The 243,279-nt window shown below is 41.2% G+C and overlaps 7 protein-coding genes across 11 annotated transcripts; 5 read left to right on the top strand and 2 right to left on the bottom strand.

Annotated features, from left to right (window-relative positions):
• The first annotated feature begins 13,004 nt into the window (after window positions 1-13,004).
• LOC146547659 (ATP-binding cassette sub-family C member 4-like) lies at window positions 13,005-23,272 on the top strand. The gene is made up of 14 exons (XM_085266345.1): window positions 13,005-14,003; window positions 14,279-14,416; window positions 14,548-14,585; window positions 14,665-14,777; window positions 14,861-15,007; window positions 16,029-16,108; window positions 17,038-17,188; window positions 17,341-17,460; window positions 17,561-17,671; window positions 18,339-18,439; window positions 19,610-19,801; window positions 19,902-20,057; window positions 20,771-20,860; window positions 23,051-23,272. Exons 1-14 carry the CDS (start codon window positions 13,812-13,814, stop codon window positions 23,114-23,116), a joined length of 1,695 nt encoding a protein of 564 aa, XP_085122471.1. The 5' UTR covers window positions 13,005-13,811; the 3' UTR covers window positions 23,117-23,272.
• A 3,045-nt stretch (window positions 23,273-26,317) lies between these two features.
• On the top strand, window positions 26,318-58,286 carry LOC146547658 (ATP-binding cassette sub-family C member 4-like). Of its 2 annotated transcripts, none has more exons than XM_085266342.1 (31): window positions 26,318-26,681; window positions 31,938-32,048; window positions 32,439-32,559; window positions 32,870-33,037; window positions 33,148-33,237; window positions 34,345-34,508; window positions 36,222-36,347; window positions 37,137-37,386; window positions 37,499-37,606; window positions 37,721-37,810; window positions 42,747-42,938; window positions 43,511-43,605; window positions 43,838-43,924; window positions 44,652-44,748; window positions 47,070-47,288; window positions 49,053-49,190; window positions 49,324-49,361; window positions 49,784-49,908; window positions 50,070-50,216; window positions 52,098-52,177; window positions 53,236-53,386; window positions 53,488-53,607; window positions 54,008-54,118; window positions 55,844-55,944; window positions 56,050-56,241; window positions 56,323-56,478; window positions 56,744-56,833; window positions 56,917-57,089; window positions 57,215-57,320; window positions 57,884-58,018; window positions 58,109-58,286. In XM_085266342.1, exons 1-31 carry the CDS (start codon window positions 26,608-26,610, stop codon window positions 58,124-58,126), a joined length of 3,873 nt encoding a protein of 1,290 aa, XP_085122468.1. In that variant the 5' UTR covers window positions 26,318-26,607; the 3' UTR covers window positions 58,127-58,286. The 2 variants fall into 2 exon arrangements, with proteins under 2 accessions (XP_085122468.1, XP_085122467.1); XM_085266341.1 differs by having other exon boundaries at window positions 32,813-33,037.
• Window positions 58,287-66,039: 7,753 nt separating this feature from the next.
• On the top strand, window positions 66,040-93,522 carry LOC146547657 (ATP-binding cassette sub-family C member 4-like). Of its 2 annotated transcripts, none has more exons than XM_085266343.1 (31): window positions 66,040-66,266; window positions 67,645-67,755; window positions 69,263-69,383; window positions 69,571-69,795; window positions 69,930-70,019; window positions 70,196-70,359; window positions 70,512-70,637; window positions 80,311-80,560; window positions 81,168-81,275; window positions 81,378-81,467; window positions 81,567-81,758; window positions 82,751-82,845; window positions 83,100-83,186; window positions 83,396-83,492; window positions 84,134-84,355; window positions 84,515-84,652; window positions 85,113-85,150; window positions 85,300-85,415; window positions 85,504-85,650; window positions 86,380-86,459; window positions 86,554-86,704; window positions 86,811-86,930; window positions 87,466-87,576; window positions 90,956-91,056; window positions 91,412-91,603; window positions 91,685-91,840; window positions 92,106-92,195; window positions 92,279-92,451; window positions 92,559-92,664; window positions 92,784-92,917; window positions 93,086-93,522. In XM_085266343.1, exons 1-31 carry the CDS (start codon window positions 66,187-66,189, stop codon window positions 93,099-93,101), a joined length of 3,927 nt encoding a protein of 1,308 aa, XP_085122469.1. In that variant the 5' UTR covers window positions 66,040-66,186; the 3' UTR covers window positions 93,102-93,522. The 2 variants fall into 2 exon arrangements, with proteins under 2 accessions (XP_085122469.1, XP_085122470.1); XM_085266344.1 differs by having other exon boundaries at window positions 92,784-92,922; window positions 93,050-93,522.
• LOC146547656 (ATP-binding cassette sub-family C member 4-like) lies at window positions 93,124-109,941 on the bottom strand. Its single transcript, XM_085266346.1, has 19 exons — window positions 109,659-109,941; window positions 109,095-109,235; window positions 103,523-103,720; window positions 103,110-103,247; window positions 102,941-102,978; window positions 102,749-102,861; window positions 102,519-102,665; window positions 101,418-101,497; window positions 100,338-100,488; window positions 100,066-100,185; window positions 99,855-99,965; window positions 99,087-99,187; window positions 97,709-97,900; window positions 97,453-97,608; window positions 96,650-96,739; window positions 95,047-95,219; window positions 94,743-94,848; window positions 94,326-94,460; window positions 93,124-94,245 (listed from the first exon to the last, which is right to left on the bottom strand). The coding sequence occupies exons 1-19, from the start codon at window positions 109,704-109,706 to the stop codon at window positions 94,156-94,158; spliced, it is 2,328 nt and encodes a 775-aa protein (XP_085122472.1). The 5' UTR covers window positions 109,707-109,941; the 3' UTR covers window positions 93,124-94,155.
• Window positions 109,942-111,111: 1,170 nt separating this feature from the next.
• Window positions 111,112-147,214, top strand: LOC146547655 (ATP-binding cassette sub-family C member 4-like). 3 transcript variants are annotated; one of them, XM_085263655.1, is made up of 32 exons: window positions 111,112-111,228; window positions 114,363-114,515; window positions 119,773-119,883; window positions 120,274-120,394; window positions 120,648-120,872; window positions 120,983-121,072; window positions 123,467-123,630; window positions 125,344-125,469; window positions 126,262-126,511; window positions 126,624-126,731; window positions 126,846-126,935; window positions 131,700-131,891; window positions 132,452-132,546; window positions 132,779-132,865; window positions 133,593-133,689; window positions 136,011-136,229; window positions 137,993-138,130; window positions 138,264-138,301; window positions 138,725-138,849; window positions 139,011-139,157; window positions 141,039-141,118; window positions 142,177-142,327; window positions 142,429-142,548; window positions 142,949-143,059; window positions 144,771-144,871; window positions 144,978-145,169; window positions 145,251-145,406; window positions 145,672-145,761; window positions 145,845-146,017; window positions 146,143-146,248; window positions 146,812-146,946; window positions 147,037-147,214. In XM_085263655.1, the coding sequence occupies exons 2-32, from the start codon at window positions 114,442-114,444 to the stop codon at window positions 147,052-147,054; spliced, it is 3,930 nt and encodes a 1,309-aa protein (XP_085119781.1). In that variant the 5' UTR covers window positions 111,112-111,228; window positions 114,363-114,441; the 3' UTR covers window positions 147,055-147,214. The 3 variants fall into 3 exon arrangements, with proteins under 3 accessions (XP_085119781.1, XP_085119782.1, XP_085119783.1); XM_085263656.1 differs by lacking the exon at window positions 111,112-111,228 and adding an exon at window positions 114,003-114,135; XM_085263657.1 differs by lacking the exon at window positions 111,112-111,228 and having other exon boundaries at window positions 114,152-114,515; window positions 120,705-120,872.
• A 12,699-nt stretch (window positions 147,215-159,913) lies between these two features.
• Window positions 159,914-182,665, top strand: LOC146547654 (ATP-binding cassette sub-family C member 4-like). Its single transcript, XM_085263658.1, has 31 exons — window positions 159,914-160,058; window positions 161,436-161,546; window positions 163,055-163,175; window positions 163,363-163,587; window positions 163,722-163,811; window positions 163,988-164,151; window positions 164,304-164,429; window positions 169,432-169,681; window positions 170,289-170,396; window positions 170,500-170,589; window positions 170,689-170,880; window positions 171,873-171,967; window positions 172,222-172,308; window positions 172,518-172,614; window positions 173,256-173,477; window positions 173,637-173,774; window positions 174,235-174,272; window positions 174,422-174,537; window positions 174,626-174,772; window positions 175,502-175,581; window positions 175,676-175,826; window positions 175,933-176,052; window positions 176,588-176,698; window positions 180,092-180,192; window positions 180,548-180,739; window positions 180,821-180,976; window positions 181,242-181,331; window positions 181,415-181,587; window positions 181,695-181,800; window positions 181,920-182,053; window positions 182,222-182,665. The coding sequence occupies exons 1-31, from the start codon at window positions 159,979-159,981 to the stop codon at window positions 182,235-182,237; spliced, it is 3,927 nt and encodes a 1,308-aa protein (XP_085119784.1). The 5' UTR covers window positions 159,914-159,978; the 3' UTR covers window positions 182,238-182,665.
• On the bottom strand, window positions 182,613-242,902 carry LOC146547653 (ATP-binding cassette sub-family C member 4-like). The gene is made up of 31 exons (XM_085263653.1): window positions 242,612-242,902; window positions 240,794-240,904; window positions 226,402-226,522; window positions 226,039-226,263; window positions 225,729-225,818; window positions 224,890-225,053; window positions 224,453-224,578; window positions 223,284-223,533; window positions 221,401-221,505; window positions 221,152-221,241; window positions 220,798-220,989; window positions 214,403-214,497; window positions 213,894-213,980; window positions 212,952-213,048; window positions 195,563-195,760; window positions 195,150-195,287; window positions 194,981-195,018; window positions 194,789-194,901; window positions 194,559-194,705; window positions 192,355-192,434; window positions 191,275-191,425; window positions 191,003-191,122; window positions 190,792-190,902; window positions 190,024-190,124; window positions 188,662-188,853; window positions 188,406-188,561; window positions 187,603-187,692; window positions 184,309-184,481; window positions 184,005-184,110; window positions 183,462-183,596; window positions 182,613-183,381 (listed from the first exon to the last, which is right to left on the bottom strand). The coding sequence occupies exons 1-31, from the start codon at window positions 242,683-242,685 to the stop codon at window positions 183,292-183,294; spliced, it is 3,966 nt and encodes a 1,321-aa protein (XP_085119779.1). The 5' UTR covers window positions 242,686-242,902; the 3' UTR covers window positions 182,613-183,291.
• Between the last annotated feature and the right edge of the window lie 377 nt (window positions 242,903-243,279).

Here is a 243,279-nt window from a genome sequence, read left to right as displayed (position 1 = left end):
ATTCTCTCCTTTGAAGTAACCAGTGAATTTTCCTCCATTAATGCTGTTCATAATTCTAACAGCAAACCTCTTGTGACTCTTCATTAACTAAGGAGCTGAAGCTAGATGGTAGTTTGTGTAGCATAAAGACTGGAGATGGGTAAATGGACTGGTTCTCATATAGTGCTTTTTTACTTGATTACTCAAAGTACTTTAAACACCATTCACACACACATTCATACAAGCACTTTTTCAAGGATTGAACCGCCTGTCTAGTGATGACATGCTCTAACTCCTGAGCCACCTGCCTGAGTAGGTGTTGTTTCATAATAAACCAAATCCATGAACAAATGATGTGTGAAAATGATCAGTGGTTGCCAATTTGTTTGCCAGGAACATTGATGATTTTTGCAATTTCAGTGTTTCTTTTTCAGCTTTGGAGTCTTCAGTTAGTATAGAGAAGGTACAAAGCAGTTTTAAACCACACAAGTTCAGTTTAACTGGACTCCGTTGTTCTGTTAGATGTATTCCTAATAGAGAGAGCTTCCGTTCTATAGTGTGCTGAGCTTTCCTAAAGTAACTAGCTACATTATCATTGGAATAAAATACATTCCTGTTAACAATTATACATGAAATGAACCCAAATAAGTCATACATGAAAACTCCTATCCATTATTCAGTGAGAAAAACAGATGTAACATATCCATACACAGTGTTTGGTTACCTTGGCACTAGGGATGGGTACCGGTGTCCGGTGCCATGATGGCACCGGTTCTGACATAAACGGTAGTAACCAGACCGAAAAGCAGCGCACATTTCGGTGCTTTATTTCGGTGCTTTTTTTTCCTGAGCTGTGATACACTTCTAGCCAATCATTTTACGTTTCCGAGGATAGTAGGCGGGGCCAGGTACGTACGTTCAGTTAGAGCAGAGCTACAGATTAAAAATGTCCAAGGCGAAGCGGTCAAAAGTCTGGCTGTACTTCACAGCAAAATATGCAAACTCAGCAGCCTGCAACAAGTGCTTTAAGCTGATACTGTGATACTGTCAAAGGAGGTAACACCTCGAATCTCATGAAACACCTGCCGACGCATAGCGTTTTTTTTAAAAGCCGAGAAATGCGCCGTATTTGATAGCTTGCTGCGAGACCTCACACCGTGCACGTCGGGTGGGTTGCCAGTTATCGGACCCGGAGCAACATCCCCCAAAAACCCGAAGAATAGAGTCCTGGCCCCTAGCCCTGCCAGTGTAGCAGAAATGATGAGGATGATGATGCAGCAGCAGCCGTTCTTCTCTGCATGAGTAGCTTCATGTTGTTCGTGTGTAATTTACGTTGAGTAGGCTAACCACGTTATTACATTAATGCATGTAAGGTGAACTAGCAAACACCATCATAGCTACATGCGGCTGTCTTCTTGTTTGATGGCAGATACTCGCTTCACCCTGGCCAAAAAGGCTAAAATGACCAAAGAAAAAGTGGGAAACAGTTAAACATGAGAGGTTTTTGGACAAAGTTTGTGTTTTTTCCATTGTTTAAGCACTGCTTCCAGCCAAGAGTGATGCCATATATGCCCCTTAGCTGCAGAAAAGGCACACATTGTTATCTTTTTACAAAAAAACCCAGCTGAACATGAGAGGTTTTTGGACAAAGTTTGTGTTCTCCATTCTTTAAGCACCGGTTCGAGCACCGTTTAAGCACCGGCACCGTTTCAAAAGTACCGATTTGGCACCGGTATCAGATAAAACCTAAACGATACCCATCCCTACTTGGCACATACCTGCAGTTTCCCAAACCTGATGGTTATTTTTTTCTTTAAAAAATGTTTTTGAACCCTGACTTTGTTTTGGACATTATCTTATCTTTAAGCCTAGATTTGATGTGATTAGATTTATTGCTGTTCATTGGTTGGATGCCCATGCATCCATAGCTATAATGAACGTTGTGCAATTTGGTTATGAACAATGTGATGGTGTAAGAAACAGTTTGCTTGAGTTCTGCAAATACTTGTAATCGTGGCTGTTCATTATTGTTTTTCTAGCAAAGCTTCTGGTGCACAAGTCACTGACTGTGCTGGGGTGAAAAATTCTCTGCATTTCTGTGTATCAACTACAGAACATTTAATTCTTGTTATGTACGCCTGCTAGCTATTTCTGTGGCCAAATATGTGTCTGGTTGCATCTCTGACCACAGCCAGCAGAGATGTCATAATGTAGTATTGATTTAGCTACAACTGTATACATCACTGTTATAAAAGTCTCCTCTGCTAAACCTTTATTGATTTTTTTTTTGGGGGGGGGGGATATTATTCTTTTGCTTTGCTTGCCTTGTTTTACACTCTTTGTAAATTACTTTAACAGTGTGAGACTTGTGTCTCATTGATTCCTTACCTTAAATATTAAAAGACTGCTGTCTGGAAATGTGTGGCTCCAAATACTCCTGTATAGTGTTTTGAAAATTGAAATTTATGGGGTGGTTTTATATTGCTTCTATCAGTTTGTTTTTGGGTATGTTTTTCTTAACCAGTGCTTTTGTAAACTGTGAACCTAATGTTAGGTTTGAATGACAAAAGTTTGCTGAAGTCATTGTGTCAACCATTTTTTTCACAAAATTCAACTGACCCATTTTATTTTATTTTTTTTGTTACTGTTAAAAAAATGTGAGGTGTAGAACATAGACTGTCTTTGGCTTTTGAATTAAAGTCAACACTTTTCTGGGCATAACAAAATATCTATTAAAATAATCTGAAAATCATTAATTAAAGGTCACATGCACAGAATGACAAATGGTTTTCAGTAGACATTTGGTAGACAGTACTAAACGGTCATAAGATTAAAAATCTTGGAACCACAGCTGTTGGAAGATAACATTGACCTCGGTATTCTGTAAATTCCTGACCACTGCTGTAAATCACTATGACTCTTAACTGTAAAGGGCTTGAACTGAGAGCAACACAAACGAACTCGTTTTGCACTGCAGTTTGCATTTAGCTTGGCACTGCTACACTGTCTACTTGAGCTGGCATGCACAGCTGCTGCTGTCTTTGTAAATACATATTTTCATTAGCGAGATGCTGTCAACTCGTTAGTCACTATAAGATAAGCGGAGCGGTAGAAGTTAATTAGCAGTCTTTAGGGTATTTGGGCTTCCTAAGAAAGTACATCCTTGGTTGTTCTTTTTCTACCTGGTGGGAAATGTTTGTGGACCAGGTAAGGTTGGCCAAGATGTGGACCCTGAGGAACTTAAAGCTTTCTACTCTTTCTACCTCCTTTCCATCAATGTAGAGGGTGGAGTACTCAGATCACTTTGTTCTCCTGAAGTCGATTACCATCTCCTTGGTCTTGGTTGTGTTCAGATGTAGGTTGTTGTTGTCACACAATCTCTTCAGATCCTGAACCTCCTCTCTGTAGGCCCAGTATGCACAGTCAGACCCATCCATTTTTTGTGTTTTGCAGCTAAGATAGTGACAGCAGAAACACTTGAGCCTGGAAATGTCGAAATCAATGTACATTAAATCAACACCTTATAAAACAGATGATGACATTATGAGAAACTGCCCAGCAAATGTTTTGATGGTGAATAACCATCAGGTGTCTGCGTTTTGTTGATATATAGTCACAGTGAAAAATTGTTCTAAAATAAAAGTTGAAACAATGTTGCAGATGTTACACTGTTAAAGGTACTTCTCCAAAATTTCTTAGATGTCCTTGTTAGACTTGATAGCAAGAGCAAATTTGTGTTCAAGGATTCTTTTAAATTATTACTCAATTATAATAAAAAACTAAAAACAAAAGAACACGCTGTACCTCAAACTCACAAGCGCAGCCTTCTGAATCCATTTTTATCCTGAGCTAATTGAATTATTGCTTAACCAGTCCCATGCCTGGTTTACTATGTTGATGCTGAGAACGGGGAACAGATATTTGTAAAAGGCTGACGTGTTAGATTCACTATTCACTATCTGTTTTTCTCACATTATAAAAGCGTCTGGAACATCCGTATGGAAACAACATCCCCGTAGATCAGATCAGTTTTTGACCAGGAAGGTGATGGCGGGATTTGAACCCTTCAGCTTAAAACTTTCCTTTTTGCTAAAGCATATAGTTAGGGCTGATCAGGTGACCCTGAACCCACCCTTAGTTATGCTGCAATAGGCCTAGGCTGCTGGAGGCTTCCCATGATCCACTGAGTGTATCTTCTTCATCACATCGGTATACCACTTTGCCTTTAATTATTAGTTATTAATCTCTTGCTCTCCTTCACAGTGTGCCTTCTGTTATGTCTCTACTATTGTAGGATCGTTGCCTTAGAATATAAAGTGGCTTGAGGTGACTGTTATACATAAAACTGAACTGAATTCATCAGGATCTGTGCAGCAATGTGACTGAAAATGTCTTTGGATCTTTACTCTACCACTTTCCCTTGTTTGAAGGCTGAGGTATGGTTTAATGCTGACAAAGAGACAAACCGCTGTGCATGCAACAATTCCAGAGAGCAACAACCAGTCATTGAGTTTTGCCAGGAAACTTTCTGTAGTTGTGTTTGAGTAAAGCAAGATGTGTGTTTCCGCTGTCTCCATCTGGGTTACATAAACATGTCTGTATTTTCATTTCCTTTTCATCCTGAAGATATTTTAACCCAAATTAAATATCCAGCCTTTCATGGATATTGAGTCTTCTTTTTCTGGTGTCCAGTCCTGACAGATATTGGAACGCTTGCTCCTGAGAACGTGGACGCAGCAGCCTGAAGCCTGTTTTTCATTCTTTCAATACTTGTGTAGAGCATGGTAGCTATGTGCGGATGCTCTTCGTGGATTACTGCTCAGCTTTTAACACCATCCTTCCACACAAACTGGTGGCCAAGCTACAAGACCTGGGGCTTCCATACAGCACCTGCATGTGGATCAATAGCTTCCTCTCGGGCCGTAGACAGAGAGTCAGAGTTGGCCATCACACATCCTCAGCCCTGAGTCTCAGCACTGGCTCACCCCAGGGCTGTGTGCTCAGTCCACTGCTCTACTCTCTCTACACACACGACTGCACTCCTCGCCACCACAGCAACATCTTTGTGAAATTTGCAGATGACACCACAGTGGTGGGGCTCATTTCCAAGGGAGACGAGTCTACGTACAGAGACGAGGTGGAGCAGCTGACGTCATGGTGTAAGGCCAATAACCTCCTCCTCAACACTTCAAAAACCAAAGAACTCATAATAGACTTCAGAAGGAAAAAGGCAGAGATCCAACCACTATTCATAAATGGGGACTGTGTAGAAAGGGTGGCAAGCTTCCGCTTCCTGGGAGTCAATATAGCGGAGAACCTTTCCTGGAGTGTGAACACCTCCGAGCTGCTGAAAAAGGCCCAACAGAGACTGTACTTCCTGAGAATTCTCAGGAGGAATAACATCACACAGAGACTGCTGGTGTCCTTCTACAGAGCCACCATTGAGAGTGTTCTAACTTACTGCATATGCATCTGGTACACTAGCTGCACAGGGGCTCAGAGGAAAGCACTCCAAGGGATCATTAACACCGCCCAAAAGATCACTGGCTGCCCTCTCCCCACACTGGAAGTTCTACACAACGCCCACTGTTTTAAAAAGGCCCAAAACATCATAAAAGACACCTCACATCCTGGCCACTCCCTGTTCGAACTGTTGCCCTCAGGCAGACGGTACAGGGCAATCAGAGCAAGGACTAATAGACTCAAACACAGCTGTTATCCAACTGCAATAACACATCTGAATACTACAAAAAAATGTCCATCACGCCACTCTTGTGTTAATCTATGCACGGTCTGAAGCATGTGTGTGGGAATGTATGTGAATGTTTTACTGTTATATCTTATTAGTATTTTAAGTATTCTATCTATTTTATTTATTGAATTTTATTGTTTTATTTATATTTTGATATTGCTAGGGATGATGCAATGATCGGGGACCATTCTTAATTTCGTTGTTCTCATGACAATGACAATAAAGTTTCTGATTCTGATTCTAAATACTGTAATGTTACCTCAGTGGAGATAATGCTGATATTCCTGTAGATTCATGCACTGTGGGACTGAATTCCTTACAAACGGATCACCTGGCGTTCCTTTTCTTTGTTTCTACAGCTTATGTGTGCTGTTTATCTGCTGCTATAGTTTTGTAACAGTTTTGAGCCATACAACTTTAGGCTTTACAAATCTAATATTAAAATAATTTAATATAATTTAAGGGAAATGCATCTTTCTTAAACCATAGGTTCCAGTGACAAAAACATTAGCGTCCGCTGTTCACTCACTGCGTGGGAACAAAACTTCTTTTTACAGCGAAAAAAACCCCTAAACACAAGCACTGAGTACGCTGCCACGGAATGGGAAATTCACAGAGAAACTTGCGGATTCTTCCACTGACCGCTGCGGCACACCTGCACCTGCATCAGTAATTAGTTACTGATTACTTTTTTCACTTAACTTGACCAACACTGCATGTGGAACATTTATTCTCCCTAACATTGATCAGGAGGAAGCTGGCATCATCTTTCCAGATTACTGGGTTTTCCACTCATTAGTGTCTCACAGGTGAGCTGCAGCTTAGCCAGTCTGACTGCCTTGCACGTCAGTCCCAATTTCCTTGTTGCTTGTCATTTTTATAAAGGTATGAAAATACACTCAACCCTCATTCATAAGTCAGCATATCTGAGATGTTGGAACACATCCAGGACAAATTTTAGTACACTGAACTGTGATTGGTGAAAGCCTGTGGATTGACTGAATGCCACTGGAGGTCTTTTAAAAAATGATTGTTTTCCCTTTTTTGTGAGCTCATGTAGTCACACAGAAATACGCACACAGGTATCGAGATACACACAAATCTTTTTGCTACAATAACAGCCCCGTACCTTCTGAGCAGCTCCTGCATCCGCAGGAAGACACTGATGTTTGCAGAGAGGTAGCTGTTTGAGATGAAGGTGACATTTGCCCTGGAGGTAGTCAGTAATGACTACTTTTTGAAACTATGCTGATTATGCTTGTATACTTATAGTTAAGGAGGGTGAATGCTAGACTCTTACTTGTAATAGAGTATTATCTTGGTGCATTAAAAATAATTTTACTTTTTAAGAAAGGAATTACGAACACAGAAAATCAGAAAAATCACAAAATTAGAAAAAGTCAGATTTTGATCCACCATGCAACACCAACAGTAAAGCATCTGAATGGCAGCAGTTTCACTATCATTAAGCATTAAATGAATATGAAGTCGTTTATTTGTGCTTGTGTAAAATATTCAAGTAGCAGGTTGCTCTTTATTTAAACTTTACCGTCCTGTGTCCTATGTAACTGTAGGTACTTGAGTGAGTGAGTAATTTCAAACTGAATTTCTGCTATTACTGCAGCTCACACACAGAGACTTCGACACCCTGGCCTTCACTTTGGGGTAGAAAAGTAATTTTCAAAGAAAAATTAGATGTAGGAGAGAAATAGATCTGTTGCCTTTTTTGAATTAAACTGTGAGAAATAAATGTAAATATAAATGAATAAAATCCAGATTATCCTATAATTATAAAACTGAAAGCTTTTTGGTAATTGAAGGATATTTTATTTATCAATTTAATTTTTGGTTTTACTATGGACCCACAATATTTTTTTTTTTTGGTTTTTTTGTTTTGTTTTGTTTGTTTGTTTGTTTGTTTGTTTGTTTGTTTGTTTGTTTGTTTGTTTGTTTGTTTGTTTTGGGTGGTGTAAAATAAATTCAGAGTATTGGAAAAACAGGAACTTTTCTGTCCTTCAGTTGTTTATCTATCACTAAAATACTTTGGTGCAGGATGAATGGCCAGGGGAGAGATCTTTGTTAGTAGAAAAAGATGCAAAACGTATTAATATACAGTTAAAAGTCCATCATTTATGTCCTCCTTTACATTGTCCAAAGCAGTTCAGCAGTCCGGATTGGAGTCGTTGTCGGCCGATTTTGGATCCCGGACCTTACTTTGACAGCTCTGATTCGTTCATGTTGACAACGTAATCCCGCTCTGACTCGGCTTACTTCAAGTTTGACCTTAACGTCTTCCCGTAGTCACGTATACTTTGCACTCTGGGATGCAGAATTTAACTAGCCGTAAATTGAGCAGAAATTCTACACGCAGTCCAGAGCACAGCGCTCCCGCCCCTGACACCCAACCGGCCAATAAGCGGAGTGGACGTTCTCACTTGTTTTGTAGTGACGCACGGTTCGCGGACTTCGTTCGGAAGTTTCTGTGTGTGAAAGCAAAACATCCATGCGTCCGTCTGTTTTCTTCCGGGTCTCGGTTGTGCTGGATCCTGTACCAGTGGTCAGAAGTCGAGAGGCTGTGTAAACCCTGAGGTGTTAGGACTGCGGTCAAGTGAGCCCTCACTTACGAAGTCGCAGTCAAGCTAGCCGCCCCGCCAGCCGCACCTAAAATGTTGTTGCACTACTCTTACGCATATTACGGTATAGGTGCCGACTGGCTTAGAAACGCAGTGTTTTCTGTCCTGACACTATTTTACTTCACAATCCACTCCCAGTTTTGGTTAATCTCCACTTTCACCCCTGTGATCCACAGCCCAAATTACTGTATGATTCAGAGAAAATTAACAATAAAATTTACCCAATTTACTCAACTATACTTTTAATGTCCTCATCTTTGAGCTCAGATTACAGGAAAACTGAAAGAGGTGACGCAGATATCTCACTGGATTCTGACTCTGGGTGACCCCCACTCTGCATGCTGTGATCCACAGCCAAAATTACTGTACAGTTTTTGAGAAAATTGATAGTAAAATCTTCCCATTTTGCTTTACTGTACTCTACATATTGACATCTTTGGCCTCAGATTACAGGAAAACTATAAGAGGTGACGCAGATATCTCACTGTATTCTGACTCTAGGCTGTCGCCACTCTTCACCCTGTGATCCACAGCCAAAATTACTGTACGGTTTTTGAGAAAATTGATAGTAAACTTTGCACAATTTACTCTACTGTACTTTTAATATCCTCGTCTTTAACCTCAGATTACAGGAAAACTGTAAGAGGTGACGCAGATATTTCACTGGATTCTGACTCTAGGCTGTCGCCACTCTTCACCCTGTGATCCACAGAAAAAATTACTGTACGGTTTTTGAGAAAATTGATAGTAAACTTTGCACAATTTACTCTACTGTACTCTATATATTCTCATCTTTGAGCTCAGATTACAGGAAAACTATAAGAGGTGACGCAGATATCTCACTGGATTCTGACTCTGGGTGACCCCCACTCTGCATGCTGTGATCCACAGCCAAAATTACTGTACAGTTTTTGAGAAAATTCATGGTAAAATCTTCCCATTTTGCTTTACTGTACTCTACATATTGACATCTTTGAGCTCAGATTACAGGAAAACTGTAAGAGGTGACGCAGATATTTCACTGGATTATGAATCTAGGCCATCTCCACTCTTCACCCTGTGATCCACAGCCAAAATTACTGTATGGATTTTGAGAAAATTGATAGTAAACTTTGCACAATTTACTCTACTGTACTCTATATATTCTCATCTTTGAGCTTAGATTACAGGAAAACTGTAAGAGGTGACGCAGATATCTCACTGGATTATGACTCTGGGTGACCCCCACTCTGCACCCTGTGATCCACAGCAAAAATTACTGTATGGATTTTGAGAAAATTCATAGCAAAATCTTCCCATTTTGCTTTACTGTACTCTACATATTGACATCTTTGAGCTCAGATTACAGGAAAACTATAAGAGGTGACGCAGATATTTCACTGGATTCTGACTCTAGGCTGTCTCCACTCTGCACCCTGTGATCCACAGCCAAAATTACTGTACGGATTTTGAGAAAATTGATAGTAAACTTTGCACAATTTACTCTACTGTACTCTATATATTCTCATCTTTGAGCTCAGATTACAGGAAAACTATAAGAGGTGACGCAGATATCTCACTGTATTCTGACTCTAGGCTGTCGCCACTCTTCACCCTGTGATCCACAGCCAAAATTACTGTACGGTTTTTGAGAAAATTGATAGTAAACTTTGCACAATTTACTCTACTGTACTTTTAATATCCTCGTCTTTAACCTCAGATTACAGGAAAACTGTAAGAGGTGACGCAGATATTTCACTGGATTATGAATCTAGGCTGTCTCCACTCTGCACCCTGTGATCCACAGCCAAAATTACTGTACGGATTTTGAGAAAATTGATAGTAAACTTTGCACAATTTACTCTACTGTACTTTTAATATTCTCATCTTTGAGCTCAGATTACAGGAAAACTATAAGAGGTGACGCAGATATCTCACTGGATTATGACTCTGGGTGACCCCCACTCTGCACCCTGTGATCCACAGCCAAAATTACTGTATGGATTTCTGATAAAATTAAATCCTATTCCATTACCAAACAAAATGAGTTCATTGAAGTATTTGCTTAACTACAAGAAATGTCTTTCCACACACAATTTAAATTTTTCAAAATGTCATTCACACACCACCTCAAGTATCAACTTCAGTTTTAGACATTATTTATTCAGTGCTTAATCACAACAATAGTCAACTTAAGGCACTTACATAATAAGTTAAACCTTACAATAATACATACAGAGAAAAACCCAACAATCATATGACCCCCTATGAGCAACAGTGGGAAGGAAAAACTCCCTTTTAACAGGAAGAAACCTCCGGCAGAACCAGGCTCAGGGAGGGGCGGCCATCTGCCTCAACCGGTCAGGGTGAGAAATTACATTTCTCAGATTACTGATTTCTCATATTACTACTACACAGTTTAGATACACTCAACAAAAATATAAACGCAACACCTTTGTTACTGCTCCCATTCCCCATGGGATGGACGTAGAGACCGAAAATTCATTCCAGATACACAATATAACCATCCCTCCCAAACAGTGGTCACAAATCAGTCCAAATGTGTGGTAGTGGGCACATCTGCCATATTGAGATAATCCATCCCACCTCACAGGTGTGCCACATCAGGATGCTGATCTGACATCATGAGTAGTGCACAGGTGTACCTCAGACTGCCCACAACAAAAGAGTAATGCGATTTTTTTTCATTCACGTTATTCAGCTCCTGCTCAAACTGCACGATTGACTCACAGGGGTTAGAAGTTGGTAGGTCACGATGCAGAGTCTCACACTATACCGCCCGATGCTCTGATGAGACCTGAGTGCTCACACTGTGCCTCCATAAAATGAAGGTTATAACAGAAATTCTGTCGCTCGCTCTCCCTCTCTGTCTTTCACTCACACAGACACCCCACCACCATCAACTTTGCTAAATTGAAAAACATTGATCAGGCAGCTGTGATTAAGCAGCAGTGTAAATCAAACTATTTTCACGGTTGTTGTGGTCGTGATAATTTTGTGATGCCACATCGAAAAGGCTCGGATGAGCTTTCCAAAGTTCTACAAGTTGTGCCTCCATCGCTTGGGTCCAGATCACACGCCGCACAGCCATGCTGCTCCATCTTTTTCACCGACGTTTACGTGTTAGCGCGTGAGCGGCTGTGTTGACACCCTCACGACCGATTGATGATCGGGAGCTGGTCGTGAGGTGTTAATCGCTTCTCGTTACCCCACGTATACTACACGATGCACGATGAAGGCCAAAATCGGGCCGATCACCAAATCGGTAGCACGACTCAAAAATCGGCTCAAAATGGGCCAAAAATCGCACAGTGTAAGCCCAGCATTGGAGCAGCAATGTTTGTTCGCTCAGAGAAAGAAAAAAAGGCTGCAAAAGTACAGGGAGGAATGGGAAAAGGAAAACACCTGGCTGGAAAAGTGCACGATAACACCTTTAAAGCGCACTGCACTGTGTGCCGGCGCACTTTTTCCATAGGCATGCTTCTAGTGGTGGGCACAAGAAGAACATGAGGGGTGTGAAAGCTCAGGGAACCCTTAACCATTTTTTTTTGTCCACCAGGCCACGGCAGAAGCAGATATGGTATGTAAACATTGGTTTGTTTTTTTTAAACCCTCTGGTTAAGGTTATTATGGGCATGTGCAGTGAATATCAGCGCTATGTGGCCAGAAGTGTGATAATATAATTTATTTTGTGTAATAAACAACTGCAAGGATAGATGATTACAACAAATAGATGACTAATACATAAAAGTAATACATAGATGAATAATGATGATGAGTTAAGATGCGTAATCATGGGAACAAGTGGGTTTACAAACAGGAGCAGCTGATTAGCATTAGAAAAGCTGAAATAATACCTCAACTGAAGCCAATTGTACTATATGCACTATATGTGCACAGTTACAGGAATATTTTTTGTTCTATTGCTTTCTATTAATTTATATAATTTTAAGTTAAGCAGGACAGAGTTCTTTTAAAGAAAGATTTACTTATATTCTCAAAAGTTAAGCATGACAGGCTTCTGTTTAAGAAAGAGACCTGTTTTACTGTGTTAATGTTGTCATTTTGAGCTAAAAATAAATGGCTAAATGATCATTTGTTTCCCATATGGTCATATCACAAAGAATATGCATCTGCTTAAATCAAATTCAAGTCAAATGGTTAAAAAATAATTTCACACACAAAAAAAATAGCTACCACACTGGGAAGGGTGAAGACAACTGGGTTGCCCGGCCCTGGCCACGAGGTGTCCCTTATTTATTTTTCAGCGAGTTGGCAACCCTAGCTGTGGTCGTTGTATCTGTCATCGGTACCAACTCCACGAACTCCTCGGTGACGGTCAATGTGTCATCAACTCCGCGGATGAAAATTGCCAGTTGTGCAACATCTGTAATGTCCGTGCCTTCATCAATTGCAACTGAAAACACAATAAATGACTTTACTTTTTGCTTCAACTGGCTGTCCAAATCCGCTGAAAGATCAGAAATCCTGTCAGCAACTGTGTTTGTTGTCAGGCTGATATTTGCAAAGGCCTGGCGCTTTGTTCATCATACATGTTTTTACAAATTCACCGTCACTAAATGGTTTTGAAGCTAGTGGAATTTCATTAGCAATGAGGTAGCTAGCTTTCACTGCAGCATCACTGATGTCTCGGCTGTGAGTAAACACAGACTGCTGTTTCTTCAGACCCGCCAACAGTTCATTCACCTTCTCTCTTCTCCGCTGTCCTTGAAAGTTGTCATATTTGTCGGCATGAAGACTCACATAGTGGCGACGGAGGTTATATTCTTTTCAGCACTGCAACATGCTGGGAACACACCAAACATACAGCTTTCCCATTCACTTCCGTGAGGAGGATGACCATTTATCTTGGAACACTCTGCATCCACTTTTCTCTTTTTTGACAGAGACATATTGGGGCAATGAGGGTGCCAAAACAGATCAGGTTTAAATTTCGCGGGCAAAACAAAGTAGCTCACAATTGCTATTGCGCCATCCAATGGACACAATTGGAACAACAGTTTCTTTATTGAAAAATTGCTGCTCATTTTTATACTTTACAAAATCATCTCGCGGGCTGGATTAAACCCGTTTGCGGGCCTGATCCGGCCCGCGGGCCGTACGTTTGACACCCCTGTATTAGATCATAGACTGAAGGGGCTGCAGGGATTTATCTTTGTCTCTTCAGGAGATGTTTTCTGAAATTCAGCCACACTACTACCATTTGTAGAAAAGCACAAACAAGACTGAGTGCTGCCAAAGCAAGCTGACTGTCAACAGACTATCTGGGTGACTCGCAGGACTTTGAAGATGTAAACCGCAGTACATTTCCAAACACTACAAAGTGTGTGTTTCACATGAGGAGGTGGTGCTGCCATAGGTCTGTAAAACACAGCTGTACAATTTCCTAACACTTGGTGATATGTGTGTGTGTTTGTCAGGGTCACATGGTGGCAAAGGGAACTTACACGGAGCTTCAGCAGTCTGGATTGGACTTCACCTCCCTTCTCAAGAAAGAGGAAGAGGAGCAACAGCAGCCTCATCATGACACCCCCACCAGAACTCGAACTCTGTCTCAAAATTCAGTGCTGTCCCAGACTTCCTCTGTCCAGTCCATCAAAGATGAAGACCAGTTACCGGTTAGTGGATAATTATCAGTAAAAACAGCCTAGTTTTTAAAAAATCAGGGTTGTTTATAGGAAATGGGTCGTTTCTGCCCATCCCTAGTTTAATATCATGTTTGCTTTTCTTTCTTTTCCCCTTCCCCAATGGTCTTTAACATACAGAGCGTGCTGAACTGACACAACTTGAGCTTAGTTTGCTTTAGTCCGTTTTCATTTTGACAAGTTAAACACAGGGAACTTGACGGCCAGTGATCATGATACTTGTCTGCATGCTGATGACTTCCTCGCAGGCGGAGAAAGTTCAGACATTTGCAGAGGAGACTCGAGCTCAGGGAACCATTGGAATACGCATCTATGCCAAGTATCTGGCAGCTGGGGCCAACATTGTGGTTCTGCTGGCTGTCGTGCTGCTTAACATCATGGCTCAGGTACACAAAGACTCACCTGCACTTGTAATTCGCCTTCCACATGTTAGCTCAGTGAGAATAAGTGTTGAATGCATTTCACATGTGTAATATAAAGCAGTAAAAATTATTTTTTTGGCTTTTATATCTTCTAGGTAGCATACATCATGCAAGACTGGTGGCTAGCTTACTGGTAAGTATCTTCAATCTGCCGTTTTCCTCATAGACTGCAGCTTTTACATGTCTGTTTATACTCATGTCTGACTGTTTAGGGCTGATGAGCAAGAAAAACTAATGGCCAGCAGTAACATGACTAACATCACAACAAATGGACTAAATGTCACCAAAGAGCTGGACACGGATTTTTACCTGGGAATTTATGGAGGTAAAGGCGTTCTCTTATTTACACTGCGCTGCATTTCTTCTGATTTTACTCCACTGGTGTTTTATGGTGTGTTATTTTTCCAGGTTTGACTGCAGTCACCATAATCTTTGGCTTTGGCAGGAATTTGGTGCTGTTCAATGTGCTAGTGAGGTGTTCACAGTCTCTGCACAACCGCATGTTTAGCGCTATACTCCAAACACCCGTGCGCTTCTTTGACATCAATCCGATTGGTAAGCAAAACTTTGCAAATTTTTAGTGTTGTACGTTCTAAAGCCAGAGTCGGTAAATTGTAGAATTTTGTAGTTCAAAAACTTCTAAATGGAATTCTGTAGTGCTCGTGTGGGCCAACCACTCACCGGAGGGGAGATGGTCAGGGGCAGGCTGAGAAATCTGGCTTTAGGAACTTGGAATGGCACCTTTCTGTTGGGGAAGGAGCCTGAGCTAATGCTTAAGGTTGAGAAATATGAACTAGGTGTAGTCACGGTCACATGAACTCATAGCTTTTGCTCTGGTGTCTAGAGAGGGCTGGACATTGTACCAGTCCTGGGTTGCCCTCAGTGAGAGGTGACAGGCAGGTTGGGTATACAGGTATCCCCAATTTGGCAACTGTGCTTTGGGATGGATGAGTCTGGTTGTTTCCCTGTGCATTTGAGTCAAGAAACAGGTCCTGACTGTCATTTTATGCTTATGTGTAAAATCACATTTGACACGTCAGCACAATACCCAACCCTCTTCAAGTCCCTGGGTAGGATGCTTGATCTGCTTAAATGATGTCCTCAATCCTGCTGATACACTTTTTGTAGTGGAAGCAGAGTCTGGAGCTAACCCATCCATCACTGTGGCTGAGGCCACTGAAGTAAAAAAACAAACAAACAAAAAAGCTGGCCAGGCCCCAGGGTTAGATGAGGTTTGGTGAGGTTCCTCTTCCTTACACATAGGGTCAGGAACTCAGTCATACCTTGGTGTGACCCAAATAACCCAGATAAAGGGGGTAAAGATGGATGGATGAATTTTGTGGTTACTTTTACTCCATTTGCCATCTTTGTGGGGGCACAGTATACAATTCAATTCAATTTTATTTATATAGCGCCAAATCACAACAAAAGTCGCCTCAAGGCGCTTCATAGATACAGAGAAAAACCCAACAATCATATGACCCCCTATATACAGGCAAGGAAAGTTAAACTAAACATTAATCTTACTCTAGCTGGTTTCAAAGTGTGGTGATAATTATCTCTTGTCTGACCTCAGGAAGAGTATTGAACAGATTTTCAAAGGACATTGGGCTGCTGGACTCCAACATGCCAGTGACGTTTGCAGATTTCGTTCAGGTGAGGGTAGATTTCTCAGCAAAGACACAGCAGCATTTTTCTTTTCTAAACCACTGACAAAGCTGCAATGAAGATCATAACAAGTGACAGTTTATGGTGGAGCTGTAGCCTCCACGCTCTTTTCGATAAACACAGCAGGTCCAGAGCAAAGGTAGGGAAGTATTTCCCTGAAGTAACAGCAGCACTCACTACTGTAATGATAATAAAACTTTCAAGCCAATAAAAGTCATTTAAAGTCCAATAAATAAAAAAGGTAACAAGTCTTAATAGAATCAAATCAACAGTTCAACAACCTAAGAAGAAAAGCGATCTTACCATGTGCTCATCTGTTGCTGGGTAGTTTTCCAAAGTGAAAGCTAAATTCTATGAAGAAAATGCCATAACTAGGCAATTTAAACTTTGCTGCAGACTCACAGCAGCTGTCCCATCACTATGAAATCAATGCAGTACCTGAAATACTTCACTCAGGTCCAGGCTTTATAACTCATTAGCCCTTAGCTCTTAACTTTGAAGCTAATCATTACACTGATTACACGCTGCTGGACAAAATATTACGAATTTCTTTGTTGTCACATGTTCCTTGAGCTTGCCTCAGTCACTCAGTACTCAGTGCTGCCACTGGTGAGTAAAGCAAAAGTGTAAGCGCTGTGGCACTGCCCTTTGCTGAGGTTGGTAACATTTACCTACTGATGCCCATCTGAGATAACGCTCTTATTTGTAACAGAGGGTCAAAGATCTCTTTGAAGAATAAAATGAGTAAAACTGACAGTGCTGTTACTAAAGTGAAAGGCTGAAGTACAATGCACAAGTTAATGAAAATACTTTCTCATTCTGTAAAACATTCATTTTTCTTTTCTAAAGACACTCAAAAAGAAAAAGGCACAAGAACAAACCACTTTAATGTTGATGTGTTTTTCTGTTGTGAGCAGATCTTCCTCCAGATACTTGGGGTCATTGCTGTTGCAGCGTCAGTGATTCCCTGGATCCTTATCCCCGTTGTCCCCCTCCTTCTCATCTTTCTTTATTTGCGTCGCTACTTTCTGCGGACCTCCAGAAATGTTAAACGGCTGGAGTCCACCAGTGAGTGTCCTACAGTACAACAGTGTGTGAAGAAGGAGATACACGTGATGCTACTGTTGTTTCTTTTTCATTTTAAAACCTGCATATGTAATATCTTTAAAACTTGAAGCTCTTTAACCTATTGGTAACTTCTGACTCATCTGTGTCCTCAGCTCGGAGTCCAGTCTTCTCCCACTTGTCCTCATCTCTTCAGGGCCTTTGGACAATCCGAGCATTTGGGGAAGAGAAGCGCTTCCAGAAAGTCTTTGATGCCCATCAGGACCTGCACTCAGGTGCTCTTCATGCTTGGCACATAGAAGCTCATATTATGATCAGAGAACTTAAAAATTGTATGTTTTTGAACTGTCTGTGATGGATTGTTTCCCTGTGCAGAGGCCTGGTTCCTGTTCCTGACCACCTCTCGCTGGTTTGCTGTCCGCCTTGATGGCATCTGCTCCATCTTTGTTACCATCACTACTTTTGGCTGTCTGCTGCTCAGAGACAGTGAGAGAACTAATTTTACTGTTGATTTAGTCTTGCTGTTTGCGATCGCTTACCAGCAGGGGGCAGCAGTGTGCCGGTTATCCACTATATTGCCAAAAGTATAGGCTTACCCATCCAAATTGATGAACGATCAAGCTTCTCCATCTGGTAAGCCGATGGTCCAGTCTGAGAACGGTACTTATCTGACTGTTTCCAGGGAAAGAAACTCTTAGTGCAGCATACCAAGACATTTTGGACAATTTCATTCAGGAAGGGGCCATCAAGGCGATGGCCCCCTGTTCTAGCATGACTGTGTACAGTACACAAAGCAACGTCCATGAAGTCCATGAAGACATGTGTGAGTGAGTTTGGGATGAATTCGAGTGGAGATGACGAGCTAGGCCTTCTCATCCAACATAAGTGTCTGACCTCACAAATGCACTTCTGGAAGAATGATCAAAAATCCCAAAAACGCACTGCTAAACCTTGTGGAAGAGTTGAAGCTGCATAATTTTAAACCCTCTAAATTAAATGGATGGGATGTCACTCAAGTTCATATGCTTGCGAAGGCAGTTAAGTGAATACTTTTGGCAATACAGTGTATATGCAGTCCAGCAGATGCTGAGTGATTGCTGCCGTTTAACTTTTAAAAGTGTTAGTAAAATGGTTGTTTTCCTGCTCCTGTCAGAGCTTGATGCGGGTGCTGTTGGTTTGGCTCTGAGCTACTCTGTCACACTAATGGGCATGTTCCAGTGGGGTGTCAGACAGAGTGCAGAGGTGGAGAACATGGTAAGATACTCACTGTCTCTTTTATTACCAGAGCTTGTATCATTTCTGTCCATACTGAGCTTTTGCTATTCCCATATAAATCTCACTAATTTCCAGAAATAGTCCAAAGATTGTATTTATTCTGTCATTTGAACATCAAAAGTCTTCTTTGCCATTTTGTTTTATATTTATGGTTGTTGGGCTTGTTGACATGGAGGTGAATCTGAGACCACTTTCCTGATGTTGTATGATTTCTGCCTGGTGTGCTACGCATCTTAAACTTGTGTTGTCAGCAGACTTAAATGATCAAAAATTTTTAGGAGTCTGAAGTAAATTATTTATTTGGGTGATGCAGTGGTTAGAACTGTTGTCTCCCAGCAAGAAGAAGGTCCTGAGTTTAACTCCACCATCAGGCCGGGGTCTTTCTGTGAGGAGTTTGTATGTTCTCCCCATGTTTGTGTGGTTTCTCTCCGGGTACTCCAGTTTCCTCCGAAAGTCCACAGACATGAAGTTAGTTGTGAATTTAAAATGCCCGTAGGTGTGAATGTGAGTGCGAATGGTTATCTGTCGACCTGGCGACCTGTCCGGGGTGTACCCTGCCTCCCGACCTGTGGTAGCTGGGATAGGCTCCAGTCCCCCCGTGACCCTGAATTTGATAAGCAGAAGAGGACGAATGGACATTATTATTTTGCAAGAGTCCAAAGGGTTAAGCTTTGGGATTCTGCTCTTTCACATGAATAGCATGAATAGACCACTAGTTGTACTGGTGTTTCTCTGGCATCTGTCCATAATAAATAATACCTGCATTCTCCTTGATACCAAGTAGACACACTAAATGATTCTATAACATCCGTCTGATTCACGTGGCAGTTCTCCTTCATTGAGAAAAGCAGCTCATGGAGAAAAAGTAGCTTAGGAAAATAATCCTGCAGAAACAGTGGCAGACTGAAGCATCCTGAACACTGAGTTGTGAGTTGCAGACTTGCTGATTGGATGTGGAGGATGTGGTGAGCAGTATCTTCTTAAATTTTTGGTGTAATTCTAGATATTAATCCATTCTTTCAGATTTACCTGATTGTTTATTTCTTAAATTGAACTTGTATGCAAATAGTTTTATTACATGTTGTGTTCTTGACTACACCACACAGACTGATCCTGATTTAATGTGCATTCCTGCGTTTCTGTCCTCAGATGACATCAGTGGAAAGAGTAGTAGAGTACACTAAACTGGAGAGTGAAGCACCCTGGGAAACCCAGAAACGTCCTCCTCCTGATTGGCCAAGTAAAGGCCTGGTGACTTTTGACCAGGTCAACTTCTCCTACAGTGCTGACGGACCTCAGGTGCTGCACAACCTGAAAGCCATGTTTAGACCCCAAGAGAAGGTCAGACATCAAGGTTTATTTGTTTTGTTTCTAAGAACCTGAAGCCATTTGTGTGATACGCTGTCAAACCAAAGCTTATGTTCTGTGTCCTGTGGGTCAGGTTGGTATTGTGGGTAGAACAGGAGCCGGGAAAAGCTCTCTGGTCTCGGCTCTGTTCCGCCTGGCAGAGCCCCAGGGGAAGATCTACATCGACGGTATTGTGACCTCTGAGATCGGCCTCCATGACCTGCGGCAGAAGATGTCCATCATTCCTCAGGTACAACATCATAGCTGACCTCTTAGCAGAACACAACACTAGCATCTGGCTACTCTTGTTGCCTTGTTTCGTAGCTCGTCTACTATGACTTTGTTACTTTGACATGAGAAATATTTGGCTAATAAGTGACATTAATTATTACTAGTTGGGCACATCCTTAAAGCTAAGAAAGGATCAGCAGCCCCAGTCTGCTCTGACACTCTAGAGTCACTTCTGTTTGCTCTGTGAGAAAAGCACAAGTGTTCCAACAAAGTGCACAAGCACTTTGTTGCAACTGCTTTGATTTGGTGCTTATAAATAAAATTGAATTATTTGCTCAAACAATTATACGAGTGTAGTTTTAACACTGCATCTTTTGGTTTTTTTGTTGTTTGTTTGTTTGTTTTCACCAGCTTACCAGTAATGAGTTAAAATCAGCTGTCCAGCAAACATTTTCTCCTCAACGCTCTCAGCATTTCAATTCCCACAAAGCTCTTTGCTGTGATCAGTCAGAACTTTTGCAAACTGTAGGATGCATTCAAAACCAAAGGAGGGCAGCTGGTTACAGTTTGCCATGTGTGCCATTTAGGTTTTTTAAACGTTTACCTGCCACAGCAGGACATTCACTCAGATATGTCGAAATAAGTCACTGTGCTGTTCTGTTTACAAATAGTCCACAAAATCTAATCATTTTGGTGTCCTCTGGGTTCTCCAACTCTCCCCCACCCCTTTAGGACCCGGTACTGTTTACGGGTTCCATGAGAAAGAACCTGGATCCATTTAACCAACACACAGATGAAGAACTGTGGAGTGCTCTGGAAGAGGTCAGTAACTCTCACAATCGGCAGAATCAGTAGTGTGTGAGTTTTAATTCTTGTATGATGAAGCAGAATACTTGCCAAACTATTTTATTATCTTACCATACAACAGAAATATTGTGAAATATGTCAGGTTGGCTCATCAGAGCGTAGCGTACTAGCATCAAACTGTCCCATTCAGGATGACTGAGGGTGGAGGAGCTGCTGTCTCTATTGCATGAGGATATTCTCTTACATAGGCAATTATGTAATTATGTCCTGGAGCCAGGAGCGGACAATCAGAGATCCCAGTGTGGTGGTGAATGACCTCAAGGATTTTGACCTCAAAATCAGCCTTGAAAAGAGCTGCCAGGAACCTGCACCATGTATGGACTGTCTGGGGCTCTATATAGATCCTATTCCTAATTGTGTCACTTTCAGAGCAGAGGATCATCAGCATCCTTCACACATTGTCTCTCCCTCTTTCAGCTGAGAAAAACTGTGCAGTTCCAACTCTCTGCATCCTTGCACTCTTTAATTCCTGTGGTGCATTTACAACCGCTTATAATGAGGGATTGTCAGCTTTGGGTCACATCTCTACATCTGCTGCTGTCACAGTGTAACAATAACACCGCACTGTCTATCACAGTTCTCCACCTGCAGAGGAACCCAGCAGCTCTTATTGCACAAATACCTCTGAGGGTGATGTTACCCAGAGTAGCCCTTATGGCCTATGATGGGAAGGCAGTGAATGGCACAAATGTGCTAAAGCTGTGCTCTTAGCATCACGGGACATCTCTGTGGGTAACATTGTTGTCAAAACAGATGACTATGCAGTAATTATATTATGTTATAGTTTATATTAATCTTTGTTAGGATATTTAGATACTAACAGGTCTTATTCATGATTTTTATATGTAAGAAGAAGAACTTCAAATTTAATGCAGAGAAGCTAATATGTGAAGAATGGAGTCTCTCTTTTATACTGATTGCAGCATTCTGGATCAACTGAAGGCTTTTAGGCTTTTACAGCAATGCAGCCTAGAACTAGAAAAATTTGCATTTCCTGCGAAAATGCAGTGTGGATGCCTTAACGGCTGAAGATATCTGCTGAAAAAAGCTGAAAAAGTTGAAACAAAAAAAAAAAAAAACAAAACAAAAAAAAAAAACAAAAAAAAAAAAGATGCCCTGAGCAGGATTCGAACCTGGCCCTCCTGGTCAAAGGGCAGCTATTTAGCTCACTGAGCCAAACACTTTCTCACAAAGAAAAGGTGGAGAGATTGACAATTGTGCTAGCAGAATTTGGGCAAAAAAAGGGGGGTGAAAATTCTGCTGAAAAGAGTTCAATCAGCAGAATTCTGCTGAAAAGAGGTTTTTGCTGAAAAAGAGCTGAAAAAGTTTGGATTTGTGCTGAAAAGTTTGGCAAGCCGTTAGAGCCATAAATCGCCACTTTCCTAACCCGTTTGGTTAAGAAATGGCGTAAAAAACGCCGTTTAATTATTCAAAACGCCGAAAAAAGCGGCGTTCTGTTCCGACAAACGCCGCTTTTTCCGCCACTCGGATGGTGCCCTGAACGCACCATCCGAGTGACGTAAAAAGCGGCGTTCAAAGACAGACGGAAACGCCGTTTTTTACGTTACTCGGCACAAAACGCCGTTTTTATGCATCTTTGAACGGCGTTTTTTACGGCGTTCTCTGCCAGCTGTAACGGCGTTTAAAACGGCGTTTTATTGAAATTATGCAGGGCACTCCCCATGGTTCCCTCATCCAATTACTTTCAACTCATTTCACCCAATCAAAGAAGAGGAAGTGCAGACCACACTAATGCATCACCGATTCACCTTGCTGCTAAGTGATTGCCTATTCAGTACCAGTGCTTGTCACAGTATTCACTTGTATTATAATCCCACTATGCATTTTGATGTGTTTAAGGCATGATCGAGCAAACAAACGACAGAATACTTTTTCTGAAACCTTAACTGTGTTACCTGTTATGGCAGCTAACAGGTAATGAGCAGAGCTAGCTCTGCTCATTTCTGAGCTTCTTTCTTATTTTCCTCTTTACTTCTCTTAACCTTTAACTTATGTTTTAGCAATCAGATCCTGCCATCTTGCATTACCGCTTCGTGCTAGTTATGTTGACTTTTCTCTTCTTTTGTCTCCACTTTTTTCACCCGTGTTTGGACACTCGGCGCATGGCTCCTTTGTTTACATTAGGGATCAGCTGTTAGCGCTGCGCCCTGCAGCTGCGCTACCGGCAGACAGACCCTACATCCCCAGTGAGGGAAGAAACGGGGGTGATGTCTCCCGAGGACACCTCACACACCATCTCTCCTTCCTGTAATCACTTTAAATGTGAGATCGCTCCCTGTCCTCCCGTACTGGTGATGGTGAAGCCAAGGAGAGAAGGCCCAAGTAATAAACACCCGTTTCAAAGAACCGACCTGTGTCTGTGTTGTTGTGAATTTTGTCATGGAAATCAGTGCATTTCCTGAAAGAAATCTCTCCTTCCGGGTCATCCGTGGATCGAGTTTCCTTCGAGACGTGGGCAGCGATAAGCAGAGTTTTGTATAAGATTAATTATTCAAAGTAAGCTCAGGTATGCCGTTCAGCGGGTTAGTTACAGCGCCGGGAGTAGCCTGGGAGAACAAAATGATACAGAGACTGCTTTCCCAAAATCAACTCAAAGTTTATTCTTCTGTGCAGGGTTTTTATAGGCAGAAGGGTTCGTGTGTCAACAAGTTTCAAGTTACAAGTTACAACCATATAAGGAAGTTCCCCCTAGCTCTGAAAGGGGCCTTCTATAATCTCAACATACTTTTGACAGGTCCATTAAACACTAGACAGTTAGAATCCTTTAGTGATATAAGTTTGCACATGGTAGAATACTGCATGTAGTTATTTGCATTAGGAAATGTTTAACCATATATACCTAGAGGCACATAATCAATGGTGTGTGATCTTTAGCAGGCTGCAAACTTGATGTGCACTCGAGGAATGCACTGTCCCACTATACCACAGCAGGATCAACGCAGCTATGCCTGTTCCAGTTTAAGTGCCTTCTTTACATATAGATGAACTGTTGGATTTTCCAGACCAGCAGGCCAAAGGAAGTTGCCCGTGGGGTCGCAGCAAGAGGAGATGAAGTTCAAACAAAGGGCATTGCAGAAACAGGGTCCTTTGTATAATATCATCAAAAAAGGTATTCAGTACATGCTCCCAAAATACTAAAATATCTAACATTTCCTGTATCCTTTGGGGCAACAGACCTGAGTCACACTTTTAGAGAAGTACCTGGTGAGGTGGATTGAGAGGAATATCCATGATGCATGGCAGTTTGTTCACTCACTTCCTCTCCACCACAGCTTCCGAAGTGCAGCCAATCACAGAGCTTGCTCTCCTGATCCAAGAAGAACACATCAAAGTGCGCTGCACAAGCTTGCTCACAAAAAATAGCCTGCCCATACACTGCTTGTGTACAGCTTCTGTTTTGATCTTCCAGTTCAGCAAATGTATATATGTGGGTGTCCAGGTATTTGTGCTCCTCCACCACATCATATCAGTGGGTTCAGTATCTTATACTTTTGTCAAGATAATGCACACTGCAGCCGACAGTTATCAGAAAGAAGCCATTACCAAGTTACATGGATTCTTTTTTTTTTATAACTTCATGTCATATAAACTAGTTATGTTATGTGCAACACTGTCATGTGCCACTCTGGTTTTATGTTTCAAATTCGTGTAAGACATCCACAGTACTCTGATGACATTGACAAGGACATCTCCAGTTTACATGGGAAACTATTATTTCAGGTTCTTGAGATTACTTATTTACGTCACTTTTGAGAAAACGTACATACAGGTCTGATTCAAAACTGTATATCTATTTTTTTAATGCATGTTGAAAGGGCAAAAATATTCATGAGATACTGTTAACATTATTAAATTTGAAGGCTATTATACAGTGGTATTACTTTAAACTGAGTAAAACGGTATTTTGATAAAAGTTAAGGTCTCCGTTTGTTTCAGAAAGAGCATACTGTCATTTACTTGCTTTTATTATTTATTTATATGCCCTCCGCGGACCATCTCTGCACTGCGTGGGTGATTAGTGGCTCCCTGCACAGTAAGGGCTGCACACACAGGGACAAGACGCACTCGGTTACGATCGGATCTTCCCTGGGCAGGGGGAGGTGATGAACTGTATGCCACTTTTTCATTGGCATACATTAAGTACAATGTTTTATTGCCTACGGTGGGGCAGGTCACATACTGGGTGAAGGTGGGCAGTGTGGAGTCCAGCGAGACATGATTAAAGTCCCCTGATATTAGAAGAAGAGCTCTCGGAGATTGCGTTTGCAGTCTGCGGACCACAGAGAGTCACAGGCTGCCTCCACGGATGCTAACCGCTAATAGCGCAATGTCTGTGTTGCAGAGTTGTTCTTTCACAGCGATGTGCCCAGAGATACCACAACCGTCTTTAACAAACACTGCCAGCCCCCCTCCTTTCCTCTCACCGCTGTCTCTCGTCTTGTCCGCCCGCAGCAGCTGGAAGCCGGGCAGCCTACTCACAGAGGGAGTACCGGTGTTGTGCCAAAAAGTGATTGTCTGCCAAAAACTGATTTCCGGTATTTGCCAAAAACTGATTGCTCGTATTTAAACTGCTATAAGTAACTTGATGGCCTATAATATGTGAAACATATGTCAAATGCATCCCTCATGGATGACACAAAGTCATATTGAGCCACAAACAACATTCGTGTAACAAGGTAGAAGCCGCAATCAGTTTTTGGCAGTGACTTTTATAGAACCTTTATTTATGCAGTTAAAAAAAAATCTCATTAACATTAAAAATGTCTTTTGTAAGAGTAAGACAGCAGAAATGGCAGCAAATATTACAATAGTTCAGTAAAAATATTGTAAGTGGGGGAAAAGGACCGGATTGGTTATAATGTGAGTACAATAACACAGAGTTATAAAGATACTTGAAAAAACAGATAATCTTTTAATTCTATATATAACCCCTTTGTAAACGCTGTTCACCGAAGTCTATTTACCAACATACGTAAAGATATTACACATAAAAAATACACGGAAACATTGGAAATCACTTTTTGGCAGGCAATCACTTTTTGGCACAACACCGGGATACTGCCACTGTGACCGGGTTAGCGTCATTAGCTCCTCAATCATATCAGGGAGCGATCTCACATTTAAAGTGATTACAGGAAGGAGAGATGGTGTGTGAGGTGTCCTCGGGAGACATCACCCCCGTTTCTTCCCTCACTGGGGATGTAGGGTCTGTCTGCCGGTAGCGCAGCTGCAGGGCGCAACTTGTACTGTCGTCCGAGACTTGCACCGCAGTGTCAGCGTTTGTTTCCCTGTTGGCCATGCTTGTTGTTGTGGTCATCTGTTGTCTTCCGGTATTTTCTCCGCAAGCGACCTTTCCTCGACCAATGAGATAAGCGGTAATCTGAATTGTCATACTCGAATTGTCATAAGTGTGCTGTCAGCTCATTGGTCACAAAGCAGGAGAGGGGCTGGGAATTATGTTTTCAAACAAAGCGTTAATTCCATTAACATTTATAGACTACTTTTGATTCTCACTGTATTACGGGACAAAGTGCGTCCCTTATTAGCTCAATACGGGACGTGTACTTTTGTTTCTAAATACGGGACGATTCCGTTTTTTAAGGGACGGTTGGCAATCCTATCCCTGAGTGAACACGGTGTACAGATGGGTACAGACAGCAGCCTCAGAGCACCCATCTAATATGGAGACTACAAAGGCAGACAGCAGGCGCAATCCTTTGGCCACTGCCAGCTTTTTTTCAAGGGTCTTTTTGTGGTAAGTGCATTAATGAAGATATTGGATTCCTCAGCATGTTGTTAGTATATCAGTCAAAAGAAAGAAGAAAGTTTCTGCAAATTATTCCGCACTGAGTGACAGCACTTAGGCAAGGCAAGGCAAGGCAAGTTTATTTGTATAGCACAATTCAACAACAAGGTGATTCAAAGTGCTTTACAGAGACATTAGAAACAAGAACAAATAAAAAGCATGATTTAAAATTGATTAAAACAAGCAAATAAACTAACTAATTAACAAACAAACAAACAAACAAACAAAACAGTATATAAAATCAAAACAGATAAAATCAGAACAGTAGATAAAATCAGTAGTTAAATGTAAGTTTTGAAATTTAAGCTTAAAGTGTGGATTTGGTGCTTTATTCAAATGCAGCTGAGAACAGGTGAGTCTTCAACCTGGATTTAAATAAACTGAGTGTTTCAGCTGATCTGAGGCTTTCTGGGAGTTTGTTCCAGATATAAGGAGCATAAAAGCTGAATGCAGCTTCTCCGTGTCTGGTTCTGACTCTGGGAACTGATAAAAGACCGGATCCAGATGACCTGAGGGATCTGGATGGTTCATACTGGGTCAGGAGGTCATTGATGTATTTTGGTCCTAAACCATTCAGAGCTTTATAGGCCAGCATCAGAACTTTAAAGTCTATCCTCTGACGGACAGGCAGCCAGTGTAAGGACCTCAGAGCTGGACTGATGTGGTCCACTTTTTTGGTCTTAGTGAGGACTCGAGCAGCAGAGTTCTGAATGAGCTGTAGTTGTCTGACTGATTTTTTAGGTAGACCTGTAAAGATGCTGTTACAGTAATCAAGCCTACTAAAGATGAATGCATGGACTAGTTTTTCCAGGTCCTGTTGAGACATCAGATCTTTTATCCTTGATATATTCTTGAGGTGATAGTAAGCTGATTTTGTTATTGTCTTAATGTGTTTTTCTAAGTTTAGGTCTGCATCCATCACTACACCCAAATTTCTCGCCTGGTTTGTGGTTTTTAGATGTATAGATTGAAGTTCTCTGGTGACCTGTAATCGTTTTTCTTTGGCGCCAAAGACTATTACCTCAGTTTTGTTTTTGTTTAGCTGGAGAAAATTGTGGCACAACCAGTCATTGATTTCCTCAATGCATTTACCAAGAGCCTGTACAGGGCCTCGGTCTCCTGGTGACATTGTGATATATATTTGTGTGTCATCTGCATAGCTGTGATAGTTTATTTTGTTGTTGTTTATAATCTGTGCCAGTGGGAGCATGTAGATGTTAAACAGAAGGGGTCCCAAGATGGAACCTTGGGGAACTCCACATGTGATACTTGTCTGCTCAGATGTGAAGTTACCTATTGATACAAAGTATTTCCTGTTTTCTACGTATGTTTTGAACCAGTTTAGTACAGTTCCTGAAAGACCTGTCCAGTTCTCCAGTCGTTTGAGTAATATGTTGTGGTCAACTGTATCAAATGCTGCACTGAGATCCAGTAAAACTAGGACTGACATTTTTCCACTGTCTGTATTCAGACATATGTCATTAAACACTTTGGTCAGAGCGGTTTCAGTGCTGTGGTTCTGTCTAAAACCTGACTGGAAGGCATCGTAGCAATTATTCTGTTTTAAGAAGTAACTGAGCTGTTGAGAAACTGCTTTTTCAATGATCTTACTTAAAAACGGGAGATTTGAGATCGGCCTGTAGTTGTTCATTTGTGTCTTGTCAAGATTGTCCTTTTTCAGTATAGGTTTGATTACAGCAGTTTTTAGTGATTCTGGAAACACACCTGATAATAAAGAAAAGTTGACGATCTGTAACAGGTCTGACTCTAAAGTCTTTGAGACCTTTTTGAAAAAACTTGTTGGCAGGACATCTAAACAGCAGGAGGAGGAGTTCAGTTTACCTAAGATGTCCTCCAGGTCTTTGCTGTTAAAAGGTTGAAACTGTTTCATGGTGTTTAAACAGTTTTTTGGTGGACACAGTACATATCCTGGATCTGCTGTTGATGTACCAATTGCTTGTCTAATTTTTTGGATTTTTTCAGTGAAGAATTTGGCAAAGTCATTGCAGGCCATGGTCGAATGAAGTTCAGCTGCCACTGACGCAGGAGGGTTTGTTAGCCTGTCAACTGTAGAAAATAAGACCCGAGCATTATGGCTGTTTTTAGTGATGATGTCAGAGAAGTAGGACCTCCTTGCACTCCTCAGTTGTAAATTATAATTGTGAAGTTTCTCTTTATAAATGTCATAATGAACCTGGAGGTTTGTTTTTCTCCATCTGCGCTCAGCTTTCCTACACTCTCTTTTTTCGTTTTTCACCAGTGTGGAGTTTCTCCATGGAGACTTTTTCCTTCCAGAGATAACCTTCACCTTAATGGGAGCAATTGGGTCCATTACATTTAACATGTTAGCATTGAAGCTATTGACGAGCTCATTGACTGACCCTCTGGGCAGGTCAGGTGTTAATGGGAAGACCTGGTTAAAAATTGCACTACTGTGTTCAGTTATACACCGTTTTGTGATCACTGTTGTTGATATATTTGTGTGGGCTGAGATTTTACTTTCAAAGAAAACACAGTAATGATCAGACAGGCCCACATCAGACACAGTAACCTTTGAAATGCTCAGGCCTTTGGAGATCAGTAGGTCAAGAGTGTGTCCTCTATTATGTGTGGCCTCTGTTACATGCTGAGTCAGCCCAAAGTTGCCCAGAGTGTTATTCAGGTCTTTAGTCCCTTTGTCCTGAGGGTTGTCCACATGAATGTTAAAATCCCCAGCAATAATTACACAGTCAAAATCAACACAGATCACAGACAGCAGTTCACTGAGGTCATTAAAAAAGTCTGTGCAGTATTTGGGAGGCCTGTAAACATTAAGAAACACAACTTTGGATGGGGCCTTCAGCTGTAAAGCCACATATTCAAAAGACTGAAAACTTCCAGGAGATAGCTGCTTACATTGAAATGATTCATTAAATAAGACAGCAACCCCTCCTCCTCTCCTGCTCGCCCTGACCTCACTGATAAAACTGTAGTTAGGAGGGGTTGTCTCGATGAGAACAGCTCCACTGTTACTTTGGTCCAACCAAGTTTCAGTTAAAAACATAAAATCAAGGCTGTGCTCAGTGATTAAATCATTAATTAAACATTAGATCTCTAGCTGGGAAAACATTTTTAATAAAGCCAACTTAAGTGTTTTAGAGGTATTACTTGTCCCCTCGTGTTTGGGAGCAGTCTGTGGCACACAAGGTATGTTTACTATGTTTAAAGATCTTTTAGAGTGCAGCTCTCTGTGTTTTGACCAGGCCACATGTCTCCTGTCACCTAAAAGTACAGAAATTTTAAAACCTTCTAGTAAACAGGGTCCCAGCTTCTCCTGGGAAAAGTCATCACTGCCATAATCCTCACAGCCCGGACCCTTCACACATCACGCATCAGACTGCGGAGACAGGGCATGAAGAGGAACTAAGGGGGGCGAGGCTGGGCAATGTGACTTCGATTGCTCTGTTGAGGGTGGGGCTCGATGGCGAACCTTTGGCCGCTCTGGTGGGGGGTTTATGGGGGACAAAAAGGGATTGGGACGGGGGGTAGATCTGAGCCCAGCATTGACCCGCTCCATCATCTCCTCAGTGAATTTCAGGTGTGGGGAGGAGGGAGAAAGGGAGGGGGAGGAGGGTGATGGCCTGTCAGGGGTTTGGGGGACTGGGGAAGGTCGTGGTCCCTTGTCCTGGTCGTTGGTGTTGTTGAGAGAGTTGGAGGCAAATAGGGACCCCTCTTCTTGCCTTAGATGTCTCTCCTTTCTGAGGCTCTTCCCGGGTGGGGGCAAATGGAGCTCCTCCTCAAGGTTTCTGCTGGGCTTTGTCTGTTCTTGGAGTACTGTTTGTTCCTCTTTATGAGATAACTCCTCGTTTATCTCAGCCTTGGCACCAAGCACGGATGGATGACGTATGGAATAAAACAAGTTGGAGGTGAACAGTTTCACCCCTGACTTGTTAAAATTAAATCCATTTGCTTTGAACAGATGCCTGCGTTCCCAAAAAATATTAAAGCGTTCCGTCTGAAATGGGAATAAAGTATATCATAGAGATGAATCGGAATCTAGGAGCGAAGAGGGAATTTTTATTTTTATTTTTGTGTACTCAGTAACGACTAGAAGACTCGGGTAACAAGTAACTGAGAAATCAAATAGGTTAGAACTTAAAGGGCTTGCGGATCTTTTGATCTTTTTAAAGTGGGCTTTTAAAAAAGGCCCGTTATATCTACAGGGAGAGTGTAAGTCAATCGTTCTATAAATGTCAAATGTAAACTGTCCATATTCCATAGGTGACTGAATATAGGCTTCCCCTTCGCATAGGGGCTTGTACATATTGTACATAACAAATATGTGTCAGTTACTTAAAGAACATCACGTGATATATCCCCTACGGGCATTCCGATGTACGTCTTGGTCTAGTCCCAATGTGCAAACTGATGCTCTCACAAAGTCTGAGGCTCTCAAGTATTTTTGAAAAGCTTTCATGCAAATAGAAGTTAAAACACGTTCTTTATTGCACATCTAGTTTAATCAGCCGTTTCTTTTTATTGGAGAAAACTGATGAGACTATTGCAATGAGCTCACTAAGTGACTTCAGTGAACTCTGTAAGGCTTTACAGAGAAACAAACCAGGGCCCTCTCTCGTTTCACAGACGACATTTAACATGTTTAGCAGTCACAGCAAGTATTCCTATTTGCTCGGAAGATGAAGGCGAGGCCAGAGCAGCTGTTTGCTATCTGCAACTTCACCACTAGCTGCCCTAAGTCGTACACACTGCTTTTTTAAAGGTTTATGTATAGACTATATAGAAGTGGGTGTAGTCATTCGTTTCTCTGGACTGCAGTGTGAAGTCAGCGTATGCAGATTGATTCATTCCCACAGCCAGCCTCAAAGAGCTGTCTTTTTCTTTCAGCACCAGTTGCTTTCCTGTGCTTATTAGTTATTCATACACTGATCATCATCACTTGCTTGTTAATTCAAGAAGCTGGATACCTGTGAATTTACATTGTAATTTTAAATGTTCTTCCGGGACTGTGGCCGATATTTGATGTGTGAACAGCATTAGCTTTAAGAGATCCTCCAAGTCCATCACTAGAAACACTGTTTCTCCAAATAACTCATTAAGCACAAATAGTTCAGACATTCACAGTCAGCTTAGATATGTCTTTTCTAAACCACAGTGATTTGTATTTTTCTCTGCCAGATGGAAATGGTTTGTTTTTTTCTGTTTCAGTTGGTTAAACCCCCTGTTACAGCTTGGCCAAAAACACAGGCTCGAGAAAGGTGACATGTACAGTGTCCTTCCGGAGGATCGGTCTGAAACCCTGGGAGAGGAGCTGCAGAGGTACTTCAGCAAAAGGCTAATGTGACAAAACCAGAAGTGGTGCTGGTTAAGAAACATGTCTGTTTGTTTCAAGTTAATGTTTTATTTTTTTATAGTGTGGATTGCCATTCTGTCAACCTGCCACTGCTTGTAATATCAAGTGCTTTCGAGGGTCTGATAATTGTGTTACTGACCTGCTGCTAATTAACCTAATTAGCCTCAAAGTCCTCCAGTTGTTTCTTTTTAGTGCCACTTACCTTTGCAGCCTTCTCTTGCCCTGTCCCAACTTTGTGAGATATGTTGCTGCCATCAAATTTCAATGCAAATAATTTTCATAAAATAGTAAAGCACCTCTGTTGGAAATGTGTTTATAAATCCTGGGCTCAACTAATAAATTCATTTGATTTGCAGATGTTGGAACGAGGAAGTAAAAAAGGCTTCAAAGGAACTATGGAAGCCGCAGCTCTCCAGGGTTCTTATAAAGTGCTATGGAAAGTCCTATGCATTAGCCGGCCTATTTGAATTTTTTCTGGTATGTTGTGAATATTTACAATTGGCACCAGTGTTAAAACAATCATTCATGCACAGGTCGTATTTGAGATTTTGTGCGGTTTTCTGGCCATATTATTTCAGATGAGCTAAAATAAAAAGGAATACTGTAGTTTTACTGTATTATTGTATTACTAGCAGATATTTGAACCAATTTACCACATCCAGTACTAGTAATGGATAGAGTGAAGCTTGTTTGCATATTCCATTATGTATTTATTGTCTTTGTCGTAAAGGAGGCAATCAAAGTGATCCAGCCACTTCTTCTGGGAAAAATAATCCTTTTCTTTGAGAATTATCACCCAGATGATCAGAGGAGTCTTTGCATGGCGTATGTTTACGCTGCTGCGATGTCCATCTCCACGTTTGGACTGACTATCCTCCAACATCTCTACTACTATCATGTCCAAAGAACAGGCATGAGGATTAGAGTGGCTATGTGTCACATGATCTACAGGAAGGTCAGTGAAGATTCAGAAAATTTGCACAAGAGATGCAAATTTTTGAGCTCACAACTCTCAGAATAATTTTGTAAATTTTTCAAGCTGTTAAGTAAAAATGTTCTCATCAGGCTCTTGGTCTCAGCACTGAATCCATCGGACGAACAACCACCGGTCAAATAGTGAACCTACTTTCAAATGATGTTAATCATTTTGATGAGGTAAGGCAACAGATGACCTAAATTTGTAAGGGTCAAGAACCAACTCGAAACTACATTTGGAGAATTGTAACCGAGACAACAGAAGGACAGAGGGTTAACCTGGATGTACCCTTTGAAACCTTTTTTCATTAGGTATTTGAGTAGATGGGTATTTGTGGTAAATACAGGGGTTTTTTTAGATATTATTTAAAAGTTACTACACTAACTTGCCACAGGAGAATGATAAAGATGAAAAATCTGAACTCTTGACCCTCTGCTTGATGTTATACACTCAACAAAAATATAAACGCAACACCTTTGTTACTGCTCCCATTCCCCATGGGATGGACGTAGAGACCTAAAATTCATTCCAGATACACAATATACACAATGTGTACACAATACACAAAGTTGTCCAGAGAGATCACATTTATTGTATGACGAAACATTTCTGTCCACTTCCAGGATTACAGCACACCATCTATAGAGCATAAGGTCTGGCGAGTCCCTGTTCAGACGGTGGCATCACAAGATGACTGATTTTGAGCTAATACAAGACCTCACAATAACTTCTAATCAATGAGATTGACTGAGAGCAAACCTTCAACTGATAGCTAGCTATGTCATAAGGATGTATATAGGCAATTTTTGTATGGGTAGGACAATTAAGTTTACTTTTGTCTAATTCACAGGAAGTTGTTTTCAAAAATATTAGGCAGGCATCTGAATAAAACATCTGTACTTCCACAAATGAAACATGCTCATCCACCCTGGTTAACTGCAGTCAGGCATTAAAAGCAAGTCTCTGCGGCTATTTTGTTAATGCCACAAAGGAATCATTTTTGGGATAGCTTAAAGCCTGACACGACTGATTAACATGTGAGGGTGATTGCAGTCACACGAGAATCACAAGCATCTTAAAGCTGTTCTATCGGCATGTAGTTACCCAACACTTTATTGAGTATTCCTAAAATTTGTTGACCATTAGCACATTTCTCCAAATCTTGGGCATCTATGTTTGCTTACATTACAGGCTCCTTATGGTGACTGACAGTTTTATCCAAGTTGTGACCGCCACTTCCAAATGTCACACACTTTTCAAAATGTCATTTATAATGACCTCTACAGATTACACTCAGACTGCACTACTTGTGGGCGGGACCTCTGCAAGCAATGGTGATCATCGTTTTCCTTTGGTATGAGATCGGCCCCTCGTGCCTGGCAGGTGTGGCAACAATTGCAGTTATGATGCCGATACAGACCTGGTTTGGAAAACTCTTCGGCATCTTCAGGTAAAGGATAACTGGAGAAGTACATGGATCTTTCAATCTATAGACCTCTCAACGTCCAGCAAGAAACAAGACCCGACTGCAGGACTCATAGGCAAATTGGGCAAATGTAAAACACACCTTTTTATTAAAGTAGAAGCCCGATGTTCACAAGCTCCAAAATATCCACACACAAAAAAGACTAATCCAGGAAATTCCAAAACCCGAACTGAGACATACAAAGGTGGTTAAACAGGCAGACTGCCAGACTTCTTCTTGGATTTTAGACACAAAGGTGCATTGCTGCCCTCCTCTGGTACTTCGTAAACCAAGGAGGTCAAACTCATTTTACCTTGAGGGCCACATACAACTTACTTTGATCTTAAGCAGGCTGGACGAGTGGCGCTGTGATTTTTCTTTTCTAAAGAAATGTTGCTGTAGTAAATGAAAGACATGTTCGCACAAATTCAATTGTAAGAAATGTTTGAAATTACACAAAATGTTCTGGTAGCTCATTGCCCAGACTCTCCTGTAATTATAAAGCAGGAAGTGTTTGTTAATACACAGAAAACCTTCTGTTTCTCTTGTTTTCTTACTGTGGGCACATTATTTTACCGAACTTCTGCAGAGTTCTTCCCAACTCGGTTTCAATTATAGAAAGATTGGCACAGTCAAAAAAAGTCCTCCACTGACATCTCAACTCTCAACAAATTTCCCAAAATACTCTCTGTGTAACTTTTTTTTTTTTTTTTGGCTTTTAGCCTTTTGTGCTGTATCCATTTTGAGTTTTTAACCTCAGCATGCTAAGTGCACAGCTGATCATCACACCACTGTGACAAAAACTACTTTTTTTGGAGTTGTTGCATTTCATGAAGAATGTAGATTTATATGATCTCTCTAAAGAGTATGAGCTCTATTACCTGATCGAAGTGTGTTTAAGGTTCTGTATAATCAGTCTGTATCAGTAATGACCTTCATCGTAGCCTTAAGGATTGTCCTATGTTAATTTTTTTCTTTGGGTCAGATGAGTAAGTGATGGATGGAGGGAATTTTACTGCAGTCATAGAAATCCTAAACCTTGTTGCTTTGGCATTAGACACATTTGATGCATACAAACCCACACATAAACTCCTCTGTAGGACTCCCATTTTTAACTTTAGTGTATTTTATGTCCACCTAGATAACTAGGGAATGTTAAAGCTGATACTGAAGCCATGCAAATATTTTGCAAGACCGGAGCTAATGTAGAAATCAGACAGGAAACACCAGGGAAACAAGACACAGCTGAAACTAATCAGATGATTACAAAAGAAAGTAAAACTAAATACAAGACCCAAGAAACAAATGACAACCAAAATAAAACAGGGAATGAATAACCGAAACACTCAATATGACAAACTAAAAACAAGGAGAGGAAATAAGGGAACAAGAGCCAACAAGAATGAATCAAAGAAAATCAAACGATGAAGAACAACCCAACCAACAGAAATAGAAACTTGAACTAAAAAGATTCGAACTAAGAACTAAATGTTCCCTATGAATCTAAAAACATTTTAAAACAAGTTCCAAACTCTGAAACCCGAGTCCAAACCCAGGACCATGACAGGGCCTGTTTAACAATGTTCAATGACTGTGTCTATTTTCTCATGCACTAATATGTTATTTATAATGTATCATTAGGAAAACTAGCGGCCTCAATGACATGTTGTGGAGTTTTTTGTTGTTGTTTTTTGGCAGGAGCAAAACAGCAGTCCTTACTGACAGCAGAATCCGTATCATGAATGAAGTGGTGTCTGGCATAAGGATAATCAAGATGTATGTCTGGGAGAAATGGTTCTCAGCCCTGGTGACTGAAGTTAGAAAGTAAGGATGAGAATCACAGACAAACTGGTAATGTTTTGACACGAATCATTTTCTGAACCAGCAGAATACTACTGCATATATTATCCTTTTTTGGTACCCCTCTCCATCATCAACTGATTTAGCCCTCAGCTCTGACAGGCTCACGGGGTATTGTCGTCAAAACACAGGGAGGACGACAATACCAAGTTTGTGAATGAACTCCAGAATGAGGCGACATAGGATTTTCAAATTCAGACCAATGATGCACCTACTAGAAATCTCAGATAAGTTCAAATCCCGCTGACCTTAACCCCAAGGTCAGAGGTTAACTTTTCTGAAAATCACTTAGGATTTCCACGTTTTTCACATAGGTGCAAATGCTACAACTCTTACATAAATCCTCCTTTTGCAACATGTTTACATTTTATGTTTGCTTGTCTATTCTTCAATTTGTGAAAAAGTTTATATTACTACTTTTTTTTTCTGGGGTGTTCTTAATTGGTACTGTTGTCCTCCTGCTGAAACTCATATCAAGAGTGATCCCTAAACTCAGTTTGGATCCTGCTGTATTGGATAACCAAGAGTACTTAGACAGAACTTATGCAGGCACAGGGAGAACATGGGAATTCACAAAAAGCTACACTCTGACTTTTCTTTCCTTTTTCCTTCATAACTTAAAAATTAAATATATAATTAATGTCATAGACATATCAAAGTGAAACCGATGTTGCTCAACATCCTGCCAAATTTAAACTTAAAACTTTGCTTCAACTATGTAATCCATCTACATATGTTCTCTTATGTTTGTAGGAAAGAAATCAGTCGGATATTAAAGAGCTCCTACCTACGAGGACTCAACATGGCTTCCTTCTTTGCCAGCAGCAAGCTCATAATCTTTGTTACCTTCACGGTCTACACTCTTTTGGGGAACACCATGACTGCCAGCCAGGTGTTTGTCACCATGTCCCTGTATGGTACAATTAAGGTCACCCTGACCCTGTTCTTTCCTCTGGCCATTGAGAAGTTGTCAGAGACTGTAGTGAGCATTCGCAGGATTAAGGTAATTAATTTCTGTCATAAACTGTAGGAAAAGTTGGCAATCCAGTAGTCATGTCCAAGATAGTCAAACAATTTCCAAAGCTGGTGTAAAACCATGTTTATCATTTTCCCAGAATTTTCTCCTACTGGAAGAGATTGAGAGAAAAAACATTATGTTGCCTTTGGCGGAAAAGGGGGGAAACTCTATTGAGATCGAGAAACTGACCTGCTACTGGGATAAGGTAAATAGTGTAATATATTTCGTAGCGGTGTAACATATTGTTGTAGAACAATGACTGTTCCTGCAAACTTTATAGTTTGATGTAGTACTTACTGCCATTTTTGTCTTTGTTTAGAGTTTGGATGCACCATCTCTTCAGAATGTTTCCATCACAGCAAAGTCACATCAACTTCTGACTGTAATCGGACCAGTGGGGGCCGGAAAGGTCAGTAAACTTGTGTAATCTATTTTAGCATCCACCCTAAGATTATAGGAGTCTTTAACCTAACGGTTTATTACCGGATTCTTATACGCTGCTCAAAAAATAACCACTTTAATAACATATCAGATCTCAATGGGGAAAAAAATCATCATTACTGATGTGCACTGAGTAATATGTTAGGTGGTGCAACCTGGCAACATTGGATGAACTGAAACATAATGTCCCACAGGTGTTCTATTGATTTAGGTCAGGTGAGTGTGGGGGCCAGTCAGTGGTATTAGTTCCTTCATCCTTCAAGAACTGCCTGCATACTCTCACCACATGAGGTTGGACATTGCTGTGCACCAGGAAGAATCCAGGACCCACAAGCATATGGTCTGATAAAGTTCAAGGACTTTATTACAATATCTATTGAAAGTCAGGGTGCCGTTGCCTAGCCTGTAGAGGTTTGTGCATCCCTCTATCAATATGCCAGTGACTCACCACCAACCCAGTCATGCTGAATGATGTTACACAACATACGTTTTTCCACGACTTCTCCAGACCCTTTCAGTTCTGTCACATGTGCATGGGTTAAGCTTGCTTTCATCTTTGAAAAGCACAGGGCGCAAGTGGAGGACCTACCAATTCTGGTATTCTATGGCAAAGGTTAGTTGGGTTCCATGGTGCTGGGTGGTGAGCACAGGGCTTACCAGAGGGCACTGGGCTCTCTGGCGCCATTATTGTCATTTTTATAGGGTTTTGGCAGTGATCATCCAGTTTCCTTTTGTAAAACGGAGCAGATCCCAGTCCTGATGATGGGTTAAGGGCCTTCAACAGCCTTGTCCAGGTCTCCTAGAACATTTTCTTGTCTCCTGGAATTTCATTTACCGTTTTACCATGTGGGAGATGGACTACCTGTGCAATCTCTGTAGGGTCCAGGTATCGACTAACAACCCCCTCTGCTATTTGACTGATCACATCAATATCCCAAAAGTTTAACTGACTAGTTGACAGACTAGTTACACAATATGGGATCAACAAGAAACGAATTTTGGAATATCAACAAATTAAATCCATAGTAAAAAAGAAATTTAATCCCAGTGAAGCTGAATTACAAACACCACCAACTGTGGTACAATTTTTTTTAGTCTAAAACCCCCCAAATCATTGTCTAAAATATACAGAACACTTTCTAAAATAGATGAATCAATATCCCTTCCTACTGCAAAATGGGAACCAGATTTATCAATCAACTTAGACCCAAACCTTTGGTCTCAGATATCCTTAAAAACCTTTCAATGGATCAGAAATCCCAGTTTGCAATTAATACAATACAAAATATTACACAGAGTGCACTATACTGGTCATAGGATGTTCAAGATGGGCTATACGCCTTCCAACAACTGCTCACACTGCACAGCAAATACAACGGACAATTACATCCACGCTCTTTGGTTCTGTCCACCAGTTCAGAAATTTTGGCGTGAGATATGTGTAGACTTATCAAAGTGTCTGAAATGTAACATTCCAGCCTCCCCTTTAATATGCTTGCTGGGCAACTTGGATGAGATCACTGCAGAAATAAACACAGCCCACGTTGTTTTTACGGCCCTATGCATTGCCAAGAAAATGGTCCTCATTAACTGGAAAAATAAAAATAATCTTAATTCTAACCAATATAAAAACCATCTAATAGATCACATTAGTCTTGATACAACCTCTGCCATCACATTTGATCAATCCCTTTGGGCTCCTTTGATCGGCTTCATCACCTAGTGGGGGTGGGGGGTCATGGTTTGGTCCTGCCTTCGCTATTGTAGTTGATATGGGGGTAGGGACGGCCTTAGGGTGTCTGGGGAGTCCCTAGGGATGTTTCCCTGGAGGGCCTAACCTGGGGGATGTGACCATGACCTGGTTAGGAGCTCTGGGGCTCTTGGATGGTGTTTTCCTTGTGGCTGCGTACAGCGGAGATGGGAGAGGGTCTGTGCTGGCGGACGTTGGTTACTGGCCTGGTAGCCTGGCTGCCCCTGGGAGGGTCCGGGACGGGCGTGGAGGCTTGGGGGTCTGGGGGTGCTCCGCCCCCCGGTCTGGGGTGCTGGCCGGGCCTTGGGGGCTTGGGTCCTGGCTGTTGTGTCGCCAGAGCAGTGGGCGGGTGGGTGCAGGGGGGCTCGGCCCCAGTGCAGGGGACCTCTGGTGCATCGGCCCAACTAGGGGGCTCTTTAACTGGTGGGGAGGTTGTTATATCTTTGCAGGTGGTCTCCTCACTACAGGAGCTCACTCTGCAGGTGGGGGGGGGGAGAGATTTAGGAGAGGTGGAGAATGAACTCAACCTGGGTATCTATTGTCTTGTGTAGTTTGGGAGATGATTGGATGATGGGGTGGGTGCAGTTTTCTCTGGGGTGGAGTCAGGAGGGCTGCCCCAGACTCTGTGGGGCTGGGCGGTGCTGCTGCTGCGGGCCCCGGTCCGGATGGGCCTGGGCCCCCTTGCCCTGGTGGGTTCCAGAGTGTGGGGGTGCCTACTGGGGTCAGCGGGGGAGCTGGCCCCAGGGAGGGGCCACTTGCCCCTCCCTTTCTTCCCTCCCCATCCTCAGCTGCCTCCCTATTCCCGCTCTACCACACCCACCCACACACGCAGGGCTTGGGGTGCAGGTATGTCACCAGGGTGCAGGGGAGGCACTCCCTCTCTGTCCCCTTCTGGCCGCCTGTGCCTCAATTTTATTCTGCAACCTAGACATCCACATTACTCACACTCTCACATAACACATACATATAGGGCCTTGGGGGTGGGCACGTTTTACAGCATCCAGAGGATGGTTGGTGTATTCCAACCCACCTCGGGCGCTGATGCCCTACCCTCAATTTTAAATGTATTTAGACACTAAGGGTTTTCGGGAGGAGCCGTGCTGCTCTCTGAGAGGAAGCTAGTACCATGCTCTCCTGAGTTTTAAATGCACTTTAGAACAGCACACAGCAACACTACATATGAGCGGGCGTAGGGAGGTTTGAGGTCTTCACTCACCCCGGTTCTGTTGGCCGTCAGGGCTGGGGGGCTGGGGGGCTGGGAGGAGGTGCTGGCCGTCAGACTTGGGTCTGGGATGCGGGGCCTCCCTGCTACTGCAGATAAGGAGGTGGTCCGCTTGCCTCCACCCCAGAGAGAAGGGTTACATCTCCTGGGTCTAGGTGCGGCTTGCCCCTCTGAGGGCGGGGGTACCTGGACCTGGGATATGGAGTATGTTTGGGGAGTGCGACTGTCTGTGTAGTGTCTATTTGTGTCTGTCTGCACGTTAGGTAAGTGCCGAGTATTTGGTTGTGCATATGGGGTGGGAATGCACGTTTGTGTCCGCGTGCGCCTGTTCGTCTGTGTCTATATGTCAGGTTGGGTCTTAGACTCAACCTCTCTGGGTAGATCTCAGGCCCTCTAAAGTACGGAGGCCTATCTCCCCTCACCACACTCCCTGCCGGTGGCTGATGCCCTCAGACCTTGGTGTGTTGGTGGTCCTTGTCGTCTGGGGCTGGGCACTCATGTATGTACCGGCTCACTCCTGGTGGCCGATTGGTGGGACCTGGCGCCTGTGGCCCGGCTGGGCCCCTTCCGGGGGGTGGGATGCCCTCAGGCCTCCGGCCTCTGGGCCTGAAGCTCGGTCCTCTCTGGCACAGCTGGCTGCCGGCAGAGCCCGCGGGCACGCCACTGCAACCCCCTCTGGCCTCTGCTCCGTAGCTGCTGGATGACCTCTCGTTTGGGGCTCTACTCAGCTCTTCCCAGGAGGGTGGCACGGTTCCCCCCCTTTTGGTGGTTCTCCTCGGGTCCTTGTACTCTGGGGCCTCTGGATATCTGGGGCCTGGATCTCCTCCATACCTGCTTCATACCCTGGTGGACGGGGCTGTGGCTCCCCACACTCCCTAGCAGATCGTTACATGGAGAAACCTTTGGAATACAAGCATGCTGATCCACACAGGTATGCACACAGGTGTACACACGGGTATTCACAGACACGGACTACACCTTTCTTGGCTGCTGCCTCAAAGCACATTGTGTGCTGTCTATCTTGCGTGCTGCACAATATCATTTAATATTTAGTATCTACTGTTATCTACAGCTAGCTAGTTTATTGTGATGGTGCTGTTTTTATTATGTTGCTCTTTTTTTGTTTGCTTTCTCTTCTGTTTTTTTTTTTCTTCATACAGGTGATCCAGGTGTTTTGTTTGTTTTTCTTTCTTTCTTCCCCCCTTTCTCACCGTCTCTTCTCCCCTTTGGTTTTCTTTCTCTCCCTCTCTTTCTTTCATTCTTTCTCCCTGTCCTATCCCCCAGTCATGTCTGTCCCGTTTATAGCAACCGAAAATAAAATAAATTCATATTTATAATAAAGGTCAATCAAATGGACCAATATGGCAAGGCCATGATGATCCACTTGGTAAAATAAATCCGCTTGGCATCTTTCTTGGCCTTAAAACAACAATTCTGATGGCTAAAGATCCAAACGGGACACGAAAAAAAAAAAGTTTAACTGACTCGACTTTATTTAAAAAACATCCTTTAATTCTTTCTTTTAACAGTGTGCTTGATTTCATTTGTAAAAGAGTGGAGGTTTTTTCCTTTTTTTTCTGTTTTGTTTTTTTCTGTTACTGCATAGAGTCCTATGAAATATGTGGCCCATGATTCAGTACCTTGTACATTCACATTTAGCAAAAGTAGCTAAAGATCAGCTAAATCTGATCTGTATGACTTTATCAGTCATTATTCAGTTTATTCAGGTTTAGAGGCATATGTTTATACACAGCTCTTTTATGGTTCTGCCAAGGTGTTTGAGTTGTGTTGAGGTCCAGAATTTGTCTGGGCCATTGCACCATAGCAACTTGGAAACAAAGTGCTAAACCATTGCAGTATTTGTCACTGACAAAAAAAAAAAAAAAATGCAATTTACCCAGCTTACATGCATGACATCCATGTTTTCCTCAGTCATCCCTGCTAAGTGCAATCCTGGGAGAGCTTCCTCGTGATACAGGCACACTGAAGGTCAAAGGTCAGCTAACCTACGCATCCCAGCAACCGTGGGTGTTCCCTGGAACCATTCGCAGCAACATCCTTTTTGGGAGAGAACTTAACCCAAAGAAATATGAGCAGGTCCTTAGAGCCTGTGCTCTGAAGAAGGTGAGCTAATGTGTTCTATCAAAACGGAATATTGTGTTCATTACAATGTAGAAATACTACTTGAAAAACTATGACTGAAAAGCTTCTAAAGCCTGAACTACTACTGTGGATTTCATGGACCCGGACTTTACAGAGAAGCAGATGCATGTCCACAACTCAGGCTTCTTCTAGTCATGATTCTGGGTTTTGTACCCAGCGTTTTTCAGCTTTGGAATCTCAGTCTTCAGTTTGATATTTTCTGTATGACCTTGTTGTAACCTATGTTGTAATTTTCTGTTGAATATTATGTTTGCTTGGGTTGTGTTTTCATTCTGATTTTATGTTTTGTATTCATAGTTTCTTTGTTAGTTATTCTCAGGTTTTTCCTTTCCTCTTATGTTTTTAATGCCTAGTCTGCGTTTCGATCATTAATACTTGTCCTGGAATCTCTATCTGTGCTTATAGTACAGGATAGCCTATTTTGCTAATATTCTGAAGAACAAAACCAAACTGCCAATATTTATCAAATGACTAAAATGTTCCCCTATTTTTGGCATTCACATTTATTTTTGTTACACGTACATTTTGTGCAGGACCTGGAGATGTTCCCAGATGGAGACCTAACACTGATTGGAGACAGAGGAGCCACACTCAGTGGTGGACAGAAAGCTCGTGTAAACCTGGCGAGGTACGACAACAGTCACAGCAGTTATGTCATTGTTATGCACAGGAGAGAAATCCATTTTTAGTATAATCCTCAACAGATTTGAATTCCTTCTCTGAGTTATTAGGCAGCCTAAAATAGAGGCAGCAATAACCTATATGTTCGGGCAATTTTTTTAAACCTCCAGGTATGCACACTACTGTTGCTATAGTTGTTCTACTTCACATGCCATAATCAAAGCCCTTTTTTTTTACAGGGCTGTGTATGAGGATGCAGACATCTACCTCCTGGATGACCCTTTAAGTGCTGTGGATGCAGAAGTTGGAAAACATCTTTTCGACAAGTAATGACTGCTCACAATTATCTGTGTCCCAAAGAGATACCCATATGTATTCATACACATGAAGTATAGTATATTCTACATGCTACATATCTCTGTTTTATAGAAACGAAGGGAATTATTAATTGTAAGGTTAGATTTGAGTTTTCAATTCAACACCGGTCATTTCATGGCACTTTATACTGTAAAGTAAAGACCCAACAATACTATCACTGATAAACTTAGAAGTGGGATTATTATGCTCACATCGAGCCATGATTTTTATTTTAGTTGCACTGCATGATTGGCAGTTCCAAATAAGCATTATTTAACTGTTACCAGTCCTTTTAAAGCCTCTCAGTTGACACAGAGATAAGGAGAAAAAGCCATAAAGATTTCTTTAAGTACATACTGCTGAGGTAATGCACACAGATCCTTTTCTGCTCTATCACAGCCACAGACTTTTTGCTTTTTTCCCCCTGTAGAAATATATTTTCTGCCACACATCCTGTTTGACCTTTTAAATGTTCTCTTACTCAAATTTTACACAAGTCAGCTATAAATGTGTCATAGTTCCAATATTGTAATCACTTTAAACAAACGCAAACAATGAATCTGGATCTTGAGGACTGAGCTCGCATTACACAGCTGCGTTGTGTCGTGCAGTATGGACCTATATGAGATTTTTAAAAGGAGAAAAGTTCCACTTCTTATTTATGAAATGTGTACACCTGTCTGTGCTTATGATCAGGTGTATCTGTGGCTTGCTGAAGAACAAGTGTCGTATCCTGGTCACACATCAGCTGCGACATCTGAGGGAAGTTGACCAGATCCTGGTCCTGAAGGAGGTTTGTACTCCTGCAAAAGAAAATTGCTTGAAGGAAGCCTGCCTCCTGCTTCTTAACCATGCCATTGCAATAAATAAAGCATTCCCACAGCAGAATCCTGCCTAGTCGGTCAGACTTGGCCTGACATGGTGACAATAACCTGATCAGCTGCGACATTAAAACCACAAAAAAGGTTCTCACCCATTCAGTAATGAACCTGGGCTGTTTATGTCACAGTATGGCTGCCGACGGACAGCCGACTGTGAGGAGTGAGGACGTGGAAGTGCAGACATGCAAAGAGACAAAACTTGAGCATAACAAAAATGAGCTGTTTATTAAGGCTGGCAAAATGGTACAAAACAAAAGGCAAAGACGAAAGTAAACAATAACCTAAACTGGGTGAACTAAGATTAAAACATGACCTCACAAACCTTGAACATTTAGACCTGGCATGGATTCCTAGAAAAACCTGGAAACATGACATGAACATAGCAGACGACCACCCACTGGAGGTGATCAGGGGAAGTGGAAACACATAGGGACACAGCTGACACAAATTAACATGTCACAGGGGAAGAGCAAAACTAAACACGAAGAACATGGGACACCAGACCTCTTCAAAATAAAATGGGAAACATAACGAGACACAGACGTGACAACACAAGCTTGACAACATAAGAAACGCAGATATGAAACACATGAGGGGTGAGGGAGACTTAAAAACAGGGGTGAAGACGCAAGGGGAATCTAATAAACAGTGAACTGTAACGGCAACCTATGCACAATAGAATTGAACTTAGAGAACCTAATAAACTTAAACATAAACATACTCAAAACATTGGGCCAGAAGACCCAGAATCATGACAGTTTAGTGGTTTCATGCACCTGGACATTATCGGTCCTGTGGGTTGCCTGCTGGGGCTTTGGCTTTTTAAAAGAATGTTTGGGGCTGGTTTAGCTGTAAACTGGGGAGCTCTTGTCCATTAGATGTATTTGCACTTGTTGAGAACCTGTTGTTTAGATGGTGATATGTGTATATAGGACCACGAATGTCAGGATCCAAGGTTTCTCAGAAGAGCTGTCTTACACTGTAAGGACATAACTGCTACTCATCTGTCTGTGGTTTTATTAATGCTGTCGCTTGTGTCAGTGTTAGTCATAATCCTATATATGTATATATGTATAAATGGTGACATTTCAACCATTTCTAAAATCGAAACAAATACGAAGCATTTTGACCACAGGTAAAAGTATTTTACAAATCTGTGCATCTACACCTAAATGCATTGTGATCACTTATGCACAACTTTTTAAGTTCAATTTAAGAAATCTGATCATCTTCTCTTTCAAAAATCTTTCTGTGCATACACATAACATCACTTTAATTTTCACTCACAACACCATGGTTGTACAGGACTGTGGACCATCCTCTGAAGTGGGTATATGCTAATCCATTTAATGTGAAATAAAACTTTGATGTTAATCTTACTATTCTCTGAAAACAGCAACATTATTGTTAGCTTAATTGCTAATCCTGGACATTTCTGCTCTCAGCTGACATCAAGTCAGACAAACCTTGGCAATGGAACAGTGGACAGTGGAAGCACAGATGTCCCAGTTTTCTGCTGGGACTTGAACACAGCTTAGATTTGTGGATCTGTGTGAAACTACCTGGGTCTCAAAACCCTATGTGGACATGCGATGTGACCTGTATGTAATGAATGATTCGTGCATGTGCACTTAAGGTTTTGTAAGTGAGGCAAAGGGTTATGTGTATTTTTAGATATTTGTGTGCACAGGAAGATTTTTTGAAAGAACATAATCAAATTTCTGAACTTGAAGTTGTGCGTAAACAAGCAGCATTTATTTAGGTTTGGATGTACAGATTTATAAAATGGTTTTCCGTGTGGTTAAGATGTTTTGTATTTGTGTTTGGAGCACACATTTGGAGTTCCAAAGTTTCATTGACCATACAGACCCACCCTTAAGATTGACCTCAGTACTCATTCTTCTCGGGTTTTATGAGTTTGATTTCTTTGTTTGGAGAAGTTTCAGTAAACACTTTCCTACGTTGAAGCCTTTGACGCCTTTGACTTCTACCTGTTCCCGTGTTTCAAAGGGAGATGAGGATTGTATGCACTGGGTTTTAGGGGGTTATAGAGTCCCAGATTCCAGATTCACTTGGTTAAGTGCAAAGGTTTGTCTTGGGGTACCCCTGTAGGGTAGAGCCTACAGGGGTTACAAACAGTGAACAACCCCCTTTCCCCCCATTGGACTATCCATATACCAAAAGAACAGCAGCCTAGATGTCCAGTAACTGATTTCCTTTGTTGCATCTTTAGGGTCAAATCATGGTCCAGGGAAGCTACAGTGAGCTGCAGTCCTCTGACCTCGATATGGTGTCCCTGCTGAGACGTGATGAGGAGCAGGAGCAATTGTCTCCATTTGCTGACCCAGAAAAACTGTCTTTACAAAGTCGGTGGACAAATGATTCTCACAGTTCACACTGTTTCCTCAACTGCCCCCTTCCACCAGAAAGCACCTACACTGAGCATCTTCCTGTATGTATATTTACTAAAGAGATTGAACATTGCTATTTTTACAAAATAGTGTTGTTTTACCTTCAGTTTTTTAAAAATGTAATTAATTTTCATAGACCCCCATGCATTGTCCTTTCTCTTTTTCTTTAAAGTTTCTATATGGTACCATGGTATATAAACAAGTCCATTTATTACTTCTTCTAATATGTGACATTTGTAGATATTATCTGATAGCCATTTGGCTAGAAAAGATATGCTAACTTCAGGTAGCTATTGGAGAAGTTCACTTACTCTAAGTCAGGGGTGCCAAATCCCAGTCCTCGAGAGTTACTGTCCTGCAGCTTTTAGATGCATCCCTACTCCAACACAGCTGAATCAAACGGTTTGATTACCTCTTCAGCATGCCATCAAGTTTGGCAAAGGCCTGATAACAAGCCATTCATTTGATTCATTTGATTTGAACAAGGATGCATCTAAAAGCTACAGGACGGTAGCTCTCGAGGACTGGGATTGGGCACCCCTGCTCTAAGTAATTAGTTAATGTGTTAATAAATGGTAAATGGCCTGTATTTGCATAGTGCTTTACTTAGTCCCTAAGGACCCAAAAAGTGCTTTACACGACATTCAGTCATTCACCATTCACACACACATTCATACACAGATTCACACACTGCTGATGGCAAGCTACATTGTAGCCACAGCTGCCATGGAGCGCACTGACAGAGGCGAGGCTGCCGGACACTGGTGCCACCGGGCCCTCTGACCACCACCAGTAGGCAACGGGTGAAGTGAAGGGGTGAAGTAATAAAATCATGAAAATGTATGAAAATTAAAACAACACAGAAAATTTAACCCCAAATCAACTATCTCAAATCCTCAACCTCTTAAAAAGTAAAAAAAGATGAGTGAAGAAGAAACACTTAGCGCATCATGGCACCCTAGACCTATTGCAGTGTAACTAAAAGAGGCTTGAGGGTCACCTGATCCAGCTCTTACTAATGCTTTATAAAAAGTCTAATCTTAAAAGTAGTGATGGTGTCTGTCTCCTGAATCCATACTAGAAGCTGGCTGTACAGAGAGGGGCCTGAAAGCTGAAGGCTCTGCCTTCCAAATATTGTAGCAACAACAAGTAAGCCTGCAGTCCGAGAGTGAAGTGCTTTATTGAGCTGATATGGTGCTGTGTGGTGTTCATTCATGGTACATGATATGGTAATGGATGGTACATATACACTGCACTTATACACTTAACACTGAATTACTGCATCCATGTAATGTGGTGTGTAGGTAATCAGCATGCAGGCACTGTAAAGTTGTTACTGAAGCTAAGATTGCTTTGATGGCAGCTTTCAGCTCATCTTTATGTGTCCATTTCCGCTCCATGTGAGGTCTCCCAATTTCTTAAATCAGCTATTCTTGACAATCCTTTCAACAGCTTTGAAAGAATTCTCACCTTTTCCTACTCTACGGTTCCTTTCAGTCAAATTTCACGTTACATGTAATAAATATATAAGAAAAAACTATACTGTCAAAAAGTATTTGCTCATTTGACCATTCATCCAGAAACACATTTATCAGGTCAGACAAGAAGGACTAGCTCACGGTCCTTGCTCTAATTCATCCTAAAGGTGTTCTGTTGAGTTGAGGTCAGGTTTTCATGATATATATATTTCTCACTAATATTATTTTAGATGCACTATCATGAAGTGTCAGCTTTGTTCTGAGATTACAAACAGTAAAACTATGTTCAAGTATAAAGATGTGCCTGGATCATTTCTTGTTTTGCAGGTTGAAGCTATTCAAACTATTGCAGAGGAGACACGAGCTGAAGGAAATGTCAGCAGTCACATTTATTTTACATACTTCACGGCAGGCTGTAGCCTTCTGGTTTTAATGGTTATAGTATTTCTCAGTATTCTAGCTGAGGTAAGTCACAGACCTCTTATGGTACCATTAGCAAGTGAATGGAGATTTTTAATGCAATGTTTTTATTCATTGTGAACATAAGAAACAAAACCAAGTTGAACCTTTTTTTTTATTGTTTGTTTCTTTTCAATAGGTGGCATATATCCTTCAGGACTGGTGGTTGGTATACTGGTGAGAACTCAACACACTTTTAGTACTGTGTAACACTGTGCAAGTCTTGAGATACACCTCATTTCTTTATAATTTGCTTCTAAGGAGCTAAAACGTTTTTAGATATATTGTAATGTAAAGGCCCTTCAAAGAGATTTGATAAAACAGCAAGCGCTTTGGGGACAGTGGGAAGGCAAAAAAATAATAAATCTATTTTTTCCTTCTGTTCTGCATTTCTATGTATGTTTTCAATAACTCACTACACGTGTGTCCCATTTTGCAAGCAAAGTATAAAGAAATTAGTGGTAGATCAGGACTTTAGTCCAGTTCTGTAGAGCCAGTAGCTTACTTTTCTATTCATTTAATTACAGAACATTTTATTAGACTGTTTAAGTGATGTTCTTATGTTTCACACTTTGTTTAATTGTCTTCTCACCTGACAGGGCAAGAGATGATTTTACAAACGGCACAAACAGCAGAGTCACTGCTGTTAGCCTTAAAAGTGGAATGAATGTTACTAGTTCATACCAAGAGTTTAATCTCTCTTTTTACCTCAGCATTTATTCAGGTAAGCCTTTCAGTCCTGTAGTTCTTACTGAAATCTTCACATACTATTGTTGACTACCATGTGTTTAGTGTCCATTATGTTATATTACTTGGTAGAATATCCTGCTGTAAATCAAATACCAAACTATTTTTTTAATATAGTCCTGCTGTGTTTACTTTTAGGTTTGACAGCAGCAGCTGTGGTCTTTGGTTTTGCCAGGAGTTTGGTGATATTTCATGGGCTGGTGAGATCAGCTCAGACTCTTCACAACAGCATGTTTAGTGCTGTGCTCCACACTCCTGTTAGCTTCTTTGATGTCAACCCCATAGGTGAGGCCTACACAGGATTTATTTTTATTTTTAAGAGGAAACAGTCACATATTTATCTGCCTAGTGTTTGTTAATAATGGATTGCATTTATATAGTGCTTTTCTAGAGCCTCCGAGCGCTTACAATTCTACTATTCATTCACTCTCACATTCACACACTGGTGGAGGCAAGCTACAGTTGTAGCCACAGCTGCCCTGGGGCAGACTGACAGAAGCGAGGCTGCCATATCGCGCCATCAGCCCCTCTGGCCATCACCAGGTGAAGTGTCTTACCCAAGGACACAACGACCAAGACAAACAGAGCTTCCAATCGAACCGGCAACCTTCCGGTTACAAGATGAGCTTCCCAACCCCCTGAACCATGGTCCATTGTTTAAAGGTGTAAAATGTAAGACTCTTGTAGGAGCCAGGAGTTTTAATCCGCCTGGAGCATCACATCATGGTGGAACTTGGGAACGGATAATTCGTATGATCAGAAGAATTCTGAGATCCGTTCTTCAGCAACAACAGTTGGACGACGATGGATTAAATACGGTTCTATGTGAAATTGAAGCAATTTTAAATGACAGACCCATCACAAAGCTTTCTGATGATCCAAAAGACCTAGAGCCACTTACACCAAATCACATCCTCCTGATGAAAGGAAAACCATCTTTACCACCCGGACTATTTGACCCTCAGGATATGTATCTGAAGAGAAGATGGAAACAGGCTCAGTACATCTCAGATCTTTTTTGGAAACGATGGATACGCGAATACCTGCCTTTGTTACAGGAGAGACAAAAATGGAACCAAAAGAAGAAGAATCTAAAACCTGGAGATATAGTCATTATAATGGATTCTTCTGCACCGCGTGGTTCCTGGCCACTTGGAAGAGTTCTGGAAGCCATTCGTGACAAAAAAGGACTTGTGCGATCTGCACGTTTAAAAACAAAGACTAATATTCTGGAAAGACCTGTAACTAAACTTTGCTTGTTACATGAGACTGTAATCTAAAAGTGTGTTACTTATGTTTATTTATGTGAATGTATAGGTCTAAAGTAGACTGTATTAGTGGCTCCTTATTTTCTTTGTGATTAGAATTGCCATGTCTGATAGCCATTTCAATTAGGGGCCGGGGTGTAGGAGCCATTCTTGGGTTAATACCTTATGTGGTCACTAGAGGTCACCTTTTTCTGTTTTGATTATGTAATGTAAAGGTATTTAAGGTAGACGCACGTAATCGGCGTCAGGTGTGTCATTGAGAAGGCAAACAGTTTGTGATCGTTGCGCTGTTATGCTAAGGCGATACAGAATAAAGACCAAAAAGGACAAGATACATACTGCTGGATTTATTGGACTGTGAACTTAATTCATGCATACCAGTGACATCGCGTCACCCCCGTTAACGACCACCTCAGTGGCTTCAAGCGTAGGCTTAGCCTCTACAACTCTAATTCAAAAATAAATCAAAACTGTCACCAATTGGGGCAGTGTTTCACTGGAAAATTCGTAGGTATCAATCCCCAATGTTTAAAAGACAAACCGCAGAATTAAATCTTGCTAACTATCCAATAACACCGGAGACACTGAAAGCTTTTAAGGCTGGTATTAACATGTTAGCCTGCTTACTTTAGTTGAGATCTCTGTATAGATTGCATAAACATCTAGGACATAACTTTAAAGCTGTTATTTTCTCACATTCTGCTCACAGATTTGGTTTAATTTCATTTTTAATTTCATTTTTAAACCATTTTCAATAAGCAATCACACACATTAGCCAGAAACTCCTAAAGTCTGAACTGCAGGCCTCACATCCACTTATAACACAGAATATTTTCAAGTTGACATTCTGCCCTTTAACAACATAGTCCTGTTAATTAAAACTGTGTCTGCATTGTAGGAAGAATACTCAACAGGTTTTCCAAAGATGTCAGCCAAATGGACTCCGTGCTACCTATCACCTTTGTGGACTTCTATCAAGTAAAGACTACCATAAATTATATACATATGTAGACAAAAATACTGTGCCACCTACACCATGTTACATTTACAGGAGCTGCTTGTCCACAGAAACCCATGCTATGAACCTTCAAGCATACATGCTCAATCATCCATGTAAGGAAATCCCAAAAAATTGATTCTGTTCATCTTGACATAGCATTTTGTGGGAGAAACGTTTCATCACTCATCCAAGTGACTTCTTCAGTCTGGACTGACTGCAGGTTTCCCCAAGTTTATGAGGATTACACATCCTGGATAGGGAGGAACGCTGGTTTGAGCGTGGAGTCAAGGAGGCCATTTACGTGAAAAGGGAAAGACCATCTCTGAATCGAGGAGGGGGCCTAAGGGTACATCTTTCACCAACTTACAATGCTGTGATTGCAGCCATACCCCAACTCTCTGTGAATTTTACCCATGCCCTTGATCAATGGGCTTTGATCAGTAATTGTTGATCAATGGTCATGGCAATTTGCATATTAACAATCAAGGAACTGACCCCACAGCCCATTGTTCATTCATTGGGCTGGTTTCAGTCATTGTACAAATGTGCTGTTTATAAGGTTGGGGAGGTATCTCTGGCTCTCTTCCACAGCATGTCTTTTATCCTGTTTTCCTTCTCCCACCCCAACCGGTCACGGGAGATGGCCCCGCCCCTCCCTGAGCCTGGTTCTGCCGGAGGTTTCTCCCACTGAAAACACTACGTCCAGATGAACATAATCACGTTTTTGGGACTTCCAGCATAGAGTTTTTGTATGCTTTTTGAGCACTGGTAGTTTTTTAAACGCGCTATGTGCCTCAGCAGAGTGACCCCACTCTGTAACTCTGCAACTTCATGCTGTGGTTGCTAAATGGCTCCACTTAAAGCTGAATGTGGAATATCTAGGAGGGAAGAAATTTCATGAACTGACAGTTGCCACTATTACTTAAATGATTAGAAGGTGTAGCACTCATTACCTTGGTCCATGTTTTCTTTATTTTGACTTAACAAGATCTTTCAGTGTTTTCATTATTTTTCATTATATGATGTTTTTTTTAAGTTATTTTTACAGAATGTTGGCGTTATCGCGGTGGCAGCCTCAGTTATTCCTCTCATCCTCATCCCTGTTGTGCCTCTCCTGTTAATCTTTCTGTATTTGAGGAGCTTGTACCTTCGTACCTCACGTGATATCAAACGCCTTGAGTCAACAAGTATGTTGATTTATTATTTATATAATTTGTTTTGGGGGAAAAAATAATCTGAAAGGGCCAGCAAAAGTAGTTCTTGTCTTTTCATTTTGCCCTTTCTACAGCTCGGAGTCCAGTTCTCTCACACCTGTCCTCTTCCCTTAATGGTCTTTCTACAATCAGAGCTTCCAGATCAGAAGAGAAGTTAAAGAAAGACTTTGATGCCCATCAGGACCTTCACTCAGGTTTACTCTTTGAGAATAAACATTTACACTTTCCAGGCTGACTGGAATTTGTAAAGTGACTGATTAATTTTCAGTGTTAAGTCCAAAAATTCTGTGAGACAACTTTACTATGGTGCATTTTTGAAAGACATGCAGCAAAATGGTGAAGACTTGAACCCAGGCCACTGCAGTCAGGGTTTCAATGTATGATGTATCTGCTTAACGAAGCAAAAAGAAGACAAATAAGAAATTGAACGACAAACCAAGTCTATTACTTGCCCTGTAGTAATCCAGATACAAAAAATAAGTCTGCCTTTGCAGTTTTGTACCCCTGAGCTGTAAAATGCTGATGGAGTATTGTTGACTCAAGTTCAAATCTCAGTAACTCAGTCTCAGGTTTTTTTCTGCTCTTTTGTTTCAGAGGCCTGGTTTTTGTTCCTGATGACCTCCCGCTGGTTTGCACTACGCCTCGACAGCATTTGCTCCATATTTATTACCCTCACAGCATTTGGCTTGATATTACTCAGAGATGGTAAAGAATTAACAACGTCCATCCATCCATCCATCTTCATCCGCTTTGTCCGGGGCCGGGTCGCGGGGGCAGCAGCCTAAGCAAAGAGGCCCAGACCTCCCTCTCCCCAGCCACCTCCTCCAGCTTATCCGGGGGAATACCAAGGCGTTCCCAGGCCAGCCGAGAGATATAATCTCTCCAGCGTGTCCTGGGTCTGCCCCGGGGCCTCCTCCCGGTGGGACATGCCTGGAACACCTCACCCAGGAGGCGCCCAGGGGGCATCCTTGTCAGATGCCCGAACCACCTCAGCTGGCTCCTTCCGATGTGGAGCAGCAGCTGCTCTACTCTGAGGGAGAGGCCAGCCACCCTTCGGAGGAAGCTCATTTCTGCTGCTTGTATCCGCGATCTCGTTCTTTCGGTCACTACCCACAGCTCGTGGCCATAGGTGAGGGTAGGGACGTAGATCGACCGGTAAATTGAGAGCTTCGCTTTTACACTCAGCTCCCCCTTCACCACGACGGACCGGTGCAGCGTCTGCATTACTGCAGCTGCAGCCCCAATCCGTCTGTCGATCTCCGGCTCCCTTCTCCCATCACTCGCGAACAAGACCCCGAGATACTTGAACTCCTCCACTTGGGGCAGGAACTCATCCCCGACCCGGAGTGGACACTCCACCCTTTTCCGGCTGAGAACCATGGCCTCAGATTTGGAGGTGCTGATCCTCATTCCCACTGCTTCACACTCGGCTGCGAACCGTTCCAGTGCGAGCTGGAGGCCCCCACCCGATGAAGCCAACAGAACCACATCATCTGCAAAAATCATCTGCAACAGTCCATTCATTTAACTCTCCTTCAATAATCTCAAATACTGATTAATTCTGTTCCTATCTTGATTCAGAGCAATTGTGTGGCATCGCATGATTTTTACCAAGGTCTCAGTCCTGTCTTATTTACGGTGTTACGTTACTGGCTTTGCTTTTTTTTTTTTTTAAATTAATTAGTTAATTAAAGCTCCTGATTAGGGTCGGGCTAGGCTTAACAGTGGGTTCACACAAAACCTTGGTTGATTGTGACCCACACCTGTTTTCACACCTTGGCTCGTGTGATTAGGTAGAGGATCAATAGGGGGTCCATGTCCCTCTTGGGGGAACACTCAGATAGGGCTTAAAATCTGGGACTCTCCACCAATTACTCTTAGAACTGAAGAAGCTTCTTGGATGAGAGGTGAAACATCTTCAAGGAAATTTAAAGAAGTCCAGACGCTTTTCTTTCCAAGCTCCTTAGACTCCTGATGATTGGAGACCTTGCAAATGATGCATGTAATTTGAGATCTGTTATCTGCATGCAGTTTTAGTTTCTCTTTTGTGGTTTAAATAAAACAGAGAAAAATGATCCACTGGGTAAAAGGGTTTTTCTTTACTCGTCTTGCTATAAAGCTCAAGTAACATTCAGGATCACTCCCAATATTATGAAGGTAGAACCATCTCAGTGAATATATGTCTTTTGCTTTCATGTCTCTTACTAGTGTCACTTTCTTTGCACAATGATCTTGTACTTTTGCAGTTACAAAACGATTTGACTAAAAATTATGTAAAGATGGCAATGTGTTACTGACTGCAATACCAGAGTCCAAGCTAAAGCTACAAAAGCTAAACTGGCAGCACACTGGCCAATTCAACACTTTGTTAAATAGGTTTAGAAGAACAAACTCACGTGGTCTGTTTTTTTTCCTTCTTAAATTTATTAGGGCTGGTGGCTGGAGAGGTAGGCCTGGTTCTTACCTATGCTGTGACACTGATGGGAAACTTCCAGTGGACAGTGAGACAAAGTGCCGAGGTGGAGAACATGGTAAAAACAGAGTGACATTTAAATTTAAGGCTTTTTTCTTCTGTTATCAGATATTCACATGAAATGCTGTTATGACCTGCTGAAGGTAGCTCGTGATTTTTTCAGATGACATCAGTGGAGAGGGTGGTGGAGTACACTGAGCTAAAGAGTGAAGCACCCTTAGAAACTCAGAAGCGTCCTCCCCCTGATTGGCCGAGCCAAGGAATGATAACCTTTGATCGAGTGAACTTCTTTTATAGCAAGGATGGACCACCGGTCCTCAAAGACATCAACGCCACGTTTCAACCCAAAGAGAAGGTGACACATTGGTTTGTGGAGAACAGCTGGTTGGGGTCTGAGTGAGGATCAGCTGTTGATGTTTTGTGTCCTGTGGGTCAGGTTGGTATTGTGGGTAGAACAGGAGCGGGGAAAAGCTCTCTGGTCTCGGCTCTGTTTCGCCTGGCAGAGCCCCAGGGAAAGATCTACATCGACGGTATTGTGACCTCTGAGATTGGCCTACATGACCTGCGCCAGAAGATGTCCATCATTCCTCAGGTACAACATCAGATGACACTTCAACTGCCTGAAGAAATACGTAGTTACAATCTCACTGTTACAATAATGCTATCCATTTCTGTTATTCTTCTATTAATTGAAACTGCTATATCATTTATTTTCAGTAAATTAAACTCAAAACACAGATTTTCAAAGTCATACGATACTGCGTGTCGTTTCCAAATCCATATCCGGTACATAGAATTAATGACGTAGCAGAGTCTACTGATTTTTCTCCCTGACTTCTCTCCCCTCTGCTCCCCAGGACCCAGTTCTCTTTACTGACAGTGTGAGGAAGAACTTGGACCCTTTCAACCAGCACACTGATGAAGACCTGTGGAAAGCTCTGGAAGAGGCTAGTATTTAATTAGCACACCCAGATTTGTCGTTACTGCCCACAGACCAGCTACAGGTTTCTCCTCTCCATGTTCACTGCAGGTACAGATGAAGTCTGTGGTGGAGGAGCTGCCTGGGAAGCTGGAGACTGTCCTGGCTGAGTCAGGCTCCAACTTCAGCATGGGCCAGAGGCAGCTGCTGTGCCTGGCCAGAGCAGTCCTGAGGAAGAACCGCATCCTCATCATCGATGAAGCCACAGCTAACGTGGACCCGAGGTCCTCCAAACACATTGCCAGCACATATAAAGCATACACAGAAATGTCATTACACATCCACTAGTTTTCTCAGCACACCTCTCCCATATGTTTCTACTGTGTTTTGGTTGTTGCTGTGATTACAGGACAGACGAGCTGATCCAGAAAACCATACGAGACAAGTTCAAAGAATGCACAGTGATCACTATCGCGCATCGCCTCAACACCATTATAGACAGTGACCGCATACTTGTGAGTCATCTCTTCTGTCTCAGTGCAGTTTAATTTAATTTCAATCAACCATGTTTTATAATCATATTATCTCTCAGGAACACCTTGAGGATCTTTAAATTTTAACTTTAGCTGTCCATTTTCAGTCTGACAGTGTGTTAATCAGTTTTCATAGGGGTGGGAAATGCATTTTGTCAATCAGTACCCATGCCTAATGATCGTGAAAGCGATCATGCACTGGCCAGGTTCCTGTTTGGCTCATCCTTAGCAGGTTGTCAGTTTAAAAAAGGACTGCAGAGGACTGTTACATGTCTGGATAACAGACGAATCAGTCACAGTGAATGGATTTAAAGTTCTGGGCCCATGAAATAACTGATATTGGTAAAGATTACAATCAGGATCGTCCCAATTTATAGATATATTTTCCAAAGTAGTTTTTGAGATGTAGCACCATTTTCAAACTAATTTGAGTTCATTATTATTGCTGTGTAGCGTGTCAGTCTTTATATATTTTTCACATGCTAGCTTTTAAAGGACTGTAAGTTTACCGTTATTGGTGAAGAGGACATTTGTCTATTTTTAAGGTTCTGGAGAGTGGGACCATCCAGGAATTCGACCACCCCTTTACCCTGCTGCAAAACAAAGAAGGTGCTCTCTACAGGATGGTGCAACAGATTGGCCAAGCTGAGTCAGCATCTCTACTGGAGTCAGCTAGACAGGTGAGCTGAAAAAAGTGGATAGGGTGGAGAGAGAACTTTGGACTCTGTTTTTAAGTTAATTCGAATTAAAATAACGTTTTTCCCCTCCAGGCAGCACAGAGGTCCTGAAAGTCTGTGGCCAGTGAAGCGTGACTGTTGTGCCTAAGAACTGGAAGCCTTCTACCACTTTGCTAACTTGTACACTTGGATCCTAGAACAGTAGAACCACCGTGGGTTTAAATTGGACGCCCTTGGTATTTTTAAATAAATGTCTAACTACTAAAAGAAATCACTGCCGTCTCTGATCCATGGCTTACACCTAAATGAAAAAACACAACAATGATCATTACAAATGATAAGGATCATTTATACCACGAACCTTCCAGGGGTTATATTTACCCCTTTTTTTGAAATGCTGAGCTCTACAATTGTGCTACACTTGGTTGCCTTGCAGTGCTTATTGGTTACATATTTTAATAACCACTCTCCTATCCGATGACCCATAGCTAAGAGGATTAGCTGACAACACAAACAGATAGGAAGCTAGAGTTATATAGAAAGATTAATATTTATTGCAGAATTTAAAGGGGTTGGGATATTGAGGGAACAGGGAGCAGGTCAGAAAGGTTGACTGGGCAGGTTGCTGCCTATGCAAACCAGATAAAGCTGAATCTTAAATGTCCAGGAGTCCAGGGCTGAAAACTGGGGCTGGAGCAGACTGTGTGGTGGATCATCCAGAGCTTATGTCTTTTTAGTAGTCTTGACTATAGGATGGGATGATGGTGGGGCTCTACTCCAACTGACTCTTTATTGTGCTTAGTTGACAGTGTTGTCTTCTGCTACTCTATAGTTCAAGGTTCACTATCTTGGTGTCAGGTTTCCATTTAGCAGCAGTAATAATGTAGTAGCCACAATGGCCCTGCTGTGGTGAAAGAGTTTAGGTATACTTACAACAGTCTATGTAAATTCTGGAAGTAAATGCCTAAATTTATATCTAGCTACTGGCTCTAACACGAATTCTCTCCTTTGAAGTAACCAGTGAATTTTCCTCCATTAATGCTGTTCATAATTCTAACAGCAAACCTCTTGTGACTCTTCATTAACTAAGGAGCTGAAGCTAGATGGTAGTTTGTGTAGCATAAAGACTGGAGATGGGTAAATGGACTGGTTCTCATATAGTGCTTTTTTACTTGATTACTCAAAGTACTTTAAACACCATTCACACACACATTCATACAAGCACTTTTTCAAGGATTGAACCGCCTGTCTAGTGATGACATGCTCTAACTCCTGAGCCACCTGCCTGAGTAGGTGTTGTTTCATAATAAACCAAATCCATGAACAAATGATGTGTGAAAATGATCAGTGGTTGCCAATTTGTTTGCCAGGAACATTGATGATTTTTGCAATTTCAGTGTTTCTTTTTCAGCTTTGGAGTCTTCAGTTAGTATAGAGAAGGTACAAAGCAGTTTTAAACCACACAAGTTCAGTTTAACTGGACTCCGTTGTTCTGTTAGATGTATTCCTAATAGAGAGAGCTTCCGTTCTATAGTGTGCTGAGCTTTCCTAAAGTAACTAGCTACATTATCATTGGAATAAAATACATTCCTGTTAACAATTATACATGAAATGAACCCAAATAAGTCATACATGAAAACTCCTATCCATTATTCAGTGAGAAAAACAGATGTAACATATCCATACACAGTGTTTGGTTACCTTGGCACTAGGGATGGGTACCGGTGTCCGGTGCCATGATGGCACCGGTTCTGACATAAAAGGTAGTAACCAGACCGAAAAGCAGCGCACATTTCGGTGCTTTATTTCGGTGCTTTTTTTTCCTGAGCTGTGATACACTTCTAGCCAATCATTTTACGTTTCCGAGGATAGTAGGCGGGGCCAGGTACGTACGTTCAGTTAGAGCAGAGCTACAGATTAAAAATGTCCAAGGCGAAGCGGTCAAAAGTCTGGCTGTACTTCACAGCAAAATATGCAAACTCAGCAGCCTGCAACAAGTGCTTTAAGCTGATACTGTGATACTGTCAAAGGAGGTAACACCAAGAATCCGATGAAACAGCTGGCGACGCATAGCGTTTTTTTTAAAAGCCGAGAAATGCGCCGTATTTGATAGCTTGCTGCGAGACCTCACACCGTGCACGTCGGGTGGGTTGCCAGTTATCGGACCCGGAGCAACATCCCCCAAAAACCCGAAGAATAGAGTCCTGGCCCCTAGCCCTGCCAGTGTAGCAGAAATGATGAGGATGATGATGCAGCAGCAGCCGTTCTTCTCTGCATGAGTAGCTTCATGTTGTTCGTGTGTAATTTATGTTGAGTAGGCTAACCACGTTATTACATTAATGCATGTAAGGTGAACTAGCAAACATCATCATAGCTACTGTCTTCTTGTTTGATGGCAGATACTCGCTTCACCCTGGCCAAAAAGGCTAAAATGACCAAAGAAAAAGTGGGAAACAGTTAAACATGAGAGGTTTTTGGACAAAGTTTGTGTTTTTTCCATTGTTTAAGCACTGCTTCCAGCCAAGAGTGATGCCATATATGCCCCATAGCTGCAGAAAAGGCTAACATTGTTATCTTTTTACAAAAAAACCCAGCTGAACATGAGAGGTTTTTGGACAAAGTTTGTGTTCTCCATTCTTTAAGCACCGGTTCGAGCACCGTTTAAGCACCGGCACCGTTTCAAAAGTACCGATTTGGCACCGGTATCAGATAAAACCTAAACGATACCCATCCCTACTTGGCACATACCTGCAGTTTCCCAAACCTGATGGTTATTTTTTTCTTTAAAAAATGTTTTTGAACCCTGACTTTGTTTTGGACATTATCTTATCTTTAAGCCTAGATTTGATGTGATTAGATTTATTGCTGTTCATTGTTTGGATGCCCATGCATCCATAGCTATAATGAACGTTGTGCAATTTGGTTATGAACAATGTGATGGTGTAAGAAACAGTTTGCTTGAGTTCTGCAAATACTTGTAATCGTGGCTGTTCATTATTGTTTTTCTAGCAAAGCTTCTGGTGCACAAGTCACTGACTGTGCTGGGGTGAAAAATTCTCTGCATTTCTGTGTATCAACTACAGAACATTTAATTCTTGTTATGTACGCCTGCTAGCTATTTCTGTGGCCAAATATGTGTCTGGTTGCATCTCTGACCACAGCCAGCAGAGATGTCATAATGTAGTATTGATTTAGCTACAACTGTATACATCACTGTTATAAAAGTCTCCTCTGCTAAACCTTTATTGATTTTTTTTTTTGGGGGGGGGGGATATTATTCTTTTGCTTTGCTTGCCTTGTTTTACACTCTTTGTAAATTACTTTAACAGTGTGAGACTTGTGTCTCATTGATTCCTTACCTTAAATATTAAAAGACTGCTGTCTGGAAATGTGTGGCTCCAAATACTCCTGTATAGTGTTTTGAAAATTGAAATTTATGGGGTGGTTTTATATTGCTTCTATCAGTTTGTTTTTGGGTATGTTTTTCTTAACCAGTGCTTTTGTAAACTGTGAACCTAATGTTAGGTTTGAATGACAAAAGTTTGCTGAAGTCATTGTGTCAACCATTTTTTTCACAAAATTCAACTGACCCATTTTATTTTATTTTTTTTGTTACTGTTAAAAAAATGTGAGGTGTAGAACATAGACTGTCTTTGGCTTTTGAATTAAAGTCAACACTTTTCTGGGCATAACAAAATATCTATTAAAATAATCTGAAAATCATTAATTAAAGGTCACATGCACAGAATGACAAATGGTTTTCAGTAGACATTTGGTAGACAGTACTAAAGGGTCATAAGATTAAAAATCTTGGAACCACAGCTGTTGGAAGATAACATTGACCTCGGTATTCTGTAAATTCCTGACCACTGCTGTAAATCACTATGACTCTTAACTGTAAAGGGCTTGAACTGAGAGCAACACAAACGAACTCGTTTTGCACTGCAGTTTGCATTTAGCTTGGCACTGCTACACTGTCTACTTGAGCTGGCATGCACAGCTGCTGCTGTCTTTGTAAATACATATTTTCATTAGCGAGATGCTGTCAACTCGTTAGTCACTATAAGATAAGCGGAGCGGTAGAAGTTAATTAGCAGTCTTTAGGGTATTTGGGCTTCCTAAGAAAGTACATCCTTGGTTGTTCTTTTTCTACCTGGTGGGAAATGTTTGTGGACCAGGTAAGGTTGGCCAAGATGTGGACCCTGAGGAACTTAAAGCTTTCTACTCTTTCTACCTCCTTTCCATCAATGTAGAGGGTGGAGTACTCAGATCACTTTGTTCTCCTGAAGTCGATTACCATCTCCTTGGTCTTGGTTGTGTTCAGATGTAGGTTGTTGTTGTCACACAATCTCTTCAGATCCTGAACCTCCTCTCTGTAGGCCCAGTATGCACAGTCAGACCCATCCATTTTTTGTGTTTTGCAGCTAAGATAGTGACAGCAGAAACACTTGAGCCTGGAAATGTCGAAATCAATGTACATTAAATCAACACCTTATAAAACAGATGATGACATTATGAGAAACTGCCCAGCAAATGTTTTGATGGTGAATAACCATCAGGTGTCTGCGTTTTGTTGATATATAGTCACAGTGAAAAATTGTTCTAAAATAAAAGTTGAAACAATGTTGCAGATGTTACACTGTTAAAGGTACTTCTCCAAAATTTCTTAGATGTCCTTGTTAGACTTGATAGCAAGAGCAAATTTGTGTTCAAGGATTCTTTTAAATTATTACTCAATTATAATAAAAAACTAAAAACAAAAGAACACGCTGTACCTCAAACTCACAAGCGCAGCCTTCTGAATCCATTTTTATCCTGAGCTAATTGAATTATTGCTTAACCAGTCCCATGCCTGGTTTACTATGTTGATGCTGAGAACGGGGAACAGATATTTGTAAAAGGCTGACGTGTTAGATTCACTATTCACTATCTGTTTTTCTCACATTATAAAAGCGTCTGGAACATCCGTATGGAAACAACATCCCCGTAGATCAGATCAGTTTTTGACCAGGAAGGTGATGGCGGGATTTGAACCCTTCAGCTTAAAACTTTCCTTTTTGCTAAAGCATATAGTTAGGGCTGATCAGGTGACCCTGAACCCACCCTTAGTTATGCTGCAATAGGCCTAGGCTGCTGGAGGCTTCCCATGATCCACTGAGTGTATCTTCTTCATCACATCGGTATACCACTTTGCCTTTAATTATTAGTTATTAATCTCTTGCTCTCCTTCACAGTGTGCCTTCTGTTATGTCTCTACTATTGTAGGATCGTTGCCTTAGAATATAAAGTGGCTTGAGGTGACTGTTATACATAAAACTGAACTGAATTCATCAGGATCTGTGCAGCAATGTGACTGAAAATGTCTTTGGATCTTTACTCTACCACTTTCCCTTGTTTGAAGGCTGAGGTATGGTTTAATGCTGACAAAGAGACAAACCGCTGTGCATGCAACAATTCCAGAGAGCAACAACCAGTCATTGAGTTTTGCCAGGAAACTTTCTGTAGTTGTGTTTGGGTAAAGCAAGATGTGTGTTTCCGCTGTCTCCATCTGGGTTACATAAACATGTCTGTATTTTCATTTCCTTTTCATCCTGAAGATATTTTAACCCAAATTAAATATCCAGCCTTTCATGGATATTGAGTCTTCTTTTTCTGGTGTCCAGTCCTGACAGATATTGGAACGCTTGCTCCTGAGAACGTGGACGCAGCAGCCTGAAGCCTGTTTTTCATTCTTCCAATACTTGTGTAGAATAAATACTGTAATGTTACCTCAGTGGAGATAATGCTGATATTCCTGTAGATTCATGCACTGTGGGACTGAATTCCTTACAAACGGATCACCTGGCGTTCCTTTTCTTTGTTTCTACAGCTTATGTGTGCTGTTTATCTGCTGCTATAGTTTTGTAACAGTTTTGAGCCATACAACTTTAGGCTTTACAAATCTAATATTAAAATAATTTAATATAATTTAAGGGAAATGCATCTTTCTTAAACCATAGGTTCCAGTGACAAAAACATTAGCGTCCGCTGTTCACTCACTGCGTGGGAACAAAACTTCTTTTTACAGCGAAAAAAACCCCTAAACACAAGCACCGAGTACGCTGCCACGGAATGGGAAATTCACAGAGAAACTTGCGGATTCTTCCACTGACCGCTGCGGCACACCTGCACCTGCATCAGTAATTAGTTACTGATTACTTTTTTCACTTAACTTGACCAACACTGCATGTGGAACATTTATTCTCCCTAACATTGATCAGGAGGAAGCTGGCATCATCTTTCCAGATTACTGGGTTTTCCACTCATTAGTGTCTCACAGGTGAGCTGCAGCTTAGCCAGTCTGACTGCCTTGCACGTCAGTCCCAATTTCCTTGTTGCTTGTCATTTTTATAAAGGTATGAAATTACACTCAACCCTCATTCATAAGTCAGCATATCTGAGATGTTGGAACACATCCAGGACAAATTTTAGTACACTGAACTGTGATTGGTGAAAGCCTGTGGATTGACTGAATGCCACTGGAGGTCTTTTAAAAAATGATTGTTTTCCCTTTTTTGTGAGCTCATGTAGTCACACAGAAATACGCACACAGGTATCGAGATACACACAAATCTTTTTGCTACAATAACAGCCCCGTACCTTCTGAGCAGCTCCTGCATCCGCAGGAAGACACTGATGTTTGCAGAGAGGTAGCTGTTTGAGATGAAGGTGACATTTGCCCTGGAGGTAGTCAGTAATGACTACTTTTTGAAACTATGCTGATTATGCTTGTATACTTATAGTTAAGGAGGGTGAATGCTAGACTCTTACTTGTAATAGAGTATTATCTTGGTGCATTAAAAATAATTTTACTTTTTAAGAAAGGAATTACGAACACAGAAAATCAGAAAAATCACAAAATTAGAAAAAGTCAGATTTTGATCCACCATGCAACACCAACAGTAAAGCATCTGAATGGCAGCAGTTTCACTATCATTAAGCATTAAATGAATATGAAGTCGTTTATTTGTGCTTGTGTAAAATATTCAAGTAGCAGGTTGCTCTTTATTTAAACTTTACCGTCCTGTGTCCTATGTAACTGTAGGTACTTGAGTGAGTGAGTAATTTCAAACTGAATTTCTGCTATTACTGCAGCTCACACACAGAGACTTCGACACCCTGGCCTTCACTTTGGGGTAGAAAAGTAATTTTCAAAGAAAAATTAGATGTAGGAGAGAAATAGATCTGTTGCCTTTTTTGAATTAAACTGTGAGAAATAAATGTAAATATAAATGAATAAAATCCAGATTATCCTATAATTATAAAACTGAAAGCTTTTTGGTAATTGAAGGATATTTTATTTATCAATTTAATTTTTGGTTTTACTATGGACCCACAATATTTTTTTTTTTGGTTTTTTTGTTTTGTTTTGTTTGTTTGTTTGTTTGTTTGTTTGTTTGTTTGTTTTGGGTGGTGTAAAATAAATTCAGAGTATTGGAAAAACAGGAACTTTTCTGTCCTTCAGTTGTTTATCTATCACTAAAATACTTTGGTGCAGGATGAATGGCCAGGGGAGAGATCCTTGTTAGTAGAAAAAGATGCAAAACGTATTAATATACAGTTAAAAGTCCATCATTTATGTCCTCCTTTACATTGTCCAAAGCAGTTCAGCAGTCCGGATTGGAGTCGTTGTCGGCCGATTTTGTAGTGACGCACGGTTCGCGGACTTCGTTCGGAAGTTTCTGTGTGTGAAAGCAAAACATCCATGCGTCCGTCTGTTTTCTTCCGGGTCTCGGTTGTGCTGGATCCTGTACCAGTGGTCAGAAGTCGAGAGGCTGTGTAAACCCTGAGGTGTTAGGAAAGCAGACATATTTTAATAATGCTGCACAGGTAGAGCTAGACTGAAAAGATCACATGACTCCCTTACTTTTTAAGTTCCAAACACGACATCCTCTAGTCCTGTAGTAATAATAATATTAATAATAATAATAATAAAGTTTCACTTTCCTTTTCAATTTGCACTGATGGTCGTGTAGGTGGAGTTACGTGAAGCGATCTTAAATAACTTAAACGGCTAAATTCCAGCCTGAACAGTTATTGGTTGAGCTTTACATAACTTCCACTTACTACACGGACCGAATGAAGTGGAGCGTACAGCGTGCAGAGATGCGCCCGGCTGAGCTATCCCCAGTATGACCATGGAGGTGACAAGCACGGGCGGCAGGCACAACCCGCTGGCAACTGCCAGCTTTTTTTCAAGAGTTTTTTTGTGGTAAGTGTGATTTCACGGCGTGATCTAACTCTGACCGAGCGGTGAGGTAATCAGTTAAGAACAACAAACTGCTGATTTCATGCATACATGTTTGTATATCGTTTTAATTGTGGTTTTTCTGAGTTAACTAGAACTATGAACCCGTTTACAAGGGGATTTAATCTGTGCCAGGATGCATTTTTAATTGAAAAAAATAGTTTCTCATAACTTGATCACGCATTGAAAAATCAATAGGATTAGCCCATCCCAGCAATGCTGTGCCCCACGGACCACATGAGGCAAGCAAGAAATACTTCAGAATTTATTCAAAAGCCGGTGTTTACATGCTTCAGACCATAATAGTGGAAACTGAGACTGATTACTTTAATTCAAAGTGGGTAGAATCACTTCCATACACTGAAAAAACAAAACAAAACAAAAAACTCCTGGGTTATTTTATTAGGTCATAAAAAATACTAAATCCACAGAAAGTATGTGCAGCTTTTCGCTGTGTGTATTATTTCTGTGCATTTATTTGTGGAATAGATTTTGAACAGCAGAGTTGAGTCAGGTAGCTCTGGACTTGTTTGAGTTTTTCAACCATAACTCATGAATGGGAAAAGCAATTGTAGGCTTTAATGTAGCCCTCATGGTTTAAACTGGCTTAATACATAGTATGAGTACCACACAAACAAATACTACATAGATATGTGGTTGGTCTTTTGATGTCTATATTGAAAGCATTGAGTAACTGAGTAATAACTCACCTTCAGAATGTTCAAAGTGCACTTCTTTCTAGATACCAAGGGAGGCTTCACTACACATGACCAGAGAATTATTAAACTGGGAGAAGCAGAAAACTTTGCTATGTTGTTTCTGATACGTCTGCTTTTCCCCTCTGCTAACCTGACATACACTGAATGTCATACACTGAGACACCAGGCTATGCAAACAGGTGCTTATTAACAGGTGCTTTTACTGCCAGAAAAACACAGCGTTAAATTAAGATGAACTGTCCCATTATACTGTTTTTTTATTCTCTTAAAGTTAAAGTTGGGTGTTTTTTTTATTGTTAGTATTTTTTTGAAAAACGTGGTGGATATGGGATGGTGTGTGTGTGAGTGTGTGTGTCCAGGGAAGGCGGACTTTGACGGGCATGCTAATGTGTGTGATTTAAGCCAAGTTGATCTGTAAAGCTAATTTTTTAAAACCCAGACATCAGTAAAATATCATAAGTACAAAAAGCCGAGCAAACTTTTTTTGCTTTTTATCGTGGGGTATCGTGTGTAGAATTCTGAGGTGGAAAATGAATCGAATCCTTCTTTTGGAATAAGGCCGAAATATGGAAAAATGAGGGACAGGTGAAGCGCCATGAATACTTTCTGTCTTTCTATTTCAGCTGGTTAACCCCTTTGCTGCAGCTTGGCCAAAAGCGAAGACTTGAGGAAAATGATATGTATAGCATCCTTAAAGAGGATCAGTCTGAAGCCCTGGGAGAGGAGCTACAGAGGTACTACACTGCTGTGTTGCATTATTGGATCACTAACAAAAGTCAAATCTGAGAGACTGAGAAGATGATGGCTCAGACATAGGTCCTTACAATTTTCTATGACCAGTTTGAGAAGAGATTTATTTTTGAGTCAATGAGTAATGTGGTTATGCATACTACCCAAATAACCCATTTCACAACATGTGATTTAGTCAAATATTGCCTTGAATAACATTAAAAAATTCTTCTACCCAGGAAAGTTATGGGTTAAGACCCTATGGTTTTGTTGTCACTTCCTTTACATGTAGCTGGATGGTTGGCCTAGCACCAGAGGTTTTTGAGCTCTTGATCACTTTTAGTACTATTTATGAACTGGTCTTTTAAGCAGTCCAGAAGAAGAAGCGTTGTTATCTATTTATGATGCAAAAAAAGTCATTTCTGGCCAGTCTACCACAGTAGAATAATACCCCAAAATATTTTTCTGGAGTCTGCCATCTATTGATGATATTTCTGTTTGTATTCACCTCTTCAGGGGTTCATTTCCCCTGGTGAATTGTACAAATATGATCTGTAGACAAGCAGGTAGCTGTTGGTGCTTTGCCAGGAGAGACTGCATGCTTGTTCAGTAGCTGTGTGTTTCTTTGAATTGCCAGGGAGTGCTGCCGTAGTGTGAGTCACACCTGATGTGTTATTCTGACAGGTCAATCTACTTATTCCTGTTTGATGTATTAACTCCTTTCACAACAGGCCAAACCCAACCTTAGGCCTCCCTGAAACATGCCGATGCTCCCAACAGGCATCCTGTCACTAAAAATAACACTAAAAGTTCAACAGAAAGAGCTGTAATAAAGCTCATTACTTTTAAATAATTCAGTTCCATTTTATCACAACAACAGCCAACTTAAAGCACCTTGTATTGTAAGGTAAGACCCCATAATACTACAGAGAAAACCTTAACAAGTCAGTGACCCCCTTTGAGCAAGCAGTTGGTGATGGTAGGAAGTCCACACTTAAATTTTGCTTTTATTTTTAACTTAGTTTTAATAGTTTTTAATAGTAATTGTTATAAAATTGTTAAAGAAGTAGCTTCTTTTTTGCCACATGTGTAAATGTTCCCAGCTCTCTCAGTCAGAAATGCTAACCAGCTCTCTGTGCCATTCATTTGATGAAGATGTAAGTGGCAGTGTCACTGGTGGATCATTGAATTGCTGTTTGCCATTCCATTAACCTGATACTTCTTGTAACAAATGAGTATGTTGCCACTGTGCGGCCGTATGGTTCTCATTTGGAAGGTTTATTTGCTAATGATTTTTTTAAAATGTTGGTGTGACTATATCCTAAATAGTTACATTGCCATTTGTTGTTCTAGATTGGTCTAAAGATCAATGTTGTGTCTAGATTGACATAAAATGTTGTTTGCTTAACTTCAACTTATAGTGTGTACTTCTGTTTGTACCAGAGAAGTTGTACCTTTCACAGTTACCTCATAGGTTAGCCTAATCTAATAATCTCCATGTTTATCTTGCAGATTTTGGGACCGTGAAGTTAGACATGCTACAAAGGAACTCCTGAAGCCAAAACTCACCAGAGTCCTTATAAAGTGCTATGGAAGGTCCTATGCAATGGCTGGGATATTTGTTTTTTTCCTGGTATGTCGACTGGTCATGTGGAGGTGTCAGATGAGTTATTTGTAATGAAATAATAAGCATGCTAATGTACTCAGAGACCTTTCTTGTAACAAAAATTGGCTCAAATATCTAGCAGCCATTTGAACCCATTTCCTAAAGTCTGGGAAAGGATGAATGTAAGCTTGCATTCATTGTCTTTGTCATAAAGGAGACAATCAAAGTGATCCAGCCACTTCTTCTGGGGAAGATAATCCTTTTCTTTGAGAATGGTGACCCCGATGATCAGAGAAGTCTTGGCATGGCGTATGTTTACGCTGCTGCGATGTCCATCTCCACGCTTGGACTGACTATCCTCCAACATCTCTACTTCTATCATGTCCTAAGAACAGGCATGAGGATTAGAGTGGCTATGTGTCACATGATCTACAGGAAGGTCAGTGAAAAATCTGTACAAATGAAGAGTTGTCAGCTTATCTCTGTCAGAAATATGTTCCGATGGATCCATCTATACTTGTCGGTGTTGTGAAAATTGTTTTTTGAGCAGTTAAGTAAAATTCCTCTCATCAGGCTCTCAGACTCAGTGCTAAATCCATGGGACAAACAACCACTGGGCAAATAGTGAACCTCCTTTCAAATGATGTTAATCGTTTCGATGAGGTAAGAGAATCATGTACTCAAACACATGATGAGATTATTTAATTGTATTTGATGACATTTTTAAACCAAGTTGTGCCCTTAACATCAAGATCTTCACACAGATTTGTAAAAAATTGTAAGGTTTGGACAAGTTGTCCAGCATGTTTTCTGCACGTCAACAATCATGCTCTCTATAGATTACACTTAATCTGCACTACCTGTGGGTGGGACCTCTCCAAGCAGTGGTGATCATTGTTTTCCTTTGGTATGAGATCGGTGCCTCGTGCCTGGCAGGTGTAGCAGCCATCGCACTCATGATGCCGATACAAACCTGGTTTGGAAAACTCTTTGGCATCTTCAGGTATGGACGAAGAATACAGAAGCTGGACATTATTGTTTCTGACGATAACGTTCTTTTATTATGCGCATTGTCTGCCTGTTTTTATACAATTTTGATTAGATGGTTTTTTTAGCCTCTAATGGACACAGTGTAAATGGTGCTTATATTTGCAGGAGCAAAACAGCAGTCCTTACTGACAACAGAATCCGTATCATGAACGAAGTGGTGTCTGGTATCAGGATAATCAAGATGTATGCCTGGGAGAAACCGTTCTCAGCTCTGGTGACTGAAGTCAGAAGGTAAGAACTACAGGTTTTATGAAGAATCAGCTAATTTTTTAGAGGAATTTCTTCTTCTTATAATGTGCTCCCATAATAATTATGAGTATAAACAGTGAATCAAAAACTGTCAAAATAAATATTTTAATAAACTGACTCGTCATCCTGCAGTTTTATGATTTGGAACGACCAATATGATTAATGCTTCGACACATGTGGAAATGAAATGAACTGAAAATATCAGACATGTCTTTAGCTGTCTTTTAAAATAGTGAACAGGACCGATAAACTTCAGGGGCATAAAGAAAGATCATACCACAGATCAGGCTTGCTCCATCAGCCCAGGAACTTTTCTCATTTGCCAAACGAATGAGAAATGTAGGGTTCACATAATGTGTGGTTTGTCTGGAGGCGGAGATCCATGTTGAACCACTGTGCTCTTCTGGAACAGCGGAGAACTGGTCCTATACATGTAAAAATCAAAGGAACACTTTTTGATGAGATTATAGCATCAAGTCAGTTAAACTTATGGGAATAATACAAACTGCTAAGTACCATTTTGAGCTGCTGCAGTGATATTTCAACAAAATATATATTTTTCAGCTCTATAGGTTGATAATTTTCATTTCGATGAAACAATCTGACATCCTTTCATTCCTTACACAATACACAGTCCATAGTGTAGTCAGCATTGATATCCAGCATGATTTTTCCTATATTTTTTTAGTTAGAGTATACAGTTGAAAACATCCTTTGGTGTGCCTAATGTTTTATGTGTGCTTATGAGTCTCCTCATCAACAAGAACAAAGAGCTTGAGCATATAAAGTTAGGCATGTCTGGGAAAATGTAAAGAGATTTCATTAATAGCATGATCTGTATTGGATTTTCTTATCTCTGCAGAGCTCATCAATTTCTTTAAATCACTGCAATCACAGTTTTTTCTGGTAACCTCTTAGGGCCCATGGGAGTTCATATGGATTAGCTACAAGAAGAATTAATCAGAATTAACAACAAGGAGAATTCCTTATTGCTTTGATGTACTGCTCTTAAAGAACAGCTTAGATTTGTATTAATTCATTAATCCTCAACTTTCTCAGCATTGATGTCTGGTTAATGATAATCCTTTATGTTTGCTCTGCACTTTATATGTTAACTGTCACTTATTGTTCCCATCAACACCTTCTGAGATTCTTTGAAAGAAACCCACTCAAAATCAGTCCTTGTGACATCAAGCAGTAATCCATTGTAGCCTTCAAAACTTTCCATCCATCTTCAGCTTAAATGTACTTAGAATAACCACAGAGGAAATTTGTCACTACTAGTGACCAGCATTGAATGGGAGGCTCTGCCTTCTTCATTCTGATTTTAAATACTTACCACGTGTAAGTCAGAAGTCTCTATTGGGGTGATATGGTATAAAGAGGTTTGCTTTACAGAAGCCAGTATTTTAATATTGGCCATGTACAGACAGAGAGTGAGGAAGTCGGTGAAGCTTGAACTTTTGGTGTGGATTATACTCTTGGTGTTCGCTCGCTCTGTGGTAGAGTATCACTTCCTGTTCCTGCTCAAACACAGTGGTGTTTCTGAGTAGCTTATTTGCTTAGCGATTTAATTAACAACTTTTAAATACATTCTTCTTTCATAGTATAATCTTCACGTGCTTCCTCCGAAGCACACTTTCTGTGTACTCACTACCTAATTTATAGCCAAAGTATTCACTCACTGTCTCTGTACTGTCTCGCTAGCCTAGCTTAGCTCGTAGCCGACTCATTAGCACCATGGCTACTTCACCTGTCCCTCCTGCACTTTCTTGCTCATTGTGTCAGATGTTTAGTTACTCCTCGGCCTCCTTTAGCAGTAATGATATCTGTAACAAATGTAGCATATTTGCAGCGCTGGAGGCCAGGATTACTGAATTGGAGACTCGGCTTCGCACCCTTCATTCACCCGCAGCTAGCCAGGCCCCTGTAGCTGGTGCAGCCGAAAATAGCGTAGGCCCCGCTAGCTGTTCCCCGGCAGGTCCCAAGCAGCTGGGGAATCAGGGCGGCTGGGTCACGGTGAGGAGGAAGCATAGTCCTAAACAGAAGCCCCAGGTACACCCCAGGTACACGTTCATGTGTCTAACCGTTTTTCCCCACTCGGCGACACACCCGCCGGGGGTCAAACTCTGGTAATTGGCGATTCTGTTCTCAGACATGTGAAGTTAGAGACACCGGCAACCATAGTCAATTGTCTTCCAGGGGCCAGAGCAGGCGACATTGAAGGAAATTTAAAACTGCTGGCTAAGGGTAAACGTAAATTCAGTAAAATCATAATTCACGTCGGCAGTAATGACACCCGGTTACGCCAATCGGAGGTCACTAAAATCAATATTGAATCGGTGTGCAACTTTGCCAAAACAATGTCGGACTCTGTAGTTTTCTCTGGTCCCCTCCCCAATCAGACCAGGAGTGACATGTTTAGCCGCATGTTCTCCTTAAATTGCTGGCTGTCTGAGTGGTGTCCCAGAAATGATGTGGGCTTCATAGATAATTGGCAAACCTTCTGGAGGAAACCTGGTCTTGTTAGGAGAGACGGCATCCATCCCACTTTGGATGGAGCAGCTCTCATTTCTAGAAATATGGACAAATTTATTAAACCCCCCAAAATATGACTATCCAGAGTTGGGACCAGGAAGCAGAGTTGCAGTCTTACACGCTTCTCTGCAGCTTCTCTCCTCCTGCTACCCCCCCAAAAACCCATCTCCATAGAGACTGTGTCAGCTTCCAAAAAGACAAAAAACAAACTAAAAACCAGCAACAAACAACTTAAACATAAACAATTACAAAGAAAGAACAATACAGTATCCACATCTGAACCAAAGAGTAAAACAGTGAAATGTGGATTATTAAATATTAGGTCTCTCTCCTCCAAGTCTCTGTTAGTACATGACTTAATAATTGATCAACAAATTGATTTACTCTGCCTTACAGAAACCTGGTTGCAGCAGGATGATTATGTTAGTTTAAATGAATCAACACCCCCGAGCCATTCTAACTACCAGAAATCTCGAAGCACAGGCCGAGGGGGCGGTGTGGCAGCAATTTTTCACACCAGCCTATTAATTAATGAAAGACCAAGACAGACTTTTAATTCATTTGAAAGCCTGATGCTTAACATTGTCCACCCCAGCTGTGAAACTCAGAAACCAGTCTTACTTGTTATCATCTATCGTCCACCTGGGCCTTACACAGAGTTTCTGTCTGATTTCTCAGACTTTATATCTAATTTAGTTCTGAGCTCAGATAAAATAATTATTGTGGGTGATTTTAACATCCATGTAGATGCTAAAAATGACAGCCTCAACATGGCATTTAATCTGTTATTAGACTCAATTGGTTTCTCTCAAAATGTAAAAGAACCCACCCACCACTTTAATCACACCCTAGATCTTGTTTTAACATATGGCATAGAAACTGAACATTTAACAGTGTTTCCTGAAAACCCTCTCCTGTCTGATCATTTCCTGATAACATTTACTTTTACAATAATTGATTACACAGCGGTGAAGAGTAGACTTTATCAAAGTAGATGTCTTTCTGAAAGCACTGTAACTAAGTTTAAGAATATAATCCACCCACTGTTATCATCTCCAATGCCCTGTACCAACACAGAGCAAAGCAGCTATCTGAACGCTACCCCAACAGAGGTCGATTATCTTGTTAATAATTTTACCTCCTCACTACGTACGACTCTGGATACTGTAGCTCCTGTGAAAACTAAGGCCTCAAATCAGAAGTACCTGACTCCGTGGTATAATTCTGAAACACGTACCCTAAAGCAGATGACTCGTAATCTGGAGAGGAAATGGCGTGTCACAAATCTAGAGGATCATCATTTAGCCTGGAGAAATAGTTTGCTGCTTTATAAGAAAGCCCTCCGCAAAGCCAGAACATCTTACTATTCATCACTGATTGAAGAAAATAAGAACAACCCTAGGTTTCTCTTCAGCACTGTAGCCAGGCTGACAAAAAGTCAGAGCTCTTTTGAGCCAACCATCCCTTTAACGTTAACTAGTAATGACTTCATGAACTTCTTCACAAATAAAATTTTTATCATTAGAGAAAAAATTACCAATAATCATCCCACAGATGTAATATTATCTACAGCTACTCTTAGTACCATTGATATTAAGTTAGACTCTTTTTCTCCAATTGATCTTTCTGAGTTAACTTCAATAATTACTTCCTCCAAACCATCAACGTGTCTTTTAGACCCCATTCCTACAAAACTGCTCAAAGAAGTCCTGCCATTAATTAATTCTTCGATCTTAAATATGATCAACCTATCTCTAATAATCGGCTATGTACCACAGGCCTTCAAGCTGGCTGTAGTTAAACCTTTACTCAAAAAGCCATCTCTAGACCCAGCAGTCTTAGCTAATTATAGGCCAATCTCCAACCTTCCTTTCATATCAAAAATCCTTGAAAGAGTAGTTGTCAAACAGCTAACAGATCATCTGCAGAGGAATGGTTTATTTGAAGAGTTTCAGTCAGGTTTCAGAGCTCAGCACAGCACAGAAACAGCTTTAGTGAAGGTTACAAATGATCTTCTTATGGCCTCTGACAGTGGACTCATCTCTGTGCTTGTCCTGCTAGACCTCAGTGCAGCGTTCGATACTGTTGATCATAATATCCTATTAGAGCGATTAGAACATGCTGTAGGTATTACAAGTACTGCGCTGCAGTGGTTTGTATCATATCTATCTAATAGACTCCAATTCGTGCATGTAAATGGAGAGTCCTCTTCACACACTGAGGTTAATTATGGAGTTCCACAGGGTTCAGTGCTAGGACCAATTCTGTTTACATTATACATGCTTCCCTTAGGCAGTATCATTAGAAGACATAGCATACATTTTCACTGCTATGCAGATGACACCCAGCTCTATCTGTCCATGAAGCCAGATAACACACACCAATTAGTTAAACTGCAGGAATGTCTTAAAGACATAAAGACCTGGATGGCCGCTAACTTTCTGCTTCTTAATTCAGATAAAACTGAGGTTATTGTACTCGGCCCTGAAAATCTTAGAAATATGGTATCTAATCAGATTCTTACTCTGGATGGCATTACCTTGGCCTCCAGTAACGCGGTGAGGAACCTTGGAGTCATTTTTGACCAGGACATGTCCTTCAACGCACATATTAAACAAATATGTAAGACTGCTTTCTTCCATTTGCGCAACATCTCTAAAATTAGAAATATCCTGTCTCAGAGTGACGCTGAAAAACTAGTTCATGCATTTATTACTTCCAGGCTGGACTACTGTAATTCATTATTATCAGGATGTCCAAAAAACTCACTGAAAAGCCTTCAGCTAATCCAAAATGCTGCAGCAAGAGTCCTGACAGGGACTAGAAAGAGAGAGCATATTTCTCCTGTTTTGGCTTCCCTTCATTGGCTTCCTGTTAAATCCAGAATTGAATTCAAAATCCTGCTCCTCACATACAAGGTCTTAAATAATCAGGCCCCATCTTATCTTAATGACCTTGTAGTACCATATCACCCTATTAGAGCGCTCCGCTCTCGCTCTGCAGGCCTACTTGTTGTTCCTAGAGTATTTAAAAGTAGAATGGGAGGGAGAGCCTTCAGTTTTCAGGCCCCTCTTCTGTGGAACCAGCTTCCAGTTTGGATTCGGGAGACAGACACTATCTCTACTTTTAAGATTAGGCTTAAAACTTTCCTTTTTTCTAAAGCATATAGTTAGGGCTGGACCAGGTGACCCTGAATCCTCCCTTTGTTATGCTGCAATAGATGTAGGCTGCCGGGGGATTCCCATGATGCATTGAGTTTTTCCTTTCCAGTCACCTTTCTCACTCACTATGTATTAATAGACCTCTCTGCATTGAATCATATCTGTTATTAACCTCTGTCTCTCTTCCACAGCATGTCTTTATCCTGTCTTCCTTCTCTCACCCCAACCGGTCGCAGCAGATGGCCGCCCCTCCCTGAGCCTGGTTCTGCCGGAGGTTTCTTCCTGTTAAAAGGGAGTTTTTCCTTCCCACTGTCGCCAAAGTGCTTGCTCATAGGGGGTCATATGATTGTTGGGTTTTTCTCTGTATCTATGAAGCGCCTTGAGGCGACTTTTGTTGTGATTTGGCGCTATATAAATAAAATTGAATTGAATTGAATTGAATTGAATTATACAACAGCTCAACATTATTTTTCTGTGTGAAAACTTGGGTTGCATTGTAGTCATGATTAATTCAGGGTTACAGTTTCAGGAAGAAAAATGTTTTACAGTCAACCTTCAAGTCTCAATGAGTCTTTGATAATAAAGACTTCTTAAGATATCCACAGTTACAAAACTACTAAATATGTAGTAAATATGAAGTAATGTGTACATTTGGATTCTAACACAGGGTTGATTTATGGTGAAATGGTTTGTCTATTTTTATATTTTAAATGGATTTTAAGTTGGGGTTTTTTTTAATGATTTGTAGAGAAGAGACAAAACCCTTCATCTTGATCAAAACACAAAACAAAGAACGTTACGTTCTTTCCGTCAAGCGCAAGGCCTCAGGCTTCGGGGCCTCTGCAGATGCTGAATCATTACATTCTTGTGAGAGGCCCCGCACTGAATGTCCTTAGAGGCCGTACCAAAGCTTTCGACAAACAATTTTTTTTAAAGCTGTTTTGCTAATGTTCTAAAGTAAGGTCAAATCTATAATTAACTGTCATTTTCTGCTGAGTCAAGCTAAATGTATTCCCAGTATTAGCATTCCATCATTACCAAACGATATGTTGACGCTATGCTGGACTGAGCCTTTGGTCAAGCAAACTAACACATGATCTTGGTGTTGCATGAGATACATGCAACACCAAGATATATTGCCAAAAGTTCTTGCTCGTTTGCCTTCACACGCATATGAAATTGAGTGACATCCCATTGTTAATCCATAAGGTTTATTATGATTTAGGAGTATATTTATGGGAATTTTTAACCATTTTTCCAGAAGTGAGGTCAGACACTGATATTGGATGAGAAAGTCTGGCTCACAGCCTCCGCTCTAATTATTCCCAAAGATGTTCTGTCAGGTTTAAGTCAGGACTCTGTGCAAGCCAGTCAAGTTATTTCACATTAGACTCATTGATACATGTTTATTTGGATGTTGTTTTCTGCACTGTTGCACAATGATGTTGGAACAGGAAGAGGCCGTCCTCAAACTGTTCCCACAAGGTTGGGAGCATGAAATTGTCCAAAATGTCTTGTTATGCATCAAGAGTTAGTTTCACTGGAACTAAGATGAGCCCAACTCCTGAAAAACAACTCCAGATCTCACCGCTCCACCAAATTTTACACTTGGCACAATGTAGTCAGGCAAGTACTGACAGACTCGATACACGTACACTACCGGTCAAAGGTTTTAGAACACCCCAATTTTTCCATTTTATAATTGAAAGTTATGCAGTTTAATGTTGCATTGCACTCTGAAGTGAAAGCATAGTACAAATAAGCAATTCAAGTAAAACAATTATCATGGAATCAATTTATAGACCAAAATGTATTCTATAATTCCACCTTTGGCAGCTGAACACACCCGTGGCATTCTTTCTACAACAGAGATCAAATATTCTTCAGAAAGTTCTTCCCATATCGGTTGCAGAGGTTCCCATAAATGTGTGGCACTTTTAGGTTGCTCTGCTTTCACTCTTCTGTCCAGTTCATCCCAAACCAGCTCGATGGGGTTTAAGTCTGGAGACTGGAGACCACTCCATGTTTTCCAGCTTACCATCTTGTTCTTTGTTCCTGAGGTAGTTCTGGCATAGCTCGGACTTTTGTTTTGGGTCATTATGTTGCAATAGGATGAAACCCTGACCAACTAGAGGGTATTGCATGGCGCTGCAGAATGCTGTGTTAGCCATTTTGGTTCAGGGTGCCTCTCACTCTGTACAAGTCACCGAGCTGGAATCCAGCAAAACAGCCCCAGACCATCACACTTCCTCCTCCATGTTTGACAGTTGATGCCACACACTGTAGAGCCATCCTTTCGCGTACGAAGATCCTGCGTGATGAACCGGTGATTTCAAATTTTGATTCATTGCTCTATAATACCTTCTTCCAGTCTTCAGTAGTGCAGTGGCGATGTTTCATGACCCAGGCAAGCCTCTTTGTCTTATTCTGACGTCTTAGCGATGGCTTTCTTCCTGCAGCTTGTCCTGTCAAACCTGCAGCTCGAAGTCTTCTCTTCACAGTTGAAACTGAGACTTACTATGACCATTATTAAGCTGTGTTTAAAGCTGTTGCCCTGTTAGCCACCGATCACAGAAGCTGTTAACTCTCAGAAACCTTTTTCTCACCACAAACTACTTTTTGCAGTACAGTGCTGTTCAGCTGATGCTCACGAGGGCATGGTACCACAGTGTGTTCCAACACTGCTTTCATGCAGGCAGAGGGGGTTGTAAGTAATCCAGAAAAGCTGGAACACCTGTAAGAATTAGTAGCACCAGCTTTCAAGACCTGATCAACCTCCATTGCTGCACAACAGCTTTAAATTGTTAACCCATTTTGTGTTCCCTGAAAAATACCTTTTTGTATAATTTGAAATGTACATTATTTTTCATTTTTTTCGAGAGTAAAAAAGGGTTATATAAGAATCAGTCCATTTACCATCCAGTGACCCTGTTCGGTGATTTTACGTTGCCTACTGTACCACTTCCTGGCAAAAAAGCAGAAAACTCAGAACCACTGTACTGCCAGATTAAAAAAAAGTTTAATGCAATTTGTAGAAGCACAGCGAGGATAAACTTGACCTACGTGTATCGACTAGAGAAACTTCACGAGGGTCTAACATTCAAACTGGGAAGCTTAAATACAAACTTAAAAAGACAATAACAACCACCTGTGTGAGAGGAAATAAAAAAAACAAAACAAGAAGCATCACTGTAAATATATCAAGAATCACATATTATACGTGATAAACCTTGTTAACTCAATCTTTGTAGGCTAATAAATATAAGACCACAAAATAGAAAAAATGCACAGAAAATATGTGATAAAGACATGAAAACTGTGGGAAGGAAAAACACAGGAAGGAAGCTCTGGGAGAACCAGGTTCAGGGAGGGGCAGCCATCTGGTGCAATTGGTTGGGGGTTAGGGGAGGAAGACAGGATAAAGACATGGTGTGGAAGAGAACCAGAGATTAATAATAACTAATGATTAACTCTAGAGTGGTGTATAAACAGAGGGTGAAAAGAGGTTAGTGAAGAAGAAACACAAGCATAAATTAGGTAGGTTTCAGGGCCAGGGTCACCTGATCCAGCCATAACTATGAACTTTATCAAAAAGCAAAACTTTAATGCTAATCTTGAAATCCAAACTGGGGGCTGGTTCAACAGAAAAGGGCCCTGAAAGCTGAAGTCGCTCTATCTACTACAATAACCAAGGAACCACAAGTAAGCCTGCAGTCTGAGAGCAAAGTGCTCTATTGGGGTGATATTTAAGATAAGATGAGGCCTGATAGTTCAAGGTCTTGTATGTTAGTATGTCTTTGCACTCTTCATGGTCTGATGAAGAAAATAATTATTTAGACGTAAGTATTTCAGTTGTAGTCATTTGAGCATTCTTTTTTTTGACAGTGGTGTGACACTCTAAATAAAGTCTTCTGATTTTACATATTAAGCCTCCCTATGTTCTTCTTTACTCCTAGGAAAGAAATTCATCAGATATTAAAAAGCTCCTACCTGCGAGGACTCAACATGGCTTCATTCTTTGCCAGCAGCAAGATCACAGTGTTTGTCACCTTCACTGTCTACGCCCTCCTGGGCAACACCATCACTGCCAGCAGTGTGTTTGTCACTGCATCCCTGTATGGTACAATTAAGCTCACAGTGACCCTGTTCTTTCCTCTGGCCATTGAGAAATTGTCAGAGACTGTTGTGAGCATTCGCAGGATTAAGGTAATTCTGTTCTTTCATAAATTGGAATACAAGTAACAAAACCGTAGCTGATATCTGTCATTAGTACCATAATGACCGATTTACTACTTTTCTATTGTCTAAAAAGTTCAGAGAACTTTACATAACAAAAATCGTGTTGACTTAATGTTACGGTCTTCCCTGAGCCTGGTTCTGATGGAGGTTTCTTCCTGTTAAAATGGATTTTTTCCTTCCCACTCTCACCATGTGCTTGCTCATCTGAGTAATCTGATTGTTGGGACTTTCTCTGCATTGTTGTATTGTCTCTTTAGGTTACAATATAAAGCATGTTGAGGCAACTGTTGTTGTGATGCTTGTTTGGTGCTGTTGAACTAAAATAGAATTGAAATTCATGATGTTTTCCATCATGGAGAATCCATCTGTCAAATAGATCCTAAAGTGATGTCCAGATTGATTGCAGATATTGTAACTGTCCTGCAAAAAAATGGATAAAAGATTGGTGGTGACATCAGAACTCTTTTTAATCTTAAATGTAGTTGTTTCTAAATTTGTGGATAGGTAAAGCAAGAGAACTGTGCTAATTTAGTTTATGTTTCAAAGCACGTGTGTCCATTAAATATCTTTCAAGAATTTTCTCGTCCTGGAAGAGCTTGAAAGAAAAAATCTCGCACTGCCTTTGGAGGGAAAAATGGAGAACGCTATTGAAATTGAGGCACTGACCTGCTACTGGGATAAGGTAAATGTTAAAGTTTAAAACTCATATTGATAATGAGTCATCTTGCATAATTTTAAATTCAAAATTTGTGCATTAATTAATACATTCTTCTTCTTTTTTTAGAGTTTGGATGCACCATCTCTGCACAATGTTTCCATCACAGCAGAGTCACACCAGCTTTTCACTGTGATCGGACCAGTGGGGGCCGGAAAGGTCCGCAACTGACTTACCATTTAGCCTTTAGGTCAGAACATTGGGTATCAAAATTGTGTTTTCAGGGTCACATGTTCATAACATCTGTGTTTTCTTCAGTCAGCTCTGCTCAGTGCCATCCTGGGAGAGCTGCCTTATGACACAGGCACATTAAAGGTCATAGGTCAAATAAGCTATGCAGCCCAGCAACCCTGGGTGTTCCCTGGAACCATCCGCAGCAACATCCTGTTCGGGAAACAACTGAATCCTAAAAAGTATGAGAGGGTCCTCAGAGCCTGTGCTCTGAAGAAGGTGAGATATAATGCTGCAAGTTAACCAGTTCATGTTAGGCCAGCAGCTCAAGGCGAACCGCTCTTTACCCTCTGGTGTAAAATCTTACAAGGTGGGTTCCTACTTATAGAAAATGCTGATTAGCTCCAACAATATGATCAGATGACCTTGATAAAAGCCAGCAGCCTTCAAAAGTCAATTATAATCATATTGATTAATTGCATTGTTTGCTATAGTTTAGGAGCAAATTCTGAAATTTGACTTTGGGACGTCACATCTTTTCTTGAAAGTAAAGCAGTATTAGTTGTGCTTTTCTTTTATGTCTCATTTGAAGTACAGCTGTGATCAGAAGTTTGCATGCACTCATCCCAGGCATGAATGTCATGGTTATTTAACTGTTCTTTTTCTATAGTGGAATGATTGTACAGCACACATCTTCAATAACTTTAAAACAAGTTTAAGCTTTTATTTGGGATTTTTTCTAATCTATGGATCAAAAATATACAAACAACCTCAAATATATACTCACCAATTTATTGGTGTTCATTTAGCTGTATTTAGTTCAATATCACTTTGCAAGTTGCTCTTCAAACAGACACTTTTGGAGGCCATCAATGATCTTCTGGTGGATTCTGTCTAGATATTTTGACCACTCTTCTTGGCAGTTTGTTTAAATTGGTTAGTTTCCTGGTATGGAGCTGGCCATCCTGGGAGAGCTGCCTTTGAAAGCCTCACCTTTGTTCCTCTAAATATATTGTGGTCTAACATCTCAGTCTTTCTCTTGTCTGACCATAAAACATTTTATCAGAAGCTATTTGTTTGTCCATGTGGGGGAACGGCAAATTTCAATCAAGCTTGAAGGTGTCGACTTTGGAGCAGGGCCTTTTTTCTGTACAATCGTTTCATTCTGGAAAAAGAACAATTCAAATAAATCATTAAAAACTCAAAATTATCATGACATTCATGCCCTTGATGATTGTAGGCAAGTTACGCCTCCATTGTTTCAAATTCAGGACCTGCAGCTGTTCCCAGATGGAGATCTGACACTGATCGGGGACAGAGGGGCCACACTCAGTGGGGGACAGAAAGCTCGTGTCAACCTGGCAAGGTACATGGACATCATGTAGTAAGAACGCTACCTAGAAGAAAACTTACACGTATTGTATCACCGTGACGCATTCAAATGTTAGTCTGAGTTTCTAAGGAACCTAAACTAGAGGCAACAAGTAGCTAGATGTTGGGGTGCATGTATTTTTACCCTGCATGCACACACTTGTGCTGTTACATTTGCTATAGTTTATGTGAAAGTTCAGTCTTTTTCCTGACAAATAAGATTCCCCCACTGTGTGTCCTTGTTTTCAGGGCTGTATATCAGGATGCAGACATCTACCTCCTGGATGACCCTTTAAGTGCTGTGGATGCAGAAGTTGGAAAACATCTTTTTGAGCAGTGAGTAATAAAGAGTTCGGTGCTAATTATCTGTATACCCTGATTAATAATGGTGTCGAGAATCGTGCTCATGCTCGACAGTACACACTGCATGATTGAAGTTCATGTGAACTGTTTTAATTCCATTCAGTTCAGTTTTATTTATATGGAACTATTTCAAAGCAACAGTCACAAACGTGCAGAAACCCCCTCTTATTTATCAAAATCAGGTGTATCTGTGGCCTGCTGAAGAACAAGTGTCGTATCCTCATCACACACCAGCTCCAGCATCTGAGGACGGCTGACCAGATCCTGGTCCTCAAGGAGGTTTGTCCCCCTTTATGCTGGTTTAAGTAGGCAGGGGATAAACATGTTTGCATTCACCAGTTATAGTTTGTTACTCTGAGGTGTGTAATCTCTGAGAGTGAGCTCCAGCACACGTTGATCTCCAGTCGTCAGGTGAGATTTCCGTTTCCAAATTGTTATTAATTTTTTAACTTACAACACAAAGTCTCTGGACCAGATGTGTTAATACAAAACTACTCAGTTACAGAAGTTAAGGAAACATATTCATTCAGATGAAAAATCTAATTCAGTTTGTCAAAAAACGCTTCAGCTGGAGGAAAGAGATCCAGCATTATGTAGAGTGATGTTGGGAGGTTTAGGTTTAGGTTAGCTTAGGTGACGAGCTGAAAAGTGTCAGGGATAAACAGGCAACGCGGCTTTGTGTACAGTTCCAATTAAATCTCCTTGATCCCCTTTTTAATGTGTTCCCCTTTACTCACAGGTTCTGCATTTTGTAGAAGGAGCTTCACAACTGATTTTTAATGGTGGTTTTCCAATTTTCCAAATTCATAGAAATGATTTTCTCCGAAGGAAGGCGTTCCTTCAGATGAGCCTTTTTGACTTTTTTGTTATTAAGTACTGAAAAACACATTGTTGCTCATTTTCATTATTTGTTTCTCCAGGGTCATGTCATGGTCCAGGGAACCTACAGTGAGCTGCAGACCTCTGGCCTGGATATTGTGTCCCTGCTGAGAAGTGATGTGGAGGCACATTCAGTTGGGTCATGTTCGGTTGACCCAGACAAATTGTCTTTACGCAGCCAGTGGACGATTTGCTCACATGGGTCACACTGTTCTTCCAGCAGCCTCCTGCTACCAGACAGCAGCTGCACTGATCAGCTTCATGTAGGTATATTTCCAAAAGATTAGATTAAGAGTCCCCACATAAATGGCAGCATTTTGTAGTCACCTAATTACAAGGATGGACAGAGGTAGAAATGAATAGTTTGGGTTAAAATAGACCTGCAAGTCTATTATCACTAAACTTGTTTTATTGTTTTGCAGGTTGAAGTTGCTCAAACTATTACAGAAGAAACTCGAGCTGAAGGAAATGTTAGCGGCCATGTTTACCTTAAGTACTTCACAGCAGGCTGTAACACTTTGGTGTTAATGGTCATAATACTGCTCAGCATAATAGCTGAGGTAAGCCCCGACCCTTCAACACCCTTCCTGCACTCTTTCTGTCTCCAGGTGTTACCTGTCTGTATTAACTGTTATCAGTATTAAATCCCTCACTGTACAATCATGTGGAAATGTCACAGTGACTCTAACCCAGGGGTGGGCAATCTCAGTCCACGAGGGTCGGTGTCCCTGCAGGTTTTAGATCTCACCTTGGGTAATCACCTGAATCACATGATTATTTCGTTACCAGGCCTCTGGAGAACTTCAGGACATGTTGAGAAGCTAATTTAGCCATTTAAATCAGCTGTGTTGGTTTGAGGACACATCTCAAACCTGCAGGGACACCGGCCCTCGTGGACTGAGATTGCCTACCCCTGCTCTAACCTGACTTAACCTTCCCACCCTCCCACACATTTCATGCAACTTGGTTTCCTCATGCTGTGTTTCAAAAATTGATCTAAAGAGAGGTCCGTTTCAACAGGTTGCATATATCCTGCAGGACTGGTGGCTGGTATATTGGTAAGAACTTTACCAATGTGGATATTTTTAATGGCAAATACAGTATGCAATAGCTTAACTTTATACTGTTCATTTGACAGTTTTTTAAATGAAATTAGATCAGTTATCATTTCGTGTGTACCTGATTGAATTGTCTTGTCATCTGACAGGGCAGGGGAGGAGTTTTCTAACAGCACAGCCACTGCTGTTAGCGTGGACAGTGGAATGGATGTTACTAGCTCATTTCGAAAGTTTGATCTCACTTTTTACCTCGGTATTTATTCAGGTAAGCCTATAGTTATAGTAATACCTATAGTTCTTGTTAGAGTCTTCAGGTCTAATATCTAATATAGTCCTGCTGTGTTTACTTTTAGGTTTGACAGCAGCAGCTGTGGTCTTTGGTTTTGCCAGGAGTTTGGTGATATTTCACGGGCTGGTGAGATCAGCTCAGACTCTGCACAACAGCATGTTTAGTGCTGTTCTCCACACCCCGGTTACCTTCTTTGATGTCAACCCCATAGGTGAGGCCTACACAGAATTTATTTTAAATTTAAGAAAAGCGTTGAATTACATCAGGGTATATCCTGCCTTATGCCTTTGACCGATTGGGAGTTTTGCCTATAGTTTTACAAATAACCCAGTCTATTTCTACCAGGAAGAGAACTGGAGTCAAAACACATCCCTGACATATTCCAGTGTTGTCTGAGTTCTCCAAGATGACATTGGCCTTAAACCTCTAAAAAAAGGTGTATTAAGTTCAGTTCAATCCAGTTTTATTCATACTTGGCACTCCAAGTTAGAACAGCCACATAAAGGTGCTTTGGGAGGGAAAAACTCTCTTTTAACAGGAAGAGATTCCTGGTAAAACCAGGCTCAGGGAGGAATGGGGATTTTCCTCCCCACTTTCACCGAGGTGCTTGTCATGAGGCAACGTTTCAATGAATGGTGAAAGCATTGATTTGTATGGTGTAAAGCTTCATGTTCAGAACATAGACAGCATAAAGATGGACGTAGTGATATCACCCACTGATTTTGGATTGTCCAGGTAGCTTCAATGTTAGCGTCTTGCTAGCATTAGCCCACTAGAGCATACAGTACACACTAAGAAAAAGGACAAAAATTACACTTGCCTACATCCTTAACATGATAATGGTGCTGGGTGCAGGGCTGACATATCTTTGCTTTTACTGACTGAATGATTTATAGTCTTCTCTTTATATAATGTTTCTGTTCCTTTCCCCTTGTTTCAGGTCGAATACTCAACAGATTTTCCAAAGATGTCAGCCAAATGGACTCCATGCTACCTATCACTTTTGTGGACTTCTATCAAGTGAAGACTACTATATGTGCTATATACACACAAGACTCACTTAAAAGGATCCTTCAGTAATTTGAGTATTTCTGATTATGCGATGTTGTTTTAGTTGTTTTTACAGAATGCTGGCGTTATCACGGTGGCAGCCTCAGTCATCCCTCTCATCCTCATCCCTGTTGTTCCTCTCCTAATAATCTTTCTGTACTTGAGAAGCTTTTACCTCCGTACCTCACGTGATGTCAAACGTCTCGAGTCAACAAGTGCGCTTATTTTTATTACGATCCTATCATAAACTCATCATTTTAAACTGTAGGTTCAATGACGCTGGCTGTTTAACAGTTTCTCACAGCTAATCTTTTCCTACAGCGCGGAGTCCAGTCTTCTCCCACCTGTCCTTGTCTCTTCAGGGTCTTTCCACCATCAGAGCCCTCAAGGCTGAGGAGAGGTTAAAGAAGGCATTTGATGCCCATCAGGACCTGCATTCAGGTTTACTCTTTATGAACTCTTTATGGATGGTTAAAACTGAGATTTTCTAGCTGATTTTAAAGGAATTTCAAGCGATAAAGAAAACTACTCATAGTTCCAAGTAGAACTGGAATTCTGGATAATTTGCTCTCAGTCTGTCAATGAATACCTTCTGGGAGCATATTTGTAAAGGCATTTTCCCTCTTAAGAAAGGTTATCACAGGTCAATTCAAAGTTGATCATTTGCTCAACTATCTCTCCTAAGAGGCCTTGGGAAGATAAGCTATGCGTCTCCAGCTGAAAAAAAGTTAAAAATGTTGTAAATCAGTAATGATAGTGGAATAATGATAGCGAAGAAGCCTGGAAGACTTTAATTCAGTTTTATTTATATGACAACAGTCACCTCAAGGTGCTTTATATTGTACAAATCGCTTTATAATAAATTACATGTGTGAGATATTTGGGTCTCATGAAATGTCTTGTAAAGTGAACCTGCTCAAAAGATTAACCTGGTCATCTTCTTTATAATGAAATGCATTTTTTCGTCTCGTTGCAGAGGCGTGGTTTTTGTTCCTGATGACCTCCCGCTGGTTTGCACTACGCCTTGACAGCATTTGCTCCATATTCATCACTCTCACAGCATTTGGCTGCGTCTTACTCAGACATGGTGAGGAACTAAAGCACCATGCAGACAAACTGTCTCACAACAGGTGCCTTATATTGTAAGGTAAAGAGTCTGTAACGATACAAAGAAAACCCCAACCATCAGAGGACCCTCTTAGAGCAAGCACTTGGCGACAGTGGGAAGGAAAAAATCCTTGATTTATTTTATTACAGCGATTATGTATGCTGTAGGTATTAAAGGTACTGTACAATGTTTTGAATATCAATCTATCAGACTCTAATTTGTACATGTAAATGGAGAGTCCTCTTCACACACTAAGGTTAGTTATGGAGTTCCACAGGGTTCGGTGCTAGGACCAATTCTGTTTATATTATACATGCTTCCCTTAGGCAGTATCATCAGAAGACATAGCATACATTTTCACTTCTATGCAGATGACACCCAGCTTTATATATCTATTAAGCCAGATAACACACACCAATTTGTTAAAATACAGGAATGTCTTAAAGACAAAGACTTGGATAACGTCTACTTTTCTGCTTCTAAATTCAGATAAAACTGAGGTTATTGTACTCACCTATAAAAATCTAACCCTCCAGTAACACTGAGGAATTTTGGAGTCATTTTTGACCAGGATATATCATTCAGTGCATATATGGTAAACAAACGTGTTGGACTTCCATTTGCGGAATCTGGTTCAAATTAAAAACATTCCGTTTAAGTGATGCTGAAAAACTTACTTCTAGGCTGGACTACAATTCCTTATTATCAGGATCTCCTAAAAACGTCCTAAAAAGCCTTGAGATGGTCCGCAATGCTGCAGCAAAGATACTGACAGGGACCAGACCAAGAGAGCACATTTCACCGACACTGGTTTTTCCTCATTGCATCCCTGTTAAATCCGGAATCGAATTTAACATACAAGGTCTGGAATAATCAGGCCCCATCTCATCTTAAAGACCTAATAGTACCCTATCAACCCATTAGAGCACTTCGCTCTCAGACTGCAAGCTTGTTTGTGGTTCCTAGAGTATTTAAAAGTAGAATGGGGGGCCGAGCCTTCAGTATTCAGGCCCCTCTTTTGTGGAGTTTGTATTCAGGACAGGGCTCTAGACTAACTTTTTGCCATGGGCGTACTCCTAACTTTAAAAAGTTAGGCGTACCGGCACAAAAGTTGGGCGCACACAAATTTTATAATAATTTATATAATATAATATAATGTGTTTTTCTGGATACACTGTGCTTTTTCAGCATTCAAAGATTGATGACACCGTGTCAGAGCACTGGCTATGAATTTCAGAAGGATCAGGCCTTAACTTAACAGGAAAAGTTAGCAATAGTTCTTTTCCTATTACAGCTACATCCACGTCTGTCGTGCCTAGGCTGCTCACTAGGGCTGGGTATCATCACTGATTTCTATAATCCATTCGATTCCGGTTTTCAAAGTCCCGATTCGATTCAACTTCTAGCCTCAGACAGTCAGAAATATTATAATTCTGATCATTTATCAGTACTGACTTCATCAGAATTGTGAACATCACAGCAGAGGCCTTTGTTTGAAAGTAACTGAGAATAAAACACAGATTTTCCTGGTCTGGCTTTTTATAGCAGATAACCTTAAAAATATTCTACAATGTTCTGCATATAAAGTTTAAATTTCTTCAGTATTGAACAACAGAAAAAATAGGCTTTCTTGTCCGAGGTCATTTAAGTGAAAAAAAGAAAAGAAAAAGACAGCAGCCACAGCGCTGTAAACAACGGTAGACTGGTGGGCAATAAGTGAATGAATAATACAGAAAACAGAGATTGGAGACGGGAAACTGTTCTTGAAGTACAGAGAGAGATAGAGAGAGAGAGAGCTAGCTGTGCATGAAGTGTGATTTTTTTTTTTTTTTTTTTTTTTTTTTTAAATAGTCGTGGAAGCAAAACAGCAAAATTCATGACGACATTGATCAAATGTGAAGCGCAGTTTGCTGCTTCTTTTGCTGCTTGCTCGGTGAATTTTGGTTGGAGAGAGACAAAACCTGCAGCTCAGAATCAGCGCAAAAAGACGTAAACACAGTGCGGACCGGACACATCAGAACCGCTAAGCTCCGACAGAGTGTCCGTCTATGGGCCGTCGGGTGAGAAAGCCGAGAAAGACAAAGTTGATTCTGATGCGTCGGTCCTCTGTGTTTACGTCTTTGTGTGGAATCCCTGTACCTGCTCTCATTTGCTGTTTGGTTGTTGTTGAAATGGTTTTGTGAGCTTTAATCTGAGAATCTGGCGTTTCTGGCAAAACACAGTTATATTTAAAAGTCGATTCAGGATTTAATGAATTGATATCGCTTTATTCAAGCTACTCACCTCCCACTTCCACCTGCACTTTCAACTGGACCACGGCCAATCAGAGAGGTCCCGCCCCTTACTATCTCTGATTGGTTTAGTCCACAATAGGGCAAAATGTGTGTCTGTTGTTGACCACAGGGAAGGTTGCAGATTTTTTTTTTTTTTTTTTTTTTTTTTTTTTTTTTGCTACCCGAACAGTTGGTTGCACAGGTGCAACCAATTTTTTATTTTTTTTTTTAGTGGCACCACTGAAAATTTTGGTCGCATTTGCGACCAAATTGGTCGCACTCTAGAGCCCTGATTCAGGAGACAGACAAACTCTACTTTTAAGACTTTTTTTTTTTATAAAGCATATATTTAGGGATGGATGAGTTGACCCTGAATTTTCCCTTAGTCATGTTGCAATAGCTCTAGGCTGCTGGGGGCTTCCCATGATGAGTCTTTTTCTTCACTCTTTATGTGCGTATACACCACTCAGCATTTATTCATTAGTTATTGTTCATCTCTGGCTCTGTTCCAGGGTGTGTCTTTGTCCCGTCTTATTCCCTGCACCCACAGTCAGTCATGGCAGATGGCTGCCTCTTCCTGACCTGGTTTTGCCAGAGGTTTCTTCCTATAAAAACGGAGTTTTTCCTTCTCACTGTCGCCAAAGGATTTGCTCGTGGGGGGTCACATAATTGTTGGGGTTTTCCTCTGTATTATTGTAGGGTCTTTACCTTACAATATAAAGTGCTTTGAGGCAATTGTTGCTGTGATTTGGTGCTATATAAATCAAATTGATGTGAATTGAATTGAATCTGTGCAACAGGTCAAGAATATATAATGTAGATTAATAAGATTTGCCATAAATGGACGTTTATTAAAACCTTTACTTAAACTATTAGAAATAAAGGAAAGAAAAACCAAACAGTTCCACAACTTTTAAACCAACCAGCCCCTTAGTGGGCTTGGGGTATTTAGCAAACTAAACACAATTAAATGTTTAATTTAACTGCATTTAGTTTGCTAAATACCCTAACCACACACAGTGAGTTAATGCAGAAGAAAGTCCTGAACTAGCCTCTGATTTCTGATCATGTTTTGGATCCATTAGGCCTGGAGGCTGGAGAGGTGGGCCTTGTGCTGACCTATGCTGTAACACTGATAGGAAATTTCCAGTGGACAGTGAGACAAAGTGCAGAGGTGGAGAACATGGTAAGAACTGAGTGATGACATTTTGTATTTCCAGTTTTTTTTGAATGAATGATGTTGATGAAAATGATGTTGGTGGGTGAAGATAAATGTACTTAATGGACAGTTACATGGAGCAAAGTTTCCATTTCCCTTAATCCTCTCAAATTTTGATCATACCTCATTTGTACAAAAACTTTGGACACTTGACTTCTGCACTTACAGTAAAGTATGCTGTACAAATTATAAAGCCCTTTGTAGGAAAGTTGGAATTTTCGGTTTTGGGGTTTAAAAAATATAAAAACATCCTGATGCCTATGAATGAACGTTAACATAGGCTACAAAAAGCATAATTGAAAAAGACCTCTTGGCTTTTCAGATGACATCAGTGGAGAGGGTGGTGGAGTACACTGAGCTAAAGAGTGAAGCACCCTTAGAAACTCAGAAGCGTCCTCCCCCTGATTGGCCGAGCCAAGGAATGATAACCTTTGATCGAGTGAACTTCTTTTATAGCAAGGATGGACCACCGGTCCTCAAAGACATCAACGCCACGTTTCAACCCAAAGAGAAGGTGACACATCGGTTTGTGGAGAACAGCTGGTTGGGGTCTGAGTGATGATCAGCTGTTGATGTTTTGTGTCCTGTGGGTCAGGTTGGTATTGTGGGTAGAACAGGAGCGGGGAAAAGCTCTCTGGTCTCGGCTCTGTTTCGCCTGGCAGAGCCCCAGGGAAAGATCTACATCGACGGTATTGTGACCTCTGAGATTGGCCTACATGACCTGCGCCAGAAGATGTCCATCATTCCTCAGGTACAACATCAGATGACACTTCAACTGCCTGAAGAAATACGTAGTTACAATCTCACTGTTACAATAATGCTATCCATTTCTGTTATTCTTCTATTAATTGAAACTGCTATATCATTTATTTTCAGTAAATTAAACTCAAAACACAGATTTTCAAAGTCATACGATACTGCGTGTCGTTTCCAAATCCATATCCGGTACATAGAATTAATGACGTAGCAGAGTCTACTGATTTTTCTCCCTGACTTCTCTCCCCTCTGCTCCCCAGGACCCAGTTCTCTTTACTGACAGTGTGAGGAAGAACTTGGACCCTTTCAACCAGCACACTGATGAAGACCTGTGGAAAGCTCTGGAAGAGGCTAGTATTTAATTAGCACACCCAGATTTGTCGTTACTGCCCACAGACCAGCTACAGGTTTCTCCTCTCCATGTTCACTGCAGGTACAGATGAAGTCTGTGGTGGAGGAGCTGCCTGGGAAGCTGGAGACTGTCCTGGCTGAGTCAGGCTCCAACTTCAGCATGGGCCAGAGGCAGCTGCTGTGCCTGGCCAGAGCAGTCCTGAGGAAGAACCGCATCCTCATCATCGATGAAGCCACGGCCAACGTTGACCCAAGGTCCTCCAGATACATTACCAGTACAGAGAGCTCCTAGACATCCAGGAGCTTTCTCAACACACTTTTCCCACATGATTCTCAAAGTGTTTTTCTTGTTGTTACTGCAGGACAGATGAGCTGATCCAGAAAACCATTCGGGAAAAGTTCAGAGACTGCACTGTGCTCACCATCGCTCATCGCCTCAACACCATCATAGACAGCGACCGTATACTGGTGACTCAGCTATTCCGACTGTAGCTTTTTAATAAATTCATACTGTTAGAGTACACAGATATGCAAAAAATGTTCCTGTGTTAACTGTTACACCACCGTATGTTTTCTCTTGGCCTAAGGTGCTGGACAGTGGCACCATCCAGGAGCTGGACTGTCCTTTCACTCTACTGCAAAACAAGGAGGGTGCTCTCTACAAGATGGTGCAAGAGATGGGCCAGGCTGAGGCAGCGGCTCTGCTGGAGTCAGCAGGAAGGTGAGGTGAAAAAGAGTCCCCTTAAACATGGCTGAAAAATCTGCATCCACACAGTTTCCATGCTTTCCAGCTTATGACAGCAGCCTGAGCAAAATAATTTAGACTTTTCTGTGGCTGCTACAACCAGGTGAGGTCTACTTCCAACAAGTCTCTCTCACACCCAAACAGAGAAGTTAAACTGTGACGTGGAGTGAAACACTGGAATCAGCTGAACTCTTGCAGCAACCTCTGAGCACCGCGAGCTCCTCCTGCCTCCAACTGTGTGCAACGACTGGGGCGTTTGATGTTTTTTATGCTTTGATCTTATTTGATCTGTGTCTGTTTTTAAGTTATGTTGAAATCATAAATTATGGTTACATTGTCACATGTGAACAAGCTACTCTGTAAGATCTGTAAGCTTCAGAATTTGACCTTGAATTCCCCACCGTTATACTTTTTGTACACGAATTTTCATAAAGTTCATGTAATTTGTAACAGTCCTTGTCTTCTTGACTTGACCAAAGATTTGATTTCAGTATTATATCTTAGTAGCAATATTTGCCAAAAAGCAAAAACTACACAATACACCAAGACAAATGTTACCATGTGAGATGTGTGGGCCTTTTATGTAATATTTGACAAAACAAGCGTACAAAGTTGAAATAACTTAAACATTCAGCAGACAGCTCACACTGCTATTTCACTTTCCTCCCTGGAAATGCTTCAGTCAGCATTTAAACAACACAAGGAACAAAATATTTAACACTGAAATCTTGTGACGCTTTTTTTCCAAGTCTTTAAAACATGTAGTTAAAGAGATAAATGTGAAAAAAATACAGAGAGATCTCTGCAGAGTAAGAATTTGGTCGTTACTAATCCTGAACAATAATATCACTTTGATCTACAAGTGATTTACTTCCATCAGTAAATTAAAGCACTTGGGATTTTAAGGATTATGTAGCCATTTAAAAGCTATTTGTGCAAGGCACCAGAATGCTGAGCAGCAATTTAACACGTGAGAGATAAATAGGTAGTGCTCTACATCAACAGTTCTCATAGCCCTGATTTCTGGGCAGTCAGTCTGAGGAAACAGCTGCACTGTGTGGCCACATCAGGCCCAGCAAATCAATGCTGTGCAGGTCACGTCCACCCCGTCTTACGCCACCAGCAGCGGATCAGCGCTTTCACCAGAGACTGGAGGGGCTTTACAGCCCAGGGATCTTCTGGAGGAGCAGCAGCAATTCAGTGCCTCCCTGAGCTTACAGAGCGGTCTCAAAGATAACCAAGTTCCCGTCTGCTGTTACTGCGTGTCCGTTTGACAGGCTGGGGCGGCTCCTGCTGTCGTAAGCCTGGAACGCATAGTTTACAAATGTCAGTTTACAAAAAGAGATTGACTCAAGTTCTTCACACTTAACGAAAACAAACTGACCTTTTTAGCTGCCTCTAGAAGAGCTGCTGCCTCCTGTTTGCCCGTCTGCTGCACCATTTTATAAAAAAAGTTAGTGGGATCCTGCAGCAGGGTGTACGGCTCATCATACGCATGGATCTTCCCCGCATCTAGAACCTGGAAACAAATAGTTCTGATTATTGCACAAAAGTAAGAGCAAAGTATGAGTTTCAAAGTAAAACTAATAGCCTCTTGACTTGAATCTGGCATTTTTCAGGCTATGAAAGAAAAGCTGCTAAACCCAGAAAGCCCGACACTCCATCCACATACAGGGAAAGCAGAAGCAGCTCTCAGCAAAAAGCCATTCTACTTTTTACCTTTGCATTAGTTGTTTAACTACTACCTAATTAGAGGTTTTACCTAATTAAGTGGCATCAGTGTCAACGATTCAGGACTCACCAGTATACGGTCGCTGTCTACGATGGTGTTGAGGCGATGAGCGATGGTGAGCACAGTGCATTCCCTGAATTTATCTCGTATGGTTTTCTGAATCAGCTCATCGGTCCTGCAGCCGCAGAAATAAACGCTTCTGTTAGTGTGACCTTTAGATAAAATTTACTATCAGCAAACAACCACCGATGTGTCAAAGTAAGTGTTATCAGCTGAGTAGTTTCTGTATCCCATCATGCTGCAGTACACAAGATATTCTTCTGTCTAACAAGATGTTGTTCATACACAGTAGGCAAACGTCATCTTGCAGTACCTCGGGTCCACATTGGCTGTGGCCTCATCAATGATGAGGATGCGGTTCTTCCTCAGGACAGCTCGTGCCAGACACACCAGTTGCCTCTGGCCCACACTGAAGTTGGAGCCCGACTCAGCCAGGGCAGTCTCCAACTTTCCAGGGAGCTCTTCCACCACAGACTTTAGCTGCACCTGCAGGAATAAAAAAAAATAAAGCAGCTTTAACTACACTGTGTGTGTCCTCTATAAATAATTCCTGCTCTGTCGTCTTTTTACAGTTAGTTCCACAGGGTTCTGTACTGGGACCAATCATACATGCTTCCCTTAGACATTATTAGAAGCACTGCTATGATATGATACGCAGATGACACCCAGCTTTATTTATCAATCAAGACAAATGATTCAAAAACAAATAGTGTGTCTAACCTGACACTGACTCAACCTCCAATAACACAAGGACTCATGTTTGATCAGGGTATGTTCCTTAGCATCTACATTAAGGACTGCCTTTCTTTTCTTTCTATTAATTTGTGCAGTACCTGTAAAATTAGAAGCAACCTGTCTCAAAGTAAAGCTGGAAAGCTAGTTGGTGTATTTATTTATTCTAGGCTGCATTGCTGTAAAAGCCTAAAAGCCTTCAGTTGATCCAGAATGCTGCAATCAGTATAAAAGAGAGACTCCATTCTTCACATATTAGCTTCTCTGCATTAAATTTGAAGTTCTTCTTCTTACATATAAAAATCATGAATAAGACCTGTTAGTATCTAAATATCCTAACAAAGATTAATATAAACTATAACATAATATAATTACTGCATAGTCATCTGTTTTGACAACAATGTTACCCACAGAGATGTCCCGTGATGCTAAGAGCACAGCTTTAGCACATTTGTGCCATTCACTGCCTTCCCATCATAGGCCATAAGGGCTACTCTGGGTAACATCACCCTCAGAGGTATTTGTGCAATAAGAGCTGCTGGGTTCCTCTGCAGGTGGAGAACTGTGATAGACAGTGCGGTGTTATTGTTACACTGTGACAGCAGCAGATGTAGAGATGTGACCCAAAGCTGACAATCCCTCATTATAAGCGGTTGTAAATGCACCACAGGAATTAAAGAGTGCAAGGATGCAGAGAGTTGGAACTGCACAGTTTTTCTCAGCTGAAAGAGGGAGAGACAATGTGTGAAGGATGCTGATGATCCTCTGCTCTGAAAGTGACACAATTAGGAATAGGATCTATATAGAGCCCCAGACAGTCCATACATGGTGCAGGTTCCTGGCAGCTCTTTTCAAGGCTGATTTTGAGGTCAAAATCCTTGAGGTCATTCACCACCACACTGGGATCTCTGATTGTCCGCTCCTGGCTCCAGGACATAATTACATAATTGCCTATGTAAGAGAATATCCTCATGCAATAGAGACAGCAGCTCCTCCACCCTCAGTCATCCTGAATGGGACAGTTTGATGCTAGTACGCTACGCTCTGATGAGCCAACCTGACATATTTCACAATATTTCTGTTGTATGGTAAGATAATAAAATAGTTTGGCAAGTATTCTGCTTCATCATACAAGAATTAAAACTCACACACTACTGATTCTGCCGATTGTGAGAGTTACTGACCTCTTCCAGAGCACTCCACAGTTCTTCATCTGTGTGTTGGTTAAATGGATCCAGGTTCTTTCTCATGGAACCCGTAAACAGTACCGGGTCCTAAAGGGGTGGGGGAGAGTTGGAGAACCCAGAGGACACCAAAATGATTAGATTTTGTGGACTATTTGTAAACAGAACAGCACAGTGACTTATTTCGACATATCTGAGTGAATGTCCTGCTGTGGCAGGTAAAAGTTTAAAAAACCTAAATGGCACACATGGCAAACTGTAACCAGCTGCCCTCCTTTGGTTTTGAATGCATCCTACAGTTTGCAAAAGTTCTGACTGATCACAGCAAAGAGCTTTGTGGGAATTGAAATGCTGAGAGCGTTGAGGAGAAAATGTTTGCTGGACAGCTGATTTTAACTCATTACTGGTAAGCTGGTGAAAACAAACAAACAAACAACAAAAAAACCAAAAGATGCAGTGTTAAAACTACACTCGTATAATTGTTTGAGCAAATAATTCAATTTTATTTATAAGCACCAAATCAAAGCAGTTGCAACAAAGTGCTTGTGCACTTTGTTGCAACACTTGTGCTTTTCTCACAGAGCAAACAGAAGTGACTCTAGAGTGTCAGAGCAGACTGGGGCTGCTGATCCTTTCTTAGCTTTAAGGATGTGCCCAACTAGTAATAATTAATGTCACTTATTAGCCAAATATTTCTCATGTCAAAGTAACAAAGTCATAGTAGACGAGCTACGAAACAAGGCAACAAGAGTAGCCAGATGCTAGTGTTGTGTTCTGCTAAGAGGTCAGCTATGATGTTGTACCTGAGGAATGATGGACATCTTCTGCCGCAGGTCATGGAGGCCGATCTCAGAGGTCACAATACCGTCGATGTAGATCTTCCCCTGGGGCTCTGCCAGGCGGAACAGAGCCGAGACCAGAGAGCTTTTCCCGGCTCCTGTTCTACCCACAATACCAACCTGACCCACAGGACACAGAACATAAGCTTTGGTTTGACAGCGTATCACACAAATGGCTTCAGGTTCTTAGAAACAAAACAAATAAACCTTGATGTCTGACCTTCTCTTGGGGTCTAAACATGGCTTTCAGGTTGTGCAGCACCTGAGGTCCGTCAGCACTGTAGGAGAAGTTGACCTGGTCAAAAGTCACCAGGCCTTTACTTGGCCAATCAGGAGGAGGACGTTTCTGGGTTTCCCAGGGTGCTTCACTCTCCAGTTTAGTGTACTCTACTACTCTTTCCACTGATGTCATCTGAGGACAGAAACGCAGGAATGCACATTAAATCAGGATCAGTCTGTGTGGTGTAGTCAAGAACACAACATGTAATAAAACTATTTGCATACAAGTTCAATTTAAGAAATAAACAATCAGGTAAATCTGAAAGAATGGATTAATATCTAGAATTACACCAAAAATTTAAGAAGATACTGCTCACCACATCCTCCACATCCAATCAGCAAGTCTGCAACTCACAACTCAGTGTTCAGGATGCTTCAGTCTGCCACTGTTTCTGCAGGATTATTTTCCTAAGCTACTTTTTCTCCATGAGCTGCTTTTCTCAATGAAGGAGAACTGCCACGTGAATCAGACGGATGTTATAGAATCATTTAGTGTGTCTACTTGGTATCAAGGAGAATGCAGGTATTATTTATTATGGACAGATGCCAGAGAAACACCAGTACAACTAGTGGTCTATTCATGCTATTCATGTGAAAGAGCAGAATCCCAAAGCTTAACCCTTTGGACTCTTGCAAAATAATAATGTCCATTCGTCCTCTTCTGCTTATCAAATTCAGGGTCACGGGGGGACTGGAGCCTATCCCAGCTACCACAGGTCGGGAGGCAGGGTACACCCCGGACAGGTCGCCAGGTCGACAGATAACCAGGTTGACAGATAACCATTCGCACTCACATTCACACCTACGGGCATTTTAAATTCACAACTAACTTCATGTCTGTGGACTTTCGGAGGAAACTGGAGTACCCGGAGAGAAACCACACAAACATGGGGAGAACATACAAACTCCTCACAGAAAGACCCCGGCCTGATGGTGGAGTTAAACTCAGGACCTTCTTCTTGCTGGGAGACAACAGTTCTAACCACTGCATCACCCAAATAAATAATTTACTTCAGACTCCTAAAAATTTTTGATCATTTAAGTCTGCTGACAACACAAGTTTAAGATGCGTAGCACACCAGGCAGAAATCATACAACATCAGGAAAGTGGTCTCAGATTCACCTCCATGTCAACAAGCCCAACAACCATAAATATAAAACAAAATGGCAAAGAAGACTTTTGATGTTCAAATGACAGAATAAATACAATCTTTGGACTATTTCTGGAAATTAGTGAGATTTATATGGGAATAGCAAAAGCTCAGTATGGACAGAAATGATACAAGCTCTGGAAATAAAAGAGACAGTGAGTATCTTACCATGTTCTCCACCTCTGCACTCTGTCTGACACCCCACTGGAACATGCCCATTAGTGTGACAGAGTAGCTCAGAGCCAAACCAACAGCACCCGCATCAAGCTCTGACAGGAGCAGGAAAACAACCATTTTACTAACACTTTTAAAAGTTAAACGGCAGCAATCACTCAGCATTTGCTGGACTGCATATACACTGTATTGCCAAAAGTATTCACTTAACTGCCTTCGCAAGCATATGAACTTGAGTGACATCCCATCCATTTAATTTAGAGGGTTTAAAATTATGCAGCTTCAACTCTTCCACAAGGTTTAGCAGTGCGTTTTTGGGATTTTTGATCATTCTTCCAGAAGTGCATTTGTGAGGTCAGACACTTATGTTGGATGAGAAGGCCTAGCTCGTCATCTCCACTCGAATTCATCCCAAACTCACTCACACATGTCTTCATGGACTTCATGGACGTTGCTTTGTGTACTGTACACAGTCATGCTAGAACAGGGGGCCATCGCCTTGATGGCCCCTTCCTGAATGAAATTGTCCAAAATGTCTTGGTATGCTGCACTAAGAGTTTCTTTCCCTGGAAACAGTCAGATAAGTACCGTTCTCAGACTGGACCATCGGCTTACCAGATGGAGAAGCTTGATCGTTCATCAATTTGGATGGGTAAGCCTATACTTTTGGCAATATAGTGGATAACCGGCACACTGCTGCCCCCTGCTGGTAAGCGATCGCAAACAGCAAGACTAAATCAACAGTAAAATTAGTTCTCTCACTGTCTCTGAGCAGCAGACAGCCAAAAGTAGTGATGGTAACAAAGATGGAGCAGATGCCATCAAGGCGGACAGCAAACCAGCGAGAGGTGGTCAGGAACAGGAACCAGGCCTCTGCACAGGGAAACAATCCATCACAGACAGTTCAAAAACATACAATTTTTAAGTTCTCTGATCATAATATGAGCTTCTATGTGCCAAGCATGAAGAGCACCTGAGTGCAGGTCCTGATGGGCATCAAAGACTTTCTGGAAGCGCTTCTCTTCCCCAAATGCTCGGATTGTCCAAAGGCCCTGAAGAGATGAGGACAAGTGGGAGAAGACTGGACTCCGAGCTGAGGACACAGATGAGTCAGAAGTTACCAATAGGTTAAAGAGCTTCAAGTTTTAAAGATATTACATATGCAGGTTTTAAAATGAAAAAGAAACAACAGTAGCATCACGTGTATCTCCTTCTTCACACACTGTTGTACTGTAGGACACTCACTGGTGGACTCCAGCCGTTTAACATTTCTGGAGGTCCGCAGAAAGTAGCGACGCAAATAAAGAAAGATGAGAAGGAGGGGGACAACGGGGATAAGGATCCAGGGAATCACTGACGCTGCAACAGCAATGACCCCAAGTATCTGGAGGAAGATCTGCTCACAACAGAAAAACACATCAACATTAAAGTGGTTTGTTCTTGTGCCTTTTTCTTTTTGAGTGTCTTTAGAAAAGAAAAATGAATGTTTTACAGAATGAGAAAGTATTTTCATTAACTTGTGCATTGTACTTCAGCCTTTCACTTTAGTAACAGCACTGTCAGTTTTACTCATTTTATTCTTCAAAGAGATCTTTGACCCTCTGTTACAAATAAGAGCGTTATCTCAGATGGGCATCAGTAGGTAAATGTTACCAACCTCAGCAAAGGGCAGTGCCACAGCGCTTACACTTTTGCTTTACTCACCAGTGGCAGCACTGAGTACTGAGTGACTGAGGCAAGCTCAAGGAACATGTGACAACAAAGAAATTCGTAATATTTTGTCCAGCAGCGTGTAATCAGTGTAATGATTAGCTTCAAAGTTAAGAGCTAAGGGCTAATGAGTTATAAAGCCTGGACCTGAGTGAAGTATTTCAGGTACTGCATTGATTTCATAGTGATGGGACAGCTGCTGTGAGTCTGCAGCAAAGTTTAAATTGCCTAGTTATGGCATTTTCTTCATAGAATTTAGCTTTCACTTTGGAAAACTACCCAGCAACAGATGAGCACATGGTAAGATCGCTTTTCTTCTTAGGTTGTTGAACTGTTGATTTGATTCTATTAAGACTTGTTACCGTTTTTTTTTATTGGACTTTAAATGACTTTTATTGGCTTGAAAGTTTTATTATCATTACAGTAGTGAGTGCTGCTGTTACTTCAGGGAAATACTTCCCTACCTTTGCTCTGGACCTGCTGTGTTTATCGAAAAGAGCGTGGAGGCTACAGCTCCACCATAAACTGTCACTTGTTATGATCTTCATTGCAGCTTTGTCAGTGGTTTAGAAAAGAAAAATGCTGCTGTGTCTTTGCTGAGAAATCTACCCTCACCTGAACGAAATCTGCAAACGTCACTGGCATGTTGGAGTCCAGCAGCCCAATGTCCTTTGAAAATCTGTTCAATACTCTTCCTGAGGTCAGACAAGAGATAATTATCACCACACTTTGAAACCAGCTAGAGTAAGATTAATGTTTAGTTTAACTTTCCTTGCCTGTATATAGGGGGTCATATGATTGTTGGGTTTTTCTCTGTATCTATGAAGCGCCTTGAGGCGACTTTTGTTGTGATTTGGCGCTATATAAATAAAATTGAATTGAATTGTATACTGTGCCCCCACAAAGATGGCAAATGGAGTAAAAGTAACCACAAAATTCATCCATCCATCTTTACCCCCTTTATCTGGGTTATTTGGGTCACACCAAGGTATGACTGAGTTCCTGACCCTATGTGTAAGGAAGAGGAACCTCACCAAACCTCATCTAACCCTGGGGCCTGGCCAGCTTTTTTGTTTGTTTGTTTTTTTACTTCAGTGGCCTCAGCCACAGTGATGGATGGGTTAGCTCCAGACTCTGCTTCCACTACAAAAAGTGTATCAGCAGGATTGAGGACATCATTTAAGCAGATCAAGCATCCTACCCAGGGACTTGAAGAGGGTTGGGTATTGTGCTGACGTGTCAAATGTGATTTTACACATAAGCATAAAATGACAGTCAGGACCTGTTTCTTGACTCAAATGCACAGGGAAACAACCAGACTCATCCATCCCAAAGCACAGTTGCCAAATTGGGGATACCTGTATACCCAACCTGCCTGTCACCTCTCACTGAGGGCAACCCAGGACTGGTACAATGTCCAGCCCTCTCTAGACACCAGAGCAAAAGCTATGAGTTCATGTGACCGTGACTACACCTAGTTCATATTTCTCAACCTTAAGCATTAGCTCAGGCTCCTTCCCCAACAGAAAGGTGCCATTCCAAGTTCCTAAAGCCAGATTTCTCAGCCTGCCCCTGACCATCTCCCCTCCGGTGAGTGGTTGGCCCACACGAGCACTACAGAATTCCATTTAGAAGTTTTTGAACTACAAAATTCTACAATTTACCGACTCTGGCTTTAGAACGTACAACACTAAAAATTTGCAAAGTTTTGCTTACCAATCGGATTGATGTCAAAGAAGCGCACGGGTGTTTGGAGTATAGCGCTAAACATGCGGTTGTGCAGAGACTGTGAACACCTCACTAGCACATTGAACAGCACCAAATTCCTGCCAAAGCCAAAGATTATGGTGACTGCAGTCAAACCTGGAAAAATAACACACCATAAAACACCAGTGGAGTAAAATCAGAAGAAATGCAGCGCAGTGTAAATAAGAGAACGCCTTTACCTCCATAAATTCCCAGGTAAAAATCCGTGTCCAGCTCTTTGGTGACATTTAGTCCATTTGTTGTGATGTTAGTCATGTTACTGCTGGCCATTAGTTTTTCTTGCTCATCAGCCCTAAACAGTCAGACATGAGTATAAACAGACATGTAAAAGCTGCAGTCTATGAGGAAAACGGCAGATTGAAGATACTTACCAGTAAGCTAGCCACCAGTCTTGCATGATGTATGCTACCTAGAAGATATAAAAGCCAAAAAAATAATTTTTACTGCTTTATATTACACATGTGAAATGCATTCAACACTTATTCTCACTGAGCTAACATGTGGAAGGCGAATTACAAGTGCAGGTGAGTCTTTGTGTACCTGAGCCATGATGTTAAGCAGCACGACAGCCAGCAGAACCACAATGTTGGCCCCAGCTGCCAGATACTTGGCATAGATGCGTATTCCAATGGTTCCCTGAGCTCGAGTCTCCTCTGCAAATGTCTGAACTTTCTCCGCCTGCGAGGAAGTCATCAGCATGCAGACAAGTATCATGATCACTGGCCGTCAAGTTCCCTGTGTTTAACTTGTCAAAATGAAAACGGACTAAAGCAAACTAAGCTCAAGTTGTGTCAGTTCAGCACGCTCTGTATGTTAAAGACCATTGGGGAAGGGGAAAAGAAAGAAAAGCAAACATGATATTAAACTAGGGATGGGCAGAAACGACCCATTTCCTATAAACAACCCTGATTTTTTAAAAACTAGGCTGTTTTTACTGATAATTATCCACTAACCGGTAACTGGTCTTCATCTTTGATGGACTGGACAGAGGAAGTCTGGGACAGCACTGAATTTTGAGACAGAGTTCGAGTTCTGGTGGGGGTGTCATGATGAGGCTGCTGTTGCTCCTCTTCCTCCTTCTTGAGAAGGGAGGTGAAGTCCAATCCAGACTGCTGAAGCTCCGTGTAAGTTCCCTTTGCCACCATGTGACCCTGACAAACACACACACATATCACCAAGTGTTAGGAAATTGTACAGCTGTGTTTTACAGACCTATGGCAGCACCACCTCCTCATGTGAAACACACACTTTGTAGTGTTTGGAAATGTACTGCGGTTTACATCTTCAAAGTCCTGCGAGTCACCCAGATAGTCTGTTGACAGTCAGCTTGCTTTGGCAGCACTCAGTCTTGTTTGTGCTTTTCTACAAATGGTAGTAGTGTGGCTGAATTTCAGAAAACATCTCCTGAAGAGACAAAGATAAATCCCTGCAGCCCCTTCAGTCTATGATCTAATACAGGGGTGTCAAACGTACGGCCCGCGGGCCGGATCAGGCCCGCAAACGGGTTTAATCCAGCCCGCGAGATGATTTTGTAAAGTATAAAAATGAGCAGCAATTTTTCAATAAAGAAACTGTTGTTCCAATTGTGTCCATTGGATGGCGCAATAGCAATTGTGAGCTACTTTGTTTTGCCCACGAAATTTAAACCTGATCTGTTTTGGCACCCTCATTGCCCCAATATGTCTCTGTCAAAAAAAGAGAAAAGTGGATGCAGAGTGTTCCAAGATAAATGGTCATCCTCCTCACGGAAGTGAATGGGAAAGCTGTATGTTTGGTGTGTTCCCAGCATGTTGCAGTGCTGAAAAGAATATAACCTCCGTCGCCACTATGTGAGTCTTCATGCCGACAAATATGACAACTTTCAAGGACAGCGGAGAAGAGAGAAGGTGAATGAACTGTTGGCGGGTCTGAAGAAACAGCAGTCTGTGTTTACTCACAGCCGAGACATCAGTGATGCTGCAGTGAAAGCTAGCTACCTCATTGCTAACGAAATTCCACTAGCTTCAAAACCATTTAGTGACGGTGAATTTGTAAAAACATGTATGATGAACGCATCGGAGATTGTGTGCCCTGAAAAGCGCCAGGCCTTTGCAAATATCAGCCTGACAACAAACACAGTTGCTAACAGGATTTCTGATCTTTCAGCGGATTTGGACAGCCAGTTGAAGCAAAAAGTAAAGTCATTTATTGTGTTTTCAGTTGCAATTGATGAAGGCACGGACATTACAGATGTTGCACAACTGGCAATTTTCATCCGCGGAGTTGATGACACATTGACCGTCACCGAGGAGTTCGTGGAGTTGGTACCGATGACAGATACAACGACCACAGCTAGGGTTGCCAACTCGCTGAAAAATAAATAAGGGACACCTCGTGGCCAGGGCCGGGCAACCCAGTTGTCTTCACCCTTCCCAGTGTGGTAGCTATTTTTTTTGTGTGTGAAATTATTTTTTAACCATTTGACTTGAATTTGATTTAAGCAGATGCATATTCTTTGCGATATGACCATATGGGAAACAAATGATCATTTAGCCATTTATTTTTAGCTCAAAATGACAACATTAACACAGTAAAACAGGTCTCTTTCTTAAACAGAAGCCTGTCATGCTTAACTTTTGAGAATATAAGTAAATCTTTCTTTAAAAGAACTCTGTCCTGCTTAACTTAAAATTATATAAATTAATAGAAAGCAATAGAACAAAAAATATTCCTGTAACTGTGCACATATAGTGCATATAGTACAATTGGCTTCAGTTGAGGTATTATTTCAGCTTTTCTAATGCTAATCAGCTGCTCCTGTTTGTAAACCCACTTGTTGCCATGATTACGCATCTTAACTCATCATCATTATTCATCTATGTATTACTTTTATGTATTAGTCATCTATTTGTTGTAATCATCTATCCTTGCAGTTGTTTATTACACAAAATAAATTATATTATCACACTTCTGGCCACATAGCGCTGATATTCACTGCACATGCCCATAATAACCTTAACCAGAGGGTTTAAAAAAACAAACCAATGTTTACATACCATATCTGCTTCTGCCGTGGCCTGGTGGACAAAAAAATGGTTAAGGGTTCCCTGAGCTTTCACACCCCACTATGGAACTCCAAAGTGTTCAAAATTAAATAAATAAATAGGTCAAGATGAAATAAATAACTATGTGAATAAATAAGACACAGATATGTAATGTGAGAATGATATTGTGAAATAATGGAACACATTTTGAAAAAAATGCTCATTATTGTGAAATATATTGCATTCTGCTATATAAATTTACTTATTATTGTGAAATATTATTTCATGGTCATTATTTTTCACAATAACAGAGATTATTCCTGAGGCATTTTATTTATTTCCAGCCGTTTTTAGTCCAAAATGACCTTTTTTCAAAGTCAGTCTTTATTTCAAAATCCCGTTTTCCCCGATGGTCTATTTATTTCATAATGCGACTTTTCAGCAGAATGACTTTGTCTGTCAATCAATGTAAGTGGGCTGGACCTTTGCACCTATTGGCTTATCGTTTACCATCGACTAGTTTTCCTGGATACCGGCTCCGCGGACGGCTACTGCAGCTAGCAACAGCGTGCTAGGTCAAAAGTCACGGAGGATGGCGGACTGGTGTGAACTTCAGCCAGTTCTGCTCATTTAAGCAAATCAGATAGAGAGGGATCATTTACCTGTAGATACTGTTTTGAGTCGTTTAGATGTTTCTGAAATGCTTGGGATGATAATTGCTCTTCAAGATGTTCGCATCGATGACAGCATTGTCAAAGGTTTAAGATCAATTCAGCACCGTGTTCGTTTGGAATACGCCGAGGAAGAACAGTCTTCAAATGTTGGCCGTCCACGTCTAGAAATCCCGGTGCAGCACTCAGGACTTTAGTGCTGTCCGGGATAACCGTCGGGGTAATTGCCGATACATTTTCTGTGTCTCCGAGCACAATTAGGAGGAAAATGACGGAGGATGGTCTAAGGTAAGTTTATGCTGTAATTGAGCACCTGTGTGATTCTGTACACAGCATTGTTTAGGTGTTGACCTTAATTATGACGTTTGACAATGAATTATTATCGCTTACTTTTTTTTGTTACTGTCTAAACTAAGTGGGGCAGCTACGGCTAAAGCTATCGGCGCCATCTCGGCGTTGAGACACGTTTAGCAGTGTTAGCTGTTAGTGTGTTAACTCGGAGACTGGGGTCAGTGGAGCCTGTAGGAACCTTTTACACAGAGTAGACCCACCAGCTTTCCACAGTCTACTTACTTATCACATCTTGTTAGACAACAGGGTCATTAGTGCTTTAAATAGTACATAGTTGAACGTTTCATTGCTGTTTGCAGTTGATTGTTCTCTGATAACGCATAACAAGGTTGATGTTAAATAGCGAGTTTATTGAAATGGTTTTGTCTATTTCAGCAGCATTATAGATATACTTTCTCTCGTGTCTTCGGTAAAGCTAAAACAAGAATACATTTACATCCTTGGTTCTTTCAGCATTAATTGGAAAACTTTGAGATTTGCTGTGCGCCTCCCAAGCCATTCTCTTTTATCCCACCTGTCAGGTATAGATGGCAATACTTTAAACAAAGTTAAATTTGTTATACCTGAAGAGAACCAATCCTGACCTAGAATGGGTGAATGAATAATTAGTTGGTAGCCAATGCCTAAGCAACTCACATAGGCCCTGGCAGACTCAATAAGTCCATCTAGGAACAGCTGCAGGAAACACCTCTTCAGTTTAGATTTAAAACATGTGCATGCTCTTTCAGGTTGATGAGGATTATGGTGTGGACTGGACAGGACAACATAATCGCTGCCCATCAAATGAGATCACCATTCCTGAGATTCAGCTCCCAGATGCACTGAATGAACAAGACCCTGCTGTGCTACCAATACTTCAAAATCACTTGTAGAAAGACATTATTACATTTAATCAGTTTCTATGTCAGGAGGATTTTTTTTTTTTTTTTTTTAATTTCTACAGCTTTGTAGCTAATACTGACTCAAAACAGCATAACCAATTTCATTTTCAACAAAACAGTGAGTGGCTATAAAACAGGATTTGTTTTATACAGCTGTCACTTTAATGATATTCATTTCTTGGTTGGATATACAGTACATGTCAACTCTGAGCAGATTTAATACAATGAACACAGTACAGTAGTGTAACATCTTAATTCAAATAATTTTTTCTAGAAATTTTTTTTGTATCAGTAGCGAGTATAAACAAAACATATTGTGTAATTTATAATGTACAGTGAACAACTGATTTTGATATCTGAACTCTTCATCAGTTTATATTAAAAAAAGCCATAAATGCACACCTGTACTCTGTATTTTTCACTGTCAAGTGTATTAAAAAGAACTAGAACTCACTAGATTGTCCGTTTCTTTGAACACCGAGTACAGTAATGTGATGCAAGAAAGAAGAAATGGTCTAATTTTACCATGTGGTTATGGAATCAATCGTAAACCAGACCAAAACCTGAGTCAGTAGAGTTGAGACACACCTGAATGTCCATTAGAAATGACTCATAGGTACAGTAGTGTGCAGGAAGACGTAGTACTTCAAAACCGGTGGAAGACTTTGGAAGATTGCTGTTGACCACTTCCACAGTCATTTCTCGGCAAGACTTCCCATCCTGTCCAAAACTTGATGAGGGCTTTTTGTTGTGCACAAGATGCTGCAACAGAAGATTGTTTTAAACTATAATGACATCCTATATTCATTATTTTGAATCTTTTATGGAGAAATACCATAAAAGATGACCACTTACATACAGGGCACCAGACATTTTTGCCCCACTCAAATTGCTGTTGTAGCTTTTATAGATATTTTTATGTTAACAAAGCTAAAAGTAGTCTACATACAATTCTAGTGCAACTGATAATGCCACCACTCTTATGTATTGCATGGAGCAAATAACAAAACAAAATTATACTATAGCGTAGAGCTGGGCGATAGAACGATAACGATATGTATTGCGAAATAACCTTTTCTCAATTGAAAAATTAAACTATTGCGATAGACCTCACCGCTCTTGTCCTTTTTATAAAAAAATAAATAAAAATAAATATCGTGATATGAAAAAATCTCATATCGCCCAGCTCTACTATAGTGTACTTTGTTAATGACCCAAGATCACTGGACTGTATGTAATTTACCAAAGTATAATCAGAGAAAACCAATGGCAAAATACCTATCGCAGCAGACTTACCATTTTCAATGAAGGACCGAAGGTAACCTGCCACTCTGCATTTATCCTCAAGAGCATTCCTCTTCTTCCTCATCTTCATCTTCTGTGGCAGGCCACAGTCATTTTATAGCTTTACTTATCTTGTAGTCTTAAGAGCATCAGCAACATTAGGTGTATTTTTATTAAATGTAACCCAGCTGTTCAACTAACCCCCGCATACAAAACAGTATATTGGTGTTTTGTGTCAACAATTAATGTTCATCCTTCATAAATTAACCAAATAGCTTTACTATTCAGATGTTAAAAGATGTGACCTGACCTTACCTCACAACAGGGAGCAGTCTCTGATTCCCTTGGTAAGAAAGGAGGAATGATGTCTGATCTTTCTGTCAGAAGCGGCCATACCATGGTTTCCTTAAGCCCTTTCCTCAGCTGCTTGACTTGACGACTTGTTTGTGTTATGACCTACAATGGTGAGACCAAACCAAAACTGAAGTTGGAGTCTGTAAAGTGACACACACTTTAAATGTTAAATATTTAAAGAACATCCACTGTACTAGTAAAAGCATTTTCAAATTATACCCACTTACAAAATCACTACGTTGAACTAAAATTGCTTTCTTTTCTTTCACATAGATTACTTGTCTTCCATATTAGCACAGAAGATAAGCCACTTTAAAACAGTCATGAATAACTATTACCTACAACAATGTAAATAGTAATACAGACATTAACCCAGAAGACAATTATTTTCTCTCACCTAATTTATAGAATTCTTTGCTATGATAAAAAACAGTATTAAAAAAAATCTGTGACTAAACTGATTAAAAAGCTCATTTTTGCCAGACAGACAGACTAACCAAGCAATAATAACATATCGTTACTTACCCTGAACAGCGTTTCGTGGAGTGGAGCTAGCTGTGATAGCGTTAGCATTTGCTAACGTTAACACTGTGCGGTTGTGATGAGAACTTGGACCAGGGACCACTTCATCTCCAGTACACTGCTGCAATACGCAGACTGAGGTGAAGACGTTCAATCTAAGCGGTTAGCAAGTTCTCTGAGTAACTCAGAAACGGACTTGTTTCCTGCAGCCATGCCCTTCACAAGAATTGATACACCTGTAACGTTATTCGCGCCCAGTGTTTTGCATTTGTCGGTGCCTTAAGTTTATTTTGAGCTGCATAGGAGATGCATTGCACCATTAAACCTAAATCGACAATTCATGTGCTATTACTTATGTCTGAGTAAAGGAGCAACCAATCACACAACTGGCTCCGCCCTGTCTTTCTTGATTGACAGACAAAGTCATTCTGCTGAAAAGTCGCATTATGAAATAAATAGACCATCGGGAAAAACGGGATTTTGAAATAAAGACTGACTTTGAAAAAAGGTCATTTTGGACTAAAAACGGCTGGAAATAAATAAAATGCCTCAGGAATAATCTCTGTTATTGTGAAAAATAATGACCATGAAATAATATTTCACAATAATAAGAAAATTTATATAGTAGAATGTAATATGTTTCACAATAATGAGCATTGTTTTCAAAATGTGTTCCATTATTTCACAATATCATTCTCACATTACATATCTGTCTTATTTATTCACATAGTTATTTATTTCATCTTGACCTATTTATTTATTTAATTTTGAACACTTTGGAGTTCCATACCCCTCATGTTCTTCTTGTGCCCACCACTAGAAGCATGCCTATGGAAAAAGTGCGCCGGCACACAGTGCAGTGCGCTTTAAAGGTGTTATCGTGCACTTTTCCAGCCAGGTGTTTTCCTTTTCCCATTCCTCCCTGTACTTTTGCAGCCTTTTTTTCTTTCTCTGAGCGAACAAACATTGCTGCTCCAATGCTGGGCTTACACTGTGCGATTTTTGGCCCATTTTGAGCCGATTTTTGAGTCGTGCTACCGATTTGGTGATCGGCCCGATTTTGGCCTTCATCGTGCATCGTGTAGTATACGTGGGGTAACGAGAAGCGATTAACACCTCACGACCAGCTCCCGATCATCAATCGGTCGTGAGGGTGTCAACACAGCCGCTCACGCGCTAACACGTAAACGTCGGTGAAAAAGATGGAGCAGCATGGCTGTGCGGCGTGTGATCTGGACCCAAGCGATGGAGGCACAACTTGTAGAACTTTGGAAAGCTCATCCGAGCCTTTTCGATGTGGCATCACAAAATTATCACGACCACAACAACCGTGAAAATAGTTTGATTTACACTGCTGCTTAATCACAGCTGCCTGATCAATGTTTTTCAATTTAGCAAAGTTGATGGTGGTGGGGTGTCTGTGTGAGTGAAAGACAGAGAGGGAGAGCGAGCGACAGAATTTCTGTTATAACCTTCATTTTATGGAGGCACAGTGTGAGCACTCAGGTCTCATCAGAGCATCGGGCGGTATAGTGTGAGACTCTGCATCGTGACCTACCAACTTCTAACCCCTGTGAGTCAATCGTGCAGTTTGAGCAGGAGCTGAATAACGTGAATGAAAAAAAATCGCATTACTCTTTTGTTGTGGGCAGTCTGAGGTACACCTGTGCACTACTCATGATGTCAGATCAGCATCCTGATGTGGCACACCTGTGAGGTGGGATGGATTATCTCAATATGGCAGATGTGCCCACTACCACACATTTGGACTGATTTGTGACCACTGTTTGGGAGGGATGGTTATATTGTGTATCTGGAATGAATTTTCGGTCTCTACGTCCATCCCATGGGGAATGGGAGCAGTAACAAAGGTGTTGCGTTTATATTTTTGTTGAGTGTATCTAAACTGTGTAGTAGTAATATGAGAAATCAGTAATCTGAGAAATGTAATTTCTCACCCTGACCGGTTGAGGCAGATGGCCGCCCCTCCCTGAGCCTGGTTCTGCCGGAGGTTTCTTCCTGTTAAAAGGGAGTTTTTCCTTCCCACTGTTGCTCATAGGGGGTCATATGATTGTTGGGTTTTTCTCTGTATGTATTATTGTAAGGTTTAACTTATTATGTAAGTGCCTTAAGTTGACTATTGTTGTGATTAAGCACTGAATAAATAATGTCTAAAACTGAAGTTGATACTTGAGGTGGTGTGTGAATGACATTTTGAAAAATTTAAATTGTGTGTGGAAAGACATTTCTTGTAGTTAAGCAAATACTTCAATGAACTCATTTTGTTTGGTAATGGAATAGGATTTAATTTTATCAGAAATCCATACAGTAATTTTGGCTGTGGATCACAGGGTGCAGAGTGGGGGTCACCCAGAGTCATAATCCAGTGAGATATCTGCGTCACCTCTTATAGTTTTCCTGTAATCTGAGCTCAAAGATGAGAATATTAAAAGTACAGTAGAGTAAATTGTGCAAAGTTTACTATCAATTTTCTCAAAATCCGTACAGTAATTTTGGCTGTGGATCACAGGGTGCAGAGTGGAGACAGCCTAGAGTCAGAATCCAGTGAAATATCTGCGTCACCTCTTACAGTTTTCCTGTAATCTGAGGTTAAAGACGAGGATATTAAAAGTACAGTAGAGTAAATTGTGCAAAGTTTACTATCAATTTTCTCAAAAACCGTACAGTAATTTTGGCTGTGGATCACAGGGTGAAGAGTGGCGACAGCCTAGAGTCAGAATACAGTGAGATATCTGCGTCACCTCTTATAGTTTTCCTGTAATCTGAGCTCAAAGATGAGAATATATAGAGTACAGTAGAGTAAATTGTGCAAAGTTTACTATCAATTTTCTCAAAATCCGTACAGTAATTTTGGCTGTGGATCACAGGGTGCAGAGTGGAGACAGCCTAGAGTCAGAATCCAGTGAAATATCTGTGTCACCTCTTATAGTTTTCCTGTAATCTGAGCTCAAAGATGTCAATATGTAGAGTACAGTAAAGCAAAATGGGAAGATTTTGCTATGAATTTTCTCAAAATCCATACAGTAATTTTTGCTGTGGATCACAGGGTGCAGAGTGGGGGTCACCCAGAGTCATAATCCAGTGAGATATCTGCGTCACCTCTTACAGTTTTCCTGTAATCTAAGCTCAAAGATGAGAATATATAGAGTACAGTAGAGTAAATTGTGCAAAGTTTACTATCAATTTTCTCAAAATCCATACAGTAATTTTGGCTGTGGATCACAGGGTGAAGAGTGGAGATGGCCTAGATTCATAATCCAGTGAAATATCTGCGTCACCTCTTACAGTTTTCCTGTAATCTGAGCTCAAAGATGTCAATATGTAGAGTACAGTAAAGCAAAATGGGAAGATTTTACCATGAATTTTCTCAAAAACTGTACAGTAATTTTGGCTGTGGATCACAGCATGCAGAGTGGGGGTCACCCAGAGTCAGAATCCAGTGAGATATCTGCGTCACCTCTTATAGTTTTCCTGTAATCTGAGCTCAAAGATGAGAATATATAGAGTACAGTAGAGTAAATTGTGCAAAGTTTACTATCAATTTTCTCAAAAACCGTACAGTAATTTTTTCTGTGGATCACAGGGTGAAGAGTGGCGACAGCCTAGAGTCAGAATCCAGTGAAATATCTGCGTCACCTCTTACAGTTTTCCTGTAATCTGAGGTTAAAGACGAGGATATTAAAAGTACAGTAGAGTAAATTGTGCAAAGTTTACTATCAATTTTCTCAAAAACCGTACAGTAATTTTGGCTGTGGATCACAGGGTGAAGAGTGGCGACAGCCTAGAGTCAGAATACAGTGAGATATCTGCGTCACCTCTTATAGTTTTCCTGTAATCTGAGGCCAAAGATGTCAATATGTAGAGTACAGTAAAGCAAAATGGGAAGATTTTACTATCAATTTTCTCAAAAACTGTACAGTAATTTTGGCTGTGGATGACAGCATGCAGAGTGGGGGTCACCCAGAGTCAGAATCCAGTGAGATATCTGCGTCACCTCTTTCAGTTTTCCTGTAATCTGAGCTCAAAGATGAGGACATTAAAAGTATAGTTGAGTAAATTGGGTAAATTTTATTGTTAATTTTCTCTGAATCATACAGTAATTTGGGCTGTGGATCACAGGGGTGAAAGTGGAGATTAACCAAAACTGGGAGTGGATTGTGAAGTAAAATAGTGTCAGGACAGAAAACACTGCGTTTCTAAGCCAGTCGGCACCTATACCGTAATATGCGTAAGAGTAGTGCAACAACATTTTAGGTGCGGCTGGCGGGGCGGCTAGCTTGACTGCGACTTCGTAAGTGAGGGCTCACTTGACCGCAGTGCTTTAGGTGTACTGTCGTCCGAGACTTGCACCGCAGTGTCAGCGTTTGTTTCCCTGTTGGCCATGCTTGTTGTTGTGGTCATCTGTTGTCTTCCGGTATTTTCTCCGCAAGCGACCTTTCCTCGACCAATGAGATAAGCGGTAATCTGAATTGTCATACTCGAATTGTCATAAGTGTGCTGTCAGCTCATTGGTCACAAAGCAGGAGAGGGGCTGGGAATTATGTTTTCAAACAAAGCGTTAATTCCATTAACATTTATAGACTACTTTTGATTCTCACTGTATTACGGGACAAAGTGCGTCCCTTATTAGCTCAATACGGGACGTGTACTTTTGTTTCTAAATACGGGACGATTCCGTTTTTTAAGGGACGGTTGGCAACCCTATCCCTGAGTGAACACGGTGTACAGATGGGTACAGACAGCAGCCTCAGAGCACCCATCTAATATGGAGACTACAAAGGCAGACAGCAGGCGCAATCCTTTGGCCACTGCCAGCTTTTTTTCAAGGGTCTTTTTGTGGTAAGTGCATTAATGAAGATATTGGATTCCTCAGCATGTTGTTAGTATATCAGTCAAAAGAAAGAAGAAAGTTTCTGCAAATTATTCCGCACTGAGTGACAGCACTTAGGCAAGGCAAGGCAAGGCAAGTTTATTTGTATAGCACAATTCAACAACAAGGTGATTCAAAGTGCTTTACAGAGACATTAGAAACAAGAACAAATAAAAAGCATGATTTAAAATTGATTAAAACAAGCAAATAAACTAACTAATTAACAAACAAACAAACAAACAAACAAAACAGTATATAAAATCAAAACAGATAAAATCAGAACAGTAGATAAAATCAGTAGTTAAATGTAAGTTTTGAAATTTAAGCTTAAAGTGTGGATTTGGTGCTTTATTCAAATGCAGCTGAGAACAGGTGAGTCTTCAACCTGGATTTAAATAAACTGAGTGTTTCAGCTGATCTGAGGCTTTCTGGGAGTTTGTTCCAGATATAAGGAGCATAAAAGCTGAATGCAGCTTCTCCGTGTCTGGTTCTGACTCTGGGAACTGATAAAAGACCGGATCCAGATGACCTGAGGGATCTGGATGGTTCATACTGGGTCAGGAGGTCATTGATGTATTTTGGTCCTAAACCATTCAGAGCTTTATAGGCCAGCATCAGAACTTTAAAGTCTATCCTCTGACGGACAGGCAGCCAGTGTAAGGACCTCAGAGCTGGACTGATGTGGTCCACTTTTTTGGTCTTAGTGAGGACTCGAGCAGCAGAGTTCTGAATGAGCTGTAGTTGTCTGACTGATTTTTTAGGTAGACCTGTAAAGATGCTGTTACAGTAATCAAGCCTACTAAAGATGAATGCATGGACTAGTTTTTCCAGGTCCTGTTGAGACATCAGATCTTTTATCCTTGATATATTCTTGAGGTGATAGTAAGCTGACTTTGTTATTGTCTTAATGTGTTTTTCTAAGTTTAGGTCTGCATCCATCACTACACCCAAATTTCTCGCCTGGTTTGTGGTTTTTAGATGTATAGATTGAAGTTCTCTGGTGACCTGTAATCGTTTTTCTTTGGCGCCAAAGACTATTACCTCAGTTTTGTTTTTGTTTAGCTGGAGAAAATTGTGGCACAACCAGTCATTGATTTCCTCAATGCATTTACCAAGAGCCTGTACAGGGCCTCGGTCTCCTGGTGACATTGTGATATATATTTGTGTGTCATCTGCATAGCTGTGATAGTTTATTTTGTTGTTGTTTATAATCTGTGCCAGTGGGAGCATGTAGATGTTAAACAGAAGGGGTCCCAAGATGGAACCTTGGGGAACTCCACATGTGATACTTGTCTGCTCAGATGTGAAGTTACCTATTGATACAAAGTATTTCCTGTTTTCTACGTATGTTTTGAACCAGTTTAGTACAGTTCCTGAAAGACCTGTCCAGTTCTCCAGTCGTTTGAGTAATATGTTGTGGTCAACTGTATCAAATGCTGCACTGAGATCCAGTAAAACTAGGACTGACATTTTTCCACTGTCTGTATTCAGACATATGTCATTAAACACTTTGGTCAGAGCGGTTTCAGTGCTGTGGTTCTGTCTAAAACCTGACTGGAAGGCATCGTAGCAATTATTCTGTTTTAAGAAGTAACTGAGCTGTTGAGAAACTGCTTTTTCAATGATCTTACTTAAAAACGGGAGATTTGAGATCGGCCTGTAGTTGTTCATTTGTGTCTTGTCAAGATTGTCCTTTTTCAGTATAGGTTTGATTACAGCAGTTTTTAGTGATTCTGGAAACACACCTGATAATAAAGAAAAGTTGACGATCTGTAACAGGTCTGACTCTAAAGTCTTTGAGACCTTTTTGAAAAAACTTGTTGGCAGGACATCTAAACAGCAGGAGGAGGAGTTCAGTTTACCTAAGATGTCCTCCAGGTCTTTGCTGTTAATAGGTTGAAACTGTTTCATGGTGTTTAAACAGTTTTTTGGTGGACACAGTACATATCCTGGATCTGCTGTTGATGTACCAATTGCTTGTCTAATTTTTTGGATTTTTTCAGTGAAGAATTTGGCAAAGTCATTGCAGGCCATGGTCGAATGAAGTTCAGCTGCCACTGACGCAGGAGGGTTTGTTAGCCTGTCAACTGTAGAAAATAAGACCCGAGCATTATGGCTGTTTTTAGTGATGATGTCAGAGAAGTAGGACCTCCTTGCATTCCTCAGTTGTAAATTATAATTGTGAAGTTTCTCTTTATAAATGTCATAATGAACCTGGAGGTTTGTTTTTCTCCATCTGCGCTCAGCTTTCCTACACTCTCTTTTTTCGTTTTTCACCAGTGTGGAGTTTCTCCATGGAGACTTTTTCCTTCCAGAGATAACCTTCACCTTAATGGGAGCAATTGGGTCCATTACATTTAACATGTTAGCATTGAAGCTATTGACGAGCTCATTGACTGACCCTCTGGGCAGGTCAGGTGTTAATGGGAAGACCTGGTTAAAAATTGCACTACTGTGTTCAGTTATACACCGTTTTGTGATCACTGTTGTTGATATATTTGTGTGGGCTGAGATTTTACTTTCAAAGAAAACACAGTAATGATCAGACAGGCCCACATCAGACACAGTAACCTTTGAAATGCTCAGGCCTTTGGAGATCAGTAGGTCAAGAGTGTGTCCTCTATTATGTGTGGCCTCTGTTACATGCTGAGTCAGCCCAAAGTTGCCCAGAGTGTTATTCAGGTCTTTAGTCCCTTTGTCCTGAGGGTTGTCCACATGAATGTTAAAATCCCCAGCAATAATTACACAGTCAAAATCAACACAGATCACAGACAGCAGTTCACTGAGGTCATTAAAAAAGTCTGTGCAGTATTTGGGAGGCCTGTAAACATTAAGAAACACAACTTTGGATGGGGCCTTCAGCTGTAAAGCCACATATTCAAAAGACTGAAAACTTCCAGGAGATAGCTGCTTACATTGAAATGATTCATTAAATAAGACAGCAACCCCTCCTCCTCTCCTGCTCGCCCTGACCTCACTGATAAAACTGTAGTTAGGAGGGGTTGTCTCGATGAGAACAGCTCCACTGTTACTTTGGTCCAACCAAGTTTCAGTTAAAAACATAAAATCAAGGCTGTGCTCAGTGATTAAATCATTAATTAAACATTAGATCTCTAGCTGGGAAAACATTTTTAATAAAGCCAACTTAAGTGTTTTAGAGGTATTACTTGTCCCCTCGTGTTTGGGAGCAGTCTGTGGCACACAAGGTATGTTTACTATGTCTAAAGATCTTTTAGAGTGCAGCTCTCTGTGTTTTGACCAGGCCACATGTCTCCTGTCACCTAAAAGTACAGAAATTTTAAAACCTTCTAGTAAACAGGGTCCCAGCTTCTCCTGGGAAAAGTCATCACTGCCATAATCCTCACAGCCCGGACCCTTCACACATCACGCATCAGACTGCGGAGACAGGGCATGAAGAGGAACTAAGGGGGGCGAGGCTGGGCAATGTGACTTCGATTGCTCTGTTGAGGGTGGGGCTCGATGGCGAACCTTTGGCCGCTCTGGTGGGGGGTTTATGGGGGACAAAAAGGGATTGGGACGGGGGGTAGATCTGAGCCCAGCATTGACCCGCTCCATCATCTCCTCAGTGAATTTCAGGTGTGGGGAGGAGGGAGAAAGGGAGGGGGAGGAGGGTGATGGCCTGTCAGGGGTTTGGGGGACTGGGGAAGGTCGTGGTCCCTTGTCCTGGTCGTTGGTGTTGTTGAGAGAGTTGGAGGCAAATAGGGACCCCTCTTCTTGCCTTAGATGTCTCTCCTTTCTGAGGCTCTTCCCGGGTGGGGGCAAATGGAGCTCCTCCTCAAGGTTTCTGCTGGGCTTTGTCTGTTCTTGGAGTACTGTTTGTTCCTCTTTATGAGATAACTCCTCGTTTATCTCAGCCTTGGCACCAAGCACGGATGGATGACGTATGGAATAAAACAAGTTGGAGGTGAACAGTTTCACCCCTGACTTGTTAAAATTAAATCCATTTGCTTTGAACAGATGCCTGCGTTCCCAAAAAATATTAAAGCGTTCCGTCTGAAATGGGAATAAAGTATATCATAGAGATGAATCGGAATCTAGGAGCGAAGAGGGAATTTTTATTTTTATTTTTGTGTACTCAGTAACGACTAGAAGACTCGGGTAACAAGTAACTGAGAAATCAAATAGGTTAGAACTTAAAGGGCTTGCGGATCTTTTGATCTTTTTAAAGTGGGCTTTTAAAAAAAGGCCCGTTATATCTACAGGGAGAGTGTAAGTCAATCGTTCTATAAATGTCAAATGTAAACTGTCCATATTCCATAGGTGACTGAATATAGGCTTCCCCTTCGCATAGGGGCTTGTACATATTGTACATAACAAATATGTGTCAGTTACTTAAAGAACATCACGTGATATATCCCCTACGGGCATTCCGATGTACGTCTTGGCCCAGTCCCAATGTGCAAACTGATGCTCTCACAAAGTCTGAGGCTCTCAAGTATTTTTGAAAAGCTTTCATGCAAATAGAAGTTAAAACACGTTCTTTATTGCACATCTAGTTTAATCAGCCGTTTCTTTTTATTGGAGAAAACTGATGAGACTATTGCAATGAGCTCACTAAGTGACTTCAGTGAACTCTGTAAGGCTTTACAGAGAAACAAACCAGGGCCCTCTCTCGTTTCACAGACGACATTTAACATGTTTAGCAGTCACAGCAAGTATTCCTATTTGCTCGGAAGATGAAGGCGAGGCCAGAGCAGCTGTTTGCTATCTGCAACTTCACCACTAGCTGCCCTAAGTCGTACACACTGCTTTTTTAAAGGTTTATATATAGACTATATAGAAGTGGGTGTAGTCATTCGTTTCTCTGGACTGCAGTGTGAAGTCAGCGTATGCAGATTGATTCATTCCCACAGCCAGCCTCAAAGAGCTGTCTTTTTCTTTCAGCACCAGTTGCTTTCCTGTGCTTATTAGTTATTCATACACTGATCATCATCACTTGCTTGTTAATTCAAGAAGCTGGATACCTGTGAATTTACATTGTAATTTTAAATGTTCTTCCGGGACTGTGGCCGATATTTGATGTGTGAACAGCATTAGCTTTAAGAGATCCTCCAAGTCCATCACTAGAAACACTGTTTCTCCAAATAACTCATTAAGCACAAATAGTTCAGACATTCACAGTCAGCTTAGATATGTCTTTTCTAAACCACAGTGATTTGTATTTTTCTCTGCCAGATGGAAATGGTTTGTTTTTTTCTGTTTCAGTTGGTTAAACCCCCTGTTACAGCTTGGCCAAAAACACAGGCTCGAGAAAGGTGACATGTACAGTGTCCTTCCGGAGGATCGGTCTGAAACCCTGGGAGAGGAGCTGCAGAGGTACTTCAGCAAAAGGCTAATGTGACAAAACCAGAAGTGGTGCTGGTTAAGAAACATGTCTGTTTGTTTCAAGTTAATGTTTTATTTTTTTATAGTGTGGATTGCCATTCTGTCAACCTGCCACTGCTTGTAATATCAAGTGCTTTCGAGGGTCTGATAATTGTGTTACTGACCTGCTGCTAATTAACCTAATTAGCCTCAAAGTCCTCCAGTTGTTTCTTTTTAGTGCCACTTACCTTTGCAGCCTTCTCTTGCCCTGTCCCAACTTTGTGAGATATGTTGCTGCCATCAAATTTCAATGCAAATAATTTTCATAAAATAGTAAAGCACCTCTGTTGGAAATGTGTTTATAAATCCTGGGCTCAACTAATAAATTCATTTGATTTGCAGATGTTGGAACGAGGAAGTAAAAAAGGCTTCAAAGGAACTATGGAAGCCGCAGCTCTCCAGGGTTCTTATAAAGTGCTATGGAAAGTCCTATGCATTAGCCGGCCTATTTGAATTTTTTCTGGTATGTTGTGAATATTTACAATTGGCACCAGTGTTAAAACAATCATTCATGCACAGGTCGTATTTGAGATTTTGTGCGGTTTTCTGGCCATATTATTTCAGATGAGCTCAAATAAAAAGGAATACTGTAGTTTTACTGTATTATTGTATTACTAGCAGATATTTGAACCAATTTACCACATCCAGTACTAGTAATGGATAGAGTGAAGCTTGTTTGCATATTCCATTATGTATTTATTGTCTTTGTCGTAAAGGAGGCAATCAAAGTGATCCAGCCACTTCTTCTGGGAAAAATAATCCTTTTCTTTGAGAATTATCACCCAGATGATCAGAGGAGTCTTTGCATGGCGTATGTTTACGCTGCTGCGATGTCCATCTCCACGTTTGGACTGACTATCCTCCAACATCTCTACTACTATCATGTCCAAAGAACAGGCATGAGGATTAGAGTGGCTATGTGTCACATGATCTACAGGAAGGTCAGTGAAGATTCAGAAAATTTGCACAAGAGATGCAAATTTTTGAGCTCACAACTCTCAGAATAATTTTGTAAATTTTTCAAGCTGTTAAGTAAAAATGTTCTCATCAGGCTCTTGGTCTCAGCACTGAATCCATCGGACGAACAACCACCGGTCAAATAGTGAACCTACTTTCAAATGATGTTAATCATTTTGATGAGGTAAGGCAACAGATGACCTAAATTTGTAAGGGTCAAGAACCAACTCGAAACTACATTTGGAGAATTGTAACCGAGACAACAGAAGGACAGAGGGTTAACCTGGATGTACCCTTTGAAACCTTTTTTCATTAGGTATTTGAGTAGATGGGTATTTGTGGTAAATACAGGGTTTTTTTTAGATATTATTTAAAAGTTACTACACTAACTTGCCACAGGAGAATGATAAAGATGAAAAATCTGAACTCTTGACCCTCTGCTTGATGTTATACACTCAACAAAAATATAAACGCAACACCTTTGTTACTGCTCCCATTCCCCATGGGATGGACGTAGAGACCTAAAATTCATTCCAGATACACAATATAACCATCCCTCCCAAACAGTGGTCACAAATCAGTCCAAATGTGTGGTAGTGGGCACATCTGCTATATTGAGATAATCCATCCCACCTCACAGGTGTGCCACATCAGGATGCTGATCTGACATTATGAGTAGTGCACAGGTGTACCTCAGACTGCCCACAACAAAAGGCCACCCTGGAATGTGCAGTTTTTTGCGCTATTGGAGGTCTGGGGACCCAGAACCGGTCAGTATCTGGTGTGACCACCATTTGCCTCATGCAGTGCAACACATCATCGCATGGAGTCTATCAGATTGTCAATTGTGGCCTGTGAAATGTTGGGCCACTCCACTTCAATGGCTGTGCGAGGTTGTTGGATATTCGTGGGAACTGGTACACGCTGTCGTATACGCCGGTCAAGCACATCCCGAACATGCTCAATGGGCGACATGTCCGGTGAGTATGCTGGCCATGCAAGAACTGGGACATTCTCAGCTGCCATCTGCCCTGAACAATGTGAACCATGATTCATCCGTGAAGCGCACACCTCTCCAACGTGCCAGACGCCATCGAATGTGAGCATTTGCCCACACAAGTCTGTTACGGCGACGAGCTGGAGTCAGGTCAAGACCCCGATGAGGACGACGGGCATGCAGTCAAGCGTCCCTGAGACGGTTTCTGACAGTTTGTGCAGAAATTGTTTGGTTGTGCAAACCAATTGTTCCAGCAGCTGTCTGGGTGGCTGGTCTCAGACGATCTTGGAGGTGAACCTGCTGGATGTGGAGGTCCTGGGCTGGTGTGGTTACACGAGGTCTGCGGTTGTGAGGCCGGTTGGATGTTCTGCCATATTCTCTGAAACGCCTGTGGAGACTGCTTATGGTTGAGAAATGAACATTCAATGCACGGGCGACAGATCTGGTTGACATTCCTGCTGTCAGCATGCCAATTGCACGCTCCCTCATTGCTTGTGGCATCTGTGGCATTTTGCTGTGAGACAAAACTGCACATTCCAGGGTGGCCTTTTGTTGTGGGCAGTCTGAGGTACACCTGTGCACTACTCATGATGTCAGATCAGCATCCTGATGTGGCACACCTGTGAGGTGGGATGGATTATCTCAATATAGCAGATGTGCCCACTACCACACATTTGGACTGATTTGTGACCACTGTTTGGGAGGGATGGTTATATTGTGTATCTGGAATGAATTTTAGGTCTCTACGTCCATCCCATGGGGAATGGGAGCAGTAACAAAGGTGTTGCGTTTATATTTTTGTTGAGTGTATATAGGGCAGGGAAGAGGTCTGGAAGTGTCAATATAAAGCAAATCAATACAAAGTTGTCCAGAGAGATCACATTTATTGTATGACGAAACATTTCTGTCCACTTCCAGGATTACAGCACACCATCTATAGAGCATAAGGTCTGGCGAGTCCCTGTTCAGACGGTGTCATCACAAGATGACTGATTTTGAGCTAATACAAGACCTCACAATAACTTCTAATCAATGAGATTGACTGAGAGCAAACCTTCAACTGATAGCTAGCTATGTCATAAGGATGTATATAGGCAATTTTTGTATGGGTAGGACAATTAAGTTTACTTTTGTCTAATTCACAGGAAGTTGTTTTCAAAAATATTAGGCAGGCATCTGAATAAAACATCTGTACTTCCACAAATGAAACATGCTCATCCACCCTGGTTAACTGCAGTCAGGCATTAAAAGCAAGTCTCTGCGGCTATTTTGTTAATGCCACAAAGGAATCATTTTTGGGATAGCTTAAAGCCTGACACGACTGATTAACATGTGAGGGTGATTGCAGTCACACGAGAATCACAAGCATCTTAAAGCTGTTCTATCGGCATGTAGTTACCCAACACTTTATTGAGTATTCCTAAAATTTGTTGACCATTAGCACATTTCTCCAAATCTTGGGCATCTATGTTTGCTTACATTACAGGCTCCTTATGGTGACTGACAGTTTTATCCAAGTTGTGACCGCCACTTCCAAATGTCACACACTTTTCAAAATGTCATTTATAATGACCTCTACAGATTACACTCAGACTGCACTACTTGTGGGCGGGACCTCTGCAAGCAATGGTGATCATCGTTTTCCTTTGGTATGAGATCGGCCCCTCGTGCCTGGCAGGTGTGGCAACAATTGCAGTTATGATGCCGATACAGACCTGGTTTGGAAAACTCTTCGGCATCTTCAGGTAAAGGATAACTGGAGAAGTACATGGATCTTTCAATCTATAGACCTCTCAACGTCCAGCAAGAAACAAGACCCGACTGCAGGACTCATAGGCAAATTGGGCAAATGTAAAACACACCTTTTTATTAAAGTAGAAGCCCGATGTTCACAAGCTCCAAAATATCCACACACAAAAAAGACTAATCCAGGAAATTCCAAAACCCGAACTGAGACATACAAAGGTGGTTAAACAGGCAGACTGCCAGACTTCTTCTTGGATTTTAGACACAAAGGTGCATTGCTGCCCTCCTCTGGTACTTCGTAAACCAAGGAGGTCAAACTCATTTTACCTTGAGGGCCACATACAACTTACTTTGATCTTAAGCAGGCTGGACGAGTGGCGCTGTGATTTTTCTTTTCTAAAGAAATGTTGCTGTAGTAAATGAAAGACATGTTCGCACAAATTCAATTGTAAGAAATGTTTGAAATTACACAAAATGTTCTGGTAGCTCATTGCCCAGACTCTCCTGTAATTATAAAGCAGGAAGTGTTTGTTAATACACAGAAAACCTTCTGTTTCTCTTGTTCTCTTACTGTGGGCACATTATTTTACCGAACTTCTGCAGAGTTCTTCCCAACTCGGTTTCAATTATAGAAAGATTGGCACAGTCAAAAAAAGTCCTCCACTGACATCTCAACTCTCAACAAATTTCCCAAAATACTCTCTGTGTAACTTTTTTTTTTTTTTTTGGCTTTTAGCCTTTTGTGCTGTATCCATTTTGAGTTTTTAACCTCAGCATGCTAAGTGCACAGCTGATCATCACACCACTGTGACAAAAACTACTTTTTTTTGAGTTGTTGCATTTCATGAAGAATGTAGATTTATATGATCTCTCTAAAGAGTATGAGCTCTATTACCTGATCGAAGTGTGTTTAAGGTTCTGTATAATCAGTCTGTATCAGTAATGACCTTCATCGTAGCCTTAAGGATTGTCCTATGTTAATTTTTTTCTTTGGGTCAGATGAGTAAGTGATGGATGGAGGGAATTTTACTGCAGTCATAGAAATCCTAAACCTTGTTGCTTTGGCATTAGACACATTTGATGCATACAAACCCACACATAAACTCCTCTGTAGGACTCCCATTTTTAACTTTAGTGTATTTTATGTCCACCTAGATAACTAGGGAATGTTAAAGCTGATACTGAAGCCATGCAAATATTTTGCAAGACCGGAGCTAATGTAGAAATCAGACAGGAAACACCAGGGAAACAAGACACAGCTGAAACTAATCAGATGATTACAAAAGAAAGTAAAACTAAATACAAGACCCAAGAAACAAATGACAACCAAAATAAAACAGGGAATGAATAACCGAAACACTCAATATGACAAACTAAAAACAAGGAGAGGAAATAAGGGAACAAGAGCCAACAAGAATGAATCAAAGAAAATCAAACGATGAAGAACAACCCAACCAACAGAAATAGAAACTTGAACTAAAAAGATTCGAACTAAGAACTAAATGTTCCCTATGAATCTAAAAACATTTTAAAACAAGTTCCAAACTCTGAAACCCGAGTCCAAACCCAGGACCATGACAGGGCCTGTTTAACAATGTTCAATGACTGTGTCTATTTTCTCATGCACTAATATGTTATTTATAATGTATCATTAGGAAAACTAGCGGCCTCAATGACATGTTGTGGAGTTTTTTGTTGTTGTTTTTTGGCAGGAGCAAAACAGCAGTCCTTACTGACAGCAGAATCCGTATCATGAATGAAGTGGTGTCTGGCATAAGGATAATCAAGATGTATGTCTGGGAGAAATGGTTCTCAGCCCTGGTGACTGAAGTTAGAAAGTAAGGATGAGAATCACAGACAAACTGGTAATGTTTTGACACGAATCATTTTCTGAACCAGCAGAATACTACTGCATATATTATCCTTTTTTGGTACCCCTCTCCATCATCAACTGATTTAGCCCTCAGCTCTGACAGGCTCACGGGGTATTGTCGTCAAAACACAGGGAGGACGACAATACCAAGTTTGTGAATGAACTCCAGAATGAGGCGACATAGGATTTTCAAATTCAGACCAATGATGCACCTACTAGAAATCTCAGATAAGTTCAAATCCCGCTGACCTTAACCCCAAGGTCAGAGGTTAACTTTTCTGAAAATCACTTAGGATTTCCACGTTTTTCACATAGGTGCAAATGCTACAACTCTTACATAAATCCTCCTTTTGCAACATGTTTACATTTTATGTTTGCTTGTCTTTTCTTCAATTTGTGAAAAAGTTTATATTACTACTTTTTTTTTCTGGGGTGTTCTTAATTGGTACTGTTGTCCTCCTGCTGAAACTCATATCAAGAGTGATCCCTAAACTCAGTGGGAGGTTTGGATCCTGCTGTATTGGATAACCAAGAGTACTTAGACAGAACTTATCTACAGGGAGAACATGGGAATTCACAAAAAGCTACACTCTGACTTTTCTTTCCTTTTTCCTTCATAACTTAAAAATTAAATATATAATTACTGTCATAGACATATCAAAGTGAAACCGATGTTGCTCAACATCCTGCCAAATTTAAACTTAAAACTTTGCTTCAACTATGTAATCCATCTACATATGTTCTCTTATGTTTGTAGGAAAGAAATCAGTCGGATATTAAAGAGCTCCTACCTACGAGGACTCAACATGGCTTCCTTCTTTGCCAGCAGCAAGCTCATAATCTTTGTTACCTTCACGGTCTACACTCTTTTGGGGAACACCATGACTGCCAGCCAGGTGTTTGTCACCATGTCCCTGTATGGTACAATTAAGGTCACCCTGACCCTGTTCTTTCCTCTGGCCATTGAGAAGTTGTCAGAGACTGTAGTGAGCATTCGCAGGATTAAGGTAATTAATTTCTGTCATAAACTGTAGGAAAAGTTGGCAATCCAGTAGTCATGTCCAAGATAGTCAAACAATTTCCAAAGCTGGTGTAAAACCATGTTTATCATTTTCCCAGAATTTTCTCCTACTGGAAGAGATTGAGAGAAAAAACATTATGTTGCCTTTGGCGGAAAAGGGGGGAAACTCTATTGAGATCGAGAAACTGACCTGCTACTGGGATAAGGTAAATAGTGTAATATATTTCGTAGCGGTGTAACATATTGTTGTAGAACAATGACTGTTCCTGCAAACTTTATAGTTTGATGTAGTACTTACTGCCATTTTTGTCTTTGTTTAGAGTTTGGATGCACCATCTCTTCAGAATGTTTCCATCACAGCAAAGTCACATCAACTTCTGACTGTAATCGGACCAGTGGGGGCCGGAAAGGTCAGTAAACTTGTGTAATCTATTTTAGCATCCACCCTAAGATTATAGGAGTCTTTAACCTAACGGTTTATTACCGGATTCTTATACGCTGCTCAAAAAATAACCACTTTAATAACATATCAGATCTCAATGGGGAAAAAAATCATCATTACTGATGTGCACTGAGTAATATGTTAGGTGGTGCAACCTGGCAACATTGGATGAACTGAAACATAATGTCCCACAGGTGTTCTATTGATTTAGGTCAGGTGAGTGTGGGGGCCAGTCAGTGGTATTAGTTCCTTCATCCTTCAAGAACTGCCTGCATACTCTCACCACATGAGGTTGGACATTGCTGTGCACCAGGAAGAATCCAGGACCCACAAGCATATGGTCTGATAAAGTTCAAGGACTTTATTACAATATCTATTGAAAGTCAGGGTGCCGTTGCCTAGCCTGTAGAGGTTTGTGCATCCCTCTATCAATATGCCAGTGACTCACCACCAACCCAGTCATGCTGAATGATGTTACACAACATACGTTTTTCCACGACTTCTCCAGACCCTTTCAGTTCTGTCACATGTGCATGGGTTAAGCTTGCTTTCATCTTTGAAAAGCACAGGGCGCAAGTGGAGGACCTACCAATTCTGGTATTCTATGGCAAAGGTTAGTTGGGTTCCATGGTGCTGGGTGGTGAGCACAGGGCTTACCAGAGGGCACTGGGCTCTCTGGCGCCATTATTGTCATTTTTATAGGGTTTTGGCAGTGATCATCCAGTTTCCTTTTGTAAAACGGAGCAGATCCCAGTCCTGATGATGGGTTAAGGGCCTTCAACAGCCTTGTCCAGGTCTCCTAGAACATTTTCTTGTCTCCTGGAATTTCATTTACCGTTTTACCATGTGGGAGATGGACTACCTGTGCAATCTCTGTAGGGTCCAGGTATCGACTAACAACCCCCTCTGCTATTTGACTGATCACATCAATATCCCAAAAGTTTAACTGACTAGTTGACAGACTAGTTACACAATATGGGATCAACAAGAAACGAATTTTGGAATATCAACAAATTAAATCCATAGTAAAAAAGAAATTTAATCCCAGTGAAGCTGAATTACAAACACCACCAACTGTGGTACAATTTTTTTAGTCTAAAACCCCCCAAATCATTGTCTAAAATATACAGAACACTTTCTAAAATAGATGAATCAATATCCCTTCCTACTGCAAAATGGGAACCAGATTTATCAATCAACTTAGACCCAAACCTTTGGTCTCAGATATCCTTAAAAACCTTTCAATGGATCAGAAATCCCAGTTTGCAATTAATACAATACAAAATATTACACAGAGTGCACTATACTGGTCATAGGATGTTCAAGATAGGCTATACGCCTTCCAACAACTGCTCACACTGCACAGCAAATACAACGGACAATTACATCCACGCTCTTTGGTTCTGTCCACCAGTTCAGAAATTTTGGCGTGAGATATGTGTAGACTTATCAAAGTGTCTGAAATGTAACATTCCAGCCTCCCCTTTAATATGCTTGCTGGGCAACTTGGATGAGGTCACTGCAGAAATAAACACAGCCCACGTTGTTTTTATGGCCCTATGCATTGCCAAGAAAATGGTCCTCATTAACTGGAAAAATAAAAATAATCTTAATTCTAACCAATATAAAAACCATCTAATAGATCACATTAGTCTTGATACAACCTCTGCCATCACATTTGATCAATCCCTTTGGGCTCCTTTGATCGGCTTCATCACCTAGTGGGGGTGGGGGGTCATGGTTTGGTCCTGCCTTCGCTATTGTAGTTGATATGGGGGTAGGGACGGCCTTAGGGTGTCTGGGGAGTCCCTAGGGATGTTTCCCTGGAGGGCCTAACCTGGGGGATGTGACCATGACCTGGTTAGGAGCTCTGGGGCTCTTGGATGGTGTTTTCCTTGTGGCTGCGTACAGCGGAGATGGGAGAGGGTCTGTGCTGGTGGACGTTGGTTACTGGCCTGGTAGCCTGGCTGCCCCTGGGAGGGTCCGGGACGGGCGTGGAGGCTTGGGGGTCTGGGGGTGCTCCGCCCCCCGGTCTGGCTGTTGTGTCGCCGGAGCAGTGGGCGGGTGGGTGCAGGGGGGCTCGGCCCCAGTGCAGGGGACCTCTGGTGCATCGGCCCAACTAGGGGGCTCTTTAACTGGTGGGGAGGTTGTTATATCTTTGCAGGTGGTCTCCTCACTACAGGAGCTCACTCTGCAGGTGGGGGGGGGGGGGGGGGGAGAGATATTTAGGAGAGGTGGAGAATGAACTCAACCTGGGTATCTATTGTCTTGTGTAGTTTGGGAGATGATTGGATGATGGGGTGGGTGCAGTTTTCTCTGGGGTGGAGTCAGGAGGGCTGCCCCAGACTCTGTGGGGCTGGGCGGTGCTGCTGCTGCGGGCCCCGGTCCGGATGGGCCTGGGCCCCCTTGCCCTGGTGGGTTCCAGAGTGTGGGGGTGCCTACTGGGGTCAGCGGGGGAGCTGGCCCCAGGGAGGGGCCACTTTCCCCTCCCTTTCTTCCCTCCCCATCCTCAGCTGCCTCCCTATTCCCGCTCTACCACACCCACCCACACACGCAGGGCTTGGGGTGCAGGTATGTCACCAGGGTGCAGGGGAGGCACTCCCTCTCTGTCCCCTTCTGGCCACCTGTGCCTCAATTTTATTCTGCAACCTAGACATCCACATTACTCACACTCTCACATAACACATACATATAGGGCCTTGGGGGTGGGCACGTTTTACAGCATCCAGAGGATGGTTGGTGTATTCCAACCCACCTCGGGCGCTGATGCCCTACCCTCAATTTTAAATGTATTTAGACACTAAGGGTTTTCGGGAGGAGCCGTGCTGCTCTCTGAGAGGAAGCTAGTACCATGCTCTCCTGAGTTTTAAATGCACTTTAGAACAGCACACAGCAACACTACATATGAGCGGGCGTAGGGAGGTTTGAGGTCTTCACTCACCCCGGTTCTGTTGGCCGTCAGGGCTGGGGGGCTGGGAGGAGGTGCTGGCCGTCAGACTGGGGTCTGGGATGCGGGGCCTCCCTGCTACTGCAGATAAGGAGGTGGTCCGCTTGCCTCCACCCCAGAGAGAAGGGTTACATCTCCTGGGTCTAGGTGTGGCTTGCCCCTCTGAGGGCGGGGGTACCTGGACCTGGGATATGGAGTATGTTTGTTCGTCTGTGTCTATATGTCAGGTTGGGTCTTAGACTCAACCTCTCTGGGTAGATCTCAGGCCCTCTAAAGTACGGAGGCCTATCTCCCCTCACCACACTCCCTGCCGGTGGCTGATGCCCTCAGACCTTGGTGTGTTGGTGGTCCTTGTCGTCTGGGGCTGGGCACTCATGTATGTACCGGCTCACTCCTGGTGGCCGATTGGTGGGACCTAGCGCCTGTGGCCCGGCTGGGCCCCTTCCGGGGGGTGGGATGCCCTCAGGCCTCTGGCCTCTGGGCCTGAAGCTCGGTCCTCTCTGGCACAGCTGGCTGCCGGCAGAGCCCGCGGGCACGCCACTGCAACCCCCTCTGGCCTCTGCTCCGTAGCTGCTGGATGACCTCTCGTTTGGGGCTCTACTCAGCTCTTCCCAGGAGGGTGGCACGGTTCCCCCCCTTTTGGTGGTTCTCCTCGGGTCCTTGTACTCTGGGGCCTCTGGATATCTGGGGCCTGGATCTCCTCCATACCTGCTTCATACCCTGGTGGACGGGGCTATGGCTCCCCACACTCCCTAGCAGATCGTTACATGGAGAAACCTTTGGAATACAAGCATGCTGATCCACACAGGTATGCACACAGGTGTACACACGGGTATTCACAGACACGGACTATACCTTTCTTGGCTGCTGCCTCAAAGCACATTGTGTGCTGTCTATCTTGCGTGCTGCACAATATCATTTAATATTTAGTATCTACTGTTATCTACAGCTAGCTAGTTTATTGTGATGGTGCTGTTTTTATTATGTTGCTCTTTTTTTGTTTGCTTTCTCTTCTGTTTTTTTTTTTCTTCATACAGGTGATCCAGGTGTTTTGTTTGTTTTTCTTTCTTTCTTCCCCCCTTCTCACCGTCTCTTCTCCCCTTTGGTTTTCTTTCTCTCCCTCTCTTTCTTTCATTCTTTCTCCCTGTCCTATCCCCCAGTCATGTCTGTCCCGTTTATAGCAACCGAAAATAAAATAAATTCATATGGACCAATATGGCAAGGCCATGATGATCCACTTGGTAAAATAAATCCGCTTGGCATCTTTCTTGGCCTTAAAACAACAATTCTGATGGCTAAAGATCCAAACGGGACACGAAAAAAAAAAAGTTTAACTGACTCGACTTTATTTAAAAAACATCCTTTAATTCTTTCTTTTAACAGTGTGCTTGATTTCATTTGTAAAAGAGTGGAGGTTTTTTCCTTTTTTTTCTGTTTTGTTTTTTTCTGTTACTGCATAGAGTCCTATGAAATATGTGGCCCATGATTCAGTACCTTGTACATTCACATTTAGCAAAAGTAGCTAAAGATCAGCTAAATCTGATCTGTATGACTTTATCAGTCATTATTCAGTTTATTCAGGTTTAGAGGCATATGTTTATACACAGCTCTTTTATGGTTCTGCCAAGGTGTTTGAGTTGTGTTGAGGTCCAGAATTTGTCTGGGCCATTGCACCATAGCAACTTGGAAACAAAGTGCTAAACCATTGCAGTATTTGTCACTGACAAAAAAAAAAAAAAATGCAATTTACCCAGCTTACATGCATGACATCCATGTTTTCCTCAGTCATCCCTGCTAAGTGCAATCCTGGGAGAGCTTCCTCGTGATACAGGCACACTGAAGGTCAAAGGTCAGCTAACCTACGCATCCCAGCAACCGTGGGTGTTCCCTGGAACCATTCGCAGCAACATCCTTTTTGGGAGAGAACTTAACCCAAAGAAATATGAGCAGGTCCTTAGAGCCTGTGCTCTGAAGAAGGTGAGCTAATGTGTTCTATCAAAACGGAATATTGTGTTCATTACAATGTAGAAATACTACTTGAAAAACTATGACTGAAAAGCTTCTAAAGCCTGAACTACTACTGTGGATTTCATGGACCCGGACTTTACAGAGAAGCAGATGCATGTCCACAACTCAGGCTTCTTCTAGTCATGATTCTGGGTTTTGTACCCAGCGTTTTTCAGCTTTGGAATCTCAGTCTTCAGTTTGATATTTTCTGTATGACCTTGTTGTAATTTTCTGTTGAATATTATGTTTGCTTGGGTTGTGTTTTCATTCTGATTTTATGTTTTGTATTCATAGTTTCTTTGTTAGTTATTCTCAGGTTTTTCCTTTCCTCTTATGTTTTTAATGCCTAGTCTGCGTTTCGATCATTAATACTTGTCCTGGAATCTCTATCTGTGCTTATAGTACAGGATAGCCTATTTTGCTAATATTCTGAAGAACAAAACCAAACTGCCAATATTTATCAAATGACTAAAATGTTCCCCTATTTTTGGCATTCACATTTATTTTTGTTACACGTACATTTTGTGCAGGACCTGGAGATGTTCCCAGATGGAGACCTAACACTGATTGGAGACAGAGGAGCCACACTCAGTGGTGGACAGAAAGCTCGTGTAAACCTGGCGAGGTACGACAACAGTCACAGCAGTTATGGCATTGTTATGCACAGGAGAGAAATCCATTTTTAGTATAATCCTCAACAGATTTGAATTCCTTCTCTGAGTTATTAGGCAGCCTAAAATAGAGGCAGCAATAACCTATATGTTCGGGCAATTTTTTTAAACCTCCAGGTATGCACACTACTGTTGCTATAGTTGTTCTACTTCACATGCCATAATCAAAGCCCTTTTTTTTTACAGGGCTGTGTATGAGGATGCAGACATCTACCTCCTGGATGACCCTTTAAGTGCTGTGGATGCAGAAGTTGGAAAACATCTTTTCGACAAGTAATGACTGTTCACAATTATCTGTGTCCCAAAGAGATACCCATATGTATTCATACACATGAAGTATAGTATATTCTACATGCTACATATCTCTGTTTTATAGAAACGAAGGGAATTATTAATTGTAAGGTTAGATTTGAGTTTTCAATTCAACACCGGTCATTTCATGGCACTTTATACTGTAAAGTAAAGACCTAACAATACTATCACTGATAAACTTAGAAGTGGGATTATTATGCTCACATCGAGCCATGATTTTTATTTTAGTTGCACTGCATGATTGGCAGTTCCAAATAAGCATTATTTAACTGTTACCAGTCCTTTTAAAGCCTCTCAGTTGACACAGAGATAAGGAGAAAAAGCCATAAAGATTTCTTTAAGTACATACTGCTGAGGTAATGCACACAGATCCTTTTCTGCTCTATCACAGCCACAGACTTTTTGCTTTTTTCCCCCTGTAGAAATATATTTTCTGCCACACATCCTGTTTGACCTTTTAAATGTTCTCTTACTCAAATTTTACACAAGTCAGCTATAAATGTGTCATAGTTCCAATATTGTAATCACTTTAAACAAACGCAAACAATGAATCTGGATCTTGAGGACTGAGCTCGCATTACACAGCTGCGTTGTGTCGTGCAGTATGGACCTATATGAGATTTTTAAAAGGAGAAAAGTTCCACTTCTTATTTATGAAATGTGTACACCTGTCTGTGCTTATGATCAGGTGTATCTGTGGCTTGCTGAAGAACAAGTGTCGTATCCTGGTCACACATCAGCTGCGACATCTGAGGGAAGTTGACCAGATCCTGGTCCTGAAGGAGGTTTGTACTCCTGCAAAAGAAAATTGCTTGAAGGAAGCCTGCCTCCTGCTTCTTAACCATGCCATTGCAATAAATAAAGCATTCCCACAGCAGAATCCTGCCTAGTCGGTCAGACTTGGCCTGACATGGTGACAATAACCTGATCAGCTGCGACATTAAAACCACAAAAAAGGTTCTCACCCATTCAGTAATGAACCTGGGCTGTTTATGTCACAGTATGGCTGCCGACGGACAGCCGACTGTGAGGAGTGAGGACGTGGAAGTGCAGACATGCAAAGAGACAAAACTTGAGCATAACAAAAATGAGCTGTTTATTAAGGCTGGCAAAATGGTACAAAACAAAAGGCAAAGACGAAAGTAAACAATAACCTAAACTGGGTGAACTAAGATTAAAACATGACCTCACAAACCTTGAACATTTAGACCTGGCATGGATTCCTAGAAAAACCTGGAAACATGACATGAACATAGCAGACGACCACCCACTGGAGGTGATCAGGGGAAGTGGAAACACATAGGGACACAGCTGACACAAATTAACATGTCACAGGGGAAGAGCAAAACTAAACACGAAGAACATGGGACACCAGACCTCTTCAAAATAAAATGGGAAACATAACGAGACACAGACGTGACAACACAAGCTTGACAACATAAGAAACGCAGATATGAAACACATGAGGGGTGAGGGAGACTTAAAAACAGGGGTGAAGACGCAAGGGGAATCTAATAAACAGTGAACTGTAACGGCAACCTATGCACAATAGAATTGAACTTAGAGAACCTAATAAACTTAAACATAAACATACTCAAAACATTGGGCCAGAAGACCCAGAATCATGACAGTTTAGTGGTTTCATGCACCTGGACATTATCGGTCCTGTGGGTTGCCTGCTGGGGCTTTGGCTTTTTAAAAGAATGTTTGGGGCTGGTTTAGCTGTAAACTGGGGAGCTCTTGTCCATTAGATGTATTTGCACTTGTTGAGAACCTGTTGTTTAGATGGTGATATGTGTATATAGGACCACGAATGTCAGGATCCAAGGTTTCTCAGAAGAGCTGTCTTACACTGTAAGGACATAACTGCTACTCATCTGTCTGTGGTTTTATTAATGCTGTCGCTTGTGTCAGTGTTAGTCATAATCCTATATATGTATATATGTATAAATGGTGACATTTCAACCATTTCTAAAATCGAAACAAATACGAAGCATTTTGACCACAGGTAAAAGTATTTTACAAATCTGTGCATCCACACCTAAATGCATTGTGATCACTTATGCACAACTTTTTAAGTTCAATTTAAGAAATCTGATCATCTTCTCTTTCAAAAATCTTTCTGTGCATACACATAACATCACTTTAATTTTCACTCACAACACCATGGTTGTACAGGACTGTGGACCATCCTCTGAAGTGGGTATATGCTAATCCATTTAATGTGAAATAAAACTTTGATGTTAATCTTACTATTCTCTGAAAACAGCAACATTATTGTTAGCTTAATTGCTAATCCTGGACATTTCTGCTCTCAGCTGACATCAAGTCAGACAAACCTTGGCAATGGAACAGTGGACAGTGGAAGCACAGATGTCCCAGTTTTCTGCTGGGACTTGAACACAGCTTAGATTTGTGGATCTGTGTGAAACTACCTGGGTCTCAAAACCCTATGTGGACATGCGATGTGACCTGTATGTAATGAATGATTCGTGCATGTGCACTTAAGGTTTTGTAAGTGAGGCAAAGGGTTATGTGTATTTTTAGATATTTGTGTGCACAGGAAGATTTTTTGAAAGAACATAATCAAATTTCTGAACTTGAAGTTGTGCGTAAACAAGCAGCATTTATTTAGGTTTGGATGTACAGATTTATAAAATGGTTTTCCGTGTGGTTAAGATGTTTTGTATTTGTGTTTGGAGCACACATTTGGAGTTCCAAAGTTTCATTGACCATACAGACCCACCCTTAAGATTGACCTCAGTACTCATTCTTCTCGGGTTTTATGAGTTTGATTTCTTTGTTTGGAGAAGTTTCAGTAAACACTTTCCTACATTGAAGCCTTTGACGCCTTTGACTTCTACCTGTTCCCGTGTTTCAAAGGGAGATGAGGATTGTATGCACTGGGTTTTAGGGGGTTATAGAGTCCCAGATTCCAGATTCACTTGGTTAAGTGCAAAGGTTTGTCTTGGGGTACCCCTGTAGGGTAGAGCCTACAGGGGTTACAAACAGTGAACAACCCCCTTTCCCCCCATTGGACTATCCATATACCAAAAGAACAGCAGCCTAGATGTCCAGTAACTGATTTCCTTTGTTGCATCTTTAGGGTCAAATCATGGTCCAGGGAAGCTACAGTGAGCTGCAGTCCTCTGACCTCGATATGGTGTCCCTGCTGAGACGTGATGAGGAGCAGGAGCAATTGTCTCCATTTGCTGACCCAGAAAAACTGTCTTTACAAAGTCGGTGGACAAATGATTCTCACAGTTCACACTGTTTCCTCAACTGCCCCCTTCCACCAGAAAGCACCTACACTGAGCATCTTCCTGTATGTATATTTACTAAAGAGATTGAACATTGCTATTTTTACAAAATAGTGTTGTTTTACCTTCAGTTTTTTAAAAATGTAATTAATTTTCATAGACCCCCATGCATTGTCCTTTCTCTTTTTCTTTAAAGTTTCTATATGGTACCATGGTATATAAACAAGTCCATTTATTACTTCTTCTAATATGTGACATTTGTAGATATTATCTGATAGCCATTTGGCTAGAAAAGATATGCTAACTTCAGGTAGCTATTGGAGAAGTTCACTTACTCTAAGTCAGGGGTGCCAAATCCCAGTCCTCGAGAGTTACTGTCCTGCAGCTTTTAGATGCATCCCTACTCCAACACAGCTGAATCAAACGGTTTGATTACCTCTTCAGCATGCCATCAAGTTTGGCAAAGGCCTGATAACAAGCCATTCATTTGATTCATTTGATTTGAACAAGGATGCATCTAAAAGCTACAGGACGGTAGCTCTCGAGGACTGGGATTGGGCACCCCTGCTCTAAGTAATTAGTTAATGTGTTAATAAATGGTAAATGGCCTGTATTTGCATAGTGCTTTACTTAGTCCCTAAGGACCCAAAAAGTGCTTTACACGACATTCAGTCATTCACCATTCACACACACATTCATACACAGATTCACACACTGCTGATGGCAAGCTACATTGTAGCCACAGCTGCCATGGAGCGCACTGACAGAGGCGAGGCTGCCGGACACTGGCGCCACCGGGCCCTCTGACCACCACCAGTAGGCAACGGGTGAAGTGAAGGGGTGAAGTAATAAAATCATGAAAATGTATGAAAATTAAAACAACACAGAAAATTTAACCCCAAATCAACTATCTCAAATCCTCAACCTCTTAAAAAGTAAAAAAAGATGAGTGAAGAAGAAACACTTAGCGCATCATGGCACCCTAGACCTATTGCAGTGTAACTAAAAGAGGCTTGAGGGTCACCTGATCCAGCTCTTACTAATGCTTTATAAAAAGTCTAATCTTAAAAGTAGTGATGGTGTCTGTCTCCTGAATCCATACTAGAAGCTGGCTGTACAGAGAGGGGCCTGAAAGCTGAAGGCTCTGCCTTCCAAATATTGTAGCAACAACAAGTAAGCCTGCAGTCCGAGAGTGAACTGCTTTATTGAGCTGATATGGTGCTGTGTGGTGTTCATTCATGGTACATGATATGGTAATGGATGGTACATATACACTGCACTTATACACTTAACACTGAATTACTGCATCCATGTAATGTGGTGTGTAGGTAATCAGCATGCAGGCACTGTAAAGTTGTTACTGAAGCTAAGATTGCTTTGATGGCAGCTTTCAGCTCATCTTTATGTGTCCATTTCCGCTCCATGTGAGGTCTCCCAATTTCTTAAATCAGCTATTCTTGACAATCCTTTCAACAGCTTTGAAAGAATTCTCACCTTTTCCTACTCTACGGTTCCTTTCAGTCAAATTTCACGTTACATGTAATAAATATATAAGAAAAAACTATACTGTCAAAAGTATTTGCTCATTTGACCATTCATCCAGAAACACATTTATCAGGTCAGACAAGAAGGACTAGCTCACGGTCCTTGCTCTAATTCATCCTAAAGGTGTTCTGTTGAGTTGAGGTCAGGTTTTCATGATATATATATTTCTCACTAATATTATTTTAGATGCACTATCATGAAGTGTCAGCTTTGTTCTGAGATTACAAACAGTAAAACTATGTTCAAGTATAAAGATGTGCCTGGATCATTTCTTGTTTTGCAGGTTGAAGCTATTCAAACTATTGCAGAGGAGACACGAGCTGAAGGAAATGTCAGCAGTCACATTTATTTTACATACTTCACGGCAGGCTGTAGCCTTCTGGTTTTAATGGTTATAGTATTTCTCAGTATTCTAGCTGAGGTAAGTCACAGACCTCTTATGGTACCATTAGCAAGTGAATGGAGATTTTTAATGCAATGTTTTTATTCATTGTGAACATAAGAAACAAAACCAAGTTGAACCTTTTTTTTTATTGTTTGTTTCTTTTCAATAGGTGGCATATATCCTTCAGGACTGGTGGTTGGTATACTGGTGAGAACTCAACACACTTTTAGTACTGTGTAACACTGTGCAAGTCTTGAGATACACCTCATTTCTTTATAATTTGCTTCTAAGGAGCTAAAACGTTTTTAGATATATTGTAATGTAAAGGCCCTTCAAAGAGATTTGATAAAACAGCAAGCGCTTTGGGGACAGTGGGAAGGCAAAAAAATAATAAATCTATTTTTTTCCTTCTGTTCTGCATTTCTATGTATGTTTTCAATAACTCACTACACGTGTGTCCCATTTTGCAAGCAAAGTATAAAGAAATTAGTGGTAGATCAGGACTTTAGTCCAGTTCTGTAGAGCCAGTAGCTTACTTTTCTATTCATTTAATTACAGAACATTTTATTAGACTGTTTAAGTGATGTTCTTATGTTTCACACTTTGTTTAATTGTCTTCTCACCTGACAGGGCAAGAGATGATTTTACAAACGGCACAAACAGCAGAGTCACTGCTGTTAGCCTTAAAAGTGGAATGAATGTTACTAGTTCATACCAAGAGTTTAATCTCTCTTTTTACCTCAGCATTTATTCAGGTAAGCCTTTCAGTCCTGTAGTTCTTACTGAAATCTTCACATACTATTGTTGACTACCATGTGTTTAGTGTCCATTATGTTATATTACTTGGTAGAATATCCTGCTGTAAATCAAATACCAAACTATTTTTTTAATATAGTCCTGCTGTGTTTACTTTTAGGTTTGACAGCAGCAGCTGTGGTCTTTGGTTTTGCCAGGAGTTTGGTGATATTTCATGGGCTGGTGAGATCAGCTCAGACTCTTCACAACAGCATGTTTAGTGCTGTGCTCCACACTCCTGTTAGCTTCTTTGATGTCAACCCCATAGGTGAGGCCTACACAGGATTTATTTTTATTTTTAAGAGGAAACAGTCACATATTTATCTGCCTAGTGTTTGTTAATAATGGATTGCATTTATATAGTGCTTTTCTAGAGCCTCCGAGCGCTTACAATTCTACTATTCATTCACTCTCACATTCACACACTGGTGGAGGCAAGCTACAGTTGTAGCCACAGCTGCCCTGGGGCAGACTGACAGAAGCGAGGCTGCCATATCGCGCCATCAGCCCCTCTGGCCATCACCAGGTGAAGTGTCTTACCCAAGGACACAACGACCAAGACAAACAGAGCTTCGGATCGAACCGGCAACCTTCCGGTTACAAGATGAGCTTCCCAACCCCCTGAACCATGGTCCATTGTTTAAAGGTGTAAAATGTAAGACTCTTGTAGGAGCCAGGAGTTTTAATCCGCCTGGAGCATCACATCATGGTGGAACTTGGGAACGGATAATTCGTATGATCAGAAGAATTCTGAGATCCGTTCTTCAGCAACAACAGTTGGACGACGATGGATTAAATACGGTTCTATGTGAAATTGAAGCAATTTTAAATGACAGACCCATCACAAAGCTTTCTGATGATCCAAAAGACCTAGAGCCACTTACACCAAATCACATCCTCCTGATGAAAGGAAAACCATCTTTACCACCCGGACTATTTGACCCTCAGGATATGTATCTGAAGAGAAGATGGAAACAGGCTCAGTACATCTCAGATCTTTTTTGGAAACGATGGATACGCGAATACCTGCCTTTGTTACAGGAGAGACAAAAATGGAACCAAAAGAAGAAGAATCTAAAACCTGGAGATATAGTCATTATAATGGATTCTTCTGCACCGCGTGGTTCCTGGCCACTTGGAAGAGTTCTGGAAGCCATTCGTGACAAAAAAGGACTTGTGCGATCTGCACGTTTAAAAACAAAGACTAATATTCTGGAAAGACCTGTAACTAAACTTTGCTTGTTACATGAGACTGTAATCTAAAAGTGTGTTACTTATGTTTATTTATGTGAATGTATAGGTCTAAAGTAGACTGTATTAGTGGCTCCTTATTTTCTTTGTGATTAGAATTGCCATGTCTGATAGCCATTTCAATTAGGGGCCGGGGTGTAGGAGCCATTCTTGGGTTAATACCTTATGTGGTCACTAGAGGTCACCTTTTTCTGTTTTGATTATGTAATGTAAAGGTATTTAAGGTAGACGCACGTAATCGGCGTCAGGTGTGTCATTGAGAAGGCAAACAGTTTGTGATCGTTGCGCTGTTATGCTAAGGCGATACAGAATAAAGACCAAAAAGGACAAGATACATACTGCTGGATTTATTGGACTGTGAACTTAATTCATGCATACCAGTGACATCGCGTCACCCCCGTTAACGACCACCTCAGTGGCTTCAAGCGTAGGCTTAGCCTCTACAACTCTAATTCAAAAATAAATCAAAACTGTCACCAATTGGGGCAGTGTTTCACTGGAAAATTCGTAGGTATCAATCCCCAATGTTTAAAAGACAAACCGCAGAATTAAATCTTGCTAACTATCCAATAACACCGGAGACACTGAAAGCTTTTAAGGCTGGTATTAACATGTTAGCCTGCTTACTTTAGTTGAGATCTCTGTATAGATTGCATAAACATCTAGGACATAACTTTAAAGCTGTTATTTTCTCACATTCTGCTCACAGATTTGGTTTAATTTCATTTTTAATTTCATTTTTAAACCATTTTCAATAAGCAATCACACACATTAGCCAGAAACTCCTAAAGTCTGAACTGCAGGCCTCACATCCACTTATAACACAGAATATTTTCAAGTTGACATTCTGCCCTTTAACAACATAGTCCTGTTAATTAAAACTGTGTCTGCATTGTAGGAAGAATACTCAACAGGTTTTCCAAAGATGTCAGCCAAATGGACTCCGTGCTACCTATCACCTTTGTGGACTTCTATCAAGTAAAGACTACCATAAATTATATACATATGTAGACAAAAATACTGTGCCACCTACACCATGTTACATTTACAGGAGCTGCTTGTCCACAGAAACCCATGCTATGAACCTTCAAGCATACATGCTCAATCATCCATGTAAGGAAATCCCAAAAAATTGATTCTGTTCATCTTGACATAGCATTTTGTGGGAGAAACGTTTCATCACTCATCCAAGTGACTTCTTCAGTCTGGACTGACTGCAGGTTTCCCCAAGTTTATGAGGATTACACATCCTGGATAGGGAGGAACGCTGGTTTGAGCGTGGAGTCAAGGAGGCCATTTACGTGAAAAGGGAAAGACCATCTCTGAATCGAGGAGGGGGCCTAAGGGTACATCTTTCACCAACTTACAATGCTGTGATTGCAGCCATACCCCAACTCTCTGTGAATTTTACCCATGCCCTTGATCAATGGGCTTTGATCAGTAATTGTTGATCAATGGTCATGGCAATTTGCATATTAACAATCAAGGAACTGACCCCACAGCCCATTGTTCATTCATTGGGCTGGTTTCAGTCATTGTACAAATGTGCTGTTTATAAGGTTGGGGAGGTATCTCTGGCTCTCTTCCACAGCATGTCTTTTATCCTGTTTTCCTTCTCCCACCCCAACCGGTCACGGGAGATGGCCCCGCCCCTCCCTGAGCCTGGTTCTGCCGGAGGTTTCTCCCACTGAAAACACTACGTCCAGATGAACATAATCACGTTTTTGGGACTTCCAGCATAGAGTTTTTGTATGCTTTTTGAGCACTGGTAGTTTTTTAAACGCGCTATGTGCCTCAGCAGAGTGACCCCACTCTGTAACTCTGCAACTTCATGCTGTGGTTGCTAAATGGCTCCACTTAAAGCTGAATGTGGAATATCTAGGAGGGAAGAAATTTCATGAACTGACAGTTGCCACTATTACTTAAATGATTAGAAGGTGTAGCACTCATTACCTTGGTCCATGTTTTCTTTATTTTGACTTAACAAGATCTTTCAGTGTTTTCATTATTTTTCATTATATGATGTTTTTTTTAAGTTATTTTTACAGAATGTTGGCGTTATCGCGGTGGCAGCCTCAGTTATTCCTCTCATCCTCATCCCTGTTGTGCCTCTCCTGTTAATCTTTCTGTATTTGAGGAGCTTGTACCTTCGTACCTCACGTGATATCAAACGCCTTGAGTCAACAAGTATGTTGATTTATTATTTATATAATTTGTTTTGGGGGAAAAAATAATCTGAAAGGGCCAGCAAAAGTAGTTCTTGTCTTTTCATTTTGCCCTTTCTACAGCTCGGAGTCCAGTTCTCTCACACCTGTCCTCTTCCCTTAATGGTCTTTCTACAATCAGAGCTTCCAGATCAGAAGAGAAGTTAAAGAAAGACTTTGATGCCCATCAGGACCTTCACTCAGGTTTACTCTTTGAGAATAAACATTTACACTTTCCAGGCTGACTGGAATTTGTAAAGTGACTGATTAATTTTCAGTGTTAAGTCCAAAAATTCTGTGAGACAACTTTACTATGGTGCATTTTTGAAAGACATGCAGCAAAATGGTGAAGACTTGAACCCAGGCCACTGCAGTCAGGGTTTCAATGTATGATGTATCTGCTTAACGAAGCAAAAAGAAGACAAATAAGAAATTGAACGACAAACCAAGTCTATTACTTGCCCTGTAGTAATCCAGATACAAAAAATAAGTCTGCCTTTGCAGTTTTGTACCCCTGAGCTGTAAAATGCTGATGGAGTATTGTTGACTCAAGTTCAAATTTGAGTAATTCAGTCTCAGGTTTTTTTCTGCTCTTTTGTTTCAGAGGCCTGGTTTTTGTTCCTGATGACCTCCCGCTGGTTTGCACTACGCCTCGACAGCATTTGCTCCATATTTATTACCCTCACAGCATTTGGCTTGATATTACTCAGAGATGGTAAAGAATTAACAACGTCCATCCATCCATCCATCTTCATCCGCTTTGTCCGGGGCCGGGTCGCGGGGGCAGCAGCCTAAGCAAAGAGGCCCAGACCTCCCTCTCCCCAGCCACCTCCTCCAGCTTATCCGGGGGAATACCAAGGCGTTCCCAGGCCAGCCGAGAGATATAATCTCTCCAGCGTGTCCTGGGTCTGCCCCGGGGCCTCCTCCCGGTGGGACATGCCTGGAACACCTCACCCAGGAGGCGCCCAGGGGGCATCCTTGTCAGATGCCCGAACCACCTCAGCTGGCTCCTTCCGATGTGGAGCAGCAGCTGCTCTACTCTGAGGGAGAGGCCAGCCACCCTTCGGAGGAAGCTCATTTCTGCTGCTTGTATCCGCGATCTCGTTCTTTCGGTCACTACCCACAGCTCGTGGCCATAGGTGAGGGTAGGGACGTAGATCGACCGGTAAATTGAGAGCTTCGCTTTTACACTCAGCTCCCCCTTCACCACGACGGACCGGTGCAGCGTCTGCATTACTGCAGCTGCAGCCCCAATCCGTCTGTCGATCTCCGGCTCCCTTCTCCCATCACTCGCGAACAAGACCCCGAGATACTTGAACTCCTCCACTTGGGGCAGGAACTCATCCCCGACCCGGAGTGGACACTCCACCCTTTTCCGGCTGAGAACCATGGCCTCAGATTTGGAGGTGCTGATCCTCATTCCCACTGCTTCACACTCGGCTGCGAACCGTTCCAGTGCGAGCTGGAGGCCCCCACCCGATGAAGCCAACAGAACCACATCATCTGCAAAAATCATCTGCAACAGTCCATTCATTTAACTCTCCTTCAATAATCTCAAATACTGATTAATTCTGTTCCTATCTTGATTCAGAGCAATTGTGTGGCATCGCATGATTTTTACCAAGGTCTCAGTCCTGTCTTATTTACGGTGTTACGTTACTGGCTTTGCTTTTTTTTTTTTTTTAAATTAATTAGTTAATTAAAGCTCCTGATTAGGGTCGGGCTAGGCTTAACAGTGGGTTCACACAAAACCTTGGTTGATTGTGACCCACACCTGTTTTCACACCTTGGCTCGTGTGATTAGGTAGAGGATCAATAGGGGGTCCATGTCCCTCTTGGGGGAACACTCAGATAGGGCTTAAAATCTGGGACTCTCCACCAATTACTCTTAGAACTGAAGAAGCTTCTTGGATGAGAGATGAAACATCTTCAAGGAAATTTAAAGAAGTCCAGACGCTTTTCTTTCCAAGCTCCTTAGACTCCTGATGATTGGAGACCTTGCAAATGATGCATGTAATTTGAGATCTGTTATCTGCATGCAGTTTTAGTTTCTCTTTTGTGGTTTAAATAAAACAGAGAAAAATGATCCACTGGGTAAAAGGGTTTTTCTTTACTCGTCTTGCTATAAAGCTCAAGTAACATTCAGGATCACTCCCAATATTATGAAGGTAGAACCATCTCAGTGAATATATGTCTCTTACTAGTGTCACTTTCTTTGCACAATGATCTTGTACTTTTGCAGTTACAAAACGATTTGACTAAAAATTATGTAAAGATGGCAATGTGTTACTGACTGCAATACCAGAGTCCAAGCTAAAGCTACAAAAGCTAAACTGGCAGCACACTGGCCAATTCAACACTTTGTTAAATAGGTTTAGAAGAACAAACTCACGTGGTCTGTTTTTTTTCCTTCTTAAATTTATTAGGGCTGGTGGCTGGAGAGGTAGGCCTGGTTCTTACCTATGCTGTGACACTGATGGGAAACTTCCAGTGGACAGTGAGACAAAGTGCCGAGGTGGAGAACATGGTAAAAACAGAGTGACATTTAAATTTAAGGCTTTTTTCTTCTGTTATCAGATATTCACATGAAATGCTGTTATGACCTGCTGAAGGTAGCTCGTGATTTTTTTCAGATGACATCAGTGGAGAGGGTGGTGGAGTACACTGAGCTAAAGAGTGAAGCACCCTTAGAAACTCAGAAGCGTCCTCCCCCTGATTGGCCGAGCCAAGGAATGATAACCTTTGATCGAGTGAACTTCTTTTATAGCAAGGATGGACCACCGGTCCTCAAAGACATCAACGCCACGTTTCAACCCAAAGAGAAGGTGACACATTGGTTTGTGGAGAACAGCTGGTTGGGGTCTGAGTGAGGATCAGCTGTTGATGTTTTGTGTCCTGTGGGTCAGGTTGGTATTGTGGGTAGAACAGGAGCGGGGAAAAGCTCTCTGGTCTCGGCTCTGTTTCGCCTGGCAGAGCCCCAGGGAAAGATCTACATCGACGGTATTGTGACCTCTGAGATTGGCCTACATGACCTGCGCCAGAAGATGTCCATCATTCCTCAGGTACAACATAAGATGACACTTCAACTGCCTGAAGAAATACGTAGTTACAATCTCACTGTTACAATAATGCTATCCATTTCTGTTATTCTTCTATTAATTGAAACTGCTATATCATTTATTTTCAGTAAATTAAACTCAAAACACAGATTTTCAAAGTCATACGATACTGCGTGTCGTTTCCAAATCCATATCCGGTACATAGAATTAATGACGTAGCAGAGTCTACTGATTTTTCTCCCTGACTTCTCTCCCCTCTGCTCCCCAGGACCCAGTTCTCTTTACTGACAGTGTGAGGAAGAACTTGGACCCTTTCAACCAGCACACTGATGAAGACCTGTGGAAAGCTCTGGAAGAGGCTAGTATTTAATTAGCACACCCAGATTTGTCGTTACTGCCCACAGACCAGCTACAGGTTTCTCCTCTCCATGTTCACTGCAGGTACAGATGAAGTCTGTGGTGGAGGAGCTGCCTGGGAAGCTGGAGACTGTCCTGGCTGAGTCAGGCTCCAACTTCAGCATGGGCCAGAGGCAGCTGCTGTGCCTGGCCAGAGCAGTCCTGAGGAAGAACCGCATCCTCATCATCGATGAAGCCACAGCTAACGTGGACCCGAGGTCCTCCAAACACATTGCCAGCACATATAAAGCATACACAGAAATGTCATTACACATCCACTAGTTTTCTCAGCACACCTCTCCCATATGTTTCTACTGTGTTTTGGTTGTTGCTGTGATTACAGGACAGACGAGCTGATCCAGAAAACCATACGAGACAAGTTCAAAGAATGCACAGTGATCACTATCGCGCATCGCCTCAACACCATTATAGACAGTGACCGCATACTTGTGAGTCATCTCTTCTGTCTCAGTGCAGTTTAATTTAATTTCAATCAACCATGTTTTATAATCATATTATCTCTCAGGAACACCTTGAGGATCTTTAAATTTTAACTTTAGCTGTCCATTTTCAGTCTGACAGTGTGTTAATCAGTTTTCATAGGGGTGGGAAATGCATTTTGTCAATCAGTACCCATGCCTAATGATCGTGAAAGCGATCATGCACTGGCCAGGTTCCTGTTTGGCTCATCCTTAGCAGGTTGTCAGTTTAAAAAAGGACTGCAGAGGACTGTTACATGTCTGGATAACAGACGAATCAGTCACAGTGAATGGATTTAAAGTTCTGGGCCCATGAAATAACTGATATTGGTAAAGATTACAATCAGGATCGTCCCAATTTATAGATATATTTTCCAAAGTAGTTTTTGAGATGTAGCACCATTTTCAAACTAATTTGAGTTCATTATTATTGCTGTGTAGCGTGTCAGTCTTTATATATTTTTCACATGCTAGCTTTTAAAGGACTGTAAGTTTACCGTTATTGGTGAAGAGGACATTTGTCTATTTTTAAGGTTCTGGAGAGTGGGACCATCCAGGAATTCGACCACCCCTTTACCCTGCTGCAAAACAAAGAAGGTGCTCTCTACAGGATGGTGCAACAGATGGGCCAGGCTGAGTCAGCATCTCTACTGGAGTCAGCTAGACAGGTGAGCTGAAAAAAGTGGATAGGGTGGAGAGAGAACTTTGGACTCTGTTTTTAAGTTAATTCGAATTAAAATAACGTTTTTCCCCTCCAGGCAGCACAGAGGTCCTGAAAGTCTGTGGCCAGTGAAGCGTGACTGTTGTGCCTAAGAACTGGAAGCCTTCTACCACTTTGCTAACTTGTACACTTGGATCCTAGAACAGTAGAACCACCGTGGGTTTAAATTGGACGCCCTTGGTATTTTTAAATAAATGTCTAACTACTAAAAGAAATCACTGCCGTCTCTGATCCATGGCTTACACCTAAATGAAAAAACACAACAATGATCATTACAAATGATAAGGATCATTTATACCACGAACCTTCCAGGGGTTATATTTACCCCTTTTTTTGAAATGCTGAGCTCTACAATTGTGCTACACTTGGTTGCCTTGCAGTGCTTATTGGTTACATATTTTAATAACCACTCTCCTATCCGATGACCCATAGCTAAGAGGATTAGCTGACAACACAAACAGATAGGAAGCTAGAGTTATATAGAAAGATTAATATTTATTGCAGAATTTAAAGGGGTTGGGATATTGAGGGAACAGGGAGCAGGTCAGAAAGGTTGACTGGGCAGGTTGCTGCCTATGCAAACCAGATAAAGCTGAATCTTAAATGTCCAGGAGTCCAGGGCTGAAAACTGGGGCTGGAGCAGACTGTGTGGTGGATCATCCAGAGCTTATGTCTTTTTAGTAGTCTTGACTATAGGATGGGATGATGGTGGGGCTCTACTCCAACTGACTCTTTATTGTGCTTAGTTGACAGTGTTGTCTTCTGCTACTCTATAGTTCAAGGTTCACTATCTTGGTGTCAGGTTTCCATTTAGCAGCAGTAATAATGTAGTAGCCACAATGGCCCTGCTGTGGTGAAAGAGTTTAGGTATACTTACAACAGTCTATGTAAATTCTGGAAGTAAATGCCTAAATTTATATCTAGCTACTGGCTCTAACACGAATTCTCTCCTTTGAAGTAACCAGTGAATTTTCCTCCATTAATGCTGTTCATAATTCTAACAGCAAACCTCTTGTGACTCTTCATTAACTAAGGAGCTGAAGCTAGATGGTAGTTTGTGTAGCATAAAGACTGGAGATGGGTAAATGGACTGGTTCTCATATAGTGCTTTTTTACTTGATTACTCAAAGTACTTTAAACACCATTCACACACACATTCATACAAGCACTTTTTCAAGGATTGAACCGCCTGTCTAGTGATGACATGCTCTAACTCCTGAGCCACCTGCCTGAGTAGGTGTTGTTTCATAATAAACCAAATCCATGAACAAATGATGTGTGAAAATGATCAGTGGTTGCCAATTTGTTTGCCAGGAACATTGATGATTTTTGCAATTTCAGTGTTTCTTTTTCAGCTTTGGAGTCTTCAGTTAGTATAGAGAAGGTACAAAGCAGTTTTAAACCACACAAGTTCAGTTTAACTGGACTCCGTTGTTCTGTTAGATGTATTCCTAATAGAGAGAGCTTCCGTTCTATAGTGTGCTGAGCTTTCCTAAAGTAACTAGCTACATTATCATTGGAATAAAATACATTCCTGTTAACAATTATACATGAAATGAACCCAAATAAGTCATACATGAAAACTCCTATCCATTATTCAGTGAGAAAAACAGATGTAACATATCCATACACAGTGTTTGGTTACCTTGGCACTAGGGATGGGTACCGGTGTCCGGTGCCATGATGGCACCGGTTCTGACATAAAAGGTAGTAACCAGACCGAAAAGCAGCGCACATTTCGGTGCTTTATTTCGGTGCTTTTTTTTCCTGAGCTGTGATACACTTCTAGCCAATCATTTTACGTTTCCGAGGATAGTAGGCGGGGCCAGGTACGTACGTTCAGTTAGAGCAGAGCTACAGATTAAAAATGTCCAAGGCGAAGCGGTCAAAAGTCTGGCTGTACTTCACAGCAAAATATGCAAACTCAGCAGCCTGCAACAAGTGCTTTAAGCTGATACTGTGATACTGTCAAAGGAGGTAACACCAAGAATCCGATGAAACACCTGGCGACGCATAGCGTTTTTTTTTAAAGCCGAGAAATGCGCCGTATTTGATAGCTTGCTGCGAGACCTCACACCGTGCACGTCGGGTGGGTTGCCAGTTATCGGACCCGGAGCAACATCCCCCAAAAACCCGAAGAATAGAGTCCTGGCCCCTAGCCCTGCCAGTGTAGCAGAAATGATGAGGATGATGATGCAGCAGCAGCCGTTCTTCTCTGCATGAGTAGCTTCATGTTGTTCGTGTGTAATTTATGTTGAGTAGGCTAACCACGTTATTACATTAATGCATGTAAGGTGAACTAGCAAACATCATCATAGCTACTGTCTTCTTGTTTGATGGCAGATACTCGCTTCACCCTGGCCAAAAAGGCTAAAATGACCAAAGAAAAAGTGGGAAACAGTTAAACATGAGAGGTTTTTGGACAAAGTTTGTGTTTTTTCCATTGTTTAAGCACTGCTTCCAGCCAAGAGTGATGCCATATATGCCCCATAGCTGCAGAAAAGGCTAACATTGTTATCTTTTTACAAAAAAACCCAGCTGAACATGAGAGGTTTTTGGACAAAGTTTGTGTTCTCCATTCTTTAAGCACCGGTTCGAGCACCGTTTAAGCACCGGCACCGTTTCAAAAGTACCGATTTGGCACCGGTATCAGATAAAACCTAAACGATACCCATCCCTACTTGGCACATACCTGCAGTTTCCCAAACCTGATGGTTATTTTTTTCTTTAAAAAATGTTTTTGAACCCTGACTTTGTTTTGGACATTATCTTATCTTTAAGCCTAGATTTGATGTGATTAGATTTATTGCTGTTCATTGGTTGGATGCCCATGCATCCATAGCTATAATGAACGTTGTGCAATTTGGTTATGAACAATGTGATGGTGTAAGAAACAGTTTGCTTGAGTTCTGCAAATACTTGTAATCGTGGCTGTTCATTATTGTTTTTCTAGCAAAGCTTCTGGTGCACAAGTCACTGACTGTGCTGGGGGAAAAATTCTCTGCATTTCTGTGTATCAACTACAGAACATTTAATTCTTGTTATGTACGCCTGCTAGCTATTTCTGTGGCCAAATATGTGTCTGGTTGCATCTCTGACCACAGCCAGCAGAGATGTCATAATGTAGTATTGATTTAGCTACAACTGTATACATCACTGTTATAAAAGTCTCCTCTGCTAAACCTTTATTGATTTTTTTTTTGGGGGGGGGGGGGGATATTATTCTTTTGCTTTGCTTGCCTTGTTTTACACTCTTTGTAAATTACTTTAACAGTGTGAGACTTGTGTCTCATTGATTCCTTACCTTAAATATTAAAAGACTGCTGTCTGGAAATGTGTGGCTCCAAATACTCCTGTATAGTGTTTTGAAAATTGAAATTTATGGGGTGGTTTTATATTGCTTCTATCAGTTTGTTTTTGGGTATGTTTTTCTTAACCAGTGCTTTTGTAAACTGTGAACCTAATGTTAGGTTTGAATGACAAAAGTTTGCTGAAGTCATTGTGTCAACCATTTTTTTCACAAAATTCAACTGACCCATTTTATTTTATTTTTTTTGTTACTGTTAAAAAAATGTGAGGTGTAGAACATAGACTGTCTTTGGCTTTTGAATTAAAGTCAACACTTTTCTGGGCATAACAAAATATCTATTAAAATAATCTGAAAATCATTAATTAAAGGTCACATGCACAGAATGACAAATGGTTTTCAGTAGACATTTGGTAGACAGTACTAAAGGGTCATAAGATTAAAAATCTTGGAACCACAGCTGTTGGAAGATAACATTGACCTCGGTATTCTGTAAATTCCTGACCACTGCTGTAAATCACTATGACTCTTAACTGTAAAGGGCTTGAACTGAGAGCAACACAAACGAACTCGTTTTGCACTGCAGTTTGCATTTAGCTTGGCACTGCTACACTGTCTACTTGAGCTGGCATGCACAGCTGCTGCTGTCTTTGTAAATACATATTTTCATTAGCGAGATGCTGTCAACTCGTTAGTCACTATAAGATAAGCGGAGCGGTAGAAGTTAATTAGCAGTCTTTAGGGTATTTGGGCTTCCTAAGAAAGTACATCCTTGGTTGTTCTTTTTCTACCTGGTGGGAAATGTTTGTGGACCAGGTAAGGTTGGCCAAGATGTGGACCCTGAGGAACTTAAAGCTTTCTACTCTTTCTACCTCCTTTCCATCAATGTAGAGGGTGGAGTACTCAGATCACTTTGTTCTCCTGAAGTCGATTACCATCTCCTTGGTCTTGGTTGTGTTCAGATGTAGGTTGTTGTTGTCACACAATCTCTTCAGATCCTGAACCTCCTCTCTGTAGGCCCAGTATGCACAGTCAGACCCATCCATTTTTTGTGTTTTGCAGCTAAGATAGTGACAGCAGAAACACTTGAGCCTGGAAATGTCGAAATCAATGTACATTAAATCAACACCTTATAAAACAGATGATGACATTATGAGAAACTGCCCAGGAAATGTTTTGATGGTGAATAACCATCAGGTGTCTGCGTTTTGTTGATATATAGTCACAGTGAAAAATTGTTCTAAAATAAAAGTTGAAACAATGTTGCAGATGTTACACTGTTAAAGGTACTTCTCCAAAATTTCTTAGATGTCCTTGTTAGACTTGATAGCAAGAGCAAATTTGTGTTCAAGGATTCTTTTAAATTATTACTCAATTATAATAAAAAACTAAAAACAAAAGAACACGCTGTACCTCAAACTCACAAGCGCAGCCTTCTGAATCCATTTTTATCCTGAGCTAATTGAATTATTGCTTAACCAGTCCCATGCCTGGTTTACTATGTTGATGCTGAGAACGGGGAACAGATATTTGTAAAAGGCTGACGTGTTAGATTCACTATTCACTATCTGTTTTTCTCACATTATAAAAGCGTCTGGAACATCCGTATGGAAACAACATCCCCGTAGATCAGATCAGTTTTTGACCAGGAAGGTGATGGCGGGATTTGAACCCTTCAGCTTAAAACTTTCCTTTTTGCTAAAGCATATAGTTAGGGCTGATCAGGTGACCCTGAACCCACCCTTAGTTATGCTGCAATAGGCCTAGGCTGCTGGAGGCTTCCCATGATCCACTGAGTGTATCTTCTTCATCACATCGGTATACCACTTTGCCTTTAATTATTAGTTATTAATCTCTTGCTCTCCTTCACAGTGTGCCTTCTGTTATGTCTCTACTATTGTAGGATCGTTGCCTTAGAATATAAAGTGGCTTGAGGTGACTGTTATACATAAAACTGAACTGAATTCATCAGGATCTGTGCAGCAATGTGACTGAAAATGTCTTTGGATCTTTACTCTACCACTTTCCCTTGTTTGAAGGCTGAGGTATGGTTTAATGCTGACAAAGAGACAAACCGCTGTGCATGCAACAATTCCAGAGAGCAACAACCAGTCATTGAGTTTTGCCAGGAAACTTTCTGTAGTTGTGTTTGGGTAAAGCAAGATGTGTGTTTCCGCTGTCTCCATCTGGGTTACATAAACATGTCTGTATTTTCATTTCCTTTTCATCCTGAAGATATTTTAACCCAAATTAAATATCCAGCCTTTCATGGATATTGAGTCTTCTTTTTCTGGTGTCCAGTCCTGACAGATATTGGAACGCTTGCTCCTGAGAACGTGGACGCAGCAGCCTGAAGCCTGTTTTTCATTCTTTCAATACTTGTGTAGAGCATGGTAGCTATGTGCGGATGCTCTTCGTGGATTACTGCTCAGCTTTTAACACCATCCTTCCACACAAACTGGTGGCCAAGCTACAAGACCTGGGGCTTCCATACAGCACCTGCATGTGGATCAATAGCTTCCCCTCGGGCCGTAGACAGAGAGTCAGAGTTGGCCATCACACATCCTCAGCCCTGAGTCTCAGCACTGGCTCACCCCAGGGCTGTGTGCTCAGTCCACTGCTCTACTCTCTCTACACACACGACTGCACTCCTCGCCACCACAGCAACATCTTTGTGAAATTTGCAGATGACACCACAGTGGTGGGGCTCATTTCCAAGGGAGACGAGTCTACGTACAGAGACGAGGTGGAGCAGCTGACGTCATGGTGTAAGGCCAATAACCTCCTCCTCAACACTTCAAAAACCAAAGAACTCATAATAGACTTCAGAAGGAAAAAGGCAGAGATCCAACCACTATTCATAAATGGGGACTGTGTAGAAAGGGTGGCAAGCTTCCGCTTCCTGGGAGTCAATATAGCGGAGAACCTTTCCTGGAGTGTGAACACCTCCGAGCTGCTGAAAAAGGCCCAACAGAGACTGTACTTCCTGAGAATTCTCAGGAGGAATAACATCACACAGAGACTGCTGGTGTCCTTCTACAGAGCCACCATTGAGAGTGTTCTAACTTACTGCATATGCATCTGGTACACTAGCTGCACAGGGGCTCAGAGGAAAGCACTCCAAGGGATCATTAACACCGCCCAAAAGATCACTGGCTGCCCTCTCCCCACACTGGAAGTTCTACACAACGCCCACTGTTTTAAAAAGGCCCAAAACATCATAAAAGACACCTCACATCCTGGCCACTCCCTGTTCGAACTGTTGCCCTCAGGCAGACGGTACAGGGCAATCAGAGCAAGGACTAATAGACTCAAACACAGCTGTTATCCAACTGCAATAACACATCTGAATACTACAAAAAAATGTCCATCACGCCACTCTTGTGTTAATCTATGCACGGTCTGAAGCATGTGTGTGGGAATGTATGTGAATGTTTTACTGTTATATCTTATTAGTATTTTAAGTATTCTATCTATTTTATTTATTGAATTTTATTGTTTTATTTATATTTTGATATTGCTAGGGATGATGCAATGATCGGGGACCATTCTTAATTTCGTTGTTCTCATGACAATGACAATAAAGTTTCTGATTCTGATTCTAAATACTGTAATGTTACCTCAGTGGAGATAATGCTGATATTCCTGTAGATTCATGCACTGTGGGACTGAATTCCTTACAAACGGATCACCTGGCGTTCCTTTTCTTTGTTTCTACAGCTTATGTGTGCTGTTTATCTGCTGCTATAGTTTTGTAACAGTTTTGAGCCATACAACTTTAGGCTTTACAAATCTAATATTAAAATAATTTAATATAATTTAAGGGAAATGCATCTTTCTTAAACCATAGGTTCCAGTGACAAAAACATTAGCGTCCGCTGTTCACTCACTGCGTGGGAACAAAACTTCTTTTTACAGCGAAAAAAACCCCTAAACACAAGCACCGAGTACGCTGCCACGGAATGGGAAATTCACAGAGAAACTTGCGGATTCTTCCACTGACCGCTGCGGCACACCTGCACCTGCATCAGTAATTAGTTACTGATTACTTTTTTCACTTAACTTGACCAACACTGCATGTGGAACATTTATTCTCCCTAACATTGATCAGGAGGAAGCTGGCATCATCTTTCCAGATTACTGGGTTTTCCACTCATTAGTGTCTCACAGGTGAGCTGCAGCTTAGCCAGTCTGACTGCCTTGCACGTCAGTCCCAATTTCCTTGTTGCTTGTCATTTTTATAAAGGTATGAAATTACACTCAACCCTCATTCATAAGTCAGCATATCTGAGATGTTGGAACACATCCAGGACAAATTTTAGTACACTGAACTGTGATTGGTGAAAGCCTGTGGATTGACTGAATGCCACTGGAGGTCTTTTAAAAAATGATTGTTTTCCCTTTTTTGTGAGCTCATGTAGTCACACAGAAATACGCACACAGGTATCGAGATACACACAAATCTTTTTGCTACAATAACAGCCCCGTACCTTCTGAGCAGCTCCTGCATCCGCAGGAAGACACTGATGTTTGCAGAGAGGTAGCTGTTTGAGATGAAGGTGACATTTGCCCTGGAGGTAGTCAGTAATGACTACTTTTTGAAACTATGCTGATTATGCTTGTATACTTATAGTTAAGGAGGGTGAATGCTAGACTCTTACTTGTAATAGAGTATTATCTTGGTGCATTAAAAATAATTTTACTTTTTAAGAAAGGAATTACGAACACAGAAAATCAGAAAAATCACAAAATTAGAAAAAGTCAGATTTTGATCCACCATGCAACACCAACAGTAAAGCATCTGAATGGCAGCAGTTTCACTATCATTAAGCATTAAATGAATATGAAGTCGTTTATTTGTGCTTGTGTAAAATATTCAAGTAGCAGGTTGCTCTTTATTTAAACTTTACTGTCCTGTGTCCTATGTAACTGTAGGTACTTGAGTGAGTGAGTAATTTCAAACTGAATTTCTGCTATTACTGCAGCTCACACACAGAGACTTCGACACCCTGGCCTTCACTTTGGGGTAGAAAAGTAATTTTCAAAGAAAAATTAGATGTAGGAGAGAAATAGATCTGTTGCCTTTTTTGAATTAAACTGTGAGAAATAAATGTAAATATAAATGAATAAAATCCAGATTATCCTATAATTATAAAACTGAAAGCTTTTTGGTAATTGAAGGATATTTTATTTATCAATTTAATTTTTGGTTTTACTATGGACCCACAATATTTTTTTTTTTGGTTTTTTTGTTTTGTTTGTTTGTTTGTTTTTTGTTTGTTTTGGGTGGTGTAAAATAAATTCAGAGTATTGGAAAAACAGGAACTTTTCTGTCCTTCAGTTGTTTATCTATCACTAAAATACTTTGGTGCAGGATGAATGGCCAGGGGAGAGATCCTTGTTAGTAGAAAAAGATGCAAAACGTATTAATATACAGTTAAAAGTCCATCATTTATGTCCTCCTTTACATTGTCCAAAGCAGTTCAGCAGTCCGGATTGGAGTCGTTGTCGGCCGATTTTGGATCCCGGACCTTACTTTGACAGCTCTGATTCGTTCATGTTGACAACGTAATCCCGCTCTGACTCGGCTTACTTCAAGTTTGACCTTAACGTCTTCCCGTAGTCACGTATACTTTGCACTCTGGGATGCAGAATTTAACTAGCCGTAAATTGAGCAGAAATTCTACACGCAGTCCAGAGCACAGCGCTCCCGCCCCTGACACCCAACCGGCCAATAAGCGGAGTGGACGTTCTCACTTGTTTTGTAGTGACGCACGGTTCGCGGACTTCGTTCGGAAGTTTCTGTGTGTGAAAGCAAAACATCCATGCGTCCGTCTGTTTTCTTCCGGGTCTCGGTTGTGCTGGATCCTGTACCAGTGGTCAGAAGTCGAGAGGCTGTGTAAACCCTGAGGTGTTAGGAAAGCAGACATATTTTAATAATGCTGCACAGGTAGAGCTAGACTGAAAAGATCACATGACTCCCTTACTTTTCAAGTTCCAAACACGACATCCTCTAGTCCTGTAGTAATAATAATATTAATAATAATAATAATAAAGTTTCACTTTCCTTTTCAATTTGCACTGATGGTCGTGTAGGTGGAGTTACGTGAAGCGATCTTAAATTACGGTGGCCCCTAGAGACAAAGCACGTACAAACTCCAAAACACTTGCAAACTCCAAAACACTTGCAAACTCCAAAACACTTGCAAAATCCAAAACACTTGCAAACCCCAAAACACTTGCAAAATCCAAAACACTTGCAAACTCCAAAACACTTGCAAAATCCAAAACACTTGCAAACTCCAAAACACTTGCAAAATCCAAAACACTTGCAAACTCCAAAACACTTGCAAACTCCAAAACACTTGCAAAATCCAAAACACTTGCAAACTCCAAAACACTTGCAAATTCCAAAACACTTGCAAACTCCAAAACACTTGCAAACCCCAAAACACAACGGAAGTGCTCCAGGACGCTAGGGGCAGTGTTGAGCTCGATTTGCAAAATAAACGGCAAGTTTGTCTGTATGGGACGGTCTAGTCTCCGTCGCGCTTCCCAGGTTGCCTAGCAACCATGATACTAACCGCTGGAAACGTGTCATACAACTTTGTTTGACAGAAATGAAGGAGAACATATTTTGTTCATTTGTTTGTTTGTTTCTACAAGAGCTTTGTGTGATTTGATAAGTATCTGAGGCTGAGACCACAGGACAGTAAAACATGATTTTTGGGCTTCTGTACTGAATAGTCATTTAAGTTAGTAAATAACAATTAGCTAATGTTGTTCATGAGACTAAAGTCATATCACTTTGGTAATGTAAATATAATATGGCCAATATTATAGTTATTATATTAATCATTATTAGCTATTACAGCAGTGAACATGAACTCTGTGTCAAATACCTTTGACAGTGCATATATAGGTGTATCATATATAAGAGACAAATGTTGTTCCTTCAGTATGTTGGCATTACTAAATTTGGCTCATTGCTTACATATATTTATAAAAAGAAAACATACAAGCTGTGATAACTGTTTCTGATAAAATGAAGAGTAGACTGATATATTGAATATTCCTTTATTGGGTGAGAAAATCAGACCATGTCATAACTGCTTTAAGTCATACAGAATAGATATCAGAGCCTTAAACAGGCTGACTTCTGCTAAATGGGTCAAACTGGGCAGAAAGTATACAAACACATAACATCCTTAAAGAATATGATGTAACACTATAGATCAACTTACCTCAGAATATATAAAGCATATAAACAATTACAGTAATATGATGCAACAAACACAGCAGTACTACTAATCCAAAATACTCAAAGCTTCATAGAACTGAAACAAACATTTATTTTTAGCTCCATTCTGCTGCTGATACATACTTTAGGTTTCTGAATATTAAACTTGTTGCTGCCTTTCATAGTGTGTAACTTGAAGGCCTTCAAAATTATTTGAACATTACCTAATAAGACTGATTCAGGACAGACAATTAGTTATGTTAAACTTTCCTAGCAGTCCTTCAAAAACAGGGAACAGTCTGTCTATTCTCTCCATCTGTCAGCTGCTGCTGGCTCTTCCTCCTCCTCTTCCTCACACACTGCTGAGTTTGTCCTGGTGGATCATCAGGGGTGCAAAGCCTCACAGATGATGTGCAGCAGTGGGTCCCTCAGTCTGTCCTCACTCTGGACACTTGCAGTTGTCACACATGGAAATCAAATGTGTGATAAGCTGCAGGATTCAAACACAAGTGTAACTTATAAATGAATGTTCATACTTTTATTCCACAATCAGAGAGAAAGAAAAAGAGAGAGAGTGCAGGACGGACAGACAGGTGACAGTCTCAGGTGTATACACTGCTACAAAACAGCACAAGAGAAGGAGGATTGTGTTTTTGTGTTACAAAACAAGAAGAGTTCCCAGATGGTACAGTGGACACATGTGTACCATCTGTACCACCGGGCGATCGTGTACGACGGGCGATCGTGGCTCAAGAGTTGGGCGTTCACCTTGTAATCGGAAGGTTGCCGGTTCAAGCCCCGGCTTGGACAGTCTTGGTCGTTGTGTCCTTGGGCAAGACACTTCACCCGTTGCCTACTGGTGGTGGTCAGAGGGCCCGGTGGCGCCAGTGTCCGGCAGCCTCGCCTCTGTCAGTGCGCCCCAGGGTGGCTGTGGCTACAATGTAGCTTGCCATCACGTGTGTGTGAATGGGTGGATGACTGGATATGTAAAGCGCTTTGGGGTCCTTAGGGACTAGTAAAGCGCTATATAAATACAGGCCATTTACCATTTACCATGTGTGATTCCTGTGATTAAAGCATCTTTCTTTCAGCTTAACGAGTGAACCGTCAGCTCGTTCAAACACACGTTAAAGTCCGTTTGGCTCGACACCACCGAACAAAGGCAGCAATATAACATAGATAACATTAACAGTGCAGTGAATCCTGCTTGTGCCGTGATATTCAGGACTGCAAACCGAGCAGCATCACTGACTTTCAGCTTGTTGTGTTTGTGGATATATGACTGACTTTAATTATCCATAAAATCATCACATTCTCTGTAAGATTAAAGTCAACTATTGAACGGCGTATATTTTAAAGTAAAGGCTTTAAAACCAAGTTAGTACAAACATCGCTAATGTCACATAACTTTCCCGACATGTGGCCAACAGTAATGTTTTAATGTTCTTCATTATAAAAACATTTGCGCATAAATAAGTGACATAATATTCAGTACTTACTTCTGAAAGTTTACTCTTCGGCGGCTCCACTTCTGCCGTTTTTTTTGGCAAAATTATCCACACCACCCACGCGGTATGAAATCTGGGATATGTTGGGCCATGAAGGCTACACCGACCCATCCTTAAAATTCTGGGAAATTAAGGACGCATTTGAGGGCCGCATTTCGAGCAGCCTTTGAATTGGGACAGCCTTCGTCGTGTCGCTGTGACGTAATCGGCCTTAAAATGCGGCCTTTAAGGCTGCAGACCCTGACCCTGGGATACAGCCCAAAATCCGGTCATTGGTACTTCCTGGCTTGTGTAGTTACTAGGTAACAAAAGCTCAACACTGCCCCTAGCGTCCTGGAGCACTTCCGTTGTGTTTTGGAATTTGCATGTGTTTTGGGGTTTACAAGTGTTTTGGAGTTTGCAAGTGTTTTGGAGTTTGCATGTGTTTTGGAGTTTGCATGTGTTTTGGAGTTTGCATGTGTTTTGGAGTTTGCAAGTGTTTTGGAGTTTGCAAGTGTTTTGGAGTTTGCATGTGTTTTGGAGTTTGCAAGTGTTTTGGAGTTTGCAAGTGTTTTGGAGTTTGCAAGTGTTTTGGAGTTTGCAAGTGTTTTGGAGTTTGCAAGTGTTTTGGAGTTTGCAAGTGTTTTGGAGTTTGCATGTGTTTTGGAGTTTGCATGTGTTTTGGAGTTTGCAAGTGTTTTGGAGTTTGCAAGTGTTTTGGAGTTTGCATGTGTTTTGGAGTTTGCAAGTGTTTTGGAGTTTGCATGTGTTTTGGAGTTTGTACGTGCTTTGTCTCTAGGGGCCACCGTATTAAATAACTTAAACGGCTAAATTCCAGCCTGAACAGTTATTGGTTGAGCTTTACATAACTTCCACTTACTACACGGACCGAATGAAGTGGAGCGTACAGCGTGCAGAGATGCGCCCGGCTGAGCTATCCCCAGTATGACCATGGAGGTGACAAGCACGGGCGGCAGGCACAACCCGCTGGCAACTGCCAGCTTTTTTTCAAGAGTTTTTTTGTGGTAAGTGTGATTTCACGGCGTGATCTAACTCTGACCGAGCGGTGAGGTAATCAGTTAAGAACAACAAACTGCTGATTTCATGCATACATGTTTGTATATCGTTTTAATTGTGGTTTTTCTGAGTTAACTAGAACTATGAACCCGTTTACAAGGGGATTTAATCTGTGCCAGGATGCATTTTTAATTGAAAAAAATAGTTTCTCATAACTTGATCACGCATTGAAAAATCAATAGGATTAGCCCATCCCAGCAATGCTGTGCCCCACGGACCACATGAGGCAAGCAAGAAATACTTCAGAATTTATTCAAAAGCCGGTGTTTACATGCTTCAGACCATAATAGTGGAAACTGAGACTGATTACTTTAATTCAAAGTGGGTAGAATCACTTCCATACACTGAAAAAACAAAACAAAACAAAAAACTCCTGGGTTATTTTATTAGGTCATAAAAAATACTAAATCCACAGAAAGTATGTGCAGCTTTTCGCTGTGTGTATTATTTCTGTGCATTTATTTGTGGAATAGATTTTGAACAGCAGAGTTGAGTCAGGTAGCTCTGGACTTGTTTGAGTTTTTCAACCATAACTCATGAATGGGAAAAGCAATTGTAGGCTTTAATGTAGCCCTCATGGTTTAAACTGGCTTAATACATAGTATGAGTACCACACAAACAAATACTACATAGATATGTGGTTGGTCTTTTGATGTCTATATTGAAAGCATTGAGTAACTGAGTAATAACTCACCTTCAGAATGTTCAAAGTGCACTTCTTTCTAGATACCAAGGGAGGCTTCACTACACATGACCAGAGAATTATTAAACTGGGAGAAGCAGAAAACTTTGCTATGTTGTTTCTGATACGTCTGCTTTTCCCCTCTGCTAACCTGACATACACTGAATGTCATACACTGAGACACCAGGCTATGCAAACAGGTGCTTATTAACAGGTGCTTTTACTGCCAGAAAAACACAGAGTTAAATTAAGATGAACTGTCCCATTATACTGTTTTTTTATTCTCTTAAAGTTAAAGTTGGGTGTTTTTTTATTGTTAGTATTTTTTTGAAAAACGTGGTGGATATGGGATGGTGTGTGTGTGAGTGTGTGTGTCCAGGGAAGGCGGACTTTGACGGGCATGCTAATGTGTGTGATTTAAGCCAAGTTGATCTGTAAAGCTAATTTTTTAAAACCCAGACATCAGTAAAATATCATAAGTACAAAAAGCCGAGCAAACTTTTTTTGCTTTTTATCGTGGGGTATCGTGTGTAGAATTCTGAGGTGGAAAATGAATCGAATCCTTCTTTTGGAATAAGGCCGAAATATGGAAAAATGAGGGACAGGTGAAGCGCCATGAATACTTTCTGTCTTTCTATTTCAGCTGGTTAACCCCTTTGCTGCAGCTTGGCCAAAAGCGAAGACTTGAGGAAAATGATATGTATAGCATCCTTAAAGAGGATCAGTCTGAAGCCCTGGGAGAGGAGCTACAGAGGTACTACACTGCTGTGTTGCATTATTGGATCACTAACAAAAGTCAAATCTGAGAGACTGAGAAGATGATGGCTCAGACATAGGTCCTTACAATTTTCTATGACCAGTTTGAGAAGAGATTTATTTTTGAGTCAATGAGTAATGTGGTTATGCATACTACCCAAATAACCCATTTCACAACATGTGATTTAGTCAAATATTGCCTTGAATAACATTAAAAAATTCTTCTACCCAGGAAAGTTATGGGTTAAGACCCTATGGTTTTGTTGTCACTTCCTTTACATGTAGCTGGATGGTTGGCCTAGCACCAGAGGTTTTTGAGCTCTTGATCACTTTTAGTACTATTTATGAACTGGTCTTTTAAGCAGTCCAGAAGAAGAAGCGTTGTTATCTATTTATGATGCAAAAAAAGTCATTTCTGGCCAGTCTACCACAGTAGAATAATACCCCAAAATATTTTTCTGGAGTCTGCCATCTATTGATGATATTTCTGTTTGTATTCACCTCTTCAGGGGTTCATTTCCCCTGGTGAATTGTACAAATATGATCTGTAGACAAGCAGGTAGCTGTTGGTGCTTTGCCAGGAGAGACTGCATGCTTGTTCAGTAGCTGTGTGTTTCTTCGAATTGCCAGGGAGTGCTGCCGTAGTGTGAGTCACACCTGATGTGTTATTCTGACAGGTCAATCTACTTATTCCTGTTTGATGTATTAACTCCTTTCACAACAGGCCAAACCCAACCTTAGGCCTCCCTGAAACATGCCGATGCTCCCAACAGGCATTCTGTCACTAAAAATAACACTAAAAGTTCAACAGAAAGAGCTGTAATAAAGCTCATTACTTTTAAATAATTCAGTTCCATTTTATCACAACAACAGCCAACTTAAAGCACCTTGTATTGTAAGGTAAGACCCCATAATACTACAGAGAAAACCTTAACAAGTCAGTGACCCCCTTTGAGCAAGCAGTTGGTGATGGTAGGAAGTCCACACTTAAATTTTGCTTTTATTTTTAACTTAGTTTTAATAGTTTTTAATAGTAATTGTTATAAAATTGTTAAAGAAGTAGCTTCTTTTTTGCCACACGTGTAAATGTTCCCAGCTCTCTCAGTCAGAAATGCTAACCAGCTCTCTGTGCCATTCATTTGATGAAGATGTAAGTGGCAGTGTCACTGGTGGATCATTGAATTGCTGTTTGCCATTCCATTAACCTGATACTTCTTGTAACAAATGAGTATGTTGCCACTGTGCGGCCGTATGGTTCTCATTTGGAAGGTTTATTTGCTAATGATTTTTTTTAAAATGTTGGTGTGACTATATCCTAAATAGTTACATTGCCATTTGTTGTTCTAGATTGGTCTAAAGATCAATGTTGTGTCTAGATTGACATAAAATGTTGTTTGCTTAACTTCAACTTATAGTGTGTACTTCTGTTTGTACCAGAGAAGTTGTACCTTTCACAGTTACCTCATAGGTTAGCCTAATCTAATAATCTCCATGTTTATCTTGCAGATTTTGGGACCGTGAAGTTAGACATGCTACAAAGGAACTCCTGAAGCCAAAACTCACCAGAGTCCTTATAAAGTGCTATGGAAGGTCCTATGCAATGGCTGGGATATTTGTTTTTTTCCTGGTATGTCGACTGGTCATGTGGAGGTGTCAGATGAGTTATTTGTAATGAAATAATAAGCATGCTAATGTACTCAGAGACCTTTCTTGTAACAAAAATTGGCTCAAATATCTAGCAGCCATTTGAACCCATTTCCTAAAGTCTGGGAAAGGATGAATGTAAGCTTGCATTCATTGTCTTTGTCATAAAGGAGACAATCAAAGTGATCCAGCCACTTCTTCTGGGGAAGATAATCCTTTTCTTTGAGAATGGTGACCCCGATGATCAGAGAAGTCTTGGCATGGCGTATGTTTACGCTGCTGCGATGTCCATCTCCACGCTTGGAATGACTATCCTCCAACATCTCTACTACTATCATGTCCTAAGAACAGGCATGAGGATTAGAGTGGCTATGTGTCACATGATCTACAGGAAGGTCAGTGAAAAATCTGTACAAATGAAGAGTTGTCAGCTTATCTCTGTCAGAAATATGCTCCGATGGATCCATCTATACTTGTCGGTGTTGTGAAAATTGTTTTTTGAGCAGTTAAGTAAAATTCCTCTCATCAGGCTCTCAGACTCAGTGCTAAATCCATGGGACAAACAACCACTGGGCAAATAGTGAACCTCCTTTCAAATGATGTTAATCGTTTCGATGAGGTAAGAGAATCATGTACTCAAACACATGATGAGATTATTTAATTGTATTTGATGACATTTTTAAACCAAGTTGTGCCCTTAACATCAAGATCTTCACACAGATTTGTAAAAAATTGTAAGGTTTGGACAAGTTGTCCAGCATGTTTTCTGCACGTCAACAATCATGCTCTCTATAGATTACACTTAATCTGCACTACCTGTGGGTGGGACCTCTCCAAGCAGTGGTGATCATTGTTTTCCTTTGGTATGAGATCGGTGCCTCGTGCCTGGCAGGTGTAGCAGCCATCGCACTCATGATGCCGATACAAACCTGGTTTGGAAAACTCTTTGGCATCTTCAGGTATGGACGAAGAATACAGAAGCTGGACATTATTGTTTCTGACGATAACGTTCTTTTATTATGCGCATTGTCTGCCTGTTTTTATACAATTTTGATTAGATGGTTTTTTTAGCCTCTAATGGACACAGTGTAAATGGTGCTTATATTTGCAGGAGCAAAACAGCAGTCCTTACTGACAACAGAATCCGTATCATGAACGAAGTGGTGTCTGGTATCAGGATAATCAAGATGTATGCCTGGGAGAAACCGTTCTCAGCTCTGGTGACTGAAGTCAGAAGGTAAGAACTACAGGTTTTATGAAGAATCAGCTAATTTTTTAGAGGAATTTCTTCTTCTTATAATGTGCTCCCATAATAATTATGAGTATAAACAGTGAATCAAAAACTGTCAAAATAAATATTTTAATAAACTGACTCGTCATCCTGCAGTTTTATGATTTGGAACGACCAATATGATTAATGCTTCGACACATGTGGAAATGAAATGAACTGAAAATATCAGACATGTCTTTAGCTGTCTTTTAAAATAGTGAACAGGACCGATAAACTTCAGGGGCATAAAGAAAGATCATACCACAGATCAGGCTTGCTCCATCAGCCCAGAAACTTTTCTCATTTGCCAAACGAATGAGGAATGTAGGGTTCACATAATGTGTGGTTTGTCTGGAGGCGGAGATCCATGTTGAACCACTGTGCTCTTCTGGAACAGCGGAGAACTGGTCCTATACATGTAAAAATCAAAGGAACACTTTTTGATGAGATTATAGCATCAAGTCAGTTAAACTTATGGGAATAATACAAACTGCTAAGTACCATTTTGAGCTGCTGCAGTGATATTTCAACAAAATATATATTTTTCAGCTCTATAGGTTGATAATTTTCATTTCGATGAAACAATCTGACATCCTTTCATTCCTTACACAATACACAGTCCATAGTGTAGTCAGCATTGATATCCAGCATGATTTTTCCTATATTTTTTTAGTTAGAGTATACAGTTGAAAACATCCTTTGGTGTGCCTAATGTTTTATGTGTGCTTATGAGTCTCCTCATCAACAAGAACAAAGAGCTTGAGCATATAAAGTTAGGCATGTCTGGGAAAATGTAAAGAGATTTCATTAATAGCATGATCTGTATTGGATTTTCTTATCTCTGCAGAGCTCATCAATTTCTTTAAATCACTGCAATCACAGTTTTTTCTGGTAACCTCTTAGGGCCCATGGGAGTTCATATGGATTAGCTACAAGAAGAATTAATCAGAATTAACAACAAGGAGAATTCCTTATTGCTTTGATGTACTGCTCTTAAAGAACAGCTTAGATTTGTATTAATTCATTAATCCTCAACTTTCTCAGCATTGATGTCTGGTTAATGATAATCCTTTATGTTTGCTCTGCACTTTATATGTTAACTGTCACTTATTGTTCCCATCAACACCTTCTGAGATTCTTTGAAAGAAACCCACTCAAAATCAGTCCTTGTGACATCAAGCAGTAATCCATTGTAGCCTTCTAAACTTTACATCCTTCTTCAGCTTAAATGTACTTAGAATAACCACAGAGGAAATTTGTCACTACTAGTGACCAGCATTGAATGGGAGGCTCTGCCTTCTTCATTCTGATTTTAAATACTTACCACGTGTAAGTCAGAAGTCTCTATTGGGGTGATATGGTATAAAGAGGTTTGCTTTACAGAAGCCAGTATTTTAATATTGGCCATGTACAGACAGAGAGTGAGGAAGTCGGTGAAGCTTGAACTTTTGGTGTGGATTATACAACAGCTCAACATTATTTTTCTGTGTGAAAACTTGGGTTGCATTGTAGTCATGATTAATTCAGGGTTACAGTTTCAGGAAGAAAAATGTTTTACAGTCAACCTTCAAGTCTCAATGAGTCTTTGATAATAAAGACTTCTTAAGATATCCACAGTTACAAAACTACTAAATATGTAGTAAATATGAAGTAATGTGTACATTTGGATTCTAACACAGGGTTGATTTATGGTGAAATGGTTTGTCTATTTTTATATTTTAAATGGATTTTAAGTTGTTTTTTTTTTTTAATGATTTGTAGAGAAGAGACAAAACCCTTCATCTTGATCAAAACACAAAACAAAGAACGTTACGTTCTTTCCGTCAAGCGCAAGGCCTCAGGCTTCGGGGCCTCTGCAGATGCTGAATCATTACATTCTTGTGAGAGGCCCCGCACTGAATGTCCTTAGAGGCCGTACCAAAGCTTTCGACAAACAATTTTTTTTAAAGCTGTTTTGCTAATGTTCTAAAGTAAGGTCAAATCTATAATTAACTGTCATTTTCTGCTGAGTCAAGCTAAATGTATTCCCAGTATTAGCATTCCATCATTACCAAACGATATGTTGACGCTATGCTGGACTGAGCCTTTGGTCAAGCAAACTAACACATGATCTTGGTGTTGCATGAGATACATGCAACACCAAGATATATTGCCAAAAGTTCTTGCTCGTTTGCCTTCACACGCATATGAAATTGAGTGACATCCCATTGTTAATCCATAAGGTTTATTATGATTTAGGAGTATATTTATGGGAATTTTTAACCATTTTTCCAGAAGTGAGGTCAGACACTGATATTGGATGAGAAAGTCTGGCTCACAGCCTCCGCTCTAATTATTCCCAAAGATGTTCTGTCAGGTTTAAGTCAGGACTCTGTGCAAGCCAGTCAAGTTATTTCACATTAGACTCATTGATACATGTTTATTTGGATGTTGTTTTCTGCACTGTTGCACAATGATGTTGGAACAGGAAGAGGCCGTCCTCAAACTGTTCCCACAAGGTTGGGAGCATGAAATTGTCCAAAATGTCTTGTTATGCATCAAGAGTTAGTTTCACTGGAACTAAGATGAGCCCAACTCCTGAAAAACAACTCCAGATCTCACCGCTCCACCAAATTTTACACTTGGCACAATGTAGTCAGGCAAGTACTGACAGACTCGATACACGTACACTACCGGTCAAAGGTTTTAGAACACCCCAATTTTTCCATTTTATAATTGAAAGTTATGCAGTTTAATGTTGCATTGCACTCTGAAGTGAAAGCATAGTACAAATAAGCAATTCAAGTAAAACAATTATCATGGAATCAATTTATAGACCAAAATGTATTCTATAATTCCACCTTTGGCAGCTGAACACACCCGTGGCATTCTTTCTACAACAGAGATCAAATATTCTTCAGAAAGTTCTTCCCATATCGGTTGCAGAGGTTCCCATAAATGTGTGGCACTTTTAGGTTGCTCTGCTTTCACTCTTCTGTCCAGTTCATCCCAAACCAGCTCGATGGGGTTTAAGTCTGGAGACTGGAGACCACTCCATGTTTTCCAGCTTACCATCTTGTTCTTTGTTCCTGAGGTAGTTCTGGCATAGCTCGGACTTTTGTTTTGGGTCATTATGTTGCAATAGGATGAAACCCTGACCAACTAGAGGGTATTGCATGGCGCTGCAGAATGCTGTGTTAGCCATTTTGGTTCAGGGTGCCTCTCACTCTGTACAAGTCACCGAGCTGGAATCCAGCAAAACAGCCCCAGACCATCACACTTCCTCCTCCATGTTTGACAGTTGATGCCACACACTGTAGAGCCATCCTTTCGCGTACGAAGATCCTGCGTGATGAACCGGTGATTTCAAATTTTGATTCATTGCTCTATAATACCTTCTTCCAGTCTTCAGTAGTGCAGTGGCGATGTTTCATGACCCAGGCAAGCCTCTTTGTCTTATTCTGACGTCTTAGCGATGGCTTTCTTCCTGCAGCTTGTCCTGTCAAACCTGCAGCTCGAAGTCTTCTCTTCACAGTTGAAACTGAGACTTACTATGACCATTATTAAGCTGTGTTTAAAGCTGTTGCCCTGTTAGCCACCGATCACGGAAGCTGTTAACTCTCAGAAACCTTTTTCTCACCACAAACGACTTTTTGCAGTACAGTGCTGTTCAGCTGATGCTCACGAGGGCATGGTACCACAGTGTGTTCCAACACTGCTTTCATGCAGGCAGAGGGGGTTGTAAGTAATCCAGAAAAGCTGGAACACCTGTAAGAATTAGTAGCACCAGCTTTCAAGACCTGATCAACCTCCATTGCTGCACAACAGCTTTAAATTGTTAACCCATTTTGTGTTCCCTGAAAAATACCTTTTTGTATAATTTGAAATGTACATTATTTTTCATTTTTTTCGAGAGTAAAAAAGGGTTATATAAGAATCAGTCCATTTACCATCCAGTGACCCTGTTCGGTGATTTTACGTTGCCTACTGTACCACTTCCTGGCAAAAAAGCAGAAAACTCAGAACCACTGTACTGCCAGATTAAAAAAAAGTTTAATGCAATTTGTAGAAGCACAGCGAGGATAAACTTGACCTACGTGTATCGACTAGAGAAACTTCACGAGGGTCTAACATTCAAACTGGGAAGCTTAAATACAAACTTAAAAAGACAATAACAACCACCTGTGTGAGAGGAAATAAAAAAAACAAAACAAGAAGCATCACTGTAAATATATCAAGAATCACATATTATACGTGATAAACCTTGTTAACTCAATCTTTGTAGGCTAATAAATATAAGACCACAAAATACAAAAAATGCACAGAAAATATGTGATAAAGACATGAAAACTGTGGGAAGGAAAAACACAGGAAGGAAGCTCTGGGAGAACCAGGTTCAGGGAGGGGCAGCCATCTGGTGCAATTGGTTGGGGGTTAGGGGAGGAAGACAGGATAAAGACATGGTGTGGAAGAGAACCAGAGATTAATAATAACTAATGATTAACTCTAGAGTGGTGTATAAACAGAGGGTGAAAAGAGGTTAGTGAAGAAGAAACACAAGCATAAATTAGGTAGGTTTCAGGGCCAGGGTCACCTGATCCAGCCATAACTATGAACTTTATCAAAAAGCAAAACTTTAATGCTAATCTTGAAATCCAAACTGGGGGCTGGTTCAACAGAAAAGGGCCCTGAAAGCTGAAGTCGCTCTATCTACTACAATAACCAAGGAACCACAAGTAAGCCTGCAGTCTGAGAGCAAAGTGCTCTATTGGGGTGATATTTAAGATAAGATGAGGCCTGATAGTTCAAGGTCTTGTATGTTAGTATGTCTTTGCACTCTTCATGGTCTGATGAAGAAAATAATTATTTAGACGTAAGTATTTCAGTTGTAGTCATTTGAGCATTCTTTTTTTTGACAGTGGTGTGACACTCTAAATAAAGTCTTCTGATTTTACATATTAAGCCTCCCTATGTTCTTCTTTACTCCTAGGAAAGAAATTCATCAGATATTAAAAAGCTCCTACCTGCGAGGACTCAACATGGCTTCATTCTTTGCCAGCAGCAAGATGACAGTGTTTGTCACCTTCACTGTCTACGCCCTCCTGGGCAACACCATCACTGCCAGCAGTGTGTTTGTCACTGCATCCCTGTATGGTACAATTAAGCTCACAGTGACCCTGTTCTTTCCTCTGGCCATTGAGAAATTGTCAGAGACTGTTGTGAGCATTCGCAGGATTAAGGTAATTCTGTTCTTTCATAAATTGGAATACAAGTAACAAAACCGTAGCTGATATCTGTCATTAGTACCATAATGACCGATTTACTACTTTTCTATTGTCTAAAAAGTTCAGAGAACTTTACATAACAAAAATCGTGTTGACTTAATGTTACGGTCTTCCCTGAGCCTGGTTCTGATGGAGGTTTCTTCCTGTTAAAATGGATTTTTTCCTTCCCACTCTCACCATGTGCTTGCTCATCTGAGTAATCTGATTGTTGGGACTTTCTCTGCATTGTTGTATTGTCTCTTTAGGTTACAATATAAAGCATGTTGAGGCAACTGTTGTTGTGATGCTTGTTTGGTGCTGTTGAACTAAAATAGAATTGAAATTCATGATGTTTTCCATCATGGAGAATCCATCTGTCAAATAGATCCTAAAGTGATGTCCAGATTGATTGCAGATATTGTAACTGTCCTGCAAAAAAATGGATAAAAGATTGGTGGTGACATCAGAACTCTTTTTAATCTTAAATGTAGTTGTTTCTAAATTTGTGGATAGGTAAAGCAAGAGAACTGTGGTAATTTAGTTTATGTTTCAAAGCACGTGTGTCCATTAAATATCTTTCAAGAATTTTCTCGTCCTGGAAGAGCTTGAAAGAAAAAATCTCGCACTGCCTTTGGAGGGAAAAATGGAGAACGCTATTGAAATTGAGGCACTGACCTGCTACTGGGATAAGGTAAATGTTAAAGTTTAAAACTCATATTGATAATGAGTCATCTTGCATAATTTTAAATTCAAAATTTGTGCATTAATTAATACATTCTTCTTCTTTTTTTTAGAGTTTGGATGCACCATCTCTGCACAATGTTTCCATCACAGCAGAGTCACACCAGCTTTTCACTGTGATCGGACCAGTGGGGGCCGGAAAGGTCCGCAACTGACTTACCATTTAGCCTTTAGGTCAGAACATTGAGTATCAAAATTGTGTTTTCAGGGTCACATGTTCATAACATCTGTGTTTTCTTCAGTCATCTCTGCTCAGTGCCATCCTGGGAGAGCTGCCTTATGACACAGGCACATTAAAGGTCATAGGTCAAATAAGCTATGCAGCCCAGCAACCCTGGGTGTTCCCTGGAACCATCCGCAGCAACATCCTGTTCGGGAAACAACTGAATCCTAAAAAGTATGAGAGGGTCCTCAGAGCCTGTGCTCTGAAGAAGGTGAGATATAATGCTGCAAGTTAACCAGTTCATGTTAGGCCAGCAGCTCAAGGCGAACCGCTCTTTACCCTCTGGTGTAAAATCTTACAAGGTGGGTTCCTACCTATAGAAAATGCTGATTAGCTCCAACAATATGATCAGATGACCTTGATAAAAGCCAGCAGCCTTCAAAAGTCAATTATAATCATATTGATTAATTGCATTGTTTGCTATAGTTTAGGATCAAATTCTGAAATTTGACTTTGGGACGTCACATCTTTTCTTGAAATTAAAGCAGTATTAGTTGTGCTTTTCTTTTATGTCTCATTTGAAGTACAGCTGTGGTCAGAAGTTTGCATGCACTCATCCCAGGCATGAATGTCATGGTTATTTAACTGTTCTTTTTCTATAGTGGAATGATTGTACAGCACACATCTTCAATAACTTTAAAACAAGTTTAAGCTTTTATTTGGGATTTTTTCTAATCTATGGATCAAAAATATACAAACAACCTCAAATATATACTCACCAATTTATTGGTGTTCATTTAGCTGTATTTAGTTCAATATCACTTTGCAAGTTGCTCTTCAAACAGACACTTTTGGAGGCCATCAATGATCTTCTGGTGGATTCTGTCTAGATATTTTGACCACTCTTCTTGGCAGTTTGTTTAAATTGGTTAGTTTCCTGGTATGGAGCTGGCCATCCTGGGAGAGCTGCCTTTGAAAGCCTCACCTTTGTTCCTCTAAATATATTGTGGTCTAACATCTCAGTCTTTCTCTTGTCTGACCATAAAACATTTTATCAGAAGCTATTTGTTTGTCCATGTGGGGGAACGGCAAATTTCAATCAAGCTTGAAGGTGTTGACTTTGGAGCAGGGCCTTTTTTCTGTACAATCGTTTCATTCTGGAAAAAGAACAGTTCAAATAAATCATTAAAAACTCAAAATTATCATGACATTCATGCCCTTGATGATTGTAGGCAAGTTACGCCTCCATTGTTTCAAATTCAGGACCTGCAGCTGTTCCCAGATGGAGATCTGACACTGATCGGGGACAGAGGGGCCACACTCAGTGGGGGACAGAAAGCTCGTGTCAACCTGGCAAGGTACATGGACATCATGTAGTAAGAACGCTACCTAGAAGAAAACTTACACGTATTGTATCACCGTGACGCATTCAAATGTTAGTCTGAGTTTCTAAGGAACCTAAACTAGAGGCAACAAGTAGCTAGATGTTGGGGTGCATGTATTTTTACCCTGCATGCACACACTTGTGCTGTTACATTTGCTATAGTTTATGTGAAAGTTCAGTCTTTTTCCTGACAAATAAGATTCCCCCACTGTGTGTCCTTGTTTTCAGGGCTGTATATCAGGATGCAGACATCTACCTCCTGGATGACCCTTTAAGTGCTGTGGATGCAGAAGTTGGAAAACATCTTTTTGAGCAGTGAGTAATAAAGAGTTCGGTGCTAATTATCTGTATACCCTGATTAATAATGGTGTCGAGAATCGTGCTCATGCTCGACAGTACACACTGCATGATTGAAGTTCATGTGAACTGTTTTAATTCCATTCAGTTCAGTTTTATTTATATGGAACTATTTCAAAGCAACAGTCACAAACGTGCAGAAACCCCCTCTTATTTATCAAAATCAGGTGTATCTGTGGCCTGCTGAAGAACAAGTGTCGTATCCTCATCACACACCAGCTCCAGCATCTGAGGACGGCTGACCAGATCCTGGTCCTCAAGGAGGTTTGTCCCCCTTTATGCTGGTTTAAGTAGGCAGGGGATAAACATGTTTGCATTCACCAGTTATAGTTTGTTACTCTGAGGTGTGTAATCTCTGAGAGTGAGCTCCAGCACACGTTGATCTCCAGTCGTCAGGTGAGATTTCCGTTTCCAAATTGTTATTAATTTTTTAACTTACAACACAAAGTCTCTGGACCAGATGTGTTAATACAAAACTACTCAGTTACAGAAGTTAAGGAAACATATTCATTCAGATGAAAAATCTAATTCAGTTTGTCAAAAAACGCTTCAGCTGGAGGAAAGAGATCCAGCATTATGTAGAGTGATGTTGGGAGGTTTAGGTTTAGGTTAGCTTAGGTGACGAGCTGAAAAGTGTCAGGGATAAACAGGCAACGCGGCTTTGTGTACAGTTCCAATTAAATCTCCTTGATCCCCTTTTTAATGTGTTCCCCTTTACTCACAGGTTCTGCATTTTGTAGAAGGAGCTTCACAACTGATTTTTAATGGTGGTTTTCCAATTTTCCAAATTCATAGAAATGATTTTCTCCGAAGGAAGGCGTTCCTTCAGATGAGCCTTTTTGACTTTTTTGTTATTAAGTACTGAAAAACACATTGTTGCTCATTTTCATTATTTGTTTCTCCAGGGTCATGTCATGGTCCAGGGAACCTACAGTGAGCTGCAGACCTCTGGCCTGGATATTGTGTCCCTGCTGAGAAGTGATGTGGAGGCACATTCAGTTGGGTCATGTTCGGTTGACCCAGACAAATTGTCTTTACGCAGCCAGTGGACGATTTGCTCACATGGGTCACACTGTTCTTCCAGCAGCCTCCTGCTACCAGACAGCAGCTGCACTGATCAGCTTCATGTAGGTATATTTCCAAAAGATTAGATTAAGAGTCCCCACATAAATGGCAGCATTTTGTAGTCACCTAATTACAAGGATGGACAGAGGTAGAAATGAATAGTTTGGGTTAAAATAGACCTGCAAGTCTATTATCACTAAACTTGTTTTATTGTTTTGCAGGTTGAAGTTGCTCAAACTATTACAGAAGAAACTCGAGCTGAAGGAAATGTTAGCGGCCATGTTTACCTTAAGTACTTCACAGCAGGCTGTAACACTTTGGTGTTAATGGTCATAATACTGCTCAGCATAATAGCTGAGGTAAGCCCCGACCCTTCAACACCCTTCCTGCACTCTTTCTGTCTCCAGGTGTTACCTGTCTGTATTAACTGTTATCAGTATTAAATCCCTCACTGTACAATCATGTGGAAATGTCACAGTGACTCTAACCCAGGGGTGGGCAATCTCAGTCCACGAGGGTCGGTGTCCCTGCAGGTTTTAGATCTCACCTTGGGTAATCACCTGAATCACATGATTATTTCGTTACCAGGCCTCTGGAGAACTTCAGGACATGTTGAGAAGCTAATTTAGCCATTTAAATCAGCTGTGTTGGTTTGAGGACACATCTCAAACCTGCAGGGACACCGGCCCTCGTGGACTGAGATTGCCTACCCCTGCTCTAACCTGACTTAACCTTCCCACCCTCCCACACATTTCATGCAACTTGGTTTCCTCATGCTGTGTTTCAAAAATTGATCTAAAGAGAGGTCCGTTTCAACAGGTTGCATATATCCTGCAGGACTGGTGGCTGGTATATTGGTAAGAACTTTACCAATGTGGATATTTTTAATGGCAAATACAGTATGCAATAGCTTAACTTTATACTGTTCATTTGACAGTTTTTTAAATGAAATTAGATCAGTTATCATTTCGTGTGTACCTGATTGAATTGTCTTGTCATCTGACAGGGCAGGGGAGGAGTTTTCTAACAGCACAGCCACTGCTGTTAGCGTGGACAGTGGAATGGATGTTACTAGCTCATTTCGAAAGTTTGATCTCACTTTTTACCTCGGTATTTATTCAGGTAAGCCTATAGTTATAGTAATACCTATAGTTCTTGTTAGAGTCTTCAGGTCTAATATCTAATATAGTCCTGCTGTGTTTACTTTTAGGTTTGACAGCAGCAGCTGTGGTCTTTGGTTTTGCCAGGAGTTTGGTGATATTTCACGGGCTGGTGAGATCAGCTCAGACTCTGCACAACAGCATGTTTAGTGCTGTTCTCCACACCCCGGTTACCTTCTTTGATGTCAACCCCATAGGTGAGGCCTACACAGAATTTATTTTAAATTTAAGAAAAGCGTTGAATTACATCAGGGTATATCCTGCCTTATGCCTTTGACCGATTGGGAGTTTTGCCTATAGTTTTACAAATAACCCAGTCTATTTCTACCAGGAAGAGAACTGGAGTCAAAACACATCCCTGACATATTCCAGTGTTGTCTGAGTTCTCCAAGATGACATTGGCCTTAAACCTCTAAAAAAAGGTGTATTAAGTTCAGTTCAATCCAGTTTTATTCATACTTGGCACTCCAAGTTAGAACAGCCACATAAAGGTGCTTTGGGAGGGAAAAACTCTCTTTTAACAGGAAGAGATTCCTGGTAAAACCAGGCTCAGGGAGGAATGGGGATTTTCCTCCCCACTTTCACCGAGGTGCTTGTCATGAGGCAACGTTTCAATGAATGGTGAAAGCATTGATTTGTATGGTGTAAAGCTTCATGTTCAGAACATAGACAGCATAAAGATGGACGTAGTGATATCACCCACTGATTTTGGATTGTCCAGGTAGCTTCAATGTTAGCGTCTTGCTAGCATTAGCCCACTAGAGCATACAGTACACACTAAGAAAAAGGACAAAAATTACACTTGCCTACATCCTTAACATGATAATGGTGCTGGGTGCAGGGCTGACATATCTTTGCTTTTACTGACTGAATGATTTATAGTCTTCTCTTTATATAATGTTTCTGTTCCTTTCCCCTTGTTTCAGGTCGAATACTCAACAGATTTTCCAAAGATGTCAGCCAAATGGACTCCATGCTACCTATCACTTTTGTGGACTTCTATCAAGTGAAGACTACTATATGTGCTATATACACACAAGACTCACTTAAAAGGATCCTTCAGTAATTTGAGTATTTCTGATTATGCGATGTTGTTTTAGTTGTTTTTACAGAATGCTGGCGTTATCACGGTGGCAGCCTCAGTCATCCCTCTCATCCTCATCCCTGTTGTTCCTCTCCTAATAATCTTTCTGTACTTGAGAAGCTTTTACCTCCGTACCTCACGTGATGTCAAACGTCTCGAGTCAACAAGTGCGCTTATTTTTATTACGATCCTATCATAAACTCATCATTTTAAACTGTAGGTTCAATGACGCTGGCTGTTTAACAGTTTCTCACAGCTAATCTTTTCCTACAGCGCGGAGTCCAGTCTTCTCCCACCTGTCCTTGTCTCTTCAGGGTCTTTCCACCATCAGAGCCCTCAAGGCTGAGGAGAGGTTAAAGAAGGCATTTGATGCCCATCAGGACCTGCATTCAGGTTTACTCTTTATGAACTCTTTATGGATGGTTAAAACTGAGATTTTCTAGCTGATTTTAAAGGAATTTCAAGCGATAAAGAAAACTACTCATAGTTCCAAGTAGAACTGGAATTCTGGATAATTTGCTCTCAGTCTGTCAATGAATACCTTCTGGGAGCATATTTGTAAAGGCATTTTCCCTCTTAAGAAAGGTTATCACAGGTCAATTCAAAGTTGATCATTTGCTCAACTATCTCTCCTAAGAGGCCTTGGGAAGATAAGCTATGCGTCTCCAGCTGAAAAAAAGTTAAAAATGTTGTAAATCAGTAATGATAGTGGAATAATGATAGCGAAGAAGCCTGGAAGACTTTAATTCAGTTTTATTTATATGACAACAGTCACCTCAAGGTGCTTTATATTGTACAAATCGCTTTATAATAAATTACATGTGTGAGATATTTGGGTCTCATGAAATGTCTTGTAAAGTGAACCTGCTCAAAAGATTAACCTGGTCATCTTCTTTATAATGAAATGCATTTTTTCGTCTCGTTGCAGAGGCGTGGTTTTTGTTCCTGATGACCTCCCGCTGGTTTGCACTACGCCTTGACAGCATTTGCTCCATATTCATCACTCTCACAGCATTTGGCTGCGTCTTACTCAGACATGGTGAGGAACTAAAGCACCATGCAGACAAACTGTCTCACAACAGGTGCCTTATATTGTAAGGTAAAGAGTCTGTAACGATACAAAGAAAACCCCAACCATCAGAGGACCCTCTTAGAGCAAGCACTTGGCGACAGTGGGAAGGAAAAAATCCTTGATTTATTTTATTACAGCGATTATGTATGCTGTAGGTATTAAAGGTACTGTACAATGTTTTGAATATCAATCTATCAGACTCTAATTTGTACATGTAAATGGAGAGTCCTCTTCACACACTAAGGTTAGTTATGGAGTTCCACAGGGTTCGGTGCTAGGACCAATTCTGTTTATATTATACATGCTTCCCTTAGGCAGTATCATCAGAAGACATAGCATACATTTTCACTTCTATGCAGATGACACCCAGCTTTATATATCTATTAAGCCAGATAACACACACCAATTTGTTAAAATACAGGAATGTCTTAAAGACAAAGACTTGGATAACGTCTACTTTTCTGCTTCTAAATTCAGATAAAACTGAGGTTATTGTACTCACCTATAAAAATCTAACCCTCCAGTAACACTGAGGAATTTTGGAGTCATTTTTGACCAGGATATATCATTCAGTGCATATATGGTAAACAAACGTGTTGGACTTCCATTTGCGGAATCTGGTTCAAATTAAAAACATTCCGTTTAAGTGATGCTGAAAAACTTACTTCTAGGCTGGACTACAATTCCTTATTATCAGGATCTCCTAAAAACGTCCTAAAAAGCCTTGAGATGGTCCGCAATGCTGCAGCAAAGATACTGACAGGGACCAGACCAAGAGAGCACATTTCACCGACACTGGTTTTTCCTCATTGCATCCCTGTTAAATCCGGAATCGAATTTAACATACAAGGTCTGGAATAATCAGGCCCCATCTCATCTTAAAGACCTAATAGTACCCTATCAACCCATTAGAGCACTTCGCTCTCAGACTGCAAGCTTGTTTGTGGTTCCTAGAGTATTTAAAAGTAGAATGGGGGGCCGAGCCTTCAGTATTCAGGCCCCTCTTTTGTGGAGTTTGTATTCAGGACAGGGCTCTAGACTAACTTTTTGCCATGGGCGTACTCCTAACTTTAAAAAGTTAGGCGTACCGGCACAAAAGTTGGGCGCACACAAATTTTATAATAATTTATATAATATAATATAATGTGTTTTTCTGGATACACTGTGCTTTTTCAGCATTCAAAGATTGATGACACCGTGTCAGAGCACTGGCTATGAATTTCAGAAGGATCAGGCCTTAACTTAACAGGAAAAGTTAGCAATAGTTCTTTTCCTATTACAGCTACATCCACGTCTGTCGTGCCTAGGCTGCTCACTAGGGCTGGGTATCATCACTGATTTCTATAATCCATTCGATTCCGGTTTTCAAAGTCCCGATTCGATTCAACTTCTAGCCTCAGACAGTCAGAAATATTATAATTCTGATCATTTATCAGTACTGACTTCATCAGAATTGTGAACATCACAGCAGAGGCCTTTGTTTGAAAGTAACTGAGAATAAAACACAGATTTTCCTGGTCTGGCTTTTTATAGCAGATAACCTTAAAAATATTCTACAATGTTCTGCATATAAAGTTTAAATTTCTTCAGTATTGAACAACAGAAAAAATAGGCTTTCTTGTCCGAGGTCATTTAAGTGAAAAAAAGAAAAGAAAAAGACAGCAGCCACAGCGCTGTAAACAACGGTAGACTGGTGGGCAATAAGTGAATGAATAATACAGAAAACAGAGATTGGAGACGGGAAACTGTTCTTGAAGTACAGAGAGAGATAGAGAGAGAGAGCTAGCTGTGCATGAAGTGTGATTTTTTTTTTTTTTTTTTTTTTTTTTTTTTTTTTTTTTTTTTTTAAATAGTCGTGGAAGCAAAACAGCAAAATTCATGACGACATTGATCAAATGTGAAGCGCAGTTTGCTGCTTCTTTTGCTGCTTGCTCGGTGAATTTTGGTTGGAGAGAGACAAAACCTGCAGCTCAGAATCAGCGCAAAAAGACGTAAACACAGTGCGGACCGGACACATCAGAACCGCTAAGCTCCGACAGAGTGTCCGTCTACGGGCCGTCGGGTGAGAAAGCCGAGAAAGACAAAGTTGATTCTGATGCGTCGGTCCTCTGTGTTTACGTCTTTGTGTGGAATCCCTGTACCTGCTCTCATTTGCTGTTTGGTTGTTGTTGAAATGGTTTTGTGAGCTTTAATCTGAGAATCTGGCGTTTCTGGCAAAACACAGTTATATTTAAAAGTCGATTCAGGATTTAATGAATTGATATCGCTTTATTCAAGCTACTCACCTCCCACTTCCACCTGCACTTTCAACTGGACCACGGCCAATCAGAGAGGTCCCGCCCCTTACTATCTCTGATTGGTTTAGTCCACAATAGGGCAAAATGTGTGTCTGTTGTTGACCACAGGGAAGGTTGCAGATTTTTTTTTTTTTTTTTTTTTTTTTTTTTTTTTTGCTACCCGAACAGTTGGTTGCACAGGTGCAACCAATTTTTTATTTTTTTTTTTAGTGGCACCACTGAAAATTTTGGTCGCATTTGCGACCAAATTGGTCGCACTCTAGAGCCCTGATTCAGGAGACAGACAAACTCTACTTTTAAGACTTTTTTTTTTTATAAAGCATATATTTAGGGATGGATGAGTTGACCCTGAATTTTCCCTTAGTCATGTTGCAATAGCTCTAGGCTGCTGGGGGCTTCCCATGATGAGTCTTTTTCTTCACTCTTTATGTGCGTATACACCACTCAGCATTTATTCATTAGTTATTGTTCATCTCTGGCTCTGTTCCAGGGTGTGTCTTTGTCCCGTCTTATTCCCTGCACCCACAGTCAGTCATGGCAGATGGCTGCCTCTTCCTGACCTGGTTTTGCCAGAGGTTTCTTCCTATAAAAACGGAGTTTTTCCTTCTCACTGTCGCCAAAGGATTTGCTCGTGGGGGGTCACATAATTGTTGGGGTTTTCCTCTGTATTATTGTAGGGTCTTTACCTTACAATATAAAGTGCTTTGAGGCAATTGTTGCTGTGATTTGGTGCTATATAAATCAAATTGATGTGAATTGAATTGAATCTGTGCAACAGGTCAAGAATATATAATGTAGATTAATAAGATTTGCCATAAATGGACGTTTATTAAAACCTTTACTTAAACTATTAGAAATAAAGGAAAGAAAAACCAAACAGTTCCACAACTTTTAAACCAACCAGCCCCTTAGTGGGCTTGGGGTATTTAGCAAACTAAACACAATTAAATGTTTAATTTAACTGCATTTAGTTTGCTAAATACCCTAACCACACACAGTGAGTTAATGCAGAAGAAAGTCCTGAACTAGCCTCTGATTTCTGATCATGTTTTGGATCCATTAGGCCTGGAGGCTGGAGAGGTGGGCCTTGTGCTGACCTATGCTGTAACACTGATAGGAAATTTCCAGTGGACAGTGAGACAAAGTGCAGAGGTGGAGAACATGGTAAGAACTGAGTGATGACATTTTGTATTTCCAGTTTTTTTTGAATGAATGATGTTGATGAAAATGATGTTGGTGGGTGAAGATAAATGTACTTAATGGACAGTTACATGGAGCAAAGTTTCCATTTCCCTTAATCCTCTCAAATTTTGATCATACCTCATTTGTACAAAAACTTTGGACACTTGACTTCTGCACTTACAGTAAAGTATGCTGTACAAATTATAAAGCCCTTTGTAGGAAAGTTGGAATTTTCGGTTTTGGGGTTTAAAAAATATAAAAACATCCTGATGCCTATGAATGAACGTTAACATAGGCTACAAAAAGCATAATTGAAAAAGACCTCTTGGCTTTTCAGATGACATCAGTGGAGAGGGTGGTGGAGTACACTGAGCTAAAGAGTGAAGCACCCTTAGAAACTCAGAAGCGTCCTCCCCCTGATTGGCCGAGCCAAGGAATGATAACCTTTGATCGAGTGAACTTCTTTTATAGCAAGGATGGACCACCGGTCCTCAAAGACATCAACGCCACGTTTCAACCCAAAGAGAAGGTGACACATCGGTTTGTGGAGAACAGCTGGTTGGGGTCTGAGTGATGATCAGCTGTTGATGTTTTGTGTCCTGTGGGTCAGGTTGGTATTGTGGGTAGAACAGGAGCGGGGAAAAGCTCTCTGGTCTCGGCTCTGTTTCGCCTGGCAGAGCCCCAGGGAAAGATCTACATCGACGGTATTGTGACCTCTGAGATTGGCCTACATGACCTGCGCCAGAAGATGTCCATCATTCCTCAGGTACAACATCAGATGACACTTCAACTGCCTGAAGAAATACGTAGTTACAATCTCACTGTTACAATAATGCTATCCATTTCTGTTATTCTTCTATTAATTGAAACTGCTATATCATTTATTTTCAGTAAATTAAACTCAAAACACAGATTTTCAAAGTCATACGATACTGCGTGTCGTTTCCAAATCCATATCCGGTACATAGAATTAATGACGTAGCAGAGTCTACTGATTTTTCTCCCTGACTTCTCTCCCCTCTGCTCCCCAGGACCCAGTTCTCTTTACTGACAGTGTGAGGAAGAACTTGGACCCTTTCAACCAGCACACTGATGAAGACCTGTGGAAAGCTCTGGAAGAGGCTAGTATTTAATTAGCACACCCAGATTTGTCGTTACTGCCCACAGACCAGCTACAGGTTTCTCCTCTCCATGTTCACTGCAGGTACAGATGAAGTCTGTGGTGGAGGAGCTGCCTGGGAAGCTGGAGACTGTCCTGGCTGAGTCAGGCTCCAACTTCAGCATGGGCCAGAGGCAGCTGCTGTGCCTGGCCAGAGCAGTCCTGAGGAAGAACCGCATCCTCATCATCGATGAAGCCACGGCCAACGTTGACCCAAGGTCCTCCAGATACATTACCAGTACAGAGAGCTCCTAGACATCCAGGAGCTTTCTCAACACACTTTTCCCACATGATTCTCAAAGTGTTTTTCTTGTTGTTACTGCAGGACAGATGAGCTGATCCAGAAAACCATTCGGGAAAAGTTCAGAGACTGCACTGTGCTCACCATCGCTCATCGCCTCAACACCATCATAGACAGCGACCGTATACTGGTGACTCAGCTATTCCGACTGTAGCTTTTTAATAAATTCATACTGTTAGAGTACACAGATATGCAAAAAATGTTCCTGTGTTAACTGTTACACCACCGTATGTTTTCTCTTGGCCTAAGGTGCTGGACAGTGGCACCATCCAGGAGCTGGACTGTCCTTTCACTCTACTGCAAAACAAGGAGGGTGCTCTCTACAAGATGGTGCAAGAGATGGGCCAGGCTGAGGCAGCGGCTCTGCTGGAGTCAGCAGGAAGGTGAGGTGAAAAAGAGTCCCCTTAAACATGGCTGAAAAATCTGCATCCACACAGTTTCCATGCTTTCCAGCTTATGACAGCAGCCTGAGCAAAATAATTTAGACTTTTCTGTGGCTGCTACAACCAGGTGAGGTTTACTTCCAACAAGTCTCTCTCACACCCAAACAGAGAAGTTAAACTGTGACGTGGAGTGAAACACTGGAATCAGCTGAACTCTTGCAGCAACCTCTGAGCACCGCGAGCTCCTCCTGCCTCCAACTGTGTGCAACGACTGGGGCGTTTGATGTTTTTTATGCTTTGATCTTATTTGATCTGTGTCTGTTTTTAAGTTATGTTGAAATCATAAATTATGGTTACATTGTCACATGTGAACAAGCTACTCTGTAAGATCTGTAAGCTTCAGAATTTGACCTTGAATTCCCCACCGTTATACTTTTTGTACACGAATTTTCATAAAGTTCATGTAATTTGTAACAGTCCTTGTCTTCTTGACTTGACCAAAGATTTGATTTCAGTATTATATCTTAGTAGCAATATTTGCCAAAAAGCAAAAACTACACAATACACCAAGACAAATGTTACCATGTGAGATGTGTGGGCCTTTTATGTAATATTTGACAAAACAAGCGTACAAAGTTGAAATAACTTAAACATTCAGCAGACAGCTCACACTGCTATTTCACTTTCCTCCCTAGAAATGCTTCAGTCAGCATTTAAACAACACAAGGAACAAAATATTTAACACTGAAATCTTGTGACGCTTTTTTTCCAAGTCTTTAAAACATGTAGTTAAAGAGATAAATGTGAAAAAAATACAGAGAGATCTCTGCAGAGTAAGAATTTGGTCGTTACTAATCCTGAACAATAATATCACTTTGATCTACAAGTGATTTACTTCCATCAGTAAATTAAAGCACTTGGGATTTTAAGGATTATGTAGCCATTTAAAAGCTATTTGTGCAAGGCACCAGAATGCTGAGCAGCAATTTAACACGTGAGAGATAAATAGGTAGTGCTCTACATCAACAGTTCTCATAGCCCTGATTTCTGGGCAGTCAGTCTGAGGAAACAGCTGCACTGTGTGGCCACATCAGGCCCAGCAAATCAATGCTGTGCAGGTCACGTCCACCCCGTCTTACGCCACCAGCAGCGGATCAGCGCTTTCACCAGAGACTGGAGGGGCTTTACAGCCCAGGGATCTTCTGGAGGAGCAGCAGCAATTCAGTGCCTCCCTGAGCTTACAGAGCGGTCTCAAAGATAACCAAGTTCCCGTCTGCTGTTACTGCGTGTCCGTTTGACAGGCTGGGGCGGCTCCTGCTGTCGTAAGCCTGGAACGCATAGTTTACAAATGTCAGTTTACAAAAAGAGATTGACTCAAGTTCTTCACACTTAACGAAAACAAACTGACCTTTTTAGCTGCCTCTAGAAGAGCTGCTGCCTCCTGTTTGCCCGTCTGCTGCACCATTTTATAAAAAATGTTAGTGGGATCCTGCAGCAGGGTGTACGGCTCATCATACGCATGGATCTTCCCCGCATCTAGAACCTGGAAACAAATAGTTCTGATTATTGCACAAAAGTAAGAGCAAAGTATGAGTTTCAAAGTAAAACTAATAGCCTCTTGACTTGAATCTGGCATTTTTCAGGCTATGAAAGAAAAGCTGCTAAACCCAGAAAGCCCGACACTCCATCCACATACAGGGAAAGCAGAAGCTGCTCCAAAGGTGACAGTCACACTTGTGTTACAGTTTGTATGTTTGGACACCAATCTTGTCAAATACAGAATGCATTAAGCATTAATGCATTTCTAAGGCCTGGCATTGACAGATTATTTGGATCCAGCTCTCAGCAAAAAGCCATTCTACTTTTTACCTTTGCATTAGTTGTTTAACTACTACCTAATTAGAGGTTTTACCTAATTAAGTGGCATCAGTGTCAACGATTCAGGACTCACCAGTATACGGTCGCTGTCTACGATGGTGTTGAGGCGATGAGCGATGGTGAGCACAGTGCATTCCCTGAATTTATCTCGTATGGTTTTCTGGATCAGCTCATCGGTCCTGCAGCCGCAGAAATAAACGCTTCTGTTAGTGTGACCTTTAGATAAAATTTACTATCAGCAAACAACCACCGATGTGTCAAAGTAAGTGTTATCAGCTGAGTAGTTTCTGTATCCCATCATGCTGCAGTACACAAGATATTCTTCTGTCTAACAAGATGTTGTTCATACACAGTAGGCAAACGTCATCTTGCAGTACCTCGGGTCCACATTGGCTGTGGCCTCATCAATGATGAGGATGCGGTTCTTCCTCAGGACAGCTCGTGCCAGACACACCAGTTGCCTCTGGCCCACACTGAAGTTGGAGCCCGACTCAGCCAGGGCAGTCTCCAACTTTCCAGGGAGCTCTTCCACCACAGACTTTAGCTGCACCTGCAGGAATAAAAAAAAATAAAGCAGCTTTAACTACACTGTGTGTGTCCTCTATAAATAATTCCTGCTCTGTCGTCTTTTTACAGTTAGTTCCACAGGGTTCTGTACTGGGACCAATCATACATGCTTCCCTTAGACATTATTAGAAGCACTGCTATGATATGATACGCAGATGACACCCAGCTTTATTTATCAATCAAGACAAATGATTCAAAAACAAATAGTGTGTCTAACCTGACACTGACTCAACCTCCAATAACACAAGGACTCATGTTTGATCAGGGTATGTTCCTTAGCATCTACATTAAGGACTGCCTTTCTTTTCTTTCTATTAATTTGTGCAGTACCTGTAAAATTAGAAGCAACCTGTCTCAAAGTAAAGCTGGAAAGCTAGTTGGTGTATTTATTTATTCTAGGCTGCATTGCTGTAAAAGCCTAAAAGCCTTCAGTTGATCCAGAATGCTGCAATCAGTATAAAAGAGAGACTCCATTCTTCACATATTAGCTTCTCTGCATTAAATTTGAAGTTCTTCTTCTTACATATAAAAATCATGAATAAGACCTGTTAGTATCTAAATATCCTAACAAAGATTAATATAAACTATAACATAATATAATTACTGCATAGTCATCTGTTTTGACTACAATGTTACCCACAGAGATGTCCCGTGATGCTAAGAGCACAGCTTTAGCACATTTGTGCCATTCACTGCCTTCCCATCATAGGCCATAAGGGCTACTCTGGGTAACATCACCCTCAGAGGTATTTGTGCAATAAGAGCTGCTGGGTTCCTCTGCAGGTGGAGAACTGTGATAGACAGTGCGGTGTTATTGTTACACTGTGACAGCAGCAGATGTAGAGATTAGGGGTGCAACGATATTCGTATCGATATTGAACCGTTCGATACAGTGCTTTCGGTTCGGTACGCATATGTATCGAACAATACAACATTTGTAATTTATTTTATCAACTTTCCTTCTGACGATGCTGTCTGTGTGGAGCGCTCAGTGAATCTGCGTTCGACTACTCCGCCTAGGCTGCACTGTCGACCCTAGGCGGAGCAGTCGAACGCAGATTCACTGAGCGCTCAACACAGACAGCATAGTCAGAAGGAAGAGCGCAGGGCAAGCTAGCGAGACAGAAGTTAAGCTCTCCTTGCAACATGGACGTTCCCCACTTTCATTCAGATCTGGCGTTTGGAATTATTTTGGTTTTCATGTGACGTATGACCCTGAAGGTAAGCGAGTCATGGACTAAAGTAAAACAGTATGTTGGATGCGCCATGCAATGCTCAATTACATGGGTGGGAACTAGTGTGTTAGCGCAGTTAGCTCGTTAACGTGTTGGCCGTCTAGCCCCATGCACGGGGCGATCGGCGGTAGCTCGTTAACGGAGATTTGCCGTGTTGTGGCGTTAAGGTCATTTCAACGAGATTAACCTGAAAGCACTAGTGGGAACACAACGAATATGACTGCACATTTACATCATCTTAGTGCAAAGACAAAAACAACAAGCATGCTACTAACTTTAGCCGAGTCATTTAGACAGCTGTTAGCACATGATTCTCCTTATGCTGCTGAGAATATAGCCCAGAAGAAGCGGATAGTATAGCTTTTATTTTGGAAAGAGGCATTTCTCTGTAATAAACTCTCTTTTCCAAAGATGAGTGATTCCTCAATCAGATACAGGGCTCGCAAAATCGCTAGCCCGACGTCCTGGGGCTAGCGATTTTTTTCAGACGGGCTACCCTGCCCGTCGGGCTATTGTAGGAAGGAAAAATATATGTCAATGCTTTTGCATTCTTTCAGAAATGTAGCTGGGTAATTATGTCATTGGCATCGGTGAGCCACTGTCAATATGTGATATATTGAAATCGCGTTTGAATTTGCGCTTGTTTTTTTGCTTTCACTTTGCAATCGTGCGAACTGTGTATAGAGAGCGACAGCACTGATCTGTGAGTGATGATAATTTGTGCACCAATTCCTCTGACATCGTCTTATTAATCGTTAGCTTACTATGCAAACATGACAAGTGAAATCTCCCACAGCAAGCTTAAACATGTGAGAGGTTGATCGCGCAGAGAATCGCCGAGCTTATGTGAGTGCGTGTGTAAAAGCAGCAGGATATATATTTTAGTTCTGCTGAGCCAAATAAGACAGGTCAGGGTGAAGAAGTGACAGCCAAAGAAAAGCTTACCACAAAACGGAGAAGTTATGACAAATCAGACTATAAGGCAAAAAGAAAGTGCAGCTTTATGGTTTCATGGACAAAATAATTTCTGTGGCCGCGATATGACGAGCTAAATAACCAGGGGTGCACATAAGTGGTCCGCAGGTGCGCATTCGCTGTCAAAATAAAAAACGCGCACAAGGGTTAGAGTTAAATTTAAAAACTGTACTTTTGAGTTAAAATATATATTTATAATTTTAATAAATGACAAATTAAAAAGGCATGAACAGTTTTTTTGTATTGAAAAAATATCGAACCGTGACACCAAAGTATCGAACCGAACCGAACCGTGAATTTTGTGTATCGTTGCACCCCTAGTAGAGATGTGACCCAAAGCTGACAATCCCTCATTATAAGCGGTTGTAAATGCACCACAGGAATTAAAGAGTGCAAGGATGCAGAGAGTTGGAACTGCACAGTTTTTCTCAGCTGAAAGAGGGAGAGACAATGTGTGAAGGATGCTGATGATCCTCTGCTCTGAAAGTGACACAATTAGGAATAGGATCTATATAGAGCCCCAGACAGTCCATACATGGTGCAGGTTCCTGGCAGCTCTTTTCAAGGCTGATTTTGAGGTCAAAATCCTTGAGGTCATTCACCACCACACTGGGATCTCTGATTGTCCGCTCCTGGCTCCAGGACATAATTACATAATTGCCTATGTAAGAGAATATCCTCATGCAATAGAGACAGCAGCTCCTCCACCCTCAGTCATCCTGAATGGGACAGTTTGATGCTAGTACGCTACGCTCTGATGAGCCAACCTGACATATTTCACAATATTTCTGTTGTATGGTAAGATAATAAAATAGTTTGGCAAGTATTCTGCTTCATCATACAAGAATTAAAACTCACACACTACTGATTCTGCCGATTGTGAGAGTTACTGACCTCTTCCAGAGCACTCCACAGTTCTTCATCTGTGTGTTGGTTAAATGGATCCAGGTTCTTTCTCATGGAACCCGTAAACAGTACCGGGTCCTAAAGGGGTGGGGGAGAGTTGGAGAACCCAGAGGACACCAAAATGATTAGATTTTGTGGACTATTTGTAAACAGAACAGCACAGTGACTTATTTCGACATATCTGAGTGAATGTCCTGCTGTGGCAGGTAAAAGTTTAAAAAACCTAAATGGCACACATGGCAAACTGTAACCAGCTGCCCTCCTTTGGTTTTGAATGCATCCTACAGTTTGCAAAAGTTCTGACTGATCACAGCAAAGAGCTTTGTGGGAATTGAAATGCTGAGAGCGTTGAGGAGAAAATGTTTGCTGGACAGCTGATTTTAACTCATTACTGGTAAGCTGGTGAAAACAAACAAACAAACAACAAAAAAACCAAAAGATGCAGTGTTAAAACTACACTCGTATAATTGTTTGAGCAAATAATTCAATTTTATTTATAAGCACCAAATCAAAGCAGTTGCAACAAAGTGCTTGTGCACTTTGTTGCAACACTTGTGCTTTTCTCACAGAGCAAACAGAAGTGACTCTAGAGTGTCAGAGCAGACTGGGGCTGCTGATCCTTTCTTAGCTTTAAGGATGTGCCCAACTAGTAATAATTAATGTCACTTATTAGCCAAATATTTCTCATGTCAAAGTAACAAAGTCATAGTAGACGAGCTACGAAACAAGGCAACAAGAGTAGCCAGATGCTAGTGTTGTGTTCTGCTAAGAGGTCAGCTATGATGTTGTACCTGAGGAATGATGGACATCTTCTGCCGCAGGTCATGGAGGCCGATCTCAGAGGTCACAATACCGTCGATGTAGATCTTCCCCTGGGGCTCTGCCAGGCGGAACAGAGCCGAGACCAGAGAGCTTTTCCCGGCTCCTGTTCTACCCACAATACCAACCTGACCCACAGGACACAGAACATAAGCTTTGGTTTGACAGCGTATCACACAAATGGCTTCAGGTTCTTAGAAACAAAACAAATAAACCTTGATGTCTGACCTTCTCTTGGGGTCTAAACATGGCTTTCAGGTTGTGCAGCACCTGAGGTCCGTCAGCACTGTAGGAGAAGTTGACCTGGTCAAAAGTCACCAGGCCTTTACTTGGCCAATCAGGAGGAGGACGTTTCTGGGTTTCCCAGGGTGCTTCACTCTCCAGTTTAGTGTACTCTACTACTCTTTCCACTGATGTCATCTGAGGACAGAAACGCAGGAATGCACATTAAATCAGGATCAGTCTGTGTGGTGTAGTCAAGAACACAACATGTAATAAAACTATTTGCATACAAGTTCAATTTAAGAAATAAACAATCAGGTAAATCTGAAAGAATGGATTAATATCTAGAATTACACCAAAAATTTAAGAAGATACTGCCCACCACATCCTCCACATCCAATCAGCAAGTCTGCAACTCACAACTCAGTGTTCAGGATGCTTCAGTCTGCCACTGTTTCTGCAGGATTATTTTCCTAAGCTACTTTTTCTCCATGAGCTGCTTTTCTCAATGAAGGAGAACTGCCACGTGAATCAGACGGATGTTATAGAATCATTTAGTGTGTCTACTTGGTATCAAGGAGAATGCAGGTATTATTTATTATGGACAGATGCCAGAGAAACACCAGTACAACTAGTGGTCTATTCATGCTATTCATGTGAAAGAGCAGAATCCCAAAGCTTAACCCTTTGGACTCTTGCAAAATAATAATGTCCATTCGTCCTCTTCTGCTTATCAAATTCAGGGTCACGGGGGGACTGGAGCCTATCCCAGCTACCACAGGTCGGGAGGCAGGGTACACCCCGGACAGGTCGCCAGGTCGACAGATAACCATTCGCACTCACATTCACACCTACGGGCATTTTAAATTCACAACTAACTTCATGTCTGTGGACTTTCGGAGGAAACTGGAGTACCCGGAGAGAAACCACACAAACATGGGGAGAACATACAAACTCCTCACAGAAAGACCCCGGCCTGATGGTGGAGTTAAACTCAGGACCTTCTTCTTGCTGGGAGACAACAGTTCTAACCACTGCATCACCCAAATAAATAATTTACTTCAGACTCCTAAAATTTTTTGATCATTTAAGTCTGCTGACAACACAAGTTTAAGATGCGTAGCACACCAGGCAGAAATCATACAACATCAGGAAAGTGGTCTCAGATTCACCTCCATGTCAACAAGCCCAACAACCATAAATATAAAACAAAATGGCAAAGAAGACTTTTGATGTTCAAATGACAGAATAAATACAATCTTTGGACTATTTCTGGAAATTAGTGAGATTTATATGGGAATAGCAAAAGCTCAGTATGGAAAGAAATGATACAAGCTCTGGAAATAAAAGAGACAGTGAGTATCTTACCATGTTCTCCACCTCTGCACTCTGTCTGACACCCCACTGGAACATGCCCATTAGTGTGACAGAGTAGCTCAGAGCCAAACCAACAGCACCCGCATCAAGCTCTGACAGGAGCAGGAAAACAACCATTTTACTAACACTTTTAAAAGTTAAACGGCAGCAATCACTCAGCATCTGCTGGACTGCATATACACTGTATTGCCAAAAGTATTCACTTAACTGCCTTCGCAAGCATATGAACTTGAGTGACATCCCATCCATTTAATTTAGAGGGTTTAAAATTATGCAGCTTCAACTCTTCCACAAGGTTTAGCAGTGCGTTTTTGGGATTTTTGATCATTCTTCCAGAAGTGCATTTGTGAGGTCAGACACTTATGTTGGATGAGAAGGCCTAGCTCGTCATCTCCACTCGAATTCATCCCAAACTCACTCACACATGTCTTCATGGACTTCATGGACGTTGCTTTGTGTACTGTACACAGTCATGCTAGAACAGGGGGCCATCGCCTTGATGGCCCCTTCCTGAATGAAATTGTCCAAAATGTCTTGGTATGCTGCACTAAGAGTTTCTTTCCCTGGAAACAGTCAGATAAGTACCGTTCTCAGACTGGACCATCGGCTTGCCAGATGGAGAAGCTTGATCGTTCATCAATTTGGATGGGTAAGCCTATACTTTTGGCAATATAGTGGATAACCGGCACACAGCTGCCCCCTGCTGGTAAGCGATCGCAAACAGCAAGACTAAATCAACAGTAAAATTAGTTCTCTCACTGTCTCTGAGCAGCAGACAGCCAAAAGTAGTGATGGTAACAAAGATGGAGCAGATGCCATCAAGGCGGACAGCAAACCAGCGAGAGGTGGTCAGGAACAGGAACCAGGCCTCTGCACAGGGAAACAATCCATCACAGACAGTTCAAAAACATACAATTTTTAAGTTCTCTGATCATAATATGAGCTTCTATGTGCCAAGCATGAAGAGCACCTGAGTGCAGGTCCTGATGGGCATCAAAGACTTTCTGGAAGCGCTTCTCTTCCCCAAATGCTCGGATTGTCCAAAGGCCCTGGAGAGATGAGGACAAGTGGGAGAAGACTGGACTCCGAGCTGAGGACACAGATGAGTCAGAAGTTACCAATAGGTTAAAGAGCTTCAAGTTTTAAAGATATTACATATGCAGGTTTTAAAATGAAAAAGAAAGAACAGTAGCAGCACGTGTATCTCCTTCTTCACACACTGTTGTACTGTAGGACACTCACTGGTGGACTCCAGCCGTTTAACATTTCTGGAGGTCCGCAGAAAGTAGCGACGCAAATAAAGAAAGATGAGAAGGAGGGGGACAACGGGGATAAGGATCCAGGGAATCACTGACGCTGCAACAGCAATGACCCCAAGTATCTGGAGGAAGATCTGCTCACAACAGAAAAACACATCAACATTAAAGTGGTTTGTTCTTGTGCCTTTTTCTTTTTGAGTGTCTTTAGAAAAGAAAAATGAATGTTTTACAGAATGAGAAAGTATTTTCATTAACTTGTGCATTGTACTTCAGCCTTTCACTTTAGTAACAGCACTGTCAGTTTTACTCATTTTATTCTTCAAAGAGATCTTTGACCCTCTGTTACAAATAAGAGCGTTATCTCAGATGGGCATCAGTAGGTAAATGTTACCAACCTCAGCAAAGGGCAGTGCCACAGCGCTTACACTTTCGCTTTACTCACCAGTGGCAGCACTGAGTACTGAGTGACTGAGGCAAGCTCAAGGAACATGTGACAACAAAGAAATTCGTAATATTTTGTCCAGCAGCGTGTAATCAGTGTAATGATTAGCTTCAAAGTTAAGAGCTAAGGGCTAATGAGTTATAAAGCCTGGACCTGAGTGAAGTATTTCAGGTACTGCATTGATTTCATAGTGATGGGACAGCTGCTGTGAGTCTGCAGCAAAGTTTAAATTGCCTAGTTATGGCATTTTCTTCATAGAATTTAGCTTTCACTTTGGAAAACTACCCAGCAACAGATGAGCACATGGTAAGATCGCTTTTCTTCTTAGGTTGTTGAACTGTTGATTTGATTCTATTAAGACTTGTTACCGTTTTTTTTTATTGGACTTTAAATGACTTTTATTGGCTTGAAAGTTTTATTATCATTACAGTAGTGAGTGCTGCTGTTACTTCAGGGAAATACTTCCCTACCTTTGCTCTGGACCTGCTGTGTTTATCGAAAAGAGCGTGGAGGCTACAGCTCCACCATAAACTGTCACTTGTTATGATCTTCATTGCAGCTTTGTCAGTGGTTTAGAAAAGAAAAATGCTGCTGTGTCTTTGCTGAGAAATCTACCCTCACCTGAACGAAATCTGCAAACGTCACTGGCATGTTGGAGTCCAGCAGCCCAATGTCCTTTGAAAATCTGTTCAATACTCTTCCTGAGGTCAGACAAGAGATAATTATCACCACACTTTGAAACCAGCTAGAGTAAGATTAATGTTTAGTTTAACTTTCCTTGCCTGTATATAGGGGGTCATATGATTGTTGGGTTTTTCTCTGTATCTATGAAGCGCCTTGAGGCGACTTTTGTTGTGATTTGGCGCTATATAAATAAAATTGAATTGTATACTGTGCCCCCACAAAGATGGCAAATGGAGTAAAAGTAACCACAAAATTCATCCATCCATCTTTACCCCCTTTCAGCCTCAACACCGGCTCTCCACAAGGCTGTGTACTGAGTCCCCTACTGTACACTCTGTACACACATGACTGTGTTAGTTCCCACCCAGACAACACAGTCATCAAGTTTGCAGATGATACCACTGTGGTGGGGCTCATCTCAGGGGGAGATGAGACTGCATACAGAGCTGAAGTTCAGAGGCTGTCAGATTGGTGTGCAGACAACAACCTGGACCTCAATACCACCAAAACAAAAGAACTGATAGTTGACTTCAGAAGGAGGAAGTCCGAGCTGCAGCCTGTCAGCATCAACGGGGAGTGCGTGGAAAGGGTCTCCAGTTTCAAGTTTCTGGGTGTGCACATAGACACAGACCTCCAATGGAGCTCTAACACCTCTGCGGTCTTAAAGAAGGCCCAACAGCGTCTCCACTTTCTGAGAATCCTCAGAAAAATGGACCTGAAGAAGGAGCTGCTGACCGTCTTCTACCGCTGCTCCATTGAAAGTGTGCTGACATATTGCATCGGTGTGTGGTTCTCCAGCTGCACCACAGCACACAGAAAGGCACTCCAGAGGGTCATCAACATGGCCCAAAAAATCATTGGACATCCTCTTCCCTCCCTGAAGGACCTGTACAGCACTCGCTGTCTCAAGAGGGCACGCAGCATCCTACGGGACTGCACACACCCAGGACACCGGGTGTTTAAGCTGCTGCCGTCTGGCAGGAGGTTCAGGCTGCTGAGGTCCCGAACAAATAGACTCAAGGACAGCTTTTACAACAGGGCAATAGCCCTGATCAATGTAAATAGCTGACCTGACTGGATACCTCCCTGGACTTTTTAGGGGGAGGTAACAATGTTTAAAACAATAACAATAATATTTATATTTATAACAAGGTGCAATAATAATTAATGTGCAATAATAACAGTGTGCAATACACATACACTTATTCTTCTTTTTTATACTAAGTTAATATACTGTGTTGTGTTGTTTGTTACGTTGTGATGTGTCATATCGTGTCGTGTTGTGTTATATGTAGTGCCGACGTAGGACAGTTTTTCCAATTTCATTGTACTACTGTACTATGTATGACTGTGCAATGACAATAAAGAGTTATCTTATCTTATCTTTATCTGGGTTATTTGGGTCACACCAAGGTATGACTGAGTTCCTGACCCTATGTGTAAGGAAGAGGAACCTCACCAAACCTCATCTAACCCTGGGGCCTGGCCAGCTTTTTTGTTTGTTTGTTTTTTTACTTCAGTGGCCTCAGCCACAGTGATGGATGGGTTAGCTCCAGACTCTGCTTCCACTACAAAAAGTGTATCAGCAGGATTGAGGACATCATTTAAGCAGATCAAGCATCCTACCCAGGGACTTGAAGAGGGTTGGGTATTGTGCTGACGTGTCAAATGTGATTTTACACATAAGCATAAAATGACAGTCAGGACCTGTTTCTTGACTCAAATGCACAGGGAAACAACCAGACTCATCCATCCCAAAGCACAGTTGCCAAATTGGGGATACCTGTATACCCAACCTGCCTGTCACCTCTCACTGAGGGCAACCCAGGACTGGTACAATGTCCAGCCCTCTCTAGACACCAGAGCAAAAGCTATGAGTTCATGTGACCGTGACTACACCTAGTTCATATTTCTCAACCTTAAGCATTAGCTCAGGCTCCTTCCCCAACAGAAAGGTGCCATTCCAAGTTCCTAAAGCCAGATTTCTCAGCCTGCCCCTGACCATCTCCCCTCCGGTGAGTGGTTGGCCCACACGAGCACTACAGAATTCCATTTAGAAGTTTTTGAACTACAAAATTCTACAATTTACCGACTCTGGCTTTAGAACGTACAACACTAAAAATTTGCAAAGTTTTGCTTACCAATCGGATTGATGTCAAAGAAGCGCACGGGTGTTTGGAGTATAGCGCTAAACATGCGGTTGTGCAGAGACTGTGAACACCTCACTAGCACATTGAACAGCACCAAATTCCTGCCAAAGCCAAAGATTATGGTGACTGCAGTCAAACCTGGAAAAATAACACACCATAAAACACCAGTGGAGTAAAATCAGAAGAAATGCAGCGCAGTGTAAATAAGAGAACGCCTTTACCTCCATAAATTCCCAGGTAAAAATCCGTGTCCAGCTCTTTGGTGACATTTAGTCCATTTGTTGTGATGTTAGTCATGTTACTGCTGGCCATTAGTTTTTCTTGCTCATCAGCCCTAAACAGTCAGACATGAGTATAAACAGACATGTAAAAGCTGCAGTCTATGAGGAAAACGGCAGATTGAAGATACTTACCAGTAAGCTAGCCACCAGTCTTGCATGATGTATGCTACCTAGAAGATATAAAAGCCAAAAAAATAATTTTTACTGCTTTATATTACACATGTGAAATGCATTCAACACTTATTCTCACTGAGCTAACATGTGGAAGGCGAATTACAAGTGCAGGTGAGTCTTTGTGTACCTGAGCCATGATGTTAAGCAGCACGACAGCCAGCAGAACCACAATGTTGGCCCCAGCTGCCAGATACTTGGCATAGATGCGTATTCCAATGGTTCCCTGAGCTCGAGTCTCCTCTGCAAATGTCTGAACTTTCTCCGCCTGCGAGGAAGTCATCAGCATGCAGACAAGTATCATGATCACTGGCCGTCAAGTTCCCTGTGTTTAACTTGTCAAAATGAAAACGGACTAAAGCAAACTAAGCTCAAGTTGTGTCAGTTCAGCACGCTCTGTATGTTAAAGACCATTGGGGAAGGGGAAAAGAAAGAAAAGCAAACATGATATTAAACTAGGGATGGGCAGAAACGACCCATTTCCTATAAACAACCCTGATTTTTTAAAAACTAGGCTGTTTTTACTGATAATTATCCACTAACCGGTAACTGGTCTTCATCTTTGATGGACTGGACAGAGGAAGTCTGGGACAGCACTGAATTTTGAGACAGAGTTCGAGTTCTGGTGGGGGTGTCATGATGAGGCTGCTGTTGCTCCTCTTCCTCCTTCTTGAGAAGGGAGGTGAAGTCCAATCCAGACTGCTGAAGCTCCGTGTAAGTTCCCTTTGCCACCATGTGACCCTGACAAACACACACACATATCACCAAGTGTTAGGAAATTGTACAGCTGTGTTTTACAGACCTATGGCAGCACCACCTCCTCATGTGAAACACACACTTTGTAGTGTTTGGAAATGTACTGCGGTTTACATCTTCAAAGTCCTGCGAGTCACCCAGATAGTCTGTTGACAGTCAGCTTGCTTTGGCAGCACTCAGTCTTGTTTGTGCTTTTCTACAAATGGTAGTAGTGTGGCTGAATTTCAGAAAACATCTCCTGAAGAGACAAAGATAAATCCCTGCAGCCCCTTCAGTCTATGATCTAATACAGGGGTGTCAAACGTACGGCCCGCGGGCCGGATCAGGCCCGCAAACGGGTTTAATCCAGCCCGCGAGATGATTTTGTAAAGTATAAAAATGAGCAGCAATTTTTCAATAAAGAAACTGTTGTTCCAATTGTGTCCATTGGATGGCGCAATAGCAATTGTGAGCTACTTTGTTTTGCCCGCGAAATTTAAACCTGATCTGTTTTGGCACCCTCATTGCCCCAATATGTCTCTGTCAAAAAAGAGAAAAGTGGATGCAGAGTGTTCCAAGATAAATGGTCATCCTCCTCACGGAAGTGAATGGGAAAGCTGTATGTTTGGTGTGTTCCCAGCATGTTGCAGTGCTGAAAAGAATATAACCTCCGTCGCCACTATGTGAGTCTTCATGCCGACAAATATGACAACTTTCAAGGACAGCGGAGAAGAGAGAAGGTGAATGAACTGTTGGCGGGTCTGAAGAAACAGCAGTCTGTGTTTACTCACAGCCGAGACATCAGTGATGCTGCAGTGAGAGCTAGCTACCTCATTGCTAACGAAATTCCACTAGCTTCAAAACCATTTAGTGACGGTGAATTTGTAAAAACATGTATGATGAACGCATCGGAGATTGTGTGCCCTGAAAAGCGCCAGGCCTTTGCAAATATCAGCCTGACAACAAACACAGTTGCTGACAGGATTTCTGATCTTTCAGCGGATTTGGACAGCCAGTTGAAGCAAAAAGTAAAGTCATTTATTGTGTTTTCAGTTGCAATTGATGAAGGCACGGACATTACAGATGTTGCACAACTGGCAATTTTCATCCGCGGAGTTGATGACACATTGACCGTCACCGAGGAGTTCGTGGAGTTGGTACCGATGACAGATACAACGACCACAGCTAGGGTTGCCAACTCGCTGAAAAATAAATAAGGGACACCTCGTGGCCAGGGCCGGGCAACCCAGTTGTCTTCACCCTTCCCAGTGTGGTAGCTATTTTTTTTGTGTGTGAAATTATTTTTTAACCATTTGACTTGAATTTGATTTAAGCAGATGCATATTCTTTGTGATATGACCATATGGGAAACAAATGATCATTTAGCCATTTATTTTTAGCTCAAAATGACAACATTAACACAGTAAAACAGGTCTCTTTCTTAAACAGAAGCCTGTCATGCTTAACTTTTGAGAATATAAGTAAATCTTTCTTTAAAAGAACTCTGTCCTGCTTAACTTAAAATTATATAAATTAATAGAAAGCAATAGAACAAAAAATATTCCTGTAACTGTGCACATATAGTGCATATAGTACAATTGGCTTCAGTTGAGGTATTATTTCAGCTTTTCTAATGCTAATCAGCTGCTCCTGTTTGTAAACCCACTTGTTCCCATGATTACGCATCACAACTCATCATCATTATTCATCTATGTATTACTTTTATGTATTAGTCATCTATTTGTTGTAATCATCTATCCTTGCAGTTGTTTATTACACAAAATAAATTATATTATCACACTTCTGGCCACATAGCGCTGATATTCACTGCACATGCCCATAATAACCTTAACCAGAGGGTTTAAAAAAACAAACCAATGTTTACATACCATATCTGCTTCTGCCGTGGCCTGGTGGACAAAAAAATGGTTAAGGGTTCCCTGAGCTTTCACACCCCTCCCCCTCATGTTCTTCTTGTGCCCACCACTAGAAGCATGCCTATGGAAAAAGTGCGCCGGCACACAGTGCAGTGCGCTTTAAAGGTGTTATCGTGCACTTTTCCAGCCAGGTGTTTTCCTTTTCCCATTCCTCTCTGTACTTTTGCAGCCTTTTTTTCTTTCTCTGAGCGAACAAACATTGCTGCTCCAATGCTGGGCTTACACTGTGCGATTTTTGGCCCATTTTGAGCCGATTTTTGAGTCGTGCGACCGATTTGGTGATCGGCCCGATTTTGGCCTTCATCGTGCATCGTGTAGTATACGTGGGGTAACGAGAAGCGATTAACACCTCACGACCAGCTCCCGATCATCAATCGGTCGTGAGGGTGTCAACACAGCCGCTCACGCGCTAACACGTAAACGTCGGTGTAAAAGATGGAGCAGCATGGCTGTGCGGCGTGTGATCTGGACCCAAGCGATGGAGGCACAACTTGTAGAACTTTGGAAAGCTCATCCGAGCCTTTTCGATGTGGCATCACAAAATTATCACGACCACAACAACCGTGAAAATAGTTTGATTTACACTGCTGCTTAATCACAGCTGCCTGATCAATGTTTTTCAATTTAGCAAAGTTGATGGTGGTGGGGTGTCTGTGTGAGTGAAAGACAGAGAGGGAGAGCGAGCGACAGAATTTCTGTTATAACCTTCATTTTATGGAGGCACAGTGTGAGCACTCAGGTCTCATCAGAGCATCGGGCGGTATAGTGTGAGACTCTGCATCGTGACCTACCAACTTCTAACCCCTGTGAGTCAATCGTGCAGTTTGAGCAGGAGCTGAATAACGTGAATGAAAAAAAATCGCACAGTGTCTGCCCAGCTTTAGGTGTACTGTCGTCCGAGACTTGCACCGCAGTGTCAGCGTTTGTTTCCCTGTTGGCCATGCTTGTTGTTGTGGTCATCTGTTGTCTTCCGGTATTTTCTCCGCAAGCGACCTTTCCTCGACCAATGAGATAAGCGGTAATCTGAATTGTCATACTCGAATTGTCATAAGTGTGCTGTCAGCTCATTGGTCACAAAGCAGGAGAGGGGCTGGGAATTATGTTTTCAAACAAAGCGTTAATTCCATTAACATTTATAGACTACTTTTGATTCTCACTGTATTACGGGACAAAGTGCGTCCCTTATTAGCTCAATACGGGACGTGTACTTTTGTTTCTAAATACGGGACGATTCCGTTTTTTAAGGGACGGTTGGCAACCCTAACCGCAGCTGATATTTTCACCGCACTCGTCGGTGCGCTGGACAGGGTCGGAGTGGACTGCAGAGGTGGGACCAAGTCATTGTTTTGCAAGTCTCAAGTAAGTCTCAAGTCTTTATCCTCAAGTCAAGTCTCAAGTAATGTCAGGCAAGTCAGAGTCGAGTCTCAAGTCACTGGTGTAAAAGTCCGAGTCAAGTCACAAGTCTGAAACTTTGAATTTCAAGTCCTTTCGAGTCTTTAAAAAAAAAAACGAAAAAATAATGTTGCAGTTATGCTAAATGTAAATATTAGACCATGTAATTTTAAAATCTGTGTTTTTCTCAACACATGACAAAATAGTGAACTTAGAAAATATACACAAATTGTGAAATTGCACCTCTTTAGAATGCAGCTCAATTAAACCTAGCTCCAAGAATAATTTTCACCGACAGTTCTGAGATAAGCTGCATGTTATTCTTGGATGCGGTTGTAGGACCGGCTTTAAAATCGCATGACAAAAATATCATACACATTAAAAAAAATTTAATGTGTATGATAATGACAATTATCTGTTCAGCGCCAGACTTGCTTGTAACCTATATCACTAATTATGTTATGAAAATGACGTATTAAGTACTAAAAAACACTGACCTTCGTGTAAATGCTTGGAGCAGACTAACCTGTGAGCTGGAGTGTTCTGGGACGTTATATTTGATCTTTGAATGGCTGCAATCCAGGCCATCCTTGGCGTCTTTGTTACTTTGGAAACATGGCTTGAACAATTTCTCTTCAACGACGTAATCCGATAACAACCGATCTCTTTACCCGTCGGCTTCCCGTGGCTGTCATGCGACCGGCTATTGCAGTTAATAATACAACAGCTTCTTGCCATTTTTGTGTTTCTTTTTATCGCTGTATAACTGATTTTAATTGAAAGCCTGCGTGCGCTAGTACCGCTTGCCACGAGTTCCCAGAATCCTTTGCGGTTCTACCCGTGAATGACGTCACATTTTCAATCTCTATATAATATGCATGTTAAATTTTATATTTGGGGTAAAATATCAAGTCTTTTCAAGTAAACCGGTTCAAGTCCAATTCAAGTCCCAAGTCATTGGTGTAAAAGTCCAAGTCAAGTCACAAGTCTTAGAACATTTTTTCAAGTCAAGTCTAAAGTCATAAAATTAATGACTCGAGTCTGACTCGAGTCCAAGTCATGTGACTCGAGTCCACACCTCTGGTGGACTGGTCCCGCGCTGTCAGCCTGGCTACAGATGGTGCGCCCTCTATGATCGGGAAGAAAGCAGGCATTGTAAAAAAGTTCAGAGATAAAGTGCAATCTGCAAATGGAGGACGTGATTTTTGGACTTTTCACTGTATTTTGCACCAGGAGGCTTTGTGTTACAAGTCACTGAAAATGGATAACGTCATGAAGGTGGTCATCCAAACTGTTAATTTCATCCGATCCAGAAGCCTCAATCACCGTCAGTTTGACAGTCTTCTCAGAGAGAAAGACCACATCTATGGCCTGCCATACCACACTGAGGTAAGATGGTTGAGCCGAGGTGCTGTGCTGAGGCGTTTCTTTGATTTACGAGAAGAAATTGAACAGTTTATGGAAGAAAAGGGCAAACCAGTGTTAGAATTTCATTCCGCAGAATGGATGCAGGACCTTGCATTTATGGTGGATGTTACAGAGCACCTGAATAACTTGAACAAACAGCTGCAAGGACGCAACAAAGTTGCCTTAAAACGCCTTAAAACTTATCTTTTTGAACTTGCCTTTTCTACCCGTTAAATGCTGACTGTTAACTGCGACCTATTGCATTAACTTTTTACTATTCCTTCATTCTTGGTGTTCTCTATCATGCGGCACTGGGTCTGCTATAATCTATGTGCTGCAGTCCATTTTATTAGTGGCTTTCTACTGTGAACATTGTCTGCTGTTCTTATTATATTTGATATTAATGTTCTTAACTGTATTATTTTATTGTTTTTCTGTAAAGCACTTTGGTATGCCTAGGCTTTTAATGTGCTCTATAAATAAAGGTTGTTGTTGTTGTTGTTGTTGTCACACAGTATTATGACAGCATACGTTCTTTCAAGTTGAAGCTGTTATTGTGGGAGACGCAGCTCGCTGGTGGTGATGCAGCTCACTTCCCCTGTCTGAAAAATGTGTGCACGATGTTGTAGTATCAGGTAAATGTTAAGTGGTAGGAACGTTTCTGCTGGGTTGTTGTTGTGGGGGGGGATGAAAAATAATAAAGGACACTCATTGGAGTAATGGCGCGTCTCGTGTGTCTGTGAGTTATGCCTCCAGTCAAATAACATCCATAACCTCAAATAACGGAACATGGTGTCAGAAGACAACTGGAAACGTTAGTTGGGCATAAGTGAAAGGTTTCGGCGTCGGTGCCAGGTTAAAGGTCGGCCATAGAGGAGCTGCGCGAAAAGAGACGTGGCGTCATGAGTCAGTTTCAAGTCACCCCGCCGGAGAAGTTCACTTTTAGGTCCGACGACTGGACCAAATGGATAAAGCTTTTTTTTTTTTTTTGCATCGCGTCTGGATTGGAGACGCAAGCGGACGAAAATCAAGTGAACGCCCTTATCTACACTATGGGCGAGGAGGCGGAGGACATATTGGTATCCCTGCACCTGACTCCCGAAGAGGCGAGCGATTCGTAGCCTGAAGAAACATCATATTTGAGCGAGCGAAGTTTAACCAGCGCCAACAAGAGACGGGTGAGTCAGTTGACAACTTCCATACTGCACTGCATTGTCTGGCAGAACATTGTGGATAGGGCTGCTCAATTAATCGAATTTTAATCACGATTACGATCTGGGCTTTCAACGATCATTAAAAATGACTGAGCCGATTATTAGCCCCTCCCTCATTTATCCGCGACACCTTAAAGGCCGGTGTTGTGCCAAAAAGTGATTGTCTGCCAAAAACTGATTTCCAGTGTTTCTGTGTATTTTTTTATGTGTAATATCTTTAGGTATGTTCGTAAATAGACTTCGGTGAACAGGGGATACAAAGGGGTTACATAAAGAATTAAAAAATTATCTGTTTTTTAAGTATCTTTACAACTTGTACTTACATTATAACCAATCCGGTCCTTTATCCCCACTTAAAATATTTTTACAGAACTATTGTAATATTTGCTGCCATTTCTGCTGTCCTGTTGGGCAACTTACTCTTACAAAATACATTTTTAATGTTAATGAGATTTTTTTTACTGCATAAATAAAGGTTATATAAAAGTCGCTGCCAAAAACTGATTGCGGCTTGTATCTTGCTACACGAATGTTGTTTGTGGCTCAAGATGACTTTATGTCATCCATAAGGGATGCATTTGACGTATGTTTAACATATTATAGCCCAACAAGTTACTTATAGCACTTTAAATATGAGCAATCGCTTTTTGGCAAATACCGGAAATCACTTTTTGGCAGACAATCACTTTTTGGCACAACACCGGTCCGTGAAAATATTGTCGGGCATAAACCGGTCCGTGGCGCAAAAAAGGTTGGAGACCGCTGATTAAGAGGACCCGAGGGAAGCTCGGAAAGCTAAGCAGAAGTTATTTGGAGAGTGACTGCCGTTGGTTGAAAAGAGAGTTTAAAAAAAAACTTCAGTGGTGTTGCACACTATTTTATATTATTTTTTTAAAGTCATTGTTAACCCTTTAAAGCCGGTCAGAGCAGCACGCTCCGTTTTGCGTAACTATTGTTAAATCCCTGTAGAACCTGAACCACGTAAGCTAGCGCAATAATTTGTTTTGCATATGAAACCGGAGGAGTTGTACTTACATCTGATGCCATCAGCTTGTCCTCGGTCACGGTTTCCTTCCACATATAGCTTTGCAAAAATTGCATAAAAAGCGCTTGCAGGAACAAAAACATAATATTCCAGAAACACGTTTTGCCGATCCATCAGCTGTTCGTAACACTTCCCACAGTGAAATGATGCACCTGCTGTTTTCTTTGCAAATTTGCATCATAGGATTGTTTTTTGTTTTTCCTGCAGTATATAAAAATTGCTGTATCTCCAAAATAAAACTATGAAGACACTCAAAATAAATTTCCTGTTGTTGTAAACTATTTTTTGCAACTTTATTGTATTTAAAGTTTTGAGGGATAAACCTCTTAAATTTCTCCAAGTAGAAATATATGTAAACAAAACAAAAGCGATTTTCAATTTTTTTTGTAGTTTATTGTACTTTTTTGCAATTTATGTAATTACTATGGACTTAATGCATACATATTATTAAAATATGGGCTATAACAGTTGTATTGATGTATAGCAACTTGAAATGCTCCCACAAATGGCACTACAGCATGTAAAAAAATAATATAAGCTCTGGTGGACTTGGTTCTATAGTAGGTCTTAAAGGGTTAAATAAATATCGTCAAATAATCGTGATCTCAATTTCAGTGAAAATAATCGTGATTATCATTTTTGCCATAATCGAGCAGCCCTAATTGTGGATACGGGACTTTGCATGACAAAATGGTGCGAGACAGATTTGTCGTGGGTCTGAAAGACAAACGATTGTCAGAACAGCTACAAATGGATCCAGAACTAACGCTAGAGAAAGCGCTTAACAGAGCCCGACAAAGTGAGCTTGTAAAGAAGCAACAAGAGATGCTAAGCACTAACTTTAAAATGGATATTACCAACTCACAACTGAACCGCGTCCATGCTAAACGGCAAGAAGGGGCACGTCCCAAGCAGCTGACACCGCTACATAAACAAACCGCCAAAACACAGAAAGAAAAAAAAGACACAATGCAGAAGATGTGGAGACATAAAAGGTCACAATCTTCAACAATGCCCTGCGATGGAAGCCGCATGTAATTACTGTAAGAAAAAAAGGACATTTTGCCTGGATGTGCAGAAACAAAAAACTGTGTGAAGTCAATGCTGCAACAGTTTCAGAGAACAGCGATACAGATGATGAGGTCGCTTTCTTGGGTTCCCTCTCTGCGGACACCAAAGAGAGTCCATGGGTAACAGAGATACATGTGGACAAATACAACACACTCTTTAAAATCGACACCAGAGCGGATGTCACAGCAGTCCCAGAGACTTTCTACACACAGCATCAGTTGGGGAGATTGGATAAGCCCAAAAGGGTTCTGCAGGGCCCAGGAGGAACACGTCTGAAGGTAAAAGGCATGTTCACAGCCACTCTCAGCAAGAACAACCACAAAACCAAAGAAGACATTTATGTCGTACAGGGTTTATGCACACCGCTGCTGAGCGGGCATGCTGCAGTGGCACTACAGCTGGTTGCTAGAGTGAATCATATTAGCTTAGACTCTATTGACGCTGTCAAAGAAGAATTCCCCAAGCTTTTCAGCGGCTTAGGCAAAATGGAGGGGGAGTACAATATTGTTCTGAAACCAGAGGCACAGCCGTTTTCCCTCTCGACCCCTAGGCGAATCTCCCTTCCACTCTTACCAAAGGTTAAAGAAGAGCTGAACAGGATGGAGCAGCAGGGTGTCATTTCCAAGGTGGAGGAGCCCACTGATTGGCCTGTGGTGGTGGTTCCTAAGCGCACAGGCAAAGTGAGAATATGCAGCGATCTCACTGAACTAAACAAATATGTCATGAGAGAGAAGCATCCACTCCCTTCAGTAGAACACACACTAGGACAGCTTGCAGGAGCAAAAGTGTTTTCAAAGCTGGATGCCAATGCATGATTTTGGCAGATTCCCTTATCCAGGGACTCTTCTTTGCTCACGACCTTTATTACACCTTTTGGTCGGTATTGTTACATTCGTCTGTGCTTTGGAATCTCATCAGCCCCAGAACACTTCCAGAAACGGATGGCACGCATTCTTGAGGGCTTAGAAGGAGTCCTCTGCCAGATGGATGATGTGCTCATCTGGGGGACGTCACAAGGAGAGCATGATGAGAGACTTCGAAAAGCACTGGTTCGACTGCAGGAGGCTGGAGTAACATTGAACGACAAGTGTGAGTTCTACAAGAACAGGATAAAGTTCCTGGGGCAGGTCATTGAGGGATCGGGGGTTAGCGCAGATCCTGACAAGGTGCATGCGGTGAGTTCCATGGATGAGCCCAGCAACATAAGTGAGGTGAGACGCTTCCTGGGCATGGTGAATCACCTAGGAAAGTTTCTTCCTCACCTGGCGGAAAAAACGTGCCCCCTAAGAGATCTGCTGAAGAAGTCCAACCTGTGGTCATGGGGGCCACAGCAGCAGCAGGCTTTCGACGGCATCAAAAAAGAACTGACAACACCCCCAGGGTTTGCTCTGTATGATCCAAATGCTGAAACGTGCGTATCAGCTGATTCATCTTCGTATGGCTTGGGAGCAGTGCTTCTCCAGCGGCACGCCGATCTAGGGTGGAAACCAGTAGCATACGCTTCAAAAGCTCTCAGCGCGACTGAGCAGCGATATGCTCAAATTGAGAAGGAGGCCCTCGCTTCAACATGGGCCTGTGAGAGGTTTGCAGAGTTCCTAATTGGGAAGACATTCCACATTGAAACAGACCAATTCAATTCAATTTTCAATTCAATTTTATTTATATAGCGCCAAATCACAACAAAAGTCGCCTCAAGGCGCTTCATAGATACAGAGAAAAACCCAACAATCATATGACCCCCTATGAGCAAGCACTTTGGCGACAGTGGGAAGGAAAAACTCCCTTTTAACAGGAAGAAACCTCCGGCAGAACCAGGCTCAGGGAGGGGCGGCCATCTGCTGCGACCGGTTGGGGTGAGAGAAGGAAGACAGGATAAAGACATGCTGTGGAAGAGAGACAGAGGTTAATAACAGATATGATTCAATGCAGAGAGGTCTATTAATACATAGTGAGTGAGAAAGGTGACTGGAAAGGAAAAACTCAATGCATCATGGGAATCCCCCGGCAGCCTACATCTATTGCAGCATAACAAAGGGAGGATTCAGGGTCACCTGGTCCAGCCCTAACTATATGCTTTAGAAAAAAGGAAAGTTTTAAGCCTAATCTTAAAAGTAGAGATAGTGTCTGTCTCCCGAATCCAAACTGGAAGCTGGTTCCACAGAAGAGGGGCCTGAAAACTGAAGGCTCTCCCTCCCATTCTACTTTTAAATACTCTAGGAACAACAAGTAGGCCTGCAGAGCGAGAGCGGAGCGCTCTAATAGGGTGATATGGTACTACAAGGTCATTAAGATAAGATGGGGCCTGATTATTTAAGACCTTGTATGTGAGGAGCAGGATTTTGAATTCAATTCTGGATTTAACAGGAAGCCAATGAAGGGAAGCCAAAACAGGAGAAATATGCTCTCTCTTTCTAGTCCCTGTCAGGACTCTTGCTGCAGCATTTTGGATTAGCTGAAGGCTTTTCAGTGAGTTTTTTGGACATCCTGATAATAATGAATTACAGTAGTCCAGCCTGGAAGTAATAAATGCATGAACTAGTTTTTCAGCGTCACTCTGAGACAGGATATTTCTAATTTTAGAGATGTTGCGCAAATGGAAGAAAGCAGTCTTACATATTTGTTTAATATGTGCGTTGAAGGACATGTCCTGGTCAAAAATGACTCCAAGGTTCCTCACCGCGTTACTGGAGGCCAAGGTAATGCCATCCAGAGTAAGAATCTGATTAGATACCATATTTCTAAGATTTTCAGGGCCGAGTACAATAACCTCAGTTTTATCTGAATTAAGAAGCAGAAAGTTAGCGGCCATCCAGGTCTTTATGTCTTTAAGACATTCCTGCAGTTTAACTAATTGGTGTGTGTTATCTGGCTTCATGGACAGATAGAGCTGGGTGTCATCTGCATAGCAGTGAAAATGTATGCTATGTCTTCTAATGATACTGCCTAAGGGAAGCATGTATAATGTAAACAGAATTGGTCCTAGCACTGAACCCTGTGGAACTCCATAATTAACCTCAGTGTGTGAAGAGGACTCTCCATTTACATGCACGAATTGGAGTCTATTAGATAGATATGATACAAACCACTGCAGCGCAGTACTTGTAATACCTACAGCATGTTCTAATCGCTCTAATAGGATATTATGATCAACAGTATCGAACGCTGCACTGAGGTCTAGCAGGACAAGCACAGAGATGAGTCCACTGTCAGAGGCCATAAGAAGATCATTTGTAACCTTCACTAAAGCTGTTTCTGTGCTGTGCTGAGCTCTGAAACCTGACTGAAACTCTTCAAATAAACCATTCCTCTGCAGATGATCTGTTAGCTGTTTGACAACTACTCTTTCAAGGATTTTTGATATGAAAGGAAGGTTGGAGATTGGCCTATAATTAGCTAAGACTGCTGGGTCTAGAGATGGCTTTTTGAGTAAAGGTTTAACTACAGCCAGCTTGAAGGCCTGTGGTACATAGCCGATTATTAGAGATAGGTTGATCATATTTAAGATCGAAGAATTAATTAATGGCAGGACTTCTTTGAGCAGTTTTGTAGGAATGGGGTCTAAAAGACACGTTGATGGTTTGGAGGAAGTAATTATTGAAGTTAACTCAGAAAGATCAATTGGAGAAAAAGAGTCTAACTTAATATCAATGGTACTAAGAGTAGCTGTAGATAATATTACATCTGTGGGATGATTATTGGTAATTTTTTCTCTAATGATAAAAATTTTATTTGTGAAGAAGTTCATGAAGTCATTACTAGTTAACGTTAAAGGGATGGTTGGCTCAAAAGAGCTCTGACTTTTTGTCAGCCTGGCTACAGTGCTGAAGAGAAACCTAGGGTTGTTCTTATTTTCTTCAATCAGTGATGAATAGTAAGATGTTCTGGCTTTGCGGAGGGCTTTCTTATAAAGCAGCAAACTATTTCTCCAGGCTAAATGATGATCCTCTAGATTTGTGACACGCCATTTCCTCTCCAGATTACGAGTCATCTGCTTTAGGGTACGTGTTTCAGAATTATACCACGGAGTCAGGTACTTCTGATTTGAGGCCTTAGTTTTCACAGGAGCTACAGTATCCAGAGTCGTACGTAGTGAGGAGGTGAAATTATTAACAAGATAATCGACCTCTGTTGGGGTAGCGTTCAGATAGCTGCTTTGCTCTGTGTTGGTACAGGGCATTGGAGATGATAACAGTGGGTGGATTATATTCTTAAACTTAGTTACAGTGCTTTCAGAAAGACATCTACTTTGATAAAGTCTACTCTTCACCGCTGTGTAATCAATTATTGTAAAAGTAAATGTTATCAGGAAATGATCAGACAGGAGAGGGTTTTCAGGAAACACTGTTAAATGTTCAGGTTCGATGCCATATGTTAAAACAAGATCTAGAGTGAATCATATTAGCTTAGACTCTATTGACGCCGCCCCTCCCTGAGCCTCCAGGCTCAGGGAGGGGCGGCCATCTGCTGCGACCGGTTGGGGTGAGAGAAGGAAGACAGGATAAAGACATGCTGTGGAAGAGAGACAGAGGTTAATAACAGATATGATTCAATGCAGAGAGGTCTATTAACACATAGTGAGTGAGAAAGGTGACTGGAAAGGAAAAACTCAATGCATCATGGGAATCCCCCGGCAGCCTACATCTATTGCAGCATAACTAAGGGAGGATTCAGGGTCACCTGGTCCAGCCCTAACTATATGCTTTAGCAAAAAGGAAAGTTTTAAGCCTAATCTTAAAAGTAGAGATAGTGTCTGTCTCCCGAATCCAAACTGGAAGCTGGTTCCACAGAAGAGGGGCCTGAAAACTGAAGGCTCTGCCTCCCATTCTACTTTTAAATACTCTAGGAACAACAAGTAGGCCTGCAGAGCGAGAGCGAAGTGCTCTAATAGGGTGATATGGTACTACAAGGTCATTAAGATAAGATGGGGCCTGATTATTTAAGACCTTGTATGTGAGGAGCAGGATTTTGAATTCAATTCTGGATTTAACAGGAAGCCAATGAAGGGAAGCCAAAACAGGAGAAATATGCTCTCTCTTTCTAGTCCCTGTCAGTACTCTTGCTGCAGCATTTTGGATTAGTTGAAGGCTTTTCAGCGAGTTTTTTGGACATCCTGATAATAATGAATTACAGTAGTCCAGCCTGGAAGTAATAAATGCATGAACTAGTTTTTCAGCGTCACTCTGAGACAGGATATTTCTAATTTTAGAGATGTTGCGCAAATGGAAGAAAGCAGTCTTACATGCCACAAACCTCTGGTCTCGTTGCTTGGCTCCAAGGGCCTGGACGAGCTTCCACCTCGTATACAACGTCTACGCATGCGATTGATGAGGTTCTCTTATACCATATCTCATGTTCCTGGTAGAGACATTGCAACAGCAGATGTACTGTCCAAAGCTCCTGTATGTGACACAACTGAGGGTTTGCCGGAGGAAGAAATCAACTTGTATGTGGAGTCCGTCATAGCAAGCCTGCCAGCCACAGAGCCACGACTCAGAGAAATCCAGACACATCAGGACAGCATTCTAAGCCAGCTGAAGAAGTTCTGTGTGGAAGGACGGCCAGATAAGTACTCCATCGAAAGGGTTTTCCAGCCTTATCTGCCGTTTTCAGGTGACCTCACAGTCCACAATGGTTTGCTTCTTTATCAGAGCAGAATAGTGATTCCCACATCACTCAGAGCAGACATTCTGTCTAAACTACATGAGGGACACCTAGGAATAACGAAATGCAGAGAGAGAGCTAAACAATCTGTTTGGTGGCCAGGCCTGAGCAGTGAGCTGATAAAAGTGATTGGGACCTGTGACACTTGCTGCCGTGAGCGGACTAACCACAAAGAAACCATGCTACCTACCGAGTTCCCACAAAGACCGTGGGCCATGGTTGGAACTGATCCGTTCCAGATTGAGAATAAACAGTACCTGGTCATTGTGGATTACTTTTCCAGATTCTTCGAAGTTGCCAAACTGACATCTACAACATCAGAGGCAGTGATCGAGCACTGTAAATCAATCTTTGCACGTCATGGCATACCAGAGCGGGTTCGCTCTGATAATGGACCTCAGTTTTCGCCTGATTCCTTCAAAAGATTTGCACAAGAATGGGGTTTTAGCCATGAGACATCCAGTCCCCACTTCCCTCAGAGCAATGGGGAGGCCGAGAGGGCAGTCAGGACCATCAAAAGTCTTCTTAAAAAGTCTGGCGATCCCTATCTCGCCCTTATGGCATACTGGGCCACTCCATTGGCAAATGGCTACAGCCCAACGAAGCTTCTCATGGGTAGAAGGATAAGGACAACTATTCCTGTCATCCCATCACAGCTAAATCCAAGAGGTACGGACACAGACAAGCTCAAAGCTATAGAACAATCGTACAGACAAAAACAAAGACAAAACTACAACCGCAGACACAGAGCACATGATATGCTACAGCTCAATCCTGGAGACAAAGTGTGGTTCTCAGACATGGATACTAGAGGGACAGTCGTGTCCATGGCAGGCTCACCGAGGTCCTACATCATCGAGACAGCAAAGGGCACGCTGAGAAGAAACCGTTATCATCTTACATGGACACCTGGGGCACCGGAGATTTCTGGCGATCCACCAGAGGCTTCACCTGAGAACTCTGTTCCAGCTGCACAGATAGTGTCTGGAACCGACACAATCTCACAGGAGGCCAGCCAGCAGACTCCTGAAGCTGGGAGCCAAATCCAACCCAGGTCTAGGAGGCCTCCAGCATACCTAAAAGACTATGTTTGCTCATAGGGCTTGGAACTGAGTGAGCAATGGGGCAGAATAATCCCCACACTCAGGCTGAGGGCTGGGTAGTCTACCCCATCCCTCATAGAGACAATGAGAAATAAAGCAAATGGTTGCACTGTTTAAACATGTTGTTTGTAGCTGCACCGAATAGTTCAGAAATGTGCACTTATGCTTAGTGTTCAGAGTTGTATACTTTGAGAGTTTATTTTTGGACATTCTGAGTAGTCTGGTTTGAAACCAAGCGAGTTCAGTAAACAAGCTGTTACCAGATAAAGCACAAGGACATAGTAATAGTATACTTTAAAGCGTGCGGGTCTAATCTGTTTTCTTGGTTATATTCCAGCATCACATCCTATTTAGTAGGGGGGGATGTAGTATCAGGTAAATGTTAAGTGGTAGGAACGTTTCTGCTGGGTTGTTGTTGTGGGGGGGGGGATGAAAAATAATAAAGGACACTCATTGGAGTAATGGCGCGTCTCGTGTGTCTGTGAGTTATGCCTCCAGTCAAATAACATCCTTAACCTCAAATAACGGAACAGATGTGGCAGATATGAAGCGGTTTAAAGATAAAATAACGGGACTGTTACTAGAGTTTGAGCAACGATTTCAGATTTTTGGTGAACTGGAGAACGACTTCAAAGTTTTTTGCTCGCCGTTCACCGTGAATCCCTTTGATCTGCCCGTCAGGATCCAACTTGAAATAATAGACTTGCAGTGTGACTCGGATTTGAAGGGCAAATTTGCCGCAGTTGGCTTGAACACATTCTATCAGAATCTCTTGCCAGGTTACCCCAACTTGACAGCCCTCGCTGCAAAACTGTTGTGCATGTTCGGAACCACGTATCTTTGTGAGCAAGTTTTCTCTGTAATGAGCGTAAATAAAACAAAACTGCGCTCAAGGCTCACGCACAGGCACTTGAATCACATCCTAAAGTTAGCTGCCACTCAGGATGTGAAGCCTGATATTGATGAGTTGGTGAAAGCAAAAAGATGCCAGGTATCAGAAGTCAAATAAACTATGTAACCCCACTGAAAGTGCTGCATGAGACACCCTGATGTATTTCTGTGATCTGTGATTTACTTCTGTGAATCACTGTGTTCTTTGTCCTCAGAATTTTCAAATAACTTGAGGTGTTTTGTAATTAATAGCTATATTGTGCTTTTGGACACACTGTCCTCAGGCTCCAGCTTTATGTTTATATATTTTTATGTTGATGTGAGACTGTTTCTAATTGATTATATTTGATTTATATATTTAACCTATTCTGTGGTTCTTGTACTTGTTTGGGGAACAGGATTTCATTATTTTTATCTACGTTGCTGCCTGCGAAGTGACACCCTGATATAGTTCTGTGATCTGTGAATCAGTTCTGTGAATCACTGAGGCACTGTGTGTTTGTGTGTTCTTTGTCCTCAGAATTTTCAAATAACTTGAGATGTTTTATGATTAATAGCTATGTTGTGCCTGTACTATTTTGAACATACGGTCCACAGGCTCTAGCTTTATTTTTATGTTGATCGTATTAAAACAAAGAAAACAATCTGAAGTTGTTGTTTTTAAGTTATATATACACACAATGATTTTACCAGTACGGCCCACTTGAGAATAGACTTTTCTCCATGTGGCCCCTGAACTAAAATGAGTTTGACACCCCTGATCTAATATCTTGTGTGCAAAGCTGATAACTGACCTGAAGGTGGTACCAGAGAACACTCAGAAACAAAAGTTCAGAGCAATCTTCTATAAGACTATTCAAGGCTGATCCACAGTGTTTGCAGTATAGTGATTATTTCAGATGAATCCTTTTATTAATCTGAAATAATCTTTTATCCAGAATTGAATTCAAAATACTGCTCCTCACATAAAAGGCCCCATCTTATCTTAATGACCTTGTAGTATCACCCCATTAGAGCACTTCACTGTCACACTGCAGGCCTACTTGTTGTTCCTAGAGTATTTAAAAGTAGAATGGGAGGCAGAGCCTTCAGTTTTCAGGCCCCTCTTCTGTGGAACCAGCTTCCAGTTTGGATTCGGGAGACAGACACTATCTCTACTTTTAAGATTAGGCTTAAAACTTTCCTTTTTGCTAAAGCATATAGTTAGGGCTGGACCAGGTGACGCTGAATCCTCCCTTAGTTATGCTGCAATAGACATAGGTTGCTTAAGGATTCCCATGATGCATTAAGTATTTCTCTTTAGTCACCTTTCTCACTCACTATGTGTTAATAGACCTGTTTGCACCGAATCACACTTGTTACTAATCTCTGGCTCTATTCCACAGCATGTCTTTTGCGCTGAAATGTAATAGCTGAAGGTAAACACAGTGCTCAGATACAAGTTTGGTACACAGGGATGATTTCATCTGCACTAACCTCTTTCAGGACAACAATCTGGTTAGCTGCCTTCAGGTACTGAAGCTGATGGGTGACCAGGATGCGAAGCTTGTTCTTCAGCAAGCCACAGATGCATCTGATACAAGAAAAACATTTCCTCTCATTCCAGTTTGTTTCAGTTTCACATAAAAACGTCAAACACTGTCAAAGGATTTTCTCCTTCCTTAGTACAGTTAAAAAGTTTGTATGTTATCTAAGAGGAAGAGTGTAACAGGAAGTTTGGGGTCAAGTTCAATTGTCTGCCTGACACTGGTAGTCCCGCACCCCTTCCTGGCTTAGCCCAACACATGCAAAGCTTTTGTCAGTTTTCACTTCTGATGTATTTTTGTTTCAAAGCACTGTGTCCAGTGCTAAAGCTATAAAAACAACATTAAACAATGGTGCACTGCTAAACATCCATCGCTCAGGTTAAAACTTCTGCCAAAAGCCAAAAACACAAGTGCATGTGTTACATCATGCACAAGAATAGAAACTTTCTCCTGCTGGGGAGGAGACACTGAACGATTTCCAGCTTTGATGTATTCTTCCAGTAAGGGGCTTAACCCCACCCCTGACCTGTGATGTGACTGCTAACAGAAGGATGAATAGCAAGGACAGAAACCTGTTTTGCAGAATTTTGATTAAACAATATAGCCATTCCAAGCCACTTCTTAAAGCAAGGGTTGCCTGAAGTTTTTTTGTTCTTTGCCAAATAATCATCTGTAGACACAAAAGAACACTCAAAGAAAACTTAGAAAACGTCCAGAAAGCCTGCAGAACTACTCTTTAGTCTGGCTCCATGGAAGCTAAATATCCAGTCTTGTCCAGTCTTGTGCAAGACTTTTGCACATTATTGTAAATGTGTGCATCAAAAACAACCACACATTCTTTGCAGACAGATTGAGTCATAAATGCTGAAATGATTTTAACTGAGTCACTCACTGTTCAAAGAGGTGCCGCCCCACCTCTGCATCCACAGCACTGAGTGGGTCATCCAGAATATAGATGTCTGCATCCTGATACACAGCCCTGAAATCAAAAGCATGAATCCCTTTTTTACAGTAGCTGCAGCATCAGGCTTCATAGCAACAATGAGATGTCTTTTTACCATCATCTAAAAGTGAGAAGGTCTGTTGTTTTTTGATTATCATTACTTTTGGCTCACGGAGTGCTTTAATTCAAGACGACTAAAAGAACGCGATCCATTCGTGCATGCATTTACTGTGTCAATACCATCTTAGGTGTTGCCAGGAAACAGTCTGCTGCACCTTCCTTTAAAACCTGTCCATTCCTGTTCCTTTAAAGTTTTTCTGCCTAAAGGGAAATCTATGCTGACATTTCATGTGTATCATTTACTGCTACTAGCAAAACAAAAACTAATGTGCAACCTAACAGCAGTCATGAATATCTGGGTGAACACAATAAAGCAGTCTGGTTCTCTGTCAAACTACCTGGCCAGGTTGACACGCGCTTTCTGTCCTCCGCTGAGTGTAGCTCCTCTGTCCCCAATCAGTGTCTGGTCTCCATCTGGGAGTAGCTCCAGATCCTGGATGTATGGGCAGCAGAGTTTTATTACTGCACTATACAGTACCATGGGAAGAAGAGCATGTATTATTGCAGGGGTGTCCAACTCCAGGCCTCGAGGGCCGGTGTCCTGCAGGTTTTAGATGTTTACTTGATCCAACACAGCTAATTTCAATGACTAAATTACCTCCTCAACATGTCTTGAAGTTATCCAGAGGCCTGGTAATGAACTAGTTGTTCGATTCAGGTGTGTAGACCCAGGGTGATATCTAAAACCTGCAGGACACCGGCCCTTGAGGCCTGGAGTTTCATAATAAGACAGCCCTGTCTTATTATGGCTTTGTTGTTGCTGCAGAGTACAACAATTACCAGCACAAAGGCACAACTGCAATTTGAAAAACAAAAAAACCCTTAATATTATTATTAATATTCCTTTTGATATTCAATAATATGCTGACTCCATGATAAAAATGCCACCCAACCTTTGTGCAAAGATGAATGACACAGCGACACTAGCCCCGTTTGTTTTATACAAATGTACAAGTGTGTGTATAAATGAGAAGAAAACAAAGCAAACAGTTTAAACAGTAACCCCGCTAATGTAAAATACCTAACCTTTCACAATGACTAAGTCAGAACATTGAGTGACTGAGCATCTTGATGACAAAGCTATTCATGAGACTATCAAATCATTTCTAGCCCTTTACAAGTCACAGATTAGATAAGATGCTCTTGTCAGAGCAGAATTTGTTTTTGTTTTACTTTGTTTATTGCGCACAGTACCATGACTCACAAGTAACTCATCTACTGAGCACAGCATGTGAAACCTCTGCTGCAGGCAGATTAACAAGGGCTCACTGCAGTGCAGCCGTTATATCAATCATTTGCAAAAGTGCAGACATGCAAATCTTGTTGTAAAACTACATAAAAGTAAGCAATAAGTGATCATAAAAACAAAGATGAGAAATGCTGAGACGAATACAACAGGACGAAAGTTGGACTCTCAATCCTCTCTGCACTCAGACCTCTGCAGTCGAGTCACTCGGTACCATTCACTTACAATTAGCATATAGTAAGAAAAAGTAGTGCTGCCATCTATGACTCATTATTTTCAGTAGCTTTATGAACAGAACCAAGTCAGCTTGTTTCTAGACTGTCTACAGTCTACACACTCACTCATCCAAAAATCTATGTTGCCATCTTTCTCAGCAGATTGGTGACCTTGGGTTTGGTGATACACTGACACCATATTTTATCTGGATAATGAGAAGATCCTGGATGGAAGGAAAATACTCTAGGATTACTAGGAACAAGAAGTCCCAGCTCACTTAACAGTAGGCAAATTTTCTGACTGACTGCAGAGAGACGACAACATTCTGCCATCAGAGTGCTATTGCCAAACTGACTCCAATCAAGCCCAGTTTAACTGTGAGGATATAGCCTGCACATGAAAAAGATGACCCCACTCAGTATTCACTCAAAACTTTGAACTATGTGTTAGCATGTGCGTCACTCTGTCCGTAAACACTACCAAAAATATTACCTCTGCCAAGGAAGTTGTTATAACACAGCAGATCGAGTGAATTTATGTGATCAACCTGCAGCTAAATCTTGCTTTTCAACCCCAGTAAACCCTGAAACCATATTGTTATACAGCCAAAAGCAGCCTGTTAAGACTCACATAAAGGTGACAGCAGCTGGTTTCTTTTAAGGAACATTAAGAAAAACGCTGCTGCTGACACAGGAAGTCATCTGTCTAATAAAGCTTAGAAAACTTTTCCTGTCTCATTATTCTGCAGTATCACAGAGTCAAACAAACACAGGTCCCATCTAGAAATATGGACAAATTTATTAAACCCCCCAAAATATGACTATCCAGAGTTGGGACCAGGAAGCAGAGTTGCAGTCTTACACGCTTCTCTGCAGCTTCTCTCCTCCTGCTACCCCCCCAAAAACCCATCTCCATAGAGACTGTGTCAGCTTCCAAAAAGACAAAAAACAAACTAAAAACCAGCAACAAACAACTTAAACATAAACAATCACAAAGAAAGAACAATACAGTATCCACATCTGAACCAAAGAGTAAAACAGTGAAATGTGGATTATTAAATATTAGGTCTCTCTCCTCCAAGTCTCTGTTAGTACATGACTTAATAATTGATCAACAAATTGATTTACTCTGCCTTACAGAAACCTGGTTGCAGCAGGATGATTATGTTAGTTTAAATGAATCAACACCCCCGAGCCATTCTAACTACCAGAAATCTCGAAGCACAGGCCGAGGGGGCGGTGTGGCAGCAATTTTTCACACCAGCCTATTAATTAATGAAAGACCAAGACAGACTTTTAATTCATTTGAAAGCCTGATGCTTAACATTGTCCACCCCAGCTGTGAAACTCAGAAACCAGTCTTACTTGTTATCATCTATCGTCCACCTGGGCCTTACACAGAGTTTCTGTCTGATTTCTCAGACTTTATATCTAATTTAGTTCTGAGCTCAGATAAAATAATTATTGTGGGTGATTTTAACATCCATGTAGATGCTAAAAATGACAGCCTCAACATGGCATTTAATCTGTTATTAGACTCAATTGGTTTCTCTCAAAATGTAAAAGAACCCACCCACCACTTTAATCACACTCTAGATCTTGTTTTAACATATGGCATAGAAACTGAACATTTAACAGTGTTTCCTGAAAACCCTCTGCTGTCTGATCATTTCCTGATAACATTTACTTTTACAATAATTGATTACACAGCGGTGAAGAGTAGACTTTATCAAAGTAGATGTCTTTCTGAAAGCACTGTAACTAAGTTTAAGAATATAATCCACCCACTGTTATCATCTTCAATGCCCTGTACCAACACAGAGCAGAGTAGCTATCTGAACGCTACACCAACAGAGGTCGATTATCTTGTTAATAATTTCACCTCCTCACTACGTACGACTCTGGATACTGTAGCTCCTGTGAAAACTAAGGCCTCAAATCAGAAGTACCTGACTCCGTGGTATAATTCTGAAACACGTACCCTAAAGCAGATGACTCGTAATCTGGAGAGGAAATGGCGTGTCACAAATCTAGAGGATCATCATTTAGCCTGGAGAAATAGTTTGCTGCTTTATAAGAAAGCCCTCCGCAAAGCCAGAACATCTTACTATTCATCACTGATTGAAGAAAATAAGAACAACCCTAGGTTTCTCTTCAGCACTGTAGCCAGGCTGACAAAAAGTCAGAGCTCTTTTGAGCCAACCATCCCTTTAACGTTAACTAGTAATGACTTCATGAACTTCTTCACAAATAAAATTTTTATCATTAGAGAAAAAATTACCAATAATCATCCCACAGATGTAATATTATCTACAGCTACTCTTAGTACCATTGATATTAAGTTAGACTCTTTTTCTCCAATTGATCTTTCTGAGTTAACTTCAATAATTACTTCCTCCAAACCATCAACGTGTCTTTTAGACCCCATTCCTACAAAACTGCTCAAAGAAGTCCTGCCATTAATTAATTCTTCGATCTTAAATATGATCAACCTATCTCTAATAATCGGCTATGTACCACAGGCCTTCAAGCTGGCTGTAGTTAAACCTTTACTCAAAAAGCCATCTCTAGACCCAGCAGTCTTAGCTAATTATAGGCCAATCTCCAACCTTCCTTTCATATCAAAAATCCTTGAAAGAGTAGTTGTCAAACAGCTAACAGATCATCTGCAGAGGAATGGTTTATTTGAAGAGTTTCAGTCAGGTTTCAGAGCTCAGCACAGCACAGAAACAGCTTTAGTGAAGGTTACAAATGATCTTCTTATGGCCTCTGACAGTGGACTCATCTCTGTGCTTGTCCTGCTAGACCTCAGTGCAGCGTTCGATACTGTTGATCATAATATCCTATTAGAGCGATTAGAACATGCTGTAGGTATTACAAGTACTGCGCTGCAGTGGTTTGTATCATATCTATCTAATAGACTCCAATTCGTGCATGTAAATGGAGAGTCCTCTTCACACACTGAGGTTAATTATGGAGTTCCACAGGGTTCAGTGCTAGGACCAATTCTGTTTACATTATACATGCTTCCCTTAGGCAGTATCATTAGAAGACATAGCATACATTTTCACTGCTATGCAGATGACACCCAGCTCTATCTGTCCATGAAGCCAGATAACACACACCAATTAGTTAAACTGCAGGAATGTCTTAAAGACATAAAGACCTGGATGGCCGCTAACTTTCTGCTTCTTAATTCAGATAAAACTGAGGTTATTGTACTCGACCCTGAAAAACTTAGAAATATGGTATCTAATCAGATTCTTACTCTGGATGGCATTACCTTGGCCTCCAGTAACGCTGTGAGGAACCTTGGAGTCATTTTTGACCAGGACATGTCCTTCAACGCACATATTAAACAAATATGTAAGACTGCTTTCTTCCATTTGCGCAACATCTCTAAAATTAGAAATATCCTGTCTCAGAGTGACGCTGAAAAACTAGTTCATGCATTTATTACTTCCAGGCTGGACTACTGTAATTCATTATTATCAGGATGTCCAAAAAACTCACTGAAAAGCCTTCAGCTAATCCAAAATGCTGCAGCAAGAGTCCTGACAGGGACTAGAAAGAGAGAGCATATTTCTCCTGTTTTGGCTTCCCTTCATTGGCTTCCTGTTAAATCCAGAATTGAATTCAAAATCCTGCTCCTCACATACAAGGTCTTAAATAATCAGGCCCCATCTTATCTTAATGACCTTGTAGTACCATATCACCCTATTAGAGCGCTCCGCTCTCGCTCTGCAGGCCTACTTGTTGTTCCTAGAGTATTTAAAAGTAGAATGGGAGGGAGAGCCTTCAGTTTTCAGGCCCCTCTTCTGTGGAACCAGCTTCCAGTTTGGATTCGGGAGACAGACACTATCTCTACTTTCAAGATTAGGCTTAAAACTTTCCTTTTTTCTAAAGCATATAGTTAGGGCTGGACCAGGTGACCCTGAATCCTCCCTTTGTTATGCTGCAATAGATGTAGGCTGCCGGGGGATTCCCATGATGCATTGAGTTTTTCCTTTCCAGTCACCTTTCTCACTCACTATGTATTAATAGACCTCTCTGCATTGAATCATATCTGTTATTAACCTCTGTCTCTCTTCCACAGCATGTCTTTATCCTGTCTTCCTTCTCTCACCCCAACCGGTCGCAGCAGATGGCCGCCCCTCCCTGAGCCTGGTTCTGCCGGAGGTTTCTTCCTGTTAAAAGGGAGTTTTTCCTTCCCACTGTCGCCAAAGTGCTTGCTCATAGGGGGTCATATGATTGTTGGGTTTTTCTCTGTATCTATGAAGCGCCTTGAGGCGACTTTTGTTGTGATTTGGCGCTATATAAATAAAATTGAATTGAATTGAATTGAATCTCATTTATTGAGACCTTCGTGATCAACAGACTGGGTGAAGTTTCACTAATCCTGAAACACAAATCCTCCCTTTCCAACAAACATGACACCAAAGTATTTTCATACCCCTGACCAGTGTTGGTCAAGTTACTTGAAAAAAGTAATCAGTAACTAATTACTGATTACTTCCCCAAAAAGGTAATCCCATTACTTTACCGATTACTTATTTTCAAAAGTAATTAATTACTTAGGTACTTAGTTAATTTTTAAAAACACGATTTTCAACCTGAAAAAAACCTGAAAAAACCTGATAAAGCGATAGATCTTTCAGCCCAATTCTACTTTTTCTGCATAATCCATCATACAAAATGTAATCAAATGGAAAAGTATCTTTTTTAAACTTGTTTTATTAGTTTTAATCTTTTAACTTTATGCATCAAGCAAAAATTTAATTATATTCAACATTCTCTGACTGGAAGAAATTTGTTTAATATTTAAACAACGGTAATCTAATTACCGGTTTTGCAATAGTAATCCGTTACATTACTCGTTACTTGAAAAAGGTAATCTGATTACAGTAACATGTTACTGCCCATCTCTGCTCCTGACAATGAAGAGGGAACGTACTAGCAGCACCACACAGGAACAGAGTCGGTGCAAGAGAAAGGGCGTGACACACGCTGGCACAGGTGATGCATACCAACGCTGCTTTTGACAAAGTAAAGTCATCAAATGTGTTTTCACATTGAATTAGTATTAGACTCCTCAAACAGAGGAAAGTGTAGTTGCTTCGGGACCTGATTTCACTGAAAAAAAACAAAACAACAAAACAAGATCTAGTGCAACTTTGGAGTTATTCATCACCCTTTTCTCTGTTTCTAAAGGCTCAATCATGCACATAACAATGATTGAGTACTTTGTGAACTGCAAATGCAAATCTCTCACCCTCTTTAGAGCACAGGCTCTGATGACTCTCTCGTACTTCTGGGGGTTCAGCTCTTTTCCAAAAAGGATGTTGCTGCGAATTGTTCCAGGGAAGACCCATGGCTGCTGGGCTGCGTAGGTCAACTGTCCTTTGACTCTCAGCACCCCTTTTTCAGCTGGAAGTTCGCCCAGGATGGAGCTCAGCAGGGATGACTGATAGTGATGGTAGAAGGTAAAGCACAGATGCGGTAAATGGACTGGTTTTTATATAGCGTTTTTCTACTTTGAGTACTCAAAGTGCTTTATATAACAGCACGTATGGCATGAGTAAGACAAAGAAAATAGATTACACAGCAACACGAGTAGATGTCTTACCTTTCCAGCTCCCACCGGTCCAATTACAGCCAACAGCTGATTCGAGCTGAGTGTGAGTGAGATGCTCTGGAGAGATACAGCATCCAAACTCTGCAAAGAGAATAAAAATCTTACATCAGAAAAAACATTTTAAAAGTCTGCTGTTTAGAGTTACTATGAACAAAACAAAGTGTAGCCAAAGGGCAAGTGTGCACTCAGTTAAATTGAGGTCTTCTGATTGGTTAGAGCAGCAAGTGACATGTATCCAACCTTGTCCCAGTAGCAAGTCAGATCCTGAATCTCCACAGCAGCATCCTTCTCATCCTGCGGCAGAGCAACTGTGTTTTTCCTGATCTCATCCAGTGTCAAGAACTCCTTTACCACAGAAAGAGAGAAGTGCAATAGTGATGAGATCTAACACAGCCATGACAGTCAAATCGCTCCCATGATCATTTCCCAATGCAGTGTTACACAACAGCACCAAGGTGCCACATGTTTAAAGAGTAGCCTTTTACTACAGTGATCTGGTAAATTATTTGTAATATTATACAACTGACAGTGATGCCAATGAAAATTCCATTTAAATCTGAACTCGAGTTTAGGGGCAGAAAATTTAAAATGAGGAAGAACTTTGTTTTACACAGATGAACCATTGAGATGATGCTGTGTGAGAACAGCAGTCCCGGACTGAACATTAAAGGAGTAATGTAATGAGCAAATACTAAAGCCTTTATCTGCTTTTATGAGTCTGTTCATTGAAAGCAGAACCAGACTTTCAGAAGCACTGCTACATTCTGCTGGCTTTAACTGTTCAAAAGCTGCATGGCGAGAGACAATGACTTTAAACACACGAGCACGTTCAGTGAGAGACTGAGATTACCGAAAAGCACCACTGAATGACACAGGAAATCATTCCTGCCTGTGGCCATCTCCCTGTACACCTCATCCACTTAACACACTGTTTACTGCAACAGCTACACCCTTCTTGCACATGCTCTTTTTCAGCTATTTATTAATAAGTGACTTTTATGTATATATATGCCTGTATATATTGTGCTATTCTTAGTTAGTGTATTGTCTGTCTTTGTTAATGTTTGTTTATAATGGAGCACTGTAACAAAAAATAATTTCCCCTAGGGATCAATAAAGTATTCTGATTCTAAACCTGCACTGAAACTGTACTGGGCACGTCTCCAACAAGTCAACAGACCTTACTGTTACAAGTAGGGCTGGGCGATATGACCCAAAATTCATATCTCGATATTTTTTAGCTGGATGGCGATATAAGATATATATCTCGATATTTTTTTTAAAGTTTTAAGTTTTAAGTTAAGAACAAAAAGAGAGTTCTAGTCACACTGTGTCCCAGATGTCACACAGGCACTTTTATTTACATACAGCGTAGATGTACATGAAGAAATTACTCAAAAATAAATTATCAGCATTTATTAAATAATCATGGTCCATAAATAAAAGAAAATGTTGTTTTTGTGCATAACAAAAAGCTCACAATTGTGCAGTCAAAATGTAAATTAATAGACGCTGAGCATAATAACAAAGACAGATTTCACAGCTGCACCACGTCTCTGAACAGGTGCCATTTGTGGTCCTTATACACACACGGTACGTATCACTCCGCGAGGCTCCTCCTCGGTAGCCGTAATCCTCCGACAATCCATCAAGCGGTGCAGCTCCGTAGCTTAGCAAAGTCATATGAAAACATTTGACAGATTAGCTCGTTAGCGCGGTTAGCTCGCTAACACGTTGACACCGTCCAGCCCCACACACGGGGCGATCCGCGGTAACTCGCTAACGGAGATTTTCCGCTTTCATCTTGTCATTGCCTGCAGGTGAAGCTATGGGGGAGGGGGAGTTGTGTTCAGTGAAGGAGAGGCGAGGCCGAGTAACGTTGCGTAGAGACAAAAGTGGACGAAAGAGAGGCAAACCTGCGGCTCCACAAGTATAATTATAACATAACATAGACTATATCGATATAAACGATATTGTCACATCGTATATCTCGTATGAAAATATATCGATATTTTTTTAAAAACTCGATATATCGCCCAGCCCTAGTTACAAGGTCTGCTGACTCGACTGATTTTTAGTGAAGTCTTTCAGTGAAGTCGGAAAATAGCACCAATGCAGTGTACCTGAATCCTGCGGACGCTGACACGGCTCTCAAACAGCTTTTCAATAGCACTAGGGAAGAAGAGCGTCACCGTAAGTCGCACCGCACTGTAGAGAGACACCGTCACGAATACACGGCTGGCTGAGATGGTATTTCCCAGGAGGACATAGATGGCGAATGTGACAAAGAGAATGAGCTTGCTGGCGCAGAAAAATGAAGCCATGTTGAGACCTCGCAGGTAGGAGCTCTTCATGATCTTGGAGATCTCCTTTCTAGACACAGAACACCAACAATGAAATGTGACCAATGTTACTTATTCCTTAGCCCTTCACAAAAAAAAAAAACATACATTACTTTCTAACATTCAAATGTTAGCGATAAAACAGAAAAATGCATCTATATGCAGTGTTGTCATAGATAATAAACACCCAGACTCCAAACTGTTGTCCAGCCTAGAAGTAATGAACTAGTTTTTCAGCGTCACTCTAAGACAGGATGCGTCTAATTTTAGAGATGTTTGATTGATTGATTGATAATTTGTTTCAACATGTGAACAATATACAGGTACATTTAGAAAAGAAAATAAGAGATTTGTGCAACATTTTTTAAATGTTGCACAAATGAAAGAAAGTAGTCCTACATATTTGTTTAATATGCGAGTTGAAGGACATATCCTGGTCAAAAGTGACTCCAAGGTTCCTCACAGTGTTACTGGAGGCCAAGGTAATGCCATCCAGAGTAAAAGAATGATGTTCACGCTCCTTCTCTTACTGAGGAATGCAGATTAGCAATAAAGCAGCAATAATCAGCACCAGTACCAGCTATCAGTATTGTATCCAAACTGGAAAAAGCTGGACTGGTTTCTCCCCTGTTACCGTACACTACAACATTCTCTCAGAAAACTGCCTCTTTTTCCTTTATTTACATTCTTACTCCCGCCCCAGACACATGTGTCTAATTAAGCCAGTGGTTTGGTAAGATAAGCATTTTCTTCTTGGTTCATTTTCAAAGTCAGAGCTTTGAGTAACACCCTTCATCAACTATCACAGTTGATGAAGGTCAGGATGTGCTCCAAAACCAGATCTGCACATTTTAAAATTAATTGCATAATGTTCTGGAAAAAAGAGCAAAGTTAAGTTTGCATTTCTTGAGACTCAGAATTAATAATAATAATCATCATCATCTTTTTACCTTCTGACCTCAGAGACCAGAGCAGCGAAGGGCTTCTCCCAAGCGTACATCTTAATGATCCTCATTCCAGACACCACTTCATTCATTGTGCGGATTCTGCTGTCCGTCAGAGTAGCAGTCTTACTTCTGTAAACAAAATAGAAAACTCACGATTGAACAAACCTATCCAAACATCTAACATGCAACATCAATGTTCATCAGTTCCATCAGAATTATTCCTTAAAATGTTTTTCGTCACCAAGTCTGTAAAAGACCTTTTTCTTTTGGGGGGAATTTAGCCAAAAATACTGAAATAAAATCAGACCAATCATAGGAGTTTTAGACTAAAACAATAGTTCCTTGCTACAGTTCCACAAAGATACACATTTCTGTTATGCTAAATCAGAGTTCAGCTCAGTTTCAGGGATCTAAGACTGAATGAGCATTTGTGGGTTTACCTGAATTTGGAGAAAAGTCTTCCGAACATGCTTTGGACAGGCATCAGAATCAAGAGGACCCCTATGCCTCCCAAGCATGAAGGACCGATCTCGTTCCACAGCAGCCCAACGACTGCAGCTGCCTGGAGCGGTCCCACCCACAGGAAGTGCAGAAAGATCGTCACCTATTCAGAGCAAAATATCTGGAATAAGTTGCAATATTACTTTAACAGCAATACATCTTTTAAGGAAGCATGGGAATTCCGCCATTTAGGAATGGCTACTTTCAAAAGACTTTATGAAGATCAGTGAAAGCATGACATGGTGTAATTAACATCCAGCTGCCAAGGAACAAAATACCCCCAAGAAGCTGGCATTTTCACAGCAGTCTCTGCCCACACTGATTAAAAGGAAACTCAACATTCCAATGAGGGAAACTGGATTTGGTACCAAGAGTGTAATTAAGCCTGAACCTCACGCTAGGAGAGATTTGCCAGAGTTTGTCTGAGTGAGTAGAATCAGAACAGTCTGATGTGACACACATAAAAAAAGATGAATTAGTGGGTGTGTATGTTTGAGTCTTTATGCATGCATTTAACCCTGAGTGGATTAAAGAAAATCCAAAATAAATTCAATACAACTGCATCTTTAAAATTAGTAGTTGCATAGCAGTAAAGTTGCATTCTGCTTACATGTCTCTGTAGTTAAATGAAGCTTAAGTGCTAGAAGGTGCCACTGGAAATGAGGTTTAGCTATAGTTAAAATATTGTTGCATCCAAGGGTTAAAGCAAATATTATTACTTAGCAACTAGTCTCAAGTCTTTGCTTTTTATTTGCTAAAAAATGTAAATTTCACATACTTCATCAAACTTGTTGACATCATTGGAGAGCAGGTTGACGATCTGGCCTGTGGTGGTCTTCCCCATGGCTGAACTGCTCAGATGCAGAGCCTTAAACAAAGATTATCCGTGAAGCAACATTCCTCCACCTCAAACACACATCTATCCACAGAGTTCTTAAAGTATTACATGACAGAACTTGGCAAGGTGATACAAGCACAAGAATGCAGGTACGGCCTTTAGCAGTCCTCGCATGCAATCTAAATAGAGTTCAGTAACAACTAGAAAAGAAAGGGTTTTTCCTTTATCAAGGTCATGGACTCCTGCTCACCTTCTTATAAATCATGTGACACATGGCCACTCTGATTTTCATGCCTATCCTCTGCACATAGTAAAAGTAGAGGTGATGCATCAATGCCAGGCCAATGGTGCAGAGAGACAATCCAGCTGCATAGCCCAAGGTCTCATGAAAAGCTCTTGTGTTATTTGGGTCATAACTCTCAAAGTATTCAATAATCTTCCCCAATAAGATTGGCTGGACGACTTTAATGATCTCCTGAAATGAAGAACAGATGAAGAACAGTGACTGTCAATACACAGTAAACACAGCATTGATTAATGATTCTGATCAACATCTCCACTGCTTTAAGTTTAGTTCTTTTCATTTTTAAATTGTAATGAACACACCACTGACCTCAATTAGTGTAAAGATCCCCAGGACTGCATATGCTTTCCAGTAACACTTAACAATGACACCGGTGAGTCGAGGCTTCCGCAGCTCTTTGGTAGCCCTCTGGACCTCATGATCCCAGATTCTGTCATGGAAACATCATATTCATGTTGTTTTCCACTTTTGTCTTATAAATCCTGGAGCAATTAAAGATGACATAATGAGGTCTCCCTGTCACTTGACTGTACTGCTGTGGTAAGATACAAAACAGGTTAATAATTAAGCCATTTCTACGAGTTTGCTGTGGATGTTTTATAGGCTTTACCTTACATCGCCTCCTGTTAAAATTCAAACATCAGTCTCAGACATTAGTTTTTCTTTAACCTACAAACTTTCATATTGTTTTGGTGTGACTAGCACAAATAATATTTACGTGAAAACAGTTTTACTCTGGCAGTTTTTATCCAGTCAAAATGAGGTTTGGACACAGCTACTACGTGTTGGTTGCCAGCAGAGCCAGAAGTGTGAATGACCAGTATCATGTCATCATAAAATCCAATCAAGAGGTTAATTCACCTTAAACACTGAACAGGTGCAAAAAGGGTAAAACAAGGAAAATGGACCTGAACAATATCTAATGTTTACACCAAAGCCAAAGGTCCAACAATTGTTTGGATCATTTAAATTCCAAAGTCTTTACAAGAACAAACCTATAGGTGTTTAACGTTCCTCTTAAGGCTTTTTATGGTTGCTTTGCAGCATTCCTTACTACAGCTTATGGGAATATGCGGTTCCAACTTATCAACAATGACACCCTTAAACAAGACACAATTTCAGCTTTTATAGGCTCCATTTATTAAAACACTTGATTAAAGAGGTCTTTAAGCACTTAATACATCAGCGAGCCATGCCGTTGCAGTCATAAAGGTGGATGTTAGAGTGCACCACAAGGCTTTTGATTGTTAGTTGGAAAGTTCAGTCTTTTGTCCACTCGCCAAGTCTGTTGTGATCCAACAGCACTTATATCGAGCCGGATGAAACCAGACTGTTCATCCATAGATCAGCAAAAATAAAGAAAACTGTTGAAATTATACAAATTATATCTACATCCCTGAATAAAAACTCACAGCTCTCTTTCCCTTTCTCAGGGAAGTTTATAGTCTTTATTTTGTCTCTGCACATTTCAAGACTGCAGACAGAAAGCAGCAAATCTTGACTCTGGACTAACAGTCTTTGATGTCCTAAACACAGGATTTCCTACTCAGATATTGATCGTTTCAAGTCCCACTTGAAATTAGACAGCAGATAGCAAACTGCAATAATATTACTGAACAACCTGCTCAGAGGACAGTACAAGAAATACAGATCCTACATTACAAGAAATTTCACTTGAAAGACACCATCACAGCCTTTCTACAATCAGTTCACTTGGAATTTATAGTTGGTGAAGCTCAGTTTTACTGACTGATAATCACAAGGCACAGCTTTTCTAGCTTCATAAGATAAATAAGAAAGGTCTAATTTATAGTATTACTCATCTACTGTACTTTTAGTCCTTCACTGTTAAACATCACAAGGGCTCCTGATCATGTAGGAAATATTTCACTTGACAGGGTTGAATTCTGAATCACCATTATTTACGATTTCCCAGAGGTCACAAAATAAAAACCACAAAGATGAAGCAGAAAATACACAAAACTGCTTTACATGGAAATTTCTTTCTGGATTGTTGGCTTTCAGCATATACAGAAGTAACCTAAACACGTTAAATCTTGTTTTGTTAAAACATGGCAGCAACACAATGTGAAAGTCACAACTAAATAGTATATAGATGGCTTAAAATGATAGTGCTCGTGAAAATGCCACGAGGGGGGGAAAAAAAAAAAAGAGTTTGGTTTTACATCCATCCATCAAATTCGGCACTATGGCTAAAAGTCAGAGTGAACAGGTTGACAGTCTGTTGCAGGGCTTAGAGACACGACTGTTCACGCTCACATTCACAAACACAGTAACCAGTAACAACTGTGAGTGTTAGGATGCCTGGGTCGTTGACCCAGGGTTTTTGAGTTTATTATATTGTTTATAATTTCTAGTCTTTGGGTTTTTGTTAGAGTCATGTCTTATGGTTTGTCTCTGTGTAATCCTTAGTTGCTGTCTCCCCTGTCCACTATATCCCCGTGTCCAGTCAGTGTCTGTGTCTGCCCTGGTCCCACGTCTCTGTTCCCTCTGTTGCAGTGCCTGCATGTGAGTCTGTGTCTTTGTTCAGTCTGTGTTATGTGTTTCCTGTTTTACTTTGAAGGTCTCCGTCTTATCTCAGTGTGTTCAGTTTACGCTTCCTTGTCTTGTCAGTTCTGATTTGCCCCAGCCGTGTTTCCCTCCTGTTGTCCATTCCCTGATTGCTCCCTCTATGTATTTAAGCCCTGTGTTTCAGTTTGTCATTGTTGTGATCTACCTTTATCTTGCTGTGTGTTTTGTCTGCGTAGGTGTATTTTGTATTCTTAGTGTTTGTTACCCTTTTGAGTTCAGCATTAAAGCTGTTTTGAGTTACTTTCTGTCTCCAGAGTCTGCACTTTGGGTCCTTCTCCTGCCTGCACACAGCCATCACATAACAGTGAGAGGAAGCCACAGGGGAGAACCTGCAAACTATACAGAAAGGGTGCAACTGGCCTGTGGATTCAAACACAGGACACTCTTGCTGTGAGACAACAGTGCTAACCATTGTGCCGTGTAAACTTGGACTAACATGTGGTGGAAAAATAAACTGAACACTGAGACTGTCAAACTGTCTTGAGATTTACTGAACAAACTTTTGCAAAAGGAACCCCACAGCATGAACAGAATCAACACCAGCATTGATGCTGAATAAACAAAATCTCACCTCCTTTATACTCTGTGCAGCTCCAGAGCCGCGTTTTCCCCACTATCATGTACACACCTACTTGATAATAAAGAGTGTGTCTAGCAGTTTTGTGCCTGCTTCATCTTTGTGGACAATCAGCACTACAGTACTACATAAGGGTTAAATAATTTTTCTATTAGACATTAATTCTAAGTATCACAAGGCAAATACAAGAAACAACTATTTCAACTTTGATTCCAACAAGGCTGATGTTTCAGACACTGATTAAGGCTGGTCCAACCTCACCCATAGCAAACACCAATCCAACATCTAAATCTTTGACACACAATTTATTGTGTGGCCCCGTTGTTTCTCCCCTCTCTGAATAACACAGCCAACACAACATCATTTTCCTGTTCGTCTGTTTTTGTTTTGTTTTTTCTCTTTATGCTTGATTACAGGCTGCTTTGTCGGCCCGGAAAGCCGAGGCTGACCTGGACTCCTGCTCTCCCCTCTACCATCTTTGCTCACTCCTCTACCATCTTTGATGTGACCCTGACCAAATGCTACAGCAGCTGGATCCACAACAACAACCTGAAAATGTCAACACTGCTGCAGGAAAACGATCTCATGCAGCAGAGACGGAGAGCGTCAAATCCAAGGCCCGTTTCACTACACGGGGGAGATTTCCAGACAGCTTCAGCTGACAGAGCTGTGACGAGACGCCCATTAAGCCCGGTTGAGAAGTGAGGCCGAGCAAAAGAATGCTGACCTTAACAACTCTGCATTAAAACTGTGCAGGACAGTGACGGACCAACATGGATGATCGGGCAGCAAAAAGGGCATGCCAGAGACAGGAGGAGTAACTGAGGTCAGGAGGCACCTCAGAATGGACAAAGGCACCAGGAGAAAATAAGCTGAAGGCACAGGTGTCGGGGCCCGGCCAGGAGCTGACCTCTGAGAAGAGCCGAACAGCAGAGCTGCAGAAGGCCGTGGAGCAAAGCAAGGAAAACATCAATGGACTTCAATCTGACGTGTACGGAACAGACTCTGAGGTTTCTGCCCCCAGTAAGAGCTCAAGGCATCAGAGCAGAAACTGAGCATGGCTCAGGAGGAGCTGGCTGATAATCGAACCCATCAGTCAGGCTTGGAGTCCCAGACACAGGACTTGAAATCAGGCCGGAGCTTGCTGGAGCAGGAGGTCGCCAAACCTGACCAGAAGCTCCAACAGCAGGAGCAAGCCCTGAAGGAGCTACAGAAGCAAAAGGGTCAAGTTAAGGAGGAGCGGAACAAGGAGAAGATGCAGGACACTGGAGAAAAGCACTGCCTCAATTGGGGCCAGAACCAGTATGGACCCCAGGGCACGCCTCAGGCCGTGGTTTACCCAGAACACCAGAACAGGAAAGTGATGAACACAAACACACACATCTACATGCACTGACTCAGAATGAAGAGAAACACACATATGAACACATATGCACTCATTGATTGAGTGAGAAATGACACACACACACACACACACACGCACACAAATCGAAATGCTGATTCAATTCACTGAGAAGTGATCCACACACACACACACACACACACACACACACATGCACACGCTTGTGCAATGAAGAGTGATACACACACACGCTGATGCGATGAAGAATGCTTTACTAACAAATGCTTATGCTGACACGCAAAATGCTGCACACAAACATCCAAATACAGAATCTGTTACAACAACAAGAAGCCATTGATTGTTTATTGGTTAAATGCATTTCATGTCACCCAGAGGGCACTTGTGTAGATTTAGGGGACAAGGTCTAAGGCGGTTTGGTTATGAAAACAATGTCTGTGCGTGATGTCTGTTTATGGCTTAAGGCCTCTACTGAATTGTTTACTGTGCTTCACACAGCCTGATAAGGAGCAGTGGTACAGAGTGAAAATGATGAATTAACGGTGTGAGTTATATTTCGGAGCGCCACATTTTTGTGATTGAGATTTAATTGAAGGAGGAACACACTGAAAAAAAAAAAAGGGGCCAGCCCTTGGATTTACGTAAGCATCTCGCGTGTATTTAACACAATTGCCTCAGGCTTTAAAGATCTGTACAAAATTCTGGTTTCCAGTGTGAGAGAAAAATTCATGCAGTTATTAGAGCTAGGTTAATTGATGATTCTAAATTATCCATGAATGTAAGGGTAAATGGCTGTTTGTTTCTATCTGATAGACTGGTCGGCTGTCCGGGGTGTACCCTGCCTGGTAACGTGTCACTTCAGGGTTATTTCCCGGCCCTGCTGCAACCAGGATAAAGATAGGAGGATGGTAGTTGTTGTAGATCCATTCAATTTTTATGGCAACCAGGATCTAGACTTTGTTGAACCGCATGCAATCTGAAGACAACATGTAGTATTTAAGTGACCAAGTAGTATTTGGATAAAAGTTATTGAATAGTGTTGAAATAAACTGACAGAATTGAAGGATTAAAATATTCCAGGAGCTCAACTTACTCCATCTGAACATGTTTCAATCGTGTTTTATGAACACAAAATGCACAGGTTTACTGAATATGAAAAGGTTGTGTTGATTTAACTCAGTTGTTTAAGTTTCTGCCAAAGCAAAACATTTGTGTGCAACCAGTGTCCACTATTGAATCAAGTAAATCCAACATGTTTTTTTTCCCAGTGCAAAAAGGAGTTACGGTACCTGTATTCCTACGCAATATTGTCCCGGGAGCGAGGAAAACTTTCTGGTGAAGTTTTGGTTGATTTCTGTGTTTTTCTTGACACTAGGTTGATTTTATCAGTGAGGTTTGGATTGTTTTCTTTCTCTAAGAGAGAGAAAAATGGTTTTATGCTTGGACATGTTTGCAATGGGCCCCAGTATTTGTTATTATATGGGTATTTTATTGGTTACGTTTGTTTTTTCTTTTGTTACAGTGCACTGAAATTAGAACATCTGAGAGGTGTGATCCACCGGTGGTGATATTTTGGTATTTTGTGAGTTCCTGATTTAACAAATCAGCTCTTTAATCCAGGCCTGAGAGATTGAACTTTAAAGCGCTATAAAATATTCTTACTGGAAACAGTCGCAAAGTATTTTTCTCCATGATTATAATGGGCTTGGGAGAAATTCACTTATATGGGACACTGATCACATGAGAAGTCCTGAGCCTGAAAGGATTGCAGCGAGTCAATCCAGTCCAAAAACAAGGAACTGTTTTCCTTTAAAATGATGACGTCATCTTGCTGGTGATGGAGGGTCGAATAGGTTGCGCGTGAGACTCCATTATCAGCAACTTCTGGTATGAATGTGTGTGGATGTATGCATGTAACTGGACTGTGATGGACTGACGACTAAAAGTTTTAACTGACTTGATACTGAGACAAAAACGGTGCCGACTTTAGGATTAGTAAATGTCCACAACAATTCACCCAGCCTGTAAAAGAAGGGTGGATATTTTGTCTTGCTTTGTTTTTGTTTTTGCAAGAACAGAAGGATGACAGAGACTAAAGGGGGAGGCTGTAGCTTCACATGAGTGTGAACTGCAGACTTAACCCTTTGGTTGCTAATTTTGAGTTACTGATGTTTGCATTAAGAAAATTGTGTTTTAGTAGCTGTGTTTCGATTAAATGTATCACATTATATTGTTGGGAATGTTAAATGCTAAAGTGAAGAAAAGGTTTGATTTCACTCATGACTGAACATGTTATTATTAACCATAGCGGGCCACTGTAAAGAGTCAATTAACTTTTATAGAGGTAAAAAAAAAAAAAAAAGCCAAAAAACCCTCTATTGAGGTCTATGAATAACAGGGGAATGATAGGCTCGTCACATTCAAAATGGAGATATGTAATAATAAACACTGGTCCCCGTCTTTTAGGTGCTTTCTTGAAATAGTCAGCAATTTAAAAGTAGGATAGAACGGACAGGGGCATGTGCTGAGAGGTGGTGCTGCACAAGAACAAGAGCAAAATAAAGAAAAATTATTGTGTTTAGCTTTGAGAAATTAAAATTAAAATGTATCATTACACTCAGAGGATCAATATGAAATTCAATATATGCTAATTTTGTATGAAGTACATGACTGATAACTGTTCTGTCCTGAGCTTTTGTTTTTACAGCACCCACTTGACCACACCAACAGTTTCTCGTCACCAACAGGGGGTACTTGCAAAGAATAGGGAGGAATATCATCAAAACTGGGAAAGGTAAGCCCCGAAGGGGGTGATAACACCATAACTTTCATTTATGGTCAAATTCTCAAAATTTGACCCCAAACATGAAAAATTCTTCAAACATTTAGAGACAGAGTGGAGTTCTGGATAAATATAATGTGCCAAACCACATGCGGAGGGAGAGTTGGAATCGATAAGATGGTGAAATAACACGCAGTAAAATGTTGATCATGTTGATTATGTTTATTCCAGTGTGCAGAGCAAGGTTATTATCGTTAATGAAATAACGAAAACTAGAAGTGAAAAAAACATTTTCGTTAACGGAAATAAAAAAAAATTAAAAAAAGGAAAACTAACTAAGACTGTAATGAGTGTTCACAAAACTAACTAAAATTAACTGAATTTATAGCAAAAATGTGTTTAGTTTTTATTGATGTGTGCATGTCATACAATAGTCAAGGGAGAAAATGAAGTTTAGTTTCCAGATTTTTGTCTTGCTGTGTCTCATTATGCCAGCAGGTGGCAGTACATTAGTCGAGTCGTCTGTGTTGCTGCTCCGTCCACGCGCAGAATCATGTCAGGAAAAGTCGGGAGAAAGCGCTAGAGTCCAATTTGGGATTACTTTGAATATGACTGTGTTTTGGATAAAGCAAGTATCTTGTAGTGGAAAGAGACAAATTATTATTTCTAAAGGGAAAAAATCCCACAAACCTTAAAGTGCACTTGAAAAGCTCACACAAGAAGGCTAACCTAGCTTACCTTGAGAAGGTAAGGGAGCACACTCCCCCTCCTCAAAGAGCTCCCCCCACTCAAACCTCATCCCCAGAGAACAGAAGCTAATCCCATGCAAGGCAGCGTGATGCATCCCGAGACAACAGGACTGGGATATCTACATAACTGTGTGAGTCAATTGCCTTCAAAAAGTTTATCAATTCACTTGAACCAAAATTACGAACACATGGTGCTGCAAGAGTTAATAGTCTCAATACCCGAGGATAAGCAGAAGAGCATGACTGATATGATGAAACTGGGATTTTGTTACACTTAATTATTGCAGACACAACTAAAACTATAACTGAAACTAATCAAAACTAAACTGAAACTAAGGATTTTCAAAAAGATAAAAACTAGACTAAACTAGCAAACAATTGGTAAAAACTAATTAAAACTGATATAAAGTTGAAAATCTGAAGTCAAAACTAAATAAAAATACAAACTAATGAAAATTGCAAAACTATTAAAACCCTGGTGCAGAGATTGGCTAATCTGACCAGGAAATGTTATAAAATGGATTGTCGGAACAGTCAGCGTTAAAGTCACCTTTGACAGTCCAGACTAAGATGGCATTGGACATCTTCAGGGCGGAAAAGGGTTGGTGTGACCAACGTGTGGTTTGGCTTGTTGTATGTATATTTCAAGATGATACAGCTCTGGATGAACCAGTTACCAGGGCATGGAAGGAGGACAGACTCATTAAATGAGGAGAAGGATTTTTCTGGGATTGGAGATCCTCTGGGTGAGTGGTTGACTAAAAGCATGCATAAAATAAAAGCTATCTTTTGTTATTGATTGGTAATAGATTGATAATTGGCCACATTTACAGCTGTATTGGCTTGTTGTGGACGTAGTCTACTTCATGTTTAAGCACTCTAATTAACAGATTGAAAATAGTGACGGCAGCATGGTGGCACGGTGGTTAGCACTGTTGCCGCTCAGCAAGAAGGTCCTGAGTTCAATTCCCCCATCAGGGGGCATGCAGCTTGTGGGGATAGGTTAATTGGATAATCCAAATTGCCATTAGGTGTAAATGTGCGAGTGAATGTGAGTGCGAATGGTTGTCTATGTCTATGTGTTCGCCCTGCGACAGATTGGCGACCTGTCCCCGCCTCTCGCCCTATGACAGCTGGGATAGGCTCCAGCACCCCCCGCGACCCTGAAAAGGATAAGCGGAAGGGAATGGATGGATGGATGGAAAATAGTGACATTAAAGGAAGAATATGCAGCGCCACCCTGTCAGATGCCAGTGACGGTGGGGCTCAGTGATGAATCAGGTGAGCCGGATTCATGGCTGATTCAAGACAAAGATTCCCCTGCTGTGGTCAGTGAGGGAAAAACAGGGGGAAATAAAATTGAAAGAGGCATTTATAAACATTTATGTGTGAAGTTTATAAATGGGATAAAAAGGGGGTGTTTTACTGTTATTTCAGCATCAGCATTATTATTGCATCAGAATCATATAACAAGCATTGCATTAATCATTTCTTGAAGCTATTGACATTACATTAACATTTGTATTACAGTGATTGTTATAACCTCAGGTTAATCTTCTATTTACAGGTGTCAGCATAATCATATGATCTTTCATTGCAGGTGTAACCATGATCATCTTTATACATACAGTGGGGCAAAAAAGTATTTAGTCAGCCACCGATTGTGCAAGTTCCCCCACTTAAAATGATGACAGAGGTCAGTAATTTGCACCAGAGGTACACTTCAACTGTGAGAGACAGAATGTGAAAAAAAAAATCCATGAATCCACATGGTAGAATTTGTAAAGAATTTATTCGTAAATTAGGGTGGAAAATAAGTATTTGGTCAATAACAAAAATACAACTCAATACTTTGTAACATAACCTTTGTTGGCAATAACAGAGGTCAAACGTTTACTATAGGTCTTTACCAGGTTTGCACACACAGTAGCTGGTATTTTGGCCCATTCCTCCATGCAGATCTTCTCGAGAGCAGTGATGTTTTGGGGCTGTCGCCGAGCAACACGGACTTTCAACTCCCGCCACAGATTTTCTATGGGGTTGAGGTCTGGAGACCGGCTAGGCCACTCCAGGACTTTCAAATGCTTCTTACGGAGCCACTCCTTTGTTGCCCGGGCGGTGTGTTTTGGATCATTGTCATGTTGGAAGACCCAGCCTCGTTTCATCTTCAAAGTTCTCACTGATGGAAGGAGGTTTTGGCTCAAAATCTCACGATACATGGCCCCATTCATTCTGTCCTTAACACGGATCAGTCGTCCTGTCCCCTTGGCAGAAAAACAGCCCCATAGCATGATGTTTCCACCCCCATGCTTCACAGTAGGTGTGGTGTTCTTGGGATGCAACTCAGTATTCTTCTTCCTCCAAACACGACGAGTTGAGTTTATACCAAAAAGTTCTACTTTGGTTTCATCTGACCACATGACATTCTCCCAATCCTCTGCTGTATCATCCATGTGCTCTCTGGCAAACTTCAGACGGGCCTGGACATGCACTGGCTTCAGCAGCGGAACACGTCTGGCACTGCGGGATTTGATTCCCTGTCGTTGTAGTGTGTTACTGATGGTGACCTTTGTTACTTTGGTCCCAGCTCTCTGCAGGTCATTCACCAGGTCCTCCCGTGTGGTTCTGGGATCTTTGCTCACCGTTCTCATGATCATTTTGACCCCACGGGATGAGATCTTGCGTGGAGCCCCAGATCGAGGGAGATTATCAGTGGTCTTGTATGTCTTCCATTTTCTGATGATTGCTCCCACAGTTGATTTTTTCACACCAAGCTGCTTGCCTATTGTAGATTCACTCTTCCCAGTCTGGTGCAGGTCTACAATACTTTTCCTGGTGTCCTTCGAGAGCTCTTTGGTCTTGGCCATGGCGGAGTTTGGAGTCTGACTGTTTGAGGCTGTGGACAGGTGTCTTTTATACAGATGATGAGTTCAAACAGGTGCCATTCATACAGGTAACGAGTGGGCGACAGAAAAGCTTCTTACAGAAGACGTTACAGGTCTGTGAGAGCCAGAGATTTTCCTTGTTTGAGGTGACCAAATACTTATTTTCCACCCTAATTTACGAATAAATTCTTTACAAATCCTACCATGTGAATTCATGGATTTTTTTTTCACATTCTGTCTCTCACAGTTGAAGTGTACCTCTGGTGCAAATTACTGACCTCTGTCATCATTTTAAGTGGGGGAACTTGCACAATCGGTGGCTGACTAAATACTTTTTTGCCCCACTATATTGCAGTTTGTTGCTCATTATAGAGTTGTGCTCAAGTTAATAAGGGTTAAAAGCTACAGTCAACGCGATGTTTGGCTGATCTATGGACTGGAGTGACTTCGAGCATAGAAGGCCGCATGCGCTTACATAACACTGATATCATGTTTTTCTTTGTGATCTTTTATTCAGTTATATCGTTTGTTAAGTTTTAAGTAGTGGCAGTTGATTAAACAACATTCCTTTAATATTACATACCTGATTCAGAGCATTACACACAGATCAACTTAACAATCTGCAAAACCTTGTAGCTGCAATGTTGTGTCTCCATAAGGGACAGTTGGCTCCAGGAGATAAGTGGGAGTCAGTGCCTGTCCTCGAGGAGGAGAGAATGTTCCTTTGCTGTGTCAAAAGTAGTCAACAAGTTCATATTGAAGTGAAGTTCATATTATTACAGGTTTTGTTTCTTGGCAATTCTGTGGACGCAGGCTCTGGGCGGAGCCAGGAGTTGAACAGATCTATCATGTCAATTAAATTGATTTCATTCCCTGGCACAGGATGACGAGACTGGAGCGACAACACTGGATAGGAGAAAGTCTGATACTTTCTAAGATATGAGGTCACTAACCTTTTCTTTTAATTTTCTAGCTCCGTTGATTTGACACATGGGAATGTGTCAAAAAAAGGGGGGGGGGGGGGGGGAGTTGAGTTTTAACATCAAACAAGGGTTATATGAACATTTTTATGACTTTATTTGTGTTTCAATAACTTAGGTATGGTAAAGCTTAAGCTAATAGTGACCCGAAAGGTTTCCGGACTTTTTTAGAGAATCAGTGAGAAGCATAAATCATTATTTCCATGTTTGAGCGTTAATCATTAAAATGAACTGAATAGCGTTTAGAAGATAAAATGCCTGTGTTCATGAGAAGCTGAGTACCACACTGGAGAGGAAACCGTGGGACGGTAGGCGGAAGGAAACACATGAATTTTGTGAAAACGGGGGGCGAATGTTAGAATTAAAATGGCTAATTTGTTTTTGATGTCTTTTGTTAAAATGAGTGGTTTTAATAATTTTCAGACACACCTTGCAAATGTGCTTATAATGAGTTGGCACTCTGTCTTTTGGTTCGGCATATGTCCCTGGGACATTCTGAATATTCTAAACCAATTCTGAATCACCAGAAGATCAGTAGATAACAACATTAGATTATTAGAGCTAGGGAGAGAGGTGTTTTGGTTTTCTGTCTCTTACAGAGAAAGGAACAGACACCAGACGAGGTCACGGAGATACGAGGATCCTTCGCAGCAGAGACAGACACAGTGACTGCCAAGGCACCAACTGGGTTCAAGTGTCATGGCGTTTGGGCTCGGATTAGTCACTTCAAAAGGATGGATCCCATAAACACAGCAATAACCATGAATGGGTTGGCGGAAATCCAGGAACACCAGACCAACGAGGTTCGAGAGGCTCTTGGTCAAAAGGGGGACACGTTCCTGTTCCTTTTTCTGGGGGACACAGTTGTGACCAGAGGATACACAGATCGTTGTTTGACATCGGGGCAGAATAATCCCCTGATCTGTGTAACGACTGAAGGGTTGTCTAACCCCTGAGGTTGAAGAAAGAAGAGCAGAGGATCACCCAACTGGAAGACACTGGTGGCTGCAGCAATAAAATAAAGGCTAAAAGCTCCTCGGACAGAGGTTCTAGTCTGAGTATGTCTGAAGGGTATAAGGTAGCACCGAAATAAAGCTGTGGAAGAACTGGGGAGTGATGGGAGTATCATCTGTACCTACTATTGTTGTTGTAATAATAGTTTTTCTTGCATCTGAACTGCGCAAACACAGAGGTCATCTCACGTATGGTTCACCCAACAGGGGGACAAAGGGCCTCAGGGGTAAGAAGAAATGAACCTGGCCACACTGGATTACAGGGTGTAGGTGAGCTCTTTATTCTAAAGAGCTCAACAGGGGGAGTGTGGGATTATAATATTATTTTATGCCATGTTAGACCCCTAATTAAAGATTGTGAATTATTATGTAGTTTTAGTTTGCATTATTCTCCTGAATTAGAAGAAGGTGATAACTATTGCATTTTTTAAACTGATTTGCATTACATTAGACTGCTGATTTATTGTGAATGAATGATATTGTTTTATGATGCATTATACTGCTGAGTTATAAGAAATACTGTTCGCAGAAAGTCATCGCCTTATTTGTCTGATTAGAAGAGAACAGAACATACTGGAGAGGTTTTCTGCCCCATCTCAGCAGGAGCAGATAAACAGGGAGCCAAGGTCGTAGCTTAGGCGCTGTGTGAGAGAAAGAATGTGAATGTTTAGGCTTTTATGATTAGGTGGGGGCCACTAGAGGCTATAAGAGTTTGATCAATGCTCCACCATTTTGAGATCTGATGCTGTCTGCGTACGGTGTCCATCTCCCACGCGTGTGATCATTAAAATCATCGTTTGACTCAACCCGGCCGGACCAGTGTTGTTATTTTGGTTTTTCCTCTTGTATCCATCCCCAATATTTGAATCCGTAACAAATCATAGTTAAACACATTTAGTGTAGTGTAATTTCCTCCAAACTTCTGTCATGTGGTGACTTAAACACAGAGCAACATAGAACTGAATGGATCATCTCACCGTAAAGTGTGATCCAAAACAGCTGCCCTATATTTCCTCATGCCACCACTATTTAAAAAAAAAATGTTATAAAAATTGTCATTTAATGTTATATCTTACAAGATTCTCTATTGGAGACAGTACAGGTGACAAACATGTATAAAGTCCATTTCTACTCTTGCTGATCACTCGACGATTTTCCTACTGCAACCCTCATTCCTTCAAACAGCGCTTTTATTCTATGCGTAGAGCACTTTGTCTAACTTTCATATGTAAACTCAACACTCTGATGTGAGGGGACAACTTGGGGTTCAAATCTTGTCCAGGGTGCAGAGGGGATTGAACCATCAACCTTCAAAATAGCAGATAACCTACTTTACCCCCTGAGCCACAGCTTCTCAAACAGTACAGAGAGAAAATATTATTTATATAGTTAAAAAAAAAAACAACAACAACAACAAAAAAACCAGCCCAAAAAGTGATTTGTCAGTTATAAGTATTTCCCATAACAAATACCTTGAAGGAGAGGGTAGTGAGTGGTATCACTTAACATTTAGAAATGGGTAAATGACCCAACTCCTAGGTATACTGGTGTGGCTGTATCTCAGGTGGTAGAGTAGGTCACCTACTAATTGGAAAGGCTGGTGCTTCAATCCCTTATACCGGACCTTGGTGTAGCCCCTCAGTTCATCCATGTTAGAAAGAAGCCTTCAAACTCAACACCAACACAGTCAGACGCATGTGAATGAGCTAACAAAGCCACCAGATGTGATAGTGTCTTAGTACATAGATGTAAAGCTTCTCTACCTCTGCAGGTCCTGTCCCAGTTTCTCCGACCGGTCCTCTGCAAGCACTTGGTACATATCATCTTCCTCCAGCCTACGTTTGTACCCCGCCCGGAACAAAGGATTCAGCCACCTGAGGGAAAAATAAATCCAAGAGTCAGAGGGAAGTGGAAGCAGATGTCGAAAGAAAGAGGAGAGACCGTAGTTTATGGTTTAATTTAGCTGATCATCAACTCTACATGGTGTTAGAGCCGTGCAAAAAAAACATGTAATATGCTTGCAGCAATGAAAAAAAAAAAACCTTAAAATGACGTGAGAAATGTGTGGTAAAGCAGGACTTCATAACATGATGGGCTGGAGGCACAGATGGATTAATAGATATACAGATTCAAACAAATAAAAAAAACCAACAGCACTTACATAAAAGCAAGGATCCAAAATGCAGGTCTTTGTTGCTTGTTTACCTCACTTCGTGTCCATTTCATTTCTTTGTGTGTTTTGTAGTCACATTTTAATGGATTTCCTTTTCTCTCTTGACTCCTGTGTAGTTTATTTTGCACGCAGAAATGTCTCTTTGCACACACAGTGTTTTTCACTGAAGCCGTGCCAGGCCCAAACTGGAACTAATTGCACGCATTTTTGCAGATGCCAAAAAGCAGACACTCACATGACGCCGCAGAACTATCGTGCCCAAAATTGGGACCACTGTTTACCAATGGCTATAGGAGGTGTTTACTAATGATTTACACAGTCAGTCTGTAGATTGTGTTGGACTTTTTTTTTCCTTTTTTAAAATGATTACCACAACTCTGACAAGCTTAGACTCTTTTAAGGGATGCTCAAGCGTCCCTAAATGTCTTCATAGCACCCATTAAAAACAAATAAAAGAAATTGTCTAAAGCACAGTGGACTGACTTTATATGGTTAAGAGACTTAGCTTAAAAAAGCTGTGGATGCTTCTCCTCTAATCTGCTTTTCTACAAACTGTTCTTTAACTTTGGAAAATAGTGGTCAGCAGGACTGAGCCTTTGCCTCAGTCACTACCACTGTGACAGTACTATATTTAAATGTCTAAATAGATTGAGTTTGAAGGCAACATTTTAATATTTATCAGATTGAATTTAGGTTTCCAAAGGTGAAAAGGACTGAATGGTTGCACCATTTTACATAAATATTAAAGCCAATTTATTATATGCATGGCATTATCCTTGGAAACTGAGCCCCCCTAAAGGTTTTAACTTAGACTCGCCCCTGGTGTAACTCAAGGGAGATTCTTTGGAAGAGAAGTAACAGCGCGTTGCCACTGGGCTAGTGCAAGGTAAACACGTCCAATTACCTGTAAAAATTAAAGAGCACGGGTGTATTAACAACGGCTACGTTCTACTCAGGAGGTCCTGCTTCTGTTCGCGAGGTTATAAGTTGCTGGGAATTGAGAAATCAAACTCCGTGAGCTTGACGTGAGTGGTAAAGGAAACCGTCGTGTACAAAACAGCAAAAAACAGCTTGATCGTCCACACAAACAAACATCCCATTGCCAGTAAACAATTGACATTTGAAGCGGCGGTATTCAAAATAACTCAACGATAAAGCTTTGAATAAATATATACAGGATGCTTCTGACATTAAAGACTTGCCTAAAGTTTAAATTCTGTAACGAAAACCAGTCAACCGCGTTTTAGCCAAGCACCCGACTTCTGGTTTTCAGCAACTTTCGGTTTAAGCTGTTTTATGGCTCCACTTACTTTAAAAACAACATTTAGAAAACATATACATTTCTCCACATCCTTTATACGTGTTTTCAAGTTTCAACGTTAGCCCGCAGGACGTTTTATTAACTTACCAGAAAAATATCTTGGACAAAAAGTTCGCGGTGGCAGCCGGGTTCGTCTTGGCATCTTCACTGACTTTTTCCATCGTAGCCCACGCTCACACCGCAGGTTCCCTTCAGCTCTTTCCCCTTTAAAAAACTGCTCCTCGTGGCTATGTGCCGTGGCTTTGGAGCAGACATATGTTACGCGGAGGTCAGCAACCTCAAGGTGCGTTACATATCCTGTAAAACACATGGGCCTTCTCCTTAGAAGCGGTCATAAAAAAAGAAAAAATAGAATAGAAATGTCTTTAATCGCTCCGCCCCGTCACACCCAATTGGTTAAAACAGTCGTGCACGCGCACTGACTGTGTGGCTGCGGTGCATTCACGTAACATGTTTAGAATGTCACAGAGTCCAGTTTACCTATGATTTTTCTTCTTCTTTTTGGTCATTGATGAGGAAAAAGTAGTATTAAAGATACTGCAGATAGTTCTCTTTCTAATATGGAAGAGTCCTTAACACCTTCAGTTTTCAGATGCAGAAGCAATGTGTCTGTGAAGGTTCTCAGTCATCCAGGTCATCGTAGTCAAATGAGCGTCTGGACTTCTTTAATAAAAGAATAAAGCAGTAATAAAGCAATATTTGTACCGCATTACGTTTTAAGGTACAATTGGCATCAAAATTAAGGAAAAAATTGA

Source organism: Mchenga conophoros, linkage group LG23 (genome assembly GCF_057382185.1).
Source record: "Mchenga conophoros isolate Kocher_MC1m ecotype Shallow Benthic linkage group LG23, M_conophoros_male_GT1.1, whole genome shotgun sequence".
In the NCBI taxonomy this organism is placed as follows: Eukaryota; Metazoa; Chordata; class Actinopteri; order Cichliformes; family Cichlidae; genus Mchenga; species Mchenga conophoros.
This window is presented reverse-complemented; position numbering and strand designations above follow the sequence as displayed.

What these genes read in the sequence shown, in the direction of transcription:
- LOC146547659 (XM_085266345.1), top strand. Translation starts at nt 13,812, where the DNA reads ATGGTGGCAAAGGGAACTTACACGGAGCTTCAGCAGTCTGGATTGGAC. An exon ending in CTTTGACATCAATCCGATTG is followed by an intron (nt 15,008 to 16,028) that starts GTAAGCAAAACT and finishes GTCTGACCTCAG; the next exon opens with GAAGAGTATTGAACAGATTT. An exon ending in AGATGTCCATCATTCCTCAG is followed by an intron (nt 20,058 to 20,770) that starts GTACAACATCAT and finishes CCACCCCTTTAG; the next exon opens with GACCCGGTACTGTTTACGGG.
- LOC146547658 (XM_085266341.1), top strand. Translation starts at nt 26,608, where the DNA reads ATGGAGACTACAAAGGCAGACAGCAGGCGCAATCCTTTGGCCACTGCC. An exon ending in CCATCAGGACCTTCACTCAG is followed by an intron (nt 53,608 to 54,007) that starts GTTTACTCTTTG and finishes CTTTTGTTTCAG; the next exon opens with AGGCCTGGTTTTTGTTCCTG. An exon ending in ACAGCTAACGTGGACCCGAG is followed by an intron (nt 57,090 to 57,214) that starts GTCCTCCAAACA and finishes CTGTGATTACAG; the next exon opens with GACAGACGAGCTGATCCAGA.
- LOC146547657 (XM_085266343.1), top strand. Translation starts at nt 66,187, where the DNA reads ATGACCATGGAGGTGACAAGCACGGGCGGCAGGCACAACCCGCTGGCA. An exon ending in GACTGGTGGCTGGTATATTG is followed by an intron (nt 85,151 to 85,299) that starts GTAAGAACTTTA and finishes GTCATCTGACAG; the next exon opens with GGCAGGGGAGGAGTTTTCTA. An exon ending in TAGACAGCGACCGTATACTG is followed by an intron (nt 92,665 to 92,783) that starts GTGACTCAGCTA and finishes TCTTGGCCTAAG; the next exon opens with GTGCTGGACAGTGGCACCAT.
- LOC146547656 (XM_085266346.1), bottom strand. Translation starts at nt 109,706, where the DNA reads ATGCTAACGCTATCACAGCTAGCTCCACTCCACGAAACGCTGTTCAGG. An exon ending in AGATGTCCATCATTCCTCAG is followed by an intron (nt 96,740 to 97,452) that starts GTACAACATCAT and finishes CCACCCCTTTAG; the next exon opens with GACCCGGTACTGTTTACGGG. An exon ending in TAGACAGCGACCGTATACTG is followed by an intron (nt 94,461 to 94,742) that starts GTGAGTCCTGAA and finishes ATTTGTTTCCAG; the next exon opens with GTTCTAGATGCGGGGAAGAT.
- LOC146547655 (XM_085263655.1), top strand. Translation starts at nt 114,442, where the DNA reads ATGGAGACTACAAAGGCAGACAGCAGGCGCAATCCTTTGGCCACTGCC. An exon ending in GCCTATTTGAATTTTTTCTG is followed by an intron (nt 120,395 to 120,647) that starts GTATGTTGTGAA and finishes TTTGTCGTAAAG; the next exon opens with GAGGCAATCAAAGTGATCCA. An exon ending in AGATCCTGGTCCTGAAGGAG is followed by an intron (nt 133,690 to 136,010) that starts GTTTGTACTCCT and finishes TTGCATCTTTAG; the next exon opens with GGTCAAATCATGGTCCAGGG.
- LOC146547654 (XM_085263658.1), top strand. Translation starts at nt 159,979, where the DNA reads ATGACCATGGAGGTGACAAGCACGGGCGGCAGGCACAACCCGCTGGCA. An exon ending in GCTGCACTGATCAGCTTCAT is followed by an intron (nt 173,478 to 173,636) that starts GTAGGTATATTT and finishes ATTGTTTTGCAG; the next exon opens with GTTGAAGTTGCTCAAACTAT. An exon ending in AGATGTCCATCATTCCTCAG is followed by an intron (nt 180,977 to 181,241) that starts GTACAACATCAG and finishes TCTGCTCCCCAG; the next exon opens with GACCCAGTTCTCTTTACTGA.
- LOC146547653 (XM_085263653.1), bottom strand. Translation starts at nt 242,685, where the DNA reads ATGGAAAAAGTCAGTGAAGATGCCAAGACGAACCCGGCTGCCACCGCG. An exon ending in TGCTTAACATCATGGCTCAG is followed by an intron (nt 195,019 to 195,149) that starts GTACACAAAGAC and finishes TATATCTTCTAG; the next exon opens with GTAGCATACATCATGCAAGA. An exon ending in TGTGGAGTGCTCTGGAAGAG is followed by an intron (nt 184,482 to 187,602) that starts GTCAGTAACTCT and finishes TTATTCCTGCAG; the next exon opens with GTGCAGCTAAAGTCTGTGGT.